Source organism: Cricetulus griseus, chromosome 2 (genome assembly GCF_003668045.3).
Source record: "Cricetulus griseus strain 17A/GY chromosome 2, alternate assembly CriGri-PICRH-1.0, whole genome shotgun sequence".
NCBI classification, from domain to species: domain Eukaryota; kingdom Metazoa; phylum Chordata; class Mammalia; order Rodentia; family Cricetidae; genus Cricetulus; species Cricetulus griseus.
Window position 1 is genome coordinate 98,032,576 of NC_048595.1, and position 267,661 is coordinate 98,300,236.

Sequence of the window (267,661 nt, forward strand, 5' to 3'; positions counted from 1 at the left end):
CAGACCTTTCTCGATGTGACAAGATGGACATAAGATGTAAGAAAGGAGAGTTTATTATCACAGGTTAGGGGTCCAGTCCAAGGTGGCAGAGTGTGGATGTTCATGCTCATCTGGCCTCTTGTATTTCTCCTGGGACCTCAGCCCATGGAACAGAGCCATGTTCTTGTTTTTATTATTATCTTACTTCTTGAGATTATAATCGTATCATGTCCCTTTCTCTTTCTTCCCTTCAAACCCTGCCATATACACCACCTTGCTCTTCAAGTTCATGGCCAGGAAGCATGCTCACACACATGCCCAGAGGTGTGTCTCCTAGTAGATTCTAAGTTCAGCCAAGTTGTTGGTGAAGATGAGCTACCACAGCTGCTCTGTTGTGTCCATGGGCAGCATGCAAGGCCTGGCTATTCTTGGCTGACCATCGAGGTTCCAGAGCCTCTTCAAAACTCATGCCCTAGCCACCTGGATTGTCTGAATAGACTAGAAGGTTGATGACCATTGTCCCCAGTGCATGTGGGAAGAGCACAGTGAGTGACAATCAGGTCATCTCCAGTAAATCTACTCACTTAGAACTGGTCAAGGCCCACAGCTATCCTGGATGGATTCAGGCCCAGTATGCAGAGGTCTGAGGCCGGTCTAGACCTGCCTAAGCTGCCTGTCAGGTTTGGGCAGAACAGAACTAAAAGCCACCTTTGGGTAGCTGCCATTGATTTCAGCAGCTCCAAGACAAGCCATTTCCTTGGCATCTCTTCCATGTATGACCCACCTCCGGTGTCATCTTCCTAGTCCCTTTGTCATTCAGTGGCTCCAGCTCCTCATGGTTGCTATGTTCCGTATAGTGCGAGTCTGGCCCTCACAGCTGTCACCCTCTCCCTTATTTGCATTTTCTCAATGTCCTTCAGGGGAAGTGATGAGGGTTGTGCCTGAAGTGACCTATACCCCCTCATGGAGGCTGAAGAGGAAAAGGAGCATTCAGCTTCCAGGGCCTGACACCCCAGGAGACCTGCTGGAGGTTGGGAGATCTGGGGAGACAGGCCTGGGGTCCCAGCAGTTGCTTCACAATGGCAAGTTTGGAGTCTGGCCTCCAGGGCGGTTCCTGAAGTGCACTGAGCCACAGGGCCCTTCTTGGAGGCCTGTCCCAAAACAGAGAAAATGCCTTGTGGGTACTACTCCTGACAGTGCAAGGGTTCTGTATCCTCTGCTTTCTCTCCTGTAACAGACTTCTGACCTCCCTCCTAGTGCTGCCTTCATCTTCCTAAAGTTTCCCCCAGGCCCAGTCTCCCACTGTCCTTAGGAACTGAGGCATACAAAGGAGCCAGCCTTACAGGATGGGAGATGCTAAAAGGAATTTTCCCCTATTTTATGAACCCCTCCCTCTTCCTCTAACTGTAGCCTGTTTCCTCTCAGCATGTATTCATGTTTTCTTGGACATCTAACAATTGAAAAGGCTTTTCCATTTCAGATGCCCTTACATTCAGGGTACTGGCGTTGATTTTGTTTTGTTTGGGGTTTTTTTTCTATGGCTTTTTTGTTTTTTTAATCTGCTGCCAATTAATGGGGGAAGGAGGATGAGCTGGTATTCTTTGAGGAGGAAAAAGCTGCTGCTTCACAATCTCTCACTCTCAGCTTTTTGTCTGAGAGCACAACCTCAAGTCACCAACAGGCCCTTCAATGCTCAGAGTCACGGGGCTGTCTGTCTTTCTTTTCTCTGGCTTCACCCACCATTGGCCACAATGTCCCGGCCACTTCAGCAGCTCGTCCTTGAGCAGAGGAGCCAAGGGCCCTTTTGGCAGCTCAGCGGAACAAGATGGCATCCAGAGAGAGAGAGAGAGAGAGAGAGAGAGAGAGAGAGAGAGAAGGCTTTCATGGCAAGAAGGGCCCACCCACCTGCTAGTCCTCCAGCACATTCTGGAGAGGCTCTTTGAACAACCCTTTGTAGGGAAGTTGCATAAGACCTGAGTCTTCAGGTGGGCAACTCTGGCTGATGTAAGTAGCCAGAGCTGTAACAACAGCTGAGTGTAAGTAGGAAGACCTCCTGTCAAAAGAGACTCCCACCTCACTCGCAGCTACAACAGTGTTCAGGGAACCAAGATTTGGAATGTGCAGACACTTAGATGTTTGGTGTCACTTGAACAAGGGTCCAGGAAGGACAAGTACTCTCAATGGCCTTGGGGACAGCTCATCAGGAACACTGGGACAAGCACACTGGCTTTTGGAATTGACCCATGGATGCCCCTGAAGGGGCCCCGAGGTGATTGAGTACGGATTGTCACATCTGCTCCTTGCACTTAAGACAATACGTTCAAATCTCAAAGGCACGCTTGAGACCCTGAAGACACCCTTCCAGCTGACTCTGGTGATATGTGTCACTTTGAATGCACAAGTGCCCTGTTCTGAACACCCTATGCCCATGTTCCATGTTTAGTTTCTCTCAGATGCCACCCACCATGGAATCTTGTACCTGCCTGCCAGGGGTGAGCTACTCCATCCCTCAAAGGTGTTCCTGGTGAGAAGGAACTTACCATCTCCCTCAGAGTGAGGAAGCTGGATTCCTATTGAGATTTTTAAATAGAAACAAGTTAATTGGCTCAGCAGACACAGTACTTCCCTGTGGGTATTTAGGTGAGTAGACCCCACCTCCGGCCTGGGAGGGGGAAACAAACATGAAATTATTCATGACAGTACAAGCCATAGCAGGGTTCTGGGGCAGGGACAAGTGGGTGACTGGATCTGCTTGCAGCAGGTAGGATAGGGTGGGTCGTAGAGGTATCAGGTGTTAGGCCATCAGGTGACTTGGACAGGCTGGTGTGGTATCAGAGCAATACTCCAGGGTCTCCTAAGGCTTCACTGGAAGGCAAGGTGTGTGTGTGTGTGTGTGTGTGTGTGTGTGTGTGTTGCTGGGATGGAACCCAGGGCTCTGAGCATGCTAGGCAAGTGCTGTGCTGCTGAGCCACTTACGGTCTCCTATTGTTTGCCCTGACACCATAGTTACAATGACATCATCCTGTAGCCTGGAATCTTTGAAGCAAAGAAGCCCCTCCATCACAGAGTAGCACAGAAGACCCTAGGGTGACAAAGACCCTCACCTCCCAGGGGAAGAACCCACCAGCTTTTCCTGCTCAAGGGTATGCCTTGCCTTCCCCCATAAAAAACAAAACAACAACAACAACAACAAACTTCCCTAGGACTACACTCTCTGCACAGTGGTGGTCTCCAAGCACACACAGGAAATGCTGGTCTGGAAAGAGCAAACCCTGGCACAGTGACCTGGGAACAGAAAATGTTCTTTAGTTGAGCCAGGACCGGAGTGCCACTGATCTGCAACCAGGAGGTCCTAACGGGGAGGAAAGCACCTCAAGTTGTTGACTTTTTGTCTGGAGAAGAAAGGGTTGGTTTGTTCATTTGTTTTGGTTGTGGTGTGTGTGTGTGTGTAACAAAACACCGAGCATGAAATAGACACAGAACAGTGGGTCAGTTAAGGAGGGATATGAGCAATGGATGGAAGGAAGTAGAGGACCAGAGAGGTAGAGGCTTTCTTAAAGCCACACAGCAAGTAGATGCTCCAGGAAACAGCTTGGGGGATCTCTGGCCAGTGCAGGTCTAGGAACCTGGGATTAGAGGAACCCCCTGAACGTGTGAGCTAGTGTTTTCCCTGTCTCACTCTTGAGTGGGAACTCCTCAGGCCTGCCATGGCCCCATGACATCTCCCTGCTTTGGAGGACAATTTCCATAGACACCTAACTGGGTGGACGTTACTAGCATGGCTATGGTGCCCTCCTGTGGGTTTTGTTTGCATTACAGCTGAGCCTCAGAAAAGGCAAATAGCAAAGCAAAATGGAGGTGAAACTAAAATTCCCTGGAAGAACAAAGTTGAGTGGCAGGCAGTGTGGAGAGGTGGATGATGGGTGTTTAGCAGAAGGAGAGACAGAGGAAGTGGCATCAGAGCTGGCTCTTATGTGAGGGAGGATGGCATCCCAGGTAGAGAAAGTGGTGACTGGAGCTGAGAGGCTGCCTGTTACTCCCACCTCAGCCCCGCCCCAGCCCCACCCCCCACCCCTGCCACTGTGCCCCCTATGGTACCCCAACAAAAGCTTTGCAGATTCACTTGCAGAGAGAAAAGACAAGTCTGAGGGAGGAGAGCAAGTAGTCTAAGGAAAATTCAGCTCGGAGCAACCTCCTGCCGCACTTCTCCCAAGTTCCCAATCTTCTGATTAGAAAATTCAAGTATTGTCACCAAACTAAATTTGTGTTGCAGAAAAATATAAAGAAGACAGGCTGGGCATTGTTGGCGCACGCCTTTAATCCCAGCACTCGGGAGGCAGAGGCAGGTAGATCTCTGTAAGTTCAAGGCCAGCCTGGTCTCTAGAGCGAGTACCAGGATAGGCTTCAAAGCTACACAGAGAAACCCTGTCTCGAAAAAAAAAAAAAAAAAATATATATATATATATAGATAGATAGATAGATATAGATATAGATATAGATATGACAAAAAATACTATGACCAGTTCAGTTCGTATTGGAAGAACCTCCTCAGCCTTCCACATGCACACGGAATTATTTTATTTATTGAGCCTATTTGTGCTTATGGCTTCATACCCTTCACTTTCCACTTAACAGGGTCCTGTCCTTTCTGTTATTAAATCTCCAAGGTCTGAACTTTTATTCCAAAGGCCTGTGATACATTGTTTTAATTTAGTTAAGGTATTTGAGTTTTTGAGTTTTTGTATAACTGGCCCTGTGGGGAAATATCTTCATTCAGAAACCACCACCCAGAATTCTGGTTGGCTTTGTTGTTTATTTTGTTGGTTTTGTTTTTTGGCTCCAAGAGAAATATATGGAAGAACATTATGAGTTCAGAGGGTAGACCACCTCCAGTGTTTCTGTCCTCCTGAGAGGCATCAGTTTGTCCTCCACTGTATGTTTGGAAATGCTGCCAAATGCAAGCTACATCTGAAGACTTTCCTTAATATCGCAGGCTCGCCTAAAGCAGGAGACACAGGATTGGCAGTTTCCTTCTGTCAAAAAGAACTCAACTTCCAGCTGCTGCTAGGCTGCTGGGGCTTAGGTTGTGAAGTCACCAATTGTCCACAGCTGAGGGGTTGGTAGGATACAGGACTCAGTGCTCCATCCAGGAAGGCGTTAGGTCACCTTGGCTGCCAGCTCCTTGTGCGCCTCTAGGAGCCCTTTGATTTCCATCTGGCAGTAGTAGCTCCTGTACCCAGCAACAGTGTGAGGCAGGGCTGGGAGACCCAGAGACACTTAAGAGCTGTGCCCTCAGGGTGCAGAGGCAGGGGAGGAGAAGAGCCATTATCTCAGAGAAACACAGCACCCCTGGCTCATGTCCTATCTCCATCGCTCTGCAGCTGTGTGAGCCACTCAGGCTACAGAAAGCTCTGTTTCCTCTGGTGTAAATGGCACACCAGCAGCCATCCCACGGGGCTATCAGGAGTGAAGACATATGCAACCCAGCTTTCAGATAACACCAACAGGTAAAGGAACAAGGTAAGATAGATAGCAGAGGCCGTGGCAGTCATGCAACTTCAATGGCTAGATCTAGAATAAATAGACTTCCAAAAACATGAGTATAGGGTCCATTTTACAAATAAAAGATGCTCTCACCTGAATTATGAATGACAAGCTGAAGGACAGCTTAAGTCCTCCTAGAGATGCAGGCTGTGAATAGCACACCCTAACATCCCACCTTTGTTGTTTAAAACCACTCTGCCAAGATGACTTGGTGGTACACACCTGTAATCACAACACTTGGGAGGTGGAGGCAGGAGGATGAAGAGTTCAAAGTCATTCTTGGCTACATACTGGTTTTGAAGTCAGCCTGGGCTACAGGAGACTCAACTCTTTAAGAAAGGGGGGTCCCGGGGATGTAGTTCAGTTAGTAGAAGCTTAACATGCAGGAAGCCCTGAATTCTATCCCCGCCACATAAACTGAACATGACAGCCCATGCCTGTAATCCCAGCACTTCACAAGTTGAGGTAGGAGGAACAGGCGTTCAAGGTCAGCCCTCAGCTACATAGCAAATTTGAGGTTAACCTGGCCTACATGAGACCCTGTCTCAAAAATAAACAAAAAGGAGCCAGCAAGATGGCTCAGTGGGTAAGGACATTTGCCATCAAGCCTGACAACCCAGAATATATATGGTGGAAGGAGAGAGCCAAATCCTTAAGCTGTTTTCTGACCTCTATGCACACTATGACACACACATGCCTTACACACACATAAACACACTAAATACATGGGGGGACAGAAACAAAACACATTAGCTTTACATATTATAGCTATTATCTAAGTGATAAATACATGTGCATTTACAATTTAAATAACCCCCATAGTTAATATTTATTTCTCAACACTTTATTATCTCTATTGTATAAATATGAACTCCCTGCATCTTTATTGTATGAATATTAAAGATGCATCGCGTTCATTATTTATTGTCTATCTTCCCCTACTTTCTAGAGTATACCTAGAATGTCAACCCCACACAAGCAGAGGCCAGGAAAATGGGTGGTGAGTGACTGTAAGGTGACGTAACTCCAGTGCAGGGCCCCAGGTATGGCAAGCTCACTGTGTATGCACCTGACACTGTCCATGCATGCTGTGGAGAGAGAGTGACAGTAGGAAAAGCTGAAGCTGGCCCTGACAGTGGAGACCCAAGGAATGTCAAGGTCCAGAAGTGAAGGTCACTGGTGGGAACTGTTATTCTTTTGTTTAAGCTGCAGCTGCTAATATAAAGAAAGGAACAACGGATAAACAACCCACGTGGAGTTTATTTACCAGAAAAGGGGAGAGGGGGGATGGGTAGTCAGCCAACCCAAGAAGGATGGGTGGCAGAACCTTTTAAAGGAAAGGTTGCATATGCGCACTGGGGCTTTGCCCCTCAAAGGTTGCAATGCATGGTGGGTGAGTGAGTGCCCCGTTGTTAGGGGGCGGGGTCAGGGTCATCCAGGTGTTTTGTTGTTACAGGAACTGTACGGCCTCCTGAACCCCCAAGAGCAAGAGGAAAGCAAAAAGCAGACTCCTGCCCTCTGGGGGCTCCCCAAACCTGAGCGCCCAGGAAGTGTTAGGTCTCAAACTGGGGACAAGCACCAACTATTAACATATCAAAGCTGACACTGGCTGACAGCCTATCTGCACCCAGCACCTGGTACAGCCATCCAGGCTGGCGAGCCCTCAACCCTGCTGTCCTACCTACCTTAGGCTCTCCAGCCCAGGGGTTGAGCTGCCCCTCCCCCAGCTTCTCTTCCTTAATTACCTCAGCCATTCTGCCTATGGGTAAGTCTCCTGGCCTCTTGGCTCTAGGTTCTTCCCTCTTTGCTCTTCCTACTCCCCCATCTCCTCACATGGCTCAGCTCAGTCTGCTGGTCACGTTCACTCTGGACTCCTCCAGATGCCTCTCTCTCTGGCTGTGCTCTCCTTTATATCTTGTTTTTTTAAGGACTTATTTATTATGCATAGTGTTCTATCTGCTGTCTGCCTGCAGGCCAGAAGAGGCCACCAGATCTCATTACAGATGGTTGTAGGCCACCATGTGGTTGCTGGGATTGAACTCAGGACTCTGGAAGAGCAGCCAGTGCTCTTAACCTCTGAGCCATCTCTCCAGCCCTCTCCTTTACATCTTTAATAAAAATCTCAACCCCTCAGGAGCAGTCATGTCCTCCTTTTATTTTTTTTTTTTTTTTTTTTTTTTCATTCAGACAGGACCCTGCATGTGCAGCTGGAGATGCAAAGGCTTCGCCTGGCAACACATTTAGGAGGTCCTCAGGTCCCAGCTGTCTGATCTCACTGAAGGCTTGTCTAGTTCAGTATTCCCAGCTTGCCTGGTCATAACTTCCACATGTGGTTCTTGTAATGCTACAAATCCCTGGGCCCTTGGCAATTTCCATTCAGATCTGAGGTTGGCCTCAGGAACCACAAGCTCCCCTGGGGATAGTTCTCTGGGGTAGGTAAAGGGCAGTTTGCCCCTGAGCTTATCTTTGCCTGGGCCTTATACAATGCCAGAGAAGTGTGAGGCATCAGCTACTGCTAGCAAAGTGCACCTCGGTGACTCCCATCCCCAGGCCATGGAGGTGATACAGCCCCATGTCACCTCTGCTAGGTAAAAACAGGTAAAGGGATTTCTCTGAGCACACAAAACATGTGACAATCAGAGGGAATAACCGTTGTGCAACTGCTTAGAAATCTCAAAGTATTTGAGATTTCTCAAAGCAAATGTTTGTGGTTGTATTGACCAGCCTCTTACTAGATAAAAATGTGTTCGTATTTCACAAGTATGTGTCACTCAGATACCAAATGAGGTTGTTTTCTGGTCCTACTCAGAGGTCACCAAACTTTCTGGGACTAAGCATGGTACTTAAGTAAGCCTGAGAGAAAAGCAACCCTGAAGGACAGAACAAGATCATCTAGAAGTGGCAGCTTGCTGTCTCCTCCTTGAACCCTTCTTCCAAAGCCACGCTTTTCCTAAGGCCACCTTGCTTTAGTCCTGGCTGTCTTTTGTGACTCCCTCTTCCAGGTAGCCTTCCCTGACTGCAGTTGGTATAGCTTCTTCTGATGCTATTACTCTCCTCACTTGGTAGCACCCACCTCAAATAATGTCTCATGCCTCCTCATGTGGGTTGGGAGCTCATTCACACACACATTCCTGTTTCCTTCAGGACCCCCAGTCATTATCATAGGTCAGGATGTCAAATTGGAGCTATTGTTTTCCCCAAATTACCTGAGAGTAATCAGAGATAGGTATCAGATACGGGCTTTCCCATAAAAATTTGTTCTAGGAGCACATTGGCCTTCGAACTGGGAAGCTCTGTTTGTGTGTGTCTATTTGCTTAGCTAACCTTGAATTTGATCTGTAGTCCAGGCTGACCGTGAGTGAGTTTGTATCACCCTGCCTCAGCTCCGCAATCTCTTTGGGGAAGAACTGTCTGGCCATGCCTCCAGAACTAGATTCCCAGTCAGTACCTTTAGCTTGTACTGTGCACTCAGCCACCCAAGCCTGTTAAATACCAACCTGCTTCCAAAGGCCACATTGCTTGGAGATCTCACTGACGTCAAGGCCAAGTGTCTGTGGTGCTTGCCAAGTTCAGGTGATTCTGAGCTTAACATCACCACAGACTAGTTAAATTTGAATCTCCATGTAGGGGTTGGTACCCAGGGTTAAGCACTAAGCACATACTAAACCAATGATCTACAACTGGGCTACGCCCCAGCTCTTGTTTTTTGTTTGTTTTTATTTTCAAGACAGGGTTTCTCTGTATAGCCCTGGCTGTCCAGGGACTCACTGTGTAGACCAGAGACCAGGCTGGCCTTGAACTCACAGAGATCCACCTGCCTCTGCCTCCAAGTGCTGGGATTAAAGGCGTAACCCCCATGTGGATCCCAGCTCTTTTTTTTTTTTTTTTTTCCAAGAGATGTCTAATGTGCACAGTTGAAAAAAAAATCTCTGCTTTGGTGGGGTCCTATCCAAATGGAAATAAGTGAATGAATAAACAGAACAATCTCACTGGCTAGCTTCAGTTAACCTTGATCTCTGTTTACAGATATAGGTAAGTGGTTTGGTGCAAGCAGGCTTAGAAAGGAGCCTAGGGACCTGGGTGTAGCTCAGAGGGGAGAACACTTGCCTGTCTTATACAAGGCCCTGGGCTCCAGCTCCAGCTCTTCAAAGGAAAAAAAAAAAAAAAGTTGAAAGTGAACCAAGATGAGGACCAGTCTCAGAGCTGACACCCCAGGCATTTGGACAAGCAGACTTAGAGGCTGGGACATGCAGCTTCGGGGGAAGGGCTGCCAGCACAGAGGGCTATGTAGTAGTGACATCAGGTGACAGACAGCAGGGACAAGGAGGCTGCTGGAACTGAAGCTACAGGGAACAAACTGTGCATGTTTCCCAGTCCAGGGAAGGAGTCAGACGTAGGGACAGAGCCTGGGGGTGTGAAGGGGAGTGGCAGTGACAGGCCCAGATGATTGTAGAAGCCTGGGAAAGAGCAGAACAGAAAGGAAGGTCACTGACCCCTGTTAGAGGATGACCAGAGGTGACCTTATCTGGGCAGAGCTACTGATAGTAGTTGAGACTTTGCTGATAAAGCTAGTTGTTAAATTGTACTGATGGGCCGGGCGTTGGTGGCTCACGCCTTTAATCCCAGCACTCGGGAGGCAAAGGCAGGTGGATCTCTGTGAGTTCAAGGCCAGCCTGGTCTACAAGAGCGAGTGCCAGGATAGGTTCCAAAGCCACAGAGAAACCCTGTCTTGAAAAAACAAAAACAAAAAAAACAAAAAAAACAACAACAAAATTGTACTGATGGACCGTGGGGGCACATGGCAGATTCTTAGAAAGCATGGGGGGCAGCAGGCAGAGTGCTTAAAACACAGAGCCCCCAGCAACATCCCCAGATCCTGTTGTGGAATAATCTTGTTGTACACTAAATATGTGTCACTCTGACTAGTTTAATAAAAAGCCGAATAGCCAATAGCTAGGGAGGATTTTCAGGGCAGAGAGAACTCCAGGAAGGGTAGAGATGCCATGAGACACAGCTAGCAGGATGGGCACTACAGAGATGAAGTAATAAAGCCACAAGGCAGAAAGTAAATTAATAGAAATGGGTTAATTTAAGTTCTAAGAGCTAGTTAGGAACAAGCCTAAGCCAAGCTTTCTTAGAATGTCTCTGTGTTGTTTATTTGGGAGCTGACTGGTGGGACAGAAAAATCTACTGACAACATACCTTTTCCCCCAAGACCCAGATTCTAAATATGCTGGGGCAAGCATGCTTCCACCAAGTTAGCCTCCAGTCCCTTAGAGGCTCTATACCTCTAAAACCTCTGCTCTATACCACCATTTTATTTTGGCAAACATAGTCTCCCCTTTGGCATCAGAAAGTTCAGTCCTTGTGATTTGGCTGTGGGAAAGAGACACCTTTATGAGTGACCATTAACATCTGACCTCTCTGTGTTTGGGAAGTGGCAGACAAGAGGCCTAAGGTGATCAGGGAAAGCCACCAGTGGAGCAGGCAATAGGCCCTTGCCAAGCTATCATGTTTGGAGAAACTTTGATGGTGACTGTTATGTTTTTGAAGAAAAAGAGGAAAAGAGGCAGATGATGAAACATGTTGACTAGTTTATTATAAGGACCTGGCAGAGTAGGGAGACTAAGAGAAAAGAGGAACAGGGGTAATGGCTGACCACCATGGCCGGTCACCATAGAGAGGCAGAGAGATCGCGTAGGTGGGAGAAGAGAGAGTGAAGCAAAAGCAGAAAGAGAGAGAGCAAGAGTGTAAAGAGCGAGCAGCAGGGAAATTGGGACTTTTAAAGGGAAGACTGTGCATGAGCACTGAGGTTCCACGCATGCCCAGAGTCCTCACACAGGCCATAAGGTGTGGAGGGTGACATGACGATGACGTAGTATGTTTTCCTGTGCGTGCCCTGACTGTTGTCGGGGGTGGAGGGGGGGGGGGTCTGTCTCTTAAAGAGATATTGCCGAACAGCATTAAAGCCTGAACCTTTCAGTGACAAAGACAAACAAGTTTGTAGAACACAGGGATTTGCAAACCATGGGAAATTGCATAGGGCGACATCCTAGGAATAAGATCAGTGGCAAGGCAGAGGAACCAGATGGTGGACTGTCCTGTATGCCAAGTTAAGTAAGGAGTGTGGATTGACTGGGAAGACTCCTAAGCTGAGGAGTGGCGTGAAAACACCTGGGCTACATGTCTGATAGTTTCTTGTGGAGGCTGCAGGGATGCAGACAGCTTGAGGATCTGAACAGAAGAAAGAAGAGTGAAGAATGGGGGCTGAAATGGAAATCTAGCCTTATGATGAATTCTGAATTTAAAATCAGGGATTTTTGATCTTTAACAGATAGGCAAGAACAGTGAGTAAAGTTCCCGGAGGCTCCTGACCAGACACTAGAGGTCTGTAGTGGGTCCTATAGCACAATGGGAACATGCTGGCTGCTCTCCAGACGTTCTGATGATTTGGGATTTTCACTCTTTTGAATCAGTTACATCCTAACTATATGTTTAATTTCAATCTTTCCCTTTTCTTTATTTTTTCCCCCACAGGAGAATAACATTCACATTAGAAACTGAAATTAATGATTTATGCTTATGAACACACTGAATCCCTGCCTGGCTTCTTTACTTTTTTTTTTTTTTTCTCGCGACAAGAACATGAACTGCTCTTACAGAGGACCACTCACAGCTGTCTGTAATTCCTGCAAAAAGGGGCCTGAATCCCTATTCTGGCCTTCCTGGACACCTATACACATGAACTAACATTAAAGTAAATCTACTGAAAAAAAAAGAAGTGTTTTGTAATTTTTTTCCTTAGAAACTCGATTGAGTGGTTGTCTAGGTTAACTCTGTATTTGGATGCTTTGCAACACTAAATGATTGACATGCCTGTTTGCTGACTCAGGGAGGCCTAGTCTCTGAGAGGAGGAGGTGTGGTCTCTGACACCTTCAGAAGCAAACATTGAGCAGGCTGGAAACTCCCACCTAGAGAGGATGCGTAATGGTGGGATAACACCAGTTCTATGTGGCATGCACGTCACACATCCACGAGTCTGCCAAGGAACCTCCCCCAAGCAAGCTGACCTCTTCCCTTCGGTCAAATTCTCACATTTGTCGCCTGTGGTCCAGTAGGTATGTCACAACACCGAGGAAAAGAGATAAGTAACTTGCCCAAGATGTGCCAGGGCTATAATTCCGACCTGGGTCTCTGTTAACTCGTGGCATAGCTCTCCTTCCAAGATCCCCGAAACTGTGTGAGCTTCCAAGGAAAAAGCGGCTGTGTATGACCGCATGCACACACAGGTGTCCTGTGAAGTGCGGTGACAAAGAGCTCCCCACCAAGCTTTGAGAACATTGGACCAGATGCGTTCGAGCCTTCGCGCACGAACTACATACATCCTTGGGTCTCCAGGAACTCGATAGGCCCCACCCTAGATGACGCGCTGGCTGTTTATGGCACGGTGAGGCCACCGTACAACCTCAGCTTAGAGCGAAGGGCTAGCGGCACCCTAAAGGCTGGCGAAAGGGGTGACAGAGTCACTATCGGGCCCGAGGCGGCACAGGGTAGCCCCAGCGGTCGCCATACTCCGAGCAAGGCGGTGTCCGGATCACGTGGGCCGACGACGCTTCACCCCACCCCTGCCTGGGTCAGGCCTGGTCTGCGCCTGCGCGGGCGCGGGCTCGCTCGCCGGCCGTCCTGCGGGCGAGCGCCCGCGGCTGTGGGTGAGTCCTGGGTTGGGTGGGGAGCCGCGGCCTGGGTGCCCTAGGTTCTGGCGAGACAGAAGGGAGCCGTGCAGCAGGGCCGCGGCCTGGTGGCCCGGCGAGCTCCAGGCCCTGCTCGCGCATCGCGCCCGGGGTCCGGCCGAGGGGCCTGTCGTGCTGCGGCACTCGGCCCGGGAGGCGCCCGCCCCCAGCCGGGGGCGCGGGAGGAATCGGCCTTTGTCCGCGCCCCGCGGGATCGCGGAGGCCCGTGCCTCCCCGTGGCGCCGGCGATTCTGCGCCGCGCCTTCCGGTCCTCAATGAATGCGCAAATGCAAATGGAAGCCTGGGGAATGCTCGTTCTGAGACACCATGTTGCAGGAAACAGTCGAACTGAGCTGGGTGGGTGGGCGGGCGTCAGTCGTTCCATTCTGTATGGATTGTTAGTATCAAGTTTAGGGAGAGGATGTCAGCCCCAAAGCCATGTTGACGCCTTTTAGCCTAACCTTTGTCTTGGCCTCCGACAGGCAGCCCAGCTGGTCCTAGTGCCTACCTGCTATTTGTTTGTTTGTTTGTTTGTTTGTTTTTACCAGTAGTCTGTTGAACAGAATACTGAGTGGTATGTGGAGTGGTGGTCTTGCCAAAATGGACTTCCGGCGCCTTCGCTTTGAAAAGAATTGGTAGAATCGGGCCCAGGACACACGAGAAACAAGCCAGAGTCACCCTTAGCACTTCTTAGGTCGACATAACAGTTCTGACAAGAATTGACTCTGGTCTAAGTTAAGATAGTGGATTTTCGTCACAGATGTTGCTTTAGTATTTGCAATGGCAAAGTCTTGCTCTAACTAGTACTTGAACCCTGGCTATCCTTGATTTTAAATGCTGACTCAGACCTGCTGACTAGTGGAAATTCACATCCTTTGAGAATTACAGTCACCCTTTGCCCTGTTTTTGGACAAAGACCTTTGTATTAAGGTCACATTTGGGTTTTGCATATCCTTATGGGCTGCAAGTTACACTGAGTGTTTAGGATTTACACTGTTTCTTACATTTCAGAAGTTTGACCCTTGTTAGATGAAAGTTAATTTGCTCCCTTATCTTGTAATACGTTAAGTGCTGTGTGTAGCAAGCCAGTTATGGTAAATAAATTTGTAGTAAACTGTAAAGGATGATCATTACTACAAATTTAAGTAGCAGCCAGTTTAGCATGCTTTATTCATGTTCAGAATATAGTAATCAAGCATGCCATGTCTTAAGTTAAAAAAAAAATTGGGGATGGGGCTCTAATGTGCCCCCTTTCTTGTGAAGGTCCAAGAACAACTTTCCAGAATCATTCTTTCTTCCACAATGTGAGTTACTGGCATTGAATTCAGGTTATCACCTTGGCAGAAAGCTCCTTTACCTAACGAGACAGCTTGCTTGTGCCTATATTCTAAACTTCTACCAGTACACTGTACGATGTACCAGTACCAGTACGATGTCTTTCCTTCTATTGCTGCTTTAAGAACCTGGGCATGGGCTGTAGAAATGGCTCAGCTGTTAAAGGCTAGGCTCAAAACTAGTCACACCCTCATGGGTGGAGTACAGTTTACAGGAAGAGCTTTAAGTGTTTTCAAAACATTACTTTTTGCCAGGCATGGTGGTGCTCCCCTTTAATCCCAGCCTTGTCTACAGAGCAAGTTCCTGGACAGCCAGGGCTACATAGAAACCCTGTCTCGAAAAATAAACAAGAAATACTTCTTTTTTTTTTTTTCCCCCCGAGCCAGGGTTTCTCTGTGGCTTTGGAGGCTGTCCTGGAACTCACTCTGTAGACCAGGCTGGCCTGGAACTCACAGAGATCCACCTGCCTCTGCCTCCCGAGTGCTGGGATTAAAGGCGTGGGCCATCAACCCCGGGCAAAATACTTCTTTTCTGTATAGGACTTTTAATATTTAGTAATCTAAATATTCAACAATATTCTTAAATTTTCTTACCTAGTTTGTAGAGAGGTCCGTAAATAACTGACTGCCTAGGCTGTTTTCTGTTTGCTCACTAACAAGGCCCATTATTATGGCCATAACTGATTGAATGGAGCAACTTTTGAGGGGGTGGGGGTTCTGAGACAGGGTCTCTTTGTGTAGCCCTGGCTGTCCTGGAACTTACTTTGTACACCAGGCTGGTCTCAATCTCAGAGATCTGACTGCCTCTGCCTCCCAAGTGCCGGAATTAAAGATGTGCACCATGCCTGGCCTAATGGAGCAACTTTAATTTGCAAAATTTTGTAAAGTAACAGAAGGACCCAGTTCTGTAAACACAAAATGTAAATATGGTCTTTGCTTGTTTTGCAGTGTTGAGGAGTAGGTAATAAGCATTTTTGCTGAACATCCCCAGACATGAACAAAAAAAATTTTTTTTTGTTTGTTTTTTGTTGTTGTTGTTTTTGCTTTTTGTTTTTTGAGACAGGGTTTCTCTGTGTAACAGTTCTAGCTATCCTGCAACTCACTCTGTAGACCAGGCAGGCTTCGAACTCACTGAGATCCGCCTGCCTCTGCCTCTGAATGCCGAGAGTAAAAGTCTGAACAAATGACACTTGGGAATTATTGTTGATTTTAATGTTAACTATGAAGCTTAAAAAAAAAAAAAAACACATGGGCTGGAGAGATGGCTCAGAGGTTAAGAGCACTGACTGCTCTTCCAGAGGTCCTGAGTTCAATTCCCAGCAACCACATGGTGGCTCACAACCATCTCTTATGAGATCTGGTGCCCTCTTCTGGTGTGCAGATATACATGGAAGCAGAATGTTGTGTACATAATAAATAAATAAATAAAATCTTTTAAAAAAATCATAAAAAAACACATAAAACAAGACATTATATAATACCAGGCATTTCTGTGCCAGGTTTTAAGTTTTAAAATCTTATTTAGTCTAAGATTGACAAACATTAGCTAGTCTTATACTGTTAAGTATAGTGCTACTAAGAATTTTTAGCCAGGTGTGATGGCACACACCTTTAATCTCAACACTTGGGAGGCTGAGGCAGGGAGATCTCTGTGAGTTTGAGGCCAGCCTGGTCTGCATAGAGTTCCAGTATAGCCAGAGTAACATAGAGAGACCCTGTCTCAAAACAAAAACCAGTTTTTAGACAGACCTGGTAGTACCTATAATTACAGCATTTAAAAGCTGAGGCAGGAGGATTATGAGTTGTGGCTAAGCTGGGCCAGGCTATAAAGTAAGACTTGGTCTCAAACTAACAAAAGTTTTTTATCTCATGCCTATGGAGCAGTAAAAAGCATGGATGGTGAAGATCAAACACCTGATCATTAACAGACCCTGCATTTGGCAGACCTGCCTTTCCAGTGCCTATAGAACATTATTTTACATTCACTGTATTAAGTTATAAACCTCTGGCAGGATGCCTCAGAGTTAAGGCATATACCTGACTTGGATTCCTAGCACCCACATCAGGTGGCTCACAGCCCCTATAACTCTTAACTACTAAGGGGGTCTGATACCTCTCCAGGTACCTGCACTTATATGCATAGACCCACCCAGACACATAAGTTTAAAAAATAAAAAGAAAGGAAAATAATATTGTCTCATGCTCTGTAGAGGTTTGGAATCACATGAGATATTGTTGAAATATTTGTTTTGGGACTGCGGATATGGCTAAGAGTGTTGGCAGTCAATGAAGAGTTGGTTCTTTGTTGGGTATAGGGACATTAACAACTGACTACTCTGCTCAAGGAAAAAAGGAACAGATATGGACATATTCTTTAAAAACAAGAACTTTAAAAGAGTATAGAAATTAAACCAGATTTTTTTTTTAAGGGAAATGCAGTTACCAATATTGACTCCAGAAGAAAGAAGGCTAACAATGGAAAACACTGGGAAAGTTACCAGAAAGCTGTCATCATCAGTGCCAGCCTCAGTGGATGTCACAGGTGAATTCTTATAAACTTGAAGTACTGAATAATGAAATGGTGATAGCATTTAAATTGTCCATAGTGTAATGAGAGAGATCCCCGATTTGCTCTTACAAAGCCAGTGGAGCAGCTACTAACTCGGATCTCTAGGGAACAGTGGTGGGAAGTGAAAAATAAAATGTCATGTTAGCAAGTAGAAGTTGGGAGGGTGGCTTAGTGGCAGAGCCCTGGCTTAGCATGCACCAAAAACCAAAACAAATCTTGGCAAATGTTATTTAGCTAAAAGGATATTTGACCATAGTCAGTAGGGTCATCTCTGTATCCTGGGGCTAGAGGTATAGTCTTGGACTTGCAGTAGCTCCATTTACAGGGCTTTGGCTTTCTCTTCTGTGCAGGACTGAGCTACATTTTCAGTCCTACTTCCGGCTTTTTGACTTTTTGATGGTGCAAAAGTAATACATGCTTAGTGGGACCTTCACCTTAAATAATTTCACTGGCTTGTGATCTAAGTTGCACTGTGCTCTTTTGCTAAAGGCAGAAGTAGTGAACCACAGCTCCCATTAGCCACACAATCACAGCAGTAAACAAGCAGTACTCCCTTACTAAAATATGGTGTTCAGTAGGTGAGGTGTATTAAATCTCTTCAGGGACTGGGGGTAAAGCCCAGTGGTAGACCATGTGATTGGCATGAATGAAGCCCTGGCCCTGGCTTCAATCCCCAGCACCAAAAATAGATGAATGCATTTCTGACATATTTTTATATGGTAATGGATTTATCAGGATACAACCTGAGGAACACCTATATATCAAATAAGTACTTCAGAAAAAACATAATTCAGCCTTGTTGAGCACTGTCTGTATTCCAGACCACTCAAGGATGCTCTCCATTTATTAACTCAGTGAATTGAGCTAGTCTCTGAGGAAGGTAAATTCTGTGTCTTATAAACAATGCAACTATGATTTTCCAAAGCTCACAGGTACACATGTGGTAGAGCTGGGCTTTTGATTCAGGAAACTAGTGGGTTCTAAGGCTCTTGTGTATTACATAGGCTCTGTGGCTATTTCATAGCTACCTAAGAGCATTTGACCATAGTTCAAGAAAAGTTCCAATTGTAGGTGCAGGAGGTGAGCTAGAGAAGTGCAGGTTCCTACTGTTGCAGGAGACTCTAAATAATTCCTCTAAGCTGTGTTCTTAGAAGGAAGACTACAAATATGTGTGCTGTATCCCATTATGTCTGCAGCTTCTGGTTCTCCTCTGGGCCTGGGTTCTGCCTTCTGCTTTCTCTTTAATGTTTTTGTTGTGACTGTTAGCAGTTTTCAGCAGCATAGTGTGGTATGGTAATGGAGGGAAAACTGGAAGAGTTTAAGAGGCTTTTGTTTTTGTTCAAATCAAAGACCTAGTTTGTCTGACCAGTTTTATTTCCTATGAATACCTTGCAGTGTGGCTCAGGTTTGTACCTTCCCACCTCTTGAGTGGTGCTCTATGAGCATAGGTTACACACCTGCATCTGAGATGCTGGTCACTTGACAGTTGTAGTTGGCATTTACCAAGAGCCACTGTACTGTTTGTCCATAGCATTGTACCATTTGCAGTCCCATTAATACTGCACCAGGGCTCCTATGTCACAGTCCACTAGTGCTTGTGTTTTGTTGTTGTTGGATTTTTGTTGTCTTTTTTTAAAATGTATTTGTATATGTGTGCATGCACATGCCCTGTTGTGGCTGAGGAGGTCAGAGAACAACTTTTGGATATTAGTTCTCTGCTTCCACCTTGTTTCTGAGGTGTGATCTGTCCAGCTGCTCCAGGCTACTTGTGAATGTCTATAACAGTGGTTCTCAACCTGTGGGTTGTAACCCCCTTGGGGGTTCAAATGACCCTTTCACAGGGGTTGGATATCAGATATCTTGCATGTCAGATATTTGCATTACAATTCATAACTGTAGAAAAATTACAGTTATGAAGTAGCAATGAAATAATTGTATGGTTGGGGGTCATCACAACACGAGAAACTGTATTAAATGGTTGCAGCATTAGGAAGGTTGAGAACCACTGTTCCAGCAGTGGTTCTGCCTCTGCCACAAGTCCTTTGCTCATGTTTAAATTGGGTTATTTACTATTTTGCTGCTTATTTGTTAAATGTGGTCTCTTACTATAGAAGAATTAGTCCATTAAAAAATATAAGGGCCAAAATAAATAAATAAATAAATAAGGGCCTTTGAGGGGTGGCTCCATGGTTAAGAGTGCTTGCTACTCTTTCAGAGTACCCATGTTGGGGGTTCATACCCACCTATGACTCCAGGTCCAGGGGATGATCCAACATACTCTGCTAGCCTGCTAGCAAGTGCATGCAAATGTACTTAGGTAAATAATAAAATAGAGCATGGTGGAGCATCTTTTTAATGCCAGCACTCAGGAGGTAGAGGAAGATGGACTCTAAGTTCAAGGACAGCCAGGGTTACACAGAGAAACCTTACCTTGGTGGGGGGGACAATTTAAAAATACTAAAAATGTAAAGTATAGTCAAATTACTGTTTTATCCCCAAGTATAAGGGTGGTCCTTGGGATGTATTTGGGAGGTGGAATCTTGCTTTATAGCCAAGCTAGCCCCAAACTTGCAGTTCTCTTGCTTCAGCTTTCTGAGTGCTGGGATTACAGGAAACCGACAGGCCTAGCTAGAACCAGCTATTTGACTATTTTTGTTGTTAATTTTCTTTTTAAATATTTTTAAATTACGTTTTTATTTATCTCGTGTAGGGGTGACACACATGTTATGATGAAGTCTGAGGAAAACTTGTGGAAGTCAGTTCTCTCCTTGCATCATGTGGGTTCCAGGGATCATACTCAGGTCATCAGGCTTGGTGGCAGGCACCTTTCTTTACTGCTGAGCCACCAAGGCTTAGGGCTTAGACTGGGAGGAGACAGTACATCTTGTGGAAACAGGCATAGAGCTAGGACTTTGCTTCCTGTCAGTGAGAGCAAAACTGTGTATGTATCTTCAGATCTCCATCTCACTATCAAACAGACCCACTGTGACCCCAGGGCAGCTTTTCCAAAGTCATTGCCATGTGTGAAAAGGTGGAAACTAGTGTCAAACAGACCTCATATTTTGGCCCTACCAGTTATTAGTTGTCTTGAAACAATGTGCATCAGTGGGGTTCTTTTTCACATATAAAATTAGAAAAATCACTTTATAGTTTGAAGACTTAAATGAAAAAATAGTGATGGGGAATGTACTGTGTATGTTCATCTTATTGATTGTTAAATAAAGTGCTGTTTGGCCAATGAGGCAGCAAGTTAGACGGGACTAGGAGTCAAAGAGGATTCTGGGAAATGTAGTAGAGAAGTGGTGATCCAGGCAGGAAGTGACATAGCAGGAGACTCATATTTAAGCAAGGACAAACAGGAAGTAGCCCTTTTCCCCTCCACTCTTCCTCCAGCTGCGCGATCTGATCCACTGGCAAGGGAGGACACCAATGGAAGGTGTCCGATAAGATAAGTCTTATAAAATATATAGATTTATAATAATTAAGACTGAGCTACTCTGTGAGTTTGAAGCCTGCCTGGTCTCCAGAGCCAGTGCTAGAATAGGCTCCAAAGCTACACAGAGAAACCCTGTCTCGAAAAACCAAAAAAAAAAAAAAAAAAAAAAAAAGACTGAGCTAACAGATGAGAATCCTAGTCATTGGCCAAGCAGAATTTGTACCTAATATAAGTCTCTGTATCATTTTGTCCATCCACGTGGTGGGCAGAACTCGGGCGGCTGGCGGAGACTGCCCACATGGCCGTAGGGCTCGGGCAGCTTTTGTCAGAAAGATTTATCATAACAAAATAGAGCATAGTACATACCTTAACTTCATTCTCTTATAAGCTGTTATATCCCAAAATATGCAGCCTGTGCCCACAGATGCTTAGTTATCATAGACATTAATGTATTGTTATGGACTTGCTTACTTGGCAGATTCTGACTAGTCCGTGGCTTTATTGAGGATCCAATGTCTAGCAGAAGACCAAAGTTCACAGGTAAGAAATAATTGTAAAACGAGTTGAGCGAATGAGATAATTTGCTGCTATATCTCCTGTAACGACTTTGTCTTGTTTTTTATTTTGTTTTGTTTTTTTTTTTTTTTTTTTGAGACAGGGTCTCACTCGAAGCCCTAGCTAGCCTGAAACTTGGCTATGTAGGCTAACCTTTTAACTTTCAGTGTTCCTCCTGCCTCTGTTTCTCTGTTGCTGGAGTTAAAAATGAGCCCGGTAGTTCATGGGAAAACTGAGTCTGTTTCAGTAAGATGATGAAGCAATATTGTTAGGTAGAATGGCCAGTATTTAGGAACTGTGGGTCAGTGATCTTGGCATCCCTTGTTTTGGGACTTTCTAAAATTTTTAAAGAATTATTGTAGCCGTGCAGTTGTGGCATATGCCTTTAATCCCAGCACTCGGGAGGCAGAGGCAGGCATATCTCTGTGAATTCGAGACCATCCTGGTCTACAAGAGCTAGTTCCAGGACAGCCTCCAAAGCCACAGAGAAACCCTGTCTCAGAAAAACTAAAAAAAGAATTATTGTGACCCTCAGAAAACTTTTGCTTATATGGGTTGACATTCAAGGTTTTAGGATTAAAACAAATTTTAAATAGTAATTACTGCTAACAAAGAAATGATAAACCTGTGGCCTGTTAATATCACATTTTTATGAAAAATAACTATTGCATTATGTGCCCCATTCTTTTCCATGAGGCAAATGTGTTTTAGAATTTTCTGTACTTCATTCCTGACTGACTAACAGACAGTCTTCTGTATGTTTCTTCATTCAGTCTGCTTATAGGGGTTGTTTGGGTGGAAGTCAAGTCTCATATAAATATGCAGTTCAAAAGGGAAGACCCCAGGACTCCTAGTACTCTGAAATAACTCTAAACATCAGAGATCTGAAGCTAGGCATGCAAGTGTGGGCCTGTACTTCTGGTACTGAAGATTATGCGGTGAAGCCCAGCCTGGGCTATATATATAATAAGACTCTTATTTCAAAAGTACAACAGCAGCAACAACAAAAAATCCACAGAAAACAGACTATTGATCTGTTGTATCTGTATGCATATGTAGAAATAACACACACACTGAGCCTCATTAATATGTACAATTAGTAAAAGTAGTTTTTTTAAATTTAAAAACACAGTATTACTAGTCCAGTTTTAGAGGGAAAATATAGAGTCTGGAAATTGGAGAAAGGACTGGGGCAAAGTTTGTGTGTTTTACTCTTTGTAACACCTTTATCATTGATTATAGGCTAAAAAAATTTCCTAAAGAAGAAAGATCAGAAGCACCATGATGGACTCAGAAGCACATGATAAGAGGCCCCCAATGTTGACCTCTTCAAACCAGGATTTGTCTCCTCATATTGCGAACGTGGGGGAGATAAAGCATTACTTCTGTGGCTGCTGCGCAGCATTCAGCAATGTGGCGATCACATACCCAGTTCAGAAGATCCTCTTTCGGCAGCAGCTGTATGGCATCAAAACCAGGGATGCAATACTCCAGTTGAGGAGGGATGGGTTTCGAAACTTGTATCGTGGGATCCTGCCCCCACTGATGCAGAAGTCAACCACACTGGCACTCATGTTTGGTTTGTATGAGGATCTGTCACGTCTGCTCCGTAAGCATGTGAGCACTGCTCCCGAGTTTGCCACCAGAAGTGTGGCAGCAGTACTTGCTGGGACAACAGAAGCCATTCTCACTCCATTTGAAAGAGTTCAGACTTTGCTGCAGGACCATAAGCATCATGATAAATTCACAAACACATACCAGGCCTTCCGGGCCCTGAGATGCCATGGAATTGCAGAGTATTACCGAGGCTTGGTACCTATCCTTTTCCGGAATGGATTCAGCAATGTCCTTTTTTTTGGCCTTCGAGGGCCAATTAAGGAGCATCTGCCTACTGCCACTACGAATGGTGCGCATTTGGTCAATGACTTTATCTGTGGAGGTGTGCTGGGTGCCATGCTGGGGTTCTTAAGCTTCCCGATTAATGTTGTGAAAGCCCGAATACAATCTCAGATTGGTGGGCCATTCCAGTCTCTTCCCATGGTCTTCAAGACAATCTGGGTAGAACGGGACAGGAATCTGATCAATCTTTTCAGAGGCGCCCATCTCAATTACCATCGCTCTCTCATCTCCTGGGGAATAATCAATGCAACTTATGAGTTTTTGTTGAAGATTGTATGATGAGGTCACCACATGAAATGTTATTCTTGACCAACTAGACCTAAAGAGAATGCAATTTGGCTTTGCTCCTAATTGGCTTAAATATAGGTTGGTGTCATTAAGTCCAGGCTATAATAAATTACAGACAAAACATTGACAAAAACAATAAAAGGTTTCAATGGCAGATGTCAGGGTTTTGGTTTGATCATTACTCAAGAGCTTTAGGCTGTTACTTGGTAACTAGCCGTGTATCTGATGACCTTTTCAGGGCAGCTGTCAGCCAAGATAGATTCCTTTTCCTCCCGGAAGCGGTTGCTAGGCCTTCTTACAGAGACAGTGGCATCAGCAGCCAGAGCATGTGTTCCTATCCCAGGGCTTCTCAGGCTCACTTTGTCACCTCATTTATTGCTTAGAGACCCACCTCATAGGAGGGTCACCTTCATTAACCCCAAGCGTTGATGGTGGACTGGAGGAGAGCAGACGGAAGTCAGTGTCTTAGCTATATAGTTCCATGATGAATTGTTGGAGTTAGCTGTTGAGATAGTTATTATCCAAACTCCTTTTATTGAGCAGCTAATGGAAGCTTCCATTTCACTGTTCAGCTTTGAACATTTTCTATTTAATTCTGAATATGACTTTAAGCCCTTCCAGAATGTCCTTGTGCTTTTTTACTGAATTCATTGCCAAAAGATAGGGTGACCTAGTTAGCTTCTGTCATGGGCTTCATCCTGTTAAGCTGTTCACTGCACTATCTACTGTTTTTGCTTGGCTTCTTTGTGCTACTGGTGCCAGTGTAGCTGACCAGTCGGGGCATTGTCCCTTGTGAGTAGTAACTGTCATGTTCGTCATCCTATTCTCTGATACTAGACTTAAAAAAAAAAATAAACTCTTCCATAAAGTCTTATTTTGGGAGTCTATTAATACAATTCCAGGTTTTTTTTTTTCTTGGTTTCTCAGTGCTGCATAGCGAGGTGCGAAGTGGAGGACAGGTTTTTCCAGTGCTTGTTCTCCTATTTCTTTGCAAAGAGACTTCTTCAGGGCTCTGACATTCTAGGAGCCACTAGGACAGCGCAAGGGGGTCTGGTCTAACTGAGAGTATCTGATTCCTGGAGCTCAGGTAGGGTTTAACTGGCACAGTCGGGGCCAAGGAATCACAGAGTTATATTCTGGGTAAATGTAACATGACTTAAAATCCAACTGAAATAAATGCATTCTGGAGAAGTAGTTTATGAATCTTTAAAAAGTTGTCTGTAAACACTAGATAGTTAACTTGTTTTCCAGGATTTGTCATGAGAGAGTTAGCTTGTCTTTTTTCTTTCCATGGTGCTAGTGATTGAACCCAGGGTCTTGCATATCCTAGGCAAGCGCTACCCACTGAGCAACACTCCAGCCTCCCCCAGTTTTGTTTTTGAGACAGGATCTCAACATATAGTCCAGGCTGGTCTTGAACTTACAGAGGTCCACCTGGCTCTGCCTTCTGAGTGCTAGGATTAATTAAAGGCATGAGCTGCTGTACCTGGCATCTCCAGTCTTTAAAGGTTTCTTAGAGATTTTCATCTCTCTGAGTAATTGCGGACAAGTATGTGCTCATATCTACAAACTGAAATCCGACCCTCAACTGGAGTTTGCTAGAAGTTTCTGGGGCAGGTAATCCAAAACAGCTGTTTATCTGTAACTACACTAAAGCTGGTAAAATAAACTTTCTTCCAGCTGTGAAGGTTGGGAGCATAGTAAGCATTGGGGTGGCAGTAACAGAGCAACTCTGATGGAAGGAAGATTTTGTGCAGTGCAGTGCAGTGCAGACATGCAGGTGTGAGGACTTGAGAATTTGACCCAGATAAATTTTAGTAGTACTGTGGCTTCAGTTAAAATTTGAAGGGGAAGAACTCTCACAAATAAAAGATGACAGCATGAACACCCACAGCATGGTGAAGGTGAGTTAATCAGGGATTAAGTTACAGGGCTTCTTCTTCCTTGGCCCTGGGCATGAGCTTCACTGGCCTTCAGTGATAGGCTTGTTTTCTTTCCACTCCACGCAGGTGGTAGAGGCTTCAGCTGTAAAGCACTCCTAGGAAGCACATGAGGATTATAAGGGTAATGCTTTGGCTTTTACTGTCTCAATTATGTGCATTTTAAAAGAATTAGAAACTTTTTAATGATTTTTAACTTTTAAGCATTTTTGTCACTCTTCGAGCTCTTGAAGACTGAACTGCAGTATATTACAGAGATTGCTTTGTCTCCTATAAATTTAAGCTTGACAAAAAAATTCATAATTTGTAACCCACTTTGTCTGAACTTTTATGCTGGTATGTAATTAATAGATTCTAACTAGTGTGGCGATATTTTTTACAGGCAAACCTGATTAAAGAACTCTGAAAAGCTTTAAAGTGGCCTTTCTGTTACATGTGTGGCACAGGTGGCTCATGAGTACGGGACACTTGTGTCCTGTGCATCTTATCTGATGCCATCAGACACACGAGTTTTGCATTTAACACACTTGAGTGCTGTGAACCTTCAGGACTGCACCAGTCCAACACAGCCTTTGCATGGTGGCAAGTTATCTTGTTTCATTTGTGGTAAGAGACAGATGTGTGTGACTATCAACATCCATCTTGTGGTTGGCCATATAATCACTTGCTACATATTGTGACCCCGTGCAATAAAGCAGAATTATACATATATGTATGTATATATAATTACCTTTGGGTCCCCGAAGTCCCTAAGATCAATTATAATGTAGATAAGGCCACAAACTTGTAAGGCGCAGAGTGCTGGCTTTGAGTGAGTGGCTGCCATCGGATGAACTCTGGTTGGAAGGAGGTCAGTGCAGTATGTGGTGTGGTCACAGACAAGGCCACAAGACTATTGGCAGTAAGGCACTTATACTTGGTTCTTTATGTTCAATGTATTTTTCTCATGTACAAATAAATACATATCAAAAATTTGAATATGTTCTCTTGAGATTGAAAGAGTTCTAATTATTTTTGTTAGTTTTGGCTTTGGTTTTTCAAGACAGGGTTTCCCTGTGTAGCCCTCACTGTCCTAGAACTTGCTCTGTAGACCAGGCTGGCCTCAAACTCACAGAGATCCACCTGCCTCTGTCTCCTGAGTGTTGAGATTAAAGGTGAGTGCTGCTGGGCGGTGGTGGTGCCTCCAAAGTCATAGAGAAACCCTGTCTTAACACCTACCCCAGGGGAAAAAAAAGGGCGAGTGCCACCTCCTCCTGGCTGATTTCTGATTTTTAATGCTCTTTGCTTGCCTTATTGATGCGGAGGCAGGTCTACATAATCTTTGCTTCTTTTTTGTTTCTGTTTTTTGAGACAGGGTTTCTCTGTGTAGCTTTGGAGCCTATCCTAGTACTCGCTCTGGAGACCAGGCTGGCCTCAAACTCACAGAGACCCGCCTGCCTCTGCCTCCCGAGTGCTGGGATTAAAGGCATGTGCCACCAATGCCCCGCCATATTCTTTTTATATTTATAAAGTGACTAAACACAAAGCTTTAGTTGCTCCATTGAGTTGTGGCTGAGTTTGAGTAAATTTGTGTTAACTTTTGGTAAGTGGAATACAATTTGGTGTTTTATGGCTGGGTGGTCTCTTGCCACTAGTGCTTTTTTAGGGGGTGTAGTAGTCTGCAATCTTTCTTGATAAAGATTAGCACACTGGCTCAGAAATTCACCTGGAGGCTGAGCTAGAGCACCACACGTCTTGTTTAGGAGGGCTTGATCTCACCTTCACTGCAGAGCATTTTGTTTCTTTTTTAAAGAGACAGGTTCTCTTTTTTTCTAGGTTTTATTTATCATGTATATAGTGTTCTGCCTACATATATGCCTGCAGGCCAGAAGAGGGCACCAGATCTCATTATAGACGGTTGTGAGCCACCATGTGGTTGCTAGGAATTGAACTCAGGACCTCTGGAAAAGCTCTTAACCTCTGAGCCATCTCTCCAGCCTGCATCTTAAATGCTTCTCTCCATTCTCTCTCATTCAGTTTGTCAGTCATTTCTGCTGTAGATCCTCCCCTCTAGGTTATGCTTCCTAGGGGTAAATGGTCTGGATATTTGTGCTTTGTCACATCTTTGGTCTTTACTGAAGAAGTGCTGCTGTCAATAACGGCCTGTGAGCATGTCTATAAGGACAATTCTTTTTTTTTTTTCTTCTTCTTTGGAGATGGGAGTCTCACTGTGTAGCTCCAAACGGTCTGGAAACTCATTATGTAGGCCATGTTTGCCAGGATCCACCTCGCCCTGCTTCTGAGTGCTGGGATATTTTCTTGATTGCTAATTTATCTAAAAGGACCCAGCCCACTGGGCGGAGCCAAGTGGGCCTGGGCTGTATAAGGGAACAGAATGAGAGCTTGGAAGCAAGCCAGTTGGCAGTCTCCGTTCCTGTTTTCCACGTGGGTCCCGGGTTCCACCTTGCCTTCCCTCCATGGCGGACTGTAAGGTGAAGTAAACCTTTCCTTGGGTTGCATTTGGTTAGTGTTTTGTCACAGCAACCAGGGAGCAACGGACATGTCCAATTTTAAGTGGCTCTCTGACTGGAAAAAGCTGAGGTCCCATAAGGGCTGGCTAGGCGAGAGAGACCCAATTCTAGGATTGTAATTTCTGGTTTTGTTTAGGAAAGTTCCGTGTACCTACCAGTATTAAGAGTCTGCACTTACCACAGAACATTGGCTGCCTAACAAATTCTAAGGAAAATGGAAAGCTCTTTTTATTGAGTGCTGACTCATAGGCTGAATTAGGTTGTGTGCACCCCTGGGGGGTGGGAACATTGTAAGAAATATCAGAGTCACCCATGTTCAGTAGGTGCATGTAGAGCTCATAAGTGAATCACAGATAAACATGCGGCACCAGGCTCGTCTTCCTGGCTGACAGGCGGCACCTGCTCAAGTAGATGCCTGGGTGCTTGTTAGTTTCCCATAGGACTGAAAAGCTTGATCTGCTATGGGACGAAACTCATGTCAGAAAAACAAGGAGCTCTCCAGCCTCCAGAGGATGAGGTGTTTGGAGTGGAGCCATGCTACAGAAGCAGGAAAGATTGTACCTCCTTGAAGAACCCAAATGGTGAGGAATTCAAAGGATCTCTGTTGAGTTTAAAGACATTAAAGACAGCCTGGTCTACAAAGTGAGTTCTAGGGCAGATAGGGCTACAGAGAAACCCTGTTTAAAAAAAAAAAAAAAAAGTTAGATATTTAACAGATTTACTCAAACTCACAGTCACATAAATCAAAAGTACAAGCAAAGTTTTATGTCAAGCCATGATGAATAATGAAAAGAGGAAACACATGGAAAGCTACCACACATACACCCAAATCTATATTGGGAGGAGCTGTGTTTGCTTTGGGAGAGGTGGCAGGATCAGGGAAGGGGCTAGAGTATTCTGTTTAGGGTGTTGGAGTTCACAGGCACATTTATCTGAATTTAGCTAATGTATAGTTAATACTTGTATTTTGTATCTAAATTTTATTTTAAAATTACACTATAAATTTATTGGGTGAAGGATGGGTACAGATACAATACAAAAGTGTCTAAATTAAATGGATTGATGAGTGCTGGGAGTTGGTGGTGCACACCTTTATTCCCAGCACTTGGGAGGCAGAGGCAGGCGGATCTCTGTGAGTTCGAGGCCAGCCTGGTCTCCAGAGTCAGTGCCAGGATAGGCTCCAAAGCTACACAGAGAAACCCTGTCTCAAAAAATCAGAAAAAAAAAATGGATTGATGAATATTGGGTGATAGAAGCAGTTAAATCTTGGTTAATGGATGGTCACTGTAGAATATTTTCTGCTTTTGTGAGCATTTCAATAATAAAATGTTAAAATATGCTGTTTATTTCAAAGTTATGAATACCAGTAGTAGATAGGGAAACAATACTGTTCTCGCTTGCTAGGAAGGCAGCCATGAAGTTATAGGGCTACGGAAATGCTAGAAGGAAAGAGGCAGCTGGTTTAGGAACTTCTTTTCCAGGATTGATAAGCCAGGATGCACCCCACCCTCCAGTAAAGGCTCAGAGTGCCCCACTTAGATTGTGACCATTCACTTTGTGTTCGGTATTGGGGATCAAGTTCAGGACTCAGGCATGCAAGGCAGGGATTCTACCATCAGCTCCTCAGTGTGTACTTTCAACTTATTCTTTCAGGGTTTTTTTTCCCCCTTTGAGACAGGGTTTCTCTGTATAACAGTACTGGCTGTCCTGGAACTCGCTCTGTAAACCAGGCTAGCCTTGAACACACAGAGATTTGCCTGTCTCTACCTCCCCAGTGCTGGGGTTAAAGGTGTTTGCCACTACCCCTTGGCCAATTTATTCTTTCTTAAAATTGTCACAGTATGAGGGTCTGCCCACTTCTGATCAGAAAGCACTGGGATAAGAGCTGTGACTTCGCTGTCAGGAACTGTAATTTTTAAGAAATGATAGGAACTCTTTCAATCAGATCCATTTGTTTTGTTTTGAACTTTATGTGTAAGATGGTTTTGGCTGTGTATGCATGCAGTACCTGCTGAGGCTGGAAGAGGGAGTCAGACTCCATCTAGAACGGGAGTCATATAGACAGTTGTGAGCCACCATGTGGTGCTGGGAAAGCAGCCAGCATTCTTAACTGCTGAGCCATCTCTCCAGCCCCTCAATGTTATGTAACAAAAATGATTTGGGGTTGGGGTTCGTGGTTATAATTCCAACACTGAAGTGGGCAGAGCCTGGAAACTGGCTATGAGTTGAAGACCACAATTTAGTGGTAGCCAGTTAAGGCCAGCCGGGACTACATAGTGAGTCCTGTCTCAGAGAAACAGAAAACAACCCACTCAAAGAACAATTTAGGTAATAATGCCTTAAGAATAAATATAATGACCGGGTGGTGGTGGTGTGCGCCTTTAATCCCAGCACTCAGGAGGCAAAGGCGGGCAGATCTCTGTGAGTTCGAGTCCAGCCTGGTCTACAGAGCTAGTTCCAGGACAACTAGGGCTGTTACACAAAGAAAACCTGCCTGGGGGAAGGGGGATGTGGGGGGATAAATACAATGAATGTATGTATCAATGTATTTATAAAAGAGCTGATATTTTGTATTTAGTCTCTGCCCCCCCCCCTTGTTACCTAGTATTTAATGTTTGAAAAGCATTCTGTTCACAATGAGATTTGGACCATAACAAAAACATTTTTTTTTTTTTTATTGTGGGGCACTTGCCAGTTAATGTAAACACAGCAGTGTATCATAATGTAAATGTCTCCAAGGAAATTGTTGTTTTTTATATAAAGGCTAAATAATTTTATTTTCCAAGGCTGGGGATCCAACTCTGCCTCCAGTCTGCTAAGCAGGCTCTACTTAAGCCCTAAAGAAATGTTTTGAAATATGTATTCCTGGCTGTTTTCTTTCTTTCATTGTTACTGGTGACAGCAGGGGCATCTACTAACAACTCTTAGAAGAGTGCTTTAACAGCAGTTTTCCTCTCCATTTAGAATAGTCTGTTCCTAGAAAGGTGATCTCAGAGTAACTGCTTGGTAATTTAGACCTTCGATGGGAGACCTTAGCTCCCACTGAAGGAGTGCTATTCTGGCAGCACTCTGATGATGGAGCTGATGGAACACACTGTTGTCCATCCATCCTGTCAATCCAGTATTGTTTTCTGGGGCCAGAGAGATGCTCAGCAGGCCTGACCCCCTCAGAAACCGTGTAAAGAGAGAAATAACTCCCTGAAGAATTGTCTTCTGATCTCTTACACACACAAACCTCTCTCACAATACAATAAAAAACTTACACACACAAAATTTAAAGTTGTTTTCTGACTGACTTTATACAGCAATCCATCCATTAGCCACAAAAAAATTCCATCATAACTTGTCTCTATGCAGCTGCAGCAGAAAACTGGGTAGACAAGGGGCAGGGCTTTTAGACCAGCAAAGACAGATAGTCAAGTTGAGGGCTAACATGTGTGTCCTAACTCTTCCAGAAGATTCTAATGCACATACGACTCCTCCCCTGTGGGAGGGACTTGTAGGAAAAGGCATCTGGTCTACCTCGATCTTCAGAAGGGTGAGATTTTCCCAGTGGGGCATGGGTTGGGAGAGAGCATGAAGCCTCTTCAAAGAGTGAGAGTTGCAGGGATGAGGATAAAATCAGAGCTAATCAACACAGCTTCTAGCAGACTTCTAATTGTGAGAGCGAGAGCAAGGAAAAGCTGTTTGGGGCCCGTGTGAGCTTCCCATTACTGAACAAAACAAATCAGTTTTACCAGTGGAAAGGGTACCATTGAGATGGTTCAGCAGGTGAAGATGCTTGATGCCATCCCTGATGACTAAGGTTCAATGTCCAGGGCTGAATGTCAGGAAGAGAACACGGACCTCCATACCCACACCACGGCACAAGCATGCCCCTTACCTCTACATAATAAATGTAATAAAATACTTAGATTTCAAAAGGTGGGAAGGCTTATTTTGGCTCAGTTTTGGAAATTCTAGTTCATAGTCTGCTGACTCCATTGTTAGGGGTTTGGAGAAGCAGTATATCTATGTTGTCACATGGTCAAGTTCTTACTGTGTGACAGCCAGGAAACAGAAAGGGGAAGAGGCCTGAGTTCCCAAATTCCCTTTGAAGTCACTCCCCAAATGAACAACCCTCAAATAGGCTCTGCTTTTTAAAAGTTCTACCACCTCCCCCAAATGTGCTGTGGGTCAGGGAACACTGCAGACCCAAACTACCACAAGGCCAAGTGCTGCTGGGACTGGGGAGACAGGGTTGAGAACTTGGAACTACGTGTGTTAGTACACAGTTGTAATTCCAGTTCTCAGGAGTCTGAGGCAGAAGGATTACAAGTTTGAAACCAACCTGGGCTACATGAGGAGATCATCTCAAATAAAAACTAAAAATCTCTTGAGTGAGTGTGTGTGTGTGTGTGTGTGTGTGTGTGTGTGTGCACTCACATAAACATAGGTGGGACCCAGAAGTCAATCTCGGGTATTTGTCCTCAAGCTATCCACCAAGGATGAGACATGGTCTCTCACTGGGACTGGGAACTCCATGCTTAGGCTAGACTGGATGCCAGTGAGCCCCAGGGATTTGTCTGTCTCTGTCTCCCAGCTCTGGGATTCACCAATGACACCTGAATTTTTATATGGATGCTGGAGATGAAACTCAGATCCCCCAAGGTCGTGGTGTTGCATGCCTTTAATCCCAACACTCCTGAGGCAGAGGCAGGCAGATCTGAGTTTGAGGCTAGCCTGATCTACAAAGTGATTACCAGGACAGCCAGGGCTGTTACACAGAGAGACCCTGTCTGGATAGATCAAATACAAAAAAAGAGAACCCATAAACATATTGGTCATGATTATCAAAACTCTGTATCAGAGGGCTGGAGAGATGGCTCAGAGGTTAGAGCACTGGCTGCTCTTCTAGAGGTCCTGAGTTCAAATCCCAGCAACCACTTGGTGGCTCACAACCATCTATGAGATCTGGTGCCCTCTTCTGGCCTACAGGCAGGCAGAACACTGTATACATAATTAATAAATAAATCTTAAAAAGAAACTGTATCAGAGAAACCATGAGAACATACTATGTCATGGGTTTTGTAGGGGGAGAAACAGTAAGCTAGAGAATACAAGGCTCTGACTGGCCTTAAACTTGTGATACTCTTGCCTCAACCTCTCAAGTGCTGGAATTACAGGCACGTACCACCATGCCCAGCTAAAACATCCTGTTATTAAGTAGCCCCAAATATGTCAGTGAAAGGAGTAACATTGAAAATTAGAACTACAATTTGATAAATCGGTGCATCTAGTTTGGCTGAGTTGGATGAAAATCATTCTTATTTGTTTAGTTTTGAGATAGCATCATGATAACAGGCACAAGGGATCTTTGTATTTCAGTTTCCGTACTGCTTGGAAATACAAGGCTGTGCCACTGACCTGGCTAAATCATTCTATTCTTACCTCTCTAGTGCAAGGAGAAATGTAGAACTTTGACTTTCAAGTGTTACACTTTTTCTTCTGCATATTTTTTGTTTGTTTATTTTCAAGACAGGGTGTCTGTGTGTATATTCCTGCTGTTCTGGAACTTGCTCTGTAGACCAAGCTAGCTTCAAACTTGGAGATCTGCCTGCCTCTATTTCCCAAGTGCTGGGGTTAAAGGTGTGTACCACCACTGCCCAGCTATGCATATGTTATTAAATGACAATAGATTAATATAATAGCATAATTGGTAAATAATCAAAATGTGGAGCCAGGCCCATACCGATGGCACGTGTCTTTAATCTCAGTATTCAGGAGGCAGAGGCAGATGGGCTTCTATGAATTTGAGGCGGGCGTTGGTGGCACACACCTTTAATCCCAGCACTTGGGAGGCAGAAGCAGGTGGATCTCTGTGAGTTCGAGGCCAGCCTGGTCTCCAGAGCGAGTGCCAGGATAGGCTCCAAAGCTACACAGAGAAACCCTGTCTCGAAAAACCAAAAACCAAAAAAAACAAAAAAAAAAAAAAAAAAAGAATTTGAGGTCAGCATTGTCTACATAGTAAGTTCCAGGCCAATAAGAGCTACATTATGAACCTTTCTCAAACAAACAAACCAAAAAAAAAAAAAAAAAAAAAAAAAAAAGAACAAAACAACAAAAATTTGTCATGAATTCATAATTTTTTTCTGGAGGTTACATGGTCAGAAAAGTTATTACTCTGTTACTGCCTCTGTTTCAACCTTATGGCCAATCCTGATCTAAAAACCCAGATAGTTAAAGCAAAATATTTCAAGCCAATATATTTGATATTCTAGTGACCTTTCAAACATGTTAATCACAAACAAAAGTGTGTCAAATGTTTGCAAGTAACATTTATTTCTTAAAAATCACATAATGAGGTAGACAGGTACCAGCATATTCAGTGCACATAGAAAGGTTTAGTAAAACCTGGAAGATTGTATGTAGGTGTATGGTGGTCATCTGTAAGTCTATCCACTCAAAGGCTGAAAACAATTCACTGGGAAAGGTAAAGACATTTACAGTCTTAGAAAGCTTCTCCTATTCTGAAATGGACATTCCACATACCAAAACCCTTGTGGAAGAAGCTTTAATTATAGATTACAAATTAAGCTATGCATTTTGTAGCTCTCTTTGAATGTCTTTACTTAAAAGGTAGGTGGAAGATGTGTAATTTATAGTTCCTACAATGGCCATCTAAGTAAGAACTTGTTAATGTGTGAGCTAAGAGCCACATGAAAATATAGTGCTGCTGTTCCCAAGTTTAAAACTGGGCATAAAACAAGTATGGAGCCTTTAAAACTCCACAGCCCTGTAATGGCAGTCCTGGATCCACATCTGTCTCATATGCTTCTACAGAAAGACCTTATCTTTATCTCTGTTCTCTGGGTACCTAGTACTAGACTAGGCATATCAGGGTTCAAATTCATGTTCAATGAAAACTAGAGTCCTAATTTAGTTTTCAAAATCAAAAAAAAAAAAATTCTCAGATGAAGACAGCCTACTGTTTAAACAGAAACAACAACCCCCCAAACAAAACCAACCCCCCGAAAAGACCCCCAAACCCCAACAACTACCACTCAATACTGCCTCTGCAGCTCCATAACTTTTCCATCACATTCTGGCTTCATGAGAACTTGAGGCCACACATAGTGAAGGCTCATTTGATCCATTCAACAGATATTTATTGAACAACTACTCTGTTAGATCCTCTCCCAGGCACCATGGATACAAGAATAAAGAAGATAGCCCTGCCCACAAGGAGCGCACAGTCTAGCAGAAGGACCAATAGCACCTTAGACCCTGTGAGAAAGTGTTCTGATGACAGTATATTAATTAGAATATTCCAAGTTTGCCAAAGATACAAACCTAACATGGAAGGAAAAGGAAGGAAGGAAGGAAGGAAGGAAGGAAGGAAGGGAAGAGATGAGCAGAGTTTGGAGATATCTATTCTTTAGTGTAAAAGCCATGAAATCTATGAGCCAGAGCCTTGGGAAAGCTACAGATTTGGTCTATCTTAAAGACTGTGACTAGATTTAAATCCTGAACATTATTTTATCAATCCTGGGGGTGTCACTTATAGTGGCATTTATATATACATACATTCAAAAGATGTGTGCATAAGATGTGCTCCTTGGGGCTTTTGATTAAACCTCTATCAGGTCTTTATAACTCAAGACAGCAGCATAAAGGCAAACTGGAGATTTTCCTGTTGACGATAATTTCCATTATTATTTGAATGGGAGTAGTTCTCAGGACATCGTCAGGAGTTATCTCTAGGATGTAGATGTTAGTGTGCTCTTACAGTGTCTTTTAAGGTGATAACCAATGTACATTTCAATGGCATCTCTATAGTCTTAAGCCTACCTGGAGTTCCCTTTTCCTTCCTTCCTCTTCTGTACTCTTCTGTTCTTAGAAGCAGGAAGGACCCCTTGCAGATGCAGAGCTGTTGTTGTTGCCGCCGCCGTACTCTGCTTCAGTTCGGTGCTAGTTTTTACTTGGTTGGCAATGGAAAAGCAGCCCCCACCTTTAACTGGAAGCTCCATGATTCAGATGGTGAGTAGAACACAGCCAAAGGAGCTGTCTCAATATGTGCCCAGAGTTTGCCCAGTTATTCTTGTAGGCAGCAACCAGGACTGGTTAACTCATGTCACAGCCTATAACTTAAAGACAGCACAGAAGAAAGTAGGAGCCTGCTAGTAACAGGCATGTTGATAGAATACATTACTTCTCAATACATTTTTTAAAAAAGCTAACAATGAGGCAAATAATTACATAGTTGAGGCAATCACTTGCTAAAAGATATTCCTCACATTTCTTATAGCCCTTTGTGTTCTATGAAATGTTCTACATGTAACAGAGCTTATTGGGTATTCACAATAACACAACATGAATGTAACTTCATCAAGATAAAGTGAATTAGACTGAGCATGCTGTTTAAGAAGGCAGGAGGTAGACTACCATACCTAAGAGACTAGCATCAAAAATAACTACAAATGTAAAATTTTGGCACTTAAGAGATATGCATTAGTTATCCAAACAGAATTCATATATATGGATTCCTTCATGACCAACAGAAGGTGTTACTAAGTGGACCTATACAGCACCCAAGGACCACTGGTTGGTCACTGAATGAGGATGATTGTCATCAGGAAGTTACCAGGCCATATCTCCTGCTTTTACAAAAGCCTAACAAAAGCCTGGCATGGTGGTGCATGCCTTTAATCTCAGCACTTAGGAGGCAAAGGCAGAGGGAACTCCGAGTTGGGGGCCAGCCTGGTCTACAAAGCGAGTTCCAGGATGGCCAGGTCTAGACCGAGAAACCTTGTCTTGAAAAAAAAACAAAAACAAAAACGAAAAAAAACAAAAGCAAAGTGTAACAGACACAATGCTGCATACACCAACCTGAGACATGCCAGTCTTCTAAGAGATTCTTGGGATGTTTCCCCTGTACTCACCTTCTAGAACGACAACCTTGAAGATTATATGAGGTGATTTGGTCCTAGATACAGAAGAAGGGAACATGAAATTTATCTTTTCCTTGTGTTGTTTCCTTAAAATTTTTGTTGTGGAGTCTTCTTAGGGATACAACAGGGAGAAATAACAAAATATACGTATGATTTGGGCTTTGAGAAAAGACAGCACTTACAAAAAAACAAAAAACAAAACAGGGTCCCACTGGCTAGCCTGGAACCTTAGTATGTAGACCAGGCTGGCCTCAAGCTCACTAAGTATCCACCTGCCTCTGCCTCCCCAGTTCTGGGATTAAAGGCATGTGCCACCACCCCCAGATATGATCACACTTTTTTAAAAATAATTTTTATGTTCACTGGTGTTTTGCCTGCATGGATGTCTGTGTAAAGTGTCAAGCCCTGGAACTGGAGTTATAGAGAGTTGTGAGCTGCTATGTGGGTGCTGGGAATTGAACCTGGGTCCTCTGGAAAAGCAACCAGTGCTCTTAACTGCTGACCCATCTCTCCAGCCCCATGATCACTTTTGAAAAGTCTCTTATTTTAGCCCTTCATTTCCTGATTAAAAAAAAAACAACTATTATATATTGGATGCATCTAAGTCATTCAACATAGTATTCCCATTAATAGAGTTGTGAAGGAAGAGTTTAGCCAGAATGACTTCCAACAGTAATAACTTCATTAACAATTAAGATGATTTAATAAAACAGTAAAAAATACCAGATTTTTAGACTGTTAAAATGGGACCTTAAGATGGTAATATGTATCTTTTTTCAATAGCATAGGCTTTCTGAGGCCCTTCAATTCTTGGTTAATACTGTCTGATTTTTGTCTTGACCCTTGACTATACCTCAGAGAGAGCAAAGGCTCCTTGCTATGTTTGCTGGTTCTTTTCAGTTCTCATCTATGTGGCTTTGCTTTCACACAAAGCTGACTATCCTCTACATTTTTTCAAAATCACAAGTGGTTGTCCTGCTTAATTTTTCACGTGTATGCCTGGGGTTAAGATCTTTAGTCTCATGGAAACATCAGTGCTTGCAATGTTCTTTTACGCAGTTGTGAAGGGAATGAGGCCAGCCTTGTAATAAAAATTTGCAGAAGATACTGAGCACATAAATTAACAGACCAGTATAGCTCATCCTTCATGAACCAAGGGGCAAAATGGTAGAGGAGTAAGTACAGACTTAGTGATAAATAAACAGGCAAACATGGATCTGAATCCAGTGCTGCCACCACCAACTGGCTTCAGGCAAGTCACTTCATTTTTCTGACCCACTGCTACCTTCAACATGATCTGAGGCTTATTCCACCTACCTTGTAAGAGGTCTTTATAGGGGTCAGTAGCAAAGCAGACACATTCTTTAACACATAGTAGGTATTCAAAAACAATGATTCAAGAACCCCTGGCTTGACTTAGGTGACATGTGGGCATACCATCTGATACAGAACTCTTTCCAAACTGTTAACATTTATGGAATCTTCTTTTGAATGTCAATTTAATCTTTATACTTAATAGTTTGTAATTGTGGTAGTTTTAATTGTAATATTTTCCTTCTAAACTATTCTCTTTGGGGAAGTTTTTTTCAAAGCTATGGAAGCAAGTCTATGGTTTTCAGTGTGCTTTGTTGTTTTTTCAACGACTACAAAATTTCCAGCTTTTCCAACATCTATGATAAGAAGATCTAATTTTCGTTTGTTTTTTGTTTTTTTGAGACAGGCTTTCTCTGTATTACTTTGGAGGCTGTCCTGGAACTAGCTCTGTAGACAGGGCTGGCCTCGATCTCACAGAAATTCACCTGCCTCTGCCTCCTAAGTGCTGGGATTAAAGGCAAGAGCTACCAATGCCGGCAAGAAGACCTAATTTTTAAAGATTGTCCTAGAGTGGCTAATGGACACTATAGAGAACTGTGTATTTATTCATGTATTTGGGCTGTTTAAATATTTCTGTAAGTATTAAAACTTTTTTTTTTTTACTATAGGTAAAACTGTCAGCATCTACTACCATACCTGCCTTTTTCAATCTGATCATTTTATTCACAACAATATAATCTAAAGACAAAATGCCCATAGTCACTGATGTTTTTAACAGCCAGCATAAACACAGTAGAAACTGCCCTGGGCAAGGAATTAAGAGACTTGAATTGAAGCCCTGACTTTATCACTAACTTTGTATGATGTTAGGCAAATCATTTAACTTCTTTCATTTGTCCAACAATGAAATGAATACCATTTCAAGTTATTTTTCTGCCCTAAAATTGCTATTGTTAATTTATTATTATTACTATTTAAATAGTTGAAACATCTTGTGGGAATTGTGTTAAGCACCAAGTGGATACAGAAATACCTACTGCAATTTCAGGTTGTGTTTTCAAGCTATGACCTGGAGGCCACCTGGATACAGATGATTATGATTCTGTTTAAATGGAGTCCTGTCCTTTCCCTGCCTAAATCAGTCTTCTAAGGTCAGGCCGATTCCTGCATTTTTCACAAATCCTTCAAGGATTATACTGCATCCTAATATTTGAGAAACACTGGCTTAAAAGGCATGTGACCAAAGAGAGCAAGGCTACTGCATGGCTTAAATTGTCCAGCTTCTAGCATATCTCAACACAGTGCCAATCAATGTATCAGAGACTGGAAGGATATTGCCCATTCAAGACAGGAGTAACTTTGCTTTCACACCTTGCCTGATACTTTCCATAACCAAACATAAGACAGTGCTACTCAAGTCAGACCATGACTTTTATGACAACAGCTTAAAAAGGACTACAGCTCCCTTCTTACTAATGGTGAGAGCTGAGCTTATGATCTCTGGCTGAAGGAACAACAATAAAATATTTGTCTCCTCCACCCCATTACTAGAACAACTCATCTGTGTGATTCAAAGAACCACAGCCAATCTAAGCCACATTCACCTTCTCATTCTATGGACAGACACTGCACCAACCTAATGAACTCTTCTGGACAATGGAAGTGACTGAGCTTATTCCTTTTCCTTTGCTTTCCAATGCTGAGGATAGGAACAAAATAACAAAGACACATGCTGGAGATTTTAAATTCATACAAGTAAATAAATTACAAAGAAGTTATAATATTTTTCTAGAATTTCACAACAAAAATCTCACATGAGATAACTTGTGTAATTTTAACAGGAAATTTTAAAAAAGATATTTTGTTGCAAGAGTATCATTTATGAGAATAACGCCATTATCTGTGCTCAATATTTGACAGCAACTTTAAAGGCCAAATGTACTGATAAATGAAGATGAACTTTCTTTTTTCAACAACTGGTGTGCCAACATCCAGCTTCTGGGTTTTATTTAGTACTAGTGCCACAGGTTTTTCCTCATCCCAACCATGACTCTTGTCAAATGTTCACAAAATTCATACCAAAATCAAAAAAGAGGAAGGGAGGCATGGAGGAGTGGTGGAAACAGGGATGGGAGAAAGAACAAGAGCCACATGCAAAATGACCAGGAATACCCAAGCTCAGTGGCACAGACAGCAGGAGCAAAGGAATGCTGACAGAACGATGCTGCATGGTCGAAATGGAGATGCCCGGATGATGCCAGATGGCCAAATACTTGGGTCACATATGTGTTCACCAACCTATAAGAACAAGATCTTGACCCAAACTTATAAGATCTTCTAAAAAAGAAAATACTTCACCTAAATTGAAGTAATTCATAAGCCAAACACCAGAAGAGTTCCTTATTTGATGTAAGTTGTGCCTAAAACTTTGGCTGATACAAAGAGACCCGTCCACTAAGGCACCCTGAGGCAATCTGACAATGTGTTGGAGAGAACTTTGTTGTCAGGACCACATCATTATGAGAGTACAGAGAGCGAATCACCCGTAGAGGACTGGCTTCTTTGGGTAAACAGTCAACAAGCTCACTGCACTGTTTGTCAAATCCCAACAAGCGAATCCCATAGCCATGTGGGGAAGAAATCATTCGTCCATCAGGGCTGAAGCAAAGTTCTTTGATGTAGCCCCTGCCTACATTGGCTTCTTCGATGTAATGAGTCAGACGCAGGGAACAGCGAGGTGAGACAGGTCGCACTGGAGCTCCTTCTTGGAATTCATAGACACAAGTCCACTGGAGGAGAAAGAAGACAAAACAAGGTCATAGGTCCCCAAGTAGTTCTGCAGAGATACTCTTGATTTCTGAGAAGCTCAACAGAGAGCCAAAACCACACAAGTGTTGCTAGAAATAAGTTAGATGAATATCACCCCTCTTACCTAATGTGTACTTCACCCTTCTTTATCTTCATAAGCTAGAGTTGTTGTGTGCTATAACGCTTAACGACCTCTTGTTCCTGAGGCTGGCTAGGACTTCAGGAGTAATACATCTCCTTTTTTGAGGGCAGCAACAATCCTGGGCCCACAGTATGTCTGTCCTCTGCATACTTCAAAGGCCTTTCTGCCATCCTTCAGTTTGGTCTGTAGAGCCAGTAAACTCCTTTTAGACTCCTGTGGCTACCACAGTGGTAAGATGCTAAGGTCTTTGTTTTGTTTTGAGACAGGGTTTCACTGTGCATCCCTGGCTGTCCTGGAACTCACGTAGTAGACCAGGCTGGCCTTGAACTCACAGAGCTCCACCTGCCTCTGCCTCCTGAGTGCTGGGATGATCCTAACTCTTCCTCCAGGCATCAGTTTAGCCCCTTTCTTTCTCAGTTTCCCCTGGATTTTTAAGAGACAGTGATGATAACTATCTTACTAAAGCCTAAACCTCACATTTAGTTAGCTTAGCTGAACAACTTGGTGTAACATGTAATATATATGGTTTTTCTTGTTTCTTTTCCATGATGGGGGCAAGAATGGGGGCATATCAGCTGATGGTGGTCTTTAGGGCACTTCTCAGCTCACTACACCACAGCAGGAGAGGAAGAAGAGACTGTAAAGGATAAAAGCAACAGAGGGGGAGGTAGAGGAGTTGAAAAGCAGGGTTCTGGTAGTATGCCCTGTGGGCAGGGACTGAGCCTGAGGTCTGCACACAGGGCAAGGACAATTTTTCCCATGAGCCCTACTGAATGGGAATCGCTGCAGCCTATACCTCCTGATCATCAGTGTTGCTTGAGCACCGAAGAAGGGTGGCCCAGCCTTTGGGATGCAGCTGTAAGGATGTGATGCAGTTTCCACGGTCTCGCTCACCAGGAACTTCAGGGGTTAAGACTTCAAGACTATTTCGTGGTGAAACTCCTGAGATACAAAAAAATTAAAGATTTTGGATTTTTGTTATCCTAGGACTAAGGCAGAACCCTGGCAACCACCTTCTTGCCTCCATCCCTTAGTTTGCTCCTTATATTATACTACACGTAAAAACATGGTTGGCTTCCCTAACCCCAATTAATGTGAATTTTGCAGCAGGAATAACAAGTGATCTGAGGCATGAAAGCTGAGTGGGGTCTTTTTTCAATGGATCTGTATCTTAAAAGGCTCTTTAAGGGTTGGAGAGATGGCTCAGAGGTTAAGAGCACTGACTGCTCTTCCAGAGGTCCTGAGTTCAATTCCCAGCAACCACATGGTGGCTCACAACCATCCGTTATAAGATCTGGTGCCCTCTTCTGGTGTGCAGATATACATGGAAGCAGAATGTTGTATACATAATAAATAAATTTTTAAAAAAAGGCTCTTTAAAAACTCAAGTCATGTGCATAGGAGGAATCTACAAAATTAAGGTCACAATTCTCAACTCAGAGCACTTACTGGTCTATAGACCAAAGAAGAAAATACTTGGGAGTCCAGGACTGCCTTTTAGAAAAAGATCATGATTTATGGCCCCTAAGGACAGGGCAGATGCTCCTTTATACTAGGGTTAACACACTCATCCAAAGTTGAAAATATTTAGGGTGTAATGCATTCAATACACCCAACCCACTGGACACCACAGCTCTGAGACAGCTTGTTGTACAGTATTGGCTATTTATTTTTATAATGGTGTGGCTGATTAGAGGATGCCCTGCTACTTTCCAGAAACATGAGAAAAAGTTATGTATATTGCTCATTGGGGAAAAGATCAAAATTCAAAATGTGAAGTTTGGTTTCTGTTGAATGCATGCCACTTTATACCACTATAAAACTGGAAAAATTATAAGTTAAACAACTGCAAGTCTCTATCCATACTAAAAGGAGATATAAAACAAGGGTGATGGGCTGGAGAGATGGCTAAGAGATTAAAAGCACTGACTGCTCTTCCAGAGGTCCTGAGTTCAATTCCCAGCAACCACATGGTGGCTCACAACCATCCGTTATGAGATCTGGTGCCCTCTTCTGGTGTGCAGATATACATGGAAGCAGAATGTTGTGTACATAATAAAAAAAAATAAAAAAATAAAAATAAAAACAAGGGTGAGAGACATCTTCCTGGTGACTCTACTATAAGCTGCACCATTTCCTTTAGCCTAGTTCCTAATATGCCACTGCTGTTCATCAGAATATGTAGGAACCATTTTCACAGATGTTATAAGAAAGCAGCCTAGATATTTAGTATCAAGAGAAAAAACTTTGTTGTTGCTGCTGCTGCTGGTTTTTGAGATAGGGTCTCATGTAGCCCAGGCTGGTTTATTAGTCCCTGTAGATGAGGATGATCTTGAACTCTTGATACTCCTGCCTCTCGCAAGTGCTGGATTATATAGGCTGTGCCACCAGGCATAGCTCTGCATACACTGATTTAATTTTCACGGCATCCTTGTTTAGAATCTCCATTTCTTTTATTTTTTTTTTTAAGATTTATTTATTTATTATGTATTCAGTGTTCTAACTACATGTTGCCCGCATACCAGAAGAGGGCACCAGATCTCATTATAGATGGTTGTGAGCCACCTTGTGGTTTCTGGGAATTGAACTCTGGTCCTCTCCAAGAGCAGCCAGTGCTCTTAACCTCTGAGCCATATCTCCAGCCCCCTAGAATCTCCATTTTTTCTTTTTTTTCTTCTTTTTGTTTTTCAAGACAGGGTTTCTCTGTGGCTTTGGAGGCTGTCCTGGAACTAGATCTTGTAGTCCAGGCTGGTCTCAAATTCACAGAGATCCACCTGCCTCTTCCTCCCAAGTGCTGGGATTAAAGGCATGTACCACCACTGCCCGGCTAATCTCCATTTCTTAAATACAGTTCCCAACTAGACGAAATTAAGGTTGGGCCAGGGCAATAAAAGCAATGCTTCCATCAGAGGTTAAAGCACAAGATGGTTGGCCTTCTCAAATGATGACTGATTATTGGTTTTGTTTTTATGGACTAAAACTAAACCAAAGAAAGCTATCTGGCCAGGTGTTGGTGGCGCACGCCTTTAATCCCAGCACTGGGGAGGCAGAGGCAGGCGGATCTCTGAGTTTGAGGCCAGCCTGGTCTATAGAGCGAGTGCCAGAATAGACTCGAAAAACCACAGAAAGAAAGAAAGAAAGAAAGAAAGAAAGAAAGAAAGAAAGAAAGAAAGAAAGAACGCTATCTGATAGAATCTATTGCTGTAAGGTTGGAAACCCAGTTTTTAACGTACCTTCTCGTTGAGAGGCTCGTGACATGTGTTTCTCAGATGAGTTAGAATCACTGTGATGACAAGGGGAACCAGAAACTCTAGAACCAGAACTTGATGAAGTGGTCAAATCTTGAAAAGAAAACCAAACAATAAACCTAGCATAGCTCCTGTAGTATCTTTTAATTTTTTTAATTAACTAGTTGAGCTTTTAAAATACACCTAAAAAAATGTGCCAACAAAAACTCATGTAAACTGGACTATAACTAAGATGAAGACAGAACAGCTCTTGGTTCTGTTTTGGGTCTACATTCTTTTTAAAACCTTCTATAGTAAAGACTTGTGTGAAATAAGATAAAAAAATCAAATAAGCATGCAAACATCTTTGCTTACTTAACATTTCTAACATAGAAGAAAAAATTAAAATGTGTGGGACAATGAGTATCAGCTACCTGAGTATGTTAGGTTACTTCACCCTGCATTCTGGCAGCTGTGCACTTCCAGGGAGTCCTTGACAGCCTGACTCCCTATGACTTTTCTATTTATTTATTTTTTGAGACAAGGTTTCTCTGTGTAACAGCCGTGGCTATCCTGGAACTCTCTTTGTAGAACAGGCTGGCCTTGAACTCACTGAGATCTGACTGCCTCTGCTTCCCAAGTGCTGGGCTTAAAGGCATGTAACCGCTCGGCACCAACCGCTCGGCAACTCCCCGTGACATTTGCAACTAGAATCACCCTTAGGAGACTGAACAGCTTTTTGGGTTTTCAGTCAAGAGTGGACAACTTGAGGGGCATTATTCACACACCTCTAGTCCTAGTACTCGGGAAGCAGAGGCAGGTAGACCTCTGAGTTTGAGACTAGCTTGGTCTACCTACTGAGTTACAGGACACCCAGGGCCACATAGAGAAACCTTGTCTCAAACCTTTAAAAAAGTGGCCAACTACATCTTTTAAATCACTTTCTCATTAAGTTTAAGTTGATTATTGCCAGGCAGTGGTGGCACACGCTTTTAATTCCAGCTCTCAGGAGGCAAAGACAGGCCGATCTCTGTGAGTTCCAGGCCAGCCTGGTTGACTGAGCAAGTTCCAGGACAACCTCCAAAGCTACAGAGAAAACCTGTCTCGATAAAAAGAAAAAAAAAAGTTTAAGTTGATTATCAATGTTTAATTTTTTTTTAAAAGGACAATTTTGAACCTAAAAAGCATCAGACTTAAGTAACTATTGAACTTTGTAAGTTGGTAAAGGTTAAAAATTCTAAATTAGAAATTTAATACAATTATACTTGCATTTTCCCAATGGATTAAAAAAATTAAAAATCCTACGGCTACTTATTTATTGTGTATGCCACAGCATGAATGGGAAGATTAATAGACGATAACTTGTAGAAGTTGAATCTCTCAACCACATGGGTTCCAGGGATGGAACTCAGGTCAGGCTTGGTAACCAGCACCTTAATCCACTGAGCCATGATGCTCTCTGGCTAGTGGAAATCAAAGAGTTTTTTGAGCTAAGACTTTTTCTAGAGGTACAAGTTAATGTTGTTGGAGGTACACGCAGATCATCACATGTCCTTGGAAAGCTACGCGTAAGCTTCCTGGGGAACAGCTTTAACCTCTTCACTAATTTTTTTTTTTTTTTTTTTTAGATTTTTATTTATTTATTATGTATACAACATTCTGCTTCCATGTATATCTGCACACCAAAAGAGGACACCAGATCTCATTGTAGATGGTTGTGAGCCACCATGTGGTTGCTGGGAATTGAACTCAGGACTTCTGGAAGAGCAGTCAGTTCTCTTAATCTTTGAGCCATCTCGCCAGCCCTCTTCACTAATGTTTTAATCAGAACGTCTTACCTGAACTTGAAGTAGTTCTTCTTGCTCTCAAAATGGGATAGCTGCCTACTTCTAAAGACTTAGTTAAGTCCAGATCGTGCAAAATCAAGAGATATCCAGAGGATGTTGAGATCAACATTTTGGAACAATCTGGTGTTAATCTCATTCGCATGAGAAAACGTGTATGAAAGAATTTCTTATGTGGACACCCATCTTCTGTACACCTAAGAAGAAATCAGACCAACACAGTTAGTGTTACCACAGGTATAATGGCTCTCGGTACCAGTCCAATTGCTTCACTCTTAAAGCAGAATGGAGAACCGATGAATACTTCATACACATACTTATGATGCTTTACTTACCACCCCATCCTAATCTCCGACCCTCCTATTGAGATAATTTTCTGAGTATACCTTTACAATTTTTAAGCAAACCTTTATTAAAGTAAACTCTCACACCTTTCATTCTTTTGAACGAAGGTTTCACTGAGTAGACAACATAAGGATGACAATGGCTCCTCTGTGAATGAGAGGAGACTATTTCACAGCTGCTATTGCCAGTCTGCTATCAGCCTGTTAATTAGGATAAGATATTTTTTTTCTCCACTTCCTTTGGTTGATCTTAGAATCCTGCAATTTTACTTTGACACATAAGAATTTAGATTTTAATTTTTCTTTATGGAGATTCACAAGTGTTTCTAAATCTTACTATATGTATTATTCAGACATTGAAAATTTTAGTCATTATCAACATTGCCTCTCATCCATTTCCTCTGTTCTGCAGACCTAGATGTTTGGAACATTCACAGTTGATGACTCTGTTCTTTCGTCTTTCTTATCTCTCCATTTCTCTTTGTTGTGTTCTGGGAAACTTTTTAATTATCTAATTTATTATTTTAAATTGTTTGTGGGGGGAAAATCCTCAGCACCTCTAGCAGGCTAAGCATGCACTCTACTGAGACACAACCCAACCTTTTTTGCTTCCTTAATTATATTTGGTTCTTTTTCAAGATCTGTCTGCCTAGTCTCTTTAATAGATTTTCATTCATTTTTAAATTTCCTTTTTTGGTTATTATAAAAGTCGTGAACTATATAATAACCACACTTGTGGAGGACAACCTGCAGGAATTGGTTCTCTCCTTTTACCATGTGGGTCCCAAGGATTAAAACCTTGTGGCAGGTGCCTTTACCCATTGAGCCACCGTGACAGCTAAATAAAACACATTGAGAATTTTTAAATGAAGAGCTGTGACTCATTACCCAGAGACTGAACAGTATTAGTTCATTAAAAAGCTTCTCTTTCTACTGTATCTTATTTTTGCTTCAAGCACTCAAGTATTATATAAAAGAGAATATGGGTAACTAGTTACTATGTTTTATTCTCCTTATGTTGTCTCTTTATCATCCTCCAAATAACTTATTTATGTTTCCTTTATTACAAGTTTTTCTCAATCATCTGATTATCATTGAATGCCTTCTCATAGTTTAAGAGCAAGGAATTCAAGCCACGGTGAACACTGAGTACAGGGTAAGGTGAAGCCATTTCTAAGGAAGCTCTTAGTGCTTAGATCTTTGGGGCCAATAGAAAGAAACTAAAAATGTCTGAGCTCAACATTCAGTGTGCATTACTACTCAGTCACCTTGGTTTTGGCAAGGCACTGAAGCCTCCAACTGTTTCTGGCATCTTTCTTCTTCTTCTTCTTCTTTTTTTTTTAATAGATCCAATCATGTCCATTTATTGACTAAACCAATCATGGGCAAAGACAAAAGTAGCTTTTGGGACAGGTGCCTGGGGAAGTGTGGGGGAGGGGGTCACTTGTAAAACTCATGTTCCTGCTCATCTTTCTTGATCACGGTCTTGTAGGCTTTCTCGAAGTCCTTACATCTGTTGACAAACATGAGAGGCATCTTTCAATATGGCAATATTTTCTATATTGCCCTCTTTGCAGAAATAGAAACTTCCACAAAAATGATGCACACTGCCCATTAGGAGTGGTGGAGAGTAAAGCTGTAAGTTCTTAAATATTTCTCATGCAAATCTCCACTTTAGCTACCCCTTTCAGTACAGGATACCCAGAGTTACCAATTCCTAGGGTTTTTGAAAATTCTTGGTAAACTAAAGTTTTAAACTTTTCCTTCTGCAACTTAGGATTTAGTTTTCTTTTTTAAAATTACTTTTTGTAATTTTAAAATTTGTGTGTGCGTGTGTGCATCATATGGGTACAGGTGTCTGGGGAAGCCAAAAGATGGTGTTGAATCCCCTGAAGCTGTAGTTATGGCAGCTGTGAGCCACCTGACGTGGTGCTGGGAACAGAACTCAGTTCCACTGGAAAAGCAGTAGGTACTCTTAAACCCTGAGCCATCTCTCCAGCCCTAGGATTTCGTCGTCTTGAACTTCTTGAATGAAACTGCCATTGCTAAACCAATTGCCATTCATCTACCTGCCTCCCAGCTTCTAAAATTCTATTGTCTAAATTCTTCTATTTTCCTATCATTAAGTTTATGTCTGACCTACTGCCTCACCCACTTTGGTTTTGAGACAGGATCTCACTATGTAGCCTTTGACTGACCTGGAAATTATTATGTAGACTAAATTGGAAATAAACTTGATGAGATTCTACTACTTCTGGGATTATTATAGTTTTTTGAGTCTTTTTATCTATAGGCTTTATTTACATATTATAAAGGCTTAAATGTAGGTCTTACAATTAACATAAATTTGATTTCTGTGAAATTATATACTGTAGTTCCATGTGGAGTCATACTGTAGTTCCAGCACCTAGGCGGTTAAGGCAAGAGGACCTAGAGTTAGAGACTAGCTTGGTCTACATATTTAAGTTCCAGGCCAGTCTTAGTAACTCAGTGAAACCCCATCTCAAGTTATATATAACAATCTGGGTGTGGTGGCACTAGTTGTAAGAGACACTATTTCAAAAACAAAACCCAACCACCAATCAAACAAATAAACCAACTAAAACTTACGTATTTATATTTGTGAATACATTTAAGTCTATATATGAAACACATACACACTTTATTTCCAAAGTACAAGCATATTTGCCTATATACTAACTCTGGCAGGAAGACAGCAAGCTCAAGGATAAATCAGGCTACAAAATGAGATCTGTCTCAAAATAAAACAACAACAAAAAAAAAAACTTTTAAAACAATTTTAAGGGTACAATCACACAAGAAAATAGGAACATGATGTGTACATTACCTTATATATAGTAATCTTTAGTTGTTTTTGTTTTGTTTTTTTCCAATATAGGATTTCTCCGTGTATCCCTGGCTGTCCTAGCACTCTCTCTGTAGAACAGGCTGGCCTTGAACTCAGAGATCCACCTGCCTCTACCTCCTGAATTCTGGAATTAAAGCCATGTACCACTACCACCCAGTCTTTAGTTATTTTTAACTGAGTAAAACATGGTCTATAAAATTGTATATGAGGGGCTAGAGATATGGCTCATTGGTTAAGAGCACTGACTGCTCTTCCAGAGGACCTGGGTTCAATTCCCAGCATCCACATGGCAGCTCACACTTGTCTGTAACTACAATTCCAGGGCTTCTGACACCCTCAGACATACATGCAGGCAAAACACCAATGAACACAAAATAGAACTAAATCACCAAATAAATAAATAAAATTGTAAAAGAAAATTGTGTACGCTTACGGTATATAACATGACTTTTCTTAAGTGGTGCTAGGAAACAAACCTGGTGCTTGCACATACTAAACCTGTGCTCTACTACTAAGCTACATTCCCAGCCCACAACATGTTTTGAAATGTTTACATTGTTACACTAATAATTAACTTATGTATTACTTTATATACTTTCAAGAATTTAAAAAAAATTCTTTTTGGTTTTGAGACAGTGTCTTTCTACATAGCTCAAGTTGTTCTGGAACTCACTATGTAGACTAGGCTGGCCTTGAACTCACAGAGCTAGGCCTGCCTCTGCCTCTTAAGTGCTGGGATTAAAGGCATGTGCTACCAAGGCAGGGGGCCTTGAGAGGGCTCAGGGATTTTCAGAATTACACACTGTTATTAATTATGGCTACATTCGCTGTCCCTAATTGAAATTTTGTATCTGCTGACCAACCTTTCCTCTGTGCAACAGTTTTCAGTTCCTTAGGTAAATTTCCATTATTCCAATCACTGCTTCTCCAAGTCTACTTTTCTAATCTGTCATTCCATGTTTGGCTTATTTCACTTAAGATGTGTCCACTAGGTTTATCTATGTTTCTGAAAAAGATTTCTTTATTTTAAGGAGCTGAATAATATTGTGTGTGTATGTATCACATTTTAAAAATCCACTCATCTGCTGTACAATGACTGCAGACTTTTAGCAACTAACTTAAGCTCCTCTGGACATGTACCTAGTAGAACAACTGCTTGATTATTATGTGAGTTCTTTTTTTCTTTTTTAGGAAATTCCATACTTTCCCATAATTTATATCTAACAATTTTGTTAATGCTTATTAATTTGATTATTTCTCTGAAGACTTTCTAGGGTTTTTGTTTTTTGTATAGATGAGGGGTTGGAAAGTTATGGCTATGGACCAAACCTGGTCCACTGGCTGTTTTATACAGTATCCATGAACACAACCGCACCAACTCATGTATTGTTCCCATGTGACTGCTCAGAAACCACACACTACCAAAAGCTAAAATATTTACTTGGTCTTTCAAAGAAAGTTTGCCAATACCTGTGAGTCACATAATCTGTGAATAATATTAAATTTCCAATCCATCTACATAATGATGATTTTTATTGTACCATCCTACCCATGACACCAATTAACAACAGTAGTAATGGTGGGCATATTCTCTTTCCTAATTTTATAGAGAAACTTCTGGAGATTTTACCATTAAAAACTGTCCTGAGATACTGAGACATTATCACTCAGTTGTTAGAGCGCTTGTCAAGCATGCACAAAACTTTGTGTTTGATCCCCAGCAGCACATCAACTGGCTATGGATGTGCACATCTGTAATCCTAGGACTCAGAAGATAAAGGTGGGGGGATAAGAAAGATGTTCACGGTCACCTTCAGCTACATCAGAGTTTCAGGCCAGCCTGAGCTGGAAAAATTGTCTCAAAAACAAAAAAAAAAACAAAAACAAAAACAAAAAAACCCCCCAAAACAAAACAAAAAAACTGCTGAATATGTATACTTTGGTGAACTTCTACTTCTGTTTAATCATTTGGTTTTCGTAAAGTTTTATTGAGGAGGGGGCTGGAGAGATGGCTCAGTAGTTAACAGCTCTGGCTGCCCTTCCAGAGGTCCCAGGTTCAATTCCCAGCACCCACATGGCAGCTCACAACTGTCTCCAACTCAGTTCCAGGGAATCTGATACCCTCACACCAATACACATAAAAAATAGAATTAAATAAATTATTAAAAAAGTTTTATTGAGGGATAATTAACACACCATAAAATTCACTCATTTTAAGTGTACAGTTAAGGGACTTAGCAAATTTAGAATTGCACAATCAATACTATATAGCATTTCAACATTTTCAGCATCTTAATAGTCTTTCTGACCATCACTAATAATCATTCCTTGTTCCAAATCCCAAACCTAGGCAACCACTAATCTACTTTTCATCTCCATTATTTTCCTAGTTTATATATGTAGTCTTACAATAAGTGTTTTTTAAAAAATTCTGCTTCGTTTTTACTTTTATATTTAGGGGTTTATCCCTGCTGTAGCACACACCACTATTTGGTTCTTTTTCATTGCTAAATGGTATTTTAAAAAAATTAGATATACTACTTTCTTGTTTTTTTTGTTTTTGAGGCAGGGTCCCTCTACATAGCCCTTGCTGTCCTGAACTCACTATGTAGATCAGGTTGGCCACTGTCTCCCAAGTGCTGGATGAAGAGCGTGCACCACCGTGTCCAGATGCTACACTATTTGTATTAATCTATTTACCACTTGAGAGAGATCAGACTGGCTCCATCTTTGAAGGCACTTATAAAGACTACCACTGTAAACATTCATGTACAAGTCTGGGTGTACATATATATGTTCATCTTCTTGAGTAGACACACTAGGAGGCAGAATTTCTGGGTCATAGGCTAACTATATTTAATATCTCATAAAGCTGGCAAACTGAGCCAGGCATGGTAGCACACACCTTTAATCCCAGCACTCTGAAGGCAGAGATAGGCAGAGTTCTATAAATTGGAGGCCAGCCTGTTTGTTCTACATTGTGAGCTCCAGGACTATGTAGTAAGACCCTATATTAAAACAAACAAACAAACAAAAAAAAAGCAAGGTGGCAAACTGTAATTCCAGTAATGAGAATTCTAATAATGAGGTTTTCAGTAATGAGTTCCAGTTTCCCATTCTTGCCATTGTTATTAATAATATATTCTCAGCCCAAATCTTATACTTTTGTTAAATTTATTCCTAAACTATCTTATTTTTTCTGATACCATAGTGAAATGGAAATTTTTTTATTCTCCTTTGGATATAAAAATACAAGTGGGTTTTGTGTATTAACCTTATGTATCTGCTCATACACAGAAGTATTATTAGGTTTTATATACTAATCTTATATATTTGCTCATAGGTAGAAATACAATTGGGTTCTGTATATTAATTAACCTTGTATACCTGCTCATATATAAAATGCAATTGATTTTTGTGTAATAATCTTTTATCTTGTGGACTTGCTGAAATTAGCTTTAGGGATTTTGTGGACCCAGCACATTTTCTACATAGTGTGTAGATCTTTTGCAACTGAAGACTAATTTATTTCTCTGAAGTTTAGATGCCTTTGTCTTTGACTGTCTGACTGCACCTCAACAGCTAAGCTGTTCCTTAAGTATAATTTGAACAAAGTGGTGCTAGCTCTGTCCTTCAAAGCTTTCAACATTAAGAATTTATGAATTAAGCCATAGATTTTTCATTAGTGTTGTCATGTTGAGGAAGTTCCTTTTATTACTATTTGTAGCACAAAAAAGTTGTTAGTCTTGTTTAAAAAGTGCTTTTCTATCTTCATTAGGATGATTATATGGGGTTTGGACTTTATTAAATATGATGTACTGGTGCTCGCTTCGGCAGCACATACACTAAAATTGGAACGATACAGAGAAGATTAGCATGGACCCTGCAAAAGGATGACACAAATTCGTGAAGTGTTCCATATTTAAAAAAACATGATGGGGCTGGAGAGATGGCTCAGAGGTTAAGAGCACTGACTGCTCTTCCAGAGGACCAGAGTTCAATTCCCAGCAAACATATGGTGGCTCACAACCATCTGTAATGAGATCTAGTGCCCTCTTCTGGTGTGCAAGCATGCACATAGATAACTGTATACAAAATAAATAAAATCTTTAAAAAATGATGTATTACATTAATTGATTTTTGGACATTAAGCCAATTTGCATTCCTAGAATAAATTCTATTTGATTGTAGCACATAGCCCTTTATATATGCTACTAAGCTTGATTTTCTTTTTAAATGAACTTTTCTGACAGTTTCATACAAGTCTATAATGCATTCTGATTACTCTCACCCCACCTTAATTCCTTCCCACCCAATACTAAAAGATATCAGTCAGTAGTTGTTTATCTGATTTTGGAGTAAGGATAATACTAGACTGTGATGGCTATTCTAAAAGGGTATGTTTTTACTTAATTTTTGAGAGCTTCATATAATATATTTTAATCATAATTTCCCCTGGCTGTCCTGGAACTCACTCTGTAGACCAGGCTGCCCTTGAACTCAAGATCTGTCTGACTCAGCCTCCCAAGTGCTGAGATTAAAGATGTGTGCCACCAACACCCGGCTTCAATTCAGTTTCAAGTCAATTCTAGTAATATGTGTCCTGGGTATTTGCTTACCTAAACTGTCTAGTTTGTTGCCAAAAGATGTTCACACTACTCCCTTATAATCCTTTAGTTTCTAAGTATCTTTTATTTAACAATTTTTTTGTTTGCTTTTAAGACAAGGTCTTGCTATGTGTAGCAAGATCATGGCCTCAAACTCATGATCCTTCTGATTCAGCTGACAAGCAGGCACCACTATTTCAATTTCTGTTAAACTGGTGGTGCCATACTCTTTTGTTTTTTTAATTATGACAGAATGTCGAATTTTATAAAACAAAGAATCATAAATGTACCTAGTTTATCTGTTACTATAATTAAACTAATAGAGTATTCAGTTTTAGAATAAACTCAACTTGGTTTTGGCATTTTGAGTAATATCTTCTAGGATATAATTTCTTTTTATTTAGATCACTTTTATCAGTATTCGTATTACATACTGGATTTTCTTTTTTCCTTCTAAAATTATCTTTGCTATGTTTGGCTACCCAAGCCATACTATAATAGCTTTACACAAAAGGCACAAATCCCTTTTCTATTACCTGACCAGTTTAGTTAGAATGTTATTTACAATATTTGATAGAAATCACCTATAAAACTATCTGTGCTGCTTTTATATTAGTAAATAGGTTTTAATTTTTAATAGATACATTTTAATTTTTATCATTTAATTGTTTTAAGATTTCTTTTTTAAAGTTATGAATATACATACTATGTCTTGTGTGGGTATATTCATGTGAGTGCAGTGTCCATGCAAGTGAGAAAAGATTAGCATTGGAGCCCCTAAAGCTGGAGTTGTGTGCCTTAAGCTGCCCACTGTAGGTGCTGGAAGCCAAAAAGATGCTGGGCGTTGGTGGCTCATACCTTTAATCCCAGCACTTGGCAAGCAGAGGCAGGTGTATCTCTGTGAGTTTAAGGCCAGTCTGGTCTACAGAGTGAGTTCCAGAATAGTCAGAGCTATTACACAAAGAAACCCTGTCTCGAGAAAAAAAAAAAAAAAAAAAAAAAAAAAAGCTCACATGCCTTCTGGCTGCTATGAGGTGAACAGTTTCTCTCTTCCACATGCTTCAGCTATGATAGTTCCCTTCACTAAAGGCCCAAGGCAATGTGGATAAGCAACCAGAACTAAAACCCCTGAAACCATGAGCTAAAATAAATTTCCTTCTTTTATTATTTAAAAACAAAACAAAAAACAACAAACAGACGAGGGGGGAGAGACGGACAGAGAGAGAGAGAGAGAGAGAGAGAGAGAGAGAGAGAGAGAGAGAGAGAGAGATTAAACATTGAGCCATCTCTCCAGGCCCCAATTTTTGTCATTTTGTGATGGTCATAGCAAAAATAATGTTCAGTACTGTATAAACACTAGGTAGTTAGAATAAATGTGAGTGGAACAGGGTCTTTGAATGACATTACTGTATAAGGGGAATTCAGCTACTAGATCAAGGGATGAAGAGTGGGTACCAGAAGGTGCAGGATATGACTTAGAGCACGAATATGTATTAATTAGTATGGCAGAAGTTTACTATGTGTGTGTGTTGGGGAATCAAACCTAGAACTAATGCAGCTAAGTATCTGAGGCTCCAGCAAGTTCAATCTTCTAACAAGAGCTTCTGCTGAACCAACAAATGTTGGTTAAATATCAGACTTGGTAAGAAGTCAATTCTCATTGGTTAGTTTTACTAAGGTATATTGCAAAATGACCCGTAGTCAGTAAGGTTAAGATATCTCTATTTAGATAAACACCAGACAAATGCAAGCTAGAGCTTGCCAGGGACAGCAAGGCAGGCAGGCCAGAGAGAAGGGCCCCCATGTGCCTTGCAGCCCCTTAAAAACCTATCACTCATCATCCTGATCTCACCTTGACCACACCCTGACAGGTGTGGTCAGGCACACCTGTAGCCAGCCCCCAGGAGGCGTGGTTTATGGTGTCTCCCTACAATGGTGCTGTTTTTTGTTCTGATTTGATTTGATTTGTTCGAGACAGGGTCTCGAACTATGTAGCCCAGGCAAGCCTGAAAGACCCTGTAATCCTCCTGCTTCAGTCTTCCAAATCCTAAAACCATAGGAATGTGTCATTATACCAAGCTTCTAATGTATATTGAATGAGATGTCTAGGTCATAAAAGTTTTAAAGTATATTGGTATAAAAGTGTTGTTGTTGATTTTTAACCTTTATTTTATTACTTATGTAATGTGTGTGTGTATGTGGGCACATGTGCATATGTAGAAGACAGAGGACAACTTTCAAAAGTGGGTTGTCTTTCCACTATGTATGCCTGGGGGTAGGGGGATTGACTCAGCTCATCAGGTTTTGGCGAGAAGGGGCTTTATCTACTGAGCCATTTCACTGGCCACTCAGAGTTGCTGTTTTGAGACAGGGTCCTATATGTAGTTCTACCTGCCCCTGAACCTATAATCCTCCTGCTTCAGGCTCTGTGTTGGGATAACAGGTGTATGTCACATCTAGCTTAGACTTTGGTTATATCTCCTTTTTTCATTGCTAGTTTTTAATTTGTCTTTTGATGAATCTTGCCCCCCCCCACCCTACAATCTGATTAGCTTTTTAGAGAACAGATTTTTTTTTTTTTCAGACAGACTCTCACTATTTAGCTCTGGCTGTCCTGGAACTTCAGAGGTCCACCTGCCTCTCTCTGCCTCTGCCTCTGCCTCTGCCTCTCAAGTGCTGAGATTAAAGGTGTGAACTATTGTGCTTGGCTACATTTTCATTTTCTTTTATCTTTTAAAAAAATGTGCATTGGTGTTTTGCTTGCATGTATGTCTGTGTGAAAGTGTCAGATCCCCTTAAGCTGGAGTTAGACAGTTGTGAAGTCCCACGTTGGTGCTGGGACTTGAACCTGGGTCCTCTAGCAGAGCAGCCAGTGCTCTTAATCACTGAGCCATCTCTCCAGCCCTGTATTTTCATTTTCAATACTGATTTTATACTTCTATTTTTATTATTTCCATACATCTTTTATTGAGTTTACCCCACTTTCCACGATTTCTTTGAATAAGTTCATCAGCTTTCAGTCCTCTAATTTCATTACATCTGGGACCTTTTGTCTCTTTCTTCCTCTTTCTCTCTCCCAGACGGAATCTTACTATATATAGCCCATGCTAGCATAAATCTCATCCTCCTCCTGCCTCAACCTCTCAAATGTTCAAATGCTGGAATTACAGTGTGAACCACCATGCTAAGCTAAATGTGGGAACTTCTAATAACTGTGTTAACTTAATTTTATTGAGTTCAGAGAAAATGGTTTATGTGACAGTATTTCTTTGATAGCTACTGTACAGTTTAAGACAAGGGTTCTTTTTGGCTCTAGGTCTGTTTGAAGGGATATATTTACTGTTTGGGGGCAGCAGAATTCTAAGAAAAATGTATGTCATGCTTACTAATATTTAAATTTTCTAAAGCCTTACTCAATTTTAAGTCCTTTTTAAAAAGCATTGTGTGTGTGTGTGTGTGTGTGTGTGAGAGAGAGAGAGAGAGAAAGAGAGAGAGAGAGAGAGAGAGAGAGAGAGAGAGAGAGAGAGAGAGAGAACATCATGGCATGTGTGTGGAGGTCAGAAGGTCTCTCCTTCTACATTTATGTGGGTTCTGATGCAGACCAAATGCCTTATCTACTAATCCACATCCCTGGCCTTTTTAAAGGTCTACCTCTATCTATTAGAAAAACAAGAAAATGGACCTGGTATTTTCTATTGATTTCTTGCTTATTTTTCTTGTAATTCTGTTAAGTTTTGCTTCTAATAAGTTTTCTTTTTATGTACCTATAAGAATTCATTTATAGTCTAGTAAAACTAGCTTTTTAATATAGTACTTTTTATTGGTTATAATGCTTCTTGCCTTAAATACCATTTTGTCTGCTATTAATGTGGCCAGAGCTGTTTTCTACTGATGATCATCAGTTCCTATTCTGCTTTCTAGTTTTGTGAGTTTTATGTAGCTCATCTAGAGAACACATAGTTTGATTTTACTGTTTAATCTACCTCCATGTTTTAGTTGGCTACTTTAGTATTAGGGATTAAACCTAGGACTTCACATATGCTAAGCAGGTATCTGCAATTGAGCATTGGCCCATTTATTACATTATTTTGAGGCGAGGTCTTACTAAATTGCCCAGTTTAGCCTTGAATTTACAGCTTTTTTTTGCCTCAACAGTCCCAGTAGCTAGGACTACAGATCTAGCTTGTTTTTGTTTTCTGAGACAAAATGTTACTATGTAACCCAGGCTGGCCTTCAATTCCTCCTGTCTCAGATTCCCAAGCACTGGGATCAAAGAAATGTAGCATCACTGTGGCCTGTTTGCTTTTTAAATGACTCTATCCACCCACTTTTATGCTTCTATTGGACTGATTGTTTTACTAGGTTTTCACTCTTCTAATTTGGCAATTATTACTTATATTCCTATTCAAAGTTTCTTCCTAAATTAGCCCCCACCACATTTACATTTGCATTTTAAAGGGTGTGTTTGTATTTATTGAAAAACAATGACTCTGTCCTTAACTCAAACATTGGGTATACTAGAAAATTTTTTACTAAGAATATTCTCTTTTTTAACATAACAACTGAAGACTCTAGTGTGTCCACTATATTAACAATTCACCATACCACAGTTAGCAACAACCCAAGCTTCAACTCTGCAAACCATCCCTCTGTAAGGAAACACTTTCTTGCAGTGCTTCACAGCTGAGGGAACTGTATAAACTGCTGTGTACCTCAGGACACTGAGACACTATGGTCCCTGCCAAACTGGTGCCAGCAGGTACCCTTTTTCTTCAACAGACAATTCAAATCACAGACAACCCAAATGATCCCATGCTTTGTTTCTAAACACTGTGTCTATGTCACAATCATTCCAAATAAGAACTGCTTTTTAATGCATGAAGATAAAATTTAAAAACTACAAAATAAATACCTTCAGAATCAAAGGACCAAAGAATGAGGAATATTTTTGTTTCACATAGGAAATAAAAATACTTTCCCTTATATTTTCCCCTATTTTCTTCTTTATTTTTGCAGTGGTGGACCCATGCAGGCTAGAAAAGCTCTCTGTCACTGATATATACACCCTTATTTCCAAAATCTTCAGTTTTAATACATGACTAAATGTAATAAAAGGAACCGTGGTTTGGTTTTGTTTGTTTCTTCTCCTTCTCCGCCCCCGAGGCCCCCCCCCTTCCGCCCCCTTTAGACTGGACATTGCCCTGGCTGTTCTGTAACTCTCTATGTAGACCAGGTTGGCCTCAAACTCTCAGAGATCCATCTGCCTCTGCCTCCCTGAATGTCTGGATTAACGGCCTGCACCACTACACCTGCCCCCACCTCTAGAAGCATCTCATATAGCCCAGGCTATCCCCCAAGATACTATGTAATCAAGAATGACCTTGAACTTTTGATCTTTCTGTGTCTACCTCTATAGTGCTGGGATAACATGCTTACATCACCATGTCTGGTTTTATGTGGTGATGAGGGGCAAATGCCAGGCTTCATACATGCTAAGTAAGCACTCAACTGAGCCAGGTCCCCAGTCCCTTGTTTTTCTCCCCCCATAAAGCTAACTTTTTGATACCCCACTCCCAGACTCTAGATCAGAACACTGAACTTGTAAAGAGAAAAGAAGTTTTACAGTATTACATTCCTAACATGGTCTCCTATTTACAAACCTGTTAGTGTCCCAAATAATGACATTTCCATCAAATCCTGATGTTACTAAGAGTCTTGTATTAGTATCATATTCGATGTTCTTCACCCAGCTAGTGTGACCATGTAAAGTGCATACTTTGGTGTTCAATTTTCTCAGATCCCATAGTGCTATTGTAGTATCATCAGAGCAGGTAGCAAATAGCCGGTTATCAAGAAATCTACAAAAGCAGAAAAGAAAAACTGGTTCATTTAATCTCTACTTAAAGAAAATATGACTTTAGAAACAATCTCTACATACCAATGGGAACTAGAGGTCTGCAACCTCCATGTAGAACCCCAGAAATTCTGACACAAAAGACAGTGCCTTTGTCCATACAGCCAGATTACTAACTATTGGAGACATACTATAACTGGCCTATGTCACTGTTGATTTTATTTGAAACTAAAAATTGTGGACAGGTGTCTGGAGCACAGTAGGTAGAAAGAAAGAAAGAAAGAAAGAAAGAAAGAAAGAAAGAAAGAAAGAAAGAAAATAAGAAAGGGAAAAACTCCAGAACCTGACCAGGAAATGAAAAAAGAAAGTTTAGTAGAAAACAGATTTTAAGGACTTGACTCTTAGGGGACATACTAAACATAAGATTGTAATAATAGAGATTTGCTACAAGTCATATCTCTTCCTACTTACAGATTTACATACAAAACTTGCAATTCAAAGTGCCATCATTTAAATCTATTAATTCAAAAGCATTCCCCAAATAATCTACCAAGGCAGCATAATTTATTAGTCAAGACTGTAAGATGGATTTAGGCTATAATGTAGACTTTTTATAATTTGTTTAACTAATTTTCTAATTCTTAGTAACAACATACAAACAGTTATAGCTGACCATTCACTTTTGCTTCAGTCTAATTTAATAGTAGTAGTATGGTGCCTTTAGCAAATACTGTTACATATAACTTCATAGTCTCAGGTAGAACAAATGAATTCTGGAACTTCTTCCAATATAAAAGTGTCTAAAATAAATATCAATATCCACAAACAACATCACAACCTCACTGCAATTTATCATGGCTCTGTCTTTTTGTTGTTTATAAGAAGACAGCCTGCTGGGCGTTGGTGGCCCACACCTTTAATGCCAGCACTTGGGAGGCAGAGGCAGGAGGATCTGTAAGTTCAAGACCAACCTGGTCTACAAGAGCTAGTTCCAGGGCAGCCTCCAAAGCCATAGAGAAACTCTGTCTTGAAAAACCAAAAAGGACAGCCTATTCCCAGGCTGTCTGCCATCCAAGTACTTAAGCAGGCCTAGCTTCTGCTCTGAAGGTCTGTGTGTAAACTTGCCTAGCATGTTCCAGGCGGTATGCCGTAGACTTACTATGGCTTTCATTTTAGGCCCACCTTCCTCCTCTTCCTCAAATTTGTTTTCTTTTAATATTTAGCTGTCATCTCCAGGAAGCCAGCCCCCCCTTTTTTCTTCATTAAACACAGCCTTCTTTATTTAGTCTAGGGTAGTTTACAAATATGCTAAAGCTTTCCAATCACTCTAATTTCCAGGGTTCATGTGTGGTGTTTGTGCATATGTATGTGCAGATTCACTTATGGAGTCAGAGGTTGTCTTCCTCTATTGTTCTTCACTTTATTTTTTGAGGTAGGGCCTCTTGACTGAAGCTGAAACTTGTATTTCTGCTAGAATGGAGTCATATATGGGTGCCACTGAGCCCAGCTTTTTGGTGGATGCTGGTGAGCTGAACTGAGATTCTTACGCATGCACTTTATCCACTGAGCTATTTTCCCACCCCAGCACTCTACTCTTCTAGACAAGGTTTCTCTGTGTAGCTCTGGCTATCCTGGAACTTGCTCTATAGACTAGGCTGGCCTCTGAATTTCTGTTGTAATATTTAACACTGTAGTATAAGGAGCAACTTTACAAAGCTATAAACTCCTTGAAGAGAGGGGGAAGTAGCTACCACATGATTAGAGCTGCAATGCCAAGCACATGTGCTTATTTATTTAATTTACTTAGAGACAGGGTACTGTATAGCCAGGCTGGTCTCAAACAACACTGAATTTAGGATTGTCTCACTACAGGAGTGGGCCACCATGCCCACCAGTTTATGTGGTGCTGAAGGTCAAACCCACGGCTTAGTGCATGAAAAGCAAGCACTTTACCAACTAAGGTACATCTCCAGTTCTACCTGTAAATGTTTATTAAATGATGAATTAAAGAAGTTCATTACACAGTAGACAAAAACACAGTTACATAAAATAATTATGTGAAATAAGCAAAATAAAGAGTTATGTTAGGGAAGAGTACAATGAGAACTGACTGAAATGAATTTCCCAGAGGTAAGAAACATATATGTAAAGGAGTGTTACATGAGGTCAAGGAGACAAATGGGGAACTTACTTATTCCAGTGATTCCCAATGGCTTTTCTCCCGCCTCCCTCCATCCCTGCCTCCTCTAAACAGAACCTCACTATATAGTCCTTGTTGACCTGAAATTCACTATGCAGACCATTCTAGCCTCAGAGTTATAGAGATCCTCCTGACTCTTCCTGCCTCTTCCTTCCAAGTGTTGGGATTAAAGGTATGTACCTCCATTCCCGGCCACTTCAAGGGTTTTAAGGAAGAGTGAGATGATTTTATAGTAATTTTAAGATCATTTAGATGACCAGGTCCCCAAACTTATGGGTTTTTATTTTTTTTTTAAGGTTTATTTATTATGTAGTGTTCTGTCTGCATGTATGCCTGCAGGCCAGAAAAGGGCACCAAATCTCATTACAGATGGTTGTGAGCCACCATGTGGTTGCTGGGAAATGAACTCAGGACCTCTAGAAGAACAGCTACTCCTTTTAACCACTGAGCCATCTCTCCAGTCTCCTTGGGCTTTTATTTTAAAAGTTAAGTAAGGAGGAGGAATCGACTTTTCAGTATTTGTTAACAAAATGACTTAAGAAGTAACTGTTGCATAAAGGATATTTTAATCTCCAAAATGTACAAAGGATCTTGGAGTAAAAACTAATAATTTTGAATTAAGTTTACCTTAATGAAAATTCAATACTTTGACTTTAGTTTATTCATTTCTCCCCCAAAGCATTAACTGATAAATTTTTATATTGGTAAAGAGAATAAATCATACAGTAGTTAAGAGTAGTGTGTAGATGAAGACATCTATAGCAATTTTTATCCCCCAAAACATACACGTACAGAGTGTAAGTATTAGATAAACCCTTGTATATGTATCCCATTCCTCTCCAGTTAAAATTCTGAATAGCCTATAAAGCTGTAACTATTGGGCTGGGATGTAGTTCAGTTGGTAGAGTGCTTGCCTAGGTTTGCAATCCCAGCTTGCACTTGGGTGGCAGAAGTGGCTATGAGTAAGTTCAAGTCCAGCCAGGGTTACATGAGATGTTGTCTTAGAAAAAGAAAAGTTATGAAATGTTTCTAACTCTACATTCTTTGACAAGTAGGAGCTCCTCTTGCACAGATACTGAAATGTCTGAATCCGAAACTTTCAACTGTGCCCATACAACTAAGTTGGCTATAAAAGCTCTGGGTAGACCTCTGTCTGGAAGAGCTAAGCTCTCTATTTGAGGAACACTGGAAAAGGGCAAAGGCAACTGAAAGTGAATTTATTTAGGATCTACATCTCATTTTCCAAGTTAAAATATTGTTGACTATTTTTAAAAAATTAAACAAAATCTCAAAAAGTTAGGTATTTTTGTGTATAATCTCTACAAAGAAATTATAATAGAATATTATATCTTTCCTTTATATTTGAGTTTGAACTATAAGGACGATCACTTTTCCATAAATCCTCAGATTTTATCAGCTGTCCCAAGAGCCAATGAGATATTCATAAAATTCTAGGTGTCTCTTGTGCCATTATTTCCATAACTTTGTTTTTTCTGATATTTTCTCTATCAGATCTGCTGTTGCCAATGATTTTATATGTATCTTGACCACTTCTCCAATATCATTTTCAGGATTTTGTGGAATTACACATGCATAAAATATATTTCCCCTCAACTGGCAAATACTGTATTTGTCTTATATTGTGTGAAATATACAAAATAGCCCAAGACCAACAAAGACTCTAGATTAGTAAGTAGGTGCTACATTGGTTTTTTGTCACATTAATGGTGAATATTCTTATAGTTTTACTTTGGGATCTGGATTGCCATATGACTCTTTCATCTATATAAAGTTCTCAGGAATAAGAATTATGCCTATACAATGTATTTGAATCATAAATATTTTTCTTTCTTAAAACATGAACAGAAAATATTCTCAACTATCATTGTTATTTTATAAGATTAACAATCACCAAAACTAAAAAATAAGCTAGAAGACATTACCAAGAATGTGCAAAATGACAACCCAGAATGAAAATGTATGTATGCCCATACCTCTGGACAATTACAGTGAGGTGGTCTCATGGAACCATGTATGATTTCATTTCTACTACTCCCTGTATATGAAACCTTGGAGAAATCTCTTTAAGAGTCACGATTTCCTTATTGCTTAAAACAAGATGACATCTATCTCCCATGAAGACATTATAAACATCAAACTAGGTGAGGCAGAAGGACCACAAGAAAAGACCTGTCAGGCCAGCCTGCCCTATACATGGCAAGACCTTACCTCAAAAAACAAATGTAAAAATTTTTAATTTGTGTGTGTGTTTGTGTGTGTGTGTGTGTGTGTGTGTGTGTGTGTGTGTGTGTGTGTGTGCATTTACGTACACTCACTCTTTGGTGCACAAGTGAAGGGTAGAGACAATATGTGGAGTCTGTTCTCTTCTTCTACCATGTGGGTCCCAGGAACTAAACTTCAGGTTGCCAGGTTTGACAGCAAAGCACCTGTTGTCCCCAACTCAACTCAAATTTTTAAAGGTCTTTGACACACAGCAAGTAATCAAGAAATGGAAGTTAGTATCATTAACCAGTGCACACTTAAGTTCAATGTGACCTTTCATATCCTTAACCTCTTAGGTTGCTTGTGCTTCTAAACAAACTTCAAAATCAATTTCCCTAGATTCAAATTTGTAGGCATATATGCTGTGGCAGCATGACAATAGCACATGAGAGCTGACACTGATGAAGAATTCAAACAGGTTAGTTAAACGTTATTTGAGTAGGGGCAAACAACTTGGTACAAATCTATTCTTTTTGAGATATAAAAATTTTCAATTGTAAAATATTAGAAATAGAGACAATTAAAACGAATATAACAAACACCTGTGATACCCACCACCCAGCTTTATCAAATTTTAACATTTTGTTATCTTTCAGAACTGTCTGAAAATATAAACATATTTGAAGTACATTGTGAGTCCCTCCCCAAGCCCATTCCCCTCCCTCCCTCTCCAGAGGGAACCACTATCCAAAATTTGTCATTCCCCATGCACATGTTTAATACCATGAGTTAATATGTATGTATCCATCATTTTCCATACTTTTTATATCCAATTTATTCTTGAGATATTTAATGAGCACACACCATGCACAAGGCACAGTTCTATGTGCTAGGATAAAACAGAACTAATGCATGCCTTCATCATGCTTACATTTGTGGAGCTTTAAAATTTTATATAAATGGTATCACACCATACAGCTCACTCTAGAATTTGCTTTTCTGTCTCATCCTTACACTTCTGGGATGTTTTTGGTTCATTTAACTGATGTATAGTATTCCATTGTACACTAAACCTTATCTGCTTTCCTCTTAACATTCAAGTCATTTCCACCTTCTTTTTATCTAATGCTATAATAACCTTTCCTCCTTTATGCACCTAATTCACATGGTTAGGTGTGCATTAATTTCTTAAAAGTATAATGATCTCTGATTTTACCAGGTATTGCTGAACTGCTTCAAAACCCTGTTACCCATCAATATACCTAAGGATTACTTCTCATCCACTGCCTATACTTGCATTTCTTCACTGACAATTGATGTGCTTGAAAACCTTTCCAAATGAATTGCTCACTGTGATTCTTGCATTTGTTTTTGTTTTTGTTTTTCAAGATAGGGTTTCTCTGTAGCTTTGGAGGCTGTCCTGGAATTCCCTCTGTAGACCAGGCTGGCCTTGAACTCACAAAGATCTGCCTGCCTTTGTCTTCCAAGGGCTAGGATTAAAGGCATTCACCACCACTGCCTAGCTCTGTTAGGGTTTCGGTAACAAAACTACAATGACAGTTTGTTTCACTCAGCTGAACTCATAAATCTTTAATGGTTTATGCTTTTAATGCCTTAAAAATACTTTCTTAGGTTGGAGAGATGGCTCAGCAGTTAAGAGCACTGGCTGCTCTTCCAGAGGACCCAGGTTCAAATCCCAGCACAAACATGGTAGCTCACAAATGTCTGTAACTCAAGATCCAGGGGACCCACACCCTCATATCAATACACATAAAATAGAATTAAATAAATTAGAAAAAAATACTTTCTCACACTGAGGCATAAGTATATTCTCTACTTCTTCCTGAAACTTTAAAGGTTTGCTTTCATTGTTAGGTCTTTAAATGAAAATTATTTTCAGCCACGGTGTGAGGATCTGGTTTTGTTTCACTTTTCATGTATATAATCAACGTCATCTTTTCCATCAATTTGCAGTGCCTCTGCTCTTATGTAAAATGTTCAGATTTCACATGTCTGCTTTTAGGTGATCTATTTCATTCCACTGTCACTTGCTCTAGTTCTGTCCCAAGACTACATTTCATATCAGGAAATGTTATTTCCATACTTTAGTCGTCTCCAAAACAACTTCAGCTGTTCACGACACACTACTAAACAAAAATGCTTCAATTTAGTCTTATGAAAACCTCTGATAGTATGTATCTTAGTCAAAAGTTTACTGCATTAATAGACTAATTTGGGGAGAGATTGTTTTATGGTACTGTGTTTACTTCAGGGAGGATTTACATGTTTGTGGGGTTTTTTGTTGTTTGTTTGTTTGTTTTCCCAAACAGTGTTTCTCTGTATAGCCCTGGCTGTCCTAGAACTTGCTTTCTAGACCAGAGTGGCCTTGAACTCAGAATTGCTCCTGCCTCTGCATCCCAAGTGTTGGGACTAAAGGTGTGCACTACCACAACTAATTCTTTGGTTTGTTTTGTTTTAGATGTATAGCTTAGGCTGGCCTCAAACTTCTGATCTTTCTGCCTCTACCTCCTTCAACAAATCCCACCAGCATGTGCCTCCACAACCAGCATTTGTTTTTTAAGCCTCAGCCAGCCTGGAACTCACTATGCAGACCAGAATGGCTTCCAACTCGGAGATCCACCCAACTCTGCCTCTGAAGTGCTGGGATTAAAAGCTAGGGGCCATCATCACACCTGGCTGATTTACATGGTTTTGTTTTATAGGTGTCTTGGAAAGTCCTTCCAATCTTGATTCTGACGCTGGCTAGAGGTGTTGGATTGTACAGCAGGGTCAGCTTGTATGAGCGCTGGCTTGTGGTTAACCCTTCTCCTTGAGGATAGTCTAGATTTAGAGTGGTTTATGCTGAAAGTGAGGTCTTTTGAGTTTCAGAATTTATTAAATAAATTAAAGAATCAAGTCTTCTGTCCCCTGTACTCATTTCTATCAAAACAAAAGCTCAGGGTCACCAGCACTTGGCAGATCTCACAGGGTAAAAGCTGAAGCCTGTTTACTTCTCAGTGTTCCTGCTTCTACTTCCTATGTGGCCCAAGAGTTCCTCTCTTTCCTATTCTTAAACTCTATTTTTTTTAAGACTTATTTATTATGTAAACAGTTATGTCTGCATGTCTCCCTGCAGGCCAGAAGAGGGCACCAGATCTCATTATAGATGGTTGTGAGTCACCGTGTGTTTAAGGTACATAAAAGTTTATGATTATCTTGAGTTTTCCCTTTACTACAAATACATTTTACCTTAATGCCTTTGCTCTTTCATCTTTCCAATACTGATAATGTTAGCATTCTCATTTATTTTCTTATGGATATTGTTCTGTAAAACTGTTTATAGATACATATAAGTATATAAATCATATAAATTATTCATTTTGTTATTCAAACTGCAGATTGTTCATTTGGATTGCTGTTGTTATTGTTCTGTGTTTTTGAGACAGTTTCACTGTATAGCCCTGGTTGTCCTGGAACTCATCATATAGACCAGGCAGTCCTAGATCTCATAGAGATCCTCCTGCGTCTACCTTCCAAGAGCTGGGATTAAAGGCGCACCACCAGGCCCAGCTCCAGGCTGTCTTTTTTTTTTTTTTTTTTTTTTTTTTTTTTTTTTTTTTTTAAGATTTATTTATTATGTATAGAGTGTTCTGTCTGCATGTATCCCTGCAGGCCAGAAGAGGGCACCCGATCTCATTATAAATGGTTGTGAGCCACCATGTGGTTGCTGGGAATTGAACTCAGGACCTCTGGAAGAGTAGCTAGTGTTCTTAACCTCTGAGCCATCTCTTCAGCCCCCCAGGCTGTCTTTTAACTAATACTGACCTATGTATGTTTTCTGTGAATGATCTATATTTTGAACTTTTATTTCTTATCCTTCCTTTGCTTTAAATTAAAAAAAGTTTAAGCTTTCCTATTGACTGAACTGGTCACGTTTCCTCCCTTTCTGGTGGTCTGAAAGCTATAAATCGTATTTATAAGATTTTAGTTATTTCTTTAAGTGTATTTTTAATGCACACATTAATTATGCACTAATCTAAAAATGTCTGAAATTGCTTAATATTTGTCTTCTTCCTAAACATGATATGGGTCTTATTATATTGTACCATCCCACACTACAAAACTTTCCCACATTAACCTGTTGTTGCCACTGTATAAAGCCACATCATCAAATGTAGTATCTATAAGCCCATTGGCTTTCAAACACTGGCTATATAAACAGTGTGAACTGAGATATGTTCTAAGTATAAAATAACTGAGATATGTTCTAAGTATAAAATAGACACTGAATTTTAAAGACAACATTAGAAACAAGAAGTAAAATATCTTAAGAATTTTGTACTGATTATATCTTGAAATTATTGTATTTGGGAAATATTAGGCTAAATATGTTAAAATTAATATTGCTTCTCTTTTTAGTAATATACTCACTAATAAAAATTATACATGTGACTAGCATTACGTTTCTACTGGACAGTGCTTATCTACAGGTCTTAACTGTTTTGTTCTTTTGTTGTTTTGCAATACAATGCTGAGAATCAAACCCATGCTAGGTGCTAGGTGAGCACTGACACTGGGCTGTATCTCTAGCACTGCTTATCTGTTTGTAAATGAGGTTTTCTGTGCTCAGAACTCTGGGCTGCAAGTGATCTTTCTATTTCAGTTTCATAAATAGCGGAGACTATAGGTACCTGCCACTGTACCTAGCTTACTGCTTTAATTTTAGTTTTGTTTTAAACATATCAAATGCAAAAGTAAAGAAAAACTCTCAGAATTATATTTCCTGCACTATTAGTAGTTACAGTGAACATTTCACCTAATTAAAATTCTTCAGTCTAGATTATATTAAACTGATATAATGTGGTACATGGCCTTGCCTTACCAAATAAACTCCATTTTCTTCTCATATCAGCTGAGAAGAAACCCTTTGTCAGTTTACTTATCATACTTCCACATGTAATTGGCCAATTGGTGCTAGCGATTGAACTGAGGGCCTCACACACGCTAAGCACACACTTCACTTCTGAGCTACATTCCCAGTCCCAAACTGGAACTATGACCCTTCAAGTGTCAAGCCTTTTTATGTTGCTGGGATCCAACTCAGGACCTTGCACATGCTAAGCAAATACCCTATCAATGAGCACTAGCTACACCCTCCCCTTCAAAATACAATTATATATCAACGTTTTTAATTTCCATGTGTTCTAGTCAGTTCTTTACTATATAAACCCACTTCTTTCATCTCTTTTATACTCTTCATTCTCTTTAATGATGAGTTTTCTTTACTTCTTTAAGCATCCTAAAAATGTTTTAAAGTTTCTCCCAATCAATGGAATACTATGCAGCTGTTAAAAAGATCATCCCATGGATACTAATATGAAATGATCTCTAAATATGTTCCATTAAAAAGGCCAGGCATATAATAGTATGTGTAGAATGTTACCATTTATATAAAAGTATATGTGGGGTATGTGTATGAATGTATGCATGTATGTATGTATGTATTTATATGCTTGCACATGCATAAACTATCTCAGAAAAGAAAGCAAATTAGTAATAGTGGTTGCCTCTGGGGAGCGAAACTGGGTGGCTAGGCGACAGAGGTGGAAATAGACTTACTTTTCACTGTTTACCCTTTTGTACCTTTGAATTTTGTACCACGTGCATGTATTACCTAGTCAAAAAAAAAATAAAATTTATTTTTAAAAATAAATTCTTTGTTGGACTACTTACTCCATAAAGTTAATGTCATCCAGAGAAATCCCTGTTCTGATGGTTTGAATTTGTTGTATTAATATTAGATGTCTTCATGAATGTTGAAATTTTAGTTATAGGCTTGAGTGGAAGAAGTTAACTTTTTTTTCTCCCTTCCTATTTAAGGGTTTTAGAATTGCCTCTAATTGGCCACCTGGGCCCCTCGTCTATCACCAGGGTTTATAATTATATTTCAGGGCTCCAGTTTCATGATAATATTGGAAATAACACACACACACACACACACACATTCAGTCACTAACCTAGCAAGTATCTTGACTCAATTTCTGTCGTGAGGCTGTATCTTTATCAGCTAAAACCTACAGGCCCACGAGCAAAACAGCTGTGTCTTTTTCTCCTCTTTTCACAACTGAGACAGACATTTCAGCTAATGGCTTCATGTGGTGATTGTGGCTCTGGGTCCTACTTCACAGGAAACTCCTCAGTGCTTTTAGTCTTAACTGATAGGATCATAACTACCAGCTATCAGTGCTGCAGTAAAAGCCCAGGACCCCATAGCTTCAGCCCTCTGCAAATCTCAGGTCTGTCCTCTCTGGTCAGAGATGCTGACATTTGTTCTGGCACCTAACTGCAACTCTGTACTACCGATCCTCTGGTTCTGCATGTATGCATCAGTGGAGTTACATGCAAACACAGTATGCTACCCAAACTACAAGTAATTCTCACTTTCTGTTTTAAATAACATTGAAAGTAATAATAATGAAACACAATTTCATTTCATATAGCTTAGAAAATAGAAAATTAATGGTAAATTACCCAATTTAAACTACTGCTAGAAGTTAAAAGCAATCTTTTAATCTTCTGTCATTTCATACTTGCATAATTTGTATGACTTTAACTTACATAATTCCAAACACTTGTCTATGGTGTTATATATATAATCTTTATAATCATCATTTTAAGGACTGAATATTAACCCACCAAACTGTTCACCTATAATTTACTTCCCAAATCATTGAATAGGGAAGGAGTTAGTATCCAAGGATGTTACAAATATGTTTTCTCTGCCTGTGTTTTTTTTCTCTTAATACTCTGGATATGGGTGTGGTATGACTATGATGTTAAACCAATGCAGTAGTATAGTACATGGCTAAGGTTCATAATGATGACCTTGACACACAAAGAGGAAAGAAAAAAGTTGCATGCAAGTAAACAATATATTGCAGAAAGTTTCAAAAAATGATTAATAGTAAAATTTTTAATTATAAGGTAAGCTTTGCAACTGGGTAATGCATGACATTTTCACTAATTTGCAAACCAGATTCTGAGTCACACTGAAAGCTCACTATTTGCCAACACACTCACCTGATATTATTCACACAGTCTTCGTGCGCTTCAGAAAGGGTTTTTATGTGCTTTGAAGAAATAGGGTCAAAAAGCAGAACTTCAGTCTGTTCACAAGCAACTGTCAGCACTGACCTGAAAGGAAAGAACACAGTTGTCTTTTTTACTTTTCTAATACTCTGTGGTTCACATACTTATAATTATACATATTTAGATAAATTCTTCTCTGAGAATTTAGTGAAGTAATTAACAAATACAGAGAAACACATAAAGATAATCTTCACCGATGGGGGAAATACTTCTGTGTATGTTTATAAATAAAGTACTTGCTTGGCCAATGAGACAGCAGGTTAGGCTGGACTAGGAGTCAAAGAGGATTCTGGGAAATGTAGTAGAGAAGTGGTGTTCCAGACAGGAAGTGACATAACAAGGAGACTCATATTTAAGAAGAGGAAAAAGTGTCGCTCTCTTTCCCCTCGGCTCCTGCTCCAGCAACACGACGTGATCCACCAGCTAGGAGGGATGCCAATAAGGTGTCCGATAAGATAAGTCTTATAAAATATATAGATGTATGATAATTGAGACTGAGCTAACAGATGAGAATCCTAGTCATTGGCCAAGCAGCACTGTAACTAATACAAGTCTCTCTGTGTATTCATTTGGGCCTAACTCGGGCAGGCGGCTGTGTAAAGCTCACACGTGGTGGTGGGGCTCAGGCGGCTTTTGGCAGAAAGATTTATCATAACACTTCACTGTAAAAAGGAGAAATTGAAAGCAACCTAAATATACATGAGAATGAATATTTTATAAACCATGGAACATCATAACTGTCCTCCTATTCGTGAGGGAAACATCTCAATCCCCAAGCAGGTATCTGAAACTCCAAGTAGTAAGGAATCCTACACATACATCTCCCTCCTATACCTACTAATGAGAAAGTTTATTTACAAATTAGACTCAGTAAAGATTAACAAGTATAATCAAGCATAACAGTTATAACTATACTGTGGTACAAGTTATACAAGTATGCTTGCTTTCAAAGCATATTATCCCGCTGATATTAGTCTTGTATGGTTTTTTGTTTTGTTTTTTTCTCATTGTCAAGTGGAGAATTTCCAATCTTTTCAACTGCAGGATGAACTCTATGGTTGCTCTCTGGCATAGTCCAACTGTCAGTACCACTACTTTTGTGCTTTGTAGGTCTGACTACCCAGAATAACAGTTGCTTACACACAAGCACCATGAACCTGAGTTGATTTGGTAATGGAGAGCTACTAGGTGACTAGCAATGTGTTCTTGCACAGTATGGCTACAGTAAAAGGGGATGACTTATGTCCCAGGTGGGACAGAGTAGAATGATAATAGATTTCATCAAACTATGAAGAATGGCATGAAATGTAAAACACATGAGTTATTTCTGGAATTTTTCATATGCCCTTTGTGTACTATAACTGATTAGAGGTAACTGCAAAGTGAAGTCATGAATAATGGGAAATTACTTTTCAGCTGTTAACAAAAGGGCAGTGTGGTGGTTTGAATTAAGAATAGCTGTGATGGATAGTGGTGGTACACACCTTTAATCCCAGCACTTGGAAGGCAAGGGCAGGCAGATCTCTGTGAATTCAAGGCCCCAGCCTGTTCTAGAGTGAGTTCCAGGAGAAACCCTGTCTCGAAAAAACAAAATAAAAAAGAAGGGAAAGAAGGAAGGAAGGACTAATGAAAGAAAAAGAGAAAGGAAGAAAGGAAGAGAGAAAGAAAGAAAGGAATAAAGGAAGGAAGGAAGAAAGGAAAGAAAGAATATCCTGCCCCCTCCCCAGGCCCCTAGGTTCATAGGGAGTTAGCACACTTAGGAGGTGTGGCCTTGTTGGAGTAAGTGTGACCTTGTTAGAGTATGTATGTCACTTGGGGTGGGTTTTGAGTCCAGTGACTCTCTTCCTGCTGCCTGTGAATCCAGATGTAGACCTCTCAGCTCCTTCTCCCTCCCATGATGATAATGGACTAAACCTCTGAAACTGAAGCAAGCCCAAATTAAATACTTTCTTTTATAAGAGTTGTCATCAGAGATCTCTGTTCTCTGTATCCTGTCCAGCTCATGCAGTCATAGCCTCCAGGAATACATCACATATTAGGAAGACGGGCCCTGATGGCACAGACCTATGGTGGTGGACTGCACCTTCAATGAAGTCAAGCTTTTGAACTACAGAGGGAAAGAAGTACAGAGTACTCTTTTTCTACCCGCTGGACTTCACTTTCATGTGACCCATGGAGATCATCACTTTTAGGAACTATGTTGAGGACTTCCACAAGCTGGGCTACAAGGTTCTCGGAGTGTCTGTGGAATGTCAGTTCATGAAAGGCTGGCTGTGCATAAAAGATAAGACAAAACTAAAAAGCCATAAAAGAGTTGTATGTCTGATTTTATCTAATTAGCCTGGTAGTGTATAAGTCACTCCCCTTTCAGCACATTTTATAGAAATTGATGAAGAAATGCATGATTTGGTTTTAATCTCCTCCCCTACCCTAAGTTTTCTCATACACATTTGTTTACAACTAACTTTTTTCATTTAAATACATTTTGGAAGCTGAGCATGGTAGTGCATGCTTGTAATTCCAGCACTCAGGAAGTTGAAGCAGGTGGATTACCCCAAGTTCAAGTTCAGCCTGGAATACATAGTGAGTTCAGGGACAGTCTCAGCCAAATAGTAAACATCTATCGTAAATCAAAACAAACAAACAAACAAAAAAACCCTCACACATATATAAATAAAAGTTGGTGGGGGGGCCTGGAGAGACAGCTCAATGGTTAAGAGCAATGGCAGCTTTTCTAGAGGTCCTGAGTTCAATTCCAAGCAACCACATAATGGCTCATAGCCATCAATAATGGGATCTGATGTCCTCTTCTGGCATGCAGGTGTACCTTCAGATAGAGTACCATATACATAAAATAAATTTTTTTAAAAAGTTCATTTCCATATTAAGTGCCAGATTCTCATTACAAATGGCTGTGAGCCACTATGTGGTTGCTGAGAACTGAACTCAGGACCTCTGGCAGAGCAGTCAGTGCTCTTAACCTCTGAACCATCTCTCTAGCCTGATGTTTATAATTTAAATCTAATACTTGTTTAATTTTTATTTAAATACCCATTTAAGCTTCTAGGTTGAGCTGAGTTCTCACCATTATATTGTAACTTAGTCACTTTGGTAATTTTTTTCCTTCAAATCTATCTTATTCTCCTTTTTTTTTTTTTGTTTTTCGAGACAGGGTTTGTCTGTGAGCTTTGGAGCCTATCCTGGCACTTGCTCTGGAGACGAGGCTGGCCTTGAACTCACAGAGATCTGCCTGCCTCTGCCTCCCAAGTGCTGGGATTAAAGGCGTGCGCCACCAACGCCCGGTTTTTATTCTTTTAATATAGTTTACCAGTAGTTTTAGAATTTATATATGTATTTATATTTGTATTTCTATACCCTTTTAATTATTTCTCCCTGTAATCCAACAATCTTTGCCCATCCCTTTGAAATAGGGTCTTGGTATATTGTCTAAGCCTGTTTCAAACCAATGGGCCCAATTAGTCCTCCTGCCCTCAGACTCCTGGTAGCTGGAACAATTTTTTTGCTTTTTCATTAGAACATTTATATTTATTATACTTTAATAAATATACTTTAACATTTGGATTTATTTTCAGCTATTCTTTGTGCTTTTTATCTATTATACTTCATCCATGTGAGAGGGTACTGGGATTAAACCCACATGCTATGCAAGTGGTTTTTGTTTTGTGTTTTGTGTTTTTGTTTTGGTAAAGCAAGTGCTTTGTACTACTGAACAATATCAACAGCTTTTTTTCTTCTGTCCTTTTTTTTACCTTTTCATGTCTGTTCATATGTGGATAAGCTTGCATGTGTGTGTGTATGTGTAGACCACAGGCTGCCATTAAGTACCTTCCTCTATTGCTCTCTATCTTATTTTGTGTTTTGCCTGTATGTATGTATGTGTGCTACATATGTACATGATGGATCCCCTGGAACTGGAGTTACAGACAGTTGTGAGCTGCCTTGTGGGGTGCTGGGACTCAGGTCCCCTGCAAGACCAGCAGGTGCACTTAACTACTGAGCCATCTCTCTGCCTCTCCATTTTTTTGAGGCAGAGTTTCTCTCTGAACATGGAGTTCAATGTTTGCACTACAATGGATGGCCAGTGAGCTCAGGGATCAGCCTCTCTCTTTCTACAAGGTGCTGGGTTAGAGCTGGGAGACACCACATCTAGCCTCTATGTGGGTGCTAGGGGTGCAAAAATTAGGTCCTCAGTTTACCCACTGAGCCACATCTTCTCACCTCTTTTTGTAATCTTTTCCCTTGTTACATGCCTTTTTTTCTACTAGTTTGGAAGGAAATTGTCTATTCTTTGCTTTCTTCAAATTGTAATACTTATTAAAGTTATTATTGTGTGTGTGTGATTTATGGGTGCATGTGTAGGGCAGAAGACAACTTTTTCTCTCCTTTTACCTGCCAGGGATCAGAACTCAGATCACCAGGCTTGCATAGCAAGTACCCTGACTTGCTGTCCACTTCATGGGCTGAGTACCAGAATAATTACTTTTTGAAAATGCTTGGGGGGGGGGGGTGCTGGAGGGATGGCTCAGCGGTTAAGAGCACTGACTGTTCTTCCAGAGGTCCTGAGTTCAATTCCCAGCAACCACATGGTGGCTCACAACCACCTTGAATGAGATCTGGTGCCCTCTGCTGGCATGCAGGCAGAAGACATAATAAATAAATAAAATCTTAAAAAAAAAAAAAAAAAAAGCTCTGGGGCTGGAGAGATGACTGCATGGGTAGAGATCCACCAAGGCTGAGATCCGAGTTCCATCCCTGGGACCCACATGGTGGAAGAAAAGAATGACTCCTACAGGTTGTCCTCTGACCTCCATACAAGTGCCTTCACATGTAAGTCATGGAATGCACAGAAACCTGTATGAATATGTGATTCCTTTAGTGCTAGCACTTGGAAGGCAGAGGGAAGTGGATCTCTGTGACTTCAAGACCTGCCTGGTTTACAAAGTGAGTATCAAGGCAACCAGTGCTACTATGAGAGACTAGAGATCTAGATAGATAGATAGATAGATAGATAGATAGATAGATGAACAGAAAAATAAATAAATTTCCCTGCGAGAATGAAGTCTTATTCAAATAAGAACTATACGTAATATAGACCTCATTCTAACAGTCCTGGCAATTTGAATTAAATTTTTCATAATTCTAGAATCACCATTTCCTATTTAAAAATTCTACCTCCAGAGAATTGGCACAACTACTACATCCCCCCCCCCCCAACAGGGTTTCTCTGTGTAGCCCTGACTGTCCTTAGACTCAGAGATCCACCTGCCTCTGCCTCCTGAGTGCTGGGATTACAGGTGTGCACCACCACACCTAGTAACACAGTACTTCTTAAATCTTGAAAGTATAGGGTTTGGTAAAAGAGGGGTTGAGCTACAGAAAAGAGAAGCACAGACAGTATTTGGGGGAGAGGAAGACGCTTTAAGAATAGTATATAAAAGAAGAAGTTTCCATGAATAAGCTTCAGCTAAATAAAGTTTGCTTTTGAATTCAGGTATGCACCCACTGATAATAATCCAGCCAACTACCATAACTAGAGATTCTAGTACCAGGTATAATTAGAAAGAAGCACTGAGGTCAATGAGCCACAACAGGTTTTACTTGCTCAGTAACTGTGTTCCAATGCTTCTTTCTCAGCATATTCTAGGTCTTTCTCGCTATAAATTTTTTTTTGTTTCATTATTTCCATTTCTTTTTTTTTTTAATGGTCCAAGGGTGGGAATTGCATTAGGGGCTCTTTTTTTTTTAAGATTTATTATGTATACAGTGTTCTGGCATGTTTACACCAAATCTCATTATAGATGGTTGTGAGCCACCATGTGGCTGCTGGGAATTGAACCCAGGTCCTCTGGAAGAGTAGCCAGTGCTCTTAACCCCTGAACCATCTCTCCAGCCCTATTTCCATTTCCTTTAACATTATATGCTAATATTGCCCTTCAGCATGAGTTCACATTCTTACGAAATACATCTATTCTTTACCCAGCAGTCTTGATTCGTTTATCTCCTGCAATGTTTTTTCTAATCTTGATCTAGGTGTCACTTTTTCAGGGTAACCGAGCTCTGCGGGCTTTACGCCTTTATCTCAGTTTGCTGGTGTACACTGTGCATTACTTGGAATCTCATATCCAATTGAACTAATAGAGCCAGGCTCGGTAAAAGGAATGTCATTAAATAGTTTTACGAACCACTGCTATCCATGCATTTGCAACCTATTAAGTGTTCCAGGAGCATCTGGTTAATGGGGGAATGAATGAATGAATGAATGAATGAATGAATGAATGAATGAATTAACGAAGCAAAGACTAGCAACCCTGAGGCCCGATGTGATAAGGATGCTATTATGTCATTTGAGGTAAAACCATGAGCAGTGTTTTTCCTCTGCTTGTTGAACTTGTGCACTCACGAGATAAAGTATTAGACACCGGTTAGTTTTGAAATTTTCCTATAGCTTGAAGTAAACCAAGAGTAAACAAATGTCAGTCAAAAACAAAACAAAGCAAAACAAAAGCTGCATTCCTTAACCCAAGCATTAGCCTATCCCACAAATGGCCCAAATACTGAGAAACGTATTTCTGCAGTGTCTTAGTATCTTTCTAGAGCTTCCGAATGTCTTCTCAAGGCAGGATCTGGCACAAAGTCCAAAGATGCTGCGAGCTTCCTCTTTGAACATTTTAACACAAGCTCAGCTCAGAGAAGGGCCAACCGAGGAAAACAGCGAAACGGTGGGCATTATTTAAAGGACATTTAGTGAGCACCTACTGCGTACCAGAAAGTCCTACTTGTGGACCGGCTCTGGCAGACGTGCAGCGATGGCTTAAGGCATTTCTCTTTCACCGAGCCTCCAGGACCCCGAAGGGAAGCACTGGGCCTGCCTACCTCAGAAGGCCAGCACGGAGCTCATAGGCGACAGACAAAGTGCTTCTGAAAGTACCAGGGGCACGGCCACAAGCCGCCCTGAACCGAGGGAGCCAGCTGAGGCGCAGGCGCTTGCTTACCCGTCGGGCGAATACTCGAGGTTGAAGACAGCACCGTGGGTGCGGGTGCTGAGGTACACGGAGTCTGCGGGGTGGATGGAACCATACAGGTTAGTCATCGTGCGGAAATTGTCCCGCGCCGGGTCCACGAACAGCCCGCGGCCGAGGCTTCGTTCTCTCAGCCAGCCGAACAGTCTGGCGCCAGGGCCGCTGAGGCCCGCGCTGAGGCCCTGCCGGCTCCGGTTGCCTGCCCTGCAGTCTGGCCTCGAGCGCCTGCGCGGCGAGGAGGACGGTGACAGCTCTGCCTGCGCTGCAGCAGCGGACAACTCCAGAGCTCCGGGGGCCGCGAGCTCTCCGGCGCACTCGGCCGGGGACAGTGCGGGGCCGCCCGGGAGGCGAGGGCTCCGGGCTGCCGGCGGGGGAGGGGCCGCGTCAGCTCCCTGCCTTGGAGGCGCCGGCCGCGGAGCTGGAGAGGGCGGTCTGGAAGCTGCCGCCGGCCCTCCGAGAGGCGGCCGCTCCTCAGCTCCAGCCGCCCCGTCCCCGCCCGGGCTGTGGGGCCCGAAGGGAAACATGACCAACGCCCCCGCCCCCTATTCCGGGCCGCTGTCCCGCCGCCCGACAACTCAGCGCTCCCGCTCCAGCCGCCACTTCCGGGTGCCGCGTCCTAAACTCGCCGGCTGGGAAACCCGCGTCACCGCTAGGCTGCCCTCCGTCGGGGACCTAAAATCAAGGACACCGCTGAATCGGGAGCACCCCAGGCCAAGAGGACTGTGAGGTCAAGAGCTAGTAGCCCTCTGTGAGCAATGTCGGACGCATAAGACCAGCTACAAGCGCTGACAGTCCGCTCGCAGCTGTCAGTGAGCCTGACCAACCAGGATTACCTACTGTTGTCCTTACACCGAGATTGGGCGGGGTGAAGGGGTGGGTGTTTTACTGTATTATATGTAGGTCACACAGTAAATCTCATGGCGTACTGCCTATCAGCTTAGAAGTCTAAAGATTCAAGAGCATTTGCACGTGAAAAATCACTGGACTGTATAGTGCCTGGAGTAAAGGAAACTATCGGTGCCATAAATCTCTGCCCAAATCTCGGCTACTGCACAGTCAGGTATATCTTTATCTATTTCAGAGCCTTCTTTTTCTTTTCTTCCCTGCAAAAAGGACGTACGTGCAGTGAGGAGTAAGTAACTGAGGGGAGCTGGAGGGCTGAATCAATTCAACCCCACAAAGCAAGAGCCTAATGTCAGTCAGCCTTGCTCATAATGCATCTGCTGAGCACTGCACTAAGGACCCCCAAGGATAGGCCTTTCTCTGCTGCTGCTAAGGGCAAATAAACCTGTTTTCAGGGAAAGCATTAACCGGGAATGAAAGTTTTCAGTGCAGGGAATCTTTAGTCCTCAAAGAGGAGAGCTTGAGGTAAGAGGAACAGCAGATAGATATAAGAACTGACAAATTGTCTAGGTCTTCTTCTTTTTTTTTTTTTTTCCCCGAGACAGGGTTTCTCTGTGGCTTTGGAGGCTGTCCTGGAACTAGCTCTTGTAGATCAGGCTGGTCTCCAACTCAGAGATCTGCCTGCCTCTGCCTCCTAAGTGCTGGGATTAAAGGCATGCACCACCAACGCCCTGCTTTGTCTAGGTCTTCTTAAGGGCAGTGTATTAGGAGGTTCACATCTGGTAACTGTGATGGTAAATCTGGAGGACGATCTAGACTGTGAAGATAGACCTGCAAATCGTCTGGAGAATGGTAATTAGATAGTTAATGGTTGAACTTTCAGCAGAAAAATCAGTAAGTCTCCATTTAGTTTGTATTGGCTCCAGATAATCATACTTCACAGTTCAGGAATTCAACATGAAAAACATACCAAGGTTCCAAAACCATTTAAGAGTTGTTCACTGGGTTGAGGCGATGGTTCAGTGGTGGTACACTCACCTAGCATGTGTGTAGCCCTGACTGTAACCCCTAGTACTGTAGAGAAGACAAGACAAAACACTGATACAAATTAAGGCAAGAGTGGCAACACGGAGAATAAGTAATTTACTAATGCCTGGTTTTTAAAACATTTGTATTTAATATGTGAATACTCATTTATTCCAAATATTTTTACTAAAGCCTAAAAGAGTATATTATGTAAGACTAAAACTCTATAACATGAGTAAAAAAAAATTGAGAGGGCACTAAAAATAGAACTAAAATTTAGCTTTTCACTGTTCCTGTTGTACCCACCTTTGAGAATCTATACATTCAACCATATTAATAAAGAACTGACTTCAAATCAGTCTATATTGACCAACTTCTAGGTAATAATACCTTGTGGAAAGCTAAAAAATTTTCAACCTTAGTATCGAAAATTTAATTAGATGTCTACTCACATTTAAAGCATCATCCGAACTCCTTTGCCTTAGTCCTTTTGGATCACAATGGAAATAATCAACAAAGGTTTTCTGAACTATGTTCCCAAGCCCCAAGTATAACATGTCCCTGGTCATGCAGGGACTTCATCAGGCAGGTGGAGACAAAAAAAAAATATTTTCTCTAGCCAATAACTAGCTGTTTTTGTATTTATTTTTAATTGCTATCCAACTGCTGTCTTCTAGTACAACATAACTGAAATTATAAATACTGGCCTTTCCTGTCCGGTTTTTATAATTTTGGAGCAGTAAGTTCATTCTTTGTCTGTTTAGTGTCATTGTTTCTGCCCAATGAATAGTATCCCTTGTTAGGAATGATGTCAATAAAATGAATAAGGCGGTTGGCCATAGCATAGAAAGCTGCAATGGTAGCTATGTCCCAGGCATCTTCTCTATTGAAGCCATGCATTTCAAGCTTTTTGAAATGGTCATCTGTTATGTCATCAGCTTGGGAAACAGCAAGTGCAAACTCTACCATTGCTTTTTCTCGAGCAGGGAGGTCAGACTTTCTCCAGTTTATACAGACCTGCAATGAAACACACAATCAGAACCTTAGTCCATTATAATACAGCTAATATAATCCAAGGTCCAATGAAATCAATGGGGGAAAGGCTCTCAAGATTATTCTAGAATAAAGGGAACAAAGTCAGGCCAAAAAGATAAATATCTTGGTCAAGCCTAATGGAATATAAACCTGGAAATCTAGTTCAAAGCCATGTCAAGCAAGAAGTGTTTTTTTCAGGACCAGAAAGATGCCTCAGTGGTTAGGAGGCATCCTCTTGCAGAGGATCTAGGTTCAGTTCACAACCATCTGTAACTCCAGTTTCAGGAGATCTGACACTCTCTTCTGACCTCCAAGGGCACCAAGCACACATGCAGGCAAAGCACACACAAACATAAAAATAAGTGTTTTTTTAAAAAGTCCTTTTGCTTGTTCTATCTTCAAAACCCTCTTTATTTTCAGGCTTGAAAGGTGACAACAGTTAAGAGCATTTACTGCTCTTGCCAGGATCCAGGTTCAGTGCCCAGCACCCACATGCAGGTTCACATCTTAAGTAACCCCAGTTGGGGGGGGGGGTCCAACACCCTCTTCTAGCCTCTGAGGGTACCTGCATGCATGTGGTTGGTACACATATACTCATGCAGGCTTGCATGCATACTCTAATTTTAAAAAAGAAAGCAACTCTTTTTTTTCTACCTGGACACAGTGGCAATCTCTTCTTCTCAAAGCTTAGACAGGAGGATTGCTTAATTCAGTTTAGTAAAAGTCTGGGCAAAAAAGCAAGACTGTATCTCTTAAAAAGAAACAAACGAATCCTCCCGTTTCCTCTAAATACCCATGACTTAAATAATCTTAGAATCAGACACAGAAACTTCTTTATGTGAAGAGCTTGCCTTCCAGATGAGAACAGTAGAGCTCAAAGGCTTACCCATCTATCCCTAGTGATGCCCAATCAAAACATAATATTTGGGAAATTAATAGTTTCTACTTATCCAAGTATGGTGGCTCATGCTGAGGCAGGAGGCTCCCTGAGAGTATGAGTCTACCTAGGCTTCACAGTGAATCCCAAGCCATCCTGGGCTACAGCACAAGAGACTGTCTCACAAAGCTAAATCCCAAAACAAAAACAAGAAGACCCTTAAGAATGTGTTTGACATTTCATATTTATTATAGCATTCTCTGAGCAGCAGTATTTGTATTATCCCTATTTTACTAAGAGGAAACTGCAGTTCAAAGAAGCAAAGAACTTCCCTAAGGTCACATGGCTACATCATGGCAGAGCTGGGGTCAGGTCTCCAGTACTTGAGGTCCCACAGATTGCACTAATAATCATTTTTTCTGCTGGCATAAAATACTGGAAGCCACTAAACACTAAAAATATCAGACCAACTTAGCAACCACAGTATGACATGCTTAATGGCAACCAGGAGGCATGCCTGACAAAGCCTAAATGAGCAAGGAGCAGCTGACTGAAGGAGGCACTATACAGGACAAAGGGGCTGATATGGAAGTTACCTGAAGGCTAGCAACACAATCTGCACCCAGGTAGGTTAGGAGAGAAGACTATAGGGGTAGAAAGACTGATGAATCTCAACTTCTGAATAATTCAGAGAAAATTTCCTTAGTTCCCCAGCTCCAAAAGCAAGGGATTTCATTATAGAAATTAGAACTGGGGAAGCTTGGTGGCAAATCCTCATTGGCTGTTTCTATCCTCAGCCTATCTTCCAATAATTATGATGACCTCTGATGATCAAAGCCTGATGTGAGATGAATTAAGGACAGAGTAAGTCACTGACTTGGGAAACAGGAACAACTCAACAATCAATTTTGGTGATAAGAAAGGGCAGAGACCATTCCAGAAAGATAAAAGAGATTGGCCCAAAGCCTGAGACCAGCACTGAAAAAATAAAAGAAAAGCTAATAATCTTGACTTGGTTCCTCTTAGAATAATCAGTGGATGTATCATTTAACACTGGAAAATGTAAGCAGTACGGCATGGCAGAAAAGAACAGCTTTTCCCAGGTGGTGGTGATGGTACATACTTTTAATCCCTTGGGAGGCACTTGGGAGGCAGAGGTAGGTGGATCTCAGTGAGTTCAAGGCCAGCCTGGTCTACAAAGCGAGTTCAAGGACAGGCAGGACAGTCCCACAGAGATACCCTGTCTTGGAAAACCAAACCCAACCCAACCAAACCAAACAACCCCCCCCCAAAAAAAAACAAACAAGTTTTGAAATAAGACTATCATCTTACAGTCTTATCATGCTTACCCTCATCATGCTGAGGGCAACCTCTGAACTGATAGTATAAAATGGTTAAAGTAAGACTCACTTTAGAGAAAAGAAAATATAGGTCAAGTAACCAGTACATCTGGCATCAGTTACTTCCTACCTCCAAATCACATATATACAGAAGCATGAAATAGTGATGGGATCTAGAAGTGAACTCCAATAGTGGGAAGAACTTTAAGTGTATGTTTATGCCCTGCACCATATAATGACATGGGTTTCGACCCTTTTCCAGGTAGAGAGAGGCCCTAAAACTGACACAGGACGGTGGGCACCCACCTGGTCAGAGAGTACTGGGTTCTTCGAGTAGAGCCTGTATAGGGCACTGTGGACAACAACACTGTATAGGCACCTTACACCCAGGCTGGTCACTGCGATGATGAGTTCCTTGTCAGCTTTGCTGAGCCGACCTGGAGAGGAAAAGGAAAAGAGACCCATCTAGAACCCCAACAGAACCTGGGCAAGTTTTATCAACAACTCTGCCCATCTATCTACTTGCCTATCCTTATTTACACATCCATTCTAGTTTCTTGTTGTCTTCATATCACTCTTTCTTCCTAAAGTCAACTTGTTCTTTTGTTTGTTTGTTTTTGTTTTTTGAGACAAGGTTTCTCTGTGGCTTTGGAGGCTGTCCTGGAACTCGCTCTTGTAGACCAGGCTGGCCTTGAACTCACAGAGATCCGCTGGCCTCTGCCTCCTGAGTGCTGGGATTAAAGGCGTGTGTCACCATTGCCTGGCCTCAACTTGTTCTTTTACTGTCTGTTTCTCCTCTCAAGAGTATATGTGAGCCAGATGGTGGTGGTACATGCCTTTAATCTCAGCACTCGGGAGGCAGAGGCAGGCGATTTCTGTGAGTTCAAGGCCAGCCTGGTCTACAGAGCAAATTCCAGGACAGACTACACAGAGAAACCCTAACTCAAAAAACAAAACAAACAAACAAACAAAGAAGAGTATATGTGAAACTTCTGGTAAGGCCCTATTGCTGAAGACAATACCTATATATCTTATTGAACATAGAGAAGTTGTGCTAATGCCTAGCTAAAGCTTTTCATCCCTACTGTCTAGTGTTCATGGTACTGGAAGGTACTTTTCATACTAGCAGAAGAGAAAAGTAACCACCAACCCAGCTACAAACCCTTAAGTCTACAATGGTGACTGTCTGTGTAATACGAAGGTACAATAGTGGCACAAAAGTTGTGGGAGTAGGGGCTGGAGAGATGGCTCAGAGGTTAAGAGCACTGACTGCTCTTCCAGAGGTCCTGAGTTCAATTCCCAGCAACCACATGGTGACTCACAACCATCTGTAATGAGATCTGGTGCCCTCTTCTGGTGGGCATATATACATGAAGCAGAATGTTGTACACATAATAAATAAATAAAATCTTAAAAAAAAAAGTTGTGGGAGTAACCAAGCACTCTATGAGATGGAACCATGCCTGGCACTGCTCAGGTACCCAAGAACCTAGACTAGATATAGCATGAACTAAGAGGGAAACCACATACTATTGTTCTGCTAAAGGAATATAACAATAAAATGTCCATTCCTAATGGACATTTCTGCTATGCCTGTAGATCAGTGCTTCCTCCTACAGTAGATGGGAACTAATACGGAGACCCACAACTGGACAATATGCAGACAGTGAGAAACTTTGTAATACTCAAACATAAATGGGATATATTTATCAAATCTCTTCCCTCAGGGATCAGGGAGCTATGTGGAAGAGAAGGCAGAAAGATTTTAAGAGTCAGTAGAGATGCAAGACACCAAGTGTGGTGATATTTTGTTTATGATCTAACAAATAAAGCTTGCCTAAAGATTAGAGTAAAAAGCTAACCGCATTAGTTAGCCAAAGAAGTCAGGCAGTGGTAGCACACACCTTTAATCCCAGAAGCCACACTAATTAGCTATAGAGGCTAGGCAGAGGCCTTTAATCCCAGCACTTGGTAGTCTAGTGACAGGCCAGGAAGAACCAACATGACAGACTTGCTATCTCCCAATATGGTGTTCACTGGTTACTTGCCAGGGACCATGATGCATGTGTTTTATCACAGTCCTAGGGAGACAGAGGCATGGGGAGCTCTGTAAGACCAGTCTGGTCTTCATAGTGAGCTCCAGGCCAGCCAAGATTCACAGTGAGACCATCTCAACAAACAAACAAAACCAAAACAATCATCTTTTATTCCCCTTTTCTTTTAATAATTAGGATCTCCTAATGCAGCTGAGCACATGGGCATACCCTCCTTTGTAGCTAAATGTGATGGACAAAATCCAGCCTGTGAGATGTAAGTGGGAGTAATGTGTACAACTCCTATGTCCTGACCTTATGACCACCACTGCTGGTGACATTCATGAGCCAGCATAAGCCTGTAGGCAAGGGCAGTTCCTAAAATTAAGAAAACAGTATATTGCCAGGCAGTGGTGGTGCACAACTTTAATCCCAGCACTCAGGAAGCAGAGACAGGTGGATCTCTGTGAGTTCAAGGCCAGCCTGGTCTACAAAGTGAGTTCCAGGACAGCCAGGGCTACATAGAGAAACCCTGACTTGAACCACGCCCTCCAAAAAGAAAACATTATATCAACCCTTAGCAGATCATATGGAAACTATCAGATGAGAGACAGTGGAAAAAAAATCTCATTAAAACCAATGTACACTCTAGGTAGTGTAGCAACCCAAGCTGAATCCTAAGAAATAAGTCCTTGATTTCATGACTTTATTCAGAGGCTATAAAGAACCACAGATGACTTTTATTCCCTAAGAAAGAAAGATTATTATTACTTAATTTATTTAAATTCTAAAACTATAGTCATTAAGCTGCATTTGGACATTGGCTTCAAAATCTAGAGTTGCTACTGGATGTGGTGGTATATGCTTATAATCCCAGCACTAGACAAGCTGAGGTAGGAGGAATGCTTGAGTTGAGGACGAGCCAGGGCTACATAATGAGGCCCTGGTCAGTTAGGATATATAATCAGGCTCACATATTCATTCTCATTCTCTCTCATCCCTTCCACACTAACTACCACTAATAATAAAACAAACAAGAAAACAAGAGTTCAGAGATATCTCAGAAGCCGACCTGCTCTCCAATGTAGTAACCTAGGACTGGGTTAGAAATGCTAGAGGCAGAAGCCAAGCATTTGAGCTTTATCCAAGAATGTGTTAGTAATGCTTTTTCATTTACCTGTTTCTTTATTATAGATGGCATTGTAATAAGCAAAGAAAGCTCTGAATTCCAACGGCCGGTAAGACAACACTTTAAATATATTTGGTAAAAATCCTGCCTGCAGAAAAGGAAAAAGAGTCACACAAAATGAAATATAGGACCAGAATAAGCAACAATAACTAGGTACTCTTGTGTTAAATGCAATCTTGGGAAAGTTACTACCTCTCCTATGCATCCCTCACCTTTCAGAGTGTAACTGTTACTTCCAAAGTGCATATGATGGTTTTAGTAATTAACATTTGGAAATTTAAAGACTGGAACACCTGGATCAACCTATCATTTAGGTTCTCTGGCTTAGGTTAAATAAATCCCCAGCTACTAAAAGCTACTTATAAGAGCCCACCACATAGATGCTACAGAGCTGCCAGATTCCTGCCATGTATATTTGCTGTTCCTTGTTCCTAGTTTCCATAGAACATTAAAGCATTGAATTTATCTTGGATATTAGGGTCAAAAGCCTTAAAGATAAAAATCAAATCATGTAATTATTATTGATTTATATAGATGATATTACATGTATGTATAGAGATACATTGTTTTGGTTCAGTTTTATTAAAATGTATTTTCACAAAATTTTTAAGGAATTAGTTTAAGCAATGCAGTTGATTTGATACTGTGGATTTTACAATGTTACTCTACAAATGGGAAAACTAATTATTTAAAGTGGAAAAAGGAACATAACAAAAACTAAACTACAATCAAAGAGCAATTCATGGATGTACAAAGAGATATATGGATAAACATATATACACATACGAAGATACACATATGAGCAGTTTGTTACAAGCTCAAGTCCAGTTATGGTAGCTTGCTGAGATGAATACAGTATCTTTATACAACTGGCCTCAAAAAAGGCACCACTAAAAATAATGATGTTTTTATCTAAAAACATATTCAAGATAACAAAATTCCATTAAAGGAGTTTACAGGAATATTTTTTTACAAAGGAAACAGAAAAGTAGAAACCATCAACATATTAATGATGGTTAACTGTGTAATAGAATCAGATTGTTGTTTGTTTTCACTTTTCTGCTTGACTCTAGAGGAAAAAGCAAGCTGCCTATCAGTTTAGCAGCTAGCATGTATCTTGCTGAGGTATATTGGTTATATATCCGCACTACACTATAGTGCTATACAGAACTACACAGTGTGCTTCAGCCACAGTGGGCAGGGGGCTAAGGAACAGAGTAAAGACACAGAAGCCAAAAGGGAAAGCATATGGACTAAGGTACCTGGACCCAGGAAGGGGCCACCACAGTGGTAAGCTTAGGCAGACTGTGGTAAGCAGTGCTGGCGATCACACTGAGGCCAATGCAGGTGTCCACTGGCACTGGCCCCCTGCAGCAGGGTGTATCTCACCTTTTTTTCCATCTCCTCCATGAGCTCTACAATGTCAAAGGGCAGGTCCTTCTTATAGGGAACAGGGTAACGACCAATAGGTTTGGAACTTTCTTCTTTCTCATCCTCAAAAAGGTAAGAATTCAGGGTCATCACAGGCAACTTTTTCCAAACCTTACTTGCCAAAAGATGAAGAAACTAAAAGGAAATAAAGACAAGTTTAGATGAGCCACTCTATATCTGGTCCTAAAGGAGAGAGAACATACAGATCCATCTCTTGTGTTAATACCCACTGGTTAGAAGTCACTGCCTTGAGTAATGTGACAAGGATTCTGGGCCAAACATGCAACAATACTTAATTAATCAAGTAATGCTCAATGTAGGGAGGAAATATGGTGCCGCATGGAATTTATATTTGCAACCCCTGACTTGAAGTCCAGGCTTGGACAGGTGATAATGCTTCTTTTTAGTATTTACAAGGCCCTGGGTTAGCATTTACAAGGTACTGGGTGGGGGATAAAAGAAAACCAAAAAGGAAAGTCCATGTGAGGTACCATCTAATAGCAGTAAAGAAAATTAAGTGTATTAAGTGATTGCCAGGAGAACCCTAATAACAGGACTTGCTACCAACCAAACATCAAGCTTTTATACACACTTTCTAGTACTAAAATGTTTCATTTTACCAATATGAAAGATCAAGGATCAGAAAGGCTATAGTGGTCACACAGAGATAACTGTTTGAATCTGTATTGGAATCAGAACTGTCAGATTCTAGAGTCTATATTCTTCCCACTATATAGTCCTGTGTCTTAAAAAAAAAGTTAGTCAGCAGGGGCTGGCTAACTCTTAAGGGCACTGGCTGCTCTTAACTGGGGTTTGATTCCTGGCACCTATGTGACAGCTTACAATAATATGTAACTCCAATCCCAGGAGATCTGACACCCTTTTCTGACCTCCATGGACATTGCACACATGTAGTGCACAGACATACATGCAGGCAAAACACCGAGACTCATAAAGTAAAAATCAAGGTTAAAAATAAGTTAAAAAATTTTAAAGTTAGCCAACAAAAGGCAACAATACAAACAACAAAATGTTATTAACTGGGGGCTGGAGAGATGGCTCAGAGGTTAAGAGCACTGACTGCTCTTCCAGAGGTCCTGAGTTCAATTCCCAGCAACCACATGGTGGCTCACAACCATCTGTTATGAGATCTGGTGCCCTCTTCTGGTGTGCAGATATACATGGAAGCAGAATGTTGTATACATAATAAATAAATAAAATCTTTAAAAAATGTCATTAACTGAAAAGAGGGAAGCAAACAAAAATCCAAATGTGCATCCTGTTCATTTTTCTTATCATAGAATGTTATATGAAGGCTGCAGAAAACCATGATTATGCTTTTCTCGAAAGCTGTCTGCTCAGGCAAGCAGAAGCTGTGAGAATGCAATGCGGGACTGTCTGAATCAGGCTGCCTGGGTCAGCCCCACTGCTATTTATCCACTGTGTAACCTGGTGTAGGCCACCTCCCTGCCCTTCAATCTCTTCATCTGTGAGGTATGATAATAAAAGCATCAATGGTGCTATTGAAGGATTGAATGAGTTAATTTCCCTAAGACACAATTTTGCATTTAGGTATTTATTCTGTATTGATATGCCTCCTAGAGTACATAATTAATAAAATTCCAGGTTTATAATGATGATGTGTTTAAGTGTATCAAATGATACTTCCCTATATGTTTAAGTGCTAGACCCACAGAATAAATCTGGGCTTGTTCCTTTTATATCCACCCCCCACCACCATAACAAACACAAACACTTTTTTTTCTTTCCTCAGACAGGTTTCTCTGTATAGCCCTGGCTGTTCTGGAACTTGCTTTGTAGACCAGTCTGGCCTCAAACTCATAGGCACCACCATTGCTGCCACCATCACCTGGCACACACTTTTTTTTTTTTTTTTTTTTTGGAGACAGGGTTTCTCTGTGCAGCTTTGGAGCCTGTCCTGGAACTCACTCTGTAGACCATGCTGGCTTTGAACTCATATAGAGGTCCACCTGCTTCTGCTTCCTGAGTGCTGGAATTAAAGATGTGTGCCACCAGGCAAAGATTTTTTTTTTTTTAATTATGTGTATGTGTCCATTCCTGGCTATTGGACTTCAGTGCAGTTGCCCACAGAGCCCAGAAGAGGGTGTCAAGTACCCTGAAGCTGGAGTTAGAGGTAGTTGTGAGCTGCCTGACTCCATTGCTGGGAACTGAACTCAAATACCTAGAAGAGAAGCAAGCACTGTTAACTGCTGAGTCATCTCTCCAGTTCCCCACTGTGGTGTTTGAGTAAGAATGGCCCCCACAGGTTCATATATTTAAATGCTCAGTCACCAGGAAGTGACACTACTTAAAAGGATTAGGAGGAGCCCTGTAGTGGTTGGGCACTCCTTTAATCCCAGCACCTGGGAGGCAGAGGCAGATGATCTCTGAGTTCCAAGCCAACCTGGTCTATAAAGAGAGTCCGAGGACTGTCAGAACTACACAGAGAAACCCTGTTTCAAAAAAACCAAAAAGAAGAAAAAAATGATTAGAAGGTGTGATTTGTTGGAGGAGGTGTGTCCCTGGGGGTAGGCTTTAAGGTTGCAAAAGCCCATGCCAAGCCCAGAGTCTCTCTGCCTGCAGATCATGATGCAGCTCTCAGCTACTGCTCCAGCACCATGTATGCCACTATGCTCCTTGCCATGATGGAAATGGACTAAAGCTCTGAAACTGTAAGCAAGCCTCCAATATAATGTTTTCGTTTGTAAGAGTTGTCTTGGTCATAGTGCCTCTCCATAGCAATAGAACAGCAACTAAGACACCCACCTTTAAACTTGTGATGGCTACTTTAATGTAGCTCAGTCAACTTGACTGGGCAAGTATATGATTCCCAGATAACTGTTGTATTAGTTACTTTCTGGTTGCTGTGATAAAATACTAGGACCAAGGCAACTTATAGGAACAAGAGCTTACTTGGGTCTATGTAGTCAACATCTGTTAGTGTTGTAGAAGAGATTATAGGCAGGCAAAGTAAGGTCGATCCATCTCTACTCTTGTTTCAGGAATACTGTTTGACAAGGAACCAATAGAAAAAGGCTACAGAGATCCACCTGCCTCTGCCTCCCCAGTACTGGGATTAAAGGCGTGTCCATCATGCCTGGCTCAAGCTCTCTTCTTCTTCTTTGTTTGTTTTTTGTTTTTCCACGACAGGGTTTCTCTGTGTAGCTTTGGAGCCTATCCTGGAACTCGCTCTGTAGACCAGGCTGGCCTCGAACTCACAGAGATCGGCCTGCCTCTGTCTCCCGAGTGCTGGGATTAAAGGTGTGCACCATCAATGCCAAGCTCTCTTCTTATACTGGAACATATGTCTCCTCCTGCCCTGAAGTATTTGAAGCTGCCCCATCCTCAGTTCTCAAACTGTAGCCCTGCATTGAACCCATTCACATGTGGCTCTCCAGTGGGTTTACAAGTCACAAACAGTGGGACTTCTACACTCATATGAAAGAGCCTCAGATGTCATACCTATCCTGAAAAGGATCCTGGGCCCATAATGAAATAATGCCATTGTCAATCATAGTCTTCTATTGGATCTACTGCTGTGATAAATGCTCTTCATGGGCCTATTGCTGACATACACATTTCACACCCTTATTTCTATGTACACATGTATCCTACTGAAAATGAAGGTCCAGGCTGTGAGGTCCTTGCAGATGTCACTCAGCTCTCCTACCCAGTAGCCAGGATGGGGTAAATAGACACTGGTCTATGAGGTTTCCTGGGCCCAAAGTGCTGTCTTTATAACTCATACACCTGAAGGGTTACATGGGCAGTCAGACGCTGAGGCAGATGGCAGTGATGTCAGGTTAAAAGTTACAATGTATAGCAAGTCCATGAGAGTCAGGTGGGCCAGGAGCACACAAAAGGAAGGCAGGGACTATGAGGAGGAGAAGTCTCATAGAGTAGAGGGAAGAAGAAAGTTTCAGGGAAGGAGAGATGCAGACAGATAAGAGAACTAGGAGCAGCTGGATCTTCTCTTGGTGGAGTCCCTGGGCCCTGTTGCAGAGGTCTCCTGAAGGCCCAGAATGACTTAATCAGTTTTCATTTTCATATGAGATCATCACTGGGCTTAACAACACCTGAAACAGGGCTAATGCAGTGATAAGAATCAGTGTTAAAAACCAAGAAACTGTCCTTTCAACTATGGAGACTTCTAAGTCTCAATACAATGTACTCAGGAGTAAAGCACTCCTATGATATAGTCTTCATATAAAAGCAAAAAACACCCTTAGCTGGGCAGTGGTGGCACATGCCTTTAATACCAGCACTTGGGAGGCAGAGGCAGGGGGATCTCTGTGAGTTTGAGGACTGTGAGTTTCAGGGCAGGTTCCAAAGCTACAGAGAAACACTGTCTCAAAAAACCAAAATCAAAATCAAAAAGGACCTTTAAAGGCCATGTGTGGTTGTATAAATCTTTAATCCCAGAATTTGGAAGGCAGAGGCAGACAGATCTCTCTGAGCACAGGGTCAGCATGGTCTACATAGCAGGGGAGAGGGGGAAGAGGGAGGGAGGGAGGGAGGGCAGGACAACCTAGATGCCCCCCCAATGGAAGAATGGATAAAGAAAATGTGGTGCATATACACAATGGAGTACTACTCAGCAGTAAAAAACAATGGAACCTTGAAATTTGCAGGCAAATGGATGGAACTAGAAGAAACCACCTAAGTGAGGTAACCCAATCACAGAAAGACAAACATGGTATGTGCTCACTCATAAGTGGATATTAGACATGGAACAAAGGATAAACAGCAAACAATCCACAACCCCAGAGAAGCTAGGAAACAAGGAAAACCCTAAGAGAGACATGAACCCCCTGAGAAGGGGAAAGAGATAAGATCTCCTGAGTAAATTGGGAGCATGGGGGGATAGAAGAGGGAGGTAGGAGAGAGAGAAGAGGAGGGATGAGAAGTGAAGGGTCAGGAAGGTAAAGGTTTTTTGTTTTTTTTTTTTTTTTTTGTTTTGTTTTGTTTTTTGAGAAAGGGTTTCTCTGTGTAGCATAGGCTTTCCTGGAACTAGCTCTGTAGATCAGGCTGGCCTCAAACTCACAGAGATCCACCTGCCTCTGCCTCCCGAATGCTCCCATCTTCGTTTCTTTCTTGTGTCAGTCTGTTCCAAAAATCTATGTCTAGTCACTATGCTGGTGCTCCCCAGTCTTCATTAGTGAGGACTTGTCAGTGTGAATCAAAGTGCAACTCCTTTACTTTTACTGGTGTTCTACATTGTTGTTTTGCTATTTGGGGTCCCTTGAATTTTCCCATGAATTTGAAAAGTAATTTTTCAGTTTCTGCAGTGAAGCCAGTGGGAATTTTTGATGTTTTATGGTTTCTCAGCTCTGAACTCCTAAGTCTGCCTCTGCCTCTTCAGTGCTAGTAGTGCAGCTGCATACCACCAAACATTAGATCTTAATGCCTTTCAGAGTTCTAGTTACAATGGTGTTCACAGTTTTTAAGGTTGCCTCAATGTTTGAGAGTGCGCAGTCCATAGTCATCGTGGAAGGGAAACCTCGGTGGCTGGAGGCTCCAGGGCAGCAGGAATCCACCCCCCCTGCCCCCCCTAGCTTATTCTGTTACATTTGTTCTTCAGGATTTTGTTCCCTTTGATGTTGCTTTTACTGGAATCATTTCCAAACTTCATTTGGGCCATTTCTTTCCTTTCCTTTTTTTTTTTTTTCTAGAAAGGGCCTCATATAGCCCAGGTTCACTTTGAAATCATTATACTGAGCTGTTTATTTCAAGTGTACAAAAATGCAATAGATTTCCTTGTATTGTTCTTGAATTCTGTTCCCTCACTGAACTTGTTATGTTTTATTTTGTGGAATTCTTAGGATTTTCTATATGCTAGATCATGTCAACTGCACAATACATATATCTTTGCTTCAATGGTAATTTTTATTAACTTTTCTTACATAATTGCCCTTGGTAGAATTTCTATTATATGTTAAACAGAGCACCAAGAGCAGACTTCCTTGGACTTTGTCAAATGGTATACATGCATCCACTAAGTTGTGTTTTAATTCTTCATGTTTGGTATTTTTCATCGGAGAAATCATATAGGTCTAGGCAGACTCTTCATTGCTGTTCCTACTAACCCCATGAGAACTTACATTATTATTTATTACTATGCTGCCTCTGTTCCAAATCACCTGTACTGACTGCTCTGATAAGACAGATCTGGGCATTTAAAACATTTTTCCTTTGCTATTATGACAATAAGCTTAGTACACAGAAAGTCCAGAAGCAGCATTGCATGAGAACTGGATTTACTTCCTGGACCCAATATGCTCATCAACATTCCTGCCAATTTGACTGCTTCCTCAGCACTTGCTGCCACTTTGCTTGGTGGCCAGCAGCTCCCTAGTTCTGTATCAGGCAGTTTTGTGACAGAGGCCTCTAGGAAATCCTTTTCAAAGAACAGCTCGATGACTACCTTTCTCCAGCACCTCAGACCTGCCAGCAATTCCTGAAGGTGGATTTATGGAAAGTTGTACTGGACGATTCCCATTGTGTCTTAGTGAGCCAGGAGCACACAATCTCCTGGACCACTGCATTTTCTCCATGGGACTAGGAGACAAGTGAACCAGTGCTGATGCTCCTGCTGTTTTCAGTCTTTTGTTTTGTTTTGTTTTGTTTTTTCCGAGACAAGGTTTCTCTATGGCTTTGGAGGCTGTCCTGGAACTAGCTCTTGTAGACCAGGGTGGTCTCGAACTCACAGAGATCCTCCTGCTTCTGCCTCCCGAGTGCTGGGATTAAAGGTGTGAGCCACCAACGCCCGGCGCTGCTTTCAGTCTGAAGAGTAACAAAAACTTCTTGCCTGAGCCATCAAATCTCATCTACTTTTGGTACCAATGATGTTGTGTCGTAAGAACTTGCTTTCTGCTTAGTCGTTGTCTTAGTTACTATTCTGCTGTAAAGGGACACCATGACCAAGACAACTCTTATAAAGGACAGCATTTAACTGGGGGCTTGATACAGTTTTAGAGGTTTAGTCCATGATCATCATGGTAGGGAGCATGGCAGCCATGCAGGCAACATGAAGTAGCTGTGAGGTTTATATGCCAATCCTTAGTCAGCAGGCAGAGAGAAGGGGAGATATGCAGACTGACTGACAGACAGACAGACACTACGTCTGGTATGGGCTTCCGAAACCTCAAAGCATACCCTCTGTGACATACCTCCTCCAACAAGGCCATAACTTTTTTTTTTTACGGTTTTTACAAATATTGTTTATTTTAATGAATCTGGTACAGATGATGTCCCTTGAAAACCCATGTCCCAGGCCAAAAAGTACAAACAGAATCAAAAGGAGCAGTGTCTGTTGCATACACTTCTGCATGAGTAACTGTTACTAACTGCTGATGAAAATTACAGCTTTCCTGGGATCTTCAGACAGCCTGTCTTACTCTTAGGATGCTTTCTTTCTCTCCAGTGAAGCCATCTTTGGAGATAGTTGTTACTCTCACTGCATCTGTCACCTTGACTACAAACGTGATATTCTTCTTTTGGTCCAGACCCTCAGATTTTAAAAGTAGCTTCAAGCTGAGGAAAGATCATTTTCCCATAGTTCAGTTCTCTGGAAAAGTTCCGCCTCCCACTGAAAATCACAGTCCAGGAGTGAAGCAACTGCATGCTGGAACTTCAGAGCCAATTGGAAGGTCATAGGAAAGCTCCCACTAGTTGATCTTTTATCATCACAAAACCTGAAATGCACAGTCCTGAAAAGGGCAGCCTCTCTGTGCACACATGACTTTTTTAAAATAAGAAGGGCAATATTAAGGAAGCTGAGGTCTGATCACCAAAAATCAGCACAACGAAGAAAACAACCAATAATGAACATTGAACAATAGAATTCAGATTACCAGATGGTCTAAAGAGATGGAGTGCCAGTATTCAATCTTCATTTTGAACACCACATTACAAAAGAACTATTTTTAAAAATAAAAAGGATTAAGGGAAAAGGAAAAAAATAAAAAGAATTATCTAAACCTTAGAATGACCCCCAGTTTGTTCCTGATAAACTTCAATCACATCTTCTTCCTCCATTCCCAGTTCTTTTTTTTTATAGTAGAGTTAACTTTATTAAAATACATAATTGTTTACAAAGATGCTAGTAATTTATATATGGTGATAAGCTAGATTTATATGAAATATATCATCTTTAAATTTTCTATAATCTTTTTTTCCAACTTTTTTATTTGAATTAGGAACAGGATTGTTTTACATTCCCAGTTCTTTTGGAGTATGATTATCAGCAAGTCTCTGACCTTCAAAGAGAAACCTGAGTGAATTCATTGGAACACTCTGTCTTTGACAGTATGACTCTTTGAGTTTCTTGAGATGTGTTGTCATTTTCACTTTGAAATGTATTTCACTGCTATCCTGTCCAGTAACTTTGAGTTTAATGTATTCTCCTTCCTTCTTATCCCCTAAGCCCTCAGTTGAAGGTTTTGCCTCCTGGTCAAACATGGTGACGGTGGCTTTGCCTGGGGGGGGGGGGTCTCCACACCACAGCGGCCTCCAGCAGGCAGAACCTCACTCTGAGGTTTACAAATCTGTCTCTTTCCCACAGCACAACCTTTTTTTGTTGTTTTTGTTTTTTTAAGAGACCAGGATTCTCTGTCTAACAGCCCTAGCTGTCCTAGTAACTCAGTATATAAACCAGGCTGGCCTTGACCTCACAGAGATTTGCCTGCCTCTGCCTCCCTAGTGTGCACTACCACGGATTGGCAAGGCCACACCTCCTAATCCTTCCAAGCAGTTCACCAATTGAAGACTAACCATGCAAATGTATGAGCCTATGGGTTGTTATCATTCAAACCATCACAGTCATGTAAAATTTAAAGTACTGCTACTTCTTGCTATCCTATTTGAAACTGAGCTTTTTCCTAACAAAGGTACACAAATGGGTGGCATGTCACATATGCATATGTTATAAAATGAAAATATAAACTAGAAAGATACATGCTTGTATTAGAAATGCAAATGGCAGGCATGTGGTGGTGGCCCATGTCTTTAACACTAGTACATAGGAGGCAAAGGCAGGTGGATCTCTGAGTTCCAGGTCATCCTGGTCTACAGTAAGATCCAGGACAGCCAGAGATGCACAGAGAAACCCTGTCTCAAAAAAAAAAGAAGGAGGAGGAGGAGGAGGAGGAGGAGGAGGAGGAGGAGGAGGAGAAGGAGGTGGAAGAGGAAGAGGAGAAGGAGGAGGAGGAGGAGAAGAAGAGGAAAACACAAAAGGCAAAACTGTTGGAAACCAGAAAACTATGTAACTGGGGTATTATTAGTTCTGTATTGTAGTATATGAGGACCCAACTTGAATGCCATTCCAAATAAGAATCTATTAATAGCTGAAAACACAAGCTCAGATTTGGGAAAGAAAATGGAGAAGTATATGGTATTTTATGGAACTGCAAACACACTTAGTGTTTCTGTAGGCCTTATATTTGAGAAGTTATAATTTTTTGTAATTAAAAATCTGTGTAATAATGCTGTGAAATAATCTGGTACACCGTGAAGATATGTTGCTCTCATTGTTAATAAAAAGCTGATTGGTGGATAGTTAGGCAAGATTTTTGGAACAGAAAGAATGTTGGAGAAGTAAAGCCACAAGCCTCTGGGCAGCACACAGATTAATAGAAATGGGTTGATTTAAGTTTCAAGAACTAGTTAGTAATAAGCCTGAGGTACTGGCTGAGCATTTATAATTAATAATAAGCCTCTGTGAGGTTATTTGGGAGCAACTGCCAGTACAGGGAAAAACTCTGCCTACCTACGGCACCGGATATGAGGCTGGGATTTCCACTTATGACCTAACAAAGTTTAGTATAATGATTCTAGGCATTCAGTCTGAGGTTTCGAAGAGACAAGATTGCCCCTTTGGTCTGAGGAGTCAGTAGAGCTTTATGTAGAGCGTCAGCGCCTCCAGAAACTATCTGACCACTGGAGCCAGAGCCGCAGCCTCATCCCTGCCGGCACCTGGAGAAGTGACCACCAGAGCCATGGCCGCACCTGTGCCATCTGAGTCTTGGGCCCAACTACACCTAGAGGAGCAATCACCAAGGCTCAGCTCCACCTGCACTGGAAGGAGCATTCAACCGAGCCACAGCCCCCAACTACACCAATTGGAGGAAGAGGGACTGCCTGAAGCACAGGCTCCACCTGTACCAATTGGAAGTAGAGATGGGTAGACAATAAGGTAAGAATACTCTCAACAACATAAAGAGCAATACAGCACCACCACCAGAAACTAGTAAGTGGTTTACAGCAACAAGACATGAACTTCCCAATGCAGATGAAGCAGAAGAAAACGATATTAAAAATAACTTTATGAGCCAGGCGTTGGTAGTGCACGCCTTTAATCCCAGAACTCGGGAGGCAGAGGCAGGCGGATCTCTGTGAGTTCGAGGACAGCCTGGTCTACAAGAGCTAGTTCCAGGATAGCCTCCAAAGCCACAGAGAAACCCTGTCTCGAACCCCCCCCCCAAAAAAAAGAAGGGTGTGACTTTATATGGGCTGGAGAGATGGCTCAGAGGTTGAGAGCACTGACTGCTCTTCCAGAGGTCCTGAGTTCAATTCCCGGCAACCACATAGTGGTTCACAACCACCTTGAATGAGATCTGGTGCCCTCTTCTGGACTTCAGGGCACATGCAGGCAGAAGACTGTATACTTACTGTGTGTGTGTGTTTCTTTTTTTTCTTATGTATACAGTCTTCTGCCTGCACACCAGCAGAGGGCAGAAGCCAGCCTGGTTTACAAAACTACACAGAGAAACCCTGTCTCGAAAAATTAAAAAAAAAAAAGGACACAGGCTAACAGATTGGATAAGAAGACAGAATCCATCCTTCTGCTGCATACAAGAAACACACCCAACTACAAAGATAGGTTTTACCTCAGCAAAGGGTTGGGAAAAGATTTTCTAATCAAATGGACCTAAGAAACAATCTGGTGTAGTTATCCTAATATAAAATCTAACAGATTAGACTTCAACTAAAATTAGTCAAAAGAGATTTTAAAAAGATGATTTCATATTCATCACAGGAAAAAAATCCATCAAGTCTCAATTCTGAATATCTATGCCCCAAATACAAGGGCACCCTCATTTGTAAAAGAAACATTACTAAAGCTTAAATCACACATTAAGCCCCATGTACTAATAGTAGGAGACTTCAACACCCCATTCTTCTGGACAGGTCTCCCAGACAGAAACTTAACAGAGACATAAAGGAACTAACATGTTATGACTCAAATGGGCCTAACAGACATCTACAGAACATTTCACCTAAACACAAAACAATAAACCTTCTTCTTAGCACCCCATGGAACTTTCTCTAAAATTGACAACATACTTGGTAACAAAGCAAACCTCAACAGATACAAAAAAACTGAAATAGCCTCCTGTATCTTATTGGATCACCATGGCTTTAAAGTTAGAATTCAACAACAACACTAATTGCAGAAATCCCATGAACTCATGGAAATTGAACAATACTCAACTGAGAAATCACTGGGTCAAGAAGACAAATTAAAGACTTCCTAAAATTCTATGAAAATGACAGCACAACATATCCAAACCTATGGTGCAGGGATACAATGAAACAGTGATAAGAGGAAAGTTCATAGTGCTAAATGCCTACATGAAGAAGCTAAAGAAATCCCACACTAGCAAACTAACAGAACAATTGAAAGCTCCAGAACAAAAAAGAAGCAAACTCACCCAGGAGGAATAGATGGCTAGAAATAATCAAATTGAGGGCTGGAATAAATAAAATAGAAACAAAGAACACAACACAAAGAATGAATGAGACAAAGAGTTGGTTCTTTGAGAAAATCAACAAGATAGACAACTCTTTATCCAAACTAACCAAAAGATACAGAGAGAACATCCAAATTAACAAAATCAGAAATGAAAAGGGAGACTGACAAAGAGGTAATCCAGAGAATCATCAGGTCATACTTTGAAAACCTGTACTCCAAAAATTGAAAACTTTAAAGGAAATGAAAAATTTCTGGATAAGTACCACATACCAAAATTAAATCAAGACCAGATAAACAAATTAAACAGACCTATAATCTTCTATGGAGACAGAAACAATAATCAAAAGTCTCCCAACCAATAAAAAACCATGGACAGATGGTTTCAGTGCAGAATTCTACCAGAACTTCAAAGAGGAGCTAATACCAATACTCATCAAATTGTTCGACATAACAGAAACAGAAAGAATATAAAATATAAAATTTAGACTCACAAAGATAAAATTGATAATAGAGTATTTTCTCTACTTTTGCCAAACATAAATGGGCTAGATATTGTAACTGTAATTCTTACTTGATAACTGTTTTTTGTTACATATTGTTTTATTATGTTAATGTTAAAACCTTTCTTTTTAATTAGACAAAAAGGGGGAAATGTTGTGGAATAATCTTTTACACTGTGAAGATGTGCTGCTCTCAATGTCAGTTAAAAGCTTATTGGCCAATAGCTAGGCAGGATTTGGGGGGCAGAGAGAATGCTGGGATGAAGAAGAGCAGAGTCAGAGGCATCACCAGTCAGACAGAAAGGAAGCAGGACATGCAAGAGAGGTATGAAGCTAGGAGCCAGCACACAGCTTAATAGAAATGGATTAGTTATGTTGTAAGAACTAGTTAGTAATAAGCCTGAGTTATTAGACGAGCATTTATAATTAAGAGTAAGCCTCAGTGTAGTTATCTGGGGGCAACTGCCAAGACAGAGAAAAACTCTGCTTACACAGCAACTAATCCCTTTTGTGGTGAGATAACTGTGAGCAATTACAGATTAAATGCTATACTTGAAATAAAGGTATTAATAATACCTTCATGTGCTTTTTTTGTTGCTGTTGGTTTGGACTTCATTTTAATTTTTAGAAACCAGTAAACTAAAATCATCAAAGGTCAACTATAAAAGTTACCTCTTGTAGAACACATATCTTGACCTGCCCTCCACCTTCTTCCCTATATTAGGAAAGGAGACACAGAGGATGCCTGTATCAGGTTATTACTGACAACATAATGTTGGGGAATTTCCTATGGAGTCAATGAATTCTCCAAGGAACCAGGGTTCAGCTTGCCTGCCTTACTCAGATAACCTGCTCAGAACAAATCTTCATATAGTTGTTGCGTCTCAAACCCAGGAGAAAAGCTGAAATGCCTATTTAATATATCAAAGCTGGACCTGGCTGCCAGGTTCTTCTAGCATTCCTCAGTCCCTATCTCTTACGGGGTATGGTTGGCACACCCTGCCCTCTACCCTGAACTCTCTAGCCCAGGGGCTGCGTTACACTTCCCTGAGAGGTTCTTTCCTATGTAATCCAGACATTTTGGTTGCCAGCCCCTTTGGAACTTGGGCCTTCTGGAAGCTGCATTTGTTTCCCCCCTTCTCCTTCCCCTCTCTCCACATTGCCCAGCTCAGTCTGGTCACGTCCATTCTGGACTCTGATATCCCTGCCTCTGGCTATGCTCTCCCATGTATCTACAATAAACTTTCTCCTCCACCATGTCTAGGGGAAGTCATGTCCTTTCCTTTCCTTTTCTTTCTTTCTTTTTTTTCATTCAACAGTGTCTGACCAGAGAGAGAAAGAAAATGGGGGTGGGATAGGGGAAGAGAAAGCCTGATTTCATTAAGGCAGGATAGTGTTGGGAAATAAAGGGGGTGCAAGAAAGGGAAGACTCTTATCCACTTGGTTATATTCTTTCTCTAGAAGACACCCAAAAATCTTCAATATAACTGATCTGACCACCTGTAAAAAGAACTCTACTTTTTGAGAAATATCATAAATGAGATTGTTGACAATGGCTAATGAGGGGCTGGAGGGACGGCTTGGTATTAAAAGTGCTTGCATTCCTTGCATGGACCTGAGTTTGATTCTCGTTACCCACTCTGGTCAGCTCACAACCATCTGTAACTCCAGCTCCAAGGGATCCAGATGCTCCATTCTGGCCTCCACAGGCACTTGCACCCACATACATGTACAGACATAAGCATACACATTACAAATTTTTAATGCAATTAAAAGATTGCTAATGCACTGTCTTAAGTCCAATCCCTTGTGACCTATGTGTAAGTAAAGATAGATTTGATGAATGTTTAATCCCTAATACTTCTCTAGCGACAATTGTGCAGAATATGTCTTTAAAAAGCCTCTTCTTTGAGGCAGGAAAAGAAATACGCCAGCACATACCTTTCCTAAGATCTAATCTTAAGATGCCCTGTGGCCTCAAAGACCCCAAATCGCTTATACTACTGCCATCTGTTCACATTCTCACTTGGCACTTTTCAAGTGAACCTTGTATTTCTGCTTTACATAATAAACTTACTTTGTGTCGTTCTGACTTTTCCTGAAATTCTTTTCTGTGGTGCTAAAGCAGATATGGGATCAGAGTGGGTATGCTGTAGCTCCTTTTACTTCAGACATTACAAGTAGGCAAAGGAAAAGAAAGCATAAGCTCCATCATTCCAACTTTGGCTTCGGCCACCACACCTGCCAACCTGATTTCTACCCACGGAACTAATGCAGTAGGAGAGAAACAACAACGGCAAGTCGTCCTCCAACATCCACGAGTGCACACCCTCCACCCCTACACAAATAAATGTAAAAAACAAACAAAAAAAATTTAAAAAGAGAGATGAAAACTTCTAGGAAAAAGTCTTGAAGACTTGGGTTGAGGTGACACTCGGATGGCTGAGCAGAGATGAAGGCCTGTAGTACTCGAACACCAAAATGGCCTCCAGTACAAACTCTCAATACAGAATTAGTTTCGTCTACTTGGGCAATTCAGGGGAAGGTCACACGTGCCAGATCGAGAACAAGATACCCACGTGGCCTGCACTGTTTTCTAGTGTCCTCTTTATTCCCCAATGGCCCGAGCCATTTCCACCACCATTAAAGGGACTGTTGCCCCGCTCGACTCCAGACTGTCCCTCGTGCTGCCGAAGTCCCAAGAAAGTATGAGCCAGTTGGCTTAGAGTCAGGTTCCGCCTTGCACGCGGGAGCGCCAACACTCACCGGCTGCCGCAGGACCCCGACAAGTCGAAGCACAGACATGGCGGTGCACACTTTGCAGGTTTTTCCAGCCCGAGGCCCTCGGGCCATGTCCGGTGGGCGGTCCTTGCAAAGACCCGCCCTTTCCGGCCTTCCGCTTTGGGTCTCCAATGGCTCATCCTCCGTTGTTTTTTTGAGTTCATTCGGTAGTGTGATCGACGCTAGGTTCCCCCCTCTCCTCCCCCACCCCAACCAAAAAGTGAGCACTTAGTATGGCTCGTGTGCTAGATTTTGTACTCTTATTTACTCGGGAGACTCCAATCTGCCTGGGGTAGGTGCTGAGGGCCGGTCGTGGGAACATTATCCACTTTCCCTCTCTGCCTTTAAGAGGCCTGAAGTGGGGTCTAGGCCCTGCTCCAAATGAGATGACAGACTTTGAAGATCCCCCATGGAAGGCCTCACCCTCCTTGGGGAGCAGAAAGGTGATAGGATAGGGAGTAGGTGGGGGGGACAGGAGAGGAGGGGAGGGAGAGAGGGAACTGGGATTGACATGTAAAACAAGCTTGTTTCTAATCTAGAGAGAGAAAGAGAGAGAGAGAAAGAGAGAGAAAGAGAGAGAGAGAGAACCTGAAGTCATTGAATGCCCTAAAAGGCATAGTGTTGAGCCATTTGAGGCTCAATTACTTACAGAAAGCCTTTTGGAGAGCCGAGTTGTAGAGGAAGAAAGAAGCACAATTTACTACTGCCCAGGGACTATCTGCCCCTGTAGGAGACTAACCAAGTGATACAGTCTGGAGGTCCTGATCGGGTTCATTTTCTCTGCCAGCTAAAGAATTAAAGACAGGAGAAATCTGGAACTCAACAGGTGGTAGTAGAAATATCTCAACATGGAAGACAGAATCAGCAGTTGCAGAAAAGTGTTTATTGGGAGTGAGGAAATGCACACATGCAAACAGACACAAAGAGAAAGACCCTCTTGCAAAGTAGATCAGGGGGGCACTCAGAGAGCCTAAAAATCCAGACTCTTCAGGAGAGCTGGGATTTCAAAGACTCTAAGGGTCTTACTCCCCTGATTTAGGATTAGCCAGTTTGAAGAAAGCTTGGATGGTTGATTGGCCCAGAACTGTCGTATGGCATGTCCTGATCAGGCCTTGAAATTGTTGAACCAGGGATCTGCTGGTGGGAGACAAAACCGGGGGTCCCTGCAAGCTCTGCTACCAGCAGAGAAAGATCCCATGTATTAAGAAGGAAGCCCATTTCTGAATGACTTAGCCAGTGTGGGTTCAAACTTCTGGAATCTGACCCTGAGCAGTTTATTTTATTACAATATTTAAACAGTAAAACTTTTGAAAGAGGTTTCCTTCTGACAATTGTCAGAACAAAGCCGAAGGTATGACTACTTTGAAACTCCCTTGCATGACCCGTCCAGCAGGCCAGGTTATTTGTGGGTCTCGAGGGGTATCACCTAAAAGGGGGTCAATGGGGGCGAGAGAGGAGGGAGACCAAGCGGCGCAAGAAAGGACAAGAGTCCGTCTGTCCAATGTCAAGGTCTCGGCTTATTGGGGCTTAGAGTGGGCTTGAATAGCCCTGCAACAATAGAATTGGGGGGAATAATAGAAGGAACATCAGGTATTTGCTGGGACTGGAACATTCTTGTCAGCCGGAACATCTAGTGGTCTTTCTTGGAACAGCGAACAGAAAAGCTCCAGACCCTTTCTCGGAACAGAAGCAGTTAGCAGTTCTGCTTGGCCAAACCGTATCTAATTACAGGTTACAGGAGGCTCACAGAGCTGGCTTTAAGCCGAAAACTTACAGGTCATTAAAAGTCTTACAAAGGTGGGCTTTAAGCCGCATAGTTTTGGGCCCACGTCCCCTTACACTTGCAAAGTATATGGCTTTGGCAAAGCATCTGTGACCTCTTCCTCAAGAGTGGGTTCTGTTGACTGAGAAGGAATGCTCAGGATAAAGGGGACTCTGGTGAGAGCTGGCTCCACAGAATAGCAGAATCACCAGTTATTAAGCAACAACCACTTCTGTCTCACAGGTGTCAATGTCTTCTGTTGAAGAAAAAAGTCTGCATGTTTAACAATTCTAGTACTATCTGTGAGCACATGGCCCTCCTGCCCTCAACACAAAAGCCTACATAGCCTTTGTTTTAATCTGCCAGGGTTGTATCAAGTTAGGAGGGTGAAGAAGTCAACCATTTTGAAAATTCACTACTTGCTACCTAGCCATGGCCCACTCCCTAACTGTCTAACAAGCTGACTGCAGCACAAGTTGTCCTTTCATTGGTCCACTACACCCAGGGATTAAACAGCTTGCCAGCATCTTGCCAAATTTGGAGGAAATATAGTCTGTTGACTGTCCTGTCCCCAAATCTAAAAATTGGAGTTGGCAGCAAGAAATGAACAACTGACATAGCTCAAGGTCAAGGCCCTCTGTACTGCTGGAGAATTGAATAAAATACTCATTGAAGATACCAACTGAGAGAAATGCTTGTTTCAGATAACTCCAAAGCCAGAAAACTTTAAGTTCTTAAGTTCCTGAATTGTGTGTGGGTCTGGGATTTAACAGTTTTTTATCTCGCTGTTAGTGAAAGGACTCTGACCATCTCAAGTATGGCAAGCATGGCTGTGGCAAGCTTTATCCTCCCCCCACCCCATTCCTTCTGCCTTGCTAAAAACCGTTAGATCACATCCCTAAAGCTACTCCCAAGGTCTATTCCTTCATTTGGCTACTTTCTCCTTCTGAGACTGACTACCAAAGTCCAGCTATCAAAATCCCCCTTTGGTTCACCTAATTAACATGCCCAATCTAAATATATGCTAGCATCCTAGTCTATTTTGATGCAGACCTCTTTTTTCCCTTCTTAAAAACTACACCTTCAGGCTGGAGAGATGGCTCAGAGGTTAAGAGTACTGACTGTTCTTCCAGAGGTCCTGAGTTCAATTCCCAGCAACCACATGGTGGCTCACAACCATCCGTTATGAGATCTGGTGCCCTCTTCTGGTGTGCAGATATACATGGAAGCAGAATGTTGTATACATAATAGATAAAATCTTTTTTTTTTTTTTTTTTTAAAAACTACACCTTCAAAGTTACTTGCTGTTTTTCTGCCCGAGTCAGAAAGCAGCCACTTTAATTTTTCTTCCCTGATTAATAAAGGATCTCTCTGTGAAATAGGTGTTTGAGGAGTGTGTGCTTCTAATCCGGTCCAGGAGAGAGCCCCCTGCCCCCCCATTCGGGCTTTCCTTCAATTGGTGTGCTCCAAAAGAAATAGGGGCAAGAATTGTTCTGAGTTACTGATTTTCCTAAGCCATGTAGAGATAACTCAAGTAGGTGAAAAGGTGTGATATGTGTTGCGCGCGGGGGTGGAGTGGGGGTGGCGGGGGGGGAGCCCTAGAGTGTAATACACATAAGTGTTACATCTATTATGTACAAATGATAGGAACTACAGCTGAAAACACAGCAAAGGAGACAAATGAGTAAGACTTCCGTTGTTCTTTCTTTTTAATAATTGATTTTTATTTCATATGCATTGGTATTTTGTCTGCATGTGTATCGGTGTGAGGGTGTTAGATCCCCTGGAACTGGGGTTACAGGCAGCTGTGAGCTGCCTTGTGGGTGCTGGGTCCTGTGGAAGAACAGCCAGTGCTCCTAAACCATGAAGTCATCTCTCCAGCCCCTATTGTTGTTCTCCCATTCTTTATATTTTACAGAATTTAAATTGGTAGCAACGTCCAAACAAGTCATACTTTGCAAACCCTTTTTTCCCAGTTAAAATTTCAGCCACCTTTCTGTAGGCTGAATGGAAAGTAAAGCCTCCAAACCCAATACCCAGGGGCCCTTAGTTCCAGCACCCGTAGAGACTAAGCCGAAAGACCTGACACGGGATGTGAGGGCTCCAAATGAACTCCAGCTGGGCGTCTCTTTCACCCACCCGCGGAGAAACCACAGGGTGGGTGGGCTGATAGCTCAGATACGGGTGTTTGGGGGTGGGGAGGAGGGGGTACCGAAGAGAGGATGTGACTGGTTGGCGGTCTGAAGTCTATTTCAGAAAGCCCACAAAAACCGGAAAGGGATAACCCTGGAGGGCGGGCTCTTGGATGCGGAAGCGGAAGTAAAATGCCGGAAGCTGCGACGACTCCTGCTATGGCTGAAGTACTGTCGGTTGGGAAAGAATCGGTGGCCGGCTGCCGGGCGCGGGTAGCGCACAACGTGCTGAATCAGGTGGTTCTCCCTGGGGAGGAGCTGGTGCTGCCGGAGCACGAGGACGTAGACGGCCTTGGCGGCGCCGGGGAGCAGCCTTTACGTCTGAATTCGGGGGCGCGCCCGCGGCTGCGCGTCGTGTGTGGCCCGGGTTTACGACGCTGCGGGGACCGCCTGCTGGTCACCAAGTGTGGCCGCCTGCGCCACAAGGAGCCCGGAGGAGGCGGCGGTGGCGTTTACTGGGTGGATTCTCAACAGAAGCGGGTGAGCGGACGTTGGAGAGGCCGTGCTGCTGCGATAGTGGAATCCCAGTTCTGGGAAGACTCCCTGCAGCGGGGAGGAGAGGATGAGCTCAGCCTAGAGCCGCGGTGGCTTCTAGGTCCCCTCTGCATCTTCTTTAGAGGAACCACAGTAGAAACACAGCTTGAGAAGGGAGAAAGGAGAAAGGGGCTAGAAAGTAGGAAGCCGCAGGCGTGCCATGTGGAGTCCCAGTTTCAGTGAGTCTAAATAACAGGGAGTTAAATTATTCGTAGAGTAAGAGCTTTCATGTAGAAGTGTCTAATGGGTGGGTTTCCTTGACTGTAAGGATTCTTGTGCCGCCGGATGTATAAAAGATGCTGAAGTATGAAACCTGACTCAGGTCAACTACGGATTAGAGACAACAAAGTTGGATTGGTGCGGCCCGGTTTTGTAGTCCCAGCTACCTGAGGAATATGAGTTGGGAGGATTGTTTGAGACCCATCCTGAGCAACCTTGCTAAAACTTACTGCATATATGTTACAGTAGTCTTTTATGGTTGTTCTTTCATTATGTTTTGCAGTACGTACCCGTGAAAGGAGACCACGTGATTGGCATAGTGATTGCTAAATCTGGAGATATATTCAAAGTTGATGTTGGAGGGAGTGAGCCAGCTTCTTTGTCTTACCTGGCATTTGAAGGAGCAACTAAAAGAAACAGACCGAATGTGCAGGTAATGATGGGAGCCTTTGGTTTCAACAATAAGGCAAAAATAGCCACTCCCCAGAAATTTAGCTGCCCAGAGGACTTCCTGATTTGTCTCCAAAGCATAAACTATCCTTCAGATTCTCCAAGATAGTTCCTTAGGCGCTGCAGCTCCAGAACCAGTGCTGTGTTCTTGGTTCTTCTCTCCCAGGTTGAAGGGTTATGTTTGCTTCCCCTTGTTACCTGTGAGGTTCATATCCATATCACAAGGAAAGTGTCCCTAGTCTAAGGGACACTGGTACTGTCAGTCATCTATCTCTTCATCTTGGCTCTGAATCCTTGGAGCTGACAGAAGAGTGATCTTGTTACTACAGGATTTCTGGTTGGTTTAGCTGTATCCTTCCTGAGGATACATGTGAGCCAGAAATTTGATGGCATCTGTGCTACTTTTCTTTCAACTCTCACAGGTCTTGAGTCATTTGATCTTATTTGTTCCATCTCTTGTCTTTTGCATGCCTTATCCCTTTGTGTCTATGAGTTCAAGCATTTGCTCATTTTTGACAAAACTGGGCAGCAATCTCATTAACATTCCAGCTTCCATCTGTTAATATCCTCATGTTGACATTCCCTTTTTAAAGGTTTTATATGTGTGGATTTTTTTAAAAAAAGATTTAAGTATATGTGAATGCTCTATTGACTTTATGCCAGAACACAGCATCAGATCCCACTATAGATGGTTTTGAGCCACTATGTGGTTGCTGGGAATTGAACCCAGGTCCTCTAGAAGAGCAACCAGTGCTCTTAACCACTGAGCTATCTCTCCAGCTCCCATATTCCATTTCTTAACAGGAAAAAAAATGTTCAAATCATAGAGAATTCATTGGCATTGTGCCCCAGGGGTCTTCCCTCATATTAGCACTTCATGCTAATATGCTTAAGTTTCACAACACCACTGAACTTGGTTCCTTTGGGTCTTTAGTAATGGTGCTCTTCTGTCTGGATTGCAGTCTCTCAGCCTATGAGACAGACATCCATCCATTGAGATCCAGGCTAAGCACGACTATGTAAAGTCATTCATCATCATCACTTTTCCTGTATCTTTACCATGGTACTGGATTTATTCTTGAACTTGTCATGAGTTTATTCATTCTTGTTGCCCTGTAGAAGATCACATGTTCTTGAAAGGCATAAAGTGTCTTATGATTCATTCCCTCTAAGTTTTGTAGTCACCCAAAATGGTGGGTACTTAAATATTATTAATGTATGCATATCGAGGGTGTTTTGGCTCTATGTATGTATTTGCCCTCTATATGACTGATGCTTGTGGAGGTCAGGCAGGAAGGTCGGGTCCCCTGAAACTTAAGTTATGAATGGTTGTGAGTTGCTAGGAGGGTGCTAGGAACCAAACCTGGGTCCTTTGCAAGAGCATCAAGTACTCTTAACCCGTGAGCCATCTCTCCAGCTCTCAACAGTGGGGATTTTTAATGTTGAAATTCATTCTGTTTCCTCAGCTTCATCATTTTAAAGTTCAGTTTTGTAACATTTTAAATCTAGAGCTGGATGGTACTGGTGCACACCTTTTATCCCAGCACTTGGGAGGCAGCAGCAGGCAGATCTCTGAGTTCGAGACCAGCCTGGTCTACAAGATCTAGTTCCAGGACAGCCTCCAAAGCCACAGAGAAACCCTGTCTCAAAAAACCAAAAAAAAAAAAAAAAAAAAAAGGATTTCTGGATGAAGGGAACTTTTCTGCTTTTCTGTCTTATAGGTTGGAGATCTCATCTATGGCCAGTGTGTGGTTGCTAATAAAGACATGGAACCAGAAATGGTCTGTATTGACAGCTGTGGACGGGCCAATGGAATGGGTGTGATTGGACAGGATGGTCTGCTCTTCAAAGTGACTTTGGGCCTAATTAGAAAGTAAGTTATGATACTTGTTAACTGCCCTCCTTTAATGAAAATTTAAGCTAGGTGGTGGTGGTGCAGACCTTTAATCCCAGCACTTGGGAGGCAGAGGCAGTCAGCTCTCAGTGAGGTCGAGGCCAGCCCTGGTCTACAAAGAGAGTTCCAGGAATGTATCACAGGGAAACCCTGTCTCCAAAAAACAAAAACAACAATAACAAAATAAAATAAAATAAAAAAGATACCCTGGAGCTGTAGTGAGAGATGGTTGTGAGCCACCATGTGGGTGCTGGGAATTGAACCTGCTGCCTCTGGAAAAGCAGTCAGTGCTTGTAACCATCTCTGCAGCCTTTTTTCTAGTGCCTTTTCTGATGTCACACTTCAAGTTCACGCTGGCCTGTCCTTTTCTCTTTCAGAAGGCCTGCTGCTCTTTATAACTAACATGTAACATATGTGAAAACCGGTCTTTCCCTAATTTTTAGATTCTCGAATATGGATTTAGTCTGTACTTGTACAGAATTAACAAGTGTCTGTAAGATCAAATGCAGGCAGGTATATGCTCATTAAGCTTAAGTAGCCATGTAGAGGTGGTCTCTGATTTTATAGTTCCCACTGGGGTGGATTCTGTTAGGGTATTTAGATCATCACCTACCCAGGCTGTACCATATTAAAAGGCTGTGCTTCTAAAGCCACTGAAGTTGAGCGCTGCCTTCTTAGGCTTCTCCTTGCTATTTTGTTCTTCACACTCAGAGATGAAGTTTGAGACCATAATAAGAAGCAAGTTATTGACTGAGCAACAACCTTGGTTTCAAAGATAATACTCTGAATTTAATACCAGAAAGGAACTAATATGGACAGGAAAGTAAATTTAAAGTATTCTATTGACATTTTAGGTAATAGTTATGATAATAATAAGCCAGGCCGTGATGGCGCACACCTTTAATCCCAGCACTCAGGAGGCAGAGGCAGGTTGATCTCTGTGAGTTCGAGGCCAGCCTGGTCTACAAAGCAAGTTCCAGGACAGCCAGGGCTAACAAAAACCCTGTCTCAAAAAACCAAAATAATAACAATAAGCTATGATCCTCATCTTAGAATTAAGGTGTTCAGGGGAAAGAGACTTTATAAATTTATGTTATGCAACATTGGTGACATGATTGTAAACTCTGGCATGCCTGAAAAGTAGAAGGTTTTTGGAAGAAAGGGGGGACATTGAGCTGGGCACAGTGGCATATTTCTGTAGTCCCAGGTACTTGGAAAGGCAGGACAGTTTGCAAATCTGTAAATCTGAGACTAGTTAGACTTCGTCTCTAATAAAAAAGGGCTGAGGGAGGAGCTGGTACAAGAAAAGGGACAGCAGATGGCATCATGTGCCTTATTTTGAGAATGGTGCTGAGGGGACTTTGGATAGCTACAGAGAACTACTCAGAAAAGGAATCTCCTTAGGAGAGAGAGCCACAACATATCCTACTGTTCTATTAAATTTGTCTTTTCCTGTTTTTCCTACCAGGCTATTAGCTCCAGATTGTGAAATCGTGCAGGAACTGGGAAAACTCTATCCATTGGAGATTGTGTTTGGAATGAATGGAAGAATATGGGTCAAGGCAAAAACCATTCAGCAGACTTTAATTTTGGCTAATGTCTTAGAAGCTTGTGAACACATGACCACAGATCAAAGAAAACAAATCTTTGCCAGACTGGCAGAAAGTTGACATGAACACCTCTTTAATGGCTCATTTTAGTCAAGACTAAGTTTCCTGGGGAAATCTTTTTTTCAGATGAACCTCTTCCTATCACATATTCAGAAGATGCATATTGTCTTACTAGAATCCAATAAAATATTTTTATAAGAGTTACTGGTTTTCACTTATACATAGATAAGAAAATTATAATTTTTATGTAAATTTTATATATAGTGTTATTTGAAGTTCTGCTATGGTACAGCTTCTATAATGAGCTGTAGCTCAATATTAAAACTGTTTTCTTGTTATAAAAGTAAGACTTGTTTGCAGAGGGAAAACCCATCTGTCATGCCATAAGCCAGTGGAAGAGTATATCCAGCTCATACTCATGTGCCTAATGTGTTGAAGAGTATTATTCCATTAGCTCACACCTGGTAACTGCAGAAGACACTAATCCTCATAAAGGCACTGAACCAGAGTGTGACATGGGCTAAGGCCTAACCACTGCATATTTATGTTTTTCAAATTGAAGTTACAGGATATTATAACTTAACACTGTGTACTTCAAACTACAGGTTTTAAGTACAGCTATTATGAAAAAAAAAAAACTCAGTAATTACAGGTATTTAACTTGGCAATACAAGATATTTTTTTTTCTTTTTCTTTTTTTTTTGCAGGGGAGGTTTTTAAAAAAAGTTTCTCTGTGTAGCTTTGAAGCCTATCCTAGCACTCGCTCTGTAGACCAGGCTGGCCTCGAACTCACAGAGATTTGCCTGCCTCTGCCTCCCGAGTGCTGGGATTAAAGGCATGTGCCACCACTGCCTGGCATTCAGTTTTTTTCTTAAGTAACAGTATGATGAGGATTTCTGATTCTAGTCTGGCCAAATGTTATTTAGCTAACATCAATTCCTCCAATCTTAAGTACATCCTCGGTTTTTAGATAGAGAGGTTTGGACTTGAGTCAGAAAGAAAATTCTATGCTATTTATGTTATGTTAAAGCCTCCAGAGATAATGTAGACTGGCAAGTGATAAAAGTTCAGTGGGTCTGGGTTTACAGATCTCTGAGAATGAGTCATGCACCCCTGAAGCTTATGTGGCCTAGTCTCATCCAGTATGAGAACCATCCAGTATGCTGAAAACCTTAAGGGGATTCTTGAGGCCTAGCCTATTTTTCAATAATAACAATTTATCAAGTGATAGCTTCCATGGGACTCAATGGGAAGGGAGAAGGAAGTAGGCTGAGAGGTCCTTTTGGTTCTTCTGTGATACAAAAAACATCTGATTTTGCTAGCAGCTTAACCTTCAAGTTAACCCAAAATAGGAGTAATGGAGATGGTTGTATCTGAATGTGAGGAGACTTCTGTCTGTAACATGGTAGATTAGTGTGCTTGTGTGTCAGAACGCAGCATTCTTTTCTATCTGCTTTATTCTGAATTCATCAGTAACAACATGTGGGCTTTTTGATTAGATCTGGGGTGTGTGCATAGCACTTGGTTTGTATAAGGCCCAGAAGGCTACACAGAGCTATTTAAAAAGACCAGAAGAGTGGAGCCCTCCATCAGAGTGAGAGCACAGGGAAGAACAAAGTGCTGTAAAGGCTTAAAGCAGGCCAGGCCAGGCCAGGCTGGGCTAAGACAGCAAAGCTTATGTGCAACATATGTCTAATCTGGTGAAGAATCAGCACACTTACAGGTGGAGAAAAGTAATTTTATGCAAGTTCAATGAAAAGCTCTGACAAACATCTTTCACAAATAGAACATAACATCCAAAATGCCATCCATGTATTTGGACAAGTCCTTAATATATAAACTTTTTTGTTTTTAAACCGTAACATTGTTTTATCGGGGTATTTCCAGTGAGCCAGGCATGTAGGTGACACAAAACATAAAATGTGGTCCTCGACATTAATGGCTTTCAAAATCCATGGTAGCAAGTAAAGGCAAGTGTGTGTCACTGCCACCCTTTGCCTTGTCCTTTGGTCAAGACACCTCTGGTGTTTCACCTACTACAGCTGGAGGCTGCCCTTCATTCCATTGAATCCCGAAGAATGTAGCCTTTTCCTGGAGAAACGCCTTTCTTCAATGCTTCAGGCCAGTTGTGAGTCTCAAAGTAAGTGGACAGGATATCAAACACTGTTGGAAGGTAAACAGAAGTTGGTGATCATTGAGGAGAAAAGACTAGTGAAGGACTAATGAAGAAAAGGGTGTTGTGGAATACTTCACTGACCAAATGTGCTCTGAGTTACGTGGTGGTAGATCATGGGAAGATCATGAAAAGAGAGAAGCAAGGATACAGCCCTAACTACTCACAAGGCTTACACTGGGAGGAGAGACTTGTGAATAGATAACACTGCAACAGAAGAACACAGCACCGTGGGAACGCAAATAAGGGGCCAGATATGGCCTGCAGTGAGAGGCTCCTGAACTGAAGCCTAGAGAATAAAGATACTGGCCAGTGAAAGTAGATGGCAGGACATTCTAGGCAAAGGGACACTTTCAGCCAGGAACAAAAATAAAACAAAGAATGCCTCTCAGTGGCCAGATGCCTGCCAGCGAGTACATGAAGGAGAGTCTAGGTATATGAGTCACAGGAGACTGCACCAAGCGGCATGGATCAAAGCTAAGCAGCAGTCTGAGTAAACAGAAAACACAGTGAACATCCAAGAAAAAGGACTAATAAATGGCCAGGAAGGAAAAACATGTTGGGTTGGGCCATGTGAACAGTACCTTGGTTGATAGCCAGTATTTCTGAATGGTAGTTTTTCTTATTCTGGCGCCTGACCATGTATTCCTGGATTGGCAAGCGGGCTGTCTTCACAGAATATTCTCGAGCTTTTTGTAATGTCACCTTCTGTAAATCAGATTGTCTTATTATAAAAATTACACGTGAAGATATTCACTGTAATAGACGCCACCAACTTTGAGAATTCCTACTTTTAGTTGGTAGAACAGCACACTCTGTTCACTTTCCTAAGAGGCCATCTACCTGTCTCAGGAGACTTTAACAAGGCAGAAGTAAGTAGTGACCCTGCCTCTGCAATAAAGCTCTTTCCCACCCCCAGCTATTGATTTTAAAATATTTCAAATCTAAGAAACCTGAAAGAATCATTAATTCTCATTCCTGTCATCCACATTCACCAGCTAATGTTATCAAATTAGTCTGAAAGTGAGCTACAGACAGCTAACATTCCACAACTTAATACTTAACCTTTTATTGGAGAACAATGGCATTCTCCTCCTTTGACACAGCACTTTTTTTTTCATTTCTGAAAATCCTGTAAGATTATTTAACACCCAACCATTATTAAAGTCCCCCAAATGCCTCTTCTAAAACTTTCCCCTAATCTGTAATCCAATCATCCATGGTACACATGACAGGTTTTTGTTTGTAAGAAGGGCTCACATGATTCTCCTGCCTTAGCATCCCAGGTAGATGGGGCCACAGATATGTCACTGTATTTAATGTGCTTTATTTCATTACATTCCTTTAAAACACCCAGTTTGCTTAAGTTTCCATTACAGCGGCTTTTGTCTTACAAACTGTCTCATCCTAGACTTTTTGTTTTCTCAAAAATTTTTATTTTTCAAAATTTGAGCAAGAACACTTGACAGGAAAGAGTATTACCTCATCAAATTTAGAGATGATAACCAACAACGGCTATTTATTTATTTATTTATTTATTTTTGGTTTTTCAAGACAGGGTTTCTCTGTGGCTTTGGAGGCTGACCTGGAACTAGCTCTTGTAGACCAGACTTGGCTCAAACTTACAGAGATCAACCTACCTCCTGAGTGCTGGGATTAAAGGCGTGTGCCACCACCACCCGGCACAACGGCTTTATTGTAATAGTACATTTTGCCTTGGTACCCTGCCAGGGGATATTCTGAGAGCATGAATCTCAGATAGTTGGTAATGGCTCACTTAATCAACTGCCTGAATCAGTGATTACACTGGGAGCAACAAAAACAATGACTTCCTAATTTCTATTAACAGGCTTCTCCTTTAGGAGACCACGTGCCCATTTTTTAGATTATTATTATGACATTATGAAATACTTAGTTTTTTTTTTTTTCAAGACAGGGTTTCTCTGTGTAGCCCTGATTGTCCTGGAACTCATTCTGTAGACCAGGCTGACCTCAAACTCACAGAGATCCACCTGCCTCTGCCTCCCTAGTGCTGGGATTAAATGTGTGCATGTGCCACCATGTCTGGCAGAACACTTAGTATTAAAGTTAGTTGTAATTAAGATTTATTGTTGTTGTTTGGGGGTATGGGGGTTGAGACCGAGTTTCTCTGTGTTGTTTCCTGGCTGTCCTGGAACTAGCCCTGTAGACCAGGCTGGCCTCAAACTCACAGAAAACCTGCCTGCCTCTGTCTCCCCAGTGCTGGGATTAAAGGCATGCACCACCACTGCCCAACTTGTTGTACTTAGTTTTAAAGCTAAGTGTTAAACATGTGCTTCATATATGTGTGTACATGTGTCTCACACAAAATACTTCTATATACATGATAAACACATGTGAAATAAACCAACAAATACATCTAAAAAAAGCGAGCCATGGTGCCTTAAGATTGAGGGTCCAAAGTGGGAAAGACACTTATTTCTCACTATGTTCCTTTTTTGCAACTGTAAATTATTATATCATTATTCAACTTAAAAACTATGCAATGTATGTTAATTAGTAAATATAAGCAAAAAATTAATATTTGTGTAACAGAAACAAAAGTTAAAACTTCAGTAACAGCTTAATTATTCCAATGAAACTCGAATTCAACATAAGAAGTCTGAACAAGGGGCTGGAGAGATGGCTCAGCAGTTAAAAGCATTGCTATTCTTACAGAGGACCTGAGTTCGATTCCCAGCACCTACAGTTCCAGAGGATGTGATGCCCTCTTCTGATCAGGCATACATATAGTACACAGACATACATATGAGCAAAACAGACATATACATAAAAAAAATCTAAAGAAGAAGCCTGGACAATCCAACTGATTTGAAGTCCTGTGGGAATAAGACACCAGCAAAAAAAGTTAGCCTAGACTCACAGAGAACAAAGTGTGGAAAAAATGCTGAGCTGAGATCAGAGTCATCCTGGCAGAATGAAGAGAAGAGAGAGGACGCAGAAAAATGGCTGTGTCTAAGTCACCAGGTGGATGGGGCGCTCTATGAATAACAAGCTCTTCTTGTTCCTATGCAGCTGCTAGGCCTTCTGGATAAGATAACACCAGGGCAAATGCCTCCACTATAAATGGGCTAAAATGTATACTTACCTTCTGAATGCTTTCATCTACTAGTCCACCAATGATGTAAACCATGTTTTGATCAATGTCTTCAAGGGCTAATGAAAAAATGAAGGCCACTGAGATCAAACTGGTTTTATAATTTCTAAATCCAAAGAAAGCAAAAGGAAAGAAATATCACCAATATTAATACAACTAATACAACATAACAAAAAGCTAATCCTTAGCCGGGCATTGGTGGCACATTCCTTTAATCCCAGCACTTGGGAGGCAGAGGCAGGTGGATCTCTGTGAATTCGAGGCCAGCCTGGTCTACAAAGCAAGTTCCAGGACAGGCTCCAAAACAATACAGAGAAATTCTGTCTCTAAAAACAAAACAAAACAAAACAAGCTAATCCTCTGAAGACAAAGCAGACAGGCTGATCTGAAAAATGAGTGGTATGCTCAAAGGGACACTATGTCAGAAAAGAAACAAAACCACAGAGAAATATGAGATAACCCTAACCCTAACCCATGACTAACCTAATACTAGTAAGCGTGAAAATTATGTGAAACAGAGGATATTCTGTGTGTGTAATATAACACACACACACACACACACACACACACATTTATAATACAGATATATCACCGATATAAACACTGACCCCAAGCTGGTCAGGACTGGATTGTCAGGCAGCATACAGAGTCCAACTGAAGATGGAACTAATCTCTGCAGCATTGGATATCTGCCCACAAGAGACATCAGTTTGTCTCCCCACTCTTGGATGGAGTGACAAGTGTGTCACAGGGAATAATGAAACAAAAGATGAGGAACAAAGTACCACATGAATCATCACTGAAAGGAAAGGAAAGGCACTTACCCTGTTCTGAGTCGGGAGTCAGGTACACAAGGGTTTCCAGAGGAAATAAACTAAAACAGTCTTCTTCTGTTACATCAAGCTGGAAGTACATAGATTATTGCACAGGTAAATGGGTTTAAAACAGCATAATGCACAACTCACACCAGTTCCTGGGCATCTAGAGTCTGTCAGGCACAGGTCTGCTGTCCTGAGGAGATGTAGGTCTGAGGGCTTCTTGCAAAGTGCTTAGTTGAAAAAAACAGATAAAAGCACAGATGTTTAAACCACAGAAAGGAGACAGAAAGTGACCAGGGACTCCCAGAGGGACAGGGAGCATACACCAGTACCACAGGTGAGGGAGCCCTACACTAGGGATGGCTTTCTGGTGAAAGGAACACGAGAGCCAGGTTTCTGGAAGGAAGTGAGATGGACACATGAGAGAGTCACAGCAAAGGAAACCACTTCAGACAGGCAGGGGCACAGGACACAGGAGAGACTGGTGAAGCAGTAACAGGAGGCACAGTGCCACACAGCACACCTCTCACACCTATGGCCCCCATGGCTTTCCCAGGGAAGGCTGCAACAACTTATTGCAGCTACCCAGCAGCACGGAGGGGCATTTTTAGTGCCATTCCTTGAGACAGATCTGGATTCTCACTTGCATATCTGCTGCTATCTTTATGAGACCCTCAGCAAAGAGCTGGAAAGTTCTGTACTTCTTCCTAAAAAGACACTGTAAAGCCACGCTGCTTCTAAAAATGACATATCTCTTCTAATAATCACATTTCCAGCTCTCCATAACTGTTTACCAAAAAAACATTACAGGAGGATATGGGTTAACATGAGCTAGACAGGTTATATAGCATATTCCTAGACACTAGGAGTATCAGTTTGCCATTGCAGGGTAAGAACAAGAAAAAATGTAATACAAGAACATTAATGCAAGATTCTGAGATTTCTTAGAGTGCAATAGTGAAAAATACCATTTGTATTCAGACACTACACTTGTCCTCAGCACCTATAGGGATTGGTTCCAAGATGGACCCACAGACACCAAAACTAAGCATGATTAAGTCTCTTACATAAAATGTCACTGTTTACATTTAAGTTACATGCTCCTGAAGACTTTAAATCCTCTCTAGACTATTTTAATGTCCAGTACACATAGATAGTTCTTATGCTAGAGTTTTAGTTTCCTCTTGTTTTGGGAGACAGGGTTTCACAACGGCCTAGGACTCACTATGCAGTTCATGCCAACCTCAAATTTGATACTCCTTCTGCCTCGGCCTCTGAAGTGCTGGAATTACAGGCATGAGCCACCACACCCAGCTATATTGTACTGCAGAGGGAATAAATGACAAGAAAAAAAAAAGTATCTATGTGTTTACTACTGATTCAATTTTTTCCAAATATTTTTTTAAAACTATGGTTAAGCCAGGGGTGAGACACCTCAGTGGGTAAAAAGACACGAGCCACCAAGCCTGACTTGAGTCTTATTCCAGGACCCATATGGTGGAAAGAGAGAACTAACTCTCACTGTCCTCTGACCTCTGTATTCATGCCATCGTATATACACATAAACACACTAAATAAAATAATAAATAAATGCAATACAGATACAGTTAAATGTGTGGATGTAGAAACCATAGGCAAAGGGCAAGCTCTAAATCAAAGAATGAAAGAGTAAAGCCTCTCCATTAGGACACAAGCACTTTTAGATAATTAAGGTAATGTGTCAGAGGATTCTTACCAAGTATGCAGAAAATCCATCATTCATCCGCAAACACTCTTCATAGAGAGGACTGTCAGTTGGGAATCCTGTGAGGCAGATCCAAAAGGGCCTGCTGGCTTTTTTGTTTGAACCATACAACCTTCGGATCTGTCCCGCCAACCTACTCAATTCCTGTAAAGCAATGAGGACAACTCAGCAGAACAACCATAAGGACAACTCCTGCCATCCTTATCAGCTCTAGTCACACAGCACTCACTCACTGAATACTGCTGCACAAGACTCTCATGAACTAGCCTGGCCCCCTTTACTGCAGGAAACAGACAGCACACAGAGAAGTGCTACACTCTAAGGCATCACACATACAAACCAAGGCTAGGACAACGATGTTATTCTGGAAATACTCATGATGCAAAAACAGGTTTCTCCTCCTGCTGTCTCTGCCGCTGTGTATTTAACTATATTTGGAAAGATTACTTCTGCTTTTATCTAAAGCTTTGTGTTATGTGATGTTCAACATTTAAATTATTAAAAAAGGTTAGAGTAGCAACACTTTCTGCTCCATTTGGTACATTTGGCACCATCATCCTAACTTTAATAGATACCACAGTGTTAGAAGTTTTAACTTTCTTCCCTAATTCTGGAAAACTGTTTCATAACTTAGCTTGATTTGTGCTATACTGAATAAAAGGCATACCAGGCTTCTGATGTGATTTAATCTGCTTTCCCAGTTAATATAAAGGAAGACTACCTTGCTCACTTTTTGTATGCTTGTGTATGGTTGCTGCCTCTGCCTCCTCAGTGCTGGGATTAAAGGAGTGCACCACCACATCCTGCCTCCTTGTTCACTTTTTTAGAAGGCTACACTTAGAGTCTTTTGAGAACCTTAGAGATGTAGTGTTCCTAGTTTCTCTAAGAAACATGTAACATTAGCACACATCACAGAGATGTCTGAAATAAGATTCACCATGGTGTAAGGCCTCAAATTCAGGCCCAGTATTATGCGCTGGTCTGACTTCTAGCACAACTAAGATGACCTCAAAAGCCAAATTCAAGCTCCCCCTGCAGCTCTGCCTTTCTAGATGAAACAAGTACCTTTAGCTAAAAAGTCTTTTTTTTTTTTTAATCAAGTGAATGAGGCATAGTTCCTGCTTATTCCTATTTGACTCCAGCAGCCCATAAAGTCATCCAAACAAGCCAACCATATCATCCTGTGGGACCCAGGAGACATCTCATCCTTGATACTACAAAGTCAACCCATTGCTTTCTAAAGTATAAGCCCATGTGGCTTTGAGTAGCATGTCATAGCCTCCTCCCTAGGCTGTGAGTCATAAGACTAATAGACTGCTGTCAATCTCATCTGTCCAGGATCATGTGGCACATGTTCAGCCATCTGCAGAACCCTACAGGGCAAATCCCTCAATCACTAAAGCAAATATTAGGAAATAACTAAATTGTAAACACTGCAAGGAGACCTCCCACCAGGAACCCTTCCCACAGGATGCTGCCAAGCTAGTACTTCTCTTCAAAGTAGAAGGACAAAGAGTTAGTGTCTGGAGAGCTGAACCAGCAAGGGTCCACCCAGATGGAAAACATCAAGGCCACAGTGATAGCCTCAAAAGAGAAGACAAAGAACACGCTCCTTTCCAACAGTCACTGTGGAACTTGGTAGCCTCGAATAGAAAACCGGACACTTCTAGATCACTAGAATGCCATAGCAGCTGGCGATGGTCACCCACTTCACAAAGGCCACTCTCTTCCATGCCTCCCTTAGGATCTGAGTATTCTACCTTCTTTGACATTTGGTGGGTCATGCTTAAGTCAACACATAGTCTTGGTCCTGAGTGTTTGGCTTCCAAAAGCTTCTCTTTGGTTAAGGCTTTCAAAAAACGTTTGCTGTGCTGGGGGCAGGTGCCTGCGACAGAAATACCAGAGAGGATTAAAAATGGGATAGCATGGGCACTATGATCAACAATTAATAAATGGGACCTCATGAAACTGAGAAGCTTCTGCACGGGAAAGGACACCATTGTCTGGACAAAGCAGCAGCTACAGAATGGGAAAAGATTATCATAAACTACACATCTGATAGAGAGCTAATATTCAAAATATATAAAGAATTAAAAAAAAAACTAGGTATCAAGAAACCAAATAACCCAATTAAAAAATGGCATACAGATCTAAACAGAGACGGGCGCTGGTGGTGCATGCCTTTAATCCCAGCACTCAGGAAGCAGAGGCAGGCGGACCTCTATGAGTTCGAGGCCAGCCTGGTCTACAGAGTGAGTTTCAGGACAATCTCCAAAGCCACAGAGAAACCCTGTCTCAAAAAACCAAACCAAACCAACCAAACAAACAAACAGGTCTAAACAGAGAATTCTCAAAAGAGGAAACTCAAATGGCTGAGAAACAAAGAAATGTTCAACATCCTTAGCCATCAGGGGAATGGAAATCAAAACTACTTGGATATTTCACCTTACACCATCAGAATGGCTAACATGAATAAAATAAGTTGGAGAGTAAAAGGAACACTCACCCATTGCTGGTGGGAGTACAAACTCTCACTGCTGCTATGGAAATCAGTGTGGTGGTTCCTCAGGAATATGAAAATTGATCTATCCCAAGATCTAGCTATACCACTCGAGCATATACCCAAAGAATGCTTTCATCCACAGAGACACTTGCTCAACCATGCTCACTGATGCTTTATTCATAATAGCTAGAAATTGGAAACAAACTAGATGCCCTTCAAAAGAAGAATGAATAAAGAAAATGTGGCACATTTACACAATGGAGTACTACTCAGCAGTTAAAAAAAATGGCGTCATGAAATGTGCAGGTAAATGGATGGAACTAGAAAAAGTCATCTTGGGTGAAGTATCCTAGACCCAGGAAGACAAATATGCTACGTATTTACTTATACGTGGGTATCAGCTGTTAAATCAGTGATAACCAAGCTACAATCCATAGAACCACAGAGATTGAGTATAGAGTAAGGGACTAGAGGGAGACAGATCTCCCTAGGAAAGGGAAATAGAATAGATAGCTATGGATGAATGGATGGGTGGAGGGGCTGTTTGAAGATTATTGGTTGCAGCGTGTGCTCAAGAATGAATTAATCCATGATGGTAAAATTTCTTTATTCAAGAAAGCACCAGGGCAAAACGCAGGCCAGAGCGAGGTCACAGAAACCCAGCTATCGCGGCCAGAAAGAAGGGGCTAGGGTCTCCACGTGCAGCCTTTAAGAAGCTTCCCTTACATCACCCTGGCTTTCCTTCACCACGCCCTTATGGGCGAGTCCTGCGTCTACCTGGTGACTGTCCTGTCCCAGGACTATTGGGCGGGGCTAGGGTGTCTCCCTACAGCTGTTACAGGAGGATCAAGTGGGGAGGGGAAGGAATGGGGTATGAAAGAAGGAATACAGGGAGATATAGCTAAAATTAAGGGCCATTTGAGGGGTAGTATAGAAACCTAATATAGCAGAAGTTTCCTAAAATATATACATAGAGTCCCAACTCCAAATGAATCTTCCAGTACTGGGATTAGGTTACATCTAATTGAGTTGTTGGCCAAAGGGGGCCCATAGGAATCCCCAAACAACCTAGGCTGTTGTGGAATATTTGTACACTGTGTGAAGTTGTGTTGTGATTGGTATAATAAAAAGCTGAATGGCTAATAGTTAGGCAGGAGGTATAGGCAGGACTTCTGGGTAGAGACAGGACTCTGGGAAGAAGAAAGGCAGAGTCATCAGCAAGATGGAAAGAAAATAGGAGGTGCAAAATGGAAGAGAGGTAATACCACATGACAGAATGCAAATATAAATGGGTTAATTTAAGTTATAAGAGCTAGTTGAGACAAGCCTTAAGCTAACAGCCAACCTTTCATAATTAATAATGAGTCTCTGGTTTGTTATTTGTGGGCTGTCGGTTCAAAGATAGTCCTACAGGAAAGCTTGCTACACCAGGCTATTGCCAAGACTGTAAGTTGCTCTCCATAAAACTGACAGCAAGGTCCATTGCTGAAGACAATACATATACAACTCATTGAACATGGAGAAGTTGAGCTGGTGCCTAAATAGAGTCTTCACCCCTACATTCCGGGGTCTTTGGTGCAGGAAGGTACTCTGCATGTTACCAAAAGAGAAATGTAAATCCCAAGACAGCTACAAACCCTTTGATGTACAATGGTGTCCTGACTGCACCATGCTAGGGCAATGGTTGCACAAAGCTTGTGGGAGTAACTAACGAATATCTGACTTAAGGCCCATTCCTTGAGATGGAACCCATACTAACACTGTTTGCATGGTCAAGAACCAGAGACTAGATATCCCAGGGACCTAGGGTAAAACCAAGTACTACTGGTCTAAAACAAACAAAAAAGCACAACAACAACAATGCTCCCCTAAATCCTGAATTCGTAGCAATAAAATAACTCCTAATGACATTCTGCTATACTCATAGATCAATGACTTGCTCAGCCATCAGCAGAGAAGCTTCTTCCCGCAGCAGATGGGAACAAATAGAGACCCACAGCCAGACATAATGCCGAATAAGAGACCTCGGAACACTCAGCCTAAGTGGGATATCTCTATCAAATCTCTCCCCTCAGGACTCAGAGGTCCCTTGGGAAGAGGAGGCAGGGAGAGCTAAGAGCCAGAGGGGATGGAGAACACTAAGAAAACAAGGTCCTCTAACTCAGCATGATCATGTCTCCTATGAAACCACAGAAACTGAGGCAGCATGCACAGGGCCTGAACAGATCTGTACCAGTTCCTGAATACACATCTTCCAGTTTAGTGTTTTTTGGGATTCCTGAGTGGATCTTTGACTCCTGTGCCTTCTCTTGGGCTCCTTTCCTTCTGTTTGTCTCCTCCAGCTCCAATGTGATAGTTTTTGTTTTATCTTATTATATCTTATAATGATATAATATTTATGGTACAAATTATAAATTATGCAATCACAGTTATCAGTACCTGGGCATTCCGCATGCTTGGCTTTTCTTCTTTCTTTTTCCTGCTTCCTTTTGCTTTTCTTCGAGGAGACTATCCTTTCCCAGTGTCTCTGTTTTCTCTGCACATTTTTCTTCCATTATCCAGAAAACAAAATTGTTTGAGAAGGCCATAAGAATCAGAAAGGAAAATGGACATCAGAGTCACCTTCCTTCATTTACATATAAAGTCAGAGGGGAAAAGGATTTTTGTCTTAAAAACAAACCTATTGGCTTGTGTTTATTTTTTAACTTTATCCCTATGATTTCTTTGCTGTTTTATTTTCATTGGTGAATATTCACTGTACACAGTGCTGAGTTATTACTATTGTATGCACTGCTTGGTATCTGACTCAGGGTCTGCAAGGCAACAGTTCTAACTGAATAATATCCCTAGCCAGGTCATAATTAGAGAGAACATCACCTCCACCCCACCCTCACAATAGTGACTTTTGCAGGTTATAGAGAATTCATTTGGGACAGAATGTAAAGAACAGAGTTAAGAGTTCCTGATCCTTTTAGATGCATATCAAAATTTCTTTTAAATTTTTATTTATATTCTTAAGACCAAATGAAACCTTAATCAAACCAGCAAGGAATGAATTCAAAACATAGAACACACAAAATTAATTCTCTACTCCTTTCATTTCCCGATGGGCCACTTATCACGGCGAGCTCACAGCACACACCGAGCACCATGTCGCACTGTTGGCAGGGCAGGCCCCGTCCTCTTGGTGCTCATATTCCACATCCATCTGCAGAAGCTGGAAGATCTCAGAGAGTCCATCTTCACCTCCATCCCCCGGGATACCTTCTTGTCCCTGCAACACCAGTGACTCTGCTCTCTGAGCACTCTCTTCGGACTTACAGTCCATGCACTCACGTCACTACACAGGTAACTCCCTACATCCAAAAGACAATGAGTGTTACTGTGTTAGTGAGGACCCAGACTTACTGAACAAAGAAAAGCATGCTGCAGAGTATCTCAGCAAAGAGTGGCCAGCAGTAAAGACGCCAATGCACTTCTTCAAGGACAAGGACTGGATACCCACAGAAAGCCAAGTTTCTGTTGTGTTCTTTGGAACGTACTGTGTCATTACGATTCAGTTTACTTTCAAATCAGTCCTTTAGCAAATACTTCTTAAGCATCTACCACATACAAGGTCCTGAGCCAGTAAAAAAGTATGGTAGGCTCCTGGGGTTTGGTGACAAGGTCAGAACTACTTCTGTCAAGCCTCATGTCCACTCTATATCTGAGTAGCATTACAGCAGGAAGTCAGTCACCACTGAGAATGTGTAATGTCCCTTTGAGGGCTGAGGTTGAAAACACATGGAGAAGCATCATAACTGTAGTGTTCAAACTCCCAAAACAGAAGCCAGTGATGCTTATGCAAGCTGGCCTCAAACTCACAGATCCACCTGTCTCTGCCTGAGTTCTGGGACTGGAAGTGTTCACTGCATGTCCTGCTAGTTCAAGGCTTCTTACACATTTATATTATCTTAAATATTTATTATTGTATGTGTGTCCATGACATGTGTGTATTTAGTAGTGGGGTATCCATGTACAGAGTGTATCTGAACATCAAAGGAAAACTGAGTGGAGTCGGTTCTCTTTTCCCTTTACATGGAATTAGGTTATCAGGCTTGTGCTGCAAGTGCCTTGGTCTCCTGGGACATCTTGCTGTCTCTCATCCAAGGAATTTTTATGCAAGTCTAGGTATATAGTACATAAAAACATATAATATATATAAAATCAAACAAATGATAATAAATCACAAATTCATTTTAAAACAAATCTTTGGTGTACAGATATTTTTTTAACATTTACTAAAGATGAGAGCAAGTTTGCATCCCAAGAGACGGATGTGTGTATTTATTTTCATATAAAGCACCCAATCTTGGCTGAATATCTGATACTGTAGGATGGAATGCTTCAGTGTTTTTTAGAGTTGACTGATATTTTGTTTCTGTAATTATCAAAGCTGAGAATGCCACTTCACATAAATATGTGGTACAAAGTGGCAGAAATAAATATTTCAGGAATTGTTGGAAATTCTGTCCTACTCCCAACCCCAAATTCAATTACTAGTTCTATCCACAGGAGTCATATGACCTTATTTAATAGGAAACCCGAGTTTAACCCCTGGAACTCATGGAAATGTGGAAGGACAAAACTGACTACACAAAGTTGTCCTCTGACCTCCACATGTGTCATGGCATATGCACCAACACATCTTACACACACACACACACACAAATAAAAAATACTCTTCTAATAAAACCTCTCCAGCCTAAAATCTGGCATTTGCCTACTATTCACAAACCCCTGAGTTTGAGCCACAGAAACACCAAATAAACGAAGGAAAATAAAGGCATCTTTTAACAGCCAAATTTCATGGCATTTTGTGTCCTTATCTGTATATGATTATTTATTTGGCAATAAGCATGCACTGAGTGCCTCCTACACGACAGGCCCTGTTGGAGAATGAAGTTATAATGTCTCTTTGGAAGCCTTTTTGTTTTTTGTTTTTGTTCCTCATGACTTCCTAAAGTCTATAGTCCCTGAAGACGCTTTTCATATCATTAGTCAAATAAAGATAACACCAACCACGACCCTGAGTCTATATTATTATCTGCCTGCATACCCTGAAGGCAGAGAGCACCTTTCTTGCTTGAGCTTTGCACCTCTGGTGGCCAGCTCTGGTGCCAGCATGAATCCTGGCACACAATGGAAATTCAGTAAATGCTCAAAAGAGGTTATCATCTAAGAGCCCTCAAAAGGCAAAGGTGCCGCTGGGCATCAAAACGCATAGATCTGGGAGCTGGAGAGGAGGCTCAGTGGTTCAGAGCATTTGCTGCTCTTAAAGAGGACCCCAGTTCTAGTACCAGCACCCCACCAAGTGGTTCACAACAGCCTATAGTTGCTCTCTAGGGGATCAGATACTGTCTTCTAGACTCTGATGGCAGTTGCACCCACACACATTTGTGTGTGCATGTATGAGTACACACACACACACACACACACACACACACACACACACACACTTAAAAATAAATCTTTTTTTTTTTTTTTTTTGAGACAGGGTTTCTCTGTGGCTTTGGAGGCTGTCCTGGAACTAGCTCTTGTAGACCAGGCTGGTCTCCAACTCACAGAGATCCGCCTGCCTCTGCCTCCCGAGTGCTGGGATTAAAGATGTGAGCTACCACCTGGCTTTAAAAATAAATCTTAAAAAACATACAGATCTGATGAACCTGCACAATTTGGCATTTCACCTCTTAATTAAAAAATGTTTTCTCAAGGAGGAGATATAAGCCTGTAACCCCAGCAGTTGGGAGGCTGAGGCAGGGAGAGTATGAGTTCTAGGTCAGTATAGTCTATACAGTGATTATACCCCATCTCATACCAACAACAACAAAAAATCTTTCTTAGTCATTCAGTAGAGTTGCTACGTACCTGACACAACAAAGGCATATCTTGGGGATTTGGAAATGACACTCATTCCATATTTATGAGGTTCCAATTTTCAACTGCTTTGAGTTCAACTCAAACTGGTCCTCCCGTTTCCTTTACAATAAATCCTTCCAGGGAAAGATGCTAAACATTTACCTCCAAACCCCACAACTTGTACTGAACCTCACACAGGAAGAGCATCCTAGGAGCTGGGCAGTGGTGGTGCACACCTCTAAGCCCAGCACTCAGGAGGCAGAGACAGGTAAATCTCTGTAAGTCTGAGGCCACCCTGGTCTAGAAGTGAGTTCCAGGACAGCCAAAGCTGCACAGAGAAACCTTGTCTTAAAAAAAAAAAAAAAAAAAGAAAAGAAAAGAAAGGAAAAGAAAGAAATGGGATGGGATGGGATGGGATGCGGCAAGTAACACAGTAGAGTGCTTGCCTACCATGCACAAAGGCCTGGACTCAGTCCTTGGTGTTGCATAAACCAGTGCAACAGCTCAGGTAACACTAGTACTAGGAAGGTAGAAAACAGGAAGGTCAGTGTGTCAGAACCATCCCTGGCTACATACAAAGTTTGAGGCTAGTCTGGACTACTCAAGACCTTGTCTCAAATAGGTAAAGTAAATTCATGAAATATATATTCATAAATAGATAGCAACAGATACAAAAATAAGAGTATCTAAATGTTTGAAAATTATACCACACTTCTGCCTAAAATCAGCAGCGTTTTCCCTTTCACTTACTGTAGTCCAGCCTTCTGTCAACTTTCTTTTTTCTAAAAGGTTCCATTTATTTGTTTATTTTATTTCTATTTGGTGGATTGATAGGGTCTCACTACACGCAGCCTGGGCTGTCCTGAAACTTTCTATATAGACCACGCTGGCCTCCAACTCACAGATCCGTCTTTCCTTTCCCTTCCAAGTGCTGGGGTTAGAGACCTAAAATTTTATTTTATTTTTAAAAATTATGTATGTATGTGGCTATGTGCATGTGAGTACAGGTGCCTTTGGAAGTCAGAGGCATCGGATCCCCTGGAGCTGAAGTTACAGGCACAAGTCATGTGTCACCCAGACATGGATGCTGAGAACCAAACTCCGGTCCTCTGTAAGAGCAATCTTTCCTGCTAGCCACGCCTCCATTCATTTTCTTTAGTTCTCTGATCTACCTACTCCCCAAACATACTAAATAACCCGACGTCTCTTCATAAACTGTTCTTTCTTTCCACGATGCTCTTTCCTTAATTTCATACGTCCTCAGCTCACGGTTATTTTCACTATCCAGCACCACCTACTTTTTTTTTTCGGTCTGATTTTCCCACACCCTTACAAGTAAATGTTCTGTTTATTCAGAATCTCAATAAATAACTTTTTGCATTAACTCCGCCATGCCCGCTTCGGAACTTTCATAGCCCAAGTCCCACCGGATGAGCACAAATGCCGTCATTTAGTGTCCAATCTTCTGCTTGTACAGATCTCTCATGTTCTCACTCAGGGGAATGGGCCCAAAACTAACACCTTCAGCACTAGACCTACTTAGACCCCAGGCCGCAGAGAACGCGGGTTCCGCTGGCCTGCGGGCTGAGAACAAGGGTAGGCAAGACCCAGAAGCCCAAGGCTGTGGGTGCCGCGGCCTCAGGGTGGGACCCAGTAGTCTCTAGCCAACCCTCAAAACCAGTGACGCTTCCCCTCCTTCCCGCCCCCACTTCGCCCCGCTTACCTGACAATCACACCTTGCTCAGAAGAGACCCAACCAGTTGGCCCCGCCCCGAACCACTTCCGGTTCCTGATTAGCTTCCGCGTGGCATTCTGGGAATTATAGTTTCAACCTGGCAACTCAATAGAGGATGCCAGCAGGCTAGAGGGGCTTCACTACTCTGCGTGACCCGTTAAGTTAGTTGAGGGTGGCAATTCCAGCTCCTCGCAGACCTTACCCAGCTCAAACAGGTGACTAGTCACTTTCTAGCTAGCTGGACACCGCAAAACTGGGGTAAACCAAGCTTCAAAACACCTGCTTTGTCTTCAGTCAGTGTGGGGCCCTTGTGATTTCCTGGGTTTCCCCTCAACCGAAAGGGCGCATTAGCTAACACAGCCCTTTCCTGAGCACACAGTACTCCCTCTGCTGCGAGGCTGTCCAAGTTCAAAACCCAGACAAGATTTAGCAGGCAAGAGTCTAGCGGCTGTCTATATTCTTCGTGTATCTCCCTTTACGTATCAACCCAGAAACAGGCTCAGACACACGAAATTATCTTTCCTAGCCTTGTCTTTTTTAAGATTTATTTTTGTATCTGTGTATGGGTGATTTGCCTGCAAATGTATGCTCACCTCTTGCTTGCCTGGTATTTTGGGAAGCCAGAAGAGGATGTTGGATCCCCTGGGAACTACAGAGACTTGGGAGCAGCCATATGGGTGCTGGGAAGCGAGCCAATGCTCTTAACTGCTGAGCCATCTCTCCAGCCCCTGACCCCCGGCCTTGTGTTGATATAGACTATCTGCTACTTTCTGATTAACTCATGCAGTCCTAAGAGTTGCATTTTTATGAGACTGACGGGCTACCTACTGCGCTAAGGAGGCACCTAAGGAGTTGCATTTTTAGAGAGACCCTACAACAAATGTATCTGAATTTTCTCTCTCTCTTGAACCCAAAATCTGGTTACATTCCTTCTTGGTGTACTACTTTCTCTTCTGGTCTTTTCTTTGCACAACTCCTCCCAATCTATATGTCAATCTGATTTAAAAACACAAACAAAAACACAAACAAAAAAAAAATCAGGGTCTTATGTAACCCAAATTGACCTCAAATTCACCATCCTCCTGCCTCAGTCTTACAAGTGCTGGAGTATAGTTGTGTTCCACCATGCCCAGTGCTTTGATTATTTTTTAAGGTTTGTTTATTATGTATACAGTGTTCTATCTGCTTGTATCCCTGCAGGCCAGAAGAGGGCACCAGATCTTATTATAGATGGTTGTGAACCACCATGTGGTTGCTGGGAATTAAACTCAGTACCTCTGGAAGAGCAGCCAGTTCTCTTAACCTCTGAGCCATCTCTCCAGCCCCTCTTTAAGCTTCAGCTTAAACAGTCTCTATTCAGAACAGACTTTTCTGGTCACATTAGGTAAGGCTGGCTTATCTTATCTGTCTTGGCATCTTCTTAAAAAGTTACCTCCATGTCAGTAATTTTTCTCTTTCCTATTAATTAGAAGTCCCTTGAGAGCTGATTGTGGTGGCAAATGCCTTTAATCACAGCACTTGGGAGGCAGAGGCAGGCAGATCTCTACAAATTTGAGGTCAGCCTGGTTTACACATTTACCTAGTGAGTTCTAGGACAGCCAGAGCTACATGGTGAAGTCAATATAAAATAATAGTAATAAAACAATAATAATAATAATAATAATAATAATAATAATAATAATAATAATAACAGAAAAAAGAAAAGGGGTATACTCACTGTGGTTTTTTTTTTTTTTTTTTTTTTTTTTTGGTTTTTCAAGACAGGGTTTCCCTGTGTAGCTTTGGAGCCTATCCTGGCACTTGCTCTGGAGACCAGGCTGGCCTCAAACTCACAGAGATCTACTCATTGTGCTCTTGAGTGTTCTACCTACTATCCCTGCATAGTAGACTCTGGTTAACAGAATTCTTTTTTCTTTTTTGACATCTAAACCCTACAAAATCACATGGCCTGACATATGTTTGACACCCCCATCCTAATTAGTGCTGCCTCTTACGGGACGCCTTCCTTGATGATTCCTCATGTCCAACGATTCCTTTCTCCTTGCATGCCTCATGCTGCTTCTTTTTGGTGACCCAAAGCTTTATCTTTGTCCATCTCTAGGAGCCATCCAACCTTCACCAAGAACCCTTGAAAATAGGATTCTCACCTCACCTGCCTCATGTATAGGATTCTCACCTCACCTGCCTCATGTATGGAGTGTGTCAAAGAAAGTACCAGACAGAATGTCTTCCCTGAGCTTCAGCTTCTCAATGAGCACCAAGAGTTTCCTACCATTTCCAGATCTTACTCTTCCTCATGGGAACCACAGAGGAAAAGAATAGCAAACCAGAGAAAGGTGGAGACATGGCACTGAATGCCTCAGTTGCAGGCCTTGGTCTTCTTCCTCCCTTCCATAACTATTTCTCACAAAACTGCTAAATGTCTAACAATGTAAAGTGTTACAAAAGTATTCAAACTATCTACATAAGGCTTCTGGAATACTGTAGGTTCTAGTTAATTGGCCACAAGGATGGTTCAGATCTGTCAGGATCCAGCCCCTTGGGTGAAGTCTCACGGGTGATTGTGAAGATCCTGTCTACAAAAACATGCTATTTTGCTCTTCCTAGCAAAGGTTCTAAGTCCCGTTTCACCATGCAACTTGGTTTCTAACTCTGTTACTTTTCAGTCATGAAATCACTTCTAAGTTGCATTCAGGAGTTTAAAGTTTATTTGAAGCTTCATAAGAAACACTATTCTAAGGAACCAAATCCTTTCCTGACACACACACTGACTACTTACTAGTGACAAGTTGCTGGCAGTTAGATGGAAGGGACATGTGTGTTCCTCTCATTGCCCAAGTATGGCTTCCCTTCTGCCTAGAGAGAGCTTAGTGTGACTATCTCATCCCTCATCATGCTTTTGCTGGGCAAAGCCAGGAATTAGGTGCACTGGCCTCACATGCATCAGTAACAGGAGGAAAACAGGACCTCTTTGATGTTCTCTGATGGCCCAGGGTGAGCCACCAAACTACATTGGACAAGAAAAGACAGAACAAACGGTGTCCCAAAGAACTCTTGAAGTGGGTTTGTTTGGCTTGAGAAAACAGTATGTATGCAGGGGACATTCAGACTAGGAGAAACACAGAACATTGTTACTGAAGGGACCAGCTCCCCATTTCGGCAGCCATGACAGTAACACGTGCTTGCCATGACCTTGTCCTAGTCACTAGAAAGTCAGATGCCTGCCTCGAGGCAAGGAACCAATCAGAAGTTAGCTGGTGACGCTATGCTTTATGGCTCTGGGTGTGCTTTAGGGACAAGTGCACAGCAATGATGCGCAGAGCATAGCAACCACCCTGGGAGGGCCTATGGGCCATAACAACCAGTTGGCCAATCAACACAGGGCAAGCCCTCCAAGCCTGGAGGCACACCAATCCTGAGCCTGTGCGTACCCCTAGACACTCCCCTTACGCTGCCCTACAAGATCTCTATGCAGACAGCTTCAAGCTGTCTTTCCTAGCCATCCACCATGGCGGGTGGATGAAAGGCCCGAGCTAATATGGGGTTAGCTTGTTAAACAACTATAATAAAGCCTCATTCAGTTTGCATCAAGCTTTCGAGTCTACCTGGTGATTGGGGTGACCGCAGTCCTGGGCTGAGACCCCAGAGACCTGAGCTTTCCGGGGGTCTTACATTACCAATACTTACAACTCACTATATTGTTTCCTAGATTTCTGCTCTATCAAGTGGACAATATGAGTCTTCTCATGGATAAGAGAGAAAACCCAAAACAAGAAGAGTTTAGCAGCTTGTCCAGGTCCATGATGGCTAAGTAAGATTAACTTGATCAGCAGGGGTCAGTGAGGAAAATATTAATTATAGTTCTTCTGCCCTAATATTAGTCCAATAATAACAACTTTGATTCCTGGATTTAATGTTTGCCTTATATTGAAAACAGAAACAGGGTGCAAGAGTCAGGATTACAGTTCCAGATAAAGCAGAGAATACCCGAGCACATGGGTCACCCAAGCAGCTAGGGAATTTACTGCCACCTAGTGGCAACCTGTGCTTTCAGCAGAGAAGCGGCCAAGAACAAAGATCAGGTTTCTGGTCCAGGTGCTGCAAACTCCTGATTTGGAGGGTTGAATCTACCAGTAGTAACATGTATACGTGTATACATCTGTTTGTGAAGGTTAGTGCTGAATTAATATAACAGGGAATCAAGGCTGTTTGTCAGCAATTCCAGAGTTCTTGGGACAAAATATGAGACTTTTGTTTTTGCCTGATACCTGCTGGTTGGATGGACATCTACTCACCTATACCCCAGCACATTCTGATCAGGAAAGAAAAGCCTTGTGACATACAGCCTGTTATTTCTCAACTTCTTAGTACAGGCCTGAATGTCTGTTGAATGAAAATGATTGAACATATTTTGTTGTTATTGTTGTTTTTTGAGACAGGGTTTCTCTGTGTAGCCCTTGCTGTCCTAGAACTCACTCTATAGACCAGGCTAGCCTGAAACTAACAGATTTGCCTGTCTTTGCCTCCCAAGTTCTGGGCTTCCAGGCTGGCCTCAAACTCACAGAGATCCACCTGCCTCTGCCTCCCGAGTGCTGGGCTTAAAGGCGTGCACCACCACTGCCTGGTTTGAGTAAAGATTTTTAATTCAAATGTATCACCACTCAGAACAAGACAGGCCAAGATTAAGCAGCAGTTTATTTGAATACTCTACGTAGTAAACATTTGAAGGGGGTTGGTGGAGAACTAGAAGAGGCCTCTTGGAGAACTTTCCAGGCAGGCTAAAGGGGCCTTGGGTAGGTGACCTGTTTATAGAGCAGTGGATGCCCGGAACTTCTGGGTCAAACAGAATACAGCAGCTGTGAGGGCTGTGCATTGGCGAGCCAAGAGTTTCACACTGAGGTCATGGTAGCCTCTCTCACAGGTCAGTTTTGCAGCCTCCACAAACTGGTGGTAGGTATATACCACGTCCCTCAGGTTCCCTGCCACCTCCTTGTGCCGAGTGGAGCAGCGGCTACAGTCTGTGAACTGGAAGCAGAGGCCAGCCAGCTGCACCAGGTGCTGGAAGGTGACCCGCACAGCACCCTGCATTTCCTCGGGGGACTGGTCCATTCTGATCACATGCTGACAGCTGGATAGGAGCTTCTGGGAGCCCATGCATAGGCGGCTCCGGCTTTCTGAAAAATGCCAGGTGCACTTCTCAGTGGGGTGTTTGTTTCCACCCTCCCAGGAAGCTTCTAGAATGTCCTGTAGCTCCAGCAGGCTCTCCGTGAGTTGAACAAAGCCCTCTGGGGCACTTGCAGGGGCAGTCTTCATCTGTCTCAAAGCCCTGGAGCAGTACTCTGGCCAGATGTGGCTTTTCCTAGGTAGGGGTGTAGTGCAGCTGTAGGCACGGGCTGGCCTCCAGGGTAGAGTCACCTGGCTTCCTGCAGATGGTGGCGAGGTAAGGGGGGCAACAGGATGTGTCTGTGGGTCACCATCTTCTTCCTCTGTCTCAGGCTGCATGCCTCGGAAGCACGTGGCATAGGAGAGCTGACATCTGCAATGCTCTATGCCAATCCCAGCAGGCACCACTTCATTCATGCTGGAAAAACCGAAGGAGGTGGTCTTGCTGAGACTGGTGGAGCCTTCAGGATGGCTCTCTGGGGCAAAGCACAGGAAAGACCTCTCGGGTGGAAGGCAAATGATAGGACTATGGTCTTTGCTTTCTGCCGGTGAGCCATGGCCTGAATCTGCTGAGCGGGGCTCCTCTTTACACGGTGAGAGCTTTGGCTGTGAAGGTACTGTCTGGACACAGACTTGCTGAGGAGTGTCCACAGGGGCCATGTCTTCCCCTATTACATGATTAAGTTGCTCTGCCTTGCCCGTCTCCAGAGGGAAGGCTGATGGAATGGTCTGCTCCCCAAGTAAAAAATCAGGGCCCACGTCCAATTCTGCCAATAGTTCCTGTTCCTGGCAGGCTGGGCCTACGATGTCTCTCTCTTTCCCCTGGGATTCTTTGAGGGAGTAGGACAGGGTCTGGTCCTCTGAGGGGAGGTATCTGGTTATTTCACCTGCTGGAGTACTAACATCAAGAGCCTGTGGAAGATTATCTGAATCCTTCCCAAATTCCTCCGGAAATAAGTTGGTTCCATTTTTGTATGTAGCTTCACTGCCATTTTCCAAAGACAGCTGTCCTGGTTGTCCCTCTTCTGAAGCAACGGACGTCTCTTCTGAATTCACCACACATTTACCATGTGTAGGCCCATCTCCAGGTGACAAGGGCCCTGGGAATCTCGGGGTAACTTCTTGTATATGATTTATCAAAAAAGATCCAGATTCCATTTCTGATTGGACCCCTTCCAGCTCTGATGTGTCTCTTTGGGGGACATAATGTGGCCCTGGGCTGTCTGGATTAGGGTTAGCACTAGAAAGAAGGAAGGTGTTGTCCTCAGGCTCTGGGGCAAGCTCTCTGGGGGCAGTACCATCTACAGTTTGAAATGGAGATAACGTTTGGAAAGGCCTGATCTGAGCAGCCTGTGGGCTAGAAGAACCTGGGTTCGAATAGTGAGGGTTGTGAGGGATGCTTGCTGAGGAGCTGTCAATGGTGACAGCCACAGGGGTAGCCTCAAGATTCTCTGTATTGCTGGGGTCAATTCGGAGGCGAATGGCAGAGATAGAAGACACTCGGGAGTCAATGACTGACTTGGTTTCCATGGTCTCTGGCTCCATCTCCATGATCCTGGAGGCTGGATTTTTGCTCTTTGTCTCTCTCAGGGAAGCCAGCAACCCCAGGGCCTTGGTCTCTAGGAGGCCTGGCTCACCTTGCATGTCCTGCAGGGAGGACACAGTTGGGGAGGGAGCAGTGAGTGTCAGGTAAGGCTCTCTGTCATAGTAGCACACATCATCCATGTTCTCTTGGGAGGCTGATGGCTCCAGGGGGAAGGAGACCTGGGAAGTGTGGTCTGTCTGTAGGAAGGACCTTCGTTTCCTCAGGGTCTTGGCATACTTCTTTGCCCCTCCCCGCCTGCTTGGCTCTCCTCCCTCTGGTCCCGGATGTAGGCTTTCCTCAGAACTACGGGTTCTAGACTGACTCTGCAATTTCTCAGCATTAAGATCGACAGCTCTGGGCCCTGCAAGTCAAGACAAGGAAAGTTACATTAAGCACAGAGAAGCAGAGGGGTTGTCTCTACTTGGGCAAGCAAGTACAGTTGCCTGGACTCAAGTTCTAAACCTTGGGCAAGTTAAATTTTTATTCCCTCGGTCTCCTCATTTGGAAGATGGGAATAATGACTGCAGTAAACACAACAGTTTTTATGTTGCTTGTCCAAGACCCATTTACTATCTTTAGTCATTGTACCCCAAGCTTCTTTTCAGGAGACTACATCTCCTTGTGCACTCTGGTGGAGACTGATGGTGCTAGAGATCAAACCCAGACCCTGTGCATGCTGGGCAAGTACTGTAACACTCATGTTCTCAAACCATAGACTGTTAATCTACAACACTGAAGTGATGCAATTCATAGCCCAGGCAGTCAGCCACAAGTTCTCCAGAATTTCAAACATACACGCGTGTGCGCGCGCGCACACACACACACACACACACACACACACACACACACACACTTTAAAGGGGTGTTAGAGAGATGGTTCAGCAGTTAAGAGCATTGACTGCTCTTTCAGAAGACCTGGGTTTAATTCCCAGAATTCCCATGACTACTCACAACCATCTGTAACTCCGGTTCCAGAGGCTGACACCCTTTTTTGGCCCCTGTGGGCACTGCACACACACAGTGCACAGACATATATGCAGGGAAAACACACACACACACACACACACACACACACACACACACACACACACACACACACACACACACACACACACACACACACTTTAAAGGGGTGTTAGAGAGATGGTTCAGCAGTTAAGAGCATTGACTGCTCTTTCAGAAGACCTGGGTTTAATTCCCAGAATTCCCATGACTACTCACAACCATCTGTAACTCCGGTTCCAGAGGCTGACACCCTTTTTTGGCCCCTGTGGGCACTGCACACACACAGTGCACAGACATATATGCAGGGAAAACACACACACACACACACACACACACACACACACACACACACACACACACTTTAAAGGGGTGTTAGAGAGATGGTTCAGCAGTTAAGAGCATTGACTGCTCTTTCAGAAGACCTGGGTTTAATTCCCAGAATTCCCATGACTACTCACAACCATCTGTAACTCCGGTTCCAGAGGCTGACACCCTTTTTTGGCCCCTGTGGGCACTGCACACACACAGTGCACAGACATATATGCAGGGAAAACACACACACACACACACACACACACACACACACACACACACACACACACACACACTCATTTAAAAATCAAGAAAAATGGGGCTGGAAAGATGGTTCAGTGGTTAAGAGCACTGACTGCTCTTCCAGAGGTCCTGAGTTCAATTCCCAGCAACCACATTGTGGCTCACAACCATCCGTTATAAGATCTGGTGCCCTCTTCTGGTGTGCAGATGTACATGGAAGCAGAATGTTGTATACGTAATAAATAAACAAAATCTTTAAAAAAAATCAAGAAAAAATAAAACAATCTATGACAGTACATGTTTACAATCTCATCATTCAGGAGGCCCGACAACTTTAAGGCCAGCCTGAGCTATACATTTGAGTTTCTAGCCAGCCTGGTCTACATATCAAGACTGTAACTCAATAACTGTTAATAATAATAATAATAATAATAATAATAATAATAATAATAAGTCATTTTTGCAGCCACAATAACATGACAATACAGCTGAGGAATTAAACTGCCAAGACCCCTGGCCTGGCTGCCAGCCATCTCTGCACCCAATTCTTTGGACTTGCTGGAAATCTCAAGGTTCTTTGCTCTTCTTTTCTGCATGATGTTAACTCATTTCTGTAGCTGCTTCTGCTTCTGTTGCTGCTTTTATTCTGCATGTGAAGGGGGTAAGGGTGCTTTCTTTGGACAAAAAGGGACCCTGACCCTCAGTCAGTCATGAGGGGTTTGCACACACTGGGATGACCTTTCTCAGGAGATGCAGTGTGTGAAAAGGTCTTGGAATTTGGGCAGAAGGAATCAGGATTGCACGTCAGCAGGGACTTGGAAGCATGTTAGACACTGAGACCAAACATTGCTAACCTGCTTTCATGGTACTGAAAATCTTACCAAATTCTAGGCCACCCCCCAGACCTCCAAAGTCAGAACTGCTGAGACTAATCCTGAGGAACTGACAGACTTTAAACAAAGTTCCTTGGGTGATTCAGACTGGGAAGAGCTGCCCTGGCTACTACCAACACCCTTTGATGGCGAGAATCTGTGAGTTCACAGTGAGACAGGAACTGGACTGAAACCAGGTACAAGGGTCTCAGTTCTAGGCTCTGTGCTTAACACACTGACCCCCCCTTCCTATGGAAAAGTGCCTTACATGGACCTAAGTTTGGACTAGGTCCCCATAAAAGAGTCCCATTTGCCAGTCTCAGCCACACCCCTCTTCCTGTTCCTAGTATAAATGCTGACTCAGCAGGGCAGAGTTGGGGTTGGGAGAGCCCAGGAGGATGTTAGCCAGGTTCTTGTGGGGTGTAATGCAGCATACCCATTGCTGTTCCCTTCCCATGGTCTACATAGTGAGTTCCAGTACAGTCAAGATTATATAGTGAGATGACAACAACAGGGAAAACAAAACAAAAACCAGCCCCCAACAAACAAAAAACTTAAATCAAGTTAGCATAGATGGCAGTGAGCTCACTCATTCATTTAGTGATGAGATGCCCAGGTGCTCTGTGCATTCAAGGAGTCTTCACAGGACCGTACTAGTGAATGTATAACTGCAGGCAATACCAAGGTATAGGCACAAAGCCATCACTGCTGAAGAACCTGCTTCTGAGTTGGCACTGGTCTGGTAAACCTGGAAAATGTTTCCTGCAGAATGGAACCTCGGCTGACACTAGACCACTGATGGGCATCAGCAGCTGAGGATCTCGGCAAGACAGTAGCAGATACAAAGGCCTGCAGAGATGCAAGGAAATGGTGGGGTAGGGGTAGGGGCAAGCAGGCAGAGGCTCCCACAGAGAGCCTCACAGGATGCCCTCAGGAGCCGAGCTGGCTTTTCTGTCAAGAGCAATGGGAACCACAAGAGGGCAGTATCAGAGAAGCACAGGAGAGGGCTGGGGCTGAGACTGCCATGTCTGCCATGGTTTTTAACCTCATAGCCCGGAGATAGAGTATAAAAGCCTATGTGTGAGTGTGTATACATATGTGTCTCTTGCAAGATTTTCTTGTTAGCTTGGCAAGTCTTTCTGTGTGGAAAGACTTTACAGGTGTTTTGTTTGTTTGAGATGGTATATCATGGATTAACAGGTTAAGAATTTCACAATCTTTTTTTGGGGAGATATATGAGGAACCCAGCCAACAGATCCCCAACCTTCTGATGTCAGGGACTCTTGAAATCCCAAAGGCCATCAAACACCACTGATGGCTTGTCTGGTGGCTCCCAGGGTCCATAGTGACACAGCTACTCTCTCTACTGGGCACTCCATTCCTTTCTTGTGTGTCTACCTGACAAGTCCCAGCCCTTGACACAACTTCTGGGAAACCTTCCCTGGTTCCCACAATGGGATGAATTCCTCTTATTGCCCCTTGTCCACAATTCTCCAAACCTCCCTTGCAGCCATGACTCAAGGCCATGATGCTTGTAATTTGGTCCATGGAATCCAGCCTGGCCTCCTCAAGAGTAAACAAAGCCTTTTGTATCTTGCTCTCAAGCTGGCCATGGGCTCTTGGAAGCTAGCTAAGGGTAGATGGGGGGCGGGGGCTCACCTGAGAGTGTGTCTGGGGGTGTGAGTTTGTCAGCTGCATCATAGTATTCCTCATCTGAGCTGCCATCCTCAAAGGCCAGTGAGGGCAGTGGGTGCAGGGCCAGGGTTTCCAGCATGGAGCCAGGCTGAGCCTCCATCCAGCCCTCCTGGCACCATGGTGGCGGTGCAGCTCCCTGCCGGGAAGCCGTACTCTCTGAGCTGTCACTCAGGTGGCTGCCTGGGGAGATGCTGGAACACAGGCTATAGTAGTCAGTCCGGCTGCCCTCATAAAACCTGGGGTCTAGCCTGCCCATACTCAGTTCTGATCCCCAGCTGCAGGCCCCCGAAGCTAGCCCTTGGGGACACTCTATCTTCTGGCACTGAGGGTTGGCATTCTGGGCCAGGTCCAGCAAACACAGGAAACCACTGGTTTCGATCCTGCTTTTTTCCTCTTGGCTGTTGGCATCAAGATCCTTTGAGAAGCCTGGTGGGCCGAAGTGGAAGAAGCTGGACCCGCTGGAGGAGCAGGCATCTAAGTCATCCTCTTCCAGGGCATCCATGGACTCGCTGGAGCCACTGGTCCTGCAGCCTCGGCTCTCAGTGTTGGCTGAGTCAGATGCCTCGGATTCAGCACTGTCCGTCATGCTGCTGGCCCCGCAGGTGCTTGGGCCTCTCCTTGTCACCTCAGGTATGGGGCTGTCTCCAGGGGGCTGCTCCTCTCTAACAAATGGTCTGCAGAGGCTCAGTTTCACCAAGCGTCGGTCAGACAGGGGCTCCAGGATGCAATCCACTTCAGAGGACTCCTCCGAGTCACTGCAAGCCCTAGACTCATAGCCTAGGATAAACAGGACACTGAAAGTCACAAACTGATATCTAGGTCTGACAGAGGGAAAATACAGAAAGTGAGTGACTCAAATTACACTAGATTGACTGATACAAGATCCAAGGATGCCACACCACCAGGTTACCTGTGCCTCATCTGTCTGAGCCACCTAAGAAGACAGGAAGAGTCTATCTATTCTAAGGAGACATATCTGTCTGTAGAATAGTGGTGAATATTCACTTGGGTCTCCCTTGTGTGCTCAGCTTTTCCTAAAATATCTCCCTTGCTCTATCTGAACATTAAAATCATACAAGGAATAAAATGGGAAACACAAAATAGATCCTTGATTGGTTTAATAAAAAGCTAAACAGCCAATAGCTAGGCAGGATCTTCAGGGCAGAGAGAATGCTGATGGAGAAGCCAAACAAACAAGGAAAGAGTCAGACACACAAAATGGAATAGATGTAAAAGCCACATGGTAGAACATAGATTAATAAGAATGTGGGTTAATTTAAGTTTTAAGAGCTAGTTAGGGACAAGCCTAAACTATTAGCTAAGCTTTCATAATTAATAAGAAGTCTCTGCATTTATTTGAGAGCTGGCTGGTGGGATAGCCTTGTTACTAGAAAGTACATAAAACATATCACTTCCTAACTAGTTACCCCTCCAAATTTGTAGGTTTCATACACATGGATTCATCCATCCATAGTCTCATAATATCTAGAGCAAAATGCATCCATGTTGAACATGTATAAGCCTTTCTTCTTGTTATGATTTCTTCAATAACACAGGATAATAATGGCACACTATAATATAAATTATGGGGGTATAGCTCAGTGGTAGAACATTTGACTGTACTATAAACTATATCAGAAAAGTGTCATGTGCTTATTTGTACTTGTGTTGAGTTCTGACTCAGGAAACAAGAGATGGTCCCACTCAAACATGTTTATTTCTAATTTCCCCCCCAAACTACTTTCCTTGGGTCAGGCAGGCCCCATGCTCAGTCACAGGGAGAAAGGAGAACAGCAAACCACCAAGGGGCTTAGAAAAACTGTGTCCTTGAGGACATCTAGAAGGCAGACTGTTTCAAACCAAGATCACCATTGTTTATCCCACAGCATTGGGTAGTGGTAATGAGAAACCAGAAGCTCATCCACGAAGAAGATACTGTCTGGCATGCTCTTTATCGATCAGGGTCCCCATCTGACTTTTTGTTTGTTTATTTTTTTCAAGACAGGCTTTCTCTGTGTGACCACCCTGGCTGTCCTCGAACTCACAAAGATCTGCTGGTATCTGCCTCTGCTTTTGGGGTGCTAGGACTGAAGATGTGTGCCACCACGCCTAGTCCCAGAAGGAATGGCATCTCCAGTCATTCCTGCTGGATGACGTAAGCACCAAACCTGATGTCCTACTATATATTTGTTGCCTGCTTTTTTGTTCTTTTACTTTTGCTTGTGATAGACTAATAAACTCTCTCATTCAAAACTGAAAGCATGGCTATAATGGTCCATTCCCTGTATGAAACACATACATGGCATTGACAGAAGGATCGGTAATTTAGAGTTGTATTTAAAGTATATACAAGGATGTGTGCAGGTCATCTATAAATTACATACCATTTCATAGAAAGCCTGGACATGTGTGAATTTTATAAGCACCAAACATTGCAGAATCCATCCCTTGTGGTTACTGCAGATGACATGGATGGCTGCATCTCACTTCCTAACCATCTGTCCTCCTGGGATGATCAATTCCTATGTTGCCCACATGGAGGAAGCACTATATACTGATATTGAGTGCTTCTGTCTACCTCTGTCTAACATCGTGTTGGCGGCTCCAAATGGTGGTGATGGGAGGAGTGTTAGGCAATTGTTGCAGGTCAGGGGTTTCCTCCTGCAGAGGCAGTTATTAAACATTTATCAGTATGCTTCTGGAAAAGCCACATCAACAGAACAGCTGAAGGGAAGCTGCCTAGGAGCCTGTTTTTCTTCCCTGCCCTTTAATCCATCCCCTTTTCATTCTTTACATGGTTTAATTTCAAGTCTCTTTTGTCCCCAGGTGCTCCTTTCTTCTAAACATGTAAGGCTGTGAATTTCTATCGCAATTCAGGAGAATAAGAAAGAGTGCAAAGGCACGGATGAAACCAAGTCATTCACATTCTAAAAAAGTGACATCTCCTTTTGCTGAGAAATAAGATACAGACGATTTTGGGAAACTGCAGAGAATCAGAGAGCTTCTAGCATTCTTGGGCATTTAGGATAATTCCAAAGACAAATAAAGCGTACCTAATATTTAAGAAAGATCACCTGTTTGGCTGGAAATAAACAGTCCTGTCCTTACTGGGGAAAGACTCAGCACCTCACCTTCTTCAGCAGACACTCGGTGAATCTGCTGTCTGTTTCCAGACCAGAGGAAAACAGAGCTAGCTGGGTCCACAAACAGCCGGTAGTACCCAGCTATCAAGCATGCCAGGTCTTTTGCACTGTTGGATTCCAGCAACAAAGTCAGAACCTGTGAAGGCAAAAGGAACTTTTCTGTTTATAGAGGGTCAAGACACAACAAGGCCTACGGAACCAAAGATAGATATTAAGTATACTCAACCATGGTGCACAGACTGGCTCCAAGTAGCCCATATTTTCACTATTTCACATTTAGGAGCTAAATTTAAATGACCAAACATGTAGGTGCACATAAACATGTATGTGTACCCTGACACACTGTGAGTTCCTCATTCCTAATCTAAATTTTGTCTCCTTTCTATCCTTGATGCCACCACACTTTACCTGCCCAACCCACCCTACTCATTCATACAACTAGTCCCTTATAGAGCTGACCTATCACAGGAAAAGGAGGAAGAATGAGTAGAAAATGAAGAATGAGTGCTAAAAAAACAGGGCCACTTTTGAGCTCATTGGATGAAATCAAAAGGAATAGTGAATGTAGAACCTCCCAGAAGGGCACAGGAGATACCCTGAACTATTTATCCATTTTAACTTCCACCAAAACACAGCCTGACAAACAGAACAAAGGAGCTTCTTGAGATAATGTAGCCTGTTTGCCACGCTCCATTTGAGGCGGCTCCTTTTAGCCAGATAAACAGTGGACTCAAACTCATATAAGCTACCCTAGAATAATTTCACACCAAATTCTGAATCTCTTCCTGTGTTACCTTAATGTCCTGAAGATACACCTTGACCACGCTCACTTTCTCAGATTCTTCTGTCAGTTCCACTCGGCTGATGTTGGCAAACTCTGCCAGTGTGGACATGATGTTGAGTTTGCTATTGATAATCTGACTAATGCCATACTTGGCTCCAACTAGAAGGGCAATGTAGGATTCTCTATCCTGTAACTGCAGAAGAGCAGAAGGCAAATTAGTTTCCATTCACAAGCTTGTAAAAACACACCACATGATTTCCCTTCCAACACATTCTTTTTGTTATTTTTGGATATGGTTTTGCTGTGTAGCCAGGGCTGGTCTCAAATTCATGGTCCTCCTGCTCCAGTCTCCTGAGTGCTGGGATTACAGTGTGTGCCATGCCTGGCTCCTCTCTCTGCCAAGCCGGTTTCCTACTTTAATAACTCACTATCATCCTCACCCTGACTCCTCAGCATGGGGAGCCCACCCACAGCTGAATTAAAAATAAAAAATAAAAAACTATAAACTCTTTAATTTATTTAAATGAGTGGCTGGACATAGGTGCTGGGAACTGAACTAAGGCTGTCTGCAAGAGCAGTGCATGCTCTTAACCCCTAAGCCATCTCTTCAGATCCCTTTGTAAGTCCTTTTTCTGACACAGGGGTTTCTCTGTAGCTTTGGAGCCTGTCCTGGAACTCTCTCAACAGACCAGGCTGGCCTCGAACTCACAGAGATACACCTGTCTCTGGCACCTGAGTGCTGGGATTAAAGGCGTGTACCACCACCACTTGGGCCTGTCATCATTTTTTATGAAAATCCTGGCCCTTCCTTAAATGCTCCCACCAAAACCCACTGCCACCTGGCATTAGTAGCACTACTTGTAATCCCAGCATTTAGAAGACAGAGGCAGGAGGAAGAGTTCCAGGCCATTTTCTGGTAAACAGCTAATTTGAGGCCAGCTTGGGCTACATGAGACCCTGTCTCAACAAAACAAAAAAACCCGTCATTTGCCTAGAGAAAGTCTCAGTCTCCTCAGCCTGAACAGCCCCTCTCCTCCACATGGACCCATGCCAATTCTGTATGCCTCTGAGAACATTGGGTGCATCTTATTTATTTCAATTACTTATACTCAGATTTCATATTACACGTTGAGTTATCTGTTAGTAGAGTCTTTATTAATCTATATTTGTACTCAAGCCCTGAGCCAGTTCTGTATAGCTGGCTGCTCTTTCCTTGGTCCAATTCTTTCCTGAGACAGGAAAACAAAAGGCAGGCTTGGGATAGAGGGGCTAGAGCCTGTGGGAACACTAGAAGCTTTCCCAGTTGCTATAATTTAAAAAAAACGCTGCAAAGAGAAGTCACACCACACAACAGGGCTCACATGGGAGGTTTTATGGAAGAGGAGAGAGAAGGGGACAGAGACTTATCCCTAAGGACAAGAGTGATGAGAGAGAGAGAGAGAGAGAGAGAGAGAGAGAGAGAGAGAGAGAGAAAGAGAGAGAGAGACAGAAAGGTGGGCAAGGCTCACCTTTTATAAGGGAACATGGCGAATGTGCAAGGGGAATGTACTGTGTATATTTATCTTATTGATTATTGAATAAAATACTGTTTGGCCAATGAGACAGCAAGTTAGACAGGACTAGGAGTCAAAGAGGATTCTGGGAAATGTAATAGAGAAGTGGTGGTCCAGGCAGGAAGTGACATAACAAGGAGACTCATATTTAAGCAAAGGAAACAGGAAGTGTCCCCCTTTTCCCCTTCACATCCTCCAGTGGCGGGATATGAGCCACCGGCAAGAGAAGGTGCCAATGAAAGGCATCCTCTATAAGATAAGTCTTATAAAATATATAGATTTATGATAATTGAGACTGAGCTAACAGATGAAAAATCCTAGTTTTGGCCAAGCAGCATTTATACCTAATACAAGTCTCTCTGTGTATTCATTTGGGCCCTAACTCGGGTGGGCGGCTGGCGTAGAGCGCACACTTGGTGGTGGGGCTCGGTGGCTTATGGCAGAAAGATTTATCGTAACAGGTGTGCTCTTAGTGGCTACAGCTGAGGATGTATTGTATCAGGATCCCAAGGGCAGGCCAGTACAGATGCATGAACACTAACACCCACCAGTCCCTTCAAATCCCTATATTCTGAGATCGAGTATCTTTCCCCCTTTGGGGCCTTGTCCTTATCCATAGATTCAGTCCATTTTTTTTCATTCCTATAACTGCCCACCTCTCTTCTGCCTGTGCTGAAGCCAGCAGTCTCATTGGATTGGACCATCACTGAAAATAATAAAATACATAAAACCTCTTAATTCTCTCCTTACTATCCTTGCAAAGACTTGACTGGTCAGTTGGCTCTGAGCTGGAAGCTTCTGGGGCTGGTAGCATGACAGAGTAGAGTCCCTGAACCCACACCATGAGCTGATGGCTGCGAAGCTCATGTGCTAGGCTGGGGTTCCACAAAGGAAATAGGAGGAATGGGCCCAGGGAGAGGGCTCTTAGCCTCCTCTTATCTCAGGTCCACACCTCAGTTCATTTTTCTGCATCAGTGCCCAGCCTGACAGCCAGTCCAATATTCTCATCTACTGCTCCCCGTTTTTCCTGCTGCATTTATGTATCAAAGCTCCCAAGAGCGTTGCTTACAGTAGATGTCACCCCAGTGCTTTTCTCCCATTTCCCATCTAGACCTCATCTAACCATCTGAAAGCCTTCTCCTTCTTGGTCCCAAACTACCAACAATGGCAGCATCTATCATCCCACCCACAATAGTGGCCGTAGCCTGTCTCATGGCCTTGTCATGTAGAGTAGCATATTTCATCCTTGATGGTAGAAATCATAACTAATTCACTCTGCCTCTCCTAGCATCTTCTATGGGACTAACACCAAGCAAGGGCCTGGTAAATATCTGCCAATCTGTAAATATTCAAGGTCCTAAACAAACAGGAGTCCATGGTGGTCTGGTACATACCATCAGTGTAGCATTAAAGACTTTCCCGCCATATGTCTTGAGTTCCCCAAGGATCTGAAGATAATTTAAGCGTAGCTGAGCAGCAGAAATAAGTTGCTTTAGTAGACAAAACAAAACAAAACAAAACAAAAAAACTGTTGAAACCAGAGTTATTCACTTGCTTAAAATCCAAACAATGTTGAGAATTTCTCCCAAGGCTTCACAACAGACAACTGGGTGGGTTGGCAGAGGCTATGGTTGCCTTACCTTCTGTCGGGGTTCTAGCAAATTCTGGTTCCTCTTCATGTGGAAACTAATGGCTTTCTTGATGTCTTTGCCTTTCATATTTCGGAGTAAAGTTGGAGATATAAAATTCTCTATTCCCCAGTCTTTCCTGCCGTGAGACATTGGAGACAAGGGGGCCCATGTTTACAGTGCACTCGATTCTAACAAAGAGCAAATGACATGTAATTCAGATCTAGAGTTCTGAACACACAGCGATAATGAGCAGCTTTCTCTAGTGGGAAGATATGGACAGGCAGAGAGAGAGAGACAGAGGTATAGATACAGAAGGACAAAGAAAGAGAAAGGGAATCTATCTAAATCTGTATTTATCTGCATATGTTTATTTCTCTGTGAAAGGAGAGAGTGAGAGTGGGGTGTTTCCTCCCACAGACACGCATGATACACCTTATACATATTCCACATTTAGGACCTCCTGACTAACCTGGAAATAGACTGGTCTTGGTGTTGTGTGACAGATAGTTCATGAATCAAAGTAGAAGTTCTCAATCTTTTTAATTTTTTTTTATTGTGTATCTATACTGAGTCAAACTTCCAGGGAGAGTCTGAGATGTTTTATTTTAGCATGTGAGTTCATGTGTAGTGATCAGAGGACAACTTGTGGGAATAGGTTCTCTCCTTCCTCCATGTGGGTCCTGGGGATCCAACTCAGGTTGTCAGGCTTGGCAGCAGGTGCCTCTACCTGCTAAGCCATCCCTGTTCTCAATCCTTTTAATAACAAAATATGTGGCATGATCATCCACACATAAGAACAACTTTCCCACCCTCTGCTAGGGTTTTGCATATGCTAGGCAAGCTCTCTACTACTAGTTATGTTTACTGCCCAAACATTCTTGCAACAGAGAACACCTGTCAATCCCCAAGGTCAAGCTTTAGAATATTAGCTTAGGAGCCTCAGAATCCACCTAAAGTTGCTCCTCGACTCGTTATACCAGGAGTAGAAACAGGAATCTGTTTTGTTTTTAAAACCTGATTTCTCCATATGATTTTGATACCTAGACAAGCTAGAGCTGATATCTGGGGAAGTTTTTTTTTTTTTTTTTTTTTTTTTTTTGCATTACAGGGTGTTAGCTCTCAGAACTAAGAATAAAGAGGTACAAGGCTCTTAGGACTTGAAACCTCCCCCATTTTGGGGAGGGAGACACAATGCAATAGCAACTGGTTCACACCTGTTGGAAGAATTTATTTCCAAGACATCCTTGCCCTTAGAAGTTGTCAACTGACTGCCTCAGATTTCCTTTTAGGGACTGGAAATTTCCAAAGGGACCCTGTGTCATTGCATGTGGAAGTGGCTTCTACCCAGTGGGGGAGCCAGTCTGGGCAAAGGGAAATGGACAGAAAGACAAAGGCAGATGGGTGACTATCAGCTTTCTGTGGAGTCTGGCCATCCTGGCTAGGAGCCAGCAGTCACAAATGTGACACAGCTGCCGCCCCCTGCCACTCACTCTATGTACTTCAATGAGATCTTCTGTGGCTGGGCACAGGCATAAATCCGCTCCTGGATGTGCAGGGCTGCAAGCCGGAGAGCAGAGTTGCACTTCATCTCCACAGCAAAGCGCTCCTGGAGTACATCACTGCAACTCTGCAAGAGATTACACAGAGCGGCTGGGCAACAAGAGAATGCACACCATTTTCTCGGGTCAAAGATAGCAGGACCAGCAGTCAGCCTGTGACCTTAGTTATACTATTAAGAATCTCTTGCTGGGCGTTAGTGACACATGCCTTTAATCCCAGCACTTGGGAGGCAGAGGCAGGTAGATCTCTGTGAGTCTGAGACCAGCCTGGTCTACAGAATGAGTGCCAGGCTAGGCTCCAAAGCTACACAGAGAAACCCTGTCTCAAAAAACCAAAACCAAAAATAATAAAATAAAATCTCTCAGCATGATGCCTTTCATTGTTAAATGCATGCTAACTATATGATCCACATTGCTTGATTTCTATGGGGTTTAGAAAAGACAATATGGGCTGGAGAAATGGATCAGTGTTCTTCCTGAGGACCCAGGTTCAATTCCCAGCACCCACATAGCAGCTCACAACTGTCTGTAATTCCAGTTCCTGGAGATCCAAAATCCTCACACCAATGAACATTGAACAGAAAAGACAATGTGCAGGAATGCAAGCATAAAGCACACAGTATTATATAAATGCAAATATAACCCTTTGGTGGTGTTGTGGCTACTGTTGCTATTATTTTCTGGTACCATTTCTGTAAGACTTGGGCTAGTCAACCCACCATATTGAACTGCCTCTTCTGTAAACTGGTGATACCTACTGGATGACTCTTTCCATCTAAATAAAAATAAAATTAATCTCACCCCAGGCAATAGAGGGCAGAACCAGGCTGGGAGTCAAGGAACCAGCTTTCTAGCCAGGCATGGTGGCTCATGCCTTTAATCTCAGCACTCAGGAGGCAGAGGCAAGTGGATCTATGAGTTTGAGGCCAGTCTGGTCTACAAAGCTAGTTCTAGAACAGCCAGGGCTACACAGAAGAAACACTGCCTCAGAAAACAAAAACAAAGAAAGAAAGGAAAAAAGAAAGAACGAAAGAAAGAAAGAAAAGGAAGGAAGGAAGAAAGAAAAAAGAAGGAACCAATAAACTAGGTATAGCTCGTCTACTATGTGGGGACCTCAGACACATGCTCCTTCTAAGACCCAGTTACATCATCTCTAATATGAGTTCCTGAAGCACTAAAGCCCCATTCCGAAATAAAAATGGAAACAATAACAATGCTTAATACTATTAGAAAAATGTATCATCTACATTGGGGACTAAACCTAAATTTGATTACTCTACTGCAAATCTCCCATTACAGCAACTCAGAGCAGGAATACTGGGAGGGATAATGGGACCCACTGTGCTCCAGAAAAAGACAATCCCCCTGGGAGAGTTGTTTAGCAGTGTTATGGGGTTACACTGCCATGGCAAGTAGCCCAGCCCAGTCACCTGCAGGTAAAGATACTCAAAAGCCACTGGGTCTTCTTTCAGCAGGTCCAGGGGGTCCTTGGGAACAAAGCACACCCTGAAGAGGCAGCGGGAGTCCTGTGATTCTTCCCTCTCCACCACCTGCCCAGGGTAAAGAAGATACTGTGACCTCAGGGCTCTCTGTAAAATCGCTTCACAAGGGGAAAAGAGAGAAAGGGAGGCGTCCTTCCCCAGACAGCACAGCCTTCTCTCTTAGCATGATTTCTTTCTCATGGTATAAAATTGTAAGATTCAAAAGGGAGATGTTTCTTCTGTCAGAGGAACCCCTATCCTTCTCAATACCCTCCTAGAGACAGCCTAGGACTCCTTGCTTTGTGGTCTGAATGTGAGTGCCCCCCCCTCCCAGCACACGTTTAAACACTTGGTCTTCAGTTGGCAGGGGTTTGGGAGACTATGGAGCTTTTAGGAGGTGGGGCCTGATTGGAGAAAGTGGGTCTCTGAGGCAGGGGTGCAAGATCCTGGGTTATATCTTGGGTCTGCTCTGTCTACAGTTTCTCTGTTTCCTATCTGTCACCACAATGTGACCAGCTGCCACAAGCTCCCACCATGGACAAGCACTGTTCCTGCTGCCATGCCTCCTCCAATGATGAAGTGTGGCAACTCCTCAACTCCGAGGTTCAATACATCTCTCTTTCCTCCTAAGTTGCTTCTACTGGGAATTTATCACAACCAGGAGAAAAAGAATCATGAGTGTCAATTTCCACAAGCAAAGATGCAGTTTGTATCATTCTACACTTTACTCTCCCTTCAACCGCTTAAATTATTCTTGGGATTTAGTTTGATTTTCTTCCTTAATGCAAACACACACACACACACACACACACACACACACACACACACACACACTTTGCAGCAGGAGGTGAGTGGTGTATGGTGATTGGGTCATAACTCACTTGCAATGAGGAAGTCTGAGTGCTTTACAAGGTTAAGGCTTCCCCACTTCATTCCCCTGCTGAAGAAGCCCTTTCCTTTCCCAACCATAGGGTGTCTACTGATCTTCTCATAGTATACACCCTACAATGATTTGTTACCTGGCCTGTGTTTGACCTTAAAGAGTCAGTACAACAACGTTTTTGCATGTCCAAAGGATTGGGTAAGCACAGATGGACTGGCTGTTTAGCCTGTCCTATCGTGGGGGTGCAGCTCAGTGGGGCAAGTGCCACAAAAACAGTCTTGGACATAGGAAATAATGTTCCCTAATAGTTCCGAGATGGCAAGTGCCAGGAAAGGTCATCAGAGTCAGATGTGTGACTGGGGAAAGCCACCTTACCCTTACAAGCCTCTATCTCTACATCTGTAAGATGGATGTCCTTGCCTTGCCTACCTCAGAGGAGCAGAAGCAAACCATGCCTAAGTCTTGCCCTGCTATCTCCAGGCTGAGTGAGTGCAGTAGGTCCCAACCCTAATGTGGCTGAGGAGCTTGGCCTGGCCAGAGCAGGGTGGGTCCTCCTACCTGCTGGATGAGCTCCTCCTCATGCAGTAGGTGTAGACGGGAGATGCTGTACTGCTCCTCCAGGGCCAGTGCGAAGTACTCGATACTTCGGATGGACAGCTTCTCCTTGACTGTGAGGATGATGTCCTGGCAGCAGAGGGGAACAGGGTCACCTGATGAGCGGGAAGACTTCCCTGGCCTTCTTACAGCTCCCCCAGAACATCCAGGAGGGAGAAGCTAGTGCTTCTCCATTTATGCCCTGCACCACACAACACCCATCTATCTTGCTTTTCTGCAGAGACTGTAACCACCAAGGGGGAAGTACCAGTCTCTTGCCTCAGATCAACAGCTTTCTGGACAGAGTCCTACCAACTACCTCATGTGACTATGAGAAATAGGCTTCAGTTTCTTCTGAGATGGAGGAAACAATGACTACAGACTGCCAGGGAGGCTGTCAAGATGGAATAGCAGATATGCTACCCTGAGGTTTGATGGCTGCCAGGCTACACTCACCCTTTCTCTCCAGTGTCTCCCCCCCACCCCCCCACCCTCGCCGTCATGGCGAATGCCTCAGTCACACACATATGTTGTTCCCTTTAGCTTACACACTGTTTCCATCATTCTTCACAAGGCTGTTTCTCTTCCTTGAGGTTTTAGCTCACATGTCACCTCTTCAGAGAAGGACCGTGTGGCTTGTGTCTAAATGACACTGCCTATTATTCTCAGTTCCAGGGCCATCCTCCATTCTGGGGATTGAACCTATATCCTCATACATACTAGGCAAGAGCTCTCCCACTGAGCTAGGTCTCCAGCTCCTGGGGCACATTTAGACCCCCCATCATTCTTTAATGTCCATTTCTTTAACAAATTATGTTCTTTTTTTTGCAAAAGATGGTATATCGGGTACACGAAAGGGTTCTAGATTGAGAGTCCTCTTCCTCATTTCACTGTGTGTCCACAGGCACACTGCTCATTCTCTCTGTGGCTCGGTGCTTTAGAGAAAGGCCCTGAGAAGTATTGGGAGAACATCAACATCTATCAACCGGACTGCTGTATGCAGTCATTTCCCCATAGAAGGCACTTAGGACACTCTCTGGTGGGTAGTGTTCTACATATGCTCACTTCTAGCATTTGTTTTCTTGTTCATTACCTTTTACCCTAATAGACAGCAACTCGCCGACAGTGTAAACCTCACTTGGAGTCTTAGTCAGGGTTTTTATTACTGTGATAAACACCATGACCAAAAGCAAGCTGGGGAGGAAAGGGTTTATCTGGCTTACACGTCCATATCACAGTTCATAATCAAAGGACAGGAAGTCAAACAGGGCAGGAACCTGGAGGCAGGAGCTGATGCAGTGGCCATGGAGGGGAGATGCTTACTGGCTTGCTCCTCATGGCTTGCTCATCCTGCTTTCTTATAGAACCCAGGACCACCAGCCCAGGGATGGCCCTATCCACAGTGGACTGGGCCCTTTCCCAGCAATCACTAATTAAGAAAATGCCCTACAGTTGACTCTTATGGAGGAATTTTCTCAATTGAGGTTCCTTCCTTTAGGATGACTCTAGCTTGTGTCAAGCTGACATAATTAGCAGCACAGCTGGGGTCTGTTACATGCCAATGCTTGGGGCCTAGGAGGTGCTCAGCAAAGTGCCACCTGATGAGTGGCCACCGTGAAGGCACCATAAAACTGCCATCAGAACCTCAGATTTAGTAAGACCCAAACCTTCTCCCTGTGACTCCTGACTCCTAGTCTCTTCACTATCAGTTCCATTACCCTCTACAACCAAACCAGTGACTAAGTCCTGAAGAGGGTATCTGCTTCTGCAATTCCACAGCATTAATTCAGCACCTACTGTGTGCCAGGCATTGTGCTTACTATGACAGAAAGCCCTATCACTCTTTTTATTTTTTGGGGGGGGTGGGTGGGTTCGAGACAGGGTTTCTTCTCTGTGCAGCTTTGGAGCCTATCCTGGAACTAGCTCTTGTAGACCAGGCTGGTCTCGAACTCACAGAGATCCGCCTGCCTCTGCCTCCCGAGTGCTGGGATTAAAGGCATGCGCCGCCGCCACCACCTGGCTGCCCCATCACTCTTTCTTAACTTTACAATTATGAAATATAGACATACATACTTTTGGCATTGCAGACTGACTGCTCAATTTATGCAAATTTTTTTATTTTGTTACATCATATTCACTCATTTTTCTGTGCATGTTTGTGGTTGTGCACATGCCACAGTGTACCTGTGGAGGTCAGAGGACAATGTACAGGTATCTGTTCTCTTCTTCCACCATTGTGGGTTCTGAGGTTCAAACTCAGTTTGCCAGGTTTGGTGGCAAGCACTTTTACTGGCTGAGGCATTTCACTGGTCTGCATTATTGCTTTTTGACTGGTTGGCAAGCCTGCCTCTTGACTCTGTCAGTCCCCTTTCCCATCTTTCCCTTGCCTTGAAAGCCCATATATATTTCCTGTTTTGGCAACGTGCTGTCCAATGGACCCTCCTGCCACCCTAGTCTTCCACCTTCCATCCTGAGAGATGTCAAACCACAGCCATGGAACCAATCCAGCTCACTGCTAATTTTGTCATTAAAATTCATGAGCCATGCTAGTCACAGTGATAGGAAAGTTGAGTAAGTGACCCAGTGGACTTCAAAACATTTATTGTTTGCTCTTTTATCTTGCAGATCTAGGCAGTGGTTCTCAACCCTCCTAATGCTGCAACCCTTTAATACAAGTTCCTCATGTTGTGGTGACCCCTAGTCATAAAAATATTTTCATTGCTACTTCATAACTATAATTTTGTCAATATTAAAAATCATAATATAGCCGGGCAGTGGTTGCTCACACCTTTAATCCCAGCACTCAGGAGGCAGAGGCAGGCAGATCTCTGAGTTTGTGGTCAGCCTGGTCTATAGAGTGTCAGGACAGTCTCCAAAGCTACAGAGAAACCCTGTTTTTGGGGAAAAATAATATAAATATCTGATATTTGTGAAAGGGTGATTCAACCCCCAAAGGAGTTGTGGCTCATAGGCTGGGAACGGCTGCTCTAACTGACATCATTATGGCTGACATCAAGCCAGCTCTGTTGCTGAGCTCTGGGCTGGGATGCATGTCGGCTTAGGCAAAAACTCTACCAACTGAGCTGTATCTCTGGTCCCAAGAAAGAAGTCTTTTGATTAAGAATTTTCTTCGCTTGGTGAGAGTGGGCAGAAGAAGTCCCTGATGAGCTCACTGGGTTTTCTTTTTTCCACTGGTAGAATTTGTCTATAACTACCACTAAAAGACTTGCTTTATCAAATTTGGCTACTGCAGATAAGATTAGCCAGTATTATACTGGCTAAGCCTTTGTTCACTGTCATAACTCTATCTTCTTAATTCCTCTGTGATAGCAACCTTTATTGTAAATCCCCTTGAGGTATTTTTGGCTGCCACTGAAGGTTTACTTGCCCTCATCCACACTGCTTTGATCGAAGATGACAGAAGTAGAACCCTGCCTAATTCACTCACAAAACTTCCCTTCTGAAGCAGAATAATGGGGGAGAGGCAAGCCCAGCCCAGAGCTCAGCAACAGAGCCGGCTTGATGTCAGTCATAAGCCAGTGGATCATGACAAGTTGGGAACCTATGGGGCCTGCTTCCCTACCTACAAAGTGGGGATAGCGCTAGTCAGTGACCTCCCAAGGTCAACCGGATGTTAAATTAGATAGTACACAAGGAAGTGCTCAGCAGAGTGGCTGGCATGAATGAAACACATCCATTTCTCCCTCTTGTTCCTCCAATGGCTTTGGAGTGTCCTGGGTTCCAAAGGGCTTCCTCTATCTTCTAAGTCACACTAAGGTAGAAACAGGTGGGAATTTGGAGTACCTTGGGAAATTGCCAAAAGAAGGTACCAGAGCAAAATATTAGGTATGTTCCTAGGTAAGGAGTGTGTGTGTGTGTGTGTGTGTGTGTGTGTGTGTGTGTGTGTGTGTGTGTGTGTGTGTGTTGTGGCCTTTTATTTGTTTGTATAAGATGTCTATGTAACCCTGGATGTCCTGGAACTCACCATATAGACCAGGTTGGTCTTGAACTCACAGAAATGTTTCTGCCTCTGTTTCCTGAGTACTGGAATTAAAGACAGGTGTCACCACATTCAGCTCTTATGGCTTTTAATGTTTTAAAAACAACTCAAATAGCTAGCTTTCTCTCTGCATCCTCTGACACCTCTTCCTTCTATGCTCAAGAACAACTAGAACCATTTCTCCTATCTCTGGACAGTGCTGTCTGGCAATGGAGGCCCTCCATGGCTACACCCCCTTCCTGCTTGCTTCCCTTGATAAGGCCTATTTTCCTGGTGTGTACCTCATCTTCCATCTGCCCTTGTGGAAATCTTGGTTGCCCTTCTTAGCTGCTCAACTGCACTTCCTTTTCCATGCCTGGGCTGACGTGGTGCCAGCACGGGAAAGATGCATGCTACATAGCACAAGCATGACTTACTTATCCCATCTCTTGCAGCCTCACTTTACCTTGCTCTGAATGACTGGAGTTTCGGGCATGCCCACCCTCTCTAAACTTGACTGAAGGCTCCTGCTCAATCAAGCTTTACCAGGCTCAATCACCCCTCTCAGAGAATCTACAGTGGAGCGTTTATTTTGTATAAGAGCATACAAGGGCCTGGGCTTGTTCTCACATGGTGTTTAGCTAATTTGGTATTTGGGTAACAGGTGGAGGTAGAGACAATAGGCAGGAAAGCCTGGTGGTTAAGGGTGAAGGCATAGGAGGTATAATATGACCTTGGACAAACTACTTTGCCTTTGGGAATCCTGAGAGCCTCCCCTGCAGGAAGTGACAAAAGGACCATCCTTCAGGGTGGCTGTGGAACCAAGTGAGATAGTACAGTACTTATCTTGTCATAGGTACTCAGACTGCAGCGGGCACACCACCAAGGCAGACAGAGGGCAAGATGCCTGGCAGTCCATTAAGCTGGCAACATCTCTAAAGAAGAAGGGTCCAGGTTTACTGTTAATACCTTCACAGTTGTGTTTGCCTCAAACTTGAAAGCTTTGGTCTGTCCATTCTCCAGGTACACCTTGAGCACATTCGGCATGCACAGCAGAGAGTTCCCCTGGAAAACACAAGGATGGTATTATGTCACTGACACACTCTTCTGGCTCCTGGAGTACCAGCTGCCTGGCACTGCCAGTTTTGGAGAGCCCATTGCTGCTTGTTAGCATTTGAGAATTTCTGCAGGGAGGAAAGATTTGCTTTGCCCAGGAACATGCATGAGAGCTGCTCAATGCCATGAATAGTGGGAAAGCAAGGGTGAGGCTTGCCCTGTCAGAGCACTGCAGGAGCCTGGCAGTGGCTCACAACCATTCACTGATGTGTATCTATTGGTTGCCACCCTTAGGGGGCCATTTGAAAAATGACGACTGATATTTGTCATCTTCTGTGCTCTTCACATAGGGCCTTTCTGAGATTCTCAGACCCTTCCAAGTGGGGCTGGAGAGGAATGGAGGTGGCAGTAGAAGTGGAAAGCTTCTTTAGTGCCTCCCTGTTTTACTGTTGGAGTTCTGCAGTGAAGCATCAGCAGGGGGCAGAAAGAGAAACCCTGCACCTCCACTGACCCCAACCATCACCTCTCCTAGGGACCCTGCCCTCTTACAGGGCTCTAGGAGTGGAGGCATAAGGCTAGTCTTTAGTAACTCCATACCAGTCATGATTCCTGGGAGCAGGGGAGCAGGGGAGCAGGGGAGCAGGGGAGCAGGGGAGCAGGGCAGCATTTGGGGGGATCTAAATGACCTCTGAGTTGAGCTGACAGTGAGAAATTCTCAAGTTCCCAGGATTTGAACCAGGATTACCAGGGCTATCTATGTATCTCTATGGAGAATCTGGATAGAAATTCCAACTGGGTAAGGAAGTTCCTCAATCTCCCCCCCACCAAACAACAAAACAAACAAACAAAACAAAAAACACCTGACAGCATTTTCCCCGTGAGAATCTAGAGTCTTCTAGTATGAAATATTATAGCTCAGTTAGATTTTTTTTTGGATACAGTGTTTTTATTTATGGAGGTAAGGGTAGTGTCATAGTCTGTCCTGGTTGTTTTTTGTCAACTTGACACAGATAGAGTTATCTGGGAAGAGGAACCTCAACCGAGAAAACACCTCCATCAGATTGAGAGTCGACAAGTCCTTAGTACATTTTCTTGGTTAATGGTTGATGTGGGAGGGCCCAGACCATTCCTCCTCTGGTGGGTAGGTGGTCCTGAGGTGTATAAGAAAGCAGGCTCAGCAGGCAGGGGAAGGAACAGAAAGCAGCATTCCTCCACAGCCTCTGCTTCAGCTCCTGTCTCCAGGTTCCTGCTCTGGGTCTCTGCTTTGACTTCCCTCAGCGATGGAGTTGTAAGCTGAAGTAAACCCTTGACTTTCCAAGCTGCTTTTGGTCATGGTGTTTAATCACAGCAACAGAAACCCTAGCTAAGACACACTCCAAACCAAATTACACTCAGCCAAGGTGTGGGATTTCAAGCAGCCCCCTCTGCTGTCATTTTGCATTTCTGGTTCTGGGTATAGAAATCTCATTTTGGATTTCCCACCTGCGGGCTTTTCTCCTTGGTATGTTATAATGTGAGATTTACAAGGCTGAGAAAAAAAAATACAGCCCTGACATCATGTAGCTCCCGCCATTTGTTCTTCTTTGAAGCTTTTTCAAATTTTATCTAAATTTATACAGTTTAGAGAGCTGAAAAAACAGACTCTGCCCAATTCTACATTCTTTTATTCTTATTCTACATTTCATATATGATTTTTATGTAGGCTTTCTATTTATTATTTCAAAGGCTTTAAGATATTCAAAGGAACTGAAATATTGGAATTGAAATAACCATCTCTCCATTCTAGACACATAGCATCTTTCTGGCTTTAGTTATTTAAAATCCTGATACTACAGCTTTTAGTGTATGCATTTGAATTTCCTTATATTCTAAATTTATAGAAGAGAGAAGTGAGATGTCTTGGCCCTATTTCCCAGCAGACATTGAGCTGTGTCTCGTTCCACCACCCCCATACTTTTACAAGCTATCTCACAAAGCCCTCATGGGTGCACAATTGTAGCTCTTTTCTCAGCATCCAGGCTGACATTTTTTCTGATTTGTGCTCATTTGCTAATGAGCTGGCAGCTCACCACCTTCATCACTTTGTAACAGTTTCCTTTGCATCTCTTTAACTGTGAGTCAAGCCAGACCCAACTCCAAGGCTTGGCTTTACTACTCTAGAACAATCTAGAACATGGTTCTCAGCCTGCGGGTTGCAACCCCTTGTGGAGTCGAATGGCCCTTTCACAGGAGTCAAATATCAGATATCCTGCATATCAGATATTTACATTATGACTCATAACAGTACAAAATTAGTTATGATGGAACAATGAGGTAGTTTAAGGTTGGGGTCACCACAACATGAGGAACTGTATTAAAGGGTTGCAGTAGTAAGATTGAGAACCGCTGATCTAGAATGATGTGTGCTCTTACAGCTGTCTTCTCATTTTCCAAGGGAAGATGAACCGGTGTCATCAGCTTCTGCGTGGTTGTGAGGAAGAACAGGCAGGTCACAGTGATGGGCACTCACTGGTTCACTGCCTCGTCCATGGATGGCTGGACAGATGCCTATAAACGGCTCTTGGATCCCAACCCACAAGCTTCCCAGAGTCACTTTAGGGGATCCCTGGTCCTCTAAACTGCCCACCCCCAACAAAACCCTTAACGAGTTCAGTAGCCAGTCTGGGTCTCAAAACTTGTCCTCCTCTTGTGTTTTCAGGACAGATACCAGGGGGTTGGGGATGATGGCCATTTTAAAGTGACAGTCCAGGTTACCTGGTCCACACCCATGGTGCCTTCATTCTCTCTGTCCTGGGCTGTTTCTTAACCAGGTCAACTAGATCTTTGTTTAAATGGCCATGGACCCCATTCCTTCAATTTCTCTGGATGACAGAAGTTTAGACTTGAAAGTGTTAAAATCTTATACTGATTGCTGGATTCAGAATAGCAAGAATTACCAGGTGTTTTATAAATTATGAGTAAATATATCTTTAATCAATAAGTAAATATTAAAAACATCAACCTCAGGCTGGGAAACGGCTCTGTGGTTAAGAACATTTGTTGCTCTTTGCAGAGGACCTGAGTTTAGTTCTTAGTACCCCCAGGGTACTCACCAATGTAAGTCTAGCTTCAGGGGATCCAATGCCCTCTTCTGACTTCTATGAGCATATGTGCGCGAGCGCTTGCGTGCACTGGCACACACACACACACACACACACACACACACACACACACACACACACACGCACACACGCACACACGCACACACACACTATATACAGACAGATACATACACATAAATAAAAATAAATCTTAAAACAATCAATCTGAAGATCCAACTTTCCCTTAACAAACATGTCTTCTGACACCACACTCCCAGCCTTCTCCCATCAACCCTGGCTCTCTCTATATCAAAAAGGACTAGAGAGCATGTCTAGGAAGAAACAAAAGTGAAGCCACATAGACCTACGCTCCTGTCTTTTTTTTAACTGTGTGATTTAACAGTTAATTCTGTTAATCTAAGCCTTTTTCTTCTTTTGTTACAATTCCTCCTTTACAGGATATGGTGGTGATTAGGGTTTGACACAGAAAGATTTACAGTTCATAACAGATGTTCAGTAAGACGCTGGGCTCTTATCAACAGATGTTGAGCTCTTAAAAATCAAAACAGCAATTCTAGTTACCACCATCATTATTAGCAATATATTAATATTTCCATTCAAATATAAGCTCATTCATAATGAGAACCAGAATCAGTAGGAATATCACAGGAGGAGAGTGGAGCTGGTGAATACCAGGCAGCCACACTCCGGGTTTGTCCCTCATCCCACCCATAACCCAGGCCTCACCAGCTTCCCTGGTTCAGGTCTGCAGGCACCTCATGGAGGAAGTACATAAGCCTCCAGCAAATGCATTCTTTCGTAAGATTCCAGAGTTTTGGGGAGGAACATGCTAGAAGACAGTTTGTCCACTTCAGCAAACACTCCCATCCCTGACCAGTGACCTCACCTGGCTGTGCCCACTGACCAGCACTTCCTCAGCAAAGTGCACCTTCACAGGATTGGTCTTCAGCCGGGCCCTCTTCTCTTCAGTCAAGAAGGATGACTTGGGGACCCCCTGGAAGATGTTAACATAACACACTTTGGAACAGCACAGTCATAAATCTGTTTTCATCTTCTCATTTCTTAAAAAAAAAAAAAAAGCCTCATGGCTGCTATAGATTCATTCAAGCCCACACAAAAGGAGGGTACCCTATTTAAAGACTTCTTTTCCTAGAATCTAAGGAATCCAACCTAGACAATGTTCTTGTGTCTGAACAGTTGGAAACTCCAAATGGCAGCACACTAGTGGTAACAATGAAGACAAAGAGGACTCAGAGGGGAAGACTTGAAATCCAAGCCAACTGCTACCTCAGGAGTTGTGAAAACATCAAACACAAATTCGTATGAATGGACGTGTGTGTGTGTGTGTGTGTGTGTGTGTGTGTGTGTGTGTGTGTGTAGATGTCTCATGATAAAAGTGCTTGCTGTGCAATCATGAAATCATTAGGACTGGAGTTCGGGTATTAGCTCTTAGGTAACAAAGCCTGAACCTAAGCCCTTTTGGTTTCCATGTGCACACATGCACATGCACACACATGCACACCAGATAGACAGACACATACACATAAATAAACCTTAAAAATAAGCAGATGGCTTTGGCTTTCTTGGACCTTCTCTGAATTTCAGTCTTTCCATGCACACATATGGGAGCTAGACAGAGTTCCCTGATGCTCTGGCCTCTGTGGCATGTGACTGGCACTCTCTTCTTCCAGAAGCAGAAAGACTCACATTAGTTGGTATGATTAAATGACAACCCCTTATAGAGATCATATCAGGTCAAACTGTGACACTTGAGCACTGTCTTATATGAATTAGACCAACCAGACATACTATTCCTGCTCAATGGAGTATTTCCCAGCTAGAGCCCCACATTCCCTTCATCATTGTAGATGGTCTTTTAGGCCAACCTTTAGGGTGTCTGTGGTGTATAAGAATCCCAAGATGGCACTCTGGACCATGTTCTATGTAGCTGAGGGAAGAGATACATAATGGCAATGGGGAACTTGCTGGAAGCAAAGTTCATGTCCTTAGGTAACAACACACCAATACATGAAGTACACGAAATGAACAAATGACACTGAAACTGATAATTGTGATATTACTTGGTGTGACAGGACATAAAACTCTGATTCAGCATCTCAGAGACATAGCTTGCTCAAACCACAACAGTAACAAAAACTCTAGCATGAGAAGGAAGCATAGCTCTGCTCCCAGGAAGCAAGACATGTAGAAATTCTTGGTTTTTCAATCCGAAGGAATAAAAGAAACAGGAAAAGAAAAAGCTGAAATCCAAAGCTAGTGATGAGATGATTAGACTACTTGAGTAAGCTTAAGACTCACATCCAGGTGAATCTAGGTGCTCATGGAACCAGACTATGCCACAGTTGGCACTGCCCAAAATCACAGAAAGGAAGACATACTTAAAGACTACAGATGGCCATTATCAAATTTGCTACAACAAACACCAAAGATTCAGAAAAGCACACACTGGAAAGCCTGCTGTTAATTCTTCATAAAAATCTAAGAGACATGTAGGGAGTTTCGGACACTGATCACTGATGACTAAGGAGTTACCAAGGATGAGTCAGAGCCAACAGAGTTTATTTCTCTTTAGAAGAGAGCATTCTAGACTGATGGCTAGAGTCCTGTGGATATTGCAGAATTCCTTCAACCTTGCAAAGCATTTAATAATCTCTCTCACAGCTCTGCGGAGGGGAAGGCCAGACGCAGAGCCTTTAGGTGGATTCAGCAATGGTTTATCTGCACTCTAAATAGTTCTTTATTTCCTTTATGTTCCTTTTCTGTGTTGGGGATGAAACCCAGGGCCTTGTTCCTGTTAGACAAGGGATCTAAAACTGAGCTATAAGTCCTGATTTCTATCTAAGTAACTCAGGCTCCCTTTGGCTTAACCCTTCTTGTTAGTGCTTAGCAATGCCTTGGATGAAGGCAGAGACAGAATTTATGAATGTAGAACTGTAGGAGGTCATCAACAGAAATTGAATGAGATCCGTGAGAATTAGGAGAAGCTGTGAGTCAAAGACCAGGAAAACCCAAGAGCAAGTGTAAGAGAGCATAGAGGGACAGGGCTGTCAACAGTGAGTGTTCAAAGCATCAGGGAAGTGGTACCACCAAAGACCCAGAAGAATGGAGAACCAAGGACAGAGCAGAAGAGAGGCAGAGAGAGAGCAGGGATCTACAGCAGGCAATCACTGTTCCTCACACCAGGGAGGGCAACCTCCTAAGAGTTAGGCCCAGAGCTGGAATGTGTTAAAGAAAATTATCTGGCTGAGAACTAGAAGTAGAAGAGACCTGAAAAGATGAGGCTTCTTGACAAGAAAGAACGATGATTATAGCTGGCAACTGTACAAATAAGCCTTTTAGACTCAGGACTATAAAAGCACAGCCAAAACACCAGCCAAGGCAACATGACCTGACAGGGATTAATAGGAAGAGTGACTCCGAGGGGGAGGGATAATCAATTGGACAAGCATGGGATGGTGGACTTAGCTTAGAAGCTATTCATTTGAAAACCAGCTCAGTATTTCACTGACCACAAATCTCACCCAACCCAACACAGTGTGATTGGCCTTGCCAAGTGTTAATCCACTCCTGAGCTCCACTAGCATTCTTGGTGCACATCCTTCATTCCAAGGAGCATTCTTTGGCTGTTGGTGGAACCTTTCTGGATGACACCATTTACAAGTGTCTTAGGTTTCTATTGCTGTGGAGACACACCATGACCACGGTGACTCTTATAAAGGAAAAATGTTTAATTGGGGTGGCTTCTGTTTTCAGAGGTTTAGTTCAGTATCATCATGGTATGACATGGTGCTAGAGAAGAGTCCTACATCTTGATCTTCAGGCAACAGGAAGTGAACAGAATGTCATATTAAGTGAAGCTTGAGCAAAGGAGACCTCAAAGCTCACGTCCGCTGTGACACACTTCCTTCAACAAAGCCACACCTCCTAACAGTGCTACTCCCCATGAGCTTATTGGGGCCAGTTACATTCAAACCACTACAGCAAAGATCACTACAAAATTGCAATCCATCCAGAAAACCATTAGCAGAGTGAAAAGTCATAAAAACACACCTATGAGAAGTAATGGTTCCATCTGAAGACACAAAAACCATGTTGCCAAATCTCAGAAGAGTTATCTCAGATAAAATAGATGGTTTTGAATTAGCATAGTCAGTGGGAGGTACAAGGAAACAGGACTGCACTGAGAAAGACTGCACCCTCATCTGTCATGGAAAAGCCACATGGCGGCTCCTGTGTTCTCACATCTGCAAGTCAGCACTGCAAACCAGGTACCCAACATCAGTTATACTCTTTAAATCACCTGTGTAAGTGCACTGATATTTTAAAGGAACAATTTGAAGGATAGGAACTACCATTTTTCCTAGGAGTTCTGAACTCTTCCTAGGTTTGCTAATAAAATGTGTGTTATTGTTGCAGAGTTAATGTTTAAAAGTGTTAGAGTAGAAAAAAATGTCAGCTAGACGTGGAGGTGCACTCTTTTTAGACAGGGTTTCTCTGTGTAGCTTTGGAGCCTTTCCTGGAACATGCTCTGAAGACCAGGCCAACTTCGAACTTGCAGAGATCCGCCTGCTTCTGCCTCTGCCCTGAATGGTGCACTCCTTTAATCCCAGCATTCAGGAGGCAGATACAGGGAGAATCTCTGTGAGCTCTAGGCCAGCCTGGTCTACAGAGTGAGTTCCAGGACAGCCAAGGCTACACAGAGAAATCCTGTCTCAAACAAACAAACTGTCAAACAAACAAAAACCCTAAAAACCGAAAAGAAGGAAGGAAGAAATTAATTAGTTTCTGGTCAAAAGAATGGACTCTCTGGGCTGGGTAGACTTAAGTTCCAGTTGGGCTGGTTCAATCACTGGCTAAAGTCCACCTAGGGAAGGGCTGCTCACCTTAAGCCACACTAACAAGCTAGTATAATTATCTCTTTAATGAGATACTGTTCTTTTTCCCTCCCAGAATCCCTGCCCCTACACCCTGAGGGGTGTAGGTCTGCCCTCAGGAAGAGCATTGTTTCCTTTTCCTTTTATAAGCATGCTTTCTTTAACACTTTGCAATGTTGAGGTTCCTTCACTTTCTCTAAAGCCTCCCTCCCTGCCACTGCAGCTGGCATGGCGGTCAGACACAGGACAGGCTGCAGTGGTATGGCTTGCCCCTTCTCTTCTCCATGCTCCTCCTCTAGGTGGCTGCAGAGGGTTGAAGCATGCTTGCCCCAGGGCTTTTCTTTTAAATGCTAATAAAACCATTCTTGTGCTTCCATCAGAGTTCACTCTTAAAATCTTTAATTAATGAAACTAAGAACTCCAAAGGGGACTCTGACTTTCCCTTTATGAAAAGAATCTTAAAAATGACTAGTCGAAAAGTTGTTTTGTACCTTTGCAGCACCTTTGCCAAGGGTGATAAAACGACACTCAATATTATTTTGTGAAAACAGCAAGGTGTATGAAGGCCAAACAGCATCATTTTAGTAAGTAAGTGTGGGCTCTGGAGTCTGACTCCCTAGAAATAAACCCATCCTCGCTCAACTCTGGGTGTTACACAGTGAACTGTGTGGCCATAGCATCTGTATCTGCAAAGTGGTGGATAATGAGTAGAGTTTGCTTTGTAGGATTTCCTTCTGGTAAAAATTATGTAACATGTTAACTGTTAGCATTAATACTAAAATAATTAATGTAATTGATTATTCTTAATTGATTTAAGAATTCAGACTTGGGCTGAGGACATGGCTCAGTGGTTAAGAGTCCAGGCCATCATTAGTCTCTGTGTTGCACACCTTTAATCCCAACACTTAGAAGACAGAGGTAGGCAGATCTCTTTGGCTTCAAGACCAGCCTGGTCTACACAGAGTTCCAGGACAGTCAGAGCCACATAGTGAGACCCTGTCTCAGAAACAACAACAAAAGAATTCGTGCTACTCTCCAGAGTTCAACTCCTAGCACCCACTTCAGGTGGCTCATAACTGCCCGTAGCTCCAGCTCCCAAGAACCCAATACCTCTCTTCCAGCTCCCTTGTGCACACATTCATTTCACAAACACACACACAGACACATACTCATACACATAATTTAAGAAAAATTACAATGATACTTTTTAAAATGCAAATTTTAAGGCAGAATATATTTTCCCATAAACTCTGTGCCGTAGCTGTAAGAAGCAGAAATTAATGTTCTAGCTTTGGATTTTATAATTCCTAACCCATTTCAATTATTTGAGGATCCCAAGACTCTATCATGACCACAGCAATACCATCCCTCCTTGTTGAAGCAAGTCATGTCTGCTTATGTCTGTAAAATGCTTTGGATTACTTCTGATGGAGGCCTGGAAGGTCAGCCCATGGTCAGGGCATTTCTCAGGAGTCCTGGTGTCCAGAATTAGATTCCTCTGAGTATGGTACTCACATTCTACCTGGAAAGTCTGGTACTGCAACATAGACATTTTTTTCAGTTTTGTGTGTGTGTGTGTGTGTGTGTGTGTGTGTGTGTGTGTGTGTGTGTGTGTAAAGATTTTATTTATTATGTATATAACATTCTGCTTCCATGTACATCTGCACACCAGAAGAGGGCACCAGATCTCATAATGGATGGTTGTGAGCCACCATGTGGTTGCTGGGGATTGAACTCAGGACCTCTGGAAGAGCAGTCAGTGCTCTTAACCTCTGAGCCATCTCTCCAGGCCCTACTTTTCAGTTTTTAAGGAAGACAGCTATGTGCCATTCTCTGCCTCACAGAACCAAGTGCTTTACTTTGTCCATTTCATGGAATTGCTGTGGGAAACCCCCACCTAATTAAGACTAAGATGCTTCCCATTGAGATGATAATAAGCTAAATAAAAAGAATGGCTTACCACCTGCACTGTTATTTACACTGATTAGCCATTCCATTTTTGTATTGGGTTCACATTATTTCATAAACAGACTCTGGTCAGAATAGAAAAGCCTCCATTTAGTGTGCATGGAACATTCAGCTTGTCATATTTATAGCAAACATTTTAATCCTAATTGGGTGATTTCTCACCTCCCCCCATTGTTCCCAAGAAATAAAAGGAAACATTTGTTGAACAAGGAGAGGAGTCTAGTACTTTGTTTATGGAATGTTTGGACCACAAAAATGTTACATTTTCATACAACTAAGGGCCATTTCTTCCACTGTGCTTCTTCCTATCCCCATATGCACAGGAAATTCTTCAACAGCCAATTGTCTGATGGTCAACCACCCAGGTTATCTCTTATTTTAATTTACTTAAAATTATATTTATTTATTGTCTGCACACACAATGACTCTTTCCTTTCACTATCTAGGTCTCAGGCACTGAACTCCGGTCATCAAGCATGACAGCAATATATATTCTGTAACACCATATGGTAAGTGATAAGGCTGCCTGTATCCCAACTATGTAAAAATGTTAAGGGTAGTTATACACACTTATAATACCAGCACTCAGGAGGCTGAGGCAGGAGGATTCACTATAAGATGTCGATTTTGATTTTTATTATTTTCTTTAATCATTTAGTTGGTTGGTTTATATAGCCCAGCCTGGTCTTCATCTGAGTATGTAGTTGAGGTGGGCCTTGAACTTCTGACCTGTCTGCCTCCGCCTGACGATTTCATGCACCACTACACTTAGTTATTTTATTAGTTTTATTTTTTCTCCAACTTCTTTTCATCAAATACTTAATTGATGTTTTTCCTTTTTAAATAGCAAAAACAGTTAAGACTATAAATTTTACCTTGATCACAGCTTCAACACATAGTAATTTTGTTATTGTTATTTTGAGATTTGGCCTTTTCCATGTAGCCCTGGCTGTCCTAGAACTCACTATGGAGACCAGGCTGGCTCTGAACTCACAGACCCTCCTTCCTCTCCTTCTGAGGACTGGGATTAAAATGTGTGTGGCACCACACCCAACTTAGTTTTTATTTTAAATTATATCCAGGAAAAGGAACCTTTATAGCTTTAAAAATATGTTTTGTGTATTTTTTAATAGGGTCTCATATATAACCTAAGATAGCCTGGAGTTTGCTCTGAAACCAGGTTGGCCTCAAACATTTGGTCCTCTTCTCTCAGTCTCCTGAGAGCCGGGACTTTAAGTGTAAGCCTCCACATCCATACCTATATGCTTTTTTCCTTTTTAATTGGGGAGGGCTGTGGTTTTTTGTTTGTTTTTGGTTTGTTTACTCATTTGGCTCTTTGGGGGCCTGCCACCCAGCTCCCAAATAAAGCACAGAGGCTTATTCTTTTTTATGAATGTCTGGACTTAGCTTGATTTATTTCTAGACAGCGTTTCTTAAATTATCCTGTCTATCTTTTGGCTCTGGGCTTTTACTTTTCTATATTCTATATACCTTTCTCTACTTCTTACTCTGGCTGGCTGGGTAGCTGGGTAGCTGGCCTTTGGTGTCCTCTCTCCTTCTTTTCTCATTCTTCAGTCTTCTCTTTCCAGAGTTCTCCTTCTATTTACTCTCTCTGCCTGCCAGCCCCGTGTATCCTTTCTCCTGCCTAGCTATTGGCTGCTCAGCTCTTCATTAGATCCATCAGGTATTTTAGACAGGCAAAGTATCACAGCTTCACAGAGTCAAATGCAGCATTAAAGAACGCAACACATCTTTGGATCATTAAACAAATGTTCCACAGCATAAACAAATGTAACATATCTTCAACTAATATTCCACAACAGGGGGTGTTACTGTATTTTCTTGTTAATCTAATGTATAATCAATTGGGTTAGGTTATTAAATATATTATTAAAATTCCCTCCTCCTTTTCTGATCTAAGTGTAGCTAAATTCTCAAAAGGTGAACTTTTTGTCAATGTTTCCTCCCTGGTGAGTTTCTCTTACAACTTCATCCCAGGAGTTTCCCAAGGGCCCCTTTGGTGATCAGGACTGACATTTTCTGTCTCATTGTAACTATATCCTACCTTGTGGTGGGCCTCAGCTCATAAAACTGTCACAGAGGGCTCTTCATTTGGTGCTTTGGATGATCCATTATTCAGACAAGGCAGTTACTGTCACCCACCATTTTACTCAGTGAAAACTGGAAGCAGGAACTTGTCCAAATCCAAGCTCGTCTTGAAGCTCCAGTTTGTTGTCCCCTCCATTAGCTCACTCTGCATTACACACGGTCTCCTCCCCTGAATACAGGTACCCAAGGTCCGGGCCACATCTGTTCCCTCCACGGCCCCTGTGGCCAGGAGGTCTTCAGGTCATGTTGGCTGACTAGCCATCCACTGCCTGGCAGCTGCCACCCTCTGCCCTATTTTATAAGGTATATCTTCAAGAAGCATCAGAGTCTTAGGGTCAGGGAGATTAAAACTAACATATAGGACAAAAAAAGAGATTTACCGATGTGCAGCGAACAACTGTAATTGAAAGAGCATCTTCAGTTTCCCTGAAAAACAGAAAAGGATAAAAGAAAAACATTCAGTCATTTGTGTGTGTGTGTGTGTGTGTGTGTGTGTGTGTGTGTGTGTGTGTGTGGTATGGGAGAATGTGTGTGTGTGTGGTATGTGTATATGTGTGTGTGTGTGTGTGGTATGTGTATGTGTGGTGTATGTGTGTGGTATGTGTGTGTGTGTGTGTGTGTGTGTGTGTGTGTGTGTGTGTGTGTGTGTGTGTGTGTGTGTGTGGTGTGTATGTGTGGTGTATGTGTGTGTGTGTATGTGTGTGGTATGTGTGTGTATGTGGTGTGTATGTGTGTGGTGTGTGTATGGTATGTGGGGTGTGTATGTGTGTGGTATGTGTGTATGGTGTGTGTGTTGTGTGGCATGTGGTGTGTGTGTGTGTGTATGTGTGTGATGTGTATGTGGTGTGTGCAGTGTGTTTTTGTTTGTGTTGTGGTGTGTATGTGTGGCACACTATGATAAAGCTGTCTCTTTAAAAAGGCTTCTTGGGCTCAGCAAAGCTAAAGAGGACCTGAGAGCGCTCTGTCTGCCTGGATACCCATCTCTGCCATGTGAACACTCCACAGCCACTACTTTAAGGCTCTTCCTTTAGTCTCATATGGCAGAGAACTCATGCAGTTAATATGGGCTAGATAATTCTTTAAGCATGGTGACAACACAGGCAATTTAATTATTTCAAAACACACAGGCTAAACATTCTTCTGTCGATAACATCTATCAGCTAAAAGCCACCTCTTTTGTGGTGTTTGGGCACACACAGTCACTGCAGTGAGCCCAAAGCATATAATCAAGATATCGAATAGACATTTTTTATCTCAAATTATCTTGGAGATTTCAAAAGCAAACAAACAAACAAGTAACTGTCACACCTCTTCTTTCTTTAACAAAGAACCAAGGAGCTGGGGCAGATCTCCACCCTGCCTTGCCATGCCTACCCACAAAAAGAAGCAGTTTGCACACTTTCATTTGACTTCTTTGCAATGCAAACACTTAGGCCAGTGGAGAGGTGGGTAGGTACATCATTCCTTGGTTAAGCTCAGCCTGAGGATTCCCACTGTCTGGGGTTGCCTCTGTTCCAGTTCATGTGAGCTCAGGCCTTTTCAGAAGCAAATCACAAAAATCCAAGGTCTGGATGCTCTACAAAGGATATTTGGGCCTCAAAGGTCTTTGGAGAAATTACAGAGATTTCGTTGCTATTATTGTCCGGTTACTTTAGTTTTGTTTGTTTACCCTTTATAATGAAAATAGTGAAAAAAATATACACTTCTTTCAGACACAGGTCACCAAGCTACAACAGCAATGCATGCTGGGGTTCCCACATGCACAGCAAGCAGAGTTATAACACACCTCAGTCAGAAGGCCACCATGGTGGCCCTTCTTGGGGAGAATGATACTGGATCTCACTGAATTGGTACCCCTGATCCTCCACAGTGTGAGTTTTACCTCCCAGAACATTTCTCAAGACAAAGGGTAGTGTTTAGTACTCTCTGATCCCCATCCTGTTGTCCCAGTTTATTATTTTATCCAGACCAGCACCCAAGTTCTACCCAGGAAGAAAGGTCCTGCAGCAGAGGCTGGCATGGGGCTTGCATGCAGAAAGCCGGGGTTCGATCCTCAACATCCCATAAACTGCATGTGGTAACACACACCTGTCTCCTAGCACTGGGGAGGTGGGGCCAGGAAGATGGGAAGTTCAAGGTCCTGTGAGTTTGAGGCCCGCCTGGGCTACATGAGACTTGGTCTCAGACAAATAGATAAATAAAATGAAAAAGGTACAGGTGAAATATTTCTGGACTCTTCTCTGTTTTGTCAAATTGTAGCTTCCTCCTAAGTTGGGAGTCTCCTGTGTTTGTAGCCTTGCTTCTCATGCCCCGCTCATCCTCATCCCAGAAGGGTGTACACACAGGGACCTGCACAGGCTTGTAAGTGGCTGGGGAGCAGATTGCCTCTGCCTCCCAGGGTTCTTTGCCCAGACTAGATGCTCAGTGAGCAGATAGGGGCCAACTGTTACCTAAACACCCAGTTCTAGACCGTGGCTTAAAGTTATAAATACATTCATTGATCCCTTGGAGTTTAAGACTGACAGACGTACTAGTAGCACAGAAAAATCTGTTGGAAGCAGTCCTCCTTGGGAAAACGGCCCAATAACTCAGAAAGCAAACTTTGAAGTTCCTATATTTACTTAAAATTATCGAATCCTTTCCTGCCTGCTTCCCAGACTCAATTAAGCCCCTGGCATTCCTGAAGCAACACCGTGGTTTGGCTTCATAGATTTGCTGTGAATCTTAACTTGAACTCTGTCTGTCTCCACAGTAGGACTGCACTTCCTGAGGGTTCTGCATCTTCAGTCCCTCCTTCTCTGGCTGTGGGTCTTATCTATCACTGGGATATGCTCACGGAAGAGTGTACCCACAAAGCCAGGCCAGCCAGCTCCCAAAAAGGCACATACTACTCTCACTTAACTCTGCTTCTCATTTGTATTAATATTAAAATCACGAAACAGCGTTGAGTAGCAAATTTAAAAGCCAAAGCCTGCATGTCCTGACGTGATGTCTTAGTCTCTGCCCCTCCCTTCACTGTCATTTGTCCACCTGGTGGCTGGTTCTCAGAGTTACACAGTCTCTCATCTTACTGAGTATCTTCTGCACATCTGTCTTGCCCTTGGGAAGGTCCGAGCAGCGAAGGAAGCATTCATGTAAATTACAATGACACAAAAGAGAGAGATGTAGGTGTCACTCATACCAATGAAATCATATATATGCCAGACAGGCTGTTGTTAACAGAAAGAACACTTGAGAAGACAGTGACAGAATTAAAGACAAGCAAACATACTGGCATCTATTTAGTTCAAGTTTTGGCATACACTACCTTAGAGGACCGGGCCAATGTAGTATCCATCAAGTACACTACCCATAGTGCTTACTATGGAGTCCTGGCATAGTGAAGGTTTGATAAATATGCATTCTATGCCTGTTAAAGTTCTGTAGGCAGGTGTAAGACAGCAGACCATACTACAACCATAGCCAAAACGCTATTGCTGGTGCTATAAAGGAAAACAGGGCCTGCCAGTCACGGCACTCCTAAGGACAGCTTTGCTCTTTGATCACCGTGCAGTTTGGATGCTGGGAGACAGATGAGTACCTGAGAATGTCAACCGCTCGCTCACAGGACAGATCTTCAGCCGGCTCATTGTTCATTTGGAGAATCTGATCACCAGGGAACAGTTTACCGTGAGCAGAGCCTCCTGTTGGACAGAAAATAGGTAACTGCTCAGGCTACAGAAGCTGAGACAAGTCACAGTGTACCTTGGAATAGCAGCCTAGGTCCCTTGGGCACTGGCTCCTGTGGAGTGTCATTTTCCTCATTATAAGGAAAGGTAGCTATTCTCCATCAGTTTCAATAGATGGTGGAGACTGTCCACAGAAAGAAAACGTACGGAAGCGTCCAAAGCATCACAGCTGGCCAAGGGATTGTTCTATTCCCCCAAGGAATTGAGTGTGTGTACATTCCTACATATATAAATGGAAATTAACATATATTTAACCAGCCTCAAATCCAACACCAACACATAGCTCAAGCACGAAAGCAAGCACCAGGCTCTCCAGCCTGCTCCTCTCCTTCGGGCACTACATACACACTATAGCTGTATTTCACACAGTCTGTATTTCAGAGACCCAAGTGAAAACAAATCAATAGTTTCTATTACTCCCCTCCCCCCTCTCTCCTTTCCTCCCTCCCTCCTTCCCTCCCTCCCTCCCTCCCTCCCTCCCTCCCTCCCTCCCTCCCTCCCTCCAAGCTTGACAGCCTGGACATGCAGGATTCAAAGAGGAGGACCAGCTTATCCAAATACCTTCCCTGCCTCTGACACTGGCCTGGAAGCCACTGGAGTGGAGAGCCCTGGGCCAAGGCCAGTGGGAGCCTGGGGCTCAGAGTAGTGAATGCTCCCAGGGCCACTTCATTCTGGCACAAAAATCAGGTGAAAAGCCAGAGACAGAATGAGGTCAGAATTTTCCAGCTTCCCAGGTAGCATTTTCTGCCTTTTCTTACAGGCCACAGAGGGGGAGGAGAAGCTACTACTTACCCTAAGAGGCCAAGATTCTTTCATGTTTCCCCATCAGCCCCTACCTGCTGTGACAGCCACCACTGTGAGAGGAAGTGTCTCAGAAATGTGAAATCCATAGTTCTGGAGGAGGACATCTTTGTCTAGTATTACTGTGTGCCTCACTGTCGTGAGAGCCTGGGCTGGGTTCCCAGGTGGCCCATCAGCTGCAGCAACTTTAGCCCTAGAAAAGAAGGAGTAGGTTAAAAAAAAAAAAAAAAAAAAGAAAAAGCAGAACTCCAAAAGGTGGCTACCAACAGGGTCAGCCCCAGGGGTGTCAGAGAAAGATATGAGGCTAAGTAGACACCAGGCTTTTTCTTTCAGTCCTGAGGCTCAGGGTCTTGCCTGTGGTAGGTAAATCTTCAGCACTTGTCTTTGGGATATAAGGTATGGTTATAAGTCTGGACTGGCCTCAAACTTGATATCTTTCTCCCCCTGCTTTCCAAGTGTTCAGAGAGGTGACACAGCCCAGGTTCTAGACTACAGAGAATCAATGACCAGAAGGACAGACATTCCAGTAGGGAATACTGCCTGAGTAAAGAAGTAAAAACACGGGGAATGCAGGTGCATTAAACTCTGTTTAACGGTTTCATTTTGATTTTTTTGTGTGTGTCTGTGTATATCCATGTGTGTATGTGCACACATGTGTGGGGACTCATGGAGGCCAGAAGAGGGCACTGGATTCCCTGGAGCTGGAATTACAGGAGGTTGTGAGCTACATAACACAGGTACTGGGAACTAAATTCTGGTCCTCTGCAAGAGTAGCCAGTGCTTTAACCTCGGAGCCATCTCTCCAGACCCAGAGGAATTCTGCTTAGATGTTTGGCAATGGCTTATTTTATAGATGGATGTTCTTAGACGGTCTGTCTATTTTGCTTCATAATGCATTTTTTTTCTGCTAAGCTTTGTAACTGTAAGGATTTCTATATGAAATACCAGATAGCAAGGACTGTCTCTCTAAAAAATACATAATTCTTTCTACATCTAAAAGCAAATCCCCAAACTATTTTTCATCTGACTGCAGTAAATGATTTTTTTTTTGGTCCTAACATTCAGCGGTTCATTCTGAGGAAGGGCAGAGAATGATGAGCAGAGATGTTTATCATTGCTATAAACAAGAGGACTGTGGAGAAGTAACAGCTCCCTCAGGCCTCTGCAGTGACTGTCTGTAATTGATTCTTGTCTGTTTACTAAACACTGTCAGAATGCTGCCTGATGCAACAGGACCTTACCTATTGGACTCTGTCATTTATAATGACCTCAAAGTCCCACCAAGAATTGAGAAGTATTAAACACTGTCTCCCAGTGCCAGTTTTCTGGACCCCATGCATTATCTGTTGAGGAGCCCACTGATGGATGGGCACAGTATGATTCTGGAGAGACAACCCAAGACCCACTGTGCATGTGTTACCATGAGGGAGGATAAACAGAGAGACCTACTTCAAGAGAGACATAATTCAGGAAATCAAGAAAAAATGTGCTGGCTTAAATCCATAGCTGATCTGGATTTAAAAACTCAAACTTTATGCCAATCATAGTGAGTACACCTATAATCCCAGCTCTCGGGAGGCTGAGGCAGGAGGGGCTCAAGTTAACATACAGCCTGAGCTACATGCAACCACTCTGCTTCAAAACAAAAACAAAAATGCCAGGCCCAGCAGCCCACGCCCTCAATGTCAGCATTTGAGAAGCAGAGGCAGGAGGATCAGGAGTTCAAGACCATAATGGGCTACTTGAGACTCTGTCTCAGAAAAATTTTAAATTATGTGTCCTGTGTGCATATCTCTGTGTATATACACACACCTTCAAGTATCCCTGGGGTCAGAAGAAGAAGCTGGATCCCTTGGAGTTAGATTTGCATGTACCTGTGAGCCACCCAAATGTGGGTGCTGAGAACCAAACTCCAGTCTACTGCAAGAGCAACAAGTGCTCTTAACCACTGAGCCATCTCTCCAGGCTTTAAAGCTATAAAGTGGCTACAAAACACATTTGTCATTCTCTGCTGGAAAGCTGAGACAGGAAGATAGTGGAGCCTAGGAGTTCAAGGTCATCCTGAGCAACACAGGAAGACATGCACATACAAACATACAAACATACATACATACATACATACATACACACACACATATGCATGTAGGCACACACAACCACCCAGACTATAAAAGGTCTTTCTAAATATAAGTAATATACTTTACACTGGAAATAAAATTCAATAATTAAGGGCTGGAGATACAGCTTAGTGGGGAAAGAACAAGGACCTGAATTCAGCTCCCCAGGATGCATATAAAGCCAGGCAGCATAAACCCTGATAACCCTTCAACCCAAGAACTGGAGAGGTGGAGAAGAACAGATTCCTGGTACTTGCTAGCCAGCCAGTCTAGCCTAAAGTTCAGTGAGAGACACTGCATCAAAAAACAAGAGTAATAATGAAGGCAATACCAGATGTCAACTTCTGGTTCCACACGCACACATGCAAACACACACATGCATGAAAACACACACATGCACATAAACACACACAGAGAGAAAGCTCTCAACATTTGGAGCTAGAGAGATGGCTCAGCAGTTAAGAGCACTGGCTACTTTTGCAAAAGAGGACCCAGGTTCAGTTCCTAGAACCCATATGGCAGCTCATAACTGTCTGTGACCAGTCAGTTCCAGGGAATGTGATGCCCTCTGGCCTTTGCTGACCCTAGTCATACACACAGTGAACATATATACAGATATATGTTCATACACATAAAATTCATACATTCATACACATAAAATATTCATACACATAAAATAACCTTAAAAAATCATCTGTGTTTTCTAAAAAGCAAAGGATAGTTATGCCTATTTAATGTAACAAAAGAAAGCTTAGAACATTTAACCAGGGATGAAAATGGTAAGAGAAATAAGCATAGAGAATGGGCAAGTATCACCTTTCTTCATTTTCATTTAAGTGTGTGTGTGCGCGCATGTATATGTGTGTGTATATGTGTGTGTGTGTATGTATATGTATGTGTGTGTGGTGTGTATGTATGTGTGTATATGTATATGTATATGTATGTGTGTATGTATATGCATGTGTGTGTATGTATATGTGTGTATGTATATGTGTGTATGCATATGTATATGTATGTGTGTGTGGTGTGTATGTGTATGTATGTATATGTATGTGTGTATGTATATGTATGTGTGTGTAGGTATATGTGTGTATGTACATGTATATGTATGTGTGTGTGGTGTGTACGTGTATGTATGTATATGTATGTGTATGTATATGTATGTATGTGTGTGTATGCATATGTATATGTATGTGTGTATGTATATGTATGTGTGTGTAGGTATATGTGTGTATGTATATGTATGTGTGTGTATGTATATGTGTGTGTATGTATATGTGTGTATGCATATGTATATGTATGTGTGTGTGGTGTGTATGTATATGTGTGTATGTATATGTGTGTATGCATATGTATATGTATGTGTGTGTGGTGTGTATGTGTATGTATGTATATGTATGTGTATGTATATGTATGTGTGTATGCATATGTATATGTGTGTATGTATATGTGTGTGTATGTATATGTGTGTGTGTTCATTCACTGAATACACATGGAGGTAAGAAGACAGTTTTGTGGGGTCGGTTCTCTTCTTCCATCTTTACTCGGTTCTGAGGCTTGAACCCAAGCAGGAAGGCTCTCAGGGCAAACACTTTTTATATACTGAGTCATCTCTCTGACCCCCAGTTTTTTCCAGGGCTACAAAAGAAATCATTGGTGCTGCAGGATAAAGCAAAACACAGGCACAGAAAGACTCCAACAACTCATTAAAAACAGATTAGTTGAAGGTATATTCAGTGCCAGGCATTGTTAATGAACTAATGCTAGGCAGTCAGAAAACAGCACCAGAGGACTCAACTAACAAAATTAGTGGCGTGTTCTCATTAACTTAGGGTCAGAGAGGGTTACTGAAGGTGGAAGACGAAACTGTCATTGAAGGCATAAAAGAAAGCAAACCCGGTATGGGTCAGACTGGGTTCCTGGGGTTGGGTGGGGAATTAAATGTAGAAAAACAAAAGTGCCAGATTAAAACATAGATTTAATGCCATATGGCTTAGGAATTCTTTCAGATTAAAAAATAAATTTAGAAACTTAAATCCAGGCATGGTGGCACATGCCTGTAATTCCAGTGCTTGGGAGGTAGAGGAAGATAGATTTGGGTCTGGCTTGGGCTACCTGAGACCCTGTCTCAAAAATCCAAAAGAAGAAAACAAAATTCAGTCTTTCATGGGAATAATAATAGCAGTAGTAGTAACAGCAGGAAGATAGCCATCAACAAAGGCGTGCTGAATATATTTTTATACATAACTTACCTGGCCCTCATGATAAACACATGAGGTATTTTTGCTTTTATAAAGAGAACAATCTCTAAGCTATGACTGGGAATCCCTAAGGATGAGCTAGTGGTTGTTTTGCGTGCGCATATGTGCTCACACACACCCCACACAACTCACAGAACACAAGTAAACTCTGCCCCCATGTCCCCCATCCCCAGTCTTCAAGTGCTGGCAGATCTACTGGCCTATGCCCCTTCCCAGACCTTCACTCTAGCCTGAGCACCCCACCTACATTAGCTTTAACCTTCTTTAGCTTTCCACTCTTCCAACTAACCCTGCACGAAGTCATCAGCACAAGCCAAGTCCAGTTGAAATGTCTTCTCCTCCTCAGATTCCTGGCTTAAAGACCGCAGAGCACCTGAACCTTTGAAAGCCATTTAACACAAATATCATGACTCTACTTCCATGGAAGTAGAAACCAACCTGTGTATTTCTCACAGCATCAAGTGAAAATTCTAATTCGTAGGAAGCATCAGAAGTCTTCAACATGTAACTGACAGGGCTTACTGGGTGTATAAATGAGCAAAATACTATAGATATGCAGCACGATACTGCTCATTAGTTAGTTGTGACATTCCTTAAGGTAATGATCTGATAAAACCAATGAATTAGCAAGAAATATAAATGTATATAAAATCACTGGTCACTAGCAATATGAATATGTTAGATAACGCAATGCTGCTCATTTTCCTTTACGTTTGCTTGATTTGGGTGTCGCTCAGCTCTATGACTACTGTTCTACTCAGGACTCATTTTTGCCATGTCCGAGAGCTCAGTAAATAGTATCCTGAGGGTGACAGCAATTTCCCAGGCTAATTCCCGGAAGTCCTGTCTGATATTCCCTTGCTCTCACCCCTGACACCAAAAAGATCTCTAAAGAGTCCATTTCTTCCCATCTCCACAGCGACCATTCTATTTCAGTCCTGTGGCAGACTTCTGCCAACAGGCTCTTAACCAGTTGCCCCACTTTTCATCCTTCTCTGTCTTGTTCCTGTGTCTCCCCTGATGGACCTAATTTAGACTTGTAAATATGGCTCAATACAGCCCCTGGCCATCACTCCAGCCTCCAAGACCAAGTCATCTATTCTTTGTTACTTTGGATCCATCCAAACTGGTCTTTGAGCTCTCCAAACATGATAGACTATAGGCAAGCTCTTTCTTTTCTGCCTGGAAACCACACACACACACACACACACACACTGTGCTCTCCTTTTCAACATATCCAACCATGCACTCTACCTGTCCAACTCCTATTCAGTCTTAAGATTTGGGTAGTAAATTCCCATCTGTTTAATGTGGGCAAAAACCAGAAGTCTCCCTCTTCCCCCCTTATTTTTCATAGTGTGTGTATATGCAGGTCACAGGACAATTGGGTTCTCTCTTCTTGTTTCTGTCACCAAGCTGGCCCTCAAGCTTCAGCCAGTTCTCCTGTCTCTGCCTCCCATTTCACAAGGCATCCTGGGATGACAAGTAGGTACCACTGCACTGGGCTTCTTCACAGAGTTTCCAGGGATCAAGCTCAGGTCATCAGGTTCTTTTACCCACTGAGCCATCTCCCTGGCACCTCTGTTTGTTTTTCTGAGCATGTCTTATGAGGTTTGAGCCCAGACTGTCTTCAAACTCCCTATGTACTGAGGATGAGCTTGTGCTCTCTGCTTATTTCTACCTCCTGAATGCTGGGATTATAGGCCTACACCATCACACCCAGCTACTATCCTATTTCAAACAGACCTCATATGTATAATGGCCAATGCAAACTGTAGTCCTCTCTAGACTGTAGTTTGCATTGCTGGAGCTGAACCTTTCTCAATCCACATGAGAAACTGAGAGCCAGCTGAAGTCTCAGTAACTGTCTGAAGAATAAAAGAAAGAACATACACTCCTACCATGGGTTTCAACAGAATCCATTTCGACACTTTCCAAATGAGTGGGCTTCAATTATCTGACACTTTCCCTTTGGAGGGTGTACTCTTTAACAATGGTAAACAAGGCCTCACTGTGTTCATTAATCCCTGGGTAGCGTCAGCGACTTTGGCTCAAAGTCTGGAGTTGACATTTTCCTCAAAGGCCACGTCTAGCTTTCGCTTGGAAAGGGATTATCTAAGTACATGACCAAACTGGCCTCTCTCGCAGAGAACATTTAATATTTGACAGTGGCTGACAGAAATGACTTCCATAACAAAATGTCCTTTTCTGAGACGTCTTTTAAATAGTAAACTAAACGGTAATCCAAAAATATCTATCACTGTGGTAATGCCTGGTACACGCCAACCATAAATCTGAGGTCATTTCTGTGAGCTTACACCCAAAGAGCAGAAGATGCATTGTTATATTAATCAAATTCCCATCAGATAACTGGATTTACCCCTAAGGTAGGAGCAGACAAAACACATTCAATTTATCACAAACAGTTTGTAGAGCAAATGCTAAACCTTATGGGTCATAAGTTCACAATGAGCTGATCAATAACACTGAAAAGAAAAATGCCAGGTGGAAACAGATTATACTTCAGATATCCTCTGGCCTTCTCTCTGTTCTTCCGAGCCCGGGGAAGCATATTTTACCTCTATGCAGAATCACTCTAGTATTCCAGAAGCTCTCAGAGAAGCAGCTTAAATCTATGTTTAAACACTTTATTATGTTTAGCTTGAGTAATTTTAAAATCAGAATCTGGTATAAACCAGATTTTGTAATTTGAAATGTATTCAGAAAAAGCTGGAATAGAGGCAAGTCTGGATCCGAAAGGTAGTTAGCATGTTGTCAAGTCAGGGGAATATTCCTGTACTATGAAAGTATGTGGGAGCAGTCAATGTAGATATTGTGAGAATAACACCCCCACTATTGAGGGGAGAACTTCCATTATTACTATTTCTTATTTTTGTGGTTCATGGGATGGAGCCCAGGGCCTTACACACACTGGGAATGTGTTCTTTTACTATATTACATCCGCAGGCCTGTTATTACTTTAAACACATGATTCAGAGGTAGACAAGGTTGTACAAGCTTGCAATCCCAACACTTGGGAGGCTGGGGCAGAAGCTCCCAAGTTTTCAGCCAACCTGGACAACACAATGAGTTCGCAGCCAGCCTGATAGCATGCCAAAAAAAAAAAAAAAAAAAAAAATTCAAGCAGAGAGTTTGGGAAATAGTGTAGATAAAATGTAAAATGTAATTTATAGATTTAATTCAGGAGCCTTCCAGACTGTTCTCAAACCTTTCAACTTTTGCTCACAGGTCAAGAAGCAATAAAAAAAAAATCTGGTAGCTGCAAGGATATTTATCACTAGGAATATGAGAAAGGGCAAACCAAGCTGCATCTATTTTATGGTAAGTGACTATTTATAATGGGATGAACAAATAAACATAGAAAGTCTGTAAAAACCAGTAGAAAGGGCTTCTGACTATTGAGATGCCATGTGTTTACATGTGTGCACATATGTGTAATACACTTGGTTCTAGGAGTCATGCTAGGTTGAAAGAAGTCTTTTTTGAGCTTAAAGATAAAGCTAATCTTGCTCTCATCTCCAAAGATTAGGAAATTCAGTCAATTCCATGCTTGTTTTAATAAGCAAGTGAAATTATTCTGCATGGCAGAGATGGCAACTGAGCGTGAGAGCACTGAGAACGAAGCCTGGTTTAGCAGGAAATGAGATGTATGATGCAATTAATCTAAGTAATTTTTTTTAATCTAATTAATTTTAACACAGCCATATAAAGCAGGCAGTAAGGTCAACGTCCTAGGAACCAATCCCATCTCCCACTTCAGGATGCAGCAAGAGCCCCTCAGTTAAGTGGGGAAAGACACAATGATGGTGACTCACGACTGCTTAGGAAAAACAAAAATTAAGCTATATCTTTATATCCTAGATTACATTAAAATAAGTTCCACATTGAAGAACTAAATATAGAATAATAGATTGTCTTAAACTATGCTGAATTAAAAACTAAACTTTCATTAGGTCAAGATTTTTAAAAGAATTTCTTTGCATGTGTGTTTGAATATGGAGGCCAGAGGTTGATGTGGGTGCCTTCCTGGATCATATTACACCTTGGCTTTTTTCGTTTTGAAATAATAAAGTTTTGCCTCTATATGATACATATTTAGGGAGTACTGACACACCTATATACATCATATGATGTTCAAATCAAGATTATTTATCTTTCTTCTCCATGAGAATATTCAAAATCCTTTTTTGAGACAGTCATTTTTAATTTTTTTTTAATGGGATCTCTCGCTGAACCTGGAGCTCACTGATTGGGTAAACTGGCTGTCAATGAGCTCTAGGGATGCACCACTGCTGGAGTTATAGACACATCCTGCTGCACCCAGCTTTTACATGGGTGCTGGGGACCTGAACTGTGGTCCCTGGACTGTCACAGCAGGCACTTCATTGATTAAGCCACCCCTCTAGCCCCAGGTCAAGATTATTTTAAATTTAGAAGCAATAAAGAAACTCATCAAGGAAAAGAAGTCCATTTAACTATACAAAAATAGTAACATTTGTTGGAAAAAAGGAGATGTGTAATGACAGCTTCTAAGACAGCACAGGCTTACTTCTTTTTTTTTTAAATTTATTTATTAGTTCTAGTTAGAACAAGCTTGTTTCACATGTAAGTCCTTTCTCCCTCTCCCTCCCCTCACTCCCATCCCTCCTCCCCTACCTCCAGCCTAACCCCCACCCCATCCACCTACCACTCCTTAGGCAGGGTAGGGCCCTCAACGGGGGCTCTATAGTCCTACAAAGATATATAAAAAATGGGCTAGGCATGGTTGATCATGCCTTAATCCCAGTACAGGAGGAGAAGCAGATGGATCTCTGTGAGTTCAAAGCCAGCCTGCTCTACATAATGAGCTTTAGACCAGACTACGTAGTAAGACCCTGTCTTCAAACAAACAAACAAACAAACAATTCCAAACCTGTTGCTATGATAAACTATCATGACCAAAAGCAACTTGGGGAGGAAAGGGTTTATATTTCAGCTTACAGTTTCACATTACAGTCCAGGAAGTCAGCATGGGAACTAAAGGCAGGAACCTAGAGGTGGACTTTACTAACTGACTTGTTCCGCATGGCTCAGTTTGCTTTCTTATCCCACCCAGGACCACCTTCCCAGGGGTGGCACCATCCATGGCAGGATGAGCCCTTCCATATCAACCATTAATCAAGGAAATGCCCAACAGGCCTGCACTCAGGCCAGTCTAGTGTGGGCCTTTTTTCAACTGAGATTTCCTCTTCTCAAATGACTCTAGCCCACATCAAGATGAAAAAAGTAACCAAGACAAAAATCATATCAAGGGACCATTTGAGGGGTTAACTATATCTTTTAAAAAAAAAAGACTTGTTTTATCATTTTAAAATTATGTGTATATGTGTGGGTATGTGTATGAGTGCAGGTACCTGCAGAGCCCAGAACAGGCCCTGGATCTCCTGGAGCTGGACTTACAGGTGGATGCAAATGAGTTGATGTGGGTGCTGGGAACTGTTCCCTGTAAGAGCCATACATGACCTTAACCTCTGAGCTATTGCTCTAGCCCTAAAGGTTAGCTATCTCTAAAAGAACACTGATGCTGAACACATTATTGTCATAATGGAATATGAACTCAAGTGGTCACCGGGGAGTCAGCCTCAAGGTATTTGCATAATATCCCATTCATGGAATTACAAGCACCCTGGGCTTCCCTCAGTCTAGATACATGCATTCAAATCTAATACTACAGCTGAATTTGACAAATGATGGTAGCAATAAATAGCCTAGTGAGAATTCATTTCAAACTCAGAAACTTTAGTTTGATACTCCTACAGTAAAACACTGGTTGAAGGTGCAATACAGGAGCATAACATCACTCCAGTGCTTAAAGTTATCCACTACTTCATAAGGTTTAGTTACTTTGAGCTGATTTACTCCTAGGTAATATACTTGGAGTCAAGCATAAAGTTTAAATATTATGTAGAAAATGCCAATTGTAAGTAAAAGTGAATACAAGACTGAATTTATTCAGTCTTTGAAAAATCTAAAAACAAAACAAAACAGAGAATATGCACTCCAAATGGTGTGACTGTAGGTAACTACTTCCTGGGTTGCAATAAATACTTCAGGGAATTTCTCTCACTGCTGGGCCAGGCCACCAGGAAACTCAGAACTAATATGAGTATTCACACACTAAGTCCTGGTCTTGTATTTGTAATGTATTTTTAACATACCTATTCTTTATTTCAGTTTCTCTAATGCTTTAAAAGTGTAAGCTGTCAAGATGTCCTCTTGGAAGAAAAAGGGATGAAAATTTAAAAACAAACCCTAGCCTATCGGTTAAAAGCACTGTTTGCTCTTCTACAGAACTCAAGCTCAGTTCCCAGCACCCACATGGCAGCTCACAACCATCTGTAACCCCAGTTCTGAGGGATCCAATACCCTCTTCTGGTCTCTGCAGGCACCTGACAGGCACATGTTATACAACATGGATGCAGGCAAAACACTCATATATGTAAAATAAAAATTAAACAATAAAATATCTGGGCTGGAGAGATGGCTCAGCAGTTAAGAACACTGAAACACTGACTGATCTTCCAGAGGATCTGGGTTCAATTCCCAGCACTCACATGGCAGCTCACAACTGTCTGTAACTCTCTGTGAGTTTGAGGCCAACTAGGTTACAAAGCAAGTTCCAGGACAGCTAGGGTGTTACACACAGAAAGTTTGTTGCGAAACAAACAAACAAACAAACAAACAAACAAACAAACAAACAACCCCCCAAAAAACAAAACGAAAAAAGAAAAGAAAAGAAAGAAAGAAACGAAAGAAACAGCTAATGCTAGACATGAATGTGCACACCGTTAATTCTAGCACTTGGGAGGCAAAGGCAGGGAGATTCTATCTTAAAAAAGAGATAAGGAAAGGAAGGTAGGTGAAATGGCTCAGTAGCTATAGGTACCTGCCACTAAACCTAAGGACCCAAATTTGATGCCCAGGATTTACACATACACACAATAGTAATAATAATGATAATAATAATAACAACAACAACAATAAAAATAATAAAAAGGAGCAGGTAAAAGCCCCATGGCCTGAGTACTGCCATTTTGACTCCAGACTCCATTTTAACTGCAGGGTGAAATAAAGTTCAGGTTCCCAAGCCCTAGGGGAGCTGAGAACTTTCCAATGGATGATCAACCTCCTCCCTAAAACATAGAAATAGTTGCTATGCATCTTGAGTTCTCTAGCAACATTATGGCTGTTCCTAACCACAGAAGGAACAAATGAATCTGATTGGTTGGACTGAAAGGCCTGCATAGTATATTGGTTGACAATGATGAAACATTCAAGGAAGCCCCTAATCTCTAAATCCTCATAAGCGAAAATTGCAACTGTAACTTGGCAACAAATGTTTATGATTTTTGTGCTTATAAACCCTGCTTCTGCCCCTGCCCAGGGCTGACAGGAGAAACAAGGCATCCGAGTCCTTGTTCTGTACCCCTGATCAACCAGTGACCTGGTTATGTGGTGAATTAACAAAATCTTTGGAACCTGTAAGTATTGTCTCTCTCCTTCCTCATGGCACATAACAGGTTAGGTGTAACAGTAATAATAGTATTTTTAAAAAAGGGCAATTTGACAGGCACATCATGTCTGTTTTGCAAAATAACAGCAGGCCAATGACCTCCATAGCTGGAGGCTTTTGACCAAATTCACGGTACCAGCATGATTTCTGTCCAGTGAGGAAGGCATCAAGTCCAACCTGAAATGGAAACTACCCCCATCTTAGAAATAGGAGGGACTCACAGGGCTCTCCCTGAGGGCTTCTATGCAGTTAAAGACTCATGGGGAGGGAGAAATGTAGCCACTGGCAAGAGGCCCATGTTCCTGTAAAACAATGCTCATCCACACTCTTGTGACAACCCAAACAGAACTCAATGGGACACACACACACACACACACACACACACAATGATAAAAATGAACCTTAAAAAAAAAGTAACTAGTTGGGTGTTGGTGGCACTCGCCTTTCATCCCAGCACTTGGGAGGCAGAGGCAGGAGGATCCCAGTGAGTTTCAGGCCAGCCTGATCTACAGAGTGAGTTCCAGGACAGCTAGGACAAAGAAACCCTGTCTCAGAAAAAAAAAAAGTAAGTAGATGTAAGTGTACCTGGAAAGAGGAAGGGGATCAATGGAAGTGGGAAGGGATAAAAGAAGGGAAAGTGTGTGGGAATATAATTGAATACATTATGTGCAGACATGAAAATACATAATGAAACTCATTGCTATGTATAATTAATATATATTGATAAAAGCTGTTCTTTTATATAAAATCTCACTATGTAGTCCCGGCTGGCCTGGAACTCATCATGCAAAGGCAGCCTTGAACTCAGAGATCTGCCTGCTTCTGCCTCCCAAATACTGAGATTAAAAGCATGTGCCACTACACTTAGCTTTTTTTTTTCAATAGAATTTTTTTTTGAAAAGCTAACAGGTAGAGGATGGTGAGATGGCTCAGCAGTTAAGAGCATCAGCTGCTCTTCCAGAGGTCCTGATTTGTTTCATTCCTAGCACCCACATGGTAGCTCACAACCATCTGTGTCTCCAGCTCCAAGGGATCTGTAATGCCCCGTTCTGACCTCTCTGTGCACTGCATGCACATGCACGGACATACATGCGAGCAAGACATGCATACATTTACACCATGGAGGTCATCAAGGTCTTTGAGTGGGGTTGAGAGTGGTCTTACATAAGGCTCTCTCAAGTCCGTCTCTGCACCTGAGCTGCCTTGTCTGTAAAAGGGAGCTAATTCTACAGGCCTTGTCACACCTCTAGAAGGAGGGTCAGAGAACTTGGGCTCAGGCAGCCTGTAGCAAGTGTCAGTTCAGCAGCAGAGCAGCTGTCCTAGCTCCTTCAGAGAGATGCATCTCCGTAACACCTGGCATTGTCACTTCAACTCTTTGGCAGGACCAGATGGGAAATCCCAGACGTAAACTAAGGCTTTGAAAGTTTAAAGTTCTTTCGTAGCAGCCATTTCAGATCTGTATTTGATATCATCTTACTCTGTTTAGAAAGAAATGGGAGGGGGAGAAAGAAATGGGGACTATGGGAAAGGAGCAGCCACTGGAAATGAGGACATGGAAAGAATATAAACTCTTATCAAATGTGCTGAAAGAGTATGGTGTGTGTGTGTGTGTGTGTGTGTGTGTGTGTGTGTGTGTGTGTGTGTGTGTGTTTGTGTGTGTGTGTGTGTGAGAGACAGAGAGAGAGAGAGAGAGACAGAGAGAGACAGAGAGAGAGGGAGGGAGGGAGGGAGGGAGGGAGGGAGGAGGGAGGAGGGTGGGTTTGGGGGAGTGTGACCGTATATATGGGTACATGTTGGGGCAGGGGTATCAGGAAAGACAATCCATTCACACTGCTGGCCTGGTCTCCTGTTTATCTGCATACGGCAGACACATCAAAACCAAGCCAGACACAGCAAGCCCCAGGTCCTTTTAGAACAGGCACTGCCTCCCAAAGGGGCACCAAACCTCTATAGACAGGTCCCTCTGCTAGCCCAGGAGCCTTACCGGGCTGAGCTGTCCCGGGAGCGCCGAAGCCATCTTGCCACCATTTGTTCTATTCTGTGTGCTTTCCGAGTCTGGGATAAACCGCCCTCCAGCTCTTCCATTTACCTAAATGGTATGAATGAAAGAAGAACATTCTTAGGACACGAGCCCAAATCTGGTACGAGGACTCTGCAACATCCATGTGATGCTCTCTATGCCCGCCCACCAGAAGACCCAATGAGGAATAACTAGTTCCCCTGCAAACTCAGATCTTCCCAGTCCACAGAGCAAACACTTCAGCAACCCCTGCCTGAAGAGTCCAGGCTTGTGGTAAACAGAATGCCTTTTTGTCTTACACATATGGATGATGGAATTTAAAAAAGGTGAGGTTTCCTGTTTATTGCTGCCAGGATCTGCCAGCTCGTGGCAGCATTCTTTCCAGAATTTTTGCTTGTTTTGTTACTTTGAGTTAAGGTCCTGCTATGTGCCCAGGATGGTCTTGAACTGATGGTGATACCTCAGCCTCCAAGTGCTGGATTTGCAGGTATATACAACCACACCTGACATGACAGAATTCTTTTTTATTTTTTTTTTAAGATTTGTTTCATCTTATCTGTAGGAGTGTTTTGCCTGTTACACACCGCAATATGTATGCATGCCTTTGTGCCATAGAGGACAGAAGACAGTGCTGAATCCACTGGAACTGAAGTTACAGACGGTTGTGAGCTGCCATGTGGGTGCTGGGAATCAAATCCAAGTCCTCTGGAAGAGCAGCCAGTGCTCGTCACTGAGACACCGCCACAGCCCATGACAGCACTCTTAGTCACATGACTGGCATAGTCTTCTGAGTGCTTTTTTTGCTCAATGTTTTATACTTCATTTTTTTACTTTTATTTTTATTTTATTTTATTTTATTAGTTCAAATTAGGAACAAGCTTGCTTCAGATGTCAATCCCTTCTCCCTCTCCCTCTCCCTTCCCTCCCCCCAACATCCCACCTGCCCCTAGCCATCCCCCCTCCACTCCCCAGGCAGGGAAAGGCCCTCAAAAGGGGCTCCCCAAAGTCTACCACATCATCCTGGACCAGGCCTAGGCCCTTCCCCATGTGTCCAGTTATACTTCATTTTTAAATCGCTAATTCACCTGCATATATCAGCTTACAAAAAAGATATGCAGGCTTTGTATTGTGACCAGATGGAGAGGGGTGTGGCTCAGTTGGTAGAGTGCTTGCTTAACATTCAAAGAGTCCTGGGTTTAATTCCCAGCACCTCATAAACTGGCCATGCATGCAGGACTCAGGATGTGGAGGCAGGGAGATCAGAAGTAGAAGCTTTTCTTCAACTATATGGCAAGTTTCAGGCCAGCTGGGCTACATGAGACCCTGTCTTAGAAAAAGATTGTTAAGAAGGTAACCCTTAAGTCTTTTTACCATGGTAAAAACAAACACCCAGCTCCTGAGCACATACTATTCACTGTCCTGAGCTTATGACCGCACAAGTAAATGCAAACAAGGATTTTATACTTCCTTAGTGGGGAAGGGAGCACACCCTCTGCACTGTTCTGCACCAGGCTTTTCTCTTCTCTTCCCTTTTGAATATCTACCCTGGATATCTCAGTACATAGAATCATTCTTCATTCTTTTTGCGAACTGATTATTCCACTGTATGGACTGTACTGTAATCTAAAAAGTAGTCTTCTATTGGTAGACATCTGGGTTATTGCCAATCTTCTGCTACTATAAACAATACTCGATGAGTTATATAGTACATACATCATTTCTGCATGTATACAATTGTATATTTGGGTAGATTCCCTAGTGCCAGGTCAAAAGCCACATGCACTTGTGCTCTGATAGATGTTGTCAGGTCACCAAGAAAAGAGATATGCCTCAAGATTAATGTTTCATAAATCAATGCATATTGATATTTCTATTGTCTAATCCATTTCACTTTTTAAAAGCACTGGTCTTGATACACCAAAGTAATTTCATCATAACCCAATAAATAACCACACAAAATAAAAATACAACAGTGGGAAACGAAATTGTATACAAAGCAAATAAAAAAAATTATAAGCGATTACACTGTTTAGTACCATTCAACTGCTCAAGAAAACCTTGGAGACAAGGAGAATTTTGTTTTCAAACTTTTCTCTGTGTGTAGCGCTGGCTGTCCTAGAACTCATTTTATAGACCAGGCTGTCCTCAATCTCACAGAGATCCACCTGCATCTGCCTCCTGAGTTCTGGGATTAAAGGCATGTGCCACCATTGCCTGGCTAACAAGAAATATTAAGAAAAATATAAGCCATCTAAGAAGACCCTAGAAGGGGCAGAAAATCTAAAACTCCAGTTACCACATAGATTTATCCCTCCCTCTCCAGACAGACAGTAAGGATGGGTTCAAAGGTGAGTTTTTTACAAATCTGTAAGATGAGGTTCATCCTAGTGAATTGCTTCAGTTTTGTTTTCTGTAAACATTTTTTATTTTTGAAAGCTGGGGATGTAGCTCAATCTGTAGACTGCTTGCTTAGCTACACAAGGCCTTGAGCTCAATCCCACACAAACCAGATGTGGGGGTGGCACATGCCTAGAATCATGACTTCAAGTGCAAAACTATTCTTGCTTACATAGTAAGTTTAAGACCAAAAAGGGCTACTTGATACCCTGTCTCAAAATGCATGCACACACATGCACACACATCCCAAACAGAAACTTCATTTTTTGCTTAAGAGTAATTTGGGATGTATAAAAAGTTGCAAAGATAACACAAAGTTGCCATCTGCCTTGCACTCAGCTTTCTGGGAAAATATTATCTTACATAATCTTTAATATTTTTTGCAAAATTAAGACATTAACATCAGCACAATACTATTAACCAAACTGCAGGCATTATTAAAATCTCACCAGTTTCCCCAATGTTCCTTCTCTATTCCAGGATCCAATACAGGATACTATTTGCATTTAGCCATTTTACTTTTCCCCAATGCTATTTTGCATAGGAAAGTTTGTAATTGGTAGGACTAGCATGATACAAACACCTGTTCTAACAAAAATGGGACAGTGAGATGAAAGTGCAGTCTCCCCTCTGACCAACAAAAGTGAATGAGTAGTCAGAAAAATAATGATGAAGGGTCAAATGAGCATAGGACACCCTCAAACCGAATGCCTTGAAAACCTGGTAAATGGAAGCAAACAACAAACTAATGAACAAAAGGTGAACATGGACATCGGCTACAAGAAAATATAAATTCTAGGTTCTGTGATCCTCCACATTCCAGAGACAGCCACATCTTCTTGTGACATGCTAGCTCAGACGCAAAAGTGAAGGTCAAAAGTGAACAGATTTGGTGGTATTGAACACCCTGTCACCACAGCTGCCTTCAACTCTAGTAAAGTGCCATCAATGACCCCTTCATTGTCCTCAGCTACATGGCCTACATGTTCCAGTATGACTCTATCCATGGCAAGTTCCATAGCACAGTCAAAGCTGAGAAGGGAAAACTTGTTAGCAATGATGGAAAGGCCATCACCTTCCAGGATCAAGATCTCCACATCAAATGTGGTGATGGTGGTGCCAAGTATTTTGTGGACTTTACTGGTGTCTTCAATACCACAGAGAAGGCTGTGGCCCATTTGAAGGGCAGAGACCAAAGGGTCAGTCTCTCTGCCTCTTCTGCCAAGGTTCCCATGTTTGTGATGGGTGTGAAGCACCTGAAGTGTGATAACTCACTCCAGACCATCAGCAAAGTCTCTCCTGCATCATCTAACCACCTAGGCAAGGTCATCCAAGACAACTTCCCATTGTCAGGGGGCTCATGACCACAGTCCATGTCATCCTGTGGATGGCCCCTATGGGAAACTGTCATAATAGCTGTTGGGCTGTCTAGATCATTGCTGCCTTCCCCTCCCCCCGCCACTCCCACTGGCCCTGCCAAAGCTGTGGACAAGGTCATCCTAGAGCTGAACAGGAAGATCACTGTGGATCTGACCTGCAGCCTAGAGAAAGCTGCCAAATACAATTGTATCAAGAAGCTGGTGAAACAGGCATCAGAGGGCCCCGTAAAGAGCATCTTGGGCTATACTGAGGACTAGGTTGTCTCCTGCAGCTTTAACAGCAATACCCACTCTTCTACCTCTAATGTTGGGCCTGACATTGCCCTCAGCAACCACTTTGTCAGGCTCATTTCCTGGCATACCAATATGGCTACACCAAGGGGACAGTCCACATGGCCTCCAAGAATGAGAAGCCCTGGACTATCAACCCAACAAGGACACGAGAGGATGAGAGTCCCTGCCCATACTCAGCCCAACAACACTGAGCATCTCCCTCAAATTTCTATCTCAGACCCCAAGAGGAAGGGCGTGGGCTTAAGGAGTCCTATCAGAACAAGAAAGAACCCCTGGAAATTAAAAAGCAAAATTGCTGAAATAAATTCAATTAAAAATTTAACAAACTCAGTCTGTGAAACATCATAGAATAACCAAGGACATGGAGTGTGGAGATGGCTCAATGGGTAAAGTGCTTGCCATACAAGGACGGAAGTTCAGCTCTGCAAACCCTACATTAAAGTGTGGTGTGTGAGCCAGCCTGTTTGTAAATCCAGCCTCAGAAGGCAGAGAAGGATCCTTGGTGTAAGCTGACTAGTTAGACTAGCCATATTGGTGGGCTCTGGCTTCAACTGGGAGTCTATGTTTCAATGAAAAGGTGAAAAGTGGTGAAGGCTGACATCAGCACACACCTACACATACTCACACTTGACACACACATAGATAATATTTGAATGGTTAGGCATCAGGGAGTGACACGACTTAAGAAGAATTAGGAGGCGTGGCCTTGTTGGAGTAGGTGTGGCCTTACTGGAGAAAGTATGTCAATGGAGGTGGGCTTTGAGGTTTCAAAAGCCTAAGCCAGGCCTAGTATCACTTTCTTCCTGCTGCCTTCAGATCCAGATGTAAAACTCTCAGCTACTTCTCCAGCCCCATGTCTGCCTGTGTGCCACCATGATGATAATGAACTGAACCTCTAACTGTAAGCCAACCCCAATAAGAGTTGCCTTGGTCATGATGTCTCTTCAAAGCAAAAGAACAATGACTAAGGCACCTACCAAATAATTCAATAAAGTTTTTCAAAAAGAACCCAAATTTCCAGCTTGAGGATATCTACCAAAGCAAGGGCAGCTGATGGATCACACCTGCGTGATCTAATGGGGAGGCAGAGGCAGAGAGGCAAGGGTCATGAGGTTGAGGCCGGCCTAATCTATACAGTGAAACTCTCCCCACCCCACCCTCAGAGCCATCTTGTAAAAAGAATGAAAAACAGCATGGAACAACACTATACATTTTTTACTTTATCTTTTTAGGCAGGGTCTCACTATGTATCCCTGGCTGGCTTGGAATTCACAAGAGATCCACCTGCCTCTGTCTTCAAGTGCTAACAATAAAGGTACAGGTAACTATACCAGACAAAATTTTGAAAAGTAGAAACAGGAAATATCTTCTAAACATTTGGTAGGAAAAATAGATCAAACATAAAAATTGCTAATAAAAATGGCATTAGGCTTAAAGCTCACATTACAAAGGCCTGCTGCTCTTGCAGAGGACCTGAGTTCAGTCTCTAGCATGCACATAGGTAGGATTACAATCACTTGTAACTCCAGCTCCAAGGGCAACTGCACAAGTGTGCACGTACACATATGATCTCAGCTATCCATATGCATATACGTGTACATTCATGGACACACATACATACACATACACAGAACTTTGCAATGGAAACCTTATCTTGGCAAATGGCCACTTACCAGATATTTTCTTGGGATAATTATCTAACAGTGAAATTCTTTTTTTTTAAGATTTTTTATTTATTAGTATACAACATTCTGCTTCCATGAATATCTGCACACCAGAAGAAGGCAGCAGATCTCATAATGGATGGTTGTGAGCCACCATGTGGTTGCTGGGAATTGAACTCAGGACCTCTGGAAGAGCAGTCAGTGCTCTTAACCTCTGAGCCATCTCTCCAGCCCCACAGTGAAATTCTTTAAGCATATATTCTTTGTGTTTGTTGTTGCTTGAGAAAGGGTCTTTCTATGTAGCCCTGGCTGTCCTGGAACTATGTACACAGGGCTGACCTAGAACTCGTAGAGATCCACCTGCCTCTCCCTCCCAAGTGTTGGGATTAAAGGTTTGTGCCACCATGCCCTGCTGGCATATCTTAAGTCTATATTGCTTCCAAGAAAGCACCAATCCACACTCCTGCCAGAAAAGGATTTATAAGCATTATTTTTTAACTATCAACATGATGAAAACAGTGAACTCTTGACCCAAATATTTATACTCTGGGGGCTCAGCTGTTAAGAGCACTGGCTGCTCCTCCAGAGGATCCAGGTTTGGTTCCTCACACCCACATGACAACTTACACCTGTCTAGAACTCCAGTTTGAGGGAATCTGACGCCCTCTTCTGGCCTCTGCAAGCATACACATGTGGCACAAAGACATATATGCAGGCAAAACACATCCCATAAAGGAAAAATAACTGAAACAATTTTAAATGTTTATATTCTGAGTAATGCAGAAGGTGAAAAGTAAATATTCATACTCTCAAAAACACTAAACTTATCCTTTAAGAATATGTTCTAAGGCCAGATGGTAAGAATATGTTCTAAGGCCAGGTGCACACCTTTAATCCCAGCACTCAGGAGGCAGAGGCAGGCAGATCTCTGTGAGTTCGAGGCCAGCCTGGGCTACAGAGCGAGTTCCAGGACAGCTAAGGCTGTTACACAGAGAAACCCAGTCTCAAAAAACAAAAGAAAGAAAAAAGAATATATTCTAATAGGATGGAGAAAGTTATGTCTGGCTATTGTTTCAAACATACTTTGAAAAAAAATATAGAAAACATCACCCTATCACATTAAAATAACCCAAAATACCCATTCCACTTCAAGCATCACCCCAGAGGTCACATGATCAACATCTGTTAACACTATGCTAACTTACACCTAAGTTTACAGAAATCCATTATTTTATATATTAAAGTCTGTTTTCCACAAAAATAAGATGTTGTACTCCTGTACTTTTTTTTTTTTTTTTAAGGCAGAGTCTCACTATGCAGCCCTATCTGGCCTCAGACCCAGAGATCTACCTGCCTCTGCTTCCTGACCCTGCATTTTTAAGCTATAAACACATCATGTTCATCTTGCATCACAAGGGCCTGTTACAGTGTGATTTAAGTTACTGGCTCATCTAAATGTTTCTCATAGGCCTGCTTGTTCAGAGTTATGCTTTATGACTTTGTTTCTGCTGTTTTCCCCTGGTTTTCTACTGGAATGCCTGCCCTCTTTACTTCTAGGCACTCTTATAATAAAGACTAATTCACATTAGATTTCTGTGATACTTACAACAGAAGAAAAAGAATGTAGGCCTTAGATTTCCAACAATACAGAGACAGCAAAGTAAATGTGCAGTGAAGTCCCTGGGATATTGATTCCCAAAGTAATTGCCTCCACAAATTCATCTAGGGGATCAAGTTGGCTTGCAAGTCATAGGATACAAATATTAACTGTATTTTTTTTTTTGAGCATCACACTTTCAAGGAACTAAGATGGAAGGAGGCTTAAAATCAAGCCACATGACAACTCCCTGAGAATCAGATAACGCTGGGCTGGGGATGGGGGACAAAGGCTTACATAGGCAAGTCACTGGATTCCATTCCCAGCCTGAAAAGACAGGGAGGAGAGCAACCTGAAAATTCTTATCAGACAAAACCTGGAGGTAGCCTGTGTTATCAGGGTTCACGATTAGCCAAAAGGCTGCTATGGACAGGACATGTTCCCATGACTCTGGGATGGGGGAACGCCAGAGCGAGGAGCTGCAGTTCACACTCAGTCAAGACCTTTATAGAGAGCCAAGGATGGAATGAGTTTTCTTAAGAATTAAGATTCTGGTCCATGAGGGACTTAAGCAGAAGCTGAATAATTACATGACTGTAAAAGGAATATGAAGAGACACTTCCAAGGAGTCAGAGCCAGGCAGCTTCTGCAGTTCCTTCAGCCATGTGATTGGAAGCTCCATTAGATGTAGGAGCCAGGAGAGCTGACACTTGTTGTTTTAGGTTTAAAATCCTATGTGGAGTATTTGAAAGTTCTGAAGTAACCATAGCACCACAGATGTGAAATTTCTCATGTGGTTCCAGTCTCTGAAGGACTGCAGAATTTTCTGAGATCTCACATATACCCACAAGAACTGAAGACCAGCCTTCCTTTCTCACTGAAGGTCACCCAACTGCAGCATTTACTTACAGAGATTGTGAAACTGCTGCCAAATACAGTTTAGCTAACTGATTTCCATAAATGTATATGACTCTAATTAAAATAATTAATTTGCATTATATATCTGGACTGTGGGTAAGCCCATGCCTTCATCTAGGGATCTCTAAAAACCAGACAGATGGCTACATCAACGAAGCCATTAAAAGTGCTCCCTGAATCAGCAAGGTCCAAGCAGGACCATTTAAAGTCAAGAGAATGACCTGCTAATGGCTTTAATATTTGCCTGTGCTGCTGGGCTAATGGAAAAAAAGCAAGATGCAGATAATCCCCAACCATTTAGGATTTCTTCTACAATCCCAATGCCAAGAATCATCTGGCCTCTGACGGGTCTGTCCTTCACTGCTGGCACCATCTCCTTGCTCGAAAGTGTCTTTGCCTACAGCTGAACCCCACCTCTCCCTTGGTCTCTTGCAGTAGTATAGCCCATTGACACATTGTCTCTCTACACACCCACCCACTCCCTCTTTGGCCTCTGGATTCAAACACAGACGTCCTGTTGCCTTTAGGTCTTCTCTGACCACTCTAAGCATCCTCAGTTTCTCTAGCAATTCTTCCAAGCCCAGGGTTGCTTAGTCCTCTCTGGCTACATACCATTTTTGCATAAACCCCTTAAATGCCCAGATTCCCCAGCAGAACCCATTCCTGGCTGTATGGATTGAACAGGGTATGAAAAGGTATGCCCATTCAAAATACTTTGCAAATGGACAGATGGACTGAGTGTAAAAGCAATTAGGCATTAAATTGAGGGTATAAACATCCAAAGGGGATGTGAGAGGTGGCACTAAGAGCTGGCACGTGCCACAGAGAAATTAACAACAGGGGGTCAACAAAAAGGAGAGAGAGCCATGTACTTTGCACCTATTCCTCTTCTTTATAAAACTATTCTTAATAAATGTTTTAAAATTTAAAAATTGCCAACAAACTCCAATGGCAGCACATTGTAAAAATAATGTATTGCAATAAAGTTGGATTTATCCTAAGAAATAGAACTTCAACTTAAGGAAAACTATTAATATATTTTATCTTACAAATAGAAATGAGAATAGTATAAATGGTTACATTGTAAGCTGTAGGTCATTTGCTACACATAACCCAATTTCCTTGTTTTAAACCTCAACATAGAAACAGCATGCGATTCTATATCATTTCGAAAAGAAAAATAGAAATATTTTGCTTAAAAGAGAAAACAAAATAACAATATTCACTGCAACGGTGAAGTTGCTAGGGAGTAAATGTAACATGGACAAGAAATGAGAAGGTAGCTGGAGAGACAGCTCAGAGGTTAACAGCACTTCCTGCTCTTCCAGAGAAACCGGTTCAGTTCCCAGCATTCATAAGGCAGCTCACAACCATATCTAACTCCAGCCCCCTCCACATGCACAAGGCACACACATGGTACACAGACAAGCATGCAGGCAAAACACCCATACACATTAAAAAAAAAATTAAAGTCTTTTTTAAAAAGAAGAAACGAGAGAAGCACAGCCCAGGAAGAACTGATTCAGCAGTGTCAGGTGGGGTCTGAGAAAGCTCATTTTTTTTTTAAAAAAAAGATTTTATTTATTTATTATGTACACAACACTCTGCTTCCATGTATATCTGCACACCAGAAATGGGCACCAGATCTCATTATAAATGGTTATGAGCCACCATGTGGTTGCTGGGAATTGAACTCAGGACCTCTGGAAGAGCAGTCAGTGTTCTTAACCTCTGAGCCATCTCTCCAGCCCGAGAAAGCTTATTTTAACGTGGTTCTTAGATAAAATTTGGGGAACCTGAAGAGAGCCCTGAGCTCAGACTTGGACACCCGGCTTGCTCTCTGTGTGAAAGTCACAAGGCCTACTGCTTACCTCTGCTAACCCCACCAGCAATTTCTCTTCAGATCTGAAATGCCACCATCCTGTTATTTTCCTTTTATTCTAGGGCTCCTTATTCCCAAATTCTAAGCTTTTTTGCATAAATATAACTCTATCTTCTACCAAAAGACTGCTCTCATGACAAATCTGGGGGGAAACGGATGTGTTAGTTTCCCATGACTCTGATGAAATACCCAAGAATAAATACATCTTGAGAGAGAAAGGGTTTGTTTGGGTTCAAGGTCTCCAGCCCGGGATTGGTTGTAAGAGAAAGGTTTGTTTGAGCTCAGAGTCTCCGGCCTGTGATTGGCTGGCTCCATCGTTGTGGGCTTGGGATAGGCTGAACAACGGCACAGTAGAAGACATGGCCGTTGTTCACCTCATTGAGAACACAGCACATCTTTCCAGAGCACTCCCCCAGTGACTACTTAGCCCAAATAGGTTCCACCTTCCAATAATGCCAATACATGAATCCATCAAGGGATTAATTCATTGATTAGGTAGGAGCCCTTGGGACCCAATCACTAGACAAAATCCCACCGCTGGCAATGAAAGCTTCAACACACAAGCCTTTCTCAAAGCCTAATGAGGAGAAACTAACGTTTTTACCTACAGATTCTTGTGCTAATTTGAAGACAAACTGAGGCCTGGGGGGATAAAGAACGTCAAGCGGCTGAGGGCTTCCACTTCTGTCACATAATCCTCTATCCCCATGCTTCTTTGTTCCCTCTGTGGCCCTTCACTGTCCCTCTGCTATGACCTCCCATTTCTCTGGAACTAATTCGAATTAGATTTGACCTTCAGCACACAGCTTGAGCCTCACCACATCAGGACAGTTTCACAGGGTCCCCACCACCGCTGTCTAGTGTCTTGCCCTTCCATCCAGCTGAGCCCGGCTCATCGACACCCTTGCCTGTGCTTTCTAACTTCATGAGGATTCCAGTCTTGTTTCCTGTCCCGCTCCAACTTTTAGTTCCCTGAAGGGAGGAGGAGAGTTTGACCCACGCATAGCCTAGCAGAGTGTTTTGAGTAGCGTGGAGTGTTCGTTGGATGAATAATAAATAGCAAGGACATGGAAGCCTAAAATGCAGTGGTTAAGAACAGAATAAAAATAATGTAATTATTTAAACTTCTAAACCCAAAGAAAAAGTTATTAGTAAATATTGTAGGGAAGCTCATATTAACTTTTCCTTGCTTTTTAAGAAGTTCTTAATTTCACTGTGTGTGTGTGTGTGTGTGTGTGTGTGTGTGAGAGAGAGAGAGAGAGAGAGAGAGAGAGAGAGAGAGAGAGAGAGAGAGAGAGAGAAACAACTTTCAAGGGCCAGTCCTCCCCTCCATCTGGGTTCTAGGGATCAAATCTGGGTGACCAGGTGTGCACCACCACACCCAGTTTTGTATGTCTGTCTCTAGTACAAAGCAATTGATGCTGATCTGGCACATTAGTGATCATGGCTTGATGAAGGATAATGAGCTGGGGTCCCATATTCGCCAAACCAAAGAAGAAGAAGGAGAAGGAGAAGGAGAAGGAGGAGAAGGAGAAGGAGAAGGAGAAGAAGAAAAGGACTTTGGGTGCCTAACAAGAGTTTTACCATGGAACAAAGAAAACCCTGGCTCACTGGGTTTCCTTAGTCCCAGTAGCATGAGTGTTAGATGCAGCTCTCCTCCGCAACCTTTCTGGGGCTCCTTTTCCATCTAATGCTGATGAGAAGCTGTGCGATTAATTTCCCATCTCACAGTTGGAGTATCCTAGGTCCTGGTCACCAGCATCCTCAGCCATCTCATGCTGAGCAGGTGCAAATGAGACACAAGAGATGACTCTTGAGAAAGCACCCAGGGCCACTACAATCCATGGCAGCATTCCCAAATGACAGATGATCCCAAACTGCCCTTGTTACTTTTTCCCTGTCAGCAAACTACCAGAGTACCGTTCTGATAGTACAAAATATACATGGAAATGACTCTATGGCACACCGTGCCCCCTCCCATTCATTAATGGCACCCTAGACAGCAATATTCACTGAACCACAGGTTTGGTCAGACCTGGCCTTTTCCCTACTCACATAAAAATGCAAACACAACAATTTAAAACAGGAAGTATTCATTTGCATCATCACCCCAAATCATCCTCAGTGCTGCACAGTGCAAATACAAGTGTTCTTGGAAATGATGGTTCAGCGTACCCTGGGATCACATGTCCTCAGATTTCACATCTTGGAGAGAGCTGAGCTTCTTATCTAGCACACTGCAGATGGCTTCTGCATGGCCCTCTGGGAGCCTCAGGAAGGCAGCAGCCAGCATTGATGGGAACTCAGGCTGTGCCTTTTTTCTGACAGTGATTTGGGGGGAATGGGGCCCAGGCACTCCAAGAGAACGATGGGAAGTTGGTCACAATTCATCCTCCTTATCAGATGGACAATGAGCCCTGCGAAGGATGTGGGAAAGGACTGACTCCAATACCAGTGCGGCTGCACCTCACCTCAGCTGTCCTGGGGTCCCTGGGGCAACTTTCAGACACAAAGGTAAATGTCACTGTTGAATTACATGCAGCTGCCAAGCCCCTTGTCTTCACTGGGTGAGAGACAGAGCACTCTCCATTGGGAGATACAAGATCTGTAATCAGGCCCCTGCTGTTACCAGCTGCACACAGGACCCAAGTCAACCCCTTTACACCCAAACCCTAGTTTTCCTATCTGTAAAGTAAAGGGTTTGTGTGAATAAACTTTGAAAACATGATTATATTACAGGTGTATGCGTCTTCATCCCCCCAGAGCTGCAGCTAGAGGCACACTCAGCTATGTAGGGCTTTTTATGTGAGGGCTGTGGATTTGAACCCAGGTCTCCATGCTTGCACAAGCACTCTTACCAAGCCATCCTTAGGGTTTTCATATGAAAATCCAGAATATAGAATATTCTTTGTACTAGATATTGTTCTAAGGCTTGGGACACATTGGGCTTGAAACCCTACCCCTCATACATTCTGGTGGGGGGCTCCAATTACACAATAAAGGAATCTAGAAAGGTTAGAAAGCGTAAGTGCCAGGGGGACAGAGATGGAATCAGTATCAGCACCTTCACAATGGATTTCATTTACTCTGAGATCTCATTGTGGGTTCTCCCGTGTCCATCTCCAGAGAGCCCTGGGCTTCTGCCCATTTTCCTAATTCTCTGAGTCAAGTCTGTACTCAGGTGGTAAGCCACAACACGCCTAAGCCAACACCACGGCTTTACATTCTTCCTCCCCGAGCAGCTCTAATTTCTACATGTTCCTTTAAGAAACACTGGTCAGCAGCAGGATACCAGATAGACCAGGAGTGAGGAGGGGGGAGTGAGGATACTGGGACCGTGCAACCACAATCCTCACAGTGCCTGGAGGAGTCAGAGAAACACGTCACCTAATTCAGAGTGGGACAGAAGGACCACTTGCTGGAGACCTCTACAGTTTTCAAGCAGTTTTATAGGCACGGATGCTCTCATCTGGTGTGTTAACATGACGGTCCTCCTTCCATTTGGGCTCAGGGGTCCACCCCAGTCTCCCTCACCCCAACTCTCACTAACCATGCCACTGGGAAGTTACCTTAAACTATCCAGAGCCTGTCACCAGTGAACTGGGATGCCTCTCCAACCCCACAGTGAATTAGGTAAAATACACAATGGTGCACACATGCTGCGAAAGGAACCCTAGGATTGCAATGCACAGCTAGGGCACCTACTGGGCACCACCAGGGTAGAATGAACAGAGGAGGGAGGAATAGGTGGGACTGTCATTTCAGGTGCTGAAGAAACACGGAGGCCATGCAAGACAGAGAGATGAGATAGCCAGGGAGGCCTGCAAGCAACCAGGGAAGCCTAAGGAGAACAAAGGTTCAAAGAAATGATGTCAACAGTTTAGAGCCTTCTCAGTAAGTTAAACTTAGAATAACAGTGAGTCCCCTCCTTGGTATACACCCCGAAACACGGAAAACAAATGTTCAAATGAAAACCTGAACGCTAATGTTCATGGAGCAATATTTATAATAGCCTAATGGTAGAAATAACCCAAAAGTACATCAATGAATAAATGGATAAAAATGTCATGACATATCCACTTAAAAGAATGAAGTACTGATACATGCTATGGCATGGATACATCTTGAAAACATGCGGATTGGAAGAAGCCAGACACAAAAGATAAAATACTGTATGTTCCAATTTATATTTAATGTCCAGAGTTAGCAAATCTATACAGAGACAGAAAGACTGGTGGCTGCTGAGGCCTGGTGAGAGGGAGGAACTGAAAAATGCTGCTTAATGGGTACAGGATTCACTTGGGGGAATGATAAAAACTCTAAACTAGATAAGAGGAATGATTAGGTAACACTGTGAATATATCTAAATGCCACCAAACTAGACACATTAAAACGCTAGGGCTGGAGAGAGCTCAGGAGGTAAAGGCACTTGCCACCAAACCTCAAGACCCGAGTTTCACCCTTGGGACTCACAAGATGAAAGGGGAGAACAGACTCCTAAAATTCGTTCTCTGGCCTCCATATGCATTTGTGCATGCACATGCTCACACATGGACACAAGCATGAATACACACACACACACACACACACACACACACACACACGGGGGGGGGGGGGAGAGGGAGGAAGAGGGAGAGAGAGAGAAAGACAGAGAGGGAGGGGGAAGAGAGAGAGAAAGAGGGAGAGGGGGAGAGGGGGAGAGGGAGGGAGAGGGAGAGGGAGGGAGGGAGGGAGAGAGAGGATGACAGAGAAATGGGAAAATGAATAAAAGGTAAATTTCTTTTTCCTTTTTGGTTTGGTTTGGTTTTTCGAGTCAGGGTTTCTCTGTATCTTTGGAGCCTGTCCTGGAACTCACTCTGTAGACCAAGCTGGCCTTGAACTCACAGAGATCCACCTGCCTCTACCTCCCGAGTGCTGGGATTAAAGGCATGCACTGCTGCCACCACCACCAGACCAAAAGGTAAATTTTCTGTCATGCATCTTACTATTTCAAAAATCAAGACCTTCCCTAAGTGGGGCTCGATACTACACGGGTACACAAAATACCCTCGAGCAGGGATGGAAGTCTGCAGGGAACTTCCCAGCACAGGGGTCTTTATGGCCTGTGATGTCTGGTGTATCTTCCTTCTCCACAGACATGTTCGTTATTACAAATGTCTTCATTCTCATTAGTAGTAGAAGTATTGACAACCATTTGGGGGTAATTCAACCAAATTGTAGTGAGGACTAAAATCTAGACCTGTTTTTACTGTGAAATGATTCATCAGATGTTACTAGGCACAGGCAAATTTCCAAACACCTCTGGGCACATTTGGTACCATGAACACCAAAACCAAAATCCACAACTACACTGCTTGGGAAATTCAGACTGAGGGGTTCCAGAGCCACAGCTTGTCACTCTAGCAGACTGAGCTATGATGCCATGTGTCTGCCTAGGAGGTGAAGTGAGGTGGGCTTCCAATCGTATCTGATCAAACCCAGCCACAATCACAGTACAGTTTATCAACAATAGCTTCCAGAGCTGGGTCCAAGGTATGCTTCACAGGGCTGTGCCCCATGGTTGGTGACACCAAGGCTTTGTTCTACTCTGTGGTCCCTTGTCTAAAGTCCATACTCTTCCCACAGATGAGGTACTGGCCATGGTCTTAATCTCCATTTTTCAAGTCTATATCCTGGGGTTTAGACTCCAGTTTGAAGAGTTTTCAGCTATCTCAAATTTTAAAAGGGACCTCAGTGTGACTCATCCCACTCATGTCAAGTCCCTCTTTCACTGGGACCTGTGCTGGGGGCAGGGGGACCCAGGTTACCCAGTCATGGTCCCTGCCCTTGAAGAATTCCTTGTGCTCTAGAGAAGATAAAACACACAGATATTTCTTAGCCATAAGTCAAGAGTGTGGGATCATCAAGGAAAAGGATGCCTAAAACATCCTGTAGAGTCTAGGAAATAACTCTTCAGGGCAGCATGGGTCTGGCTCATCTCTGCATGAGGCCTGATTGCTGACACACAGCCAAGAGTGCCAGGTGCCATCTGCCAATCAGGACCCCGTACAAGGTTCAGACCAAAGGGTTACTCTGGCTGTCTTAATTAAGCCCTAATTAAGTATTCTGCCCGGAAACCTTCTCCCTCTTGTAGAATTGCACAGTTTACAGCCAACGATTCAGGGAATCAGGTCAGCTGTTGGGTGATGGCAGCCGGTAGGAACGGCGCCGACAGCTATGAATGGATGCCAATGGGAATCACAGATCCCCCACACCACAGGGCCCGGAACTGTAGAACACCAGCCCCCCTGAAGCATTCTGCTCTGTCTCTAGCCACAGCCATGCCCAGTTTTGCCCATGGGGAGAAGGAAAGGGACATGTAACTAAATGCCTGCTGAGGCACACAACAAGCAAAGAGTGACTGACAGCAGCAGAGTAGCCATGCCACCGCACACTCTCTTTCTTGACTTCTTAAATACTACTAACCAGAAACCATAGAGCATTCCAGAAACTGTTGTCAAATCAAAGACTTTGATTTAGTGTGGGCTGTAAACCATAGGCTATACTTACATGACCACAATCTGTGAAGCCATTTTCTTCTGGAGGAACCAAACCGTATGCTGCACTGGGCAAAGACAAGGGGGAAACACAAATTTGACCTAACTTGTAGGGTTTCTGGTTTTGGGAGTAAATCCTAGGAACGTGTACTTTAGTGTCTGTTCTTATTGTTTGTGCAGCAAGGAGACCTAAGGATCAGAGAGGTCTCTAGGAAGGGATGTAGCAAAGGTTCCCTGTAGAGTACAAATGTGCCAAGTGAAGGCACTCTAGTCTGAGAAGCAGCAGGTACACACCTCAGGTTACCCCAATTCTACACCACCACCTCGAAGGAGCTCCAGCAAACCCCTTCTTCCTGTCCCCTTATATCCGCTCTTAAGTCTAGACACATTCTAAAGCCCTGCTACCTCCATTAAGATTCTGATGGGCAGAGAAGTCAGAAGTTAAACCTACTCTGTCATAAGCAGATGCTAGCAAGCTCATGCAGGGACAGGATCTTGGTACCTGTACAAACTGCAAAAAAAGCCCCTCCCCACTCTACTTCCCAAGCCCGGAGCCCAGGCTTCGGGGCATCCACCATAGTTTGGGGATTGTGGATGTAGCTTGGTGGGTAGTGCCAGCTTAGCAGGCATGCAGCCCTGGGTCTGAGTTCCTCTAACCTTGCCAAGACCAACAACAGAAACCAGAGTAATAGCAAAATCCAGCCACTCCTCAGCTCCTGTGAACATGCTTCCACGAGCTTCCACTTCTTCCCACCTCCACTACCCCCTGGAGCTGGCATGGCCTCAGAGGTGGACCCCTGCACATGGTGGAGCTGCCATGGCCTCAGAGGTGGACCCCTGCACATGGTGGAGCTGCCATGGCCTCAGAGGTGGACCCCTGCACATGGTGGAGCTGCCATGGCCTCAGAGGTGGACCCCTGCACATGGAGGATATGGCATGGCCTCCAAGGTGGACGGACCTTGGTATTTCTATCTCTCATCCAGGCCACGTATCATGGAAAGATCTTCTAAGCCATACATATGACTGTCACGATCTCCTGCATAAAACTCTCTGTCACCCCACAACTTTAAGAGCGATTTATTAGGTTCTAACTGTGAGATCTGCAGTGAGACCTGGGCTTCTGTCTCAGCTCTGCTACTTCATAGATGGATGACTCTAGGCACATTAACTCCCCGCTGATAAAGTGCTGATAATAACAGCACCTGCCTCACAAGGCTGTGGTGCCGCTGAAGGAAGGAATTTGGGTAAGTGCTCAGAACATGCCGTGCCTGGCATAGAAGCACTGCACAAATGGTAGCTGCTATAATTGTTTCTAGCCTTCAAGGCTCTGACTGTTCAGGCCCCATCTCTCTCTCTCCAACCTCCTGTTTTCTTCTCTCTCAGTACATTCCAGAGAGTTCCAGCCCTGCTTAGGCTCCTCCTGTTCTGCTCCCAGAATGACCTTTCAATGCTGGGTATAATCCCCCCACTGCTGACTTCCCTGTAGATTTCATCGTTGTTGCTATTGTTCTGTTTGTTTGTTTTGGTAAGGCTAGGGCTCAAACCCAGGGCCTTACACACACTAGGCAGGTACTCTACCACTGAGCTACAGCCACAATCCCTGAACGATTACCTTTTCAAGACAACTGTATTGAGCTATGATTACACAAGTCACTGCTTTCAGCACAACCATGGGGTTGAGTATCTGCCATCACAATCAACTTCAGGGCACTTCATGGCTCCCCCTAAAGCCCCAGACGCATAATTAGGCACTCCCATGACTCTCTGTCCCCAACTCTCGGCAATTACAATCCACTTCATACCTCTGAATAATCGAGGTGCTCCTGTAGTACCCAGCACCTCCTCCCTCAGAACGGACCATTTACTTGCTGGACAATAATCCTTAATTCCATAGTTCTCTGGTTCACAGGACTCTTCAGTGCTAGATAGATGTTCAGTAAATACTGGTTGAACGACTAAAGCCAATGTCACAAACTGATAATGCCCAACAGTAGCAGTCTCCCCCGGTATATATGACCAGTGATGATGCACGTGACATTCTCTCCTGAGCCACTCCTATCATAGCCACCACTATGTGTCAGAGCCTTTAAGACAAGCTTCATCCAGGCGCTCTGATAATCAGTCTTGAGTGAGAGGGAAGACGAACAAGAGTTGGAAAAAGTGAAAAAACCCGAGTTTTAAGTATGCACTACTTGTAGATTTTATGGGGTCTGGCATCCCCAGATCATTACTGGGTGAAACAAACACAAACATATAAAAGACTATGTTAAAAAGGAAAAAGAGAAGGAAGGAAGCTCTAGTAATTTCCCACAAAGCCATTCTGTTAAGCAGTTTCCATTTTCCTGCACATGTCCAATTATAAAATTAGAGCTGCCTCCCCCCAGACAATAATCTATGCCCTTTCAAAAGCCAATGGCCATCATAAGAAAAGCAATTACCTCCTAATTAAACATTAAGACAATTTCTAATCCATCAACACACTGAGGCAAAAGTTAAAGAGCAAGATTAACAAGAGGCTCCCCTCACACTCCCCCCTGCCCCACACTGCTGCTAACCCCACTGGAAACACGGTTCTGCTCAGGCCTCCTTTATGAGAAACCATTCAATGGCTCCCTACTGCCTCCAGGATGGAGAATGACTCCTGGGTGGATACAAGAAGAACCTACTGCTTTGGGTACTGGCCTACTTACCCAGCCTCATTTTCTTCTAATCATCTTTAAATAACCTCCACCCAAAACTACCCACAGCATCCCTGCCATGCATGCCATTACCCACACCATGCCCTGTTCTCCCTCTGCCTAGAATGCACTGACTTAGCCCCAAGTCTTCATATCAAAACTACTGTCCACCCAGGCATGGTGTTAAATGCCTTTAATCCCAGCACTTGGGAGGCAGAGGCAGGGGGATCTCTGTGATTTTGAGGCTAGTCTGGTCTACAGAGTGAGGGCCAGGACAGCCAGGAAGACATGCCCTGTCTCAGAAAACAAAACAAACACAAACAAACACCCAAAAAGCTCCTGTTAAGTGTTACCACACAGCATGATCATCACGAGGTCTGCAAAGTCTTCAGCCCCCTTCCTCCCTCTTTCCTCCCCCCCACCTCTCTGCCCCTCTGTTTTATTTTTGTGTTTTGTTCATCCACATAGCCCACTATGTGGCCAATAAGGACCTTGAACTCCTGAGCCTCCTGCTTCCAGATCTAAAGCAGTTGGACCACAGGTGTACGGCCCTGAAGGGAGCCACACTTCAAGGACCCACAGAGCAGATTGTCAGGTCAACCACAGACTCAAGGTCAAGGGAACCAGCTATGGTAAAGGCAGGGCCATCTTTCTGAGACTAGAAATTTCACTGTAATTAGATCAAGAAGTAGGGGAAAGTTCAATAAAACTGTGAATTTTTTCCCCATCTTACATGTAGTTCAGAGGTTAAAGTCTACAATATCTAAAAAGGTATATACAATAGAGTGGGGACTCTGAACTTGAAAGAGGTTCAAAAAACAAAACAAAACAAAACAAAAAACTGTCCCTGTCCTGTCACTAGGTCATTGTGTAACCCAAGACCACTTATAACCCAATTAGGACACCAATGTGCTATACGAAATGGGCAAGACAGCTCAGTGGGAAAGGTGCTTGCTGCCTGACAACCTGGGTTTGACTCCTGGGACCCACATCATGTTAGGAGAAAACCAACTCCCTGAAAGTTGTCTTCTGACCTTCACAATTGTCCCCTGGCACCTATGTTCCACCCCCACAACACACACACACACACACACCCTGGAGAGACCCTTTCTTGGTATTTACATTCTACAATCCCATAATTTTGAAAACCTGTGAGCAATTTAGTACCAGAAGTATTTAATAATTATGCTATCTATATACAAATGATTAACAATACAAGTGTTTGCTAGCACACACATAAGAAATATTTACCAGACATACTTGAGAAGAAACTTTGATAATTATATTGTCTATCAGGACTAAAAAGGGGCCTTAAATCAAATAGATTTTTAAGGAATGCTCGAGAACAAACATGCTATTGAAATGGATATTTATTTAAATATAAATAAACATTTAAATTTGTTTCCCTGGTATGCTTATTGCTGTACAGGGAAAACAGGACTTGTTTCAGAGTGAGAAATGACCACTCACCAGTCAGTTTGAGCTGAAGGGGCTACTCCAAGGCATAGATCCCTCGCCTCTTCTCCACAAGGACACCTTCCCTTCATCCCAGGACACTGCTCCCAGGCTGTTCTTAGAGATAAAAGGCCAACATTCCCAGGACTGCAGCCAGAGGAATGTAAGTTCCAATGACAATTCCAAAGCTCATCAATAAGGTGGAGTGGAAAGGACAGTGTGGCCATGTGGGCACAGTGGGACGGTCTCCAGCCCAGGCGCCACTGCTTCCAGGACTGGGCCCTCCTAGCTGCTGCTGCTGGGCTGCAGCAGTGCTCTCAGCACAAGGCTGGCTTCTCTCAGTGCATCAAGCCCGGAAGTCCTCCGGATGCCATTGTCATCCCCAAGACCTCAGCCACTTGAGCCAGCCAGAGGAGGAAACCTTAGAGGCTCTTGACTGGCACACTGGCTTCCTCTGTGCCAAGGGCAACACAGACAATAACACCCAAGGTCTTAGGATGCACCAGTTCTATGGGGACCCAACACCTGGTCCCCAGCTGGTTCTGTCCAGTCACCTTCGACTGACGTTAATGCAACAGCATTAGTTCACTAAGCCTCACGGGAGCCCTGAGGGGCAGGTCACTCCCAAGCACATTATCCTCCCTTAACAGATGGGGAAATGACGACACAGGAAGATTAAATAACCTGCCCAGCCTCATGCAGCCTGCCCCAGGTGGAGCACAAAATGATCAGAGCCCTTGTGCCAGCACTCAGGAAACAGAGGACCCTGAGCATCATGGATGCCTAGCACCAGAGTTGGGGAAAGAATAGAAAATTGAGAAAGTAAGGTAATGTTAAAGCTGCTCTCATTTCTAACACCATGAGAGAAGAAAGATACCTAATACACATGAAAGAAGAATGACATGGGCATGCTTGTGGCAGGCAGGCAGGCAGCACAGGCTGCGGTGAATGGGATCAAAGAAGGAATAAGGCCAAGTGGGCTTCTATCAGTGACCTCTGTCCTTCATACCCTTTGGGACTTGGCATAGACCTCAGACCTCTAGTTTACAACTGTGGCCATTTCACTCTTATTTAATAAGCGATTACATATGGAATGTATGCAGGGCGCTAGGAAAGACATAAAGATAATCAACCTGCCTCTGCAGTAAAAACCAGCTGGAGAATGTCATCAAGGAGCACACATGAGCCACTAATACACAAAGTGAAAGGCAGCAAGGCCCAGAGCTGGTAGGAAGTCTAGGAGTCTGTGGGAGAACTCACAGTAGAGTGAAATGGCAGGGAGGCCCTGTGCTGGAGGGAACCCATCTCTGCAGCATAGGAGAGGAAGTCCTGCAAAGCTGGGCAGAAAGACACTGGCAAAGAGAAAGTACTTAGGGTATGGCGTTGGGCTATCCTCAAGACCCAAATTTCATGGTGGTAAGGAACAAAGGGTAGCTGGGCAGTGGTGGCACAGGCCTCTAATCCCAGCACTCAGGAGGCAGAGGCAGGTAAATCTGTGAGTTTGAGGCCAGCCTGGTCTACAGAGTGAGTTCCAGGACAGCCAGGGATACACAGAGAAACCCTGTGTCAATAAAACAAACACAAACACAACAACAAAACAAAAAGTGTGTGAAGTAGGGTTGAGGCATGAGGGTAGGATTGGCACAGAGAAGCCAGATCAATAAACACCTTAAGTGTGGAATAAGGAGGTTAAATGTTTCTCCCAGAATCACTCCAGCAGTCTGCCTTGCTCAGTAAGTGTTAGTGGGAGAAAGAGCAGGGAAGGCATTTTACTCATGAGGAATGACATACCAAACCAAGCAAAACCCACTTCTGCTTTCTTTTATCAATGGTTGCCTATTCTGACCACTCCCAAGTTTAACAATTTAAAATATTTGTTTTGGAGGCCAGATGTGGTGACATACTTGGGAGGCTGAGGCAGGAGGATTGTGAGTTCCAGGACATCCAAGGTTTCAGGGTAAGATCCTATCGCAAAGGAGAGGGGGGCAGGGGGCTAGAGATGCAGTTCCTTCAGAAGAGTGCTTGCCTGGCCCTCCTTATTCCCAGCACAGCATGAACTGGGAGTGGTGGGACATACCTGTAATCCCAACACTTTGGTGGTGGAGGCAAGTGGATCAGAGGCTCAAAGTCACTGTCTTGAATACACAGTGAGTTCAAGGCCTACCCAGGGTGACAGGAGACCCTGTTTCAAAATAAACTGGGCCACTGAGATGGTAAAAGTAAAAGCAGGTAAAAGTGCTTGCTAGGTATGTATGCTGACCCGAGTTTGATCCCGAGATCCCAGGATGGGAGGAGAGAACCAACTCCTGAAAGTTGCCCTCTGACCTCCACATGCACATACTCACACTAATAAAATGCCAAAAAAAATTTAGAAATACACATTACAAAAGTCTGGAAGGGTAATTAGCACTTGTGTATAAATAAAGTAACACAATAAAATATTTGTTATGCTTTGCCCCCATAGAGGATCATAACCTTTGCCATCAACTTCTCACCCGAGAACACTTTGCACAAGAATGATGAGGTAATGTCTATGAAATGCCCAGAGCTCTCTGAAGATGCGTGGCAAAAGGCATCACTATAATTAATATTTTATGAGATACTCCCCAGCTCTGGTCTCTTTTTCTGCAGACTAATGTTACGTCTACAGGATAAGGTGATGCCAGAATGGCCCCCACGTCAACCTGTCCAGCACACAGGGCCCAGACCTGCTACACATCCCCTGAGTTCCTTCCTTCTATGCTTGATGGAGCCCATTATCCCAACCGTTCAGGACTGGTCTCCAGCATGAGAGTCTAAGGTTGCTAGACAATGAAAGTCAAAACACATCAAGCAGAAGGGCAAAATAAATGTCAGAGGGTAGTCTTCCTTGGGGTCCCATTTCAAAGCATGAGGGGGCCCCATGAAGACTTCAAGGGGAATTATTTTAGCAAACCCACATCCTAAGCCAGTTAATATTTTTAGGCCTAACGTAGTGCTCAAGAAAGGAAGAAATAAGAATAGCTATGTGGGTTCAGTTACAAATGGAGTGGAGAAAATAATTTCAAAAGTTCAAGGGGAAAAAAATCAATCTATTTTCTCCCCGCCCGAAGCTTTCACTTCTATAAATACTCACACAAATGGACCCAAGACCATGCTGCCTTCGAAAATGCTACCTGTCTGGGAATCTGCAAGATAGATGATGCGCTGGGCTGGTTTTCAGTGTGCCTGAGCTCAAACAATGCTCCCCCAAGTGTATCTGTTCTTCTTAAATAACATCATCTTCCCTCTCAGATTATAAGAGCAGCACATGTGCCTGGCAGGAATTTTTCATCTTTTAGAAATAAAATACTCTCTAAAACCTCCAAGGTACTAATTATCCTTCCTTTTTGTATGAAAACACATTTTTCAACATAACTTGAGAACTTATCTTTTAGATGAGTTATAACATGGTTTCCCCTGTGCCTTTACTATTCTGCCGCAGTTTAAAATGTCCTATAGGTTGAAGCACCCTGTAGGAAGCAATGCCCTATTGCTGTACACTTGGTTCTTTTTCAGTGTCTTACAGACAATGCTGATAGACATCTTTGCCTAACACAGCTCTGGTTATTCTTAGGACTGGCCTACCAGGTGAAAGACTGTACAATAACACAGAGAGCTTTTTTGTTTGGTTTTGTTTGGGGAGATAGTCTGTACAGCCCAGGCTGGTTTTGAGCTTGCTATGTAGCCAAGGATGGTATTAGATCCTGACCCTCACAGATGCATGCACATGTCCTCAGAGTGCTTATATTAGAGTATGCACCAAATCCAGCTGAGTTTTGAAAGCTGACAGAGCCAAAATGCCCGACAGAGAGGTTATCTTAAACTTATTCCCTCCATCTGTAAGAGAGCCACTTCCCCCAAATGCTCATTGTCCTTTAATTTGATAGATGTATAAAGGTAACATTGTAGCTGGGGAGGTAGCCCAGTTGGTAGAGTGCTTGTCCAGCATGATCGAGGCCCAGAGTTTGATCCTGACACTGAATATAACCAGGCACGTGGGTGCACACTTGTAAGCCCAACACTGGAGAAGTGAAGGCAGAAGGATGAGGAAGTCAAGGTCATCCTTAGCTACATAGACAGTTTGAGGCCAGCCTGGGCTACATGAGACATTCTCTCAAAAACAAGAAAATAAAGGAGTGTCACTGCTTTTACTTGCAGTTCTTTGATTATGTGTCAAGAGTATTCTTCAGAGTGTTTGTACAGTGTGCTTCTAATCATCAGAGCTGGCGGTCTGCTCCTCCAAAGGGGTCTCTCACTGGTCTGCACCAGGCAGACACCCATTCTCACCTCCGTGCCTCTCAGTTGTAGCAGGCCAGCCAGACATATAGGGGGGCACTTTATTTAGCTTTTCTTTATCCCACTGCGATCTCTTACGAGGGGGGTGGGGTCTTTTAGCACCCTGCTAAGAGAGAAGAAATAGCCAGAGTGCTATGAGAAGCCAGGGCAGGGTCAATAATGAGCTTGGGTAGAAAAACAGGGCTAAGCAAAAGGGGTGGGGGTGGGAGGTGGTCACAAGAGCAAAGTCCAGAAGCTTGCTAGATAGAGCACCAGCCACGGAGGGGATATTTTCATCACCAAGGCATGAGGAGAGAGGCTGAAGACAAGACGCAAAGTTAGCTCAGACCTCACCTGTGGTCCACTCTCTTCCCAGGCATCTTTCTTAGTTCAGACTTGTGATTCCCCGCCTGGCCCATCTCCGCTGCAGATTCATCTAAGAGCCTTCCCACAGAACCCTCCTCAGCATCCATCCACTCAGACCTCAGTGCCTGGGGCAGGAATTCTGGCTGGCATACCAATCTACTCAGCAATCCCCAGTGAATAGAGAGAGGACTGTTCCACGACTCAGGCACAAGTCTTGGGAGTCTGTCTAGAGAAGAAAACTGCTAGCTGGTGATATATTCTCTCATACCCTGAAGCTCTCAACATCCGACTGAATTTACATAATAGGCAATCTATAAAAGTGTATAGAATGGGGGGGTGGCGCGGTAGGGGAGGACGGGTGGGAGAAAGGAACTGGGATTGTCATGTAAAACAATCCTGTTTCTAATTCAAATAAAAAAGTTGGGAAAAAAAAGTGTATAGAATCTAACCAAATTAAGTTGAGCAGAATAAATACAAGAGAGGTGATGCCTGGACACAGACTATGTGGATCTGTTGCCCAGACAGCTGGGAAAATTGAAACTGTCTTTGAAAATTAGTTTCCGAACACAATCATATTAAAAGGTGGAATAATTTTCTTCAGGTATGCTTTTGCATCTACACAGCCAGTTCTCAGACACACAGCTGCACTTGTTCAGTCGAGTTACATATCCCAAGAGTCTCTGTGCACAAAGGTCAATCAATTCTAGAAATACGGATTTTTTTTTTTCCTTTGCAGGATGTCGGAAGAAGAAAAGCCCCTAACACAAGCCATCTCTGCTGGGATTTTCCACACTGACAATTCCAGTTCAGGGCAAAAATTCAATCTTTCCCATTCATGTTTTCATGAAGGCAGCAAACAGGTCTAGGTAATTCTTCCCCAAGGGCCAAAAGGCTGAATGTTCCCCAAATTCATCAGATTCCCTGGGCTAGGGATTCATCCCTACTATAGAGAGCCTCAGGCTAAGGTGCTGGGTTTCTTTTTTTTCCCCCAGTGACTGCTACAAAACAAAGAACTGTCCCACCTCCACAGTTCCTCAGGCCCAGAAGAACTAACTCTCCAGGTAGTGGGTTGAGGCATTAAATGCAGTGTCAATGTTGCAAGGACCAGAAGTCACCTGGGTCCAGCCAGGGAAGCACTGTCCAAATTCACAGAAGTTGATGACAACCAACTGGTGAAAAAATAAAATCCAGGCACCTGGGAGGTGGAGGCAGGAGGATCCGTGAATTCAAGGCCAGCCTGGTCTACAGAGACTCCCAGGGAAGCCAGGGCTATATAGAAAACTACAGGACAGTCTCAGGATCGCTTGGTCACAGGGGATTTCTATATCACCTGTCCCGTTTTCCTGGGACCTTCTCCCAGGTAGGCACCAGCCCTCCATCTAGCTTATTCTGGGAGAAGCTAAGCACTCCAGGGCACAGACTCAGGAAACTGTGTTGACTGAAGAAAAATGAATGGTAAACAGGACTACTATCTCAGAAAAACAAAACAACAACAACAAAAGAATAAATCCCCAAAATATCACCAATGCATTGGGCTGAAATCAGGAGCCTAAGCCAGGCAGTGGTGGCGCTCGTCTTTAATTCCAGCACTCAGGAGGCAGAGGTAAGTGGATCTCTGTGAGTTCAAGGACAGCCTGGTCTACAGAGCAAGTTCCAGGACAGGCTTTTACACAGAGAAACCCTGTCTCAGGGCAAAAACAAAACAAAAAAAAAAAAAAAAAAAAAAAAAAAAAAAAAAGTCTAGAGCCTGGGCATGAGCCATCATGCCCTGCAAACCAAATTTGTCTTGTCTCTCTTCTCCACGATAGTTCTTCAGGTAATAGAAAAGGGAGGAAAGCCCTGACTGACTCGTCTTTTCTACAATTTTAACATGCCCTGATAATCATAAAAATGAGCAGCTACATAGTGGGCCCATTCATGAAGCCAGAGAAAGCTGGCCTGATGGAGTCCTAAGTCCATGTACTTTTCCCTGTATCACATAGACCTCCAGACTCCAGAATGAAGGTTAAAGGGCACTAAAAAGAGCCAGGTGGACCATGTGGCATGTCCAGGACAACAAGGCATAGCTTAGAATGCTGGAAGCTGTGACTTCTCCATCCTCTGAGAGTCTGGAGCAGTTAAGTACCACCTGAGTTCTTGCCAGCACTTGCTTGACAAAGCAAACTGACTCCAGGTATACCTCGCAAAACCCCAGAGGCCCACATCTGCTCTTATGCAACATACCTAGTGGCCATAAAAAGAGCAATGGAATGGCAGGAAGCCAGACAGACGCAACTACACCAGCAGTCATACACACCATCATTCATTCATTTCTTCAGTCAACACAGTTCACTGTGCCCTGGAGTGCTTAGCTTCTAACCTCCAGAATGAACTGGAAGGAGGGCTCAGTGCCTATCTGGGAGAAGACCCCTCCAAAACTGGGACAGGCTATATAGAAATCCCCTGTAAGGAAGCAATTCTGGGAATGTCATCTTGACTGGGAAGGGGCAGAAGGGGAGGTTCCCTCTGCCCTGTAAAGGCATCCCATCCCAGACATGGGTAAAATGAAGATGTCTCAAAGCAGCTACTGCAAACAAGGCTTGTCAAAATGGAAAGTCATCATCCTCTAAACCCATCAAGCAAAACCAGAACAGATCTCCGCCCAGCTCCTACCCAGGTTCCAAGCAGCTCCCTGTGAATATCTTTCTTACCACACAAACCTAAGGCCTCCTTCAAACCTGAGATTCTTAAGATCCAGCTATGGCCCATCATCCTAGCCCCTGGACATCACCCTGGCCCCTGGGCATCACCCATGAGCCCTGGACATCCCCTGGGTTCCTGGTGAGGCTGTAGCTCAATTCCTTTGAATACACAGTTCTGCTTTGCTTCTTTCTCTAAATGTCTTACTCACCCAAGGAGGCTTGGTTCAAATGCCAGTCCCTTCTGGAAGTCTTTCAAGATCTTCCCCCAAGGCACGCCCAAGGGTCTCTGTAAGGGTTAGCACCTTGCCCAGAGCCAAATGACTATCAGCTGCAGGTGAGGTGGGACTTGAATGATTCATTTGTCTCCTCCCTCCCTGCTCCCCGACTTCCTGGCCTGCACAGACCTTCTTTGGCAAAGCATGGGTGAACTGGGAATGGAGTAGCAGCCATGGAGGGTGCTTTGGGAAAATGTGAGGCTGGAACCTTGGGAGCAAAGGGGAGAGCACTAAGCAGAAACTGGATCTGCTCAGACTATAGGCCCAGTGAGGCCCCCATCCTGCCTCCTGTTCTCCCTCAGCTCTGCTAACTGCATATAAACCCCACCACTCCTGCTTGCCCCCAAGGCTTTGGGGTGCTCTAGACTGCCACATGAGCCCAGAAGCCAGCAGCAGATGGTGAATCACATTTCAAAGACCATAGGACTTTGCATGGAGTTTGTGAAGGGGAAGGGAGCTCACACTAACAACATTCTTTTCAGGGCTGCCAACAAAAACTTCCTGGTTTTGTTTTGTTTCGTAGAAATAAATGTATATGGGCCCTGAGAAAAACAAATGATTTTCTTCAAGTTCAATAAGGACTAAATTGGAGGAAGGCACAAGGACATAAGATTCCCCATCCATAGAACACTTACTGGGGGACATCTGTAAGTCTAAGACCTGCTGATGAATATTTTAACAGCAGCAGCTTCTTCCCATTGATAAAACTCCACCAACAAGCTGGAGCATGCCAGTGAAATGAGGGCATGGACCAGAAAGACCTGCACTTCTCTGGAGAGTCTAATTCTCAGAGGCCCCACCCCCAAAACAGGGAGAGGGATGATCAGAACAGCACCAGCACCCAGTAGAACAGCAGCCAAGAAGCTGAAGGAATGGAGAGAATGAAAACATGGGGACTGGAAAACGGAGGCCAGGGGTGACATTGTGGAACATTCCTATAATCTCAGCACTAGTAAGGATAGGAGGATCAAAACTTTGAGGCTAGCCTGGTCTACATAGCAACCCAACCCCCATATATATATCCACATATCTCCTCTATAGGCTAGAGAGATTGACTCTGTGGTTGTAATTAAGAGCACTGGCAGCTCTTCTAGAGGACCTGGGTTCAATTCCCAGTGCCACATGGTGGCTCACAGAGGGCACCAGGTATGACATGCATGTGGTGCAGATTCATGCAGCTAACACGCGCGCACACACACACACACACACACACACACACACACACACACACATACACACACACACACACCATGTAATTAAAAAATTTCCCGCTGGGGGGCTTGGTTGGTGGTGTCACACACCTTTAATCCCAGTACTAGGGAGGCAGTGGTGGACAATTTCTGTGAGTTAGAAGCCAGCCTTGTCTACAAAGTGAGTTGTAGAACATACAGTTCTGTTAACACAGAGCAACCCTGTCTCGAGAAAGAAAAAAGAAAAGAAAAATTTCTCAAACAAACAAAAGGATATAGGTAAAATAGAGAGCCAAGGGCTGAGTGAAATCTGCATCCCTTAGAAGAAATCTGTGCAAATCTCAAATGAAGGAATCTGTCAGTATGCTCTTATTTGGGAACAAAAGATTTTTTCAACATAGAATTTCATTACTGGGCTTTAGGTGAGCAGCCTACCTGGATGGCCCAGGACATCATGGATGTCCTTCTAAGAGCAAAGCAGAGAGAGAACTGACACGGAAAGCAGAAGAGAAGTCAGGGAGTCAGAGACAGGAATCCTCCAGTGAAGAAATGCAACAGCTGGGTGTTAGTGGGACACGCCTTTAATCCAGCACTGCAGAGGCAGAGGCTGGCTGATCTCTTTAAATTCAAGGCCAGACTGGTCTGCAGAGTGAATTCCAGGACAGCCAGGGCTACACAGAGAAACCCTGTTTCAAAAAACCAAAACAAACCAACAAAAAAATAACAACAGCTACTGCAAGTTGAAAAACAAAGGAAGGCTACTTCTCCCTGCTCCGCCCCCACTTCTGGTCCAGCCTCCACACAGAAGGCAGCAATGTCAACACCTTGTTTTGCATTTGGGAGCTTCTGTAGATCTCTACAGCTTTAAAAGCCACAGCGGGATGGTGTTAGAGCATCCACAGGTAACTAATACGGAACCTCAGAAGCCTCCAGAGAAGGCTCTGAGTCCCAGTGTCAGGCTGCCCAGGCCACCCAGTGTCAGCCACTGGTTCTAAATACTTAGAAGCTGCTTTTCTACTCAGCATGGAGCCCACAAGAAAACTAAAAGCAGGATAAAGGCCTTCACTTTGTGCCTGTCTCCTTCACTGTGGGTCACCTGCTTGGCTGGGAAGTGTTAACCACTCAAAGAGGTTGGAGACAAGTCATTGTCCTTTTTTCCTTTGGAGTCACATTGGATTATGAGAACAAGAGAACTTTAAGGGACAGTCTACCTCCCAACTGAGGACGTGATCCATGAGGGTAGGGCAACACCCTGGATCACCCAACTAGTCCTCTCAATCAATATGAAGTTCTTCGGACACCCTTGCAAGACCAAAGCTGTGGCCACTGAAACCACCCCTAAACCAGGATTATTTAACCACGAATACTTCTTGCCCCATGCTCCAATTCTTCCTTTATTTAAACCTAAAGCCCATATAAGTGCTCCAATGATGGGCTTGGTTGGGGTGGGGGTGGAGGTGGGGTCACTGGGCCAGTTAATACTGAATATTTTATCGGTTTTCCCAGTACCTTGTCTCTGTAATTGGTGTTTTAGGACAAGTGGCCTAGCCTTGCTTGCTTGGGGCTGCCAGGCTCTGACTCTAACTCCAGTATAATAACACAAATATAGATCCTGAAGTAAGGTGACAGCACCTTTGGTCCTGGGCTCAGCAGACCCCTGCACAGCTGTGTCCTACCTTAGTCCTTGCAGGGCACCAGATAATCTAAGATACTTTGCCAGAAGAAATGAAGACTTGGGGGTCTGATCCCAGACTCTGAATATCTAAATAGCCTACATGGCTATTGTAGGGAAGAAGAAATGGATTTGGGGGGTGGGAGGTGGGCTCAAAGAGTAGAATCAAGGCAACAGGGCAATCATTGCTGAAGGAAGATTTTTGGCTCAACATAACAAAAAACTTTCTAATAATTAGAGTTAACTAAGGGGGATCACAGTGCTTGGCGGAAGGTCAGGTCCAAGCAGATCACTGGGTGTGCTAGGGGAATTCCTGGGCCAGATAAAGGGTGTGCTTCACCAGCTGGTGGTCCTTGTGGGTCTGTGACTGACAGCTAAAATACTCTTTAAGTATGTGTGAATGTAGGTTTTTGGCATAAGACAAGGCATGCTCTCACTTTTATTATTATATGGCTTTTGTGAAAAAGCTAAGCACAGAAACTCCCCAGAAATGAGCCTCAGAAAGAAACAATCAATTCTTCCTGCCCCATATACAAAAAAAGTTCTCTGACCCCAGAGAGGAAGGAGGCGGAAAGGCATGTAGCTCCAGACAGACATTGCTTTCCAAGCTGACCAGCTGCCAAAAAAGAAACAGCACTGGAACAGGTGCCTGGGAGTCTTGTGCAGCCTGAGTTTGATGTTCTTTTCCCAGGAAAACCAGAGAGTGCACAGACTCCAGGTAACGGCTTGATTATCTTAAGAGGAAATAAAAAGCATCCCTCCCTCTTCTTTCTGATTGCTTTTCCTTTCCCATCCTTCTGAATTTTCCCATCCAAATACTAACCAGGCCTGACCATTCTTATTATCTAAGATGAGTTCATGTGCATTCTGGGTGATACAGCTGTATGCCATCCTTCTGAACTCTGCATTTGCAACTAAGAACACTGTAAAGAAGTAACTCATCAACTTAACATATTGGTGTCTAAATTAGTTGTGGGGTGGGTGTTTTAGTGGGGAATGGGTTGTTAGGGAAGGTTAAGAGGCTGTAGCCTACACCTGGTCCATATTCTGGATACTGTGGACAGGAAATACAGCATGTCTCATCTGCCTGCACATCTGTCTTCTCTTAAGTCAAAAGCTCGGGGAAAGGAGTGCTGTTACATCAGATGAATTTCTCTGAAGCTCTTTCCATTCAGGATTTTGAAAATTTGCCATGTTGCCCTTTTACAGAAACTGCTGGGTTCTTAGATCATTCCTCAAGAGAGGTTAAAAGAATACACTTTCATATTCACTGACACCTTTTTTCTAGCGTGTGTGTGTGTGTGTGTGTGTGTGTGTGTGTGTGTGTGAGAGAGAGAGAGAGAGAGAGAGAGAGAGAGAGAGAGAGAGAGAAAGCAAAGAAGCAACACTAAGGACAAACATTACTCAGCAGCTGGCTTACTAAATGATGGGGAGCCTGGACCATTTCTAACCACCACAAATATCAGATGAGTCCCTGAAAACACCATGTCACATCAGTGAAATAATAGCTACTGCTTCACATCAATTGGCAAAGCGCCACACCAGGCTTCTCACTATCCCTCAGGCAGAGAGTTAATCTAGAAACAAAGCAAAACAAACCATCCTGTTTGCAGAGCTGCAAAAAGGGATCTATAATTACCCAAACAAACGTAAGCTGCTGCTTCTGCTTCCGAGCATCTATTCACTGTATGCATTAGACTATAGTAAAAATACAACAGCAGGGGTGGGGAGATGGCTCAGAGGTAGAGAACACTGGCTGTTCTTCCAAAGGACCTGGGTTCAATTCCCAGCACCCACATGGTAGCTCACTACTGTCTATAACTCCAGTTCCTGCAGACTGGACACCTTCACACAGGCACACATGCAGGCAAAACACCAAATAGAAATAAATAGAAATAAAAATTATAAATAGAAATAAAAAATTATAAAAACCCAACAGTGTACACATATCAAAACTGTATATTAGATGGCACTGCTCATAGAGCATGTATGATACTTGAAAGATTACTGGATCGGATCTTTTGGTACAGTAAAAAATGCTTTTTATGGGCTGGCAAGATGGCTCAGTGGAGCCGGGCATTGGTGCTGCACGCCTTTAATCCCAGCACTCAGGAGGTAGAGGCAGGTAGATCACTGTGAGTTCAAGGCCATCCTGGTCTACAAATCAAGTTCCAGGACAGACAGTACTGTTATACAGAGAAACCCTGTCTCAAAAAAAAAAAAAAAAGTGGGTCAGTGGGTAAAGCTCAGTAATTTGAGTTTCTCCCCTCTCTCCTACAATAATGAATAATTTTAAGGAATACTTTTCATAATATTATTGTTCAAAGTTTGAAGGTTCAAAATGCATAGCTATTTATTTAGCATGGGACACGTTGAAAAGCTAAATTCAAAACTCCTCAATTTTAAGGCTTCATCAACTCTTCACCCAATAAGGCCCTAATTTAAAGACGGAGAATTGCACGAGTGAGTTCAGTCGAGGACCACATGCAACCCTTCTGCAGCAGCAGCAGCATGCTTCTGGTTTCACTCAGATCATTTCAGATCTCAGGAAAACCACAGGCTTTTGTCAAACTTGAACAGCAAGTGTGTGATGGAGCAAGCTGTAAAGCTAGGCACTATGACAGGAGGGTGGAGTGGGGAGAAGTGGGGCACTGCACTTGCTACTCTGGGGGCTTCTTGTGGGTTCTATCTACATGCACAGATGACCACACACACAATCTTCCAAGCAACTGCTTTTCCATGAGCACCGCCCAGGGCAATGGGAGGTCAAGGTTGATGAGCATCTCAGACAAGGTGATTAGAAAGATGGTTCCCTAGGGAGGTAGGACTTGAACTTGGTCTTCATCAAGTACAGCCAAGACCACTAAGGCTAGGCACATGCTGGGCAGACACCTGATAAGAGTGGGAAAGGCCTAGAGACATGGGGGTGAGAGACTAAGAGTGGAAAGCAGGGGTGAAGGAGGCGGGTGTATGTCATGTCTACAAGACTGGGGACTCTGAACTTCCAACACAGGACCCAATGAAGTGTATAACAGGACAGGATGAGACCAGAGCCACATGTTAGGAAGAAATGACAGAAGCCTGTATTCAGAAAGAGTGAGAATGGAAAGAGGGGCAGATGAGAGACTTTGGAAGTTAAATTAAATATCAGGACATGGTGACTAGTGACCACAATAAAGAGGGAGCAATCAGTGACAAGGTCATCGATGATTATCCTCAAAGTGATAGATGCCAATCCTCCCCTGCTGTGGAGTCTCCAGCCTGGGAGGAAGAGGGGGTAATGACCATCCTATGGCCAGGAGACAGGGTCAGTGATTTGGTATTAGGGCTGGTGTTATCCAGGCACTCAACCACACTTAAGCTTCCCCTTCATTTATCAGACTCTAAAGGGCCCAACTCTGAGGGGCTTGTGGTGAGAAAGGGAAAGAGACACAGAGAGGAGAGGAGAAGGTAAAGATAGGGAGGACATTAAGAGAAAAGGAAGGGGGCAAGTGAGAGGAAGGGCAATGGAGGGAGAGAGGACAAGAGGTCCCGAAGAATGTCAACCATTCCCCAAGCACGGCAGCAGCGGCAGCAGCTCTGAGTAAGTGCTGTGACCTGGTGACCCCTCTCCTGAACTTCTGAAATGATCCTCCATGGCAGCTCCAGAAGCTTAGTCCAGAACATGCCCAGCAACTATGGGGACATCTGTGCAGACAGCCTGTCTCATCCCTGACCACGCCGAGACCGCCAGCTTTGGCACTTGCTGGTCCCTCTACCTGGGACGGTCCATATTCCCTTTTACGTGGTGTTTATCACATACATGCCCCTTTTCTGGGTACTTTTTTAAATTAGGGGTTAGAGAGATGGCTCGCAGTTAAGAGCACTTGATAATCTTGCAGAGGGCCTGGGTTCAATTCCCAGAATCCACATGGTGGCTCACGACTTCATATGGCTCACAATCCAGAACTCCAGTTCCAGGGAGCCCAATACCCTCTTCTGACCTCTGAGGATACCAGGCAGACACATGGTACACAGATATACATACAAGAAATCAGAACACTCATACACATAAATAAATCATATATATATATATTGCATATAAAATAAATCATGTATATATAATACATAAAATAAATGATTTTTTTGTGTGTGTGCATGTATATGGCAGTCAGAGCACATGGCAGTCAGAGACAACTTTTGGGAATTGGTTCTCTCTCTCCACCATGTGGGCCCTGAGAACTCAACTCAGGTCATCAGGCTTGGCGGCATGCGCCTCCACCTGGTGAGCCACCTTTCAAGTCCCCTCTTCTAAGTACCATACATGTATCAACACATTTTATTCTCCCAACAACCTTACACTAGGTACACAAATATTTGTGTACTCTCCCTAGTACACAAATAAAGAAATAGAATCTCAAAAGATCAAATAACCTGGAGCTGGTGAGATGGCTCCTGCTACCACACCTTAAGATCCGAGTTCAATTCCCACACATGTCGAAAGGAGAAAACCAACTTCCACAAGTTGTCTTGTCCTCTGACTGCCATACATGCACTGTGGTATGCACTTGTGTGCGCGCGCGCGCACACGTGCACACACACACACACACACACACACACACACACACACACACACACACACAAATCCAGGCAGTATATCCCAAATCTGTATTCTCTTCCAGGAAGCGGCAGCACAGCCCCTTCCTGGCTCCTTTGCTGTAGCATTTAGAGACCCAGACAAGCGCCCCTAAAGTCCCCATGCTTTGTGCCTATCACTTTCTCTCGTATTGCCCTGAGCATCTCCTTCAGGGCATAACCTGCAATTGCCTTAATTGTGTATTAAGTTGTTTATCCAGTTTCTTTAACCAGAACAGAAACTTCAGTAAGGCAGAGAGACCTTGCCTTCTGTTATCCTAGAATATTTCCCTGGTTTACAGTAGCCATCCTTTGAATAACATCCTTCAAATAATGAGCAAGGGAGGGGGTGCCGTGGATGCTGTGTTGTGCTACACAGTGTAGTAAAGTATTGAATGCTGTTCTTCACCCTCAAGTCCTGTTCTTCTTCGACCACTGTAAATGTTCGGCATCCTACACAGAAGCAGAAGGGAGCCAGGGCCCAGTTCCCAGCATATACGAACAAAGCTGACATATTTATAACTGACTGTCAAATCCTCCTGCCTGGGTCCTTGAGCACACAGCGATAAGCTTGTGGGAGGGCAGGGATTGAGGCTTCTGATTAACCCATCTGTAGCCTTCACCACCCTCAGTATTTACAGGACACTGGAAGCTGCTGATGTCCCTATCAGATCTGAGCCCCCTCCAGATAACAAGTGCCTGTCTCAGGGATCAGGAGGTTCTCTGAGAAGGAACACCCTGTCACAGAAGCTCTACCCTGGGAGAAAGGTTCTACATCAATGCACAAGCTCAAACAAAGACACCATTTTTATATTCCACATACTGAACCTGCTGTCCATGAACATGCTAAAAAAAGGTACCAACTCTGACCAAACACCTATTCCTAACAAACACCATGCTTGTCGCTTTTACACACAATCTATCTTGTGCATCGGTGATTATCTTTATTCTCCTTTGACAAATGACAAAATCGAGACTCAGAGAACCCAATTACACAGCCAGTGGAGACTGACATACTTCTCTGCTTTCTGCTTCCAGAGGGCTCTGCCTGCTTTGTGCTTCCCCTTCCATGCCCTGCTCTTCCATGACCTGAACTTTGCTAGCCTGTGATCATCCCATTCCTAGACCTGAAAATGACCTCCCTTTTCCACCTGTTGCCATCCTCACCTTCCCTCAGCCTCCCTGCACACCAGCTCTTCCAACTCTCCAGCAGGAATCCATAGTCCACTTTCACAAGCCCCAGGTGATGGAGCCCAGAAGCCCGTGGTATAATTCTGTTCGCCTCACAAGGACCTCAGCTTCTGCAGTGAGGGTACCTGTCTGTAATTTTCCTCATTTCTCCCCATGGAGTGGTGAGAAAGTGCCTGAGAGCCAAGTACTAGAGGATGAAGAGATGAAGTCAAGCTCCAGTCTGAATGCCTCTGGGGGGATAAAAGGGCTCTAGGCCAATTAGTCTCAAACTCAAGAGTATCACCCAGGAAAGGTTAGGTATCATAACCCCACCCAGGCACAAAACACATCCCCCAGCTTTCTGACTTCATAAAGTGTGAAACCTAACACCAGGATGTCTAGGGAGGAAATCAAGTAAAATTGCTTCCATGAGATGTCTCTCACTGGGGAGACACTAATTGCAGCACAAGAGAGCCGGCAAAAAAGACTAAGCTTGCCTTCCTCCACACATGGTCAGCTACCTCATTCTAAAGTTTGCTCTGGCTGCACCGGCACTCACCTGTCCTGGAAGTCAGGACCTGTCCTTTCTGAACTGTGGACCTTTCCGGCCCCATGGTCATGCCACACCCACCAGGGGGCTCCTGGTTTAGAGTGAGTCTCTATGTCCTGCATAGGAAAGCATCTCAACCTCACCTTAGGCTGGAAATAAACGTCCGCAAGCAACCTTCAGGGCCCTACAACAGTGCATTATCTTCCTCCCTCAATTTTGTGAGGTTTTTGCAAAAAATAACCACCTCACAAACAGAAACATTTCCTGATCTATAAGCCACTTTGAAAACAAATCATTATGCCGTTGAATATTTTATGATGGGCCAATGCACCGGAGGAGGCAAGGCGCGCTTTCACCAACCCTTGCCATGTCTATTTTGAGACTCCTGGAGCAAACTCCAAATGCTTCCTTTATTTTCCAAACACTAATTTGTAAGTGCTGGATGGATTCTGGATGAATTAATGGCTCCACCCAAACTGACCCGCCATGGTAGAACTCAAAGAATCCCCTTCTGTAGAGCGTTAGCAAGGCTATGTCAATGTACATCTCATGAACACTTCTTCCACCCTACGTTAGTTAGGAAGGCGCCAAAACCAGCCAAAACCCATGGACTTGCCCAAGGTCACACAGCCTGGATGGCCCCGGGACACCTAGTTCCCTTGGAGCGCCTCCATTTCCAGAGGCTGTCACCACACCCGTCCTAAAGCTCAGCCAAGGCTGCGAGTTATTGATATGACCCTCTCACCCCAATACTGACTTCTGGGTGTCTCCAACCTTCCTCTCCAAGTCCCATGAGCCCTGGAACTGAAACCCTCTCCAGGTGCCCCTCCACTCAAAACAGAGCAATACAGACATGAAGCTTCAGCTGATCGCCTTGGCGAACAGATCAAGCCACTCTGGTCCAGGTGCGGCCATCGAGACCGGACAGGGAGGGCTCATCTGAGGTCACTCAGAAAGTTGGCGCTGGCGGCGGCTGCACCTGAACCTAGGTCTGCCTCCCCGCTGGCCGCTCCTCCCACTAACTACACTGTGCAGACCTCTGAAACTTAAGGCACACGGATCCCATGTACAGAGTTAACCGTTGCAGGTCCCAAGCAAGCCCGCGGCCAAGCCACGGGCGCCGGGAGTGAGGACACGAGGAGCAGCGCGGGTCACCTGGAAGCACAGCGTGGAGGACGGCGCGGAAGAAGCCGAGGGGCAGCTCCCGGAGGCGCAGGCCTGGGATGTGGGGACTCAGGTCCTCCCCAAAACTTTGCGGCGGCGAGGGGGCCTCGCCCTTACCTGCAGAGGAGGCGCCGCCCGCATGCACGCGGAGCCGGCGGGAGCAGTGGCAGAGGCGCCCCGCCCAGCGGCGGCCACGGTAGCGGGCCGGGCTCGGCCAGCGGCTCGGCTCGGGCTCCGCCTCCCGCGCCGGGGCTGCAGACGGAGGGGGGAGACGCCGGGCCGGCTGCGCCCGCGCCGTCTGGCGGCGGCAGGTGCTGAGGCTGCAGCTGAGGGGCCGCCAGCTGCCGGCGCCGCGACCCCCGCCCCGGGGGAGGAGCCCCGCGCGCCGCCCATGCGGGCTCCGGAGGTCCTGGCCCGCCGCAGTGGGCGGTCCTGCTCCCACCGGGCCCTGCCTCCTCTGGCTTCCCTCAGCTCACCCGCCCAGGGACACACAGTGTCCCCACGGGGACACTGAGGCCGAGAGGGGAAAGGGACACCTCAAGGTCACCCAGACCCGCGGCCGGAGCTGGAACCCGGAATGATCCCTTTCTAACCTTTGTCTTCCCAGCCCTCCTACCTCGAGGTAGGAGACCCGGGGGAACACAGAAGACCTTTATTGTTTCCTATGTCTCCCCACCCTTGGTCCCCAGTCTCTCCTGCAGAGGGAAGTGGAAGGAGTGGCTCTGCACTCATGCCTCTTGTGATCCTCCACCCCCCACCCCCAGCCAAGTCACCCAGTTCCTGTGTCATAACCCTCTCTCCCCATGCAAGCCTCTAAGATGTAAGAGCTACACCTCCAGGCTTGTGCTGTGCTAGACATTGGAGGAGCGTCCTCCAGAAAAACATGGTCCTTCTCTCCTAGACGGTACAGCTTAGCCAACTTAATAAAGTGCTGATCTGGTACCCACCCAGCCTGCTGAAGGCCTGCTAGAGGGCATACCTTCTGTACAATAAACTGGACCGCCAACTGGAGTTGGCCAATAGAGTGTGGAAAGGCATTCCAGGCAAAGGACCAGAGCGAAGACCCCAGGATGTCGCAGGTTTCAGAAACAGGAGCAGGAGTGGAGCTGTACTGAAGAGTTAGATAAGGCTGTTCCTGGTTAATAGCTATCATATTTTGTTATTAGTGGTATGGGTTCGTGGGAGGAGTTTTGACTATGAAGGAGTGCCATCAGATTGTCAAGTTTGACCATTCTGGGAATCAAATGGAGCACAGACAGACAGGATCCTCAAACTAAGGTCGGGTTGGGGAAGCAACAGGTCAGCCCTTGACCCTTGGAGACCAATCGGGCCTGGACACTCCAGCACCCACCAGTCCCTAGCCTCCAGCCCCAAACTCAGGCTACTCTCTCCCGAGTAGCTCTGTTTTTGGAAAACCCGTTTCTATGGGTGGATGCCACTCTTCCCTGTTTCTGTTTTAGATGGGTGTACAAAGTCATGCCCCAGGATAAGCACCACTGGGGCAAGTGGGTAGAAATAGAAGATTCGGAAGCCGTGGTAGTTATAAAGTCAGCTTTAGGAAAATTAAATATATTTCACAATAGCCTACAAACCTACAATTTATAATAAAGTCTAATTGAATGACTATGCCATAGATGAAGATCAAGATCTAAATTATGCCCATAGTACAGATTAAAAACCAACAGGACTCCTGTCAGATAGGAAAACAAGAGCTCAACCCTGTTGTGCAGCAAGAACAAAATTTTCCATCAGGTCTGATCCTGTTCATCACAGATTTCCTAGCTGCCTAGGTCAGAAGAGTTCTTCAAACAGGGCTGGCTACCTTTGGCTTCTGAGTCCCCATTTCTGTGTGGGTCGCTATCCTGGCTGCTCTTCCCCCAACAGCCTTCTAGGTTGTTTCTCCTTAGTCTGCCAGACTGGTAGATCCCACAGTTCCTATTTGCTGCTTGACTATTTTTCTCTTTTCACTCTTGGGGCACAATTCTTTTTCTTGATTTTATTAGAACATATTTGTTGTACAAAGTGACGGGCTTCATGATGACATTTTCAGTCAAATTCCTCAGGTATTCACCACCCCATTTCTGCCCTCCCTTCTAGCTGGTTCTCTTTATCTCCCCAGATAGTCTCCCATTTTCAAGTCTGTATGTACGTATGAAATCTAAATGACACATAAGAGAACACATTGTCTTTCTGCATCTGCTTCTGCGGAAGTCCAGGCATTCTTTTGTTTCTTTTGTGCTCCAAACCCAGACACACAAATGACTGCCTGAGTACCCTCCAGGGCCCCAGGCTCAACAGAGGCAAGAATGAACTCAGACCTTTCTCCTAAATATGCTTCCCTGTCTCTACTAATGGGGGTACCATCTTCCCACAGGCACCAAAGCCAAAAAACCAAAGGGAGGTTCTACTCTTTCTATACATCATCCCTAGTGGTCACTAGATCCAGTCAACCCTGTCTCCTTGACATCTCTCACACACTACTCCTCTTCATCCTATTGCCCTTACATCAGTTTATAGCCTGTTTTGTTTTTGTTTTTGTTTTTGTTTTTGTTTTTTTAGGAATTATGTGTTGTGGGATATTTGGGTTTGTTTTGTTTGTTTGTTTATTTGAGACAGGCTTTCTCTGTGTAACAGCTCTGGCTGTCCTAGACTCCTTTTGTAGACGAGGCTGACCTCCAACCCACTGAGATCTGCCTGCCTCTGCCTCCCACATGTTGGGATTAAAGGCATACGCCACTGCCCAGCATTGGAGGATATTTGTATACTGTGTGAAAATGTATTGCTGTGATTGGTGTAATAAAAAGTTTAATGGTCAATAGCTATGCAGGAAGTATAGGCAGGACTTCTGGGCACAGAGGAAGGAAATAAGAGGAGATAATCAAATGCAGAGAGACAGCAACAAGACATGGAGGGAGCTGGACATACAGAATGAACAGTAAAAAGCCATGAGGCAAAATGTAGATTAATACAAGTGGGTTAATTTAAGTGATAAGAGCTAGTAGGACAAGCCTAAGCTAAGGCTGAGCTTTTATAATCAATAAGAAGTCTCCCTGTCCTTATTTGGGGGTGGCGGTACAGCGAAAGTCTCATTACAATTGGTGCTCAACACACACACAGAGCCCACTGCTCTTAGCATTCAGAGGTGTGGCTCATTCAAGAAGACCTGCTGTGCAGCAGAGCATTGGAGCAGCCAGAACACCAGGTAAAAAATGCCTGCCACTCAGACTCAACAAATTCCCAGAGCTGGGGCAGAAAGCACAGTTCCCACCAAGTATCCACTGACTTGAGGTTAGGCACTCAGAGACAAAGGGGGCGTGGCCAGCAGCTAGAACCACCAGTGGCAGCTTAGCATTTTAAGATTCCTCATGAGGTCAGAAAAAGCTGCAGTCTCACAAACAGGTTTAGACTGAGAAAACCTCTAAATGCTTAAAATGCTTAAAAATGTGTTTAGGTGCTGAAGAAAGAAAAAAAAATGGGTATAGACAGTCATAAAATAGTTTAAAGATAATAAAGTGAAATCTTTAAAAAGAGAGAAAGGTAATATTTTTAAATACCACATGAAGATGGGAAATACAAAGGCTGTCTTGATTCTGTATGCTGCTTTTCTGGCATTGAATTTTTAAATGCTAATGAACAGCAACAACAAAAACAAAAACAACCCCCCCCAAAAAAAACCCCAACTGCTGCAAAGAGACATTGGATTATAAAAGAGACTCCTGTATTAAACCAGCCTGTATACTTTAGGGATGTCTTGGCCTCAGAATGTAAGCTGAGAAATGTACTGTGTTGGGGGAGAAGTTGTACTTTTGTTTCCACAAGAAATGAAAAGCTGTGGATTTATTCAAAATTAATAGAGAGCAGATTTGAGCGGGGGAGACCTCCTGAAAAATCTTTGCTACAGACATAAAGAAATAAACCAAGAAAAACTACAAGACAGGTGGTGTATAAGCTGATCCCTTGACACGGGAACAGCTCTGAGGATGGATGAGACATGATAAATCTTGTTGGCTACAAAATCCTCATGACTTATTATTACATGCCATGCTTTCATATGGCATGGTTAGAAGTTTGGTTATACAGTCCAAACAGACTTATGAAGTTGACAGATGCCTTTTACCTGCTCAAACATAAAAAAAAAATCTTTAGCTGACTTGTACACACCAACATTCCATACTTGTGTTAATACAGATATATATGTTACCTCTAACAGTTTGTGTGTTTTCAGAAAGAAAAAAAAAAAAAAAGACCAGACACCAATAAAGCCCAGGTGATCCAGCTCACAGAATGCCTCTGTTGCAGTTTCCTTAAAATTATGCATCAAGAACAACTTCAAAACTGCTAGCTGAGACGTCCCAGTCTCACAGACTACCCAGTCAAGGCTTCAAATAAGCTCTACACTTTCCTGCCACAGAGACTGGACAACAAATAATTTAGCTGGGTTTCTCATGACTTTTATCCCAGGACTTTTCTCAGGAAAATCATCCCAATTTTCTTAGGGTTTCTTAAAGATGCCATTGGCCCCCAGACAGCAGGAACATGATGCCCATATTCCTCAGAGGTGGGGTGGGTGGTTTTTGGACATTTGGTGGGTTATGGATGTTTGTGGTCATTTAGGGGGTTTGGCTGCAAATTGTTACTGGTCATGGTAAGGGAGCAAACTAAGCAAGGGAGGTTGAGTTCAATCATCTCTTTCTGAAGGGAAAAAAGGGGAATATAGTATAGAATGATGGGCTAAAAAGGTGTATTGTTGAATCTACTTTTGAAAAACCACTTGTCTCAAATATTTTACATTGGTATGAATTTTGTATATTGATACAAATTAAGGTTATTTTGTTATACTGCATGATGGGCATTGTCCTTCTGTATATATGTTTCTCTTATTGGTTGATGAATAAAATGCTGAGGCCAATGAGGCAGGAAGTATAGGCATGGTTAGGAGACAAGGAGAATTCTGGTAAGTGTAGGCAGACGGCAGACACCATGTGAGACTGGGTAGGTAGGATGCGCGGGACCCTTCTCCAGTAAGGTAAGACCACATGGAAATACTTAGATTAATAGAAATGGGTTAATAATTAAGACAGAGCTATCCAGTAAGAAGCCCAAGTCACCAGCCAACAGTTTTATAGCTAATATAGTGTCTGCGTGTTCATTTGGGGTTCAAGGGCCACAGGAAGGACCAGGACAGAAAGCTCTCAATACAATGGTATATATGTTTCTACTCTTGTTTAAGGTATTGTGCCTATGCTGCTCATTTTAAAATGTAATGTATAATTAAGAAATACAGGTTAGTAGTCATCTATAATAATCAAATTTGCAGTTATGTTAGGTATGTTTTCAAAGTCAAACAGATATATTTTAGATAGACAAATGGTCTTCAAACACTTTAGAGTTTAAGATGTTCTAGGCTTTTCATGACAATGAGACAGTCTGCTTCTGGCAGCACCAATTTACTTCAAAAAAGTATAATAGGTATTGAAGAACCTCCATATGAAGTTTGCTTTTATTGTGACAAAATTTGCCACTGGGCAAAAAACTACCTTTGCCTCAACTGTTGACAGTACGCTGTCCAAATTGGACAAGTGGAATGAAAAAGAAAGTGGCTGCCAGATTTTGCCAAGACATGGTAGGACAGTCCTTCAAAATTCCTGCTTCAGCAGAAAAAAAAAATGGAATCTTGAAATTTGCAGGAAAATGGATGGAACTCAAAGAAACCATTCTGAGTGAGGTAACCCAATCACAAAAGGACAAACATTATATGTACTCACTCATATGTGGATTTTAAACATAGAGTAAGGGATTACCAGCCTATAATACACACTGCCAGAGAAACTAGTAAACAAGGAGGACCCTAAAAGAGACAAACTCTGTCCCCTGGAGAAGGGGAAGGGGACGCGATCCCCTGAGCAAATTGAGAGCGTGGGAAGAGGGCGGAGGGAGCTATGAGAATGAGAAGGGAAGAAGAGGAAGGATGCAGAGGTCATGAGGGAGCAGAAAGGTTGAGTCAGGTATAGATTAGAAGAAAGGATATGTGATAGATAGGGTTTTAGTTGGGGGGGGGTGGTAGGGGAGGATGGGAGGGAGAAGGGAACTGGGATTGTCATGTAATTCAATCGTGTTTGTAACTCAAATAAAAAAAGGAAAAAATTCAGCCAGGATTGTATAGATAAAGACTCGTTACAATGGTGTGTGTGTGTGTGTGTGTGTGTGTGTGTGTGTGTGTGTGTGTGTGTATGTGTGAACATGTAGATGCCCACGGAAGCCAGAAGCATTGGCTTCTTGGAGGTGGAGTAACAGGTTGTTGTGAGTCACCTAGCATGGCTACTGGGAACTGAACTCAGATCATCTCCAAGAGCAGTATGCACTCTTAACCATTGAGCTGTCTGTCTAGTCTCACTGCTTCTTACTAGGGTTGTAGTAATACCTCCTATCTTACCAGTTTATCCTTCATCCTTCTTATGCTGCCACAGTCTCTCAACATAATCTAACAAGCCCCCTCCCCTGAAGATTCCTCTGCTTCTCCATTTATTGATTTTCTTTTTAAAGACATGGTCTCTCTCCATAGCTCTGATTGGCCTGGAGCTCACTATACAGAACAGGTTGACCTGAAATTCTCACAGATCTGCTTGACTCTGCCTCCCAAGTACTGGAATTAAAGGTGCACACCACCATGCCTGGCAATTAAGTCTTAATGCCCAACAACAGCTGCAGGCCCATCTCCACACACTGCACAGCTGCCCACCAAACACCTACGTTCCCAGAGAAGTTTAGCATAGCCCCTGCATGAGGATGACACAAAAATCCATGGAGCGTTCCATTTAAAAAGAAAAAAAATAAGGCACGAGCTTTGTGGAGAGCCAAGGCATCTGGGTTCAAATCCCAACCCTGTGTAATTTTGGGGAAAGTTCTAGAATATCAGTTCTGGGTTTCTTCCTCAGGAAAGGCAACCTGGCAGTGACCCACATTCAGCTTTGGGGTAGGGGGATGGCCTGCGCGCCAGCATTGTTAGTGATGCTTATAGCCATAGCTTTTAGCTGCTTGCATCAGTGTGACTCGCTCTGCTTACCCCACAGAGAAGGTAGCTGAGAGGCCAAGCTAAGTACCCTACAATTGAAGCAGCTGCCCTGAGATCCACGTGGGATTCAGATTGTCTCAGAACTAGAGACTTGGCACCAGTGCTCACCTCCCACTGGAAGGCTTCTTCAGTTCCCCACCTGTACTCTGCTTGATTGACAAACTCATCCTTTGACTATTTTCTGCTTCCTCAAGCCTCCTAGTCTCCGTTGTGCAGCTGGTGAAAATGCACATCTGTTAGATAAAGTGCCCCACCATACACACACACTTATTGCAGTGGTTTCCTAGCATGTCTGTCTTCTTGGGACACCCTTGAAAAAAAATAATGCCTTATTGGGTTTTGTCTTCCTAGTATGCCATAAATACTTCTGAAAGAAAGAATGAATGAATGAATGGATCCACAAATAAAATATATATAAGGTACTCAGAAGAGTTTTGCCCTAAAAGCTGTCATTTCAATATAAATCACTCAGTCTTCTCTGTCACCCAGAAGAGTCATTTTTTATGAGAGGACAGCATCAAATGTCGCTGCATTAATACACAGCCAGACACAGCAATGCTGCTATTTGATTGTGCCTTGTCCCTCTCAGATATCTCTCCCTTTTTTAGTGACACCATATAATAACCCATAATGAGACTCTGTGTTGCATCCTAATAAGACTTCCTGACTAAAACATCTGAGGTTTTAATTTATTTCCCATAAGTACCATTTCAACTCAAAGTTTGCTCTCTCGATGGCAGTGAGGGTGCCATTTGTCATCTGCTAAGTGCCCATACCTTCCCTTTATCTGTATTAATTTTCTTTGCATTCAAACACTCCTAAGAGCTAACTTAATAGTGAGCTTTTCTATACAATTTCTTCCTTAGAATGCCCAGCTCCTCCTGACTGCACGTATATTGTTCCCAAAATAGAATAGTTACTGCTTCAGATTTCAGTTTTACTGTCTACAGTGGTTTAAGACACAGAGTATTCTTCAGAATGGTCAAATCTCATAGTGTTAAAAAACCAAACAAACAAAAATCTGCCCCCACCATTTTGTAGGGAGTAGTATTTTAAAATTAGACATTACAAATGTTTAATTTGTATGCCAGAATGCAAGTATATTGACAGTTTTAATCCTTTATATCAAAATACTGAGAAGCAGGATGGGCAAAAGAAACCACAGTGGCTTCAAGTAGGACAGAAAGAGAGGTGGCATAGTGCTCTTCTAGCTGCATAAACCCTGTCATGTTGGGGGACTCAGTGGAAAGAAGTAGGGTTCAGTGGTCTGCAGGTCTATTTCAGGCCTAAATGGCATGATTCCTCAGTGGGTTTCAAGCAGTTCGTTCACTCCCCCAGTCTTGGTGAGTGCCCATCATGGACCTATAAGCTCTTCAAAGTAGAATGGTTTGGGATAACTAGATCCTGGATAACTGGATATTCAAATTCTTCTTAATGAAGAACTATAAAAAAAGGCAGTTGCATTGGGACTCTTGTTGTAGAGTATTAGTTAAAGATGTTACATTTGTTTATACTGTGAAACATTTGTTTAATGATGCAAAGATGTGTTGCATTCTTTTATGTTGCATCTGTTTAACTCCGTGAAGCTGTGTTACTGTGCCTGTCTGAAATACTTGATTGGTCTAATAAAGAGCTTAACAGTCGATAGCAAGGCAGGAGAGGGCTAAACAGGGCTGGCAGGCAAAGAGAATAAATAAGAGGAGAAATCTGGGAAGAGGGGATCAAGGAGCAGGAAAATAAGAGGCCAGCCATCCAGTCATACAGCCAGACGTGGAATAACAAGGAAAGAAAAGATATACAGAAATAGAGAAAGGTAAAAGCCCAGAGGTAAAAGGTAGGCAGCTTAATTTTTAAAAAGCTGGCTAGAAAGAAGCCAAGCTAAGGCTGGGCATTTATAAGTAATAATAAGTTTCTGTGTGATTTATTTGAGAGTTCGGTGGTACCCCCCACCCTGCAAAAAGCCAAAAGAGTTTAAAAAATAAAAAGAAATGCCCCTATATGGCATATCCCTTCCTTGCCATGTGGAAAGTCACTGCTCTAGGCTACAGTTTCTCCTCCATTAAAAAAAAAAAGAAGAAAAATGGTGTCTGATGACTGTCGAGACCCCGAGAGCCCTTTGTTGACTGATCTTTGAGATTAAGGAGTCACAACAAGAGATACTGCTGTGCTCTGCAGACAGAACCAACTAGGCAGCTGCCATGAACACCGCATGATGGCCTGGGGATAAGGAATTATTGCTCTACAGGGGGAAATGCTGGCATTAAATACAACAGTTGTTACTCCCCAGACTGGAGAATGAAGACGCAAACATCCCTGCTCACTTCTGAAGAATGAGTCATCTAGTCATAAAGCCCTAAGAACGGAGCTGGACTAGAAAGTCTGTTTGAATGGTAAACTTCCCCCTACAGCTCACCTTTTAAATGCCGATTCCCCAGCTGATGGTACTGTTTGAGGGGAACTGAGGGAACCTTTAGAAAGCAGGTCCCTCAGTGTGGCCTCTGGATGCTGTAGGCCGGCCCATGGTTCCAGCATGCTCTCTGATTTCTGGTCCACTGAGATACGAACAGCTATCCTCCACCACACACTGTGGCAATCCACATTGTTCTGCTAAGCATGGGAGGCCAGGCGACCATGGGCAGAGCCTTGGGAAACCATGAGTTAAAACTAACATTTCCTTCCTCGTGTTGATTCTGTCACAGCGATATGAAAATAATCAGTCTAATATCTCTTGTGTTTTTGTTTTTGTTCTTTTCAAGGCAGGTTTTCTCTGTGTAGTCCTGGCTGTCCTGGAACTAGCTCTATAGACCAGGCTGACTTCAAATTCAGAGATCCACCTGCCTCTGTGCTGGAATGAGAGGTGTGTGCCACCATACCTGGTCGTCTGAGTAGATTGCTCAGTCTTCTGTACCATCCAAACTTTCCTAATCATTTATTGCAGTCACACACTCACGAAGGCCTCTTTGCACTTCCTTTTTGTTGGTGGGTCTGGAGCACACATCTCCTTTCTGGATTGCTTCCTTAGCTCTTATATAAACCTGTCTACATATATTTCTTTCCTTGATACTCCTTGATAACACTGGACTTCTAATCTTTTGCTAATGCAATGGACTTAATGAATAGAAATGGAGAAATCAGGACATTTGCATAGAGTTGAGAATGATTCTCACAACTTAAAAACATATTCAAGGTCTTTATGGCCTTCTCTAGGTGCACTTTGATCTCATTCCTCTGGTTATAGTTGGGGGTCGGGGAGACAGTGTTGAACATAGAGGAATGGATTCAGCGTCTCCTATACTGTCTTGTTTTCTCATGGTAAGATTCCCTTTACTCTCCTAGTTTGGTGTTTGGGATATCAGCTCCCAGGAATCATGCCCTAGAGGTTGTGGCTGTTCTCTTGTGTTCCTAATGTGATTTTTGCCCACTACCCATAGTCCTTTTTATACAGAGTTCTGGGTGGTGGCAAATTCATAACACCAGCCTTCTCCCTACAACTTCCAGCGACAGATGCTACCGTCTCCCAGCAATACTTTCATAACTCCTATACTTCCAAGGGATTCTATAGCTGTCGACACCCTAAGTCAGAGCTGTCCTCTCATCGCAGTCTTAGCAGCTCCTTGAGTGACTCTGGAAAAATACCTTTTCCCTTGTCTCACAGATGAAGAAAGGGAGTCAAGCTCACAGAGGTCAAATATCTGCATGAAGTGGCAGAGCTTGGTAATGGGATTCAGATCCAAGTTTATATGAGTAGCAGCATTCTGTCTTGTGCAGGAAACAGATGACTATAACCAAATCACATTATGGAGACATTCCCTAAGTCACCTTAGTATGACTATCCACAGTCATTCTCTTTAGATAGGAATTTGCTGCCTACAGCTGAGCTCACTGCTGAGGTGACTAGAGAACACAGGACACTGGAGCTGGGGACTACAGGAAATGTCTGGGGGTGTGCCCAGGGAAATAGTCACCGTAGGCAGCACTGAAGGTGATGCTCGACCATCCTGTATGAAATTTCATGGTGAATCAAGATCCAAGACCCTAGGCGATGGCTGTGGTGGTTTGAATGAGAATGGTGGCCACAGCTCATATATGTGAAAACTTGGTTCCTAGTTGGTGGAACTGTTTGAGAAGGATTAGGAGGTGTGGCCTTGTGGGTGTGTGTCACTGGAGCAGGCTTTGAGGTTTCAGAAGCTTAAGCCATTCCCAGTTAGTTGTCTCTGTTCATGCTTGCAGATCTAGACATAATCCCTCAGCTACTGCCCCAGCACCATGCCTGCCTGCTTGATGTCATGCTCTCCACCATGAGGGTCCTGGACTCTAACCCTCTATAACAGTAGCTCCATATTCAATGCTTTCTATTATAAATTGCCTTGGTCATGGTGTTTTCTTACAGCAATAAAAGAAAGTAACTAAGACAGTGGTCTACCTCACTAGTAGGTTTGCAGTAAAAGCTGTTCATCTTAGAGCAGCCTGAGGGGCCCGCCCCATCCCAACTGAGATGGACTATTAACACGAAAAGAGAGATGGCCCTGTCCTCTTATAAGCAAATATCATGATTCTACAGAGACCCACCCCAAAGAGGGAAGTGTTACAAGTGGGCCAAACTGCCTTCCCAGAGCCACTACTAGCTTGTACAGCATCTTTATGCAGATTAGAAAGGGTATCCAGGGCTGAAGTGCTGGCTCAGTAGTTCAGACCTCTTGATGTTCTTCCAGTGGATCTGACACCCACATGGGGTAGCTCACAATCACTTGTATTTTTATTTGTTTGGGGTTTTTATCTTTTTTATTTTTATTTATTTATTTATCTTTTTGAGACAGGGCTTCTCTGCATAACTTTGTAGCCTGTCCTGGAACTTTCTCTGTAGACCAGGCTGACCTCAAACTCACAGAGCTCCATCTTCTTCTGCCTCCAGGGCATCCAACCCCTTCTTCTAGCCTCCATAGACCTCCACAGGCACCCCCCCACACACACACATGTGGTGTACACACACATGGGCACACATCCACACATAAATGAAAAAGAAAAGTCATTCACTATTAGATGCCTTTGTGAAAATGAGCTAATAATGCCCCCTTCCTTTGGGCCGATGTTGCTCTACCCCAGAGCACCCAGCTTAGCAAGCACACTTTAGCTCCTACTTATCCTCGTGACCAGGTGCCCTTGTGAAGCAGACAGTACAGTGATACACAACACCCAGCCCCTCCCCATTCATTTAGGGCCTGTCTGGAGACCCTAGAGGTCTCTCCTACTTCATCTCAGCCTGGTGAGTCCAAAAGACATCCTGTCACCCACTGAACCACTGAAGAAGTACTGTCTTTCTTCCCTTCCTTGATTCTGAGCCCACACCAGGGTGGCCTGCACAGGTACTGATGGGAGGAGGCGAGGCAGAGCAGACATCACATACCGGGATCAAGTCCTTGAAGGGATAACATCAAGCTGGTAACTAGAGGAGAGGCGATAACTAGAACCATGTGGAGATAGGTATTCTGTCCCGTAAGAAGAAAGAACACTTTGGTTTGGTTTTGTTCTTGAGACAGGGTCCTATTCCACCCAGGCTAACCTGGAATTTGCTCTATAGCCAAGGCTGATATTGAATTTGTGTTGTTTTCCTACTTCTGTCTCCCAAGGGCTGGGCCTATGGGCATGCACCACTATGCCTGGCAGAAGAATACATTAAAAACAAACAAAAAATTAAGAATTTTAAGGAGACTTAAGTAGAGATGGAAAAGAAATGATCAGAGTGAGGATGCTGGGGAATGAACTCGAGTTCTCTGCAAAACCAGCAAGTGTTTTTAACTGCTGAGCTATCTCTCCAGCCCCCTACAGGTATTTCTTAAATGTAAATATTTAGGCCATTTGTGGTGACACACAACTATCATTCAAATACCCAGGAGCCTAAGGTAGTAGGGTCACGGGTTAGAGTTCAACTTGAGCCACCAAAATATAAAAATAAAAATTCACCACTTCAAATGTGGAAGTGAAAATCGGAGTGGACACCACCAATGACTAATTCAGTGATCTGGAAGGTGGAAAGGAGAAGCATCCCACGGTACAAGCAAGGAGAAAGACAAGCAAACTGTAAGTGCAAACATTGACAATACACTGCAGCTAGAGACCCGCCAATGACAAGAGTCTCAAATGGGGCAAAACTAACAAGAATAAAGAGGTGTCACAAAGAGGAAAGTGGGAGCATTTTAAGAAACATGAGTTACCAAATAAAAACACATTGCTTTGCTGTGTTGTGTTAATTAAAAAACACAACCCTAGGATGGCTAGTCCCAGGTAAAATGAGAGAGACACCTTTTCCTTCTAGACACAGCTAAAACCCCTAAGCATAATATGTAAAGAGCACCTAGAGACATAGAACACTGTAGAGAGAAGGCAAAAGAGCAAAGAACTTCAGGACTCAGAGTGATAAATTCTTTCCTACAAATCCCAGACAGAGCACTAAGGAAACCAACAAGCAGGAAATACGGGGTAGGGATGAGAAAGAGATACACAGAGACAGGTCCTGCTCTCTATAGCCAAAGAGATAGGAAAGGAAGCCTAACAAGACAGAAAGGTTGGTGACAATATCCCCATTCCAGCCAAACACCATGGGAAAAGTGGCCAACAGCCCTCCCTGCTTTTCCTCTACACCAGTCAGTGGGAACTTCACTTGCCTTTCTTGATTAGTTCCACTTTGCACACCACACCAGGGGCGCTTGTGGGGCAGTCAACTTCCCCTCCCACCAGGTGACAGTGTAGTTCTTTCTCTGACAGTCAATTATTACCTGCTACAATAGAGGTAAGATTCAGATCTCAGGATAAAATTTAAATGTCCAAGATGTAACTTAAAAAATCACCCCAAACCCCACATTGGACAGAGGGCTGATCTCCAAAATATACAAAGAACTCAAGAAACTAGACATCAAACTACCAATAATCCAATTAAAAATGGGGTATAGATCTAAACAGAGAATTGTCAACAGAAGAATCTCAAATATCAGAAAGACAGTTAAGGAAATGCTTAAAATCCTTAGTCATCAGGGAAATGCAAGTCAAAAGAACTCTGAGATTCCATCTTACACTGATGAAAATGGCTAAAATCAAAAACACTGTGACAGCTTATGCTAGAGAAGATGTGGAGTAAGGGAAACACTCCTGCATTGCCAGTGGGAGGGCAAACTTTTACAGCCGCTGTGGAAATCAGTATGGTTATTTCTCAGAAAAATTAGGAATTAATCTACCTCAAGACACTGCAATACCACTTTTGGGCATATACCCAAAGGAGGCATGCTCACGTCACAAGGACATTTGCTCAACCGTATTCATAGTAGCATTATTCATAATGGCCAGAACCTGGAAATAACCTAGATGCCCCTTAACAGAAGAATGGATAAAGAAAATGTGATATATTTACACAATGGAGTACTACTCAGCGGTAAGAAACAATGACATTTTTAAATTGGCAGGCAAATGGACAGAACTAGAAAAAACCCATCCTGAGTGAGGTAACCCAGATCCAAAATGGCAAATATAATATATACTCACTCATAACTGGATACCAGACATAAAGCAAAGCATAACCAGCCTAAAATCCACAACCCCAGAGAATCTAGAACCCTCTTCCAGAAACAGATGGAAGCAGATGCAGAAATCCACAACTAACCATTGGGCAGAGCTCCCTGAATACCATACAAGCAAGGGAGGAGCAATAATATGAACAAAGGAGTCAAGACAATGTTGGGGAAACCCACAGAATCAGCTGACCCAAGCTAGTGAGAAATCACTGAGTTTGAACTGACAACCGGGGAACCTGCATAGGACCAAACTAGGTCCCCTGAATACAGGTGACAATGGTGTGGCTTGGGCAGTATATGAGGCCACTGGCAGTGGCACCAAGATCTAACTCTAATGTATAAACTGACTTTGTGGAACCCATTCTCTATGGAGAGACACCTTGCTCAGGATAGGCACAGGGGAGTGCTGTCGTTCTGCCGGAATGAGATGCTGGGACAGACTTAGTTGACTTCCTAAGGGAAGCCTTACCCTCTCTGAGGAAGTAGGGTCGGGAGAAGGAGGGAGAAGCAGGAGGAGGGGAAGGAGGGGGAACTGGGATTGGAATGAGATAAATAGAATAAGAAAAGACAGCAGTTGCCAAAATGAACATTTGCTAGGTGTTGGGGTTATCATGAAAATGTTCAACACACACACTTAGGCCTTCCCTGAAATAAATAAAAACACACAATGTCAGCCCTTCTCCTCCTACCCCCAGGGAAAAAACAGATGCTGAGATCCGAACAGATGCTACAGAACTTGAAAATTTACTGGTAGAAATTATAAATTCACTGACAGGTGTGGAGAGAGGGCTAAGAGTTCATACTGCTCTCCCGGAAGACTTGAGTTTGGTTCCCAGCACCCACATCAGGCAGTTCACAGTGACATGCAACTCCAGCCCAGGGAATCCGACAGTTTCCATCGTCTGCAGGCACCTACATTCATGTGCACTAACTGCCCCCATACACATAGTTAAAAATAAAATAATTTTGAAAACTTTCTGGGAGGTGCATGTCTTTAATCCCAGCACCTAGAAGGCAGAGGCAGGCAGATCTCTGAGTTCAAGGCCAGCCTGGTCTACAGGGTGAATTTCAGGACAGTCATGGCTGAAAAAAATAGAGAAACCCTGTCTTAAAAAACCAAAAGAAAAACAAACAAGCAACAACAAAAACTGACTGGCCAGACTCAATAACTGAGTAAAAATAATAATGGGTTAAAAAAAATCAGTGGTCTTTTTCCTGAGCAATTGAGAAGTAAATAGAATGAAGAAGAAAAATAAGGGAGAGAGAGAGAGAGAGAGAGAGAGAGAGAGAGAGGGGAGAGAGAGAGAGAGAGAGAGAGAGAGAGAGAGAGAGAGAGAAGAAACTAGAATTAAACTACCAGTCACAAGATCAGATTCCCAAAAAAGAGTAGAAAGGGGAGGATAGTTCTGAAGAAGCATCCTAAGAAATACTTGTTGGTAGGCCATATGTGGTGGTGCATGCTTGTAATCCCAGCACTCAGGAGGCTGAGGCAAAAGATCACAAGTTTGAGGGCCAACCTGGGCTACACATTGAGTTCAGGGCCAGCTTGAAATACACAGCAAGACTGTCTTCTTTTTTTTCTTTGAGAGAGGGATTCTCTGTAGCTTTGGAGACTGTTTTGGAACTCACTCTGTAGACCAGGCTGGTCTTGAACTCACAGAGATCCACCTGCCTCTGCCTCCCGAGTGCTGGGATTAAAGGTGTGTGCCACAACCGCCTGGCCGAAAGACTGTCTTTTAAAAATTGCTGAAATTCCCCCACATTTGGCAAAAGACAGCCTACAATCAAGAAGTCAATGTCAAACCCAAAGAGATGAAACCAATTTCAGAATATCACAATTATGCTGAAAATGGAAAACAGATTAACAGTTTCAACACTAAGAGGTCTGACACAGGGATGCCAGTCAAATGACAGTGGGATTCTCAGATTAATTATGGTATCCAGAAGAAGATGGTACAATAATTTGCCAGTGTAGAAGGAAAGTTGGTATCAACTTGGATTTTCATACCCAGCAAAAATAGTCCTCAGGAATGAAGGCAAAGAGGAGGATGAAGAAGCCTGAGGGTCTGTGGCCCATAGACCTTCTGTAGAAGATGATTACAGGAAATCCTTGGGTAGAAAGACAATTATAAATGATACAAACCTTAATTATCAGTAATGGAGAATGAATCACAGCAAGGGTTAAGAAAAAAAAGTACTGGACAAGGGGCTGGAGAGATGGCTCAGTTGTTAAGAGCACTTGCTCTTTCAGAGGACCCAGGTTTAGATCCTAGCCTACACATGGTGCACACACATAAAGTCAAAACACTCGTACATATAAAATAAAAATCTAAAAATATTGACTGTAATGTTATAATTTTCCTCTTGATTTTTAAATTTTATTAATTAATCATAACATTGTTGGATGCCATTCTCAATGTATGTAGAGGTAATAGTTAAGGAGTGGGCCTGGAAGAGGACGCCATCAGTAAGTGCTTACCTTGGGAGCATAAGGGCCTGAATTCAACCCCTAGAGCCCATTTAAATAAAAACTTGGTGTGATGGTGTGTGCCGACAGTCCTGGTTCTGGGGAGGTAGAGACAGAAGATTCCTAGGGCTTACTGACTGGCCAGCCTACTTGGCAAGTTACAAGCCAGCAAGAAACCTTGTGACAACAAAACAAAACAAAACAAAAAAAAACAAGGTGTCTGGTGTCTGAAGAACAACAGCTGATGTTGGATTCTGTCCCTAGCACCACATACACCAGATGTGGTGCACACCTGGAATCCCAGGACTTGAGAGGTGGAGATAGGAGGGTCAAAAGTACAAGGTCATCCTCAGTTACATAGCAAGTTTGAAGCTAGCCTAGAATACTGAGGCCCTGTCTCAAAAATAAAGTATAGTGAAGAGAATTTACAAAGCTAAGCACTGGCAATGCTTTACTCAAAATATCCTTTGGAAAATGTATTGAAAAAAAATTTTAAAGTACCGATTCCTAATATTTGTCAAGTATTATTCTAAGCAATTTTTTATTATTTCATCTTAGAACCCCAGGAATTACATATAATTATCATTTTCATATTATTTGTTTTTGTTTTCATTTTTTGTGTGTATGACCTCTCATGTACATGGAGGCCAGAGGATGATGTTGGGTATCTTCCTCTACTCTCTTCACCCGACTTTATGAGACAGGGTCTTACTCTGTATCTCTAGCCGGCCTGAAACTCACTCTATAGACCAGGAGAACCTCAAAGGCAAAGAGATCAGCTTACCTCTAACACTTGAGCACTGGGATTAAGGAGGAGGCCACCATGCCCGTCCTATTCATCTTTCTGTCTCTTCCTTCCTTCCTTCCTTCCTTCCTTCCTTCCTTCCTTCCTTCCTTCCTTTTCTTCCTTCCTTCCTTCCTTCCTTTTCTTCCTTCCTTCCTTCCTTCCTTCCTTCCTCCCTCCCTTCCTCTCACTCTCTCTCTACCTTCCTTCCTTTCCTTCCTTCCTTCCTTCCTTCCTTCCTTCCTTCCTTCCTTCCTTCCTTCCTTCCTTTTTTCCTTCCTTTTTGAGACAGGGTCTCACTATGTAGACCAGGCTCATAGAGATCCACTTGTCTTTACCTCTGAGTGCTATGATTAAAAGCACGTACCACTGCCAGTTGTGATGGCACACAACTTTAATCCCAGGACTCAGAAGGCAGAGGCTGTCAGATCTCTGTGAGTTCAAGGCCATCTGGTCTACAGAGTGAGTTCCAGGACAGCCAGGGCTTACACTGAGAAATCCTGTCTCAAAAAACAAACAAACAAACAAACAAACAAAGCATGCATGACCACACCCAGCCCGTTGAGGTGTGTGTGGGGGTCTCTGACCTAACCTGGAGCTCACTGATTCATCTAGCCTCAGTGACCAATGAGCTCTAGGAAACCGTCTTCAACTGCCCTATCCCCACCTCCCACTCTGGGGTTTCAGATGCCACCACACCTGGCATTTCATGTGGGAATCCAACCTCTGGACCTGGTGTCTTACTAACTGAGTCATTCCCCCATCTTAGAGATAATAAAACTAATGCCAGCCTTACAGAGGTGATTCAACTAGTAAGTAACTGAGCTCCTTCTGGCTGTCTACTGAAGGATACTAAAGAATGGATCCGAGTTAACCTTCTGAAGAGAGAGAAGATGTACATCTTCTAGGCAGAGAACAAAGAGCCTATTGGAAGCTCTGAGGACAGAAAGAAACCTCAACTGGGTGGCATGTGTTCTCAATATTTCAATAACTCTCACAATTATTAATTTGCTCAAGATCACCCAGCCAGCAGGCAATGGAGTCACAATTTAAATGTGGTTCTCACATGGCACCCTGATCGATAAATAGGCCAGAAAGGCCTTGGGGTATATTCTCACTGTATTATCATTGTCATATTAGCTGCCTTATAATGACCCAGAAAGTAAAACCTCGAAGAAAGGGCTGGAGAAACTGCCCAGTGGTTAAGAGTACACTCTACACCAGGTGTGGTGGTGCATACCTTTGAGGTATCACTGTGAGTTTGAGGCCAGCCTGGTCTACAGAGTAAGTTCCATGACAGCCAGCGCTGTTACACAAAGAAACACTGTCTCAAAAAAACAAACAAACCGAAGAGTGCATACTACTCTTCCAGAAGACCAGAGGTTTGTCCCCAGCACCTATGTCAGAGGGCTCACAGGCACCTGTATAAGTCTAGCTGCAGGGGCTCTGGCACCCTCTTCTGATCTCCACTGGCACCAGCACGCAGATGCACATACCCCCCCCACATAATTCATAAATAAAAATATGTCTATAAAAAAAGGAAGTCAGGAAGAAAGAGATGAAGGAATGAAGGAACAAAGGAATGAATGAAGGAAGAAAACCCTTAAAGAAAAAAGGCTCTGTCCTGCTCTCTGGGTGGGTTAGCCCAGCCTACCCAAGCCAGAGTGTCTCCACTATCAAAGAGAACTGGGCTGCAGCCGGATTTCTCTAACTTTGGTAGGGAGGAGTCAACTATAAACCTGAATTGAGAGAAATGGGCATGTGAGCTGGTTCTCCTCCTTAGCCCTAAGTTCTGAGAGCTGGGCCCTGCCCCCTGGTTTGAAAGACAAGTAGAAACTGGCAAGTCTGAAAGGGAAGGGGCTGGGAGTGTGGATTGGTATTTCTCTTAAGTTCTGAAAGCTGGCCCCACGGAGACCCCAGCTTGGGAGCCATTTTCTCAGTGTTCTCCCCTATCTTCTGTGTAGGACAGAAGAAAGGAGGGTGACCTAGATTTTCTTAAAAACAAGGCTTTGTTCGTGTTTTGCCTCGATGTACTGTGACACTGTGTTAAGGCCTGGTCTTTGAATCAGAGGAATGTTCAAGAAAGGATTTGGGCTGCTGGGTCAGACATGGCTTGAATCTTAACTCAAATTCTTTTCAGCGTGTGTCCTTGGACAGATGTGGGCTCAGTGTTTTCATCATAACATAGAGATACTGCTGATCTCTGGGTGCTGCGAGGATTCAGGAGGGTGAAGCATGCACCCTCGTGAGATCTGGGATCCCTTATTTTGCTTTTTCAAGCTCCTGGGTCCTCAAGGCACTTCTCAGCCTTGCACAGTCTTTAAAGCTTGGGTCTTCCCTTCCTTCTTCATTCCTTCTTTTTTGTGTATCCTTACCAGTGTTATGAGAGATGGAGCCTTCTTGAAAATCAGTCCTAATGGTTCCATAACAGAACTGTTAGTTTATGAAAGAGCACACACTTATCAATGACAGTGAAGATGTGCTTTTAAAATGTCAGTACTGGCCAATGACTATTACACATGCCTATTCACTTGAAAACAAATAGCAAGTGTTCACAAAGTTGTCAGAATAACATTTGCTTTGAAATGTTTAGTTCTACTAAAACAGTATTTTTTTTCTTCAAAGAGTAAGAGATGTTTTAATGAGCCTTGGATTGATGGACAAAGAAGTCTTTCACAGACTTCGAGCCTTAAGAACCTGTAGCTAGACAGATCATAGGTGCTAGAGACAAACCTACTACTATTATTCTGTTAAATGGACATAGTATTAATTAATTCCTATAAGTTATTATGTGCCCATGGTTTAGTGCATCTCAACCCTCAACAGGGAAGCTTTCCTTGCGGTGGATGGCAAGTAACACAGAGACCCCCAACAGGTCGACAATACAGGCAATAAGAGATGAAGAGTGCTCAGCCCTAAGTGTAACATCTATAACACATGCCCTCCTCCATCGCTCAGGTATTACCATGAAAGAGGGGGCAGAAAGACTGTAACATCCAGAGGCAGCGGATGACTCCAGTGAACCAGTGTTTTCCAGACACCAGAAGGGTAGTTAATGTATGTACTCACCCCTGTTGTGACAGCATGAACAAGACCTGCCCAAGGTGAAGCTGTACAAAACTCCAGCATGGCGTAAAGTCCAATCATCAGGAACTTCTGGCAATTGATAGCTTTGGTGAGAGGGTGAGTCAGTTTTCTTTAGGGCTGTGATGCCTGATAGAGTGACCACACTCCAGGGGATGGCCCCACACCCAAGAGTATTTACAACAGCATAAATTGGACCTTACTGGACTTTTACAAACAGAAAAAAGATGCGAGTCATGTTAGTAGAGATGGATCAGGGAGGAGTTGGGGAGAGAGGATGAATATGATCAAAATACATTGTACGAAAGTGAAAAAAATACAGTATTTAATTTAAAAATTAGTAATACTTCATGTACCCTCCAGAAGTTGGAGTTACCAGCTGACTTTCCAGAGCCTAGGGGATATCAGGGCATGCTTTCCCAGAGGCTAACGCCAAGGCAGATTTCCTATAATGGACCAGGAATTCCTGCTATTTCTCATGAAGCTTAATGGGAGAACATTTCAGAGCATATGCTACTGTGTCAACTGATACTAATTTCTCCATTAGTGCAGCTCACAGGGAATTTCAGCCTAAGCCTAAAGCATGGCCACTTGGGAATCAGAAATAGATACTTACAGCCTCACCCCTCCCTACAAGCCTGTTCTGTTTAGTCTTCCCCTTCTCTGTCAATCCAATCAGGAAGAGAAGAGTCAGGTGTGTCAGGGATTATTGGTGCGCAGCTCAACTGCAGTCCTTTAAGGCACACCACTTAGATGTCCTGCAAAGCCCTTGTGCAAGCAACCTCTCCTTCAGCTTTTACAATACTCCCCTACTGTTATCACACTTTATAGAGGAGGCAAGGTTAACATGCTCATTTGAGTGTAGAAGCAAGGGAGGAGCTGTGTCCAGCCTGCTGAGCCCCACCTCATGATGGATGGGTAGAGGCGGCCACTTGGCCTGACTGGAGCCTATGTATTGCTCTGCTTTGTTGGCAGGAACTGAAGCGTGGACCAAAGTACGCACATGCAAGTTCATTTATTTAAGAAAAATTGACTAGGTGCTTATGAGCAAGGCTCCGTGCTAGCTCACTGAGGTGGAGTAGTGTCTTGGGAAGAGAATGGGGTTTGGATTCATGTGGCCTGTGTGGATGTTCTGCCTCTGGTAAAGGTCACTAAATACTAGCTGCTGTCATTGAGAGGTGTTATGGAGGACACAGAAACCAATTAGACATGACTCTGGCCTTTCAAAGGCTGTAATGAGAAATACAATGTGTGTTTTCAGGTAGCTGCCACAGAAGCAGAATACAGCCATTATCAACAGTGGAACAGCAGTACTGTGGCCAAACCGCAGTTGTGGCTCCCAGAATGGGGAGCTAATTCACCAGGTTACTACGCGGCATTTTCAGTTTTCAAAGGCAACATGTCAATACTCAAAATCTACTGGACCTGTGCGTACTAATAGCTCCAGGAGCTTCACCATTTCAACACTGGGTCGTGCCTGTCTTTCCCGTGCCATTGTGTCTCTGTAAAGCTGGTTTTTCCTTGATTGCTATGACAGAATGGAACAGAAAATAAAAGCAAGAAACAATCAAACTCTGGGGTTTAGGAAGCTATGTTGATCTGACAGATACACAATCCCATTAGTAAACGGCAAGGGTGATTTTAAAATGAGATAAAACAGGTTGGAGGGATGGCTTAGCAGATAAGAGCAGGTTACAGAGGTTCCTCGCTCCATTCCAACAACCTGTTTTTTACTCCAGCCCTGAAAGACGCTTGCACGCATGTACACATGCCACCCACCACACACAGATGCATAAGTTTTTAAATTAAAAAGTGAGATAAACAATAATGTTTTCAATGGATTGCACTGTTTTCTCTAACAGTTACTAGGACTTAAATAAGTTACTATGACATTGTTGTGTCTAACTGCTTAATATATGAAACTGCTAGCTATTCTTGTTTACTCAGAGAGTCTATGAAATGCTCATAGAGTCTTAGAAGTACTCTTGGGACTTCACTGAAGGGAGAGGCCCCTCTGAGATGGGAGGCCCAGGATTCTGAAGATAGGGAGCTAACATTTAAGGCAGCTGGATGTGGTGACTCTCTCTCTCTCTCTCTCTCTCTCTCTCTCTCTCTCTCTCTCTCACGCACGCACGCACACAGACACACACACACACACACACACACACACACACACACACACACACACACACCTGAAATTCCAGCACATGGGATGTGGAGGCAGGAGGGTCAGTTCAAGGCCAGCCTCAAACACATAAGCAAGTTTGGGGCCAGCCTGGGCTACATTAGACCCTGTTGCAAACAACAGAAAAGGCTTTAAGGTAGGTGGCTGATTGAAGTGAGGTGCTAGAACACAGCATAACACCTCTGCCCCAGGAACTCCAAGGCCTCACCTTAAGTGGAGCTCTTCCAAAACTGTTGCATGCTGAGGTCAAGACCTCACTATGAGAAGGAAACCGGGCACAGATTTAGAAGATACCGCTCATGCAGCTGTCATAGATGGTACCCTCAGCCTCCTGTACCACAGGGCTGAGGTTGCTGTCCTTCTCTGGAATGATTCCAGCAAAACAAAACGATGTTAAGTACAAGAAAGATTGTTAAAAGGGATCCACTTTTGAGCATCTGTGGACAGATTTCACAATGTAACAGGTGGACAGCACTTCCCTGATACCATAAAGGTGCTTGCTGGCTGGACCACACAGGCAGGACCGCCTGGAGTCTTTTCATTAAAAATACAGAGCTGGTGGGATGGCTCCATGGTTATGAGAACTTGCAGAGCTCTGATGTTTGGTGCCCAGCCCACAGAGTGGCTCACAACCAGGTCCAAAGGAGCTGAGGGTCTCTGACCTCACAGCACCAGGAAAGCACACATAAAATAAAAACTCTTTAAAACTAAAAACAAAACAAAAAAATCCTACAGATGTTGTGGTCTATTTAAAAGTTAGCATCCAATGACCTCTTTTCTCTTCCCCAATCCATTTCCACTCATCCTCTCTCAGGGCGATTGTTTGCCCAAGAGTAGCACTTTACCCTTCCAACTTTCACACCCGAATATCTTTTCATCCTGAGAAATCCGAAAGATAGAGGAGTGTGGTGATATAGCTCCCATTTTACAGATGAACAAAATGAGACCTGGAAAGGCTGACTTGTAAACATTTGCCTACCCTCTCTACCAGTTACTGAGAACCTTACCACACTAACAAAATGGAGAATAGTGGGCAGGGAGAGAAGAGGCATTTCCTCAATAAACAAGCATGCTTCTCACTATGACAGTTCAGATGTGGAGTGTGCCCCACAGGCTCATGTGTTTGGACACTTGGACACCTGCTGGCTGCAGCCTTCTGAGAGGTTACAGGCCGACTCTGCTCCTGTCCTGGGCTCCCTGCTTCCGGGTAACAAGCTGTGCCTCAAGCTCCCACTTACCATGCCTTCCCCACCATGACTGACTGTATCCCTTAAACTGTAAGCCCAAATAAATCCTTCATCCCTTAAGCTGATTTCCTCAGGTATGGTCACAGCCATGAAGAACACAATGCACCTAACGGTGGCACCAGCTGGTATAATACATTAGAGGGTGTGGTGGTTTTAGTGAGAATGGCCCCCAGGCTCATATTCTTGAATGCTTGGTCCATAGTTGGTGGACTGTTTTGGGAAGGATTAAGAGATGTGGCTTGCCAGGGGAAGTGTGTCACTAAGGGAGGGATTTGAGGTTTTAAAACCCCATGCCAGGCACATTCTCTCTTCTCTGCCTCTAACTTACAGATCAGATGTGAGCTCTTAGCTTGGCCCCAGCGCCATGCCTGCCTGCCTTTGGCCATGCTCCCCGCCATGATGGCCATGAACTCACCCTCTGAAACTGTAAGTAAGCCCCCAGTTAAATACCTTTTCATAAATTGTCTTGGCAATGGTGTCTCTTCAGAGCAATAGAAAAGTAACTAAAATAAAGGAGCATACCCAATCTACAATCCATAACCCCAGAGAAGCTAAAACCCTCTTCCAGAAACAGATGGAAGCAGATGCAGAAATCCACAACTAACCAATGGGCCAAGCTCCTGGAGTACAATCGAAGTGAGGGAGGAGTGATAATGTGAACAAAGGAGTCAAGACCATGATGGGGAAACCCACAGAATCAGCTGCCCCGAGCTAGTGAGAGATCACTGACTCAGATCTGACAAATGAGGAACCTGCATGAGACCCAACTAGACTCCCTTAATATAGGTGACAATGGTGTGCCTGGGACAATATATGAGGCCACTGGCAGTGAGCCCAAGATCTAACTCTAAGGCACAAACTGACTTAGTGGAGCCCATTCTCTATGGAGAGATGCCATGCCCAGCCTAGACACAGGGGTGTGTGGGTGGAGAGGTGCCTTGGTCCTGCCTCAATGAGATGATGGGACAGACTTAGTAGACTTCCTAGGGGAGGCCTTACTCTCTCCAAGGAGCAGATGGGAGGCGGGAGGGGGGATGAGCTGGAGGAGAGGAGGGAGGAGGAACTGGGATTTGAATATGAAAAAAATAAATTAATAAAAAATGTTAAAAAATAAAGTAATGGAGCATAGCATACAAGCATAGAAAAGAATGTATGGAGGTCACAAAATACTTTGTTTTCTGCAGTGCATAGAAAACTAGCAAGTTTCCAGAAGTATGAAGAGTCATAAGAAAGAGTTTTCTGTGGCAAATTTTCCCAACCCACAGACTCCTAATGTGACCTGATATTCCCTATGAGCGGAAAAGACATGTCCATCTCCCACCCATAAATCTAGTCAGCCTCATGGCTATGCCAAGAACATTGCTATGAGACATCCATGACCAGACCAGGGAAGGCAATCCCTCATCTGACTGGTGTCTCAAGGCTCTTCACTCTAGGAGTCTAATCAGTGAGGTACAGGCCAGCCTCCCTGGAGAGCTTCCATGAGAGGCCAAGCTACTCAGTTGAAGTCCCAACCAACAGTCAGCATGTGAGTGAGCGCACTTCTCTAGTGCTGGCTTTTAAGAGAGTCTTTACCAGGTTTCTTACTGTATGGAACTGACAGGTTTCAAGTTCCCACCAAGAGGAATTTAGGGTAGAGCGAACACTGGCTCTCCACAGGCAGTGTGAGCCAGTTTCCACATCAGATGTCTGATTAGAGCTTCCAGATGTCAAGCCACCACCAGCCTGGGTCTTCCCAGCTGAGGAGCCAGATGACACATAATGGGATCAAGTTACCCCCATGTACTCTGTCCAAATTACTAACTCCTGGAATGATATTTTGTGACAGTTTGCAGACTATGATTAAATTAGTCAGTGGAACTCCATTGAGTCAATGGTCAGAGGGCACTCTAGATGCCCTCTGTGTTTTGGACAGCAGTTCAGAGAGGCTTGATGAAGCTACTATACTCTTAAATCAACCGGTTTGCAATGACCAAAATGAGATCAACCACCTGAGATCTGAGAAATGATCAGGGATGGCAGGATCACTGCACCAGTAATGGTGCCTGCCCCCAGAGCCTGGGACCTGAGCTCAATTCCCAGGATCCACATGGTGGAAGGAGAGAACTGACTCCAGTCCCATAAATTGTCTGTGCACAAGTTGACCATGAATACACGTGCGCGTGCACGCATACGCATACACACACACACACACACACACACACACACAACACACACACACACTAAAATGTGAAAATAAAAAATGAAAATGGTCAAACGATAGGAAATAGATAATTTATAGTGAATCAGTTATGGGGGGACTCTAATAGCTGTGAAAAGGCCCAACAACATTCATAAACAAGCAGGGGCTGAGGAGATGGCTCAGAGGGTGCAGGTTCAAATCCACTTGATGGCTCATAGCTGTCTGTTACTAGTTCCAATAACACTCCCATTTTGAGTTCACAGGTACTGCATGCAGGTGGTATACAGACATACCTGCAGGCAAAACACCTATATAAATCCAATTAACTTTTCTTCAAGTAAAAGAGACAATGAGCTGTCATGTGTTGTCAGTCGTAACAAAGACCAAAAGTATCCAAAACCACACTGTATTGTCGAGGATCTGCAGACACGAACTCCTGTTTACTTTGTCGGTGGGAGGGCAAATTGATATGATATCTATGGGAGAGCAATATTTAGAAAAGACAGAAAACTTTAGAAAAGAATATTAGGTCTTACCACAAGTCACCATTTTTCTATTTTATTTTCTTACAAAATTGAGTGACTGGCATCATTTTACATTGGAGTCTTCCGGCTGAATATCATAAACTAACATCTCTTTGTATTAATGGGTTTCCAAACAGATGATTGTAATATTTCAGAATGGTCTTTCATATTATAGATTCAACCATTCAACTATTTTTCGTATTTTATTTTCTACTTTTCTCTAAACAGCACTGTGATAAACATCTTTGTTCATATCAACATCTGCTTTCCTGATTATTTTGAAATAAATTCTAAAGGTAGAATTCCTCAGTCAAAGGACCTGTTAGCCGGATGGTGGTGGCTCAGGCCCTTAAGCCCAGCACTCAAGAGGCAGGCAGATCTCTGAATTTGAGACCAGCCTGATCTACAGAGCAAGTTCCAGGACGGCCAGGGCTACACAGAGAAACCCTGTCTCACAGTTAAAGTGTGTTCCAATTGGCATATATGAATTTATTGTGTATGTATTGGTTCCCATTTCTCATCATCTTTGAGAAACAGGGCACTATCATTTAAAAGTGCTGCTAATTAAGTAGGTACTAATGATAATTAATACATTTAATTTTTTATTTACACATGTTTGATTACCAGTAAAGCTGCATGCTTTACTGGTTTTTATGTGCTTATTAATGTTTGCAATTCTTTTAAAATTTTATTTTATTTACTATTTGTGTTTGGTGTATATATGTATTCATGTCACAGTGTGCATGTGGAGGTCAGAAGAAAACTTTCAGGAGCTGGCTCTGTCTTTCCACAGTGGGATCAGGCCATGAGGCTGCCACAGCTAGTGCTTTTACCTGCTGGGCCACCCTGTCAGCCCAATATCAGTCTGTGTAAGTCTGTAGTCTAATCAGGAAGCAGATAATAAGGCAAGAAGCAGTCAGGGATTGTGAGAGCATATATTACTGGTAGCTAAGTGTTAGGTAGATTTCAGTGTATCAGCTGCTTTTCTTTCTTTCTTTCTTTCTTTCTTTCTTTCTTTCTTTCTTTCTTTCTTTCTTTTTTTTCAAGATAGGGTTTCTCTGTGTAGCCCTGGCTGTCCTGGAACTCTCTACTCAGAGCAGGCTGACCACAAACTCACAGAGATCTTCCTGCCTCTGCCTCCTAGTGCTGAGACTAAAGGTGTGCGCCACCACTGGCCTGCTTCATTTACTTTTCTCTTTTTTCTTTTTCCTTTTTTTTTCATTTACTTTCCTATTGCAGTAATAAACACCATGACAAAGGCAACTTAGAGGAGAATGGTTTATTTGGCTTGAGGTTCCAGAGGGGTAAGAAACTGACATGGCAGGGAAGTATGGCAAGAGGCAAGCCTGGCGACTAGAGCTGGAAGCTGAGGGCTCATACCCTGAACCACACGCAGGAAGCAGAGAGAGCAAACTCAAAATGGTGCCGGTCCATATCTCTCAAAGCCCACCTCCAGTGGCATACTTCCTCCAACAAGGCTACACCTCCTAAACCCACCCCCCCCAACAGCACCACCAACTGCAAACCATGTGTTCAAACGCCCCAGACTATGGGGGACATTTCTCCTTCAAACCACCACAACCGACACACAGTGACCTGCCTCTCAGGAAACATTCTCACAGGTGAGAATGATGGCTGTTTATAAGTACCTAGCCTTGTTTTGTCCATGGAGCAAACAGTGAGGAAACAACCCAAAGGTGTCTAAACAGTTGCCTGCATGTTAAAAACTGCAGGTTTCAGTTGCTTTTCACGCTCCTTCAGGAGGTGAACAGAGCTGGAAAGGGTCCCGAGATTAAGTTATTACAGAAGATGAATTTAATATTAAGTCGTGTTTAATATTAAGTGCTCTTTAGTAGTTAGAAAATTAGACCATTTGAAAAGGCCTGGAGAAACACTTTCCATTTCATTCTGTGTGAGGCCAGGTTAAGAGGCCAAGAATGCTACATACTGTTTGAATATGAAATGTTCCCCTCCCCCACTGGCTCATGATCTCAGTGCTTGGCCCCAGCTGGCAGTGCCGTTTTTCAAGGTTATAGAAACTCCTACCAGTGAGGCCTGACTGGAGGAATTAGGTGACGGGGACAGGTATACTACTATTATCCCGGACTGCTCCTTGTTCTCAGCTCGCTGGTTGGCAGTGAATCGAGCAGCTTGCTCCATTACACGGACCCAGCACCATGAAGCCTAATTTGTGGTGCCAAAAGTCCAAGACTGAACCTTTTGAAACAGAACCACAGTAATCCTTGCTCCTGTAACCTGGCCACATCAGATACAAGGGGCATCCACTTAGCTCTGGGCTGGAGTTAGAATGCCTTCGTGCTTGCCCAGTCTCTGGTTCCAGACTCACTTGTTGTAGAATTTGAAGCAGTCTCAAGTGTCTCAAGGATATCTTCATCACTGAGATTCTTGGGGGTAAGGTTATTGTTTCTGTTTCCAAGGGAAACGACTCTTTGAGAGGAGGGGCAAGTTACAGCTGTAAGTCTACAATGGCCACTTAAAAGATAGTACCCAAACAACAACGGGTATAATGGTGACCCTTATCGCAGGAGATGCACTCAGTTCCAAGTTCTAAAGCCCTGTGATAATTCATGGAAAGTTCATTTGTCCATTCTAGACAAAGACTGGGACAGTCTGGAACAGGTGATTCCACAGACCATAGTCTCTGGAGAATTTAGCCTGTGGGTGGCTACACACGCTGTTCTCAATAACCTGAAAACAAACTCAACTTCCTGCTTGCCTCAGAGTGTATTAGTGTTTCCACATTTGCAATGTATGACACACACCTTTGGTTTGCTCACAGATGGCCCTGAAACTTTAAAACGTGGACCCAAGCAGCAAAAGTTGAGACTGTTCTGCTGGCCCAGAAAAGAGCTGTGGAGATGGGGCCCGGGGTGGGAGGGGGTGGGGAGCAGGCATGGGGACAACCTAATAGAGATTGTTTCACTGGGTAATGGGATGTTTCCCTCTGTTAAACACCTTGTGTCAGACAGAGGGGATCAATCAGACATAAGAGGGCGGTAATGGTTGTTCTTAGCTCTCTGGAAACCCCTGTGAGATAAGGCACCTTGGGATTGTTCTGTTTCAGAGGAAAAACCGAGTGACGGGCATGTCATTTTGAGGAGGCTCTTGAATACAAGACAGACTTTATATGTCACAACATAAAAGCAATATCTGCTTTATCATTATATTCTAAGTGATAATACACTCAGCTAGCAATCAGGATTTTTTTGAATGGACAAATTAGGAATGAATGAATGAATGAAAAGCTCCTCAAAGATTTTTCCTAAGTGGGGGAGAGGATTAGAGATGAGCCTTGTTAGGCATCTGCTGTTAGTACATCACACACCCAGGGGAAATGGGGTGTGAAGAGTAAGAGGAAGTGGCTGGGAAATAGATCTGGAATTAATGGAAAGAAGGCCACTAGGCATTCAGCCAGGCTTCCGTGTTTTCAAGGGGTGATGCCTTTGATGGGGCACATAGAGAAAGTCTTCACTTTCCTCCAGGAATTAATCTCAGACATCTAACACCAAGGCTACCGGGGTAGGAGCTCTGCCAAGGGGCTCCTCTCCTAGAAAAGGAGAGGTCAGAAGGACTCAGTTAAGTTGCCTCCTAGCCTAGACTAGCAGCTATGGCAGACAGCAAGACCAGCCCCCCGCTGAATGGTATTGTATCCAGCTCTACTCAAATCCTGGTGCCCAGGAATCCCTGACTGTCCCATTTTCTTATCTGATATAGACAGCCAGCACTTGGGAGACAGAGGCAGGTGGATCTTTGTGAATTCTCAAGGCCAGGCTGGTGTACAGAGTGAGTTCCAGGACAGCCAGGGCTCTTACATAGAGAAACCCTGTCTCAAAAAACAAAAAATAAACAAAACAAAACAGTAACAACAAAAAAGTTCCAAAAAATTAAAAATAATTGATTGAGCCAAAATAAGACAAGATTTTAAAACAGCTATGACATGGGACTGGGGAGTTTGGCTCAGTTGGTAAAGTGCCTGATGTATAAGCATGAGGAACTGAGTCTGGATCCCCAGAGCCTGCACAAAAAGCCAGGAAGAGTGGTGTATACCCGGAACCCCAGTGCTGGGCAGGTAGAGAGGGGAGGATCCCTGGAGTTCACTGGAAAGCTAATTTTGACCAATCAGTGCATCCAGATTCAGAGACAGACCCTAGAGTGAGAGAGGAAGACCACATCAACCTATGGCCGCCACTGGCACGCACAAACATACACACACCCGCCCACATGAACACTTACACACTTAGATAACACGCATGCAGAAGAAAAAGAAAAACTCAGATAGGGAAAATTAAAGACAACTGTAATACAGTGACAATAAACTTAATCACAAACCCAAAGAAGTGTCTTGAGCTTCGGATATTAGATCCACACACTGACTGTGAGATCCAAAATACAGACAATGAGAGAACTGGAATGAAAACTCCTGATATGTTTAGGTATGCAAATTCACAGGGGCATAAGGAAAATCCTGTCATCACCTCACAGGATCCGAGGGAGCTGCTCCATGGTCTTGAGAAGAGTCAAAGAAGAGGAATGCATGTTTATCCTGCTGGTCCCATGTGACCTAGACCTGGCCATGTGCTCTTGAGTGTTTAACAACCGGTTTTCTTGGGGAAGGGAGCTGGGTTGTGTTGTTCATCCATTTATGCTTGGTGGCAGAGCTCTTGCCTAGCATGCCCCAAGCCTTGGTTCTCCCCTGGATAGGGAAGGAGCTTCCCAATGTGATGTCAGTGAACATGTGGATGGAAAGGGGCTGCACACTTCCAGCTCTGGGCAGCTGGTAGAATACAGTCCTAGCATCCCATTGACTTCATCTGAAGAACAGAATAGTAAGGGAGGGGAATGTCTCATTATCCAAGCTCTCCAACTGGTAAGTGAAAAGGAAATGTCAACTACAGCATCAGGACCTTGACATTGAGAACTAGCACTTGCTGATGTCACACGGGGAGGAAGTCACAGCCTAACGCTTTCTACCCTTCACTGCAAGAATGTCACTGCACTTAAGATGATGCCACCAGACTGAACCCAAGTCCAAAAAAGCCCCTGGGTCCAGCTGCCAGTTTTACAGGAAATACAGAGGGTAAGGGAGTGCCGTGAGCCAGATCATGAGAGTGAAACCAGCGAAGCCAGGAGGCTGGAAACCACAGTTCCAATGGTACAGGTTTCCCAACAGATAAGAGGACGAGACAGGAACAGAGGGAATGAATGGGGGGGGGGGTGCTGACTCAGTGACTAGTGCTCTTCCAGGGGACCCTTGTTTGGTTCACAGTGCCCATCCTATTGAGCAACTTTTAACTAACTGTCTGAAACTCCAGCTCTGGGAATCTCTTCCAACTGCTTACAGGAACTCATAGAGACACGCATAAAGGAAAGATACAGGGAGAAGCTAGTATCTTTAAAAAAATTAGAATGACGTTATCAACTTCTAAAATTCTGGGTGAATCTCCAGCATAAATCCTGTATTTATATCCCTTCCATCCTTCCCTCCCCCTCTAACTGCTCCTGTGTCATTCCCACCCCACCTCACCTGCCACATTACTTCTCAAATCCATTACCTTTTCTCTAGTTATTATTGCTACATATATTAAAATACAGTGTCTGGGGACATAGAATTGGATGATGAAATTAATAAGAAACACAAAGAATGATCTCAAATGAGAGGAGCCAGCCAGCATGGGTTTGTGCCCAGAACCCAGAATTTACGAGGCTGAGGCAAGAAGATTGCTATGAATTCAAGACAACATGGGGTATGTTGTGAGCTACAGAGTAAGAAACTGCCTCATAAATGAATACCTCCGAAAAATACATTTCAAGAGATGAAGTTGCAGGCTAGAGTGACAGCAGAGGTCAAGAACAAAGACTGCTCTTTCAGAGGAGCCATGCTCAGTGCCCAGCACCCATGTGTTGACTTAGAACAACCTGTAACTCCAGTTCTAAGGAGATGATGTCCTCTTGTGGCCTCCAAGGGCAACAGGCACAAAGGGTATACCCAAACTCATAAAAAACAAGGAAGGGAGGAAGAAAAGAAAAGAAAGGAAAAGAAAAAAGAGAGAAAGGAAAAGAAAAGGAAAGGAAAGGAAAGGAAAGGAAAGGAAAGGAAAGGAAAGGAAAGGAAAGGAAAGGAAAGGGTGGTGGTGGCGCACGCCTTTAATCCTAACACTCAGGAGGCAGAGGCAAGCAGATTTCTGAGTTTGAGACCAGCCTGCTCTATGGAATGAGTTCCAGGGCTACACAGAGAAACCTGTTTCAGGGGGGGAAAGGGATAGGGAAGTGCCAACTTCCCTGATTTTCATCATTGCACACTGCATACATACATTGATTATCACACTGTACCTTTTAGTTATATGCAGCAAAACAATAATAAACAGTACCCAGCATATGTCCCACTCTGCTCTTCTGTAGCTGTGATAAACCCCATGACTGGAGGAGAGGGATTGCCTACAGGGTACCGTCCATCCTGAGGGTAAGCCAGGGGTGGAGCTCATGCAGGAAGCTGGAGGCAGGAGCTACTGCAGAGACCACGGAGGGTTGCTGCTTTCCAGCTTGCTCCTCCTGGCTTGCTCAGTCTGTTTTCTTACAGAAACCAGGACCACCTGCCCAGGGGTGGGTGGCACCACACACAATGGGCTGGGTCCTTCCACATCAATAAGCAACCAAGAAAATGACCACAGGCCAATCTAATCTGATGGAGACAACTCCCAAAGGAAGGTTCTCTATTCCCAGGGAACTCTAGTTTGTTGACAAGACACTAGGCAGCACAGGACACACGGTGATTTCATTTAACAACATTCAAAGCCAGGCAAAACTGCATCTTCTTTGGGTAAAGACATTAGCTACATTTAGGCAGCTCTAGACCTGGAAGGAGGCAGAGTGCTCAGTTTAGCCGACTTCTTACCACATTGCTGGTAGCATGGGTGATTTCATTGTGTGAACACAGATGAGAACAAATTGATCCACTGAGGTTTGATGCCACCATGATTGACTCTGGATCGATCATCTGTAACCCACTGAACCCCAAGTTTCTTGATGAATTGCCTGTGCTGAGGCCTGACCCACTGGTCCTCAATAGCACCAGTTTGGGGGGGGGGGTTGGACTAAATTAATCTCTTCTCTGGGAAGCAAAGGGTACTGAGCACCAAGTCCCCTGCCTCAAAGTCATTTTATCCTCCTGTCAGCACACTGAGCTGAGTTTGTGGGGTTACCAAGCTGAGTACAATAGCTGCTGTGCTCTGGACACAGAACCCAAAGGCAGAGTTCCAAGTGACAGGATTAATGAAGAATAATTCCTTAGCAACAGCAGAAACTTCAGCAGGGTGAGTCTACCTCACCAGAGCCATCGGGGGCAGGCACATGCTCGGTCTGTTCCCAAGCTTCAGGTGGTGCCTCCCCGTTGTGTTCTGAGCCACCTTGTCTCATCTCCGCTATGGTCTTGTCTGCTCTGGTCCTCAGGATTTCTCCACTATCAGTCACATTCTGGCCTCCGAGCTGTTCTCTAATCTGGCATTTCCAGTCTGGAGTTTGTAGTTCCATCTGCTCAGGCCTCAGGGCTGGCTTAGTCCACCCTTGTGACATTTGCACTGACTGTAGATGTCCCCAAGAGCACTCCTGGATCTTAAAGGGCTGAGAACAACTAAAGACACCCAGTTCAGTCTCTCCTCAAACCCGGACTGCCAGGGCCTGTGAGATGGCTCAGCAGGTAAAGACTAGCTGCCACACCTGACAACCCGTGTGTGCCATTTGGTCATGCACACACTTGGTAATAATGAACAATTTTAAGAAGGAGAGTGAGACTCTGTCTCAAACAAACAACCATGAAGACCAGTGTGCATTTGAGAACAAAAGATGTAAAGACTGCTGAGAATTCATCCTCAAATTTTCTACACTTTGTCTCTGCATCAGGCCACAAGTAAGCTACAGCATCTCACTGCTCCACAGAAACAATTTCATAGAAATCTGATTTAATAAAGAACTCTTATAAATAAATGAGGACCAGATAACTATCCAATAAAAATTGATAAATAATTCACAATAAGACTTCTAAATGAATGAAGAGCCTGTACTCTCCTCCTGCCATCTCTTCTCTTAGCTGGCCCATTCTGGTTTTGGGGTCCTTTGGCTGCTGAGGGCTGGGATAGATAGGAAAATTTATGCTTCAAGGAGCCAGAATGAAGCTAAATTTCTTACATGGAAGTGAGAAAAATTGGAAAGGATTCCAAAGCATAGAAAGCCAGAGATAGCAAAATAAGTATAGTATAGGGGAGAAGGAAAAGGGAACTGAACAGGGAATGTAACAATATTAAAAGCTAATTCAGACTAAGCATGGTGTGTAATCCCAGCATTCAGAAAGATGAGAAAGGACAGCCTGGGCTATATAGCAAGATTGTCTGGGGTGAAAAAAGATGGTAGAGGCTGGAGTTGGCTCAGAGTTTAATAGCATGTACTCTTGTAGAGGACTTCAGTTGGTTGCCAGTACCCATGCCAGGTGGCTTACACCCATAAGTCCAGTTCCAGTCAATTTGATGCCCTTTTCTGGCCTCTGAGAACACCTACACTCTTATGCAATGCCCCCACCTCCACAGACAGACACAGACACATAACTAAAATAAAATAAATCTTTTTTTAAAATAGTAAGGGGCAAGGGAGATGGCTCAGCAGTTAAGAGCACTGGTTGCTCTTCCAAAGGAATCCAGGCTCGATTCCCAGTACCCACATGGCACTTAAAGCCATCTGTAATTCCAGTTCCAGGGGATCTGACACCCTTTCTGGCTTCAACCATAACCAGGTTACCACAAACATATGTGGTATGCATACATGCAGGCAAACACAAAAATAATTTAAACGTTTTTATGGTTATAATAGAAATAATAATTCATGATTCAGTCAAGCTTACTTTGGGTGTACAAGCCTGGCACAAGTTTTGAAAAATCAATATATATAACTTATATCAGGAAGCTAGAAAAGAAAGAAAACCATATGTTCATCTCAACACAGAAAGGGAATTTGATAAAATTTAACATCTGACACAGTTTGGATCTGAAATGTCCCAAAGGCCGGAGTGTTAAAGCTTTGGTCCCCTGCTTGGTGCTGGTAGCAGGTGTTGGAAAGCTCAAGTGACAGGAGCCATCAGGTTTTAGGTCACTAAGGGGATTTAATTAGGATATCAGTCTCTTCCCTTTTCTCTTTCACTTCTTGTCATGCAGTAAATAGCTCTGGTCTGCCATCACTCTTACCAGATATACCTCCAGGCCTAGAACATCAAAGCCAATCAGCAACAGACAGAAACCTCTGAAACACTGGGCCAAAAGAAACCTTTTCTCTCTCTAAGTGGATTTCTCTGAGGTATCTGTTACAGTAACTGAGAGCTGAGTAAGACACCTACCTGCCTATTCATGATAAACATTCTCAGTAAACTAATCCTAAAAGCAAATCACCTCTACTTAATAGCATCTACAATAAACCTACTGCTATTATCACACCAAGTACTTAATAAACAATGTTTTCTTTTTTTTTGACTCAAAAATTTTTTATTGGGGTAGACACAGTACTCATTGTAAATAGTACTGTGTTGTTAACAATGTTTTCTTACTAAAGTCAGGAACAGAGTAAAGTGTTTTCACTACTCAAAATTCTGCTGGGAGTCCTGACTAATGAAATAAGAAAGAGAAAAAAATTAACACAAGAAGGAAAAAAGAAAATTATCTTATTTGTAGATGATATGCTATCTACATAGACAATTCCATGGGTTGTACAAAAAGAGCTATTAGCTCTAGTAAGTTGTAAGGACACTGGACTCAAAAATCAGTGTTTTAAAAACTGACCTTACGCTGAACTAGCCATGAAAAGAGTGAAAATTGAGACTGAAAGGAACATTCATAACTCCACCAAAAACAAAAACAAAAGTTAAATTTCTAAATATGTACAATTCTGAGTACTGGCAATGGTCAAACAATGATGGGGTTGAAAAGGAGACCAGTTGGAAATGATAGCCCCTCCTGGAAGCAAGGATATTAAACACAAAGATGTCAGTTCTCCCAGTGTGACCTCCACCTTTGTCTCCCTTAGATGACAACACACAAATTCTACATTGAACATTAAAGATTCATAATGTGGTATCTCTTTAGAGGGGACAGGTAAAGAAATCTTGAGTGCTTTCTCAAAAGTTGGTGAAAGACAGAAGCAGAGGCTGCCCAGGGGGACAGCCAGAATATGAATCATGCATTCATTTAAAATGCAAATTAAAATGAATTGTCATTTGTCCACAGTCACACTGGCAATTCCAGTAGTGTTTGAATGAAGAGTGAGGATGAGTCCAAAGATGACAGACTGGTATTTTCACAATTTTGGGGAACTGTTTTCCACCCATGTAATAGCCAAATAACCAGTCATATGGAAAACAGAAGAAAGACATTTTCATATTTAAAAATGTTTCAAAATGGGGCCAGTGAGATGGCTCCAGTGGGCAAAGGCACTTGCCATGCAAGCCTTGGGATGCCCCTGAGTTCCATCCTTGGGAACCCATGTAAAAGTGGAAGGAGAGAAATGACCTCTGTACACCGATTGTAGCACCTCTGTGTGTGTGTGTGTGTGTGTGTGTGTGTGTGTGTGTGTGTCTGTGTGTGTGTCTGTCTGTGTGTCTGTGTCTGTGTGAGCACACACACACACATACACCACCACCACCACCACCAACAACAACAAAATATTTAAAATTTTTCCAAAATTTACCTTCCACACAACTTCCTTAGTAAACAACTAAAAGGATGGATGGATAGATAGATAGATAGATAGATAGATAGATAGATAGATAGATAGATAGATGAGGCTATAGAGATGGTTCAGTAGATAATGTGTTTTGCTGTGGGATATAATTTTAGCTAGGCAAAGATGTGTTACATTTGTTTATGCTATGGAATATTACTTTAACTATGTAATGGTATGTTATATTTGCCTATGCTGCATTTGTTTAATGGTGTAAGGATGTGTGTTTAACCATTTAAAGATGTGTTGCATTTGTTTCACCTTGCCTGCCTAAGGCACCTGATTTGTCTAATAAAAAGCTGAACGGGCCAAGCAGTGGCAGAGGCAGGCAGATCTCCGTGAGTTTGAGGCCAGCCTAGTCTACAGTTTGAGTTCCAGGACAGGCTCCAAAGCTACACAGAGAAACCCTGTCTGAAAAACCAAAAACAAAAGAAAAAAAAAGCTGACTGACCAATAGTTAGGCAGGAGATGGACAGGAGGGACTGGCAGAGAGAATAGATAGTAGGAGGAAGAGAAGAGAAGAAAGAAGAGAACAAGGAGAAAGAGGGGACACACCTGAGGCAAGAAGCCAGACATCGCCAGCCAGTCAGCCACAGAGAAGCAGTGAAAGTAAGACATACAGCAAGAAGAAAGGTAAAAAGCTCTGAGGCAAAAAGGTAGATAAAGTGAAACAGGTTAACTTAAGTTAAAAGAGTTAGCCAGAGACAAGCCTAAGCTAGGCTGAGCATTCATAATTAGTAAGATGTCTCTGTGTCATGATTTGGGAGCTAGCTGGTGGTCCAACAGAAAAAGCTCGGTACAGTGCTTCCTGTGCAAATGTGAGGACTGGAGTTCAAATCCCCGTAACTCTTTTAAAAGCTGAGTGTGTGTGGTGGTGATGGTGGCTTGCCTGTGATTCCTGCTCAGGTGAGGCAGAGTAAGTGAATCCCCAAAGCAAGCTGTGAGCTCTGGGTTCACCAAAGACTGCTTTGACACAGAGGTAGAGAGCAGTGGAGGAGCACAGGTGCCCCTACCTCACACCTCACATGCCTGTGAGCCTGTGAACACACACACACACACACACACACACACACACACACACACACACACTCACTCACTCACCACACATGCATAAAAGATAAGAGAGACTAAAAATAAAACAACATAAACCAAGAAGGAAAAAGATGAGTTTCAGAAAACAGAAGAAAGAGCTCAGACAGCAGAGAGTTTAAGGGAAGTGGACACTGGCAGGACCAGAAGCAGGCAGCATATCTAGAAAAACCACTGTATAGACGAGCTGGAAGTATATCCTTTGGTTGAAATAGCCCTGTTGTAGAAATCTGGGTTCAGGAAATTTGATTTGAGTCTGGCCAGCAGCCTCTCCTTGGAGGACTCACTCTTCCTTATTCAATAGTAATCTTATTTACCTGGGTGTTGTTGGGGCAGCTGAGCCACCCACCTGATGGGCACAGAGCTCAGTCTCTGTACCAACTACAGCTCTCTGGCCCTGCCACTGTGATTGGTTCAGGTAGGCATGTCCCAGGTAGGATCACTCTGTGTTCCCCTGAACTTCTGGTGCTACTAAGAAAAAAGCAAAGGGGGTGGGGGTGGGGCTGGAGAGATGGCTTAGCCATTAAGGGCACTGGCTGCTCTCTCCAATTAACCAAGTTCAATTCCTAGCACCCACATGGTGGCTCACAACCATCTGTAACTCTAGTTTCAGGAACTCTGACCTCCCATTCTGGTCTCTGGTGCACATATGTACATACAGGCAAAACACTGACACACATAAAATAAATAGATAACGTTTTAAATGCCTTCACTCCAGTTGCTGACATTACCAGCCCCCAGTCACTATAGTTTATTTGTAGGAAGAACTATCAACACATACAAAATGCCAGAAAAGTGGTTTAGCAATAGAACATTACTAAGTTATTGCACAGCCATTAAATGATACAATAGACACTATTACAAAAGGACAATGCTATGGAAAAATGGTATGGAAGTACTGTAAGTGAAGACTGTGTGCAAGTCTATAATCCCAGCACTCAGAAGCAGAGGCAGGAACATTGCCACAAATTCAAGGCCATCCTGATCTACATAGCAAATTCCAACATGGCACAAGCTATACAGCAAGATCCTGTTTCAACAAAACAAAGCAGAAGTCGATCCTAAAAGACATAGTTTATAATGCTGCTTTCAGAATTTCGAATAGCTTCTTTCTGTGTGTATGACCACAATACTGGTGTGACCAGCAACTTTATTTTATCTTATTCTTCTTTTATAGATTTATTTTATTTTGCATGTATGCTTGCCTTTAAGTATGTAGGTATACCACCATGTATATCTGATACCCTCAGAGGTCAGAAAGGGCAACAGATCCCCTGGAACTGGATTATAGATGATTGTGGGCTACCATGTGGATATGATCACTGCTATGTAAAACACCATGACCAAAAGCAACTCAGGGAGGAAAAGGTTTATTTCATCTTACAACTTACAGTCCAATACTGCGGAAGTCAGGGCAAGAGCCCTGAGATAGGACCCAGAGCAGAGACCATGGAGAGTGCCTCTCCCTGACTTGCTTAGTTTGCTTTCTTGTATACCCCATACCTGCCCGGGGTGGCACTGCCCTCAGTGGGCTAGGCCCTCCTACATCAATCATTAATCAAGGCAATGCTCCCACAGGCTTGCCAACAGGCCAATCTGATGTAGTCATTTTTCTTAATTAAGATTCCCTTTCCCCAGATATGTCTAGGATTGTGTTCAGTTGACATGAAAAAAAAAAAGGAAGTAAGAAAAGGAGGGAGAGGGAAGAAGGAAGAAAAGGAGGGAGGGGGCAGGAGGGAAGGAAGGAAGGAAGGAAGGAAGGAAGGAAGGAAGGAAGGAAGGAAGGAAGGAAAGAAGAAAGAATGGAAGGAAGGAAAGAAGGAAAAAAAAGATCAAGCTAGCACATGAGTTCTGGGATGAACCCAGGTCATCAGGCTTGATGGCCATTGCTTTAGCTTCTGCGCCATCTCGCTGGCCCTGGAAACACTTCTGCGTTTACTGCTGTGAAAATATTTGTCTCTTATGACAGA

The 267,661-nt window shown here is 43.2% G+C and overlaps 6 protein-coding genes, 1 long non-coding RNA gene, 1 other non-coding gene and 2 pseudogenes across 9 annotated transcripts; 5 read left to right on the forward strand and 5 right to left on the reverse strand.

Annotated features, from left to right (window-relative positions):
* Positions 1-13,008: 13,008 nt before the first annotated feature.
* Positions 13,009-26,250, forward strand: LOC100765224 (solute carrier family 25 member 51). The gene is made up of 4 exons (XM_027403173.2): positions 13,009-13,233; positions 17,018-17,130; positions 21,072-21,133; positions 22,391-26,250. Exon 4 carries the CDS (start codon positions 22,430-22,432, stop codon positions 23,324-23,326), a length of 897 nt encoding a protein of 298 aa, XP_027258974.1. The 5' UTR covers positions 13,009-13,233; positions 17,018-17,130; positions 21,072-21,133; positions 22,391-22,429; the 3' UTR covers positions 23,327-26,250.
* Positions 26,251-37,399: 11,149 nt separating this feature from the next.
* On the reverse strand, positions 37,400-78,943 carry Dcaf10 (DDB1 and CUL4 associated factor 10). 2 transcript variants are annotated; one of them, XM_027403174.2, is made up of 7 exons: positions 78,310-78,941; positions 71,228-71,341; positions 59,531-59,728; positions 46,045-46,247; positions 44,213-44,320; positions 41,776-41,921; positions 37,400-40,818 (listed from the first exon to the last, which is right to left on the reverse strand). In XM_027403174.2, exons 1-7 carry the CDS (start codon positions 78,858-78,860, stop codon positions 40,450-40,452), a joined length of 1,689 nt encoding a protein of 562 aa, XP_027258975.1. In that variant the 5' UTR covers positions 78,861-78,941; the 3' UTR covers positions 37,400-40,449. The 2 variants fall into 2 exon arrangements, with proteins under 2 accessions (XP_027258975.1, XP_027258977.1); XM_027403176.2 differs by lacking the exon at positions 59,531-59,728 and having other exon boundaries at positions 78,310-78,943.
* On the forward strand, positions 53,085-53,189 carry LOC113834461. The gene has a single exon (XR_003482967.1). It is a non-coding gene; the product is annotated as a U6 spliceosomal RNA (small nuclear RNA).
* Positions 71,684-73,611, forward strand: LOC107980021. Its single transcript, XR_003482884.2, has 2 exons — positions 71,684-71,739; positions 73,296-73,611. It is a non-coding gene; the product is annotated as an uncharacterized LOC107980021 (long non-coding RNA).
* Positions 78,944-80,928: 1,985 nt separating the features above from the next.
* LOC118238169 lies at positions 80,929-88,200 on the reverse strand. The gene is made up of 4 exons (XM_035438691.1): positions 88,069-88,200; positions 86,668-86,767; positions 83,764-83,894; positions 80,929-81,222 (listed from the first exon to the last, which is right to left on the reverse strand). Exons 1-4 carry the CDS (start codon positions 88,198-88,200, stop codon positions 80,929-80,931), a joined length of 657 nt encoding a protein of 218 aa, XP_035294582.1.
* A 7,905-nt stretch (positions 88,201-96,105) lies between these two features.
* On the reverse strand, positions 96,106-96,603 carry LOC118238221 (annotated as a pseudogene).
* A 10,638-nt stretch (positions 96,604-107,241) lies between these two features.
* Exosc3 (exosome component 3) lies at positions 107,242-112,029 on the forward strand. The gene is made up of 4 exons (XM_027403177.2): positions 107,242-107,598; positions 108,155-108,304; positions 110,043-110,194; positions 111,684-112,029. Exons 1-4 carry the CDS (start codon positions 107,251-107,253, stop codon positions 111,883-111,885), a joined length of 852 nt encoding a protein of 283 aa, XP_027258978.2. The 5' UTR covers positions 107,242-107,250; the 3' UTR covers positions 111,886-112,029.
* Positions 112,030-113,528: 1,499 nt separating this feature from the next.
* On the reverse strand, positions 113,529-129,882 carry Trmt10b (tRNA methyltransferase 10B). The gene is made up of 9 exons (XM_027403178.2): positions 129,821-129,882; positions 125,342-125,555; positions 124,639-124,747; positions 121,457-121,581; positions 119,688-119,840; positions 117,959-118,037; positions 117,126-117,193; positions 114,583-114,706; positions 113,529-113,988 (listed from the first exon to the last, which is right to left on the reverse strand). Exons 2-9 carry the CDS (start codon positions 125,525-125,527, stop codon positions 113,882-113,884), a joined length of 951 nt encoding a protein of 316 aa, XP_027258979.1. The 5' UTR covers positions 125,528-125,555; positions 129,821-129,882; the 3' UTR covers positions 113,529-113,881.
* Positions 129,883-134,638: 4,756 nt separating this feature from the next.
* Positions 134,639-188,008, reverse strand: Frmpd1 (FERM and PDZ domain containing 1). Its single transcript, XM_027403179.2, has 15 exons — positions 187,908-188,008; positions 174,008-174,165; positions 173,024-173,126; positions 169,824-169,869; positions 161,358-161,465; positions 157,284-157,379; positions 152,300-152,425; positions 150,808-150,927; positions 149,309-149,445; positions 147,828-147,954; positions 147,582-147,677; positions 144,645-144,827; positions 143,839-143,986; positions 140,672-141,484; positions 134,639-136,941 (listed from the first exon to the last, which is right to left on the reverse strand). Exons 1-15 carry the CDS (start codon positions 188,006-188,008, stop codon positions 134,639-134,641), a joined length of 4,665 nt encoding a protein of 1,554 aa, XP_027258980.1.
* Positions 188,009-190,937: 2,929 nt separating this feature from the next.
* On the forward strand, positions 190,938-227,236 carry LOC118238170 (annotated as a pseudogene).
* Positions 227,237-267,661: the final 40,425 nt, after the last annotated feature.

Excerpts from the sequence above, each read along its gene's own strand:
- Frmpd1 (XM_027403179.2), bottom strand. The coding sequence starts at position 188,008 with ATGGAAGAGCTGGAGGGCGGTTTATCCCAGACTCGGAAAGCACACAGA. Across the intron at positions 174,166-187,907 it reads TCCCGGGACAGCTCAGCCCG|GGCTAAAGTTGCTGCAGCTG; the intron begins GTAAGGCTCCTG and ends CTTCTTTTCTAG. Across the intron at positions 149,446-150,807 it reads TTGAGTATCTTTACCTGCAG|AGTTGCAGTGATGTACTCCA; the intron begins GTGACTGGGCTG and ends AATCTCTTGCAG.
- Trmt10b (XM_027403178.2), bottom strand. The coding sequence starts at position 125,527 with ATGGACTGTAAGTCCGAAGAGAGTGCTCAGAGAGCAGAGTCACTGGTG. Across the intron at positions 119,841-121,456 it reads CCCACCAAATGTCAAAGAAG|GAATTGAGTAGGTTGGCGGG; the intron begins GTAGAATACTCA and ends ATTGCTTTACAG. Across the intron at positions 117,194-117,958 it reads GACTCCCGACTCAGAACAGG|CCCTTGAAGACATTGATCAA; the intron begins GTAAGTGCCTTT and ends TTTTTTCATTAG.
- Dcaf10 (XM_027403174.2), bottom strand. The coding sequence starts at position 78,860 with ATGTTTCCCTTCGGGCCCCACAGCCCGGGCGGGGACGGGGCGGCTGGA. Across the intron at positions 71,342-78,309 it reads CTCGAGTATTCGCCCGACGG|GTCAGTGCTGACAGTTGCTT; the intron begins GTAAGCAAGCGC and ends CTTTCCTTTCAG. Across the intron at positions 41,922-44,212 it reads ACGAGCCTCTCAACGAGAAG|GAGTTTCACCACGAAATAGT; the intron begins GTACGTTAAAAA and ends TTTGTATCTCAG.
- LOC118238169 (XM_035438691.1), bottom strand. The coding sequence starts at position 88,200 with ATGACCCTGAATTCTTACCTTTTTGAGGATGAGAAAGAAGAAAGTTCC. Across the intron at positions 86,768-88,068 it reads TGGAGGAGATGGAAAAAAAG|GCAGGATTTTTACCAAATAT; the intron begins GTGAGATACACC and ends CCTTTTCTGCAG. Across the intron at positions 83,895-86,667 it reads CATCTATAATAAAGAAACAG|GTCGGCTCAGCAAAGCTGAC; the intron begins GTAAATGAAAAA and ends TTTCCTCTCCAG.
- LOC100765224 (XM_027403173.2), top strand. The coding sequence starts at position 22,430 with ATGATGGACTCAGAAGCACATGATAAGAGGCCCCCAATGTTGACCTCT.
- Exosc3 (XM_027403177.2), top strand. The coding sequence starts at position 107,251 with ATGCCGGAAGCTGCGACGACTCCTGCTATGGCTGAAGTACTGTCGGTT. Across the intron at positions 107,599-108,154 it reads TGGATTCTCAACAGAAGCGG|TACGTACCCGTGAAAGGAGA; the intron begins GTGAGCGGACGT and ends TATGTTTTGCAG. Across the intron at positions 110,195-111,683 it reads ACTTTGGGCCTAATTAGAAA|GCTATTAGCTCCAGATTGTG; the intron begins GTAAGTTATGAT and ends TTTTCCTACCAG.